At 40.0% G+C, this 243,977-nt stretch overlaps 5 protein-coding genes and 3 pseudogenes across 6 annotated transcripts; 4 read left to right on the top strand and 4 right to left on the bottom strand.

Annotated features, from left to right (window-relative positions):
• The first annotated feature begins 27,730 nt into the window (after positions 1–27,730).
• LOC119508433 lies at positions 27,731–29,406 on the top strand (annotated as a pseudogene).
• Positions 29,407–71,323: 41,917 nt separating this feature from the next.
• On the bottom strand, positions 71,324–82,471 carry LOC119508581 (corticotropin releasing hormone binding protein). The gene is made up of 7 exons (XM_037802286.1): positions 82,326–82,471; positions 81,865–81,958; positions 81,477–81,634; positions 79,831–80,041; positions 78,826–78,974; positions 75,226–75,343; positions 71,324–71,934 (listed from the first exon to the last, which is right to left on the bottom strand). The coding sequence occupies exons 1-7, from the start codon at positions 82,404–82,406 to the stop codon at positions 71,777–71,779; spliced, it is 969 nt and encodes a 322-aa protein (XP_037658214.1). The 5' UTR covers positions 82,407–82,471; the 3' UTR covers positions 71,324–71,776.
• A 21,328-nt stretch (positions 82,472–103,799) lies between these two features.
• LOC119508015 (dehydrodolichyl diphosphate synthase complex subunit NUS1) lies at positions 103,800–106,188 on the bottom strand. Its single transcript, XM_037801438.1, has one exon. The coding sequence runs from the start codon at positions 106,034–106,036 to the stop codon at positions 105,158–105,160; it is 879 nt and encodes a 292-aa protein (XP_037657366.1). The 5' UTR covers positions 106,037–106,188; the 3' UTR covers positions 103,800–105,157.
• Positions 106,189–126,071: 19,883 nt separating this feature from the next.
• Positions 126,072–127,423, top strand: LOC119508022 (keratin, type I cytoskeletal 18-like). The gene has a single exon (XM_037801443.1). It carries the CDS (start codon positions 126,113–126,115, stop codon positions 127,406–127,408), a length of 1,296 nt encoding a protein of 431 aa, XP_037657371.1. The 5' UTR covers positions 126,072–126,112; the 3' UTR covers positions 127,409–127,423.
• Positions 127,424–139,839: 12,416 nt separating this feature from the next.
• S100Z (S100 calcium binding protein Z) lies at positions 139,840–219,111 on the bottom strand. 2 transcript variants are annotated; one of them, XM_037802059.1, is made up of 5 exons: positions 218,986–219,111; positions 146,461–146,529; positions 143,690–143,739; positions 141,861–142,061; positions 139,840–140,103 (listed from the first exon to the last, which is right to left on the bottom strand). In XM_037802059.1, exons 4-5 carry the CDS (start codon positions 141,999–142,001, stop codon positions 139,945–139,947), a joined length of 300 nt encoding a protein of 99 aa, XP_037657987.1. In that variant the 5' UTR covers positions 142,002–142,061; positions 143,690–143,739; positions 146,461–146,529; positions 218,986–219,111; the 3' UTR covers positions 139,840–139,944. The 2 variants fall into 2 exon arrangements, with proteins under 2 accessions (XP_037657987.1, XP_037657988.1); XM_037802060.1 differs by lacking the exon at positions 218,986–219,111 and adding an exon at positions 146,649–146,761.
• Positions 156,310–166,820, top strand: LOC119508432 (annotated as a pseudogene).
• Positions 191,030–219,213, bottom strand: F2RL1 (F2R like trypsin receptor 1). The gene is made up of 2 exons (XM_037802057.1): positions 218,986–219,213; positions 191,030–193,654 (listed from the first exon to the last, which is right to left on the bottom strand). The coding sequence occupies exons 1-2, from the start codon at positions 219,065–219,067 to the stop codon at positions 192,543–192,545; spliced, it is 1,194 nt and encodes a 397-aa protein (XP_037657985.1). The 5' UTR covers positions 219,068–219,213; the 3' UTR covers positions 191,030–192,542.
• A 1,242-nt stretch (positions 219,214–220,455) lies between these two features.
• LOC119508431 lies at positions 220,456–225,525 on the top strand (annotated as a pseudogene).
• Positions 225,526–243,977: the final 18,452 nt, after the last annotated feature.

The raw sequence follows: 243,977 nt of genomic DNA, 5'->3' as shown, positions 1-243,977 counted from the left end.
GGGAAAACTTCCCAAATCTTCTAAACAACATAAATACACAAATCATAAATGCTTAGCGAACTCCAAATAGAATAAATCCAAATAAACCCACTCCGAGACATATACTGATCACACTGTCAAACACAGAAGAGAAGGAACAAGTTCTGAAAGCAGCAAGAGAAAAGCAATTCACCACATACAAAGGAAACAGCATAAGACTAAGTAGTGACTACTCAGCAGCCACCATGGAGGCAAGAAGGCAGTGGCACGATATATTTAAAATTCTGAGTGAGAAAAATTTCCAGCCAAGAATACTTTATCCAGCAAAGCTCTCCTTCAAATTTGAGGGAGAGCTTAAATTTTTCACAGACAAACAAATGCTGAGAGAATTTGCTAACAAGTAAGTAGTGACTACTCAGCAGCCACCATGGAGGCAAGAAGGCAGTGGCACGATATATTTAAAATTCTGAGTGAGAAAAATTTCCATCCAAGAATACTTTATCCAGCAAAGCTCTCCTTCAAATTTGAGGGAGAGCTTAAATTTTTCACAGACAAACAAATGCTGAGAGAATTTGCTAACAAGAGACCTGCCCTACTGGAGATACTCAAGGGAGCCCTACAGACAGAGAAACAAAGACAGGACAGAGAGACTTGGAGAAAGGTTCAGTACTAAAGAGATTCAGTATGGGTACAATAAAGGATATTAATAGACAGAGGGGAAAAATATGACAAACATAAACCAAAGGATAAGATGGCTGATTCAAGAAATGCCTTCACGGTTATAACGTTGAATGTAAATGGATTAAACTCCCCAATTAAAAGATATAGATTCGCAGAATGGATCAAAAAAAATGAACCATCAATATGTTGCATACAAGAGACTCATCTTAGACACAGGGACACAAAGAAACTGAAAGTGAAAGGATGGAAAAAAATATTTCATGCAAGCTACAGCCAAAAGAAAGCAGGTGTAGCAATATTAATCTCAGATAAAATAGACTTCAAATGCAGGGATGTTTTGAGAGACAAAGAAGGCCACTACGTACTAATAAAAGGGGCAATTCAGCAAGAAGAAATAACAATCGTAAATGTCTATGCACCCAACCAAGGTGCCACAAAATACATGAGAGAAATACTGGCAAAACTAAAGGAAGCAATTGATGTTTCCACAATAATTGTGGGAGACTTCAACACATCACTCTCTCCTATAGATAGATCAACCAGACACAAGACCAATAAGGAAATTGAAAACCTAAACAATCTGATAAATGAATTAGATTTAACAGACATATACAGGACATTACATCCCAAATCACCAGGATACACATACTTTTCTAGTGCTCATGGAACTTTCTCCAGAATAGATCATATGCTGGGACATAAAACAAGCCTCAATAAATTTAAAAAGATTGAAATTATTCAAAGCACATTCTCTGACCACAATGGAATACAATTAGAAGTCAATAACCATCAGAGACTTAGAAAATTCACAAATACCTGGAGGTTAAACAACACACTCCTAAACAATCAGTGGGTTAAAGAAGAAATAGCAAGAGAAATTGCTAAATATATAGAGACGAATGAAAATGAGAACACAACATACCAAAACCTATGGGATGCAGCAAAAGCAGTGCTAAGGGGGAAATTTATAGCACTAAACGCGTATATTAAAAAGGAAGAAAGAGCCAAAATCAAAGAACTAATGGATCAACTGAAGAAGCTAGGAAATGAACAGCAAACCAATCCTAAACCAAGTAGAAGAAAAGAAATAACAAGGATTAAAGCAGAAATAAATGACATAGAGAACAAAAAAACACTAGAGAGGATAAATATCACCAAAAGTTGGTTCTTTGAGAAGATCAACAAGATTGACAAGCCCCTAGCTAGACTGACAAAATCAAAAAGAGAGAAGACCCATATAAACAAAATAATGAATGAAAAAGGTGACATAACTGCAGATCCTGAAGAAATTAAAAAAATTATAAGAGGATACTATGAACAACTGTATGGCAACAAACTGGATAATGTAGAGGAAATGGACAATTTCCTGGAAACATATGAACAACCTAGACTGACCAGAGAAGAAATAGAAGACCTCAACCAACCCATCACAAGCAAAGAGATCCAATCAGTCATCAAAAATCTTCCCACAAATAAATGCCCAGGGCCAGATGGCTTCACAGGGGAATTCTACCAAACTTTCCAGAAAGAACTGACACCAATCTTACTCAAACTCTTTCAAAACATTGAAGAAAATGGAACACTACCTAACTCATTTTATGAAGCTAACATCAATCTAATACCAAAACCAGGCAAAGATGCTACAAAAAAGGAAAACTACCGGCCAATCTCTCTAATGAATATAGATGCAAAAATCCTCAACAAAATACTTGCAAATCGAATCCAAAGACACATTAAAAAAATCATACACCATGACCAAGTGGGGTTCATTCCAGGCATGCAAGGATGGTTCAACATAAGAAAATCAATCAATGTATTACAACACATTAACAAGTCAAAAGGGAAAAATCAATTGATCATCTCAATAGATGCTGAAAAAGCATTTGACAAAATCCAACATCCCTTTTTGATAAAAACACTTCACAAGGTAGGAATTGAAGGAAACTTCCTCAACATGATAAAGAGCATATATGAAAAACCCACAGCCAGCATAGTACTCAATGGTGAGAGACTGAAAGCCTTCCCTCTAAGATCAGGAACAAGACAAGGATGCCCGCTCTCACCACTGTTATTCAACATTGTGTTGGAAGTGCTAGCCAGGGCAATCCGGCAAGACAAAGAAATAAAAGGCATCCAAATTGGAAAAGAAGAAGTAAAACTGTCATTGTTTGCAGATGATATGATCTTATATCTAGAAAACCCTGAGAAATCGACGATACAGCTACTAGAGCTAATCAACAAATTTAGCAAAGTAGCGGGATACAAGGTTAATGCACATAAGTCAGTAATGTTTCTATATGCTAGAAATGAACAAACTGAAGAGACACTCAAGAAAAAGATACCATTTTCAATAGCAACTAAAAAAATCAAGTACCTAGGAATAAACTTAACCAAAGATGTAAAAGACCTATACAAAGAAAACTACATAACTCTAGTACAAAAAATAGAAGGGGACCTTAAAAGATGGAAAAATATTCCATGTTCATGGATAGGAAGACTAAATGTCATTAAGATGTCAATTCTACCCAAACTCATCTACAGATTCAATGCAATCCCAATCAAAATTCCAACAACCTACTTTGCAGACTTGGAAAAGCTAGTTATCAAATTTATTTGGAAAGGGAAGATGCCTCGAATTGCTAAAGACACTCTAAAAAAGAAAAACCAAGTGGGAGGACTTACACTCCCTGACTTTGAAGCTTATTATAAAGCCACAGTTGCCAAAACAGCATGGTACTGGCACAAAGATAGACATATAGATCAATGGAATCGAATTGAGAATTCGGAGACAGACCCTCAGATCTATGGCCGACTGATCTTTGATAAGGCCCCCAAAGTCACTGAACTGAGTCATAATGGTCTTTTCAACAAATGGGGCTGGGAGAGTTGGATATCCATATCCAAAAGAATGAAAGAGGACCCTTACCTCACCCCCTACACAAAAATTAACTCAAAATGGACCAAAGATCTCAATATAAAAGAAAGTACCATAAAACTCCTAGAAGATAATGTAGGAAAACATCTTCAAGACCTTGTATTAGGCGGCCACTTCCTAGACTTTACACCCAAAGCACAAGCAACAAAAGAGAAAATAGATAAATGGGAACTCCTCAAGCTTAGAAGTTTCTGCACCTCAAAGGAATTTCTCAAAAAGGTAAAGAGGCAGCCAACTCAATGGGAAAAAATTTTTGGAAACCATGTATCTGACAAAAGACTGATATCTTGCATATATAAAGAAATCCTACAACTCAATGACAATAGTACAGTCGGCCCAATTATAAAATGGGCAAAAGATATGAAAAGACAGTTCTCTGAAGAGGAAATACAAATGGCCAAGAAACACATGAAAAAATGTTCAGCTTCACTAGCTATTAGAGAGATGCAAATTAAGACCACAATGAGATACCATCTCACACCAGTTAGAATGGCTGCCATTAAACAAACAGGAAACTACAAATGCTGGAGGGGATGTGGGAAATTGGAACTCTTATTCACTGTTGGTGGGACTGTATAATGGTTCAGCCACTCTGGAAGTCAGTCTGGCAGTTCCTTAGAAAACTAGATACAGAGTTACCATTCGATCCAGCGATTGCACTTCTCGGTATATACCCGGAAGATCGGAAAGCAGTGACACGAACAGATATCTGCACGCCAATGTTCATAGCAGCATTATTCACAATTGCCAAGAGATGGAAACAACCCAAATGTCCTTCAACAGATGAGTGGATAAATAAAATGTGGTATATACACACGATGGAATACTACGCGGCAGTAAGAAGGAACGATCTCGTGAAACATATGACAACATGGATGAACCTTGAGGGCATAATGCTAAGCGAAATAAGCCAGGCACAAAAAGAGAAATATTATATGCTACCACTAATGTGAACTTTGAAAAATGTAAAACAAATGGTTTATAATGTAGAATGTAGGGGAACTAGCAATAGAGAGCAATTAAGGAAGGGGGAACAATAATCCAAGAAGAACAGATAAGCTATTTAACGTTCTGGGGATGCCCAGGAATGACTATGGTCTGTTAATTTCTGATGGATATAGTAGGAGCAAGTTCACAGAAATGTTGCTATATCAGGTAACTTTCTTGGGGTAAAGTAGGAACATGTTGGAAGTTAAGCAGTTATCTTAGGTTAGTTGTCTTTTTCTTACTCCCTTGTTATGGTCTCTTTGAAATGTTCTTTTATTGTATGTTTGTTTTCTTTTTAACTTTTTTTTCATACAGTTGATTTAAAAAAGAAGGGAAAGTTAAAAAAAAAAAAAAAAAAAAAAACAAGGAGAAAAAAAAAGATGTAGTGCCCCCCTTGAGGAGCCTGTGGAGAATGCAGGGGTATCCGCCTACCCCACCTCCATGGTTGCTAACATGACCACAGACATAGGGGACTGGTGGTTTGATGGGTTGGGCCCTCTACCACAGGTTTTACCCTTGGGAAGACTGTTGCTGCAAAGGAGAGGCTAGGCCTCCCTATGGTTGTGCCTAAGAGCCTCCTCCCGAATGCCTCTTTGTTGCTCAGATGTGGCCCTGTCTCTCTAGCTAAGCCAACTTGAAAGGTGAAATCACTGCCCTCCCCCCTACGTGGGATCAGACACCCAGGGGAGTGAATCTCCCTGGCAACGTGGAATATGACTCCCGGGGAGGAATGTAGACCTGGCATCGTGGGACGGAGAACATCTTCTTGACCAAAAGGGGGATGTGAAAGGAAATGAAATAAGCTTCAGTGGCAGAGAGAATCCAAAAGGAGCCGAGAGGTCACTCTGGTGGGCACTCTTACGCACACTTTAGACAACCCTTTTTAGGTTCTAAAGAATTGGGGTAGCTGGTGGTGGATACCTGAAACTATCAAACTACAACCCAGAACCCATGAATCTCGAAGACAGTTGTATAAAAATGTAGCTTATGAGGGGTGACAATGGGATTGTGAAAGCCATAAGGACCACACTCCACTTTGTCTAGTTTATGGATGGATGAGTAGAAAAATAGGGGAAGGAAACAAACAGACAAAGGTACCCAGTGTTCTTTTTTACTTCAATTGCTCTTTTTCACTCTAATTATTATTCTTGTTATTCTTGTGTGTGTGCTAATGAAGGTGTCAGGGATTGATTTGGGTGATGAATGTACAACTATGTAATGGTACTGTGAACAATCGAAAGTACGATTTGTTTTGCATGACTGCGTGGTATATGAATATATCTCAATAAAATGAAGATTTAAAAAAAAAAAAAAAAAAAAAAAAGACATAATGCTGAGCAAAATAGCCAGGCACAAAAAGAGAGATATTGTATGTTACCACTAATGTGAATTCTGTGAAAAAGGTACAATGTTTTATACTGTAGAATGTAGGGGACCTAGAGATACCAATTAGTGGAGGGGGAATGATAATGTAATAAGAACAGATAAACTATGGAGGGTAATCTCAATGTTATGGGAATGCTCAGGAATGATTATGGTTTGTAAACTTTCTTGGATATAGTAAGATCATGTTGGAAGCAATAGAGTTATTTTAGGTTTTTTTTTTCTCTTATTCCTTTGTTTTCTTAGGGGTTGTTAATTTTCTTGGGGTATGGTAGGAATATGTTGGAAGCAATGTAGTTATTTTAGATTATTTGTTTTTCTTACTCCTCTGTTTGGACATGGTTTATTAATTTTCTTGGGGTATGGTAGGAACATATTGGAAGCAAAGTAGCTATTTTAGGTTATTTGTTTTCCTTAATCCATTGCTTTGTTTGAAATGTTGTGGGGTTTTTTTGGTTGTTGTTTGCCTGTTTGTTTTTAATTTTTTGATAAACAAAGTTAAAAAATTGAAAAAAAATCAGTAGAAAAATGGGAATAAAAACTAAATGACAAATAGGGTGGGATGGGGGGATGGTTTGGGTATTCTCTTTTCACTTTTATTTTTTATTCTTATTCTGATTCTTTCTGATGTAAGGAAAATGTTCAGAAATAGATTGTGGTGATGAATGCATAACTATATGATCATACTGTGAACAGTTGATTGTATACCATGGATGACTGTATGGTTTGTGAATATATTTCAATAAAACTGAATTAAAAAAAAAAAAAAAAGGTGCATAGATTGTAAGCACTTACAGCAGTCACATCTCTTCCTGAGTTTGACTGTTATTTAAGGGATGTTTATTTGGTACAAAATTTATATTCTCAATAGCATACTTTCCAATATAACCCGTAGGATCAGTTTATTTAAACCACATTGTTGCATGGAGCCCAGAATGGTGAATGGGATCTTGTTATTCTGTATAGGTTAATATGATACTCCAATGCACCCCAGAGTACTTTGGGCGGAAAATAAAAAAGCATTTGCAAAGTTCCCTTGAGGGACTTGGGGAAAATGTCAAAATATTAAGCTACCTCATTTTGGGAATCCCTGATACTCCTGCAAGCATTAGGGAATCCTAATTTAATAAGTCAAGCCCTCAATCTTGGGGCTTGCCTTTATGAAACTTATTCTTGAAAAGGAGAAGCTAAGCCTACTTATAATTATGTCTAAGTGTCACCCCCCAAGAATCTCTTTTGTTGCTCAGATGTGGCCTCTTTCTCTCAGCCAACTCTGCAAATAAACTGACTACACTCAGTGTAGTCTGGGACATGACTCCCAGGGGTATAAGTCTCTCTGGCAATGAGGGACAGGACTCCTAGGGATGAGCCTGGCCCTGGAATCATAGGATTGAGAAAGACTTCTTGACAAAAAGGGAGAACAGAAATGAAACAAAATAAAGTTTCAATGGCTGAGAGACCTCAAATAGAGTTAAGAGGTCAATCTGGAGGTTTTTCTTAGGCATTATATAGATATCCCTTTTTAGTTTCTAGTTTATTAGAATAGCTAGAAGGAAATAGCTGAATATGTTGAGCGGTAATCCAGTAGACTTGATTCTTGATGATGATCGTATAACTATATAGCTTTTATTGTGTGACTGTGTGACAATGTAAACCTGGTGACTGACACTCCCTTTAACCAGTGTATGGGCAAATGAGTAATAAAATAATGACAAAAATATATATAAACAATAGGGGGAAAGGAGTATGGGATAGTTTGGGTGTTCTTTTTTTATTTCTTTTTAATTTTTTAAATTGTTTTTTGTATTTTTAAAACAGTTTTTTCTTTATCTTGGAGTAATGAAAATGCTCAAAAATTGATTGTGGCAATGAGTGCACAACTATATGATGATACTGTGTGCCACTTATTGTATACTTTCTCTGGATTATATGATGTGTAAGTATATCTCAATAAAATTGCATTAAAAAAATAAAAGAATAGGTCTGGGCTCTGAGTCCACTGCACCATCAGTCTGTCATGAAAGAACCGAAGATCAGGGTTTGAGGAAAAGATATCCTTATAGAAGGCAAGGAACTAAAGGAAGAAAGGGTTTTTCCCTAATTCCAAGAGGAAATAAGACAATGGAAGAAAGAGGAGGAGGGGGTTTGGTGCTAGGATGAGAGCCAGGAGAAGTCTTTCAAGAAGAGCGAGAGCCCATTGCCCTGGAAGAGCTGTGTGGGTGGATCTGAGAAAGGACCACCACAGGGCTAGTGATACAGGGCCCAGGAACTGCACGGGAGCTGAGCCATCACCTGCAATTTGTCCTGCTTTCATTCCGTGGAGTGTTTCTGACCCCTGCATGAGAAGACTCTATTGGACTGTCCTCCCTTGGGGTCCCTGAGGAGTTTATTCCACCAGCAATGCCCCCCCACACACACACAGATTGCCCAGGAGGACTGGTAGCAAACCCCTTTCCCCGACTCCACTGCCCGTTGCACACAATACCCATGAACCTAAAAACGGAGAGACAGAGGGGTTCTGGACTGGAGCTGTAGTAGAGTAGCTGTAGGGAAGCATCTCTCGCCTGTGAGATGGTGTGAGAATTACTGAATGAATCCTTTTTGAGATGGAAGAGCCCTCTGCCCCACTCCCTGCCCTTTTCCCCCTAAAGTTGAACAATAGTAATTGACAATTCTCTTACCATCCTTAGAATATAAGAATATAAGAAAGGAAATTAAAATTATCCAAAGAAAAATTAGAATGCCATTAATAAATATTTACCTTATTTTTGTTTCAAGGAAGGGCCTGGGCATGATCCTCATTCATTGACAAATATGTACTTCTCACCTTGTTTACTTAGTTCATGAGGATTCTATCAGAGATAACAATGAATAAAAATATTTGATCACCAAGGTAATGGTATTAATTTATTGAAACAGTTTCTTGAAGTGGAAAGACAGCAATTTTTTAGACTAATGATCCCTATATTATCATCACACACTTATTAAACATACTCATGGTATTTCATTTGGCACTAAATGTATCTATATATAAGATAGTTATAAACAAATTAAAGTTCATCTAAATATGTACCAGAAACCTAGAAGAGCTAGACAAGGTTGGAAGCTCCAGCAGCTCATGAGGGTTACAGAGGACACCAAACAGGAATAGAAATGGCTTAATAAATAAATGAAAAGGTTTAAATGCAACAGGGACCCATGTGGGAAGGTAAAATCATACGAAAATGAAGTAATGAATTTAACATAGACATAGGCTAGCTAAATCTCAGCTCTGCTACTTAGCAGCTGTGTGACTTTAGGCAAGTTATTTAAACATTTCCAGTATCCTCATCTGTAAAATGAGAATTAAATGTTAATACCCTTCATCTAGGATTGTGGGTGGATGAGGATGAAAAGCCACAAGTGCAAAGTGCTAGGCATAGAAACTGGCAGATGATTTTGCAGCAAGTATTCATTGCCATTGTTTTTTTTTAACAAATGCTTACATAGTACTTGCTTTGTGCCAGGCACTGTCCTAATCACATGCCCCCCCCCCCAAAAAAAAACCTCGCCCTTGTTTTAGGCACTATTCTTAGCACTTAATTGTTATGAGTACCTGAGAAAGCACCTATGTATCTCTAAGAGTACCTCTAATCTCTTTGAAATAGGTACTATTATCATCATCACCTCCATTCTACAGATAAAGAAATTGAAGCCCAGAAATTAAAAGACTTTCTCAAGATAACGCAGCCAGTAAGACTCAGAGCCGGGATTCAAAGTCAGGCAATCTGCTTCCAGAGGCAGTGCTCTTAACCAAAATGACATCTTTCCACCCCATGCTAGTGTCATTATCATCACCACCACCATTACCTTCTTGGACCATGAATTGAGGGGGAGCCAATGAGGCATTAATGTGTTAATCTTTGTTAATCCATCAACTATTGAAAGTTATGTCCACTTTGCACAACAGATGTCATAAAGTGTGCATGTCACTTTCGTAAACTAAATCATATTTTAAGTGCACAAGTGGGCTTGTTAATGAAAAAAAGTATTTATGGAATATGCTAGAAAGGTTTGAAAGGTTAATAGGACTGCTGAGTCCCTTTCTTGTGGGATTGCTATAAAAATGATCATTCCATTAATATCCCTACTTGTCCCTCAAGTTAATAGAATGACTAAATGTGAAAGCACTTTGTAAACTATTAAAAAATTGTATTGTAAGGTCTGATTGTTTGCCTTTTATACTTTAACAGATGCATAATGGTATTCGTGTGTGTGCATGTGATAGACATACACACATATGAACGTCCTTGGAAAATTTCTCAAAGGATACCTACTACTCTGTCCAAGGTGATTGCCACTGGGGAAGTGGGATTGCTTCTGTGACATGGACTTAACTTCTCTTAAATCCTGTTTAATGAGACCAAATGATAATACAAAGAAAAAATACACTTTTGACCAGCAGGTGGCAATAAAGCATTTATATTTTCAAAAGATTCCTTCCCAAAGGTCCAAGTTTAAGAACTTAGTGTGTTGCATTGTATTTCTAAGGAATCGAACTATTTATTGTCTAGAGGTTGTGCTCTTCCAGATCCTGTGCCTGATGGTTTTCAAGCGGTAAAGAAATTAGAGTATTGTGCTCAACTCCAATGAGCAGTCCCCTTCCTGATACCCCATGGTGTGGTGTGTGATAAGCGCTGTTACCAGGAAAGCACAGGCCTCTGGGAGCGAGGTCTTTTATCTCCAGTTTGCCCCATCTCAGGAACTGTGGGATGATATTAACATGAAACTAATTTTATAAATCCACATTTAAGTTAAATTTACTGCATAAATGGAATGATTACTGGGATATTGTATTGTAGTGTTATAACTGTTTGGTGAATATTTTCCAAGGACTATTTTTCCTGCATTTAAAAATGCAATTCCTTCTCTTTGTTCTTTGCAGAATGGGAAAGAAATCCTGGGAGATTTTGGAAAACCCTTTAGTTTGGTCCCTTTATCCACCAAGTTAATTGCTGGGGAAGTCACAGGAATTCTCAGCAGCCATCTGCCAGCCCTCACCTACCCTCTCCTTTTCTTCATGTGATGTTTCCATGTGTTTCCATTTCACAGACCTGGATAGACCTTAGGTCTACTGGAAGGGCCTGACCTAACCATGAACCCCGAGCTGGGAACAAGTAGCCCCAGCTGCTTAGCAGGGTGGGAACTCAACACAAAGGTTGCTTGATATATGCTTTTTATACAGTGGCAGGACCCCTTCCCCCCTGGGGTATAAATACACAGCACTTCAGCAGCATGGATTTGTCTCTGTGCTGGGTCTCTCCTCTCCCAAGCCAAGTGGGGTATTCATAGCTGCCATCCACTGCCCCTGACCCAAGCTGTTGGCCTTGCAAAGGAGATGGGCCATGATGGGTTCTCTTCCCCTGCTCTTTGGACCCTTTGTGCTATGTGAGTTATAAAATGGTCATTTGCTGAAAGTTTCTGTTGTGCTTGAGCCCGTATTCCCATAATGCACTATATAGCAGCTTGCACCACAGTAATCAGAGAAGATCCTGACAAGGCCCCCTTAATTCTGGGACATTTGTACATGAGGACATTAAGCACATTAGAGCTGTCTGGAACAGACCAGGCCTGGGGTTCAAATGTTTAGATGGCATCAACACTTAATTAAAATCACAGTCTGGCTCGTAAACTGGCGAAGTCTTTAGTCTTCTGCCAAGTGGCTGGGCAACAACAGAGACTCAGCATAAATATGAATTTCTTTTTCCATATATATGTGTGTGTGTATTTATATATATTTATTTTTTTTAACTATACATTTTTAGTGAAGTTATTTGTATGAATTTATAAGTACATTTTTGGCTTGATACTTCTCTGTAACAGCAATTCTCTCCTCAATTAATCTTTATACATTGATAAGGAATGCACATCACTTGTATTATGGCCTTGTTAATTTTGTCAGGAACTTGAAGAACCAAGCATACATAAGGGAGAGGCGTAGGATGGGCTTACACTTTGACTTTAAGAAATTAAATTTGACTTTTCAAATTATACAGTAGCTGGAGGATTAAAATGTAATTATATGTTAACCCAGAATCTTCTATATACCCTTATTTAAAACAAATAAAAATAAAACAGGAAGACATGCTGAGTATCTTGAAGTTTTGTGTGTTCCATGCTCATGTAGGCACATGTTTATTTAAGCTCTTTCTGTGCCACTAACTTTGTAGGAGCCATTTTCAACAATGGCCTATGTAAAAGTGAATATTGGATAATTCAGGAATGGATGCATTTTGCAGTATGTGGAAAAAAAAGCTATGTCTGACAGCATCTTAATCAACTTGTGCTCACTTGCCAAATTGAATAATGTCAGCTACAGCATTATATTAAAGAAAAAAATCCAATAATAACAGGCAAAAAGAAAAAAAAAGAAAAAGAAAAAGGCTTAATTAGTCACAATGGATAATACTGGTGAATGAATTTATCATTTTGAAAAATGGGTAACTGATGTATTTACCCGGCCTTTCCTTTATGAACCATACCATGGGGTAACTAAGTAACAGAAGAAGGAAAGGTTATCTTCATAGAAATATTCCAGGTAATAAATGAAGAAGGAATGATGGAATTGGAATATCAACATTGTTCAAACCCTAATAAATTAATGGATCCAAATATTGATCATGAATAACTGCAAACATCAAGAGAGACAACCAGATATGATGCATTTCTCGATAGAGGCCCAGACTACACCTGTGAATTTGTCCTGCCCCCAAATTCTAAACTGAATCTACTCAAGCCTCTACCAATTTACAAGAAGTCAAATTCTTATTTGAATGGCAACATTTCAGGTTTGATTGTACAATTTTGGGACCTGGAGATGGTGCAAGGGGTGTGGGAAAGCACATATGCTCATTCTTCCGTCTCGATTCCTCCCAGAGATCCTTGGCATGACTGAGAGGTCACTCTCCCCCCTCACCCTGTGACCCAACGTTGGCTGCTTACAGGAATCACCTGAAAAGCTTTTAAAAAGTGTTAATGTTGGGGTCCACCTCAGGTCAATTAAATCAGAACTTTCGGGGTGAGGCCCGGTATGCTTCAACAGCTGCCCAGGTGACTACAGTGGGCAGCCAGGGTAAAGAGCTGGTGTAGAGACACTCGAAAAAAGCAGGCGAAAATCATCATCCTATATATTTGTAAAATGAGTTGAATTTTCAAAAAGTTGGCTCATCTTTCCTCACTGATTCACTGACCCATCTAGTCCACCTATGGACTAAGGATAGGTATCCCTCACTGAGAGGCAGGCATATAGGGTTATAGGTCCAGAAAGCAAAGCTGAATTGGAGAAATCATTCAGAGGGGAAAGGAAGAAGGAGGGGTCCAGGGATCTGGGATGGAAATCACTCAGCAGCAGGAGCCAGAATCAGCCACAATGCATAGTGAAGGTTCAAGCTGCTTGGTAGGCGGTCCAGTAGGGAGAATAAGGATGAGGTTCATAGAGATGTGGGCTGCAAAGTAAACCCGGGAACTCAGGCCTGGAGTTACAGATCACTTGGGTCAGAGGACTGGCCACTGGGAGGCAGTGAGGGTCCAACATTAGTTCCCTGGGAAGTGGATTGATGTGGGCAGGCTTCTTTGCAGAAGCAAAGGCATCACTAGGCAATGCATGAAGCTCTTCCAGAAGGAGCCACTTGCTGAGAAGAACTGGGCTGTCTCTTACAGGTATAGATATTGGAATTATGGAGATTTGCTTTCTGAGTTAAGGCCAAAGAGGGAGAACAAATGCAACATTTGTGCTTACCATGTGCCAGTTTCTTTCACGTATTTCTTGGGTGAGTTTCTTGTTCTAAGCTGGGACCTCTCAGTCTGAGGCAATGTCTCTATCTTAAATAGATTTGGCTTCTTACTCTGAATGTTCTAGTTTATACCTTCCTCAAATATGGAGTTAACTGGAGCTTGATGGGCCTGGTTTCTAGCTTCTAAAATACTGCCTATGTCAACCAACCAAGAACTTATGAAATTGGAAAATATTGAATAAGCAAATCATCCATTTTAATCTAAATACTACTACTAATCATAAGTAACATTTAATTTATTCCTACTGTATGCAAGCTTCTGTACTAAACACTTTAAATGCTTACTTGTATTTAATTCTTATATTCTGTATCTTGATTGTGGTGATAGTTATATGAATGTGTACATGTGATAAAATGCCATAGAATTTTACACAAAGATCTCCCTCCCACAAAAAAAAAACACCTCAAACTGAGTGCATGCAAAAATGGATGAGATTTCAGTGAGCACTGCAGTGTAGTTAATTGTATTGTACCAATCAAGTTGCTACACCATAGTTACATAACATGCCGCTGTTGAGGAAAGGTGGGTAATGGATATATGGGATCTCTCTATACTATTTTTGCAACTTGTGAATATGAAATTATTTCAAAATAAAAGTTAAAATGAAAACCATGTGATACCAATAATATTTTTATCCATAAAAAAAGTTACTAAGTTATTAAGTATCAGAGTGATGGTTGTAACCCAGAACCAATTCACTATCAACTACCCTCAACATAGAAAATCTTCAGATAAAATAGTGATTCCTGATACTCATAGAATGTTTCCAGAATCCAATATGGTCTTTAAAAATATGTAAATAAATTCAATTATAGTACAGAGCTTGAAAGTTAAACTGCAGCACACTTAAAAGCTGGTATAGGAATTGTGATGGGGCTATATCAAGAAACAATAAGAGGATGACATTTCTTTTTTGTAGGCTTCTTTCAGCAATGAATTGTAAAATGTCAACACTTTCTCTCTTACTATTGTAAAACACCAGATATTAGATTAATAGTTACATAGCAATTTCATTCATTTACCAAGGAAAATCTTAGACCTGAGTCATAAATAAGAGACATTGCATTTACTTTGTACAATTCAGTCCTCTCTAATGACAAAGAAATTGGCAACATATTTCCAGAATTCTAATTCCATTGTAGGTAGATGAATCATAGCGTTTTTATATGACACACTTATTAGAAGCCTTTTCACTTCATTTAGTCTTAATTGTAGTGGCAGCGTATCACACTGGATCGATCGCATATGCGTATCTGATCTCAAGGTCTATAAATGTCAGAAACACATGGTAATCAGAGACCCAGGACTTTTTCTTTAATATATTATGTGCCTACAGAATTTAATTCATGAGGTATGAGTCAATGATCTCTACAGTTTTATTAACCGCTTCGTGTCATTTCCTAAATGTTCTCAAAATAAAAAAGAAAATTAGTAATTTCTTTTATTTGATTTGGTGTGACCTGGTCTTATTAAACTCTTGATAATTGGGTATCATGGGCAGAAATAATCCGGGAGACCTGGGGCAAGTGAGTTCTAGTGTGAACTGGGGCTGTGTTCCAACTGGATTCGACTGAGAAGGGAGAGATCCTGATGTGTCCTTCTGTCAGTGTTTGCCCTATTCTTCAGTTCTTTTCCCTAAGCTATCTTTACATGGCAGGGTTTTCTACAACAGAGAAGGAGATGTTGATCTAGGCCCGTGCCCTGTGGGGGTAAGGGATCATTGGAACTGCTGATCTGCAATGAGGAAAACCACACTGAGAGTAATTTCATCAGACAATGACTAAAACATAGCTTTTTGAATGGGCTGTTAGTTTGTCTATGAAAAATCCTACATAGAGAAACTGATTATCATTTTCAAAAAAAAAAAAAATAGAAAAGCTAGTGTGAAACCATTAACATTTTTGAGTATGCCAACGAACTCCCATGTCTTCAGTTTTTGGTCTTACTCATTTGAGACTGATTTCAGTTTCATTAGTGTTTCTTTACAATGTACCTGGAGCTTGAAGATAACAAGTGAATTCTACTCAAATACCAAGTTAGTGTCTTGGGATGTGCTTGGTCATTTAAATTTTTCTAATACCTTCTCAGATACATTTTATTTATCAAAAGAATAAAGTAGATTTGACAAATACATACAATTTCCCTATTGTATTCCACATAATTTTGTTTAGGATACAATAAAGATCATAGGCAACCAGCCCTTAGGTTCATGATAGAGTTAGGAGTTGCTACAAGCAAAAGCGCATAGGACATTTTTGGTCTCTGTGGATCTATTCCTCAAGCTAACAAGATGATGGAGGCTAAGAAACAAGAGCTTATCTGGCTTTGTAAAGACAAAAATTGGGAAGTGATATAAATACAGAAGTATAAGGGCTTGGTTCATTTCACCCATACAATGAAATGCTCTGCAGCTATCAAAATGGTGATATGTGGCTATATTGATTATATTTAATTGCATTTAGATTGCATATTTTTAGCTTAAAAGAATTCAGGACACTCAAGATAGTATGATCCCATTTATATATATGTTTATATATGCATAGAAAATAGCCTGGATAAATAAACACCAGAATATATATGGGAGTTTTATATGGTTGAGAGATTATGGGTAGTTTTCCATTTTTTTTTTTTAAACCTGTATGTAGTCTCTAGCTTTCTAACTTGCTTAAGTTAATTTTGTACTAAAACTTTAAAGAATGAAATCTGACAAAACAAGATCCTATGGTAGCTGGTGCTATAGAAATAGGAAAGTTACCATTCAATTTAATTACCATTATTTACTCAAAAAACACTCAGCAAATGTTTATTGTCTATCTACTATATGCACAGATCTTTGCTCTGTCCTGAAGTATATTTAAATATGAGTAACAAATTCTCTACTGTTATGGTGCTTAATCTTAGTAGTTGAGGAAACACATATATGTGTGTACATACAACCAAAATCAACCCAAAGGCAGAATGAAAGGCATAGGGAAAGAACAAACAGGGTACTGTGGGAAAACAGAGACAGGAGTCAGTGACTGCTAAGTAAGTGACAACAATAAAGCAGAGGACCAGAATGAGAAAATGACACATTCACCAGTATGGAGATGCTTTGGAGGAGCCTGCAATGCCACACCCAAACCAAGCAGAGTGTGTCTGATGGCAGGGCTAAGTCCCATTTAGGTGTAAATTTATCAAAACAAGAAAGAGTTGTTGCTGATGTCTGGCATTATGTGGTCATCAGGAATTACATGGATGTATTGTCATTTAAGGATGAAATATATTTGCCATTGCTTGAACGAGTACTTCCAGTGATGTGTCCGGTGGGTTGTAAGCAGTTGGGACTTTGGAAAGTGCTTATGCAGCTGGGGAGTGACACCATGCTGGGAGAGAGCCAGCAGACATGGTGCAAAGATGTACGGAAGGATAATTTAGGAGCAGTACAGCCCAGCTATCAATTTTGGGATGAATTTTGCTTTCTGGGGACTGGCTACATCTGGATTGAGCAGTTTAGATGCCTGAGAGACCAAGAGGCAGTGACAGTAAGCAATCTCATGGCTATGGTTGTTGATGAGGCATGACTCTCACCACCAAATTACACCACTCACATCCTATTAGTGGACCAATTGTTACTTAGTGGCACACACTTTGCATTCCCTCCCCTGCTTATCCAATTGTTTCGTATGGAGAAAAACCTTTTCAGACTTGGCTGCAAATTTTCCTCTGTCCTTAGAGCTCAATCACATGGTTAAAATGAGGATGCAAATGTTTTCGATAATTACCAAAATCATTAGCATCCAAAGAATTGTGACAATGGAATGTTCTTTCACAAATAAACAGCTATGGCGATTAGCAGATGAGTGTATAAGAACATCAACAATATTATAAGAGAACATCAAATGATCTCATCCTAGTCTCACCCCATGCTTGTGTGTCATTACTCTTCCTGCTTTCCTTGATTAAGCAGGCTCGGAAACCTCTTTATCATTATTCCCATGTAAATGTAGACATATTTTGTGGCCAAACATCAGAACTGGGATCATATTCTGATATCCATAATACTGGATAGAATGTCAATTATATCAATTTATCAAAGGCTGAATTTTCCTGTTCCAAGGAATGAAATTAAATTTAATGAAGTGAACAAAGGAATGGCTGAATTTTGTGTGTGCACACCTCAAGTTTTATCTGATAGTGTCAAGAACTTTTTAATCACTAATAATTAACCTGTCCATTTTATTTAGCAAGCAGGCTGATTTCTTTCCCAAGCTGGTAAAAAAGTGTTATATAGCTATTCATCTGTAATTATGTATAACTTATTTTTGCAACTGGAAGTAGTCATCCATTTAAATTGCAGCTTAACTTGCCACTAAAATATGCAGGAATATGCCTTTTTTTATGCAGAGGGTATTTTCTTAGGAAGTTATTTGATAATTGGATTTTTTCTCACTGAATAGCATTGTAATTTCATCAAGTCCATGGATTATTTTTCAACTGGCAATAATTTGGTTTCTGAATTATTAACTTAAATTTTTTAACTTATTAGACTATTTATTAAGGGTTGATCATATGGGTACATGCAGTTTTCTGGTTACTGAGAAATATAAAGTAAAAGTAAAACAAGGTCCCTGTCCTCTAAGAGCTTAAATCTAATTATGGAAGCAAGACATACAAACTTTAAACAATTGATTAACAATTGTTAATAATTAAGTGTGGACAATACATTAAGAGAAAGGGCAAGAAGTAATCTGAAATACATGGGTCTCTGGACTTTAATGACAGAAAATATAAAAAAATGAAAGCAAACGATGAGGGCATCAAAGGCAGGGGGCTAGCCTGGGAACATTTTTGGAGTCATGATTGACCCTGGCTTATTTAGACATGTGGAGGATTGTTTGGCAAATAGAAACATCTGTGTGTATATAGTGACATACCCTGTGTATTAGTTTTCCATTGCTGCTTTAACAAATCACTACAAACTTAATGGCTTAAAACAGCACTTTATCTCACAGTTCCGTGGACTAGAAGCCTGGTACAGGTCTCACTGGACTAGAATCAAGGTATCTGCAGAGAGCTGTTCCCTTTTGGAGACTCTAGGATAGAATCCATTTTGTTGCCTTTTCTGGTGCTTGAGGCAGTCCACATTCCTTGGTTCATGGCCTAATTTTATCTTAAAAGTCAGTAATATTGCATCTTTCTAATAATTCTTCTGTAGCCACATCTCCTTCTCTCCACAGCTGGGAAAGCAGCTTTGTTTTTAAGGACTTATGTGATTAGCTTGGGCCCATCTGGATAATCCAGGTTAATCTCCAAGGATTAGAATGTGGGCAGTTTTTGGTAGAAGCCATATTTCTACCTACTGTATATATCTTGGAAAGAACTGAGAAGTAGGATTTAGTAAGTAAAAATAAGCAGATGATAAATGGCTTTGAATGCTATCATGAGAGTAAGTCCTATACACACTGGGGAGCCTTTGAGTGGGGACATGAAAGGGATATGATGGAATCAGTGCTTTAAGATCTGTATGAATTTGATGCATGAGATGAATTGAAGTACAGGAGAAACTCTTCCAAGGATAACAGTAAAATAGCTCTTGTTATAATCCCAAGTGAGGATCTAAGAACCTAAAGCTGTGGTATGGGAATAGAAAGAAAGGGATTAGAGAACATTTGGAAGAAATATTCAAGAGATCAGGAAGTTGATTGATTTGCAGGTGGTGTTCCAGTTTGCTAAAGCTGCTGGAGTACAATATACCAGAAATGGATTGGCTTTTATAAAAGCCAATGAAAGGAGACTCGGGCAAGATGGCAGCATAGAGAGGAGTGGAAGCTAAGTAGTCCCCCTGGAACAACTATAAAAAACCAGAAACAACTAGTAAATAATCCAGAATAACTGTGGGGGGACAAACGAGACCATCCATTCATCATACACCAACCTGAATTGGGAGGAATGCCCGAGAACACAGCATAAAATCTGTAAGTAAAACCTGCGGAACCAAGTCGGGAGACCCCTCCCCCATAGCCCGAGCTGCGGAGCCGCGTGGTGCCAGAGAGAAGCTCTCTCCCAGCAAGTGAATACAGCTCAGCTGAGCTCCAACTGGGGTTTTAAGTAGTGAGTGTGAACTGCTCACTACAGGTACGCAGCCCCAAAAAACAGACAGAGGCTTTGGGTGACGACTGACCTGGGAGAGCTGGAGGGTTGCCTTGGACTGGGTCTGAAGGGGACTATCTGTTTCTTTTTTGGCTCAGTGGAGAAAGCCCCAGTCATTTTCAGTTTCCAGGGCTGTGACTCTGGGAAGGGTGGAGACAGCACAAGCAGAGAGAGAGACCATTGAAATGCTAATGACCTCCACCTGAGGGGTCTGTCTTCTCTAGGAGGAAAGGGGTGGGGCCCTTTCCATTCAGAACCAGACCCCAGAGCCTGGGGGAACACGGCCATACCTCCTCACACCAGTCAAGAATTATAGGCTAACAGGCATCACCTCCTGGGCAGAAAAGCACAGTGACCCGAGGCATCAAAGGGTGGAGCAATTTTCTAAGGCACACCCGCAGCGAAACCAGATACTGAATATTTCTCCCCTCTGGGACCTGAGCCTGTTCTGGTCTGGGAAAACCTGATTTGGATAACCAAGGAAACCATGCCTAGACAACAGAAAATTACAACCTACACTAAGAAAAACAAAGTTATGGCCCAGTCAAAGGAACAAACGTACACTTCAACTGAGATACAGGAATTTAAACAACTAATGCTAAATCAATTCAAAAAGTTTAGAGAAGATATTGCAAAAGAGATAGAGGCTGTAAAGGAAGCATTGGACATGTATATGGCAGAAATCAAAAGTTCAAAAAACCTACTAGTAGAATCTATGGAAATGAAAGGCACAACACAAGAGATGAAAGACACAATGGAAACATACAACAGCAGATCTCAAGAGGCAGAAGAAAACACTCAGGAACTGGAGAACAAAACACCTGAAAGCGTACACGCAAAGGAGCAGATGGAGAAAAGAATGAAAAAATATGAGCAACATCTCCGGGAACTCAAGGATGAAACAAAGTACAATAAGGTACGTATCATTGGTGTCCCAGAAGGAGAAGAGAAGGAAAAGGGGGCAGAAGCAATAATAGAGGAAATAATTAATGAAAATTTCTCATCTCTTATGAAAGACATAAAATTACAGATCCAAGAAGCGCAGCGTACTCCAAACAGAAGAGATATGAACAGGCCTACGCCAAGACACAATAATCAGATTATCAAATGTCAAAGACAAAGAGAGAATCCTGAAAGCAGCAAGAGAAAAGCAATCCATTACATACAAAGGAAGCTTAATAAGACTATGTGCGGATCTCTCAGCAGAAACCATGGAGGCAAGAAGGAAGTGGTGTGATATATTTAAGATACTGAAAGAGAAAAACCACCAACCAAGAATCCTATATCCAGCAAAGCTGTCCTTCAAATATGAGGGAGAGCTCAAAATATTTTCTGACAAACAGACAATGAGAGACTTTGTGAACAAGACACCTGCCCTACAGGAAATACTAAAGGGAGCACTACAGGGTGATAGAAGACAGGAGTGTGTGGTTTGGAACACAATTTTGGGAGATGGTAGCACAACAATGTAAGTACACTGAACAAAGGTAACTATGAATACGGTTGAGAGAGAAAGATGGGGAGCATGTGAGACACCACAAGAAAGGAGGAAAGATAACGACTGGGACTGTGTAACTTGGTGAAATCTAGAGTATTCAACAATTGTGATAAAATGTACAAATATGTTCTTTTACGAGGGAGAACAAGCAAATGTCAACCTTGCAAGGTGTTAAAAATGGGGAGGCATTGGGGGAGGGATGCAATCAGCATAAACTAGAGACTGTAACTAATAGAATCATTGTATTATGCTTCCTTTAATGTAACAAAGGTGATATACCAAGGTGAATGCAGATAAGAGGGGGGGATAGGGGAGGCATGTTAGACACTTGACATTGGTGGTATTGTCTGATTCTTTATTCTACTTTGATTTAAGGTTATTTTTCCTTTTGCTGCTTCCTAGCTGTCATTTTTTTTGTTTCCTCTTTCTTTTGCCTCTCTACCTTCTTTGACTCTCCCTTCTGCCTTGTGGAAGAAATGTAGATGCTCTTGCTTAGTATGAGCAGAATGTTCAATTAGGATGAACTTAAATGTTTGGAAATGAACAGGGGTGTTGGTAGCAAGATGTGAGAATAACTAACAGCACCGAATGATGTGTGAATGAGGTGGAAAGGGGAAGCTCAGAGTCATATATGTCACCAGAAGGAAAGTTGGAGGTCAAAAGATGGAAATGTCTAAAACTGAATCCTATGGTGGGCAATGTCCATGATCAACTGTACAAATACTAGAAATCACTTCCATGAACCAGAACAAATGTATGACAATACAATTAGAAGTTAATAATAGAGGGGCATATAGGGAAGAACTATATACCTATTACAAACTATATACTACAGTTAGTAGTATTTCAACATTTTTTCCTAAACAGTAACAAACGTACTATATCAATACTAGGAGTCAACAATTGAGGGGGGTTGGTTAGGGATAGGGGAGGTTTAGAGTTTCCTTTTCTTTTTTTATTTTTTCATCTTTCACTTTATTTCTTGTCTGAAGTAATGAAATGTTTCCAAAAATTGAACAAAAATTAAGTGTGATGGATGCACAGCTGTATGAGGGTACCAGGGGCAAGGGATTGTACACTTTGGATCTTTGGATAATTGTATGGTATCTGAACAATCTCAATAAAAATAAAAAATAAAAAAATTTTTTTTCTCAGATAAACATAAAAAAAAAAAAAGCCAATGAAAGGCCTGTACCTCAAAGGAATTTGTCGAAAAGGTGAAGAGGCAGCCAATGCAATGAGAGAAAATATTTGGAAACCATGTATCTGATAAGAGACTGATATCTTGCATATACAAAGAAATCCTACAACTCAATGACAATAGTACAAACAGCCCAATTATAAAATGGGCAAAAGATATGAAAAGACAGTTCTCCAAAGAGGAAATACAAAGGGCTAAAAAACACATGAAAAAATGTTCATCTTCACTAGCTATTAGGGAAATGCAAATTAATATCACAATGAGCTATCATCTCACACCAGTTAGAATGATTGCCATTAAACAGACAGGAAACTACAAATGCTGGAGGGGATGTGGAGAAATTGGAACTCTTATTCATTGCTGGTGGGAATGTATAATGGTACAGCCACTGTGGAAGACAGTTTGGTGGTTCCTCAGAAAACTAGATGTTGAGTTACCTCACAATCCTGCAATTTCACTTCTCAGTATATAACCAGAAGATCTGAAAACAGTGACATGAAGAGATATTTGCACACCGATGTTCATAGCGGCATTGTTCACATTGCCAAGAGATGGAAACAATCCAAATGTCCTTCAAATGATGAATGGATAAACAAAATGTGATATATACACATAATGGAATATTATGCAGCAGTAAGAAGGAATTAGGTCATGAACATATGGCAACATGGAGGAACCTTGAAGACATAATGCTAAGTGAAATAAGCCAGACACAAAAGGAGAGATATTGTATGTTACCACTTATGTGAACTCCATGAAAAATGTAAAATAAGTGTCTTATAATGTAGAATATAGGGGAACTAGAGATAGACAGAAGCTAGTGAAGAGGGAATGATAAGCTAATATGTACAGGTATGATCATGAGGGTGAACTTAATGGTATGGGAATGGTCAGGTGTGATATCATCCATTAATGAGATTATAAGTATCAGTGATGCATTGAAGGCGAACAACCATATTTGTTAATGGTTGTTAAAAGACATGTAACCCACAGAGTAGCACCATAAATATAAATAAGTGTTAACACCGTGTATTTATAAGGCATGACACTGGTGCAGAACGTCAACAACAGATTGGTGTATGAAAAAACTACTCATTACATATTACAGACTATATTTACTAGGAATATCTTACCAAAACTATACTAATACTGGGAATGAATAATTAGCAGCTGATAAGAGCTCTGGGATGTTTTATGTTATGATAATTGTTTAAAGTTGAGAGTGATGATGATGGTACAACTAAGTGATGATTATGTAAGAAACTGACCATTTATCTTGGGATAGAATATATATTAAGTGAAATTAGGAACCCACTACTTAATAAACTAGGCCCTCCTAGAGCTGTAAATGGGAAGCTGAGCCTTCCTATAATTATGCCTAAGAGGTACCTCCCAGGAAACTCTTTTGTTGTTCAGATGTGGCCTTTCTCTTTATAAGCCCAACTCAGCAAATAAATTCATTAACCTCCTCCCCACCATGAGGGACATGACTCCCAGGAATGAGCCTGGCCTGGCAGTGAGGGTTTGAAAATGCCTACTTGACCAAAAGGGGGAAAAAGAAACATAACAAGCTGAGGTTACAGTGGCTGAGAGATCCCAAATAGAGTTGAGAGGCTATCCTAGAGGTTTCTCTTATGCAAGCCCCAGCTAGGCATCCCAAATGGCCACAGTATGCCATGCCCTTACCAAAAGTAGTCCTCAAATACATACGTCCCTACCTGAGATTCTATAAAAGATTCACTCACTAAGTTTTATCTCTCAGAAACTGAAATCAACCGGAGTGTTCCTATGCCAGAAAAGTCCTAAAACTCAGAGGCAGCAGCCTCTTTAAGGTCAACAATCAGATGCAGCCCCCTTTCCCATACTGTTGACAACCCCTTTAAATATGAACAAGTTAGGGTGGTCATTACCTAGACACCCCTGAAGATGAAGAGAGAGATTGAGAGGAAGGGGTAGCAACAACAAGATAAGATTTAACAAAGGTCTGTGAATAGTGAAACTTTATATAAATATACACACATTTTTAGATGATAAGGTGTAATAGCTGGAAGGAGGTAAATGATGTGGTGGAACTGTAACCTATAACATTCTTTGAAATTTCCCTATAGCTACTCATTGAATTGTGCTTTGAAAATCTTTACCTTTCTGTGTATAACCTATATTTCACAATAAGAAAAGAACTGAAACTGTGGTACTGTAACCCACAACAATTTTTGAAATTACCTATATAACTGCCTGTTGAGCTCTATATTAAAAGTTAACACCTTGCTGTATGTATGTTACATTTTACAATAATGGAAATAGCTGAAGTTGTGGAACTGTGACCCATGACATTCTTTGAAATTTGCTCTCTACTTGTTAAATCATACTTTGAAAGTTATCACTGTTATGTATGCATGTTAAAGTTCACAATAAAAAATGCATTTAAAAAAGCCAATAAAAGGGGATTTATTAGGTTACAAATTTACAGTTCTAAGGCCATAAAAATGTCCAAAGTAAGGCATCGACAAGAGGACACCTTCACTGGAGAAAGGCCTATGGCATCCAGAACACCTCTGTCAGCTGGGAAGGCACGTGGCTGGCATCTGCTGATCCTTTGTTCCCAGGTTGCATTGCTTTCAGCTTCTGATTCCAGCAGCTTTCTATTTAAGCATTCATGGGTTCTCACTTAGCTTTTCTGGGGCAAACTCTGGGCTTCACCTCTTAGCTTGGCATCTTCAAATGTCTTTCTCTGGTCTGTGTTGGCTCTGAGCCCACTCTCTGTCCGTGAGTTCTCTTACAGACTCTAGTAAACTAATTAAAACACACCTTGCATGGGTGGGGCCACATCTCCATGGAAACAACCTAATCAAAATGTCCAACCCACAATAGGTCTGCCCCCACAAGATTGGATTAAAAGAACGTAGTCTTTTAGGGGGTATATAACAGATTCAAACCAGCACAGGTGGTGAAGAAAGGGGATGGGTTTTATCTTTCTTTTTCTCTACTCCTTTAGAGCAGTAGAAAGCCATTACTTACAAGGATCTTGCAGTGAAAATTTTTGCAAAGACAAAAAAATCCTTTAAAAGACCCTATACACTAGCATACATTATGAGATGAATAATGTGCTAGTATGTAAATTTGTTTTATGCATAGAACATATATAATTGAAATTAAGTGTATTAAAGTGATGCTTTTTCTATGTAATCAGTGAAAATTCTAAAACCCAATTATTGGAAAAGTCAGTTGAGAAAATTAAACTGGTTTCCATGAAAGAGGAAGGCTCAAAGTTTCATTTTCCAGAAAGCTAAGATACTGTTATAAGCATCCTTGGAAAGTTTTCTCAATGAAAAGATGAGACCAAAGACTTGGTTAACAATTTTGGAAAATGAAGAGCCTTCATTGTCCATTACAACTGACTTATAGAAAGGTCTACTTTTGCTGTGGCACGTGGTTCTGAGCACATGTGTGTGGCCGCATTAAAAACAGGGGTCTGTCCCAAAGCCCAGGCAGCCCTGTTCATTAGGAGCCGCTATTGGGGGCAAAGAGTCATATCAGGTTTGGACTACTGATTCAAGATTCAGTTTATTTCAACCTCATCTTCACCAACAGAGTATCCAAAATTAATTCAAGTTAAATACACAGTGGCCAAAAAGATATTCTAGAACAGCAGTGGAGAATAGAAGTCTTGACAGACATGAAGCAGGATTCTTTTATGTATATATGTATGTTTATATCTTTGAGCCATGTTTTTGTTGTAAACACTGAAGTGTGCTTGATTACATTAATCATAGAACACTTAAAAGTCTCTGACTACATTAACGTAAATTAGAAAGCGTTGTGGTTTTTTTTTTTCCTTATGTGGATTTTGAACTAATGCTGATACATTCCCTATCCACTAATCACAGATTTTACATAAGTCTACTCTTCAGGGGAGGGAGCTGTGGAGAAAGGACTCTGAGGTCCAGAAATGAACCTTTACCTCACTTAATAGTTTTATTAGTTTTCTGTGGAACAATATAGAGAACATCATTCATGGCAGATTATGTTATTGCCTCAAAGGATTGGTAGACATTTAAGTCATCAATAATATAGACTGAGTGAAAAAAGTAAGTTGCAGAAAATCTCAGTTTGCCAGGGCTTCTGTAACAAATACCTCATGGATTGGCTGGCTTAAACAACAGAATTTATTGTCTCACAGTTGGGGAGGCTAAACATTCAAATCAAGGTGTTGGCAGGCCATGCTTTCTCCAAGGTCTGTAGCATTCTGGTGGCAGCTTGCCAACAATCCTAATTCAATCTCTGCCTCCTTCTCATGGCCATCTCTCTCTATGCATCTGTCTTCTCCTGATTGAGCCCAAATTTCCTCTGCCTGTAAGGATTCAAGTCACATTTGATTAAGGCCCACCATGATTCCATTTGGCCTCACCTGAACTTAATAACATCTTCAAAGATCCTATTTACAAATGAGTTCACATCCCCAGGATTGGAGATTATGACTTGAACACGTCTTTGTGGGGGACATGATTGAATCCATAACACAGAACATGTACAGAGTGATGGTGTTTTTGTAAAAATAAAAAAAACAAAATAACTTTTTCATTACAAAGGGTACATATTTATTAAAGAAAATTTAGATACGTAGGGAAAAATCTCTACTATCGTTCCTCTACTCAAGCACAATCACTATTCAAAGTGAGAAAAATGTTATTTTTTAAATTGAGTTTTACTGAGATATATTCACATACCATACAATCATTTACAGTTTACAATCAGTTGTTCACAGTACCATCATATAGTTGTGCATTTATCACCACAATCAATTTTTGATCATTTTCCTTACTCCAAAAAATAAATAAATAAAAATAAGAATAAAAATAAAAGTATAAAAGAACACCTAAAACATTCCACCAGCCCCCAACGCATTCCATTTTTCATTTAAATTTTGTCCCCATTTTTCTACTCATCTGTCCATACACTGGACAAAGGGAGTGTGAGCACAAGGTTTTCACAATCACACAGTCGCACTGTGTAAGCTACATAGTTATACAATCGTCTTCAAGAATCAAGGTTGGCAGAGGCCTGCCGGAAGCCAAGATGGCACATAGGTGTGTTGTGGGCCATGGTTGGTGCCTTTTCAGTATCTGAGCTGGGGTTTTATAAGAGGTTTTGGCCAACACCAGATGAAATGTTAATTGAAGCAGTTCTAAAAAACAAGTTTGATGTGCAGAAAGCTTTGGCAGTGGTTCTGGAGCAAGATGAAATGCAGAACTTGAAGGTCAAAAATGAGGGGCAGTATCTACAGGAAAGATAGCAAAAGGTAGGGAGTTTTATGTTCTTTGTTTGAAGTTTCAGCTGATAACGTTCAAAGCTATTGTGCTTCGTCAGCAAACCATTTGGATTGCAGTAGCACTCCCTTTGATATTTCTGGCCCAGTAGCAAAATACGGATTATATCATAACTCTTCAGTTATACCAAGTCAATGTTTACTTCATAAAAAACGAAACTTGACAGACCTAGAAGTGAAAAGAAACAAGAATCATGTAAGTTAACATAAGAGCTGTCACTAGCTGACCTGATTAACGATATGCCAAGAAATTCATTTTATGAATCATGTAAAAGTCAGCCATCAGTAAGATTATCATCCACTCACAGCCTGGAAAGCCACATTTCAAAGAGTCTAGATGCTGATTTGTTACAACTTCATCTACCTGAATGTGTTTACAAGGACAATTCTGAGTTCAAAGGGATAGCAGATTTAAAATTCCTAATGAAAAAGAACCCACCTACTAACTCTTTATGTATTCAAAATAAGCCACTGCCCAATTTCCAAAAAATACCTGTGCAAAACTGTTCAGAAAGTTTAAATAATCCTCCACACTTAACTAGCTCATTGGAAAATGTGACTCTTGATAATTTAAATGCTGGAGAAAAGACTGAACTTGGAAATATTTCTTTAGTTGAACGAAGTGCCAAGAATTACATTTTTAAAAATGACTATTTGCAGTTGTCCCAATGTGAAACTCCATCCCTAGCTGAACTGTTTCAGGAACACAAAGAAAACAATCCAAGTGGTGCTTTACTTTATCTCGTCCTTGTAACCAGCCATCTGCCAGTTTCGCAGATCAAAGTTTGGGGTCCTTTCCCCTGTCACAATGAGCAAATCGGTGTCAGTCTTTAACTGGAATCTCAGAATTAACAGGATCTCTGTCATCTTTGGTGTTTTGTAAAGCTTCTCCTACAAGAGATCTTGAGAATTTGTCACTTTCTGACTTGATCACAGGAACGATTGAGGTAGACAAATCTCAGATTAAGAAAGATTCCTTTAACCCCAGTTTATCTGAAATGAGTTTTCCTGGAATAGATTCAAATATTGATCTGAGCGTTCTTATAAAAAACCCAGAGTTTGTTCCAAAACCTATAGTAGACCAATCAGCTGCACCAATATCAGGAACTAAAGTTCTAAGCTCAAAGTTAGGAAAACATTCCAATTCCACTAAAGACAATAAGAAAAACAATGAAGTCTGTCTGACTAGGAAACCTCCTGTTTCTCTCTCTTGGACCAAGGCCCTTGCTGCTAGACCTTCAGCTTTTGCTTCAACACTGTGTTTTCATTACCAAAAATCTGCAAGTGACTCACCTCTGACCTTTATGACTTTTCTTTGTAGCAGACAAGTTCAAGATATAAAGGACAAAGAAATAAGTCCTCTCATAGCTATAACACCATTTGACTTCAAATCAGCGTCTCCTGATGACATTGTAAAGGCTAATCAAAAGAAGGCTTTTCCTAGAGAATAGTAACAAAAGGAAAACTTATCTATTGTAGAGCTTTTTATTTTATATCAGTTCAAAGTCTTTATTAGGATCACTTAATATTATGGGATTTGAGTTGTGATTTTTTATTACAATTGTCTTAAGTGAGTTGATAACTGTAGTTGAGATGTCTTTTTTTGCACTGAAATTTTAAAAACATATCCTTAGCAATAACTGACTTTATTAAATTGATAGCCTATGTTCTAGTTTGCTAATGCTGCCAGAATGCAAAACACCAGAGATGGATTGGCTTTTATAAAGGGGGTTTATTTGGTTACACAGTTACAGTCTTAAGGCCATAAAGTGTCCAAGGTAAGGCATCAGCAATCTGGTACCTTCACTGGAGGATGGCCAATGGTGTCCGGAAAACCTCTGTTAGCTAGGAAGGCACGTGGCTGGCATCTGCTCCAAAGTTCTGGTTTCAAAATGGCTTTCTCCCAGGACATTCCTCTGTAGGCTGCAGTTCCTCAAAAACATCACTCTTAGTTGCATTTGGGGTATTTGTCCTCTCTTAGCTTCTCCAGAGCAAGAGTCTGCTTTCAATGGCCATCTTCAAAATGTCTCTCATATGCAGCTACTCTCTCAGCTTCTGTGCATTCTTCAAAGTGTCCCTCTTGGCTGTAGCAAGCTTGCTCCTTCTGTCTGATCTTATATAGTGCCCCAGTAATTTAATTCAGACCCACCCTGTATGGGCGGACCAACACCTCCATGGAAGTTATCCAATCAGAGTCATCACCCACAGTTGGGTGAAGCACAAAGAATTACAGTCTAATTAACACTGATAGGTCTGCCCACACAAGATTACATTAAAGATAATGGCATTTGGGGGGACATAATACATTCAAACTGGCACAGCCTATAATGGGATCTGTTTATAAACTGTGTATGGAGACTTACTTGATATTGTGAAATCAAACCTCAGATATTTTTGTTTGAAATATTCAACTTTATACATTTTTATGATGAGAAGTTTTCTTTTACAAATTTTTTTGTGTGTTTTGTTCTCAAAGGAAAAGCTATCACTTGGGATTATGGTTCAGTGATGAGGAGTCTCCTTATGATACATGGCATAGCATGGTTAAGACATAATTATATTTAAAAGTATTATTTGTATCATTCCCATTTTCATTACTTCTCCATAGATGGATATGAACATTTTTATATTTGAAATACTTAAAATTCCTGACTTTTAAGAATAACTTTAGGGAGTTATTGAAATACATTTTTCATGATAATAAAATGAAAACCCTTTAAGAGACTATGTAAATATTGAAGTTGGATTAATACATAAATCAATTTTTATAAATTTTCAAAACCATTTGTCCTAAATGCACACATTAAAATAAAATACATGGACAATGTTTAGAAAAAAAAAAGGAACAAGGTTATTGGGTTGCAGTTTGACAGTTTTAGGTATTTCCTTCTAGCTATTCCAATACACTAAAAACTAAAAAGGGATTTCTATATAGCGCATAAGAATACCCTCCATAGTGACCTCTCAACTCCGTTTGAGATCTCTTAGTCACTGAAACTTTATTTTGTTTCATTTCTCTTCCCCCTTTCAGTCAAGAAAACTTTCTCAATCCCACAATGCCGGGTCCAGGCTTATTCTGGGAGTCATATACTGCGTTGCCAGGGAGATCTACACCCCTGGGAGTCAAGTCCCAGCTAGCGGGAAGGGCAGTGAGTTTACCTGCCAAGTGGGCTTAGAGAGAGAGAGAGGCTGTATCTGAGCAAAAAAGAGGTTCTCTGGGGGAGCCTTTTAGGCACAATTATAAGTAGGCTTAGCCTCTCCTTTGTAGTAGCAAGTTACATAAGGGCAAGCCCCAAGATCGAGGGCCCAGCCTACTAAATTGGTAGTCCTAAATGTTTGTGAGAATATCAGTAATAATCCAGGTGGGGAAGTTTATATTTCCACATTTTCCCCCAGTTCTTCAGGGAGGCCCTGCAAATATGTTTTTATTCTCTGCCTAAATTGCTTTGGGATGTATCGGGATTTCACACTAACCTATACAAACCTACCTACCTTTCATTAAAAAGGGTACTTATTTGTTAAAGAAAATTTAGTTACATGGGGAAAAATCACCGCTATCATTCCTCTACTCAAACACAATCACTATTCAAAGTGAGTAAAATGTTATTTAAAAAAAATCACAACCCCACTTTCCAAAAATGTTTTTGAAAATAAGAATGGTTGACTGCCACCTCAAAAATGTCCTGTAAAAGTGTTTCAAGTGTTGGACAAAGTTCTAATTGTTGGAGTAGACAGAGAAATGAATGGTTTTTGGTAATCAATGCAGTCAGTGAGAAAGTGACCATATAATCCATTGAGAGCCTGTCCTTCTGCCAGGTGCTGGCTGGAGAAAAGGGGAAGCAGAGATGAGTACTGGGGATTGAATGATATCCCCCATAAAGATATGTGCAAGTCCTAACTCTCAGTCCTGTGGGGGCTTATAAACAGGAACTTTGAAGATGTTATTATTTGTTAAGGTGTAGGTCCTATTCAGAGATCCTTTTTAGATGAGGCCAAATTGAATGAGCATGGGCCTTAATCCAATATGGCTGAAGTTCTTAAAAGCAAAGGAAATTGGACATAGAAGATGCCAGAGAATGAGACAGATCATATGTGAAAGATACAGAGATGCAAATTAAAGAACCTTAAGGATTGTGGCAAACTAGCACCAGAAAGCTACAGATTCTGGAAGAAAGCATGGCTGGTCAATACCTTGATTTTGGACTTTTAGCCTCCCAAACTGTGAGCCAGTAAATTCCCATTGTTTAAGTTGAACAGTTTTGCTATTTGTCATTTGTCTTGGAAAACTAAAACAGATGAGTTATTCTGCTCCTAACCCAGGGAGTTAATAATTAAGCATACTGCTTATTCTTGAAATTAAGAAAATTTAATTATTGTGGGAAGAGTATTACATTTTTCACCTGGTTGACATTTAGAGATTAGAGTCATAATGATTTAGCATTAGGATCTTGTTTTCTCCAGGAAAAATAATGTGTAGAGACAAGTGGAGAAAAGTACTGTGAGACTTTAATTAACATTTTTCTCCCAGCATCTCACTCTGGAGTTAGATTACTGGGATTTAATCCAGGTTCTACCATTTTATAGATGCATGCCTTTGGAGAGTTTTGTTTGTTTATTTGTTTTTGTTTTTGTTTTACTTTTCTAAGCCTCAGTTTTCTTATCTGTAAAATGGAGATGTAAATAGTATCTACTTCATAAGGCTGTTTTGGGGACTGAATGAGATAGATGAGTATATTGTGTTTGGTTAAATGACTGCAGGAACCCAGTTAATCTGTGTCACCAGCACCCAGCACAATGGCCAGCACATGAAAAACCTCATTGATTCCTTTTAGCAAATTTATTAGACAAACAGCCTAAAATGATTTAAAAAAATGTTTTAATAAGGAAACAGAATATTTTTTGAAAGTTTGGAAAAACCCGAATATTCATGGTTATGGATAAATAAAATATGTGTCATCCATAAAAATGAATGTTCTGCAGCTGTAAAAAGAATGAGCAAATTATCTAAAGCCAATCTGGAAAGAAACTTATGATATATTATTACACTAAAAAAAGGAGAAAGCCAAAAACTTATATTTGATTTTCTATAAATAAGTCTGGAAGGATACACTAGAAGCCAATAAAACTGGTAAGCTATTGGGGGTGGAGGTTAGGAATTCAGTGGATGTAGGGAGAAGAGTGAGAGGAACAATTTTTACTGTATATGTTTTTATTTTTTTAATTTTTTGAATCATATGAATGCATTCCATATTCAAAAATAAATGAAAAATTTAAAGAAAAGCAAGGAGGTGGGTTAATGTTGTTTATGACAGCCCGTGCCTATGGTGCAATGTTAGCAAGAGCTTTTTTGTTTAGTTTTTTGTTTTGTTTGATTTTTGTTTGTTTGAGATTAATTTATTTTCTGAAGAGATAACGCGCTCGGATTGCTCAAAATTAAAAGAGTAAAAAGGAGCATACGGTGAAAACTTTCCTTCCCCCCTTAACTACAGAATTCTAAATTCTCAATGTTGGGGTGGCACTCAACCATTCTTATTTTCAAAACCCTTTTTGGAAAGTGAGGTTGTGATTTTTTTTTAAATAACATTTTACTCAGTTTGAATAGTGATTGTGTTTGAGTAGATTCTTGAATATAATGGGAGTTTTTAGACATTCAAAAATTTTAAACGTTATTTGTTGCTGTAATTTCAAGTGGAGTTATACTGGAGTAGTTTTAGCAAGTCAGGACTTTCTTATTAAAAGCTAACTCTTTCTGGGGTGATACAAAAGTTTTGTCAGTGACTGATGGGGATGGAGGTACAACTTTGTGCAGGAAATTAACACCACTGCATTGTATATTTGAAAAGGGAAAAAAGGGGAATTTTACATTCTATGTAAGTAACCACATGCACAAAACCATAGAACTGTACAACAGAATGTAAACAGTGCACTAAAGTTAATAGCATAATTATAATATTGATTCATGAATTGTAACAAAAGTACCACCCTAATGCAAAATGTTAACAATAAGGAAAACTGTGTGTGTTGGGGGTGAGGTATATGGGAACTCTGTACTTCCTGCATGATGTTTCTGTAAACCTACAACTGCTTTACTAATAAAAAATGAAAGCTAACTCTTTCCTTAAAATATCTTTCTTGTACTGAGGATGAGATGCTGTTGAAAATACTTGACAACTGCTGGCCACACAAATGTCTTGATGTTGGTAACAGGCTGGCAGAGAGTGTCAAAGTCAGCAGAATAAAGGAAATAGTAAATCTTCAGAAAGAGACGCAGGTTCGTGGGATTGAGAAAGACTTCTTGGACCAAAAGGGGGAAGAGAAATGAAACAAAATAAAGTTTCAGTGGCCGAAAGATCTCAAATAGAGTCGAGAGGTCATTCTGGAGTTTATTCTTAGGCATTATGTAGACATCCCTTTTTAGTTTTTAGTGTATTGGAATAGCTAGAAGAAAATACCTGAAACTGTTGAACTGCAACCCAGTAGCCTTGATTCTTGAAGACTATTGTATAACTATGTACACGGTGTGACTGTGTGCTTGTGAAAACCTTGTGGCTCACACTCCCTTTCTCCTGTGTATGGACAAATGAGTAGAAAAATGAGGACAAAAAGTAAATGAATAATAGGGAGGAATGGGGAGTATGGGATGTTTTGGGTGTTCTTTTTTACTTTAACTTTTATTCTTATTTTTTGTGTGTGTGATAACGAAAATGTTCAAAAATTGACTGTGGTGATGAATGCACAACTATATTATGGTACTGTGAATAACTGATTGTACACTGTGGATAACTGTATGGTATGTGAATATATCTCAATAAAACTGAATTATTTAAAAGAAAAGAAAAGAGATGCAGGTGCTTCTGCCCAGGCTCCAGGAAGCTACAGCCATGCTTTGCTTGGTTCAAACTCTTCAGAGGAGTGAGCTGTGGAGGGAGGACTGTAAAGTTCAGAAGTTGACCTCAATACAGCTCCACTAGGTCCAGTCCAACCTAACCCTAAGGCTCAAGGCAGCAGTAAAATGGTTTCCAATGTTGGCCAAGGATCCACCAAGGGGAAATAGGGTCCCTGGACCAGCAACATCAACATCACCTGGGAACTTGTTAGAAATGCAAGTTCTCAGGCTCTACCCAGACCAACTGAATCAGAATCTTCTGTGTAGGTGTCTGGGAATCTGGGTTTACAGCAGCCAACCTAGGTGAATCTATGACTAGGGACATTGGAAAATGGGCTTAAAGGATTCCTATCACCAGATGCCTGATGTTGGAAAAATAAACTTAATCTCTGAATATAATCAGGTGTTTCTTTTCTCAAAAACAGACAGCCAGGCTGGCTTTATAGGTCAAACATGAATCTTTCAAACTAGTAAACAGCAGTCCCTTCGGGCACATGTTGGGCATGTCTTATCTGCGTACACCTTGCATGGTGGTCTAAATCTCAGAAATTTGAATTCACCAGCAATCGGAGTAATGAGTTGCGGATCCTTTGGCTTTTCTACTCAATCCCATAATACATAGATAATCCATTTAAGACCCACTACTTACTGTTTGCACATGGAAAAAGGGTGTCCTGAGCAATGAGACCCAAGATGATAAATTTCAGTGGGGGTAAAGGAGAAATTTGGGAACATGGTGCTTCTTATTGTCTTGGGTAACAGAGAGAGCTGGGAGGGCCTGGGTCAAGCATCCAGAGAGAAGTGTTACAATTTCCTCCCGTGAGTCGTTCCCTGTAGGTGGCTGAATCATTGCACTGCTCCTTAGTTTCTGTAAGAGGGGAGAGCTTTCCCAGGCCTAACATGACAGTCCAGATTTTCTTATCTTCTGCCCAAGGTGTGGAAACAGACTAGGGAAGTGTTACTGGGTGCATGTTTTCTAGATCTTAGGCTGGGGTAATCACCAAATTCTGAAAGTACTCCAAGGAGCTCTTTTCTGTTGTCTTAGTTTCCTAGGGTTGCTGTAACTAAGTACCACAAAATAGGTGGCTTAAAAACAGAAATTCATTGTCTCACAGTTTTGGAGGCTAGAAGTCTGAAATCAAGGTGTTGATAGAGCCATGCTGCCTCTGAAACCTGTAGGGGAAGGTCCTTCCAAGCTTGCTTTTTCCTAGCTTCTCGTGGTTTGTCAGCAATCCTTGGTGTCCCTTAGCTTATAAATGCATCACATCAATCTCTGCCTATGTCATCACATGCCATTCTTCCCAGTTGCTATCTCTTCTCTTCTTATAAGGATACCAGTCATATTGGATCAGGGGCCTGTCCTACTCCAGTATAACTAATTGCATAGACCCTATTTCCAAATAAAATCACATTCTGAGGTTTTAGGCATCGGAACTTCGACATATCTTTTTGTGGGACATAATCCAACCCATAATACCTGACATAACCTAAAGAGCTCCCAGCTTGTTTAGGAAAGTAGCAAAGAGAGGGTGATAAAGCCCAGCAGGAAGTCTAACACCCACTGGTTGGTGGCTGCAGTCCATCAGTCCAGCCAAAAGCAGACTGTCTGAAGAGCCATTCAGTCCAGATAGGTGACAGTATATTCCGGAAAGTAGAGGACAAAGAAGATTTAAACAAGAACTCTTGTTCATTACACATATTACAAAATAATGAAAATCTCAAGCAGTTTTCTTCGAAGTTCAGCTATGCTTAAGAAGTCAATCTCCACCTTGCTGATCCAGAGTATATGACCAGAGAAATCACAGGAACCAAAGTCAACAATGTCGTCTTTGACAGACATGAGCAGTTAAGAGCATCACTGTAGAAGAAGGGTCCACAATTATTAAAATCAGCCAGTGTTTCTGAACACCAGTTGCTGTGCAGTGTTTTCCTTTTAATTGCACTGCTGACCACCACTCTTTAGCTAGAAAGTCTAGAGGCCTATTTAATCTGTACATTCTATTATAGGCAGCTCTGTTTAATAGTGGAAGAAAAAGGCATGATATGCCAAAGACAGTACAGGACAGGATTGTAATGGGAAACCTTGGCGGTAGCTGATATGCAATCAGTACAGAAGGATGAACACCAAGAGGAATCTTGGCCTCCACCTGCTGAGATGACATGGTGATTTGCTTTTCAGGCTGGACTTAAAACATCAAAGACCACTTTTTAAAATCCACATTTCTAGGCTGCTTTGTATAGGAGATAAAAGTTCCCAAGTTGGACAGGAGCTGTGCTGTTGCAAAAATTAACGCGTGAGATGCCTCAGAGTTTTACCTCAGGCTCTTACCCCATGTTGGGTTTCTTCAGTGCCCTTAGATGGTCAAGGAATTGGGGCTGGTTTTGGAGCAATGTCTTTGTTGTCATCTCATTCTTGCAACTTGGTTGCATTTTAATTACTCACTAAGAGAACTAAAAATACAAAGAGGCATCTGAACAAAAAGAGTAAATGAACATAAAGTCCATTAAAGACAAGGATCCTTGTCAGTTTTGTTTATGTGATTCCCAGTGTTTAGAACAGTTCCTGGCACATAGTGGGTGCCCTAAAGTACTTATTATTTGGGAAAAGGGTGACACTCTGATCAAGAGTAGAAACCAGCCCTCCTCGGCTTTGTCCTCCATGTTAAAACCGGTTTCATTTGTTATACTGATGAGGACCAACAGATTCCTAAACTATTCATCCATTTGTTTGGGTTTCATGAAATTTCTTTGCATTATTTTTCATCAATTGCATCTTCCTTTGTCATTACATATTTGTGTTTTATTTTACTGGCATTTATTTTTTCATTAACACTTGCTTCAAGAGCTTCCCAGAATTGCAGGTCAGTATCATGCAGCCCTGGGGAAAAAGGCACCCACCCACCTGGGAAAAGAGTGATAAGCTGACGTAGACAGGATGGGCATGGAGCCTTAGCCATCTCCGAGAACAAAATCCCTGTTACACAGACAAGAACTCAGATCAAGAGAGGGGAAACTATCTGCCTGGGCACCCATGGAACATCCCACTTGTTCAGAAAAATCTTGGCCCACTAATATCATGGTGATATTAGCTTTGCTCCTTAGGCTTTCCAGAATCCCAGCTAAACAAAATACGTTACTTGGGAAAGCTAGTTGGTATTGGAACTCCTTAAGCTCTTTGTTTCCCATGTTCATTTTAGGGTGGGGTTTTTAATGATAGGCTTTATGAAAGATAGGCTTTATCCAGTGAACTGGGAATAGGATGCAGAACAAATTAGTTCTTAGTGGGAGTAGAAAAAGATGGAAAAGTTCCGGAAGAATTAATTCCTTGTACAGGAAAAAGAAAGCTTAACTATCATTTTGGAAAGGCAGCATAGTATAGAGTCATGACTAATAAACTCTCAATATATGGTAAAGCTTTGCTTACATTTGTCACCCATTTGTGGAATAAAACATGTCCAGATTGATGGTGCATGATCTACTCACTCTGCCCAAATACAGTATCTTTCTACTTTGACAAGAGTGGAGGGTGGGGAAGGGCCACCCTAAGTGCCGACTTTGGAGAAGTTAAATTTATATTTTGATAACATCTCATTTAAATCAATTTTTGAGTCATTTTAAGAATCTGGATTCAGTTTGTGTTTATCACTATTACTTTCGAGTTTGGTGGTATCTTCACTTTTAGAGTGTAAACATGAGGACTCAATAAAATTGAGTAATTCAATTAAACAAATGTGTTGGAACTCATATCAAGTGCAAGGCAGTGTCATGTATAAAATCCTGAGGGATGTGAAGATGACTAAGAAACTTCTCGGTCTTGGGTTAAATTGATAAAGTCTATTAAACAAGATTGACTGCATCTAATGACATTCCTGTATAATAATAGATGAAGAAGGAATCATTTATAACAGGTTATCACATCATCATGAATTCCTTCCAAATTCCTTCCATTTCCTTCGCTTCTAACATCATAACATTATCTTAAACATTTATCTCTGAGGCTCGCTTTGCCATAAATAACCTCTAGTGAACTAAGAAGTAAATTACATGATCAGAGATTACGCTGGGTGTCATCAAAAAGAAATGAAGGTTTATTTTCTGATGCAAAAAATGAAGAGACAGTTTCATCAAATGGAATACGTTCTCTTTCCCAGCTCCCAAGAATATAGAGCTGTAAAAGGAAGAGCAATTTCATGTTAACTTCTGATGAATATCCAGTAAGATTTTATTTTAAATTTTATTTCAGGAAATCTTTACAGGTCTGCATTGCCAATATTCATGTGGGAGTTTTATTATAGGCATTAATTAATTACTCAAAACTGAAAGTAGCAGTATAAAAAACTGGGGGGAAAATGCCTTTAAAAGAAAAGGGTTTGTGAACAATCACAGTTTTAAAAACGCAAAAAAAGAAAAGAAAAGAAAAGAAAAGGATTTATCATCTACTGTTATAATTTTTTCATGTGCATCCTGCAATAATCTGAACATTACTAGCTTTATAAAATGTTGAGTTCTAAATATGAGCCCTCAGTTGTAGGTAGTTAGTCTTGAGATTCAGAAGTTTTGAGTGCAAATTCTAGTTTGGCATAAACTCACTGTAAATCCTTACATAAGTCTTTCAATCTTGTGTTTCCCCATGTATCAAATGATTGCGGTCGCAGTTGATTCGTCTGGGGGGGGGGGCGGCCGGTTGCTGAACCCTCGGCTCTCGGCGTTGCTTGGAGGGTACCGGCGGCGGGGGCTCTTTCCCGGAGGCGAGGGCGAGGCGGGGGACTGGGCCCGGTCCCCGGCGGAGGCGTGCAAGGTGTGGAGGGCGGCGAGAAGGAACAGGCGGGACACGTTTCTTTGAGGGTGAGGAAGCCAAGAGAGTTTATTAGGGGAGAGTACAAGCTTATATCGGGCGGTTTAGAGGGCGGGGTAGCTGTAGTGGTTAAAGGCTTGGATTGGTTCTGAGAGGGCGTGGAGGTTGATTGAAAAGGGGCGGGAGTTGCTCCGGTAACGAAGAGGGTGGAGGATGCGGGTAAGGCACGGGGAGGGGGGGGGGGGTGGTTTTCTCCGGCAAGCCCTCCCCAACGGTTGTACTTTGGGGTGAGGAAATGGGGCCTGCATTCGGCTCCACTTTCTCAGGCCCGGGGGGCCGTGGAGGGCGCTACTACCCGTGCCCCACTACCTTTCCTAGGGGCTGATCAGTTCCCCTGGCCCAGGCCCGCCAAGTCAGAACTCGATAACAGTGTCCCGCATTTCCCCCTTTTTTTCTAATTAGAGGAAGAAGCTTACCGGAGAGATCCGCCAAGGGATGAGGGAAAGGGGAGGTGGGGGAAGGGATAGGGGGTAGATGGTAGTTAGAGAGGCTGGAGCTCGACGTTGGTGTGGCGCCCGGGCGTTCGAGAGGGGCCTCGCTGCTTGCGGGATGGACGAGGGTGGCGACGCTGCGGAGGGTCAGCTTCTTCAGTGGAGGCAAGTTGTTGATACTGGACTTGCACAAATGATGAAAAGACAGCATTGGCTTGGTTCTTAGCAAGCTGGACAATTCTGCGGATAATGCAGGGCCCTAGAGTGAGAGCTAGAATAATCATTAGTAGGGGGCCGATGAGAGGGAGGAGGTATGGGAGGAGGGGGGTAAAGATGTGGGACCAATAGCTGGTGGCTTCACGGTTTCTATTGCGTTGTTCTAGTCCCTCTCGGACCTTTTTTAGGCTGTCTTTGGCGAGACCTGTAGAATTGGCATATACACAGCACTCTTCTCCTAGGGCGGCACAAAGGCCTCCTTCTTTGAGGAGGAGAAGGTCGAGACCTCGGCGGTTTTGGAGCACGACCTCAGAGAGGGAATTGACAGAATTTTTAAGATGGGAAATAGCGTCTTGTAGGTGACGAATGTCCTCGTCAACAGCCGCCCGGAGGTGAGTTAGGGCGGAGCCTTGACTGGCTAATGCAGCGATTCCGGTGCCAGCGCCTGCAAGACCTAGGAGGGAGGCAATCGTGAGGGCGGTGATGGGCTCTCGCTTTTGCAGTGGGGCAGGAGCTGCAGTTCTTTCCAGGCGGAGGAAGAAGTCTTCCTCGCTGTGGTATAGGACCCTGGGGATAAGGACAATTAGGAGGCAAGTTTCATGAGTTGTATTGAGGGTCTGCACGTTAAGGCAGGGGGTAAGTCCTGTAGAGGAGCAGAGCCATTGGGAGGAGTTGTGAGGAATAAGAAACTTGGCAGAGCTGCTGGGAGATGAGTAGTTGGCACAGGCTGTGAGGTTGGGAGAGTTACTTGAGCGAGGGTGGATGCACTTTCCTGTAAAGGAGACTGAATGAAAGGTTAGGGGGACGGCTGAGGTATTCCAATTGCATTCCGAGGGGTTGTCTTCTGCATTTTCTGGAAAGGAGAGGTTGGAGGCGACGGGCTCATATAGTGAGGAAGAGGTGGAGAGGCAAAGCCAACAAGAGGAGGTAAGATTGGGATAGGAGACATTTAGTGAGGTGAAGTTTGCTTGGATAAGGTTGAAGAGGGGAGAGGAGTAATGAGAGGGGGGTAGAAAAGGTTGGGGTGGTGGGGTTCCTCGGCGTTGCTCGGAGGGTACCGGCGGCGGGGGCTCTTTCCCGGAGGCGAGGGCGAGGCGGGGGACTGGGCCCGGTCCCCGGCGGAGGCGTGCAAGGTGTGGAGGGCGGCGAGAAGGAACAGGCGGGACACGTTTCTTTGAGGGTGAGGAAGCCAAGAGAGTTTATTAGGGGAGAGTACAAGCTTATATTGGGCGGTTTAGAGGGCGGGGTAGCTGTAGGGGTTAAAGGCTTGGATTGGTTCTGAGAGGGCGTGGAGGTTGATTGAAAAGGGGCGGGAGTTGCTCCGGTAACGAAGAGGGTGGAGGGTGCGGGTAAGGCACGGGGGGGGGGGGGGGTGGTTTTCTCCGGCAAGCCCTCCCCAACGGTTGTACTTTGGGGTGAGGAAATGGGGCCTGCATTCGGCTCCACTTTCTCAGGCCCGGGGGGCCGTGGAGGGCGCTACCACCCGTGCCCCACTACCTTTCCTAGGGGCTGATCAGTTCCCCTGGCCCAGGCCCGCCAAGTCAGAACTCGATAACAGTGTCCCGCAAATGATGAAAACCCATGTTCACCTGGTTCACAAAGTTGAGTCCATGCATATTGTAGAGATTAAATGAAATGGGATGCATGAAAGTACTTTATGAAATGTTAAAAGAAATAAAAATAGTGTAATAAATCACTATTTAGATTTAGAAAACAGCATATGTGCCAAGCAACCGAAATCATAGTGATACAGTGTATATGAATATCATGCTGCATTGGACAAAATACATGACAGTATGATTGTGACTTTCACAGTGGCACCTAAAGAAAGCCCCATTGGTCATATTATATGACTCATATAACATGCTTAACTTCATTTAATAATCATATCCTTTCATTCAACAAATGTTACTGCAAGTATACCTTATGACAGCACACCAATGAACAAGATTGACAAGCAAGTTCCTGTCCTCCTGGAGCTAAGATCCTGGTGGATAATTCTCTATAGCTTTGTCTTTTCCAAGCTTTAATGTGCATGTGAGTCATCTGAAGATTTTATCTAATGGCAAAGTCTGACTAAGATGGTCTGAGCTGGGCCTGAGGGTCTCCTGGTCCAGAACTCCATTTTCAGTATCAAGGAATTAAGTATCAATGTGCTATCCTGCTAAGCAACACAATTCCTTAGCTAAATGAAAATCCCCTGCTTCTTTAAGAAAAGGGCTCTTAAAGATTGACACTAATGTTGGGCATGTCAGATAGGTTGCGGTGGAAGTGGAAGAGGAGATATTTATGAGCAAATGGACTTTTCATAACCTCTCAGTAGAAGGCTGGCTCAGAAGAAATACAGTCAGAAGAACCCAGGTGGGACAAGACCCATCTGCAATACTCTGCTCCAAGTTTTCCAGGAGAGACTCTACCTGTAGTAAGCCCTCTTTGATCAACAGGACTGATTACATACAGCAGGGACCTTCAACACTGATTGCACATTAGAATCCCCAGGCACAATTTGAGGGGTAGGGCATCAGTGCTTTTTGAAAGTTCTCCAAATGATTCTATTGTGCAGCAGGATTGAGAAGCACTATCCTCTAGGAATGGATTTTCTGGAACAATTCTTATTTCAGGAATTTTTATTATTTTCTTTAAAGGCAATTTTTAAAAATTGTAACTAGCTTTATTTTTTAAAAATTTTTGTAAATCTTTTCATATACATATATTTGTAGATCAGGAATACATCCTTTTCCATAGTTTTTGTCCTAATTTTTAGTTCAGAAAATATGACCACCATATGGGGAGATATCTGCAACATATATGGCAAACATTTAGTGTCATTAACATATAAAAAGTTCTTTAATTCAAAAAGGAAAAATTACACATGACCAATAAGCAGGTTTTAAAGGTTTCACTTCATTAATAATGAAATAAACAGAAATTAAAACAATGAAATGAGGCATCTCTTTTTGTTTATTAATAACTGGCAACTTTTTTCAAATGATAATATGTAGTTATGGCCAGATTGAGGAGGGATAGGCTCTCTCCTACACTGTTAATGGGAATATATATATTGACCTCAACTTTCTGGAATGCATTCATTCATTCTTCTACTCTACAAATATTTATGAATTCCTATCAAGAGAGGGCTTCAACTGTATTAGCAATGCCTTATTTCTTACCCTGGGTGTAGGCACATGGATCTCCATTGAATAATCTTTATACCTTTTGTATATTTTAACATACGATGAAATATACAGTATGTTTTTAAAAATCATCAAATAGAAGACCTATTAAGTGATAATGGCCATAATTAGGTATTATGAACCAAGCTGACATACTATATATCCTCTTGGAGCTTTTATTTAGTGCATGAATCAAACACCTTTAAAAGTGTATTTCTTTGATTTAGCAATTCCTTGATGTATAGATTGAATTACGTACCCCCAAAACGACAAATTCTTAATCTTAATCCACATTCCTGTGGGTGTAAACTTATTTGTAAATAGGACCCTTTGAAGATGTTTTATCAGGTAAGGTGTGGACTCATTTGTGAATAGGATCTCTGAAATCCTATTTAGGTGCAAAGTGAATGGGGGTAGGTCTTAATCCACAGGACTGGAGACCTTATTAAGAGAGGAAATTTCAAGGCAGCCAGAGGAATCAGAAGCCAGAAGTCAGCGAAAACTGGAAGAGAAGACACAAGAAAAGAAGGATTGCCATGTGATAGAAGGCAGAGATAAAACAAAGGAATCCCAAGTATTGAGGCAAGAGAGCACCAGAACACTACAGGCTTTTGGGAGAGAGCATGGTTTTGCTGATGCCTTGATTTGGAACATCTGGCCTCTAAAACTGTGAGCCAATAAATTCTTTTTTAAGCCACCCCTTTGGATGGTGTTTTGGTTTGCTAAAGAGGCAGGAATGCAATATACCAGAAATGGATTGATTTACAATGGGGATTTATTAGTGTACAAATTGACAATTCTAAGTCCATGAAAATGTCCACATTAAGGCATCAATAGGATGAAACCTTCTATGAAGAAAGCCTGCCAGCATCTGGGACTCCTCTGTCACATGGGAAGGCACATGGTCAGCATCTTCTAGTCCATCTCTCTCAGGTTTCGTTGCTTTCAGCTTCTTGCCTCAGTGGTTTTTCTCTCAGTTTCTGTGGGTGTGTCCTTGTCTTGCAGCCTCTCTGGAGCTTCTATGAGCTCTCTGGGCTTTTTCTGTGTGTCCTTTTTCCTTTTGTAAAGGACTCCAGTAAGGGGATTAAGACCCTCCTTGAATGGGGTGGGTCACATCTCAATTGAAATAACCTAATCCAAGGTCCCACCTACAATAGGTCTGCATCCACAGGAATGGATTAAAAGAACAATAACAGCTTCAAACTGCCACAGTTGGTTTTTGTCCTAGCAGCCTTGTCAAACTAAGATCATGACTAAGAATTTATTAAAAAATAGCCATTAAATTTGCATGGGACTTATGGTTAAAGTTGGGGTATTAAATCATTTCCCTCTGAAAACCCTATAAATAACTATAAATAGATCTTTTAAAAGTCATAAATCCATAAGGACAAAGAGAGGAGAAGAGATTATAAGAACACAGTTTTAGAACCTGGAAAAAGAATTAATGGCAACTGACCTAGAAGACCCAAGAAAGTGGAATCCTAGGCCCAGCAAGGAACATCAATAAGTACACTCAAAAACCTCCAAAAGGCTCAGGAATTGAAATACCAGATACCTTTGGTAGTGGGGTTGAATGCAGGACAAAAAGGAGAAAGACTGATTAAAAAATTGTTTAAAAAGCCCTTGGAGACAACTGCCTTGCCATCCTTTTTAAATGTGCAGTCAACTCCCCTGTGAATGTGGTGCCTGCCTGGCCTGAGAGAGCCGTCATGATCACTCCGTGACTTCTCACCCTGTCAGTAAGCCCTAATAAAAGTTCACGTATCAAACAATACCCGGTGTCTTCTTTGGCCTCTGGACTGGCAAAGCCCTCATGGGCCACAACAATTGGTAAACACAACCAGGAGAATCAAATAGCTGCCAGCTCAGAGACTAAAGAAATAGCAGACACTGGTAACATGAGCTTGGGGAAGGGAAAGAAGTTCCCGGGCAGGATACTGGGGTGGCCTGTGATGTCTATGTGGGGAGGGGTGCCCACCCTCCCAGTGGAATGGATGTCTATGTGGGGAGGGGTGGCTACCCTCCTAGATGAGCGGAATCTGCCAAGAGAGTATGGAAATGTTTATAACTCTCTGGCTGGACTAATAGCCTTTTGCAGCAGCTCACAAGGGCATTGGCCCCAGGAGGGGTACCAGGGTGGCCTGGAATTTCAGTGTGGGGAGGAATGGCTACCCTCCTGGATGGATGGGACCTGCAAGGGAGTATGAAGGTGCTTGCACCTCTCCAGTGGGATTAGTAGCCAGGCTGCAGCTGTAGTGGGCTGGCCATTGTTAGAGGCTGTACGCGCTGCTACTGAGGAAGCTTTAGCAGCAAACGTGGCTATAAGCCACCTGGGAGATAAATTAAAGCTAGAATAAGATATGAGACTAGCACAAGCAGAATTGAAAGACACTCTGGATAAAAGTTTAGAAATACTGGCATGCCAGCACACTAGATTAAGAGGGCATAAGCTGCCCAAAGGACAAGTTAGGCATATTTTAGCTTCCCCTAACTGGGACCCTAAAGTGTAGGGCCCTTGATTCCTCATCAAAAGATGGTGAGCCCCTGTCTGACTGGGAAATTAATACTAAGGAAAGTAAGCATGCTCGACCTCTGGTCCAACAAAGGGTTAAAATAGAGGAAATTCAACACCCTGATCTCCCAAGGAGGGTACAGGGCAGGGCAGTAGCAGCAGCTTCTAATCAAAAGGTGCTCATTTTGTCCTGGGAGTTTTCCCTGGCTGAACTAAGAGATATTCGTAACCAATATTGACGAAAACCTAGAAAGCCATTAGCGAACTGGTTGCTAAAGCTATGTGGTAGTGGAGCAGATAGCACCTTGCTAATGGGACATAAAATAATAAGGAAACTGGTCACAAGCTCCACTAACCCTTCCCTGTGGCAGCCTCTACTCATCCAGAACTAACATGGAGACCCATTCACTTGTTAATTGGTGGGTAAAGCAATGCAAAGTAGTATGGCCACTTGAAGGTGACTTACCCCACAAACTGTGAAGTAAATTACCTAAGGAGCAACGGTTTGTTAAGATAGGAACTAAAACCTTGGAAGAAAGAGCTGCTCAAACACATGATTTGTGCAGAGAGCCCTCTGCCCTGCCAGTAAAAAAAATCCGATGGCTCTTGGAAAATGACTATTGATTATAGAGAGATAAATAAGGTAATCCCCCCTTTTGTTTGCAGCTGTGCCAAACATCACCATATTGTTCCAAGATATTAGCACGAAGTTAGATCTGTTCCATTTTGTGTTAAACCTTGCTAATTTGTTATTTAGAATATTTTTAGATTCTTCCAGTCAAACTGTGTTAGATTTCACATGGGGAAAACAACAATGGACATTTGCTGTGCTTCTACAAGGATACCTTCAAAGTGGAAACTTCCAGAAGAGCCTGACTAGTCTATCAAAAGTTCTTGAGTATTGGCTGGCTGGGTAAAACTAAGGCTATTCTTTCAGCTATTGTTATTAGAATACAAAGTTATCCCCAATTGCTTACTTCTGAACAGTTAATAGCTTTTCTTGGTTTATTAAGCTATTGGAAAGTGTTCATACTCTATTTAGTATGAATTTTAAAACCTTTGTACACCCTAATTAGAAAAGGAAAAGTGTGGGAATGAGATTTTCCAATGCAAGCTGCATTTTAAAAGGCTAAGCAAACTATTGCACAAGCAGAGAATTTAAGGGGGATGTACCCCAATATACCCTGTGAATTGGATGTGGCCAGTGCCAATATTGGCTTTGGGTGGGATTTGTGGCAAAGGCAACAGGCTAAATGTGTAAGTATTAGATTCTGGTCCTAACTATGGAAGGGCACAGAACTCAGACACAGTCCTTTAAAAGAACAATTGTGCACAGCTTATAATGCTTTGTTACAAGTTAAAGGTCTAACTCAAAAGTGCCCAGTGACCTTACAGAAGACCATACCCATACAGGTATGCAGATATGGGATGCTAGAAAAAAGCCCCATTTGGGGAGTGCTCAGGTGAGTACACTGACAAAATGGAAAGTCTACATCCTACGATGTGGCATTTTTAACAATGGCTCTTTAAGTACAGAGATGCATGAAATTTAGGACCAGACTCCTATGTGAAAGAGCAGTATGCCTTGTTTCCTTATGATCTCCCGAGGTGGCTCCTCCCATGCCCACCATTGACAGATAAGGAAATATACCTGACTCTGCATGGATTGACACATGAGCTACCTGCTACCTGTCCAGCCCAGTACTGACACCATCTGGTGGGAAGACATCTGGACTGCCTGTCACAAACGTAAGGTAACTGTTTTTCATATCTCTGCCCACACCACCAATTCATTACCAGGTAACACAGAAGTGGATACCCTAGCGAAATTCTACAGCCTAACACCAATGACGCATGAAGTGGCCGAATGGCTGTGCCTGAAGACTGGGCACCGAGGACACCAGATTCCTGTCACCTGGTGGCAAGTAAACTATATTCGCCCCTTTTCTCTGTCCAAAGGGACAAAATATGCCTTCACCACTGTGGATATGGCTAAACACATAAAGGATGATAGAAACAGTGGACTCGAGGACTGTATCAGCATTAACTCCAGATAAAGGGGCTGGCTGCCTTCAAGCCACAATGGGGCAATGATAATAACTTTCTCTTGCCTGAGCCACAAACACTAGAAGTTATGGAAAATAAGGTCGATTGGCTCTGGTTCTGGCCCGTGCAGCCATGATCATTGAGAATCCTAAGCCCATGGGTATTAGAATTACATAGGAAACTAACTGTGAATCTGACCCTGAAGGGCTTCCTACAGGGGAGAAAATATGGTATTTAAAACCCCCTCACCTGGAACCCTTCTATCTGCTAATGAAGACTTGGCTTATATATTGTTAAACCACTCAGCTGTCCAATTTAATGCTTACATGTGATGTTAATTCTTGTTTTTAAAAAATGTGTATTACTATTTCAATAATGCATTAACTAAAATGTTTATTTTAATGGTAAAAATAACTTGTGAAATGTTTGCTTAAGAACAATTTCCAGGAGGCGGGGCAAGATGGCAGACTGGTGAGCTGTATGTTTTAGTTACTCCTCCAGGAAAGTAGGTAAAAAGCCAGGAACTGCGTGGACTGGACACCACAGAGCAATCTGTCTTTGGGCATACTTCATACAACACTCATGAAAACGTGGAACTGCTGAGATCAGCGAAATCTGTAAGTTTTTGCGGCCAGGGGACCCGCGCCCCTCCCTGCCAGGCTCAGTCCCGGGGGAGGAGGGGCTGTCAGCTCCAGGAAGGAGAAGGGAGAATTGCAGTGGCTGCTCTTACCGGAAACTCATTCTACTGATTCAAACTCCAACCATAGATAGACTGAGGCCAGACACCAGAGACTCTGAGAGCAGCCAGCCCAGCAGAGAGGAGACAGGCATAGAAAAAAAACAACACGAAAAACTCCAAAATAAAAGCAGAGGATTTTTGGAGTTCTGGTGAACACAGAAAGGGGAAGGGCGGAGATCAGGCCTTGAGGCGCATATGCAAATCCCGAAGCAAGGCTGATCTCTCTGCCCTGGGCACTTTTCCTTAATGGCCCTGGTTGCTTTGTCTATTAGCATTTCAATAACCCATTAGATCTCTGAGGAGGGCCGTTTTTTTTTTTTTTTTTTTTTTTAAATCCTTTTTGCTTTTTCTAAAACAATTACTCTAAGAAGCTCAATACAGAAAGCTTCAAAGAATTGAAATTTGGGCACATCAAGTCAAGAGCAGAACTAAGAGAGCTCTGAGACAAAAGGCAATAATTCAGTGGCTGAGAAAATTCACTAAACAACACAACATCCCAAGAAAAGGGGGGTGTCCGCTCACAGCCACCATCCTGGTGGACAGGAAACACTCCTGCCCATCACCAGCCCCATAGCCCAGAGCTGCCCCAGACAACCCAGTGTGACGGAAGTGCTTCAAATAACAGGCACACACCACAAAACTGGGCGTGGACATTAGCCTTCCCTGCAACCTCAGCTGAATGTCCCAGAGCTGGGAAGGGGGAGCAGTGTGAATTAACAGAGCCCCATTCAGCCATCATTTGAGCAGACTGGGAGCCTCCCAACACAGCCCAGCAGCCCAGAACTGCCCTGGGGGGACGGCACTCACCTGCGACATAGCACAGTCATCCCTCAACAGAGGACCCAGGGTGCACAGCCTGGAAGAGGGGCCCACTTGCAAGTCTCAGGAGCCATACGCCAATACCAAAGACTTGTGGGTCAGTGGCAGAGACAAACTGTGGCAGGACTGAACTGAAGGATTAGACTATTGCAGTAGCTTTAAAACTCTAGGATCATCAGGGAGATTTGATTGTTAGGGCCACCCCCCCTCCCCGACTGCCCAGAAACACGCCCCACATACAGGGCAGGCAACACCAACTACACACGCAAGCTTGGGACACCAATTGGGCCCCACAAGACTCACTCCCCCACTCACCAAAAAGGCTAAGCAGGGGAGATCTGGCTTGTGGAGAACAGGTGGCTCGTGGACGCCACCTGCTGGTTAGTTAGAGAAAGTGTACTCCACGAAGCTGTAGATCTGATAAATTAGAGATAAGGACTTCAACTGGTCTACAAACCCTAAAAGAACCCTATCAAGGTCAGCAAATGCCACGAGGCCAAAAACAACAGAAAATTATAAAGCATATGAAAAAACCAGACGATATGGATAATCCAAGCCCAAGCACCCAAATCAAAAGACCAGAAGAGACACACCTAGAGCAGCTACTCAAAGAACTAAAGATGAACAATGAGACCCTAGTACGGGATATGAAGGAAATCAAGAAGACCCTAGAAGAGCATAAAGAAGACATTGCAAGACTAAATAAAAAAATGGATGATCTTATGGAAATTAAAGAAACTGTTGACCAAATTAAAAAGATTCTGGACACTCATAGTACAAGACTAGAGGAAGTTGAACAACGAATCAGTGACCTGGAAGATGACAGAATGGAAAATGAAAACATAAAAGAAAGAATGGGGAAAAAAATTGAAAAACTCGAAATGGACCTCAGGGATATGATAGATAATATGAAACGTCCGAATATAAGACTCATTGGTGTCCCAGAAGGGGAAGAAAAGGGTAAAGGTCTAGGAAGAGTATTCAAAGAAATTGTTGGGGAAAACTTCCCAAATCTTCTAAACAACATAAATACACAAATCATAAATGCTCAGCGAACTCCAAATAGAATAAATCCAAAAAAACCCACTCCGAGACATATACTGATCACACTGTCAAACATAGAAGAGAAGGAGCAAGTTCTGAAAGCAGCAAGAGAAAAGCAATTCACCACATACAAAGGAAACAGCATAAGACTAAGTAGTGACTACTCAGCAGCCACCATGGAGGCGAGAAGGCAGTGGCACGATATATTTAAAATTCTGAGTGAGAAAAATTTCCAGCCAAGAATACTTTATCCAGCAAAGCTCTCCTTCAAATTTGAGGGAGAGCTTAAATTTTTCACAGACAAAGAAATGCTGAGAGAATTTGCTAACAAGAGACCTGCCCTATGGAGATACTAAAGGGAGCCCTACAGACAGAGAAACAAAGACAGGACAGAGAGACTTGGAGAAAGGTTCAGTACTAAAGAGATTCGGTATGGGTACAATAAAGGATATTAATAGAGAGAGGGAAAAATATCGCAAACATAATCCAAAGGATAAGATGGCCGATTCAAGAAATGCCTTCACGGTTTTAACGTTGAATGTAAATGGATTAAACTCCCCAATTAAAAGATATAGATTCGCAGAATGGATCAAAAAAAATGAACCATCAATATGTTGCATACAAGAGACTCATCTTAGACACAGGGACACAAAGAAACTGAAAGTGAAAGGATGGAAAAAAATATTTCATGCAAGCTACAGCCAAAAGAAAGCAGGTGTAGCAATATTAATCTCAGATAAAATAGACTTCAAATGCAGGGATGTTTTGAGAGACAAAGAAGGCCACTACATACTAATAAAAGGGGCAATTCAGCAAGAAGAAATAACAATCGTAAATGTCTATGCACCCAATCAAGGTGCCACAAAATACATGAGAGAAACATTGGCAAAACTAAAGGAAGCAATTGATGTTTCCACAATAATTGTGGGAGACTTCAACACATCACTCTCTCCTATAGATAGATCAACCAGACAGAAGACCAATAAGGAAATTGAAAACCTAAACAATCTGATAAATGAATTAGATTTAACAGACATCTACAGGACATTACATCCCAAATCACCAGGATACACATACTTTTCTAGTGCTCACGGAACTTTCTCCAGAATAGATCATATGCTGGGACATAAAACAAGCCTCAATAAATTTAAAAAGATTGAAATTATTCAAAGCACATTCTCTGACCACAATGGAATACAATTAGAAGTCAATAACCATCAGAGACTTAGAAAATTCACAAATACCTGGAGATTAAACAACACACTCCTAAACAATCAGTGGGTTAAAGAAGAAATAGCAAGAGAAATTGCTAAATATATAGAGACGAATGAAAATGAGAACACAACATACCAAAACCTATGGGATGCAGCAAAAGCAGTGCTAAGGGGGAAATTTATAGCACTAAACGCATTTATTAAAAAGGAAGAAAGAGCCAAAATCAAAGAACTAATGGATCAACTGAAGAAGCTAGAAAATGAACAGCAAACCAATCCTAAACCAAGTACAAGAAAAGAAATAACAAGGATTAAAGCAGAAATAAATGAAATAGAGAACAAAAAAACAATAGAAAGGATAAATATCACCAAAAGTTGGTTCTTTGAGAAGATCAACAAGATTGACAAGCCCCTAGCTAGACTGACAAAATCAAAAAGAGAGAAGACCCATATAAACAAAATAATGAATGAAAAAGGTGACATAACTGCAGATCCTGAAGAAATTAAAAAAATTATAAGAGGATATTATGAACAACTGTATGGCAACAAACTGGATAATGTAGAAGAAATGGACAATTTCCTGGAAACATATGAACAACCTAGACTGACCAGAGAAGAAATAGAAGACCTCAACCAACCCATCACAAGCAAAGAGATCCAATCAGTCATCAAAAATCTTCCCACAAATAAATGCCCAGGGCCAGATGGCTTCACAGGGGAATTCTACCAAACTTTCCAGAAAGAACTGACACCAATCTTACTCAAACTCTTTCAAAACATTGAAAAAAATGGAACACTACCTAATTCATTTTATGAAGCTAACATCAATCTAATACCAAAACCAGGCAAAGATGCTACAAAAAAGGAAAACTACCGGCCAATCTCCCTAATGAATATAGATGCAAAAATCCTCAACAAAATACTTGCAAATCGAATCCAAAGACACATTAAAAAAATCATACACCATGACCAAGTGGGGTTCATTCCAGGCATGCAAGGATGGTTCAACATAAGAAAAACAATCAATGTATTACAACACATTAAAAACTCGAAAGGGAAAAATCAATTGATCATCTCAATAGATGCTGAAAAAGCATTTGACAAAATCCAACATCCGTTTTTGATAAAAACACTTCAAAAGGTAGGAATTGAAGGAAACTTCCTCAACATGATAAAGAGCATATATGAAAAACCCACAGCCAGCATAGTACTCAATGGTGAGAGACTGAAAGCCTTCCCTCTAAGATCAGGAACAAGACAAGGATGCCCGCTGTCACCACTGTTATTCAACATTGTGCTGGAAGTGCTAGCCAGGGCAATCCGGCAAGACAAAGAAATAAAAGGCATCCAAATTGGAAAAGAAGAAGTAAAACTGTCATTGTTTGCAGATGATATGATCTTATATCTAGAAAACCCTGAGAAATCAACGATACACCTACTAGAGCTAATAAACAAATTTAGCAAAGTAGCGGGATACAAGATTAATGCACATAAGTCAGTAATGTTTCTATATGCTAGAAATGAACAAACTGAAGAGACACTCAAGAAAAAGATACCATTTTCAATAGCAACTAAAAAAATCAAGTACCTAGGAATCAACTTAACCAAAGATGTAAAAGACCTATACAAAGAAAACTACATAACTCTACTAAAAGAAATAGAAGGGGACCTTAAAAGATGGAAAAATATTCCATGTTCATGGATAGGAAGGCTAAATGTCATTAAGATGTCAATTCTACCCTAACTCATCTACAGATTCAATGCAATCCCAATCAAAATTCCAACAACCTACTTTGCAGACTTGGAAAAGCTAGTTATCAAATTTATTTGGAAAGGGAAGATGCCTCGAATTGCTAAAGACACTTTAAAAAAGAAAAACGAAGTGGGAGGACTTACACTCCCTGACTTTGAAGCTTATTATAAAGCCACAGTTGCCAAAACAGCATGGTACTGGCACAAAGATAGACATATAGATCAATGGAATCGAATTGAGAATTCAGAGATAGACCCTCAGATCTATGGCCGACTGATCTTTGATAAGGCCCCCAAAGTCACCGAACTGAGCCATAATGGTCTTTTCAACAAATGGGGCTGGGAGAGTTGGATATCCATATCCAAAAGAATGAAAGAGGACCCCTACCTCACCCCCTACACAAAAATTAACTCAAAATGGACCAAAGATCTCAATATAAAAGAAAGTACCATTAAACTCCTAGAAGATAATGTAGGAAAACATCTTCAAGACCTTGTATTAGGAGGCCACTTCCTAGACTTTACACCCAAAGCACAAGCAACAAAAGAGAAAATAGATAAATGGGAACTCCTCAAGCTTAGAAGTTTCTGCACCTCAAAGGAATTTCTCAAAAAGGTAAAGAGGCAGCCAACTCAATGGGAAAAAATTTTTGGAAACCATGTATCTGACAAAAGACTGATATCTTGCATATACAAAGAAATCCTACAACTCAATGACAATAGCACAGACAGCCCAATTATAAAATGGGCAAAAGATATGAAAAGACAGTTCTCTGAAGAGGAAATACAAATGGCCAAGAAACACATGAAAAAATGTTCAGCTTCACTAGCTATTAGAGAGATGCAAATTAAGACCACAATGAGATACCATCTAACACCGGTTAGAATGGCTGCCATTAAACAAACAGGAAACTACAAATGCTGGAGGGGATGTGGGAAATTGGAACTCTTATTCACTGTTGGTGGGACTGTATAATGGTTCAGCCACTCTGGAAGTCAGTCTGGCAGTTCCTTAGAAAACTAGATATAGAGCTACCATTCGATCCAGCGATTGCACTTCTCGGGATATACCCGGAAGATCGGAAAGCAGTGACACGAACAGATATCTGCACGCCAATGTTCATAGCAGCATTATTCACAATTGCCAAGAGATGGAAACAACCCAAATGTCCATCAACAGATGAGTGGATAAATAAAATGTGGTATATACACACGATGGAATACTACGCGGCAATAAGAAGGAACGATCTGGTGAAACATATGACAACATGGATGAACCTTGAAGACATAATGCTGAGCGAAATAAGCCAGGCACAAAAAGAGAAATATTATATGCTACCACTAATGTGAACTTTGAAAAATGTAAAACAAATGGTTTATAATGTAGAATGTAGGGGAACTAGCAGTAGAGAGCAATTAAGGAAGGGGGAACAATAATCCAAGAAGAACAGATAAGCTATTTAACGTTCTGGGGATGCCCAGAAATGACTATGGTCTGTTAATTTCTGATGGATGTAGTAGGAACAAGTTCACTGAAATGTTGCTATAGTAAGTAACTTTCTTGGGGTAAAGTAGGAACATGTTGGAAGTTAAGCAGTTATCTTAGGTTAGTTGTCTTTTTCTTACTCCCTTGCTATGGTCTCTTTGAAATGTTCTTTTATTGTATGTTTGTTTTCTTTTTAAATTTTTTTTTCATACAGTTGATTTGAAAAAAGAAGGGAAAGTTAAAAAAAAAAAAAAAGAAAAAAGACAAACAAGGATAAAAAAAAAAAAAAAAAAAAAAAAAACGATGTAGTGCCCCCTTGAGGAGCCTGTGGAGAATGCAGGGGTATTCGCCTACCCCACCTCCATGGTTGCTAACATGACCACAGACATAGGGGACTGGTGGTTTGATGGGTTGAGCCCTCTACCATAAGTTTTACCCTTGGGAAGACGGTTGCTGCAAAGGAGAGGCTAGGCCTCCCTGTATTTGTGCCTAAGAGTCTCCTCCTGAATGCCTCTTTGTTGCTCAGATGTGGCCCTCTCTCTCTGGCTAAGCCAACTTGAAAGGTGAAATCACTGCCCTCCCCCCTACGTGGGATCAGACACCCAGGGAAGTGAATCTCCCTGGCAACGTGGAATATGACTCCCGGGGAGGAATGTAGACCCGGCATCGTGGGATGGAGAACATCTTCTTGACCAAAAGGGGGATGTGAAAGGAAATGAAATAAGCTTCAGTGGCAGAGAGATTCCAAAACGAGCCGAGAGATCACTCTGGTGGGCACTCTTACGCACACTTTAGACAACCTTTTTTAGGTTCTAAAGAATTGGGGTAGCTGGTGGTGGATACCTGAAACTATTAAACTACAACCCAGAACCCATGAATCTCGAAGACAGTTGTATAAAAATGTAGCTTATGAGGGGTGACAGTGGGATTGGGAATGCCATAAGGACCAAACTCCACTTTGTCTAGTTTATGGATCGATGTGTAGAAAAGTAGGGGAAGCAAACAAACAGAAAAAGGTACCTAGTGTTCTTTTTTACTTCAATTGCTCTTTTTCACTCTAATTATTATTCTTGTTATTTTTGTGTGTGTGCTAATGAAGGTGTCAGGGATTGATTTAGGTGATGAATGTACAACTATGTAATGGTACTGTAAACAATCGAAAGTACAATTTGTTTTGTATGACTGCGTGGTATGTGAATATATCTCAATAAAATGATGATTAAAAAAAAAAAAAAAAAAAAAAAAGAATGATGAGAAACAGAAAATGTGAGATAAAATATTAAATTTGTTACACTTAAAAATGTTAATCTTCACACGATTACCATGCAAATCTCCTCATTGCCTAACTGTTTAATTGATCAAGTAAATCATGGAGCAGACGAGTAAGTGAAAAACCCTGCTGTTGACATTCTCACAAAGCACATTTTCAAGAATATATTCTGATAACTAGTACGTCTGTTACACAACGTGGATTAAAAGAAAAAACAAAAAACACACACACACATAAAAAAAAAAAAAAAAAAAAAAAAAAAAAAGAACAATTTCCAGAATTGTTTTGGTGATTTGAATGTAGAGGGTATGAGGGATGTTTTTATTGAAGGAAAAAAGAAAGTAGTTTTGTCCTAAATGACTGATTGCTTCAGAATGAAGAAAAGGAAAGGATATGGAACAAAACCTGAATGAATATAGAAAGTTGCAGAAAGTTGGTGGAAAGAGAAATTTATTACTGTGGTCAAGGTTAAAAAATGATAAAAACTAGCGATATCACTGCTTAATGATGAAACTTCACAATGGTCAAGGTTGAAAAATGGTAAAAACTAAATATAAAATAAAGCAGACTGCCTGGTAGTTTTATCCTTTAGCTATTTTAATCCCAGGCAGTACCTGTGCTCTAATTAATATTAAGTTTTGTATGTGTATGCCTGGTAATTCACAAAATGTAACCCACACTCTTGATCATATGCAAAATCACCTAAAAAGTAGTGATCATTTATCTAACAATCCTCTTGTCTAAATGGTAGAACTCATTAACTTGGCCACAGTGCCACTTGCTAATAGGCTTATTATCTCTCTGTACCAGTATATTAATACTATGTTGTTTATTGTATTGTTGTTGTGAATTATGGATGTAAAATCTGTCTTATAGTCAACACAAACTGTAGTGCAAGGGTGGATAGTAGCAGCCTGTGGTCTTGGTGCACAGCAGTCTGTGTGACCTAGGCAGCTAACGTTTATCATCTTGTAAGCCAGTAAAGAGAAAAGGGTAACATTAATCTTAAAATGTAACTTTAAAATCTGAAATGGTAAGTAATCCTTTTTAAACGTGTGGTCAACTCCCCTGCGAATGTGGTGCCTGCTCAGCCTGAGAGAGCCATGATGATCTCTCCATAACTTCTCACCCTGTCAGCAAGCCCTAATAAAAGTTCATATATAAGGAAAAAAAAAAAAACAAAAACAGAAGCACTTGGAATATATTCATACAATGGATTATTATTTGGCCACTAAAAAGGAAAGAAATACTGATACATGCTACAAAATGGATGAACCTTGAAAATGAAAAGAAGTGAAAGAAGGCAGTTGAAAAATGCCACATTTTATATGATTTCATTTATATGAAATGTCCAGAAAAGGCAACTCTATAGACACAGAAAGTAAGATCAGTGATTACTTAGGGATAGGGAGAATGGGGCGATATGGAGGTGATGGCTAAAGGGTTCAGGATTTCTATTTGAGGTGATGAAAATGTCCTATAATTGACTGTGGTGATGGTTGCACATATTGTGAGTATACCAAAAACCATCGAACTGCTCACTTTAAATGGGTGAATTGTATTAAAGTGTGATATATGAATCATATCTCAATAAAGTTGCTCTTAAAAACAAGCTCTTGGGGAGGCTCTAAGATGGCAGCAGAGAGAGGAGTGGAAGCTAGTTTGTCCCCCTGGAACAACTAATAAACAACCAGGAACAACTAGTAAATAATCTGGAATAACTGCAGGGGGACAAACATGACTGTCCACTCATCATACACCAACCTGAATTGGGAGGAATGCCCAAGATCACAGCATAAAATCTGTAAGTAAAAACTGCAGATCCAAGCCGGGAGCCCCCTCCGCCCATGGCCCAAACTGCAAAGCCTCGTGGTGCTGGAGAGAAGCACTCTCTGAGCAAGTGAATATAACTCAGCTGAGATCAACAGGGTAAGTGAATATTGCTCAGCTGAGCTCCAACTGGGGTTTTAATTGGCAAACATGGCCTACTCAGTACAAGCTATGATTCCCTAACAAGCAGACAGAGGCTTTTGGTGACAACTGACCTTGGAGAGCTGGAGGACCTCTCTGGGAGGGTGGGGGAGCCCAGAGGACCGGGTGCTCTCTCTGGCCGATGGATGAAACCAAGGGTGGCTGGGAACCAGCCCTGAAGGAGGGATTTCTGTCCCTTTTTTGGCTCACTGGAGAAAGCCTCAGCCATTTTCAGTTCCCAGCACTCTGACTCAGACAAGGGTGGAGGTAGCACAGGCAGAGATACTATTCAAATGCTAATGACCTCTCCCTAGGGGGTCTATCTTCCCTAAAAGGAACGAGGTGGAGCCCAGCTATACTACCCACCTTCCATTCAGAACCAGACCCCAGAAACTGGGAGAAAAAAGCCACAGGCCACACCTCCTTACACCAGTCTGGAGCTACAGTCTGATGAGCACCACCTGCTGGGCAGAAAAGCACAGTGATTGAGGCCTCACAGGGTGCATCAACTTTCTAAGACACACCCTTGGGGAGACATGATACTATTGCCTCCTTCTGAGACCTGAGCCTGTTCTGGTCTGGGAAAACCTGATTGGGGTAACCAAGGAAACCAGATGCCTAGACAACAGAAAACAATAACCTACATTAAGAAAAATGAAGTTATGGCCCAGTCAAAGGAACAAACTTACATGTCAACTGAGATATAGAAATTTAAACAACTAATACTAAATCAATTGAAAAAGTTTAGGGAAGATATGGCAAAAGAGATGAAGCGTATAATGAAAACACTGGGCATACATAAGGTAGAAATCAAAAGTTAAAAAAAAAAAACTGCCAGAATCCATGGAAATGAAAGGCACAACACAAGAGTTGAAAGACGCAATGGAGACATACAACAGCAGATCTCAAGAGGCAGAAGAAAACACTCAGGAACTGGAGAATAAGGCACCTGAAAGCCTACACACAAAAGAACAGATAGAGAAAAGAATGGAAAAATATGAGCAATGACTCCAGGAATTAAATGACAATAAGAAATGCAGAAATGTATGTGTCACTGGTGTCCCAGAAGGAGAAAAGAAAGGAAAAGGGGCAGAAGCAATAATAGAGGAAATAATCAATGAAAATTTCCCATCTCTTATGAAAGACATAAAATTGCAGATCCAAGAAGCTCAGCATACCCCAAACAGAATAGATCTGAATAGGTCTATGCCAAGACACTTAATAATCAGATTATCAAATGTCAAAGACAAAGAGAATTCTGAAAGCAGCAAGAGAAAAGCGATCCGTCACATACGAAGGAAGCTTGATAAGACTATGCACAGATTTCTCAATAGAAACCATGGAGGCAAGAAGGAAGTTGTGTATGATATATTTAAGATATTGAAAGAGAAAAACCACCAACCAAGAATGCTATATCTGGCAAAGCTGTCCTTCAAATATGACGGAGAGCTTAAAATATTCTCTGACAAACAGACAATGACAGAGTTTGTGAACAAGATACTTGCTCTACAGGAAATGCTAAAGGGAGCACAGCAGACAGAAAGGAGTGAGAGGTTTGGAACACAATTTTGGGAGAGAGTAGCACAGCAATGTAAGTACACTGAACAAAGATGACTGTGAGTACGGTTGAAAGAGGAAGGTTAGGAGCATGTGGGATACCAGAAGTAAAGTGGAAAGATAAAGATTGGGACTGTATAACTCAGTGAAACTTAGGGTGCTCAACGATTGTGATAAAAGGTACAAATATGTTTTTACATGAGGTAGAACTAATGAATGTCAACATTGCAAGGGGTTAAAAATAGGGTGGGATTGGGGAAAATACAATCAATGCAAACTAGAAACTAGAATTAACAGAAACATTGTATTATGCTTCTTTTAATATAACAAAGGCAGTATACCAAAGCTAAAGGCATATGGAGGGGGATGGCATTTGGGAAGGGTATGGGACTCTTGGCATTGGTGATGTTGTCTGACTCTTTATTCTACTTTAGTTTAATGCTGTCTTTCCTTTTGTTGCTTCCTAGCTGTCAAGTTTTGTTTTGTTTTTTCTCTTTTTTCTTTTTCTTTTGTCTCTTTACCTTCTTTGACTCTTCCTCCTTCTTTGTGGAAGAAATGGAGATGACCTTATATAGATAGTGGTGATGGTGGTGAATACATTAATATGTGACTATCCAGGGAACCACCAATTGTTTTCTTAGGACAGAATGTATGGTGTGTGAACAAAACCGTCCTAAAAAAAGTGTTGATGAAGAAACCTTGAGGGCACTATATTGAGTAAAATAAGACAGACACAAAAGGTCAAATATTTGCAGGGTCTTACTGATATGAACTAATTATAATATGTAAACTCATAGACATGAAATATAAGTTACCAGGATACACAACGAGGCTAAAGAATGGGGAGCAGATGCACGTTATGAGCAGAATGTTCAGCTAGGATGCACTTAAACATTTGGAAATGGACAGAGGTGATGGTAGCACATTGTGAGAATAATTAACAGTGATGAAGGTGTGTGAATGTAGTGGAAAGAGTAAGCTCAGAGTCATGTTATATCACCAGAAGGAAAGTTGGAGGTTAAAAGATGGGAATGTATAAAACAGCAAATCTTGTGGTGGACAATGTCTGTGATTAATCGTACAAATATGAGAAATCTCTTTCATGAACTAGAACAAATGTATGGCACTATAACTAGAAGTTAATAATAAAGAGGCATAAAGGAACAAAATATACCTATTGCAAACTATGTACTACAGTTAGTAGTATTTTAACATTCTTTCATCAACAGTAACAAATGCACTATACCAAAACTACGAATAAATAATGTAGGGGGAGTGGTTAGGGGTATGGGAGGATTTGAGATTCCTTTTTTTTTTTCTTTTTGTCTTTATTTCTTTTCTGGAGTGATGAAAATGTTCTAAAAATTGAAAAAAAAATAATTGTGGTGATGGATGCACAGCCATATGATCGTACTGTGGGCAATTGATTGTACACTTTGGAACTTTGGATAACTGTATGATATGTGAAGAATCTCAATTAAAAAAAAAATTAAAAACAGAAAAACAAGTCCTTGGACACCGCAGACTACCCTTCCCTAATCCTGTAGGCATATCCCCCCCTTCCTTACCCCAACAGAAGACTGGAGATTTGTTTCTAAGTCAAAAAAGAAAGTCATCGGAGTAAGATCACTAGACACAGTGGAGGATTAGAATCTCTCCCTCCCACCTCTCCTCCTTCTCCTCCTTCCTTCCCTTCTTTCTTGTTTTATAATTGGCTAAAATTGGTTCTGGCTTCATTCATTGGGAGCTGGAACACTCTTTTATTTGTTTTAATTGCAATAAAATGAAGATTTTATAATATTAAGAGACAGAGAATAGCCAGTAGCCAAAAGGATTTTCTGTCCCTTTCTTCAGTGCCAAGCAATACCTAGCTAGAATGATTTTTTTTCCCTATGCTTGAGGGTGAAAATTGCCTATTATCTACACTTACCTAGTAAAAGTAATGTAAAGGTTATATTTTATAAAGTTCTAAGTCCACTACAGGCAGGGCTGGCTTTGGAGCAGTTATAAAACTGTTTCTTTTTCTCCTCTGGATTGTACTGTGTCTGGGAATGAATGCCCTAGAGAAGTGTGTGTGTGCATGTGCATTTGTGTGCATGCATTGTGTGGTTCCACAGTTACTCACTGGATGCTCAAAAGAATGGGCAAGAGACTTTGGATGGATCTAAAGTGACATTGGTCACCCTTTCCCTGTGGTTTGATTCTAGGCTGGGTTTTCCCGTTTGCTAATGCTGCTGTTATGCAAAATGCCAGAAATGGATTGGCTTTTATAAAAAGGGGTTATTTGGTCTGAAGTCCATGAAAATGTCCAAATGAAGGCTTCAGTACAAGTATACTTTCAGCGAAGGAAGGCCAATGGCGTCCCAAAAATCTCTGTTAGCTGGGAAGGCACATGGCTGGCATCTGCTGATCCTGGGTTGTATTCCATCTCCTCTCTCAGCTCCTGTGTGTTCTTCAAATGTTGCTCTTGGAGCATTTGTCCTCTCTTAGCTTCTCTGGAGCAAAGTGTCAGCAAAAGTCTACTTTCAACAGCTGTCTTCAAAATGTCTCTCTTGGCTGCAGCAGCACTGAGTTCCTTCTGTCTGAGCTCTTATAGGGCTGCAGTAAATTAATCAAGACCCACACTGAATGAGCAGGGCCACACCTCTATGGAAATAATCCAATCAAAAGGTATTATCCACAGTTGGGTGGGCCACATCTCCATGGAAACAACTTAATCCAAAGATTTCACCTTAATCAACACTAATACGTCTGACCCCACAAGATTGCATTAAAGAACAGGGAGACATAATACACCCAATCCGGCACACTGTGTATCTCAGAATTAGAAAAAAACAGCTGGGAATTGTATGAAAATATGCTTCCATAGAAAGCCCTGACTTGGGCCTTAAGCAAGGTTAGGAACTGGTGTGGCTCTAGGAAAACTTCATTCTGGGATATTTTTTCTTTAGATTGTGGAAGAAGTCATATTTTTCACAAGATTTCAATTCTTTCCTGCATATGTTTTAATTCCCTTTAATTTTTCTTACTCATCAAGAAACTTTCAACTCAGTGTGGTAGTGTTATGGAGGGACATGAAAGAGAGGATCATAAGGGGATGTGAGAGCTGCACTGCCCTCTCAACCCATATCTCGTCAGATGGGACAGCAGTCCATGAGTCCTCTAGGCCTTGACCAGAAGCAATGTGACCCCGGGAAGAGTGGAGGGTGGTAGCAAGCAGACATCAAGAAGCTGCCTCAGAAAGGGCTTGCGGCAACCCACTTCCCTTCCCCCAAGTTGAGGCCTCAGCCACAAGCATAAAACAAGTTGCTAGAAGGAAAGCCATATGCCTTTCTTATTTCTCCATGTATAGTCAAAAGTCACTGAATCATAACAAATAATGAGGAGTTCCAAACAATTCAGAATAGCTAAATGTAGGGGTTTTGTGTGTGCTGTGGGTTGGGACTGCCAACGAGAAGAAAGAGCTTAGAAGGTGATTCTTCTCCTGAGGAAAAGTACATCAGATGTTTGGTTATAAATGGCCAGAAAGCCTACTTAACAAGACAGGGGTATCGATCATGAAATAATTGTTTGCTGGAAACAAGGCAGTCTTTTCAATGGGTAATTAAGATGGTGTCACTTGATAACCACTCTGGGATTCTCTCAGAGAATCGCTCCTCCAGCCCCATTGTCATTAACCGGGTGTCATGGCAACAGGCTGGTCTCCACTCTCCCACTGGAGCTTTCTTTTATTAATGTGTCTCCTGTTTGCAAGTTACAGCTTGCTCCTTCCATTGTAGTGCTCAAAACACAAGTGATGAGGGGGACGGAAAGTGAGGTAGATTGTATTTAGTACAAGCCTTCAAGATCTTAAGCAAAGCAAAAGCAAACAAACCAGCCTGAGACTAGCTACGCTGAAAGGCAATCCCCCTCCTCCATTCAGGTCTGTACAGCCGTGTGGCTCAGGAACTGGTAGCATCAGCATCCCCTGGGAGCTTGTAAGAAATACACAATCTCAGGCCCCACCTCCGAATCTGAATCTGCTGGTTAACAGATGACTACAATTCACATTAAAGTTTGAGAGGCAGTGCCATTTATAGAGTTCCCTTTAAATGATGCTGTTGGAAATTTTGAGCGCGCAGTCATAGAGGGCACGGAGACTAATTGACTTCAGGCGGGAAAGTTTTATTTGAGTAGCAGCATGGTGGGGGTCGGAAAGAAAAGCGCCATCAGCATGGCGGGGCTCTGAAGTAAAGCTTCATCCTGCTCGAGACAAAGGGAGAGTTGTATTTATGTTCAGCTACTGGGGTGGTCAGCTGGTCAAGATGGACAGGAGTTTAGCTGATGGGTCAAATGGTGATTGGACCCGGGGGCCTGTCGGGGTGGGATTTGAGAGGGAATGGCGTTCAGCCAGCGGGAAAGTGAGTAGTGGGCTTTTGTGCCTTTTTAAGGATTGGAATGTCTATAGCTGGGGAAAGGGGATTTTGGGCAGGATGCAGTGGCTGCAGTGTGTATTCTGGCCACCAGGAAGTCTTGCACAAAAGTCTTGCTTAATGTGCTGTTTGGAAAGGAGTGGAGTTTTCTAACAGGTACCACCAGCAGCTGCGTGCCAGGGAGTTCTCTTCTGAGGCACCTTCTTTTTTATAGCCTCAGTGACCTGATAAAATTTCAGCAAAAAATGGGAAATAGTCCCATTTTTTCCTGAAAAGGAGGTGACTTGGCCATTTAGGCTAAGTTTATTGTGAGAAAATGTTTCCGACTGTGCTAGGTATTTGGCCCATAAGTTTTCTTGTGCCCTGTCTAGTTTAGGGGACCTGCCCCTCTGGCCCCGAGCTCACTTGGCCAGCACAGGGATTCTGGTCTCTGAACCAAGGCATCACGTCCCCACAGCACAAAACAGAAGATGCCTTTGTTCTCAGAAATATCACCTGGAAACTTTGCCAAATAAAACTCAGAAGGAAGCTTTGTCTCTTCTGGCCGGAACAGAGGCCATTGCTTCCCATCCATCACAGTGATGAATTCCTTATCTAAACCTTGACCTAAGTATCATGCGGAGAATGTTCAGCTATCCTAGAACATCAAATTTGAAAGACTTTTCTTCATTCTTAGCAGACATATGAAACTCTACAAGCCAGGTCTGTACAAAAAATGAAAAGAAAAGCAAGGGAAATTACCCAGATATGTTCATTTAAAAGAAAACAATAAAAGCAAACCCATTGAATTATCTAGATAATTTTTTCCAGGCTATGGACTTTTTTTTATTTGGGGGGGGAGGTAAGAAGGAAAGGATGGGTTGTAATATAGGAAGAGTAGAGACTATTAAAAGGCAATAAACAGAGAGAGAAAGCATCACTGAAGCAGGAAGATGAAAGCAGGGAAGCCCCAAGGAGAAGGGAGAGCCCACAGATACCACCATGTGCCTTGCCATGTGACAGAGGAGTCCAGAATTGCCTTACAGCCAGTCTTCAGGAAGAAGATGAAAGCAGAGGACAACAAGGCATTAGAAGCTGGTAGAGTCTCACGAGAGAGGGAACTTGGGCCCCTGTGTGACCATGTGGAGCAGAGCACTATCCTGATCCATATCAGACTATGAAATGAAAGAAAAGTAAATTTCTATTATGGAAAGAGAAGGACAAATCCCTTGAACTCAAATGGTATCCTGAAAAATGCTGAGCTAGTGTTCAAGTTCTCCATGAAACCCATACCTGTCTACAACTTACTACTGTTTGCTTATATTCACTTAATATAATTTTTCCACATCATGTTTGTGCATATCACTTTTTGAGAGAGTAGTTTTAAAGATAACTATTTAAAAGATCTGCAAAGTATCTGAGAATAATCATCTTTTATAGTGAGGAGAGGAGAAATGCCTACTATCCCCAAGAGAGACCTTATTGGATGTATGTTGGTGCACCTCGTTCTATTTTCCACAGTTTCTAAATTTTCTTTCAGAACTGATTTTCTCATTACCCTTGTCCAGTTTACTGTTGAATCCCTTCATTGAGCTTTATATTTTAATGACTCTTTTTTTCATATTTAAAATTTAATACTTTTTTTTAGTTAATGTTCAGACCACCACCCCCCACACACACCCAGACACGCAATGTTCTGCTGTTGTCTTGTTACATAGTAACATTCTGGATTTTTCTGCAATCCTGGATAGAAAACCACTGTAGAGTTTCCCACTCATTCCAAATACATCTTATCAATGACCTAAGGCAACACATTGTTCATTAACGCACAAGGGAATACTTCCCAATTAAAGACACTTTGTTGAAAGAGACTACCCAATTGGTTTCATTGAGAAGAAATGAAGGATGCCAAAAGCCCTTCACTTGACTTTGACAATAAAAGTCAGAGAACATTTGTTAATCATGAACGTTAAATGATGACATTTAATTAGCATGGGTTATAGATAGACTATTGCTTGGAATTTACATAGGCACAATCTTAAGATTCGATATAACTGTTGATTGTTCTTTTCGCAGTTTCTCCTAAAAATGGGACAAAGATATCGTATGACCATTTTTATTTTGGTTTTACTTTTCAGATATTTTTTATCTGGGTCTTAATTTTGGCCCTTGCCATATTCAGCATCTGGCTCTCTACTAAGTGAACTGAGGTGATATGTTGAGATTGCTGACAAATTTGTCGACATCTTATTCCTTTTACCTTTTGGTGCTCCTGTAAGTGAAAGTCAGTTTGATTGTGAGCAGGGCCCCACACAGGAGAATGTGGAGAAAAGAAAAAACAAAAAAGAACATAATCACTTCAGACCCTTCATTGGTGAGCAAGGATTTAACAACAAGTTTTGCTTACAGCACATTATGGCTGGGGTACAAGTGAAAGACTTTCAGAAAAAAAATTAGTATTATTTGGCTTGTCTGAGAATTGGAATCAGATTGATTTGCGATATCCTCAGAAAAATGCCCTAAAATCACTTTGAATGGTTATGTTTCAATAAAAGAATATGGACCAGAAAGCTTTCAATGTCATGGCCATGCTGATAGCAACCCTCTACCAGGGCAGTACTTCATTCTTCATTCTAGCACTCAAGTCTCTAGTAGGGTAGATAGTAAAAAAAGTGTGCAGGCTCTGATGTCAGAATCCAGCTGTGTGATTTGAGGCAATTATTGTTACTTCTCTGTGCTTTAGTTTCCCCATCTATAGAATGGAAATAGGTTTCAATGTTTTATCACATGGGAAGTTTGTAGAATAGTACATGGAACATGTTAAATATTCAATAAGGATTAACTTCTATTATTACTTAAATTAAGAATAAAGCCAAACATTTTCTTAATGTCTGTCAATTGTGGAGGTAGGTTTTTTTGTTTTGCTTTTATTTTGGTTTAATCTACAGCTTTATCTTACAGAAAGTTACACTAGCCTCATGCCCTCCTACCTTTACCTGGGTTGGGTGTTTCATTGTCCCTTAATGTGCACTCAAGTTCAGCACTGGTTGTTTTTCATTGGAAAGGCTGGAAGAGGGAAAAAAAACCTCAGAGGCCCCTGTTAATAAGCCTGGGACATGACGGGTGAAGGGATTGCAAGTGTCAGGGTTGACCTAACATTTTATTAAACTTGCAAACGGATCACCCCATTTTAATGAAGTAATGAGTAAATTTTATAGTGGTAAAGCCATTTTAACAAAAAATAAATAATTTGAAGTTACAAAAGCAATAAGCTATTTCCTTTTACAAAAAAAAATTCTCATCACTTAAAGAAACCACCACTTATTTCCTTTAAATAAAAACTTCTCTAAAGCATTTCAGATGATAGTATATAGATAAACAATTTTCCAGGGACAAGGCACTCTTCTCTATAGAGTGTGCTAAGAATGGTGCTTGGCATCTTGTGTAAGCCATCACATTAAAGAGGTTAGTGCTCGGGTTTATGCTTTCCTTGTAAGGAAGATGGTGTTAGAGAGGTGCAGTGACTTGCTCAGGGGCTGTCAGCTTGTATTGGCATCTAACCCCCATGTCTGGTTTCCAAGTCCGGGTTCTTCTCTTTACATTGAGATGCCTGTACTCATGGGTCTAGGTCTTGTTTCTAACGCTTTATCTCTCATCCCATCTTTTCTATACTGGCAAGATTGCATTCTGAGAATGGTCCTAGGCAAAATTAAGGAAGTACACAAAGTTTGTCTGTAACAACACCTCTGACTCCAAACACTTCTTTTTGCTTACCTGTACAAACTTTCAGCCACCTAGTGGCTCCCTGAGTAGCTTGCTGGCTGTCCAGGCAACCGTAATCTGCTTCATCTGGGTCTGTATCTTTCTCAGCCTCATACTGTTAATTTCATCCACCACACTCTCCCTAATTCAAAACTTATCTGTCATGTGGCCCTCTCTCTCTGGCTAAGCCAACTTGAAAGGTGAAATCACTGCCCTCCCCCCTACGTGGGATCAGACACCCAGGGGAGTGAATCTCCCTGGCAACGTGGAATATGACTCCTGGGGAGGAATGTAGACCAGGCATCGTGGGACGGAGAACATCTTCTTGACCAAAAGGGGGATGTGAAAGGAAATGAAATAAGCTTCAGTGGCAGAGAGATTCCAAAACGAGCCGAGAGATCACTCTGGTGGGCACTCTTACGCACACTTTAGACAACCCTTTTTAGGTTCTAAAGAATTGGGGTAGCTGGTGGTGGATACCTGAAACTATCAAACTACAACCCAGAACCCATGAATCTCGAAGACAGTTGTATAAAAATGTAGCTTATGAGGGGTGACAATGGGATTGGGAAAGCCATAAGGACCAAACTCCACTTTGTCTAGTTTATGGATGGATGTGTAGAAAAGTAGGGGAAGGAAACAAACAGACAAAGGTACCCAGTGTTCTTTTTTACTTCAATTGCTCTTTTTCACTCTAATTATTATTCTTGTTATTTTTGTGTGTGTGCTAATGAAGGTGTCAGGGATTGATTTAGGTGATGAATGTACAACTATGTAATGGTACTGTAAACAATCGAAAGTACAATTTGTTTTGTATGACTGCGTGGTATGTGAATATATCTCAATAAAATGATGATTAAAAAAAAAACTTATCTGTCAGTTCTATGCTACTTAATAATGACATTATATAGTCATATTAATAACTGACTTGTAAGTTAGTTTGTTAACTGGTTACCTCTACATGGTTTGAATCTTTTAAAACAAGAAGTTACTCACCAGTTACATGCTTAATTAGAAACACAATTTAAAGAACAAAAGGAAAAGTATGGGAATTTCAGGGAAAGGTGATATTTTCAGTCAAGTGGGCCTTTTGCTGTCCCTCAACTCACACCCCATAGATAGCTGCCTACTTTTCCTGTGTATTTGGCTTGATTACATCCAATTCATTAATAGTATAGAACAGATGGCTTATACTGGAGAAACCTGGGGGTGGGTGGGGGTCAGCAATGGGAGTCCGTCTTCTTACTAGGAAACCCAGTTCGGTATCTGATAACCCTTCCAGTTACTAGATCATGGTTCTGTCTAGCTCATCCAACTTTATGTCCTACTGCTGACATTAAGTCTTTTCCCTTAAAGCCAAAGCAGCACAGAGCCTATAGATAGGTGTCAGCTGTCAGGAGAGGCACATGGGAACTGGATAAGACCTGGCATGATCCAGAGTCAAATATTACCAGCAACTGTACTCCGTTACAGACAACAATGCTAAGTAACCCTAGCTTCCTCACAAAGGTCCTGGGATGCAACAGTACAATCAAATCGGTTCAAATGCTTCAAATGCCCCAGTGAGAATATGAGGACCTGCAGCAGCATATTTGCTTAGAAGTAAGAAATAATAATAAAAACAACTACCACTTATGTGCAAGACATAGTTCTTTAGAGCTTTAGATATATTGAACCATTTAATCTTGACAACAACTGAGCAGTGGAGACATAAATGACTTGCTCAAGTATGTGGCAGAGCTGGGATTAAAATGGGTAAGGCTCCAGAGTTGATGGTTTTAACCACTATGCTACACTGACTTTCTTAGAAAGTCAACTTCGGTCAAAGTTTCCTATAATCTTTTACTCACTCAATAGAGCTGCCAATAAAGACATAACCTGTAACTCACCCAGAGATCTCATCTACCATTTTGTTTCCAGAAGCAGCCCATCCTTTTGGAATGAAGAATAAGTCAAGGACTTCCAGTGGAACTCACTGGGGTGGCCAGTCTACCAAAGAATGTAAGTTATTGTGCAATAACAAGCACTGAAGTAAAATATGTCACAAATGAATGACCATGTAATGTCAGGGCTGGAAGGAATCTTAGGGACCACAGCCGTACCCACTTCAATTATAAAGCGCAGAGAAACTAAGCAGCTTACAAAATGTACCTTAGGAATGAAAGCAAGTTGTCTTAACTTCTATGACAAAATGCTGGTCTCTTTAACTCACATCATTTTCTTCTCTCAGCATAGGGGATATGAGGGTTAAGAGTCAGTCATTTCTGCTAGACATAAAGTGTTTGCATTAAACGTTAGGTAGAGGGACTGTGAAAAAGGTAAAAGGGTTCGACTTCAAAGTATTTATTTTCTGTGAAATGAGGAGTCCAATATCTTATATAACGAATCAAGGATGATATAGTCATCTATCCATGCATCCAGGCATTTATTCATTCATTTGCTAAAATATTCACTCACTCCAAAATAACTATGAGCCAAACGCTTGCTAAATCTTAGGTATGTTTAGCACTTTCAATCAATATTTTTTCTTTTTACCTGATTTAATTAACCAGTCCAGTGTATGGGGTTCCAACATATCCTATTATAAACTGAATTTAATTTAAATTTGTTCAGGAATAACGAACAGATCATTAATTATGACATAGTTTGCAGTTCCATCCATTATTCCAAAGCAAGGAATTCACTTGGGAGCATTTTCTTTGGTGCTCAGACCCTTGCTTTTGCTCCAAGATTTTTGAACTGCAGGTTTAGTCGCTAGCAAGTAAAGACGATAGTCAACAGCAATCTGCCTTCAGTACCAAAAAAAATCCATATTTCGAAAAATTACATCCATGAGAGTTGTAAGGTCCTTGTTGAAAAGTACACACCCTGTGATAAAGGCACGCATTCTGAGTTTTCTCAGAAGGTAGTGGAAAACTGATCCCGGTACCCTTCTTCCTTGCCAGGCCCAATCAGTTAGTGTCGTTTGTGCAAGCAGTGCAATTCTACCATCTGTTCTAAAGAATTCTACTTCATTGGTCCAGAGCTCTAGTAGCTCTGAGAGGTCCAAAATGATTTAGTCCGGCCTTGGGTTCTGTACCACATGACAACATTTTCTGATGGTAATGAGGGAGGGAGCACCTCAAGAAAGGTAATGGAGCACCAAGTCAAAGTGCCAGCATTCTGAACATTTATTTATGTTTGTATTTGTGGATGGAAATCTTTTTCCAAGCTACAAAGTTTTGTTAAAAACAAGTTGTTACAAAATCAATAAATAATAGACACAACAATTGTCTGTTATAAACAGAAAAATAAACAGAAAATAAGCAGATGCAACTACTTTGATATACACAACACATTGAATTTTTTCTGTCATACAGTTGATATGAGCGCCACCATTTTTCTTTGAGGTGTTTTCCCTTGAGCTACAATTTTTTATCACACATTGCTTTGTGCTTGTCTTACTAGTTCAGGTTTGAGGCACACCAAAGAATTGCAAACATTTCCATTCAAAACTGTTCTTCTACCAAATGAAGGCTTATTTTCTGCCCTGTGATCATTTATATATTACAAATGAAAAAGAGGCAAGGTACAAAAGTTAATGCAGTCATGTGTGAGGCGTGTGCTCAAGGCTGGAATACTGACTCGTATGAAAGGCTTGTAACCAGCCAGTCACTAAAACCATATGGAAGAACCATTAAATCATCACATTGGCTACTCAATGTCTAGATAAACAGAATTCCCAAATACTGTTCCCATTTGGGTTTTCCAGTTCGTAGGGTTCCAGATGATGATATTCAAAAGTCATGCGATTTATGTGTTTCCCACTAGAGACCATGCGCACCACGGTGTTGTCGCAGCCGATTTTCATTTGGGCTAGAATTGGAGGAAAAATAAAAGTTTTCCAGCAGGTTAGAAACTACCCAGCATTCCATTTCTGTTGACCAGCACAATGAAAGCGAGGGGACATATCTTCCTATCGTACCCAAACCTGCTATCAGGGGAGGGAGATGTTTTGTTTTCATTTATATAGAAAAGAATTAAGCGTAGAACAGTGAATTTGAACTCAGCCTCATGCCCAAGAACACCGTTAGCTAAATAAAACCGGCTGGAAACCGGAGATGTCCTGGCCTTTTCCCTGTCTCCTCCCTGCAAGGCTTTTTGGTGGTAAAGTCAGTGAAAGCGAGCAGCTTGTCAACCTGCCCTGATGCTCTAGTTCAGTGTTCTCCATGGGGGCACTACTGCCCTCTAGGGACAGGTTGGAAATTGGCAGGGGCGCTTTTTGGTTCTTCTAGTATCTAGGGGTGCAACTGGAATTTAGTGGGCAGGGGTAGGGAATAGAGTGCTGGACATTTATGTAAACAAACAAACAAACAAAAAACCCTGTTTATTGTTTTCTGAGCCTAGATACCCACTCTGTCATACATATAAACAAAAAATATCTTTTGCATGATTTTGATAGACACTGAATAGATTAGTTTTTGTTCTATCGTCTATCTGTACCTATTCTCTCTCATTTTTTCTGTACTTCTTACATGGAATGGCTTCTCATATCCTTTCTTCTCTTAAATTCAATCTTACTCATTATTGGTTTACAATCAGACAATTTTTATATCATGTCTGGCAAGTGTGCCTGAATAGTTATATACTAAATTTCAAATTATTTTAATTAAAATTTACTTTCCTTTTATTCCTCTGGCCTCAAGCTGGTTCTTGAGGCAAGATTTATCTGCCTAATATCTAACATATTGCTTTCTGCTGTTTTAATTTTCTTAGTCTCCTACCTACCCTACTTCCCACCCCCAACTTTATCTCAGAAACACTAGCACTGTCATTGTATAACAGGTGATTCACAAACATGTCCCTGGGTTTAAATGAAGTAACACAACATAGTTATTGAAGCAAAAGTTAATTTGGGGACACTACAAATATAAACCCTGTAATTATTTTAATATGAACACCAGAGAGTCTAAGTTAAATTTCTACCAGGAAGTGTAAACGTATTTTTTTTTAAATGATTTGGAAGGTCTTTCTTTTTCTGATCTTACTATAAACTTTCATATATAACATGCCCTATTTCCTTTAGTTAATGTGCATATTATTTCAAACTGTTTTGACACACTTCCTAATAAAATCCAATTTAAAGAGCTGGATTTCTTATCAGTTTTCCCTTAACAACTAGGAGACACTCATCAAAAATATGGTAAATGTAAGGAAAAAAGAAATCTAAAATGAAGCAACGAGTCATATAATTTAAACCTTAAATTTTTTCTGGTTTCAACCATCTTGATAATTTAGGCAAAAGTGGTTTTGTGGCCTCATCCTAACCATTTCACCAAATGCAATCAATATGATTCAAGCAGAAAAATTATTCTGGCTTCAGTTGTCTCAATTTTAAGGCATGAGTGTCTTTTACTCCTAATCTCATCCTTTTGGCCAGTTCAAATACCCCTCCTTATAGGCACTCTGCAATCATCAGCATGAAAATGATTCAGCACCTCAGATAACACATGCAAAAGGCTAAAGAAACCACAGGCACTGACTGTTTAAATCGTGGCACAAGTGAAAATTGGCATAAAATAATCCTCGAGTTTTCAGTCAGGTAGGTTTTTGGAAACCTTTTGCCTTTGCCTTGATAAAGCTTGCCTTGAGCCCAATCTGTCTTAAATCTCATCTGAAACTTTTATTTTACCAGTGTATTTGAGGGAGGAGGGAGTACAAATCAGGCCTTAGTGCTTATGTGTGTATATTTTTAAGATGTTTTGTTTATTAAGTTCTCAACATTAGCTCAGAGAGAGAAAATACTGGTAGGAAGACCTGCTTTTTTTTTTTTTTTTTTCCAATTGTGGTAACATATATATAACATAAAATTTGCCGTCTTTAACCATTTTTAAGTATACAATTCAGTGGCATTAATTACATTTATAAAGTTGTGCTACATAACCACCATCTGTTACCAAAACTTTTCATCATCCCAAACAGAAACTCTGTACTCATTAAGCAATATCTCCCCAAAGGCAGACCTCATTATAATTAAAACAGGTAACAGTTGAACAGAAGGATTATGTGCGGTGTACACGTTCTGATTTGCAGCTTGATTACCTAGTTTGTTAGTGATCTGAGGTGACAGGAGAGAAAGGGGGCTATGGCTAAGAATTGACCATGAGATTAGAGACTATTGTTATTCCTTTTCTTGGTTTACTTTTGTCTCTTAAGAGATAATCTACGATTCCTGTATCTGAAGTGCAGATATGGTAGCGACCCTTATAGAAATGTTTTATGACTACCTAATCATAAAAAGGATTACCTCTTCCCTCCCCACTTGGAATTCATTAATTAGTTTGGCCATGAGTGGGCCAATAATTCCCACTCACCCTCACCCCTCCAGAGCATAATAAGTTTGATCTTCCCCCCTGGTCCCTGACAAAGAAGATGTGGTTTTCTTTGGCACACAGTGCACTTAACCAGTGTTTCATTACCAGTGACCACTTGTAGATTTCAGAACTTACCTATGTGTTGCAGTGGCCTTTCAGAGGCTAGTTACGCTGCTTAGAAGTCGCAAGGGAGATTCAGTAGTTCTGAGCATTTCTAACCGAGTTTGTAACTTGGTTGTTTATTTACTATGAGTGTTTCTATATATAGGTATAGATATAATGCTGAGTTTATATTACATACTATTTATACTTAATTATACTATTATTTATTAGTATAATTATACTATTACTAATTATTATACTATTATTATATGATTCTTATTATACTATTACTAATTGGTGATACATCTACGATTTGAACCATATTTTTTTTTCTGTTGGCAGACAAACCCTTTGTTCTCTAGAGGATGTAAGCAAGGACCCCCAAGAAGGTGGAAAGAGCACAGAATAGGAAAGCTTTGTCTTGTCCACAGTTTTTCTCAGGGTCAATCTTAAATATGCACTTCATTACGTCATAGGTTTCTCCCCAGTGTCAGATATTTTGGTAATGGATTCTATGCTTATGTACAGTAGTATATAGGCTCAAATATATAATCCTCATATCGGCTCAATGTGTAAATTGAAGTTTTTTGGTGGGCCTCACCATCCAATTTATTTTTTAAAAAACAGGGATGTTCTATCTAAGGAAATAATCTTGATAAGCACAAAAATAATAATAAAAGAAATATCTCACCAGGGCCATGAAAGGGGTAGCAGAGATTGGCTAAAGGCATCATCTTGGAAGGGTCCAATCCAGTTCCTCCCAGCAGCTCCACAAAGTCTCCTATTCCCACACAACCTGCTGAGGGTTTCTAAGAGAATAAAGCAGCGGAGAAAGATATATTCAAACTGATTATGGAAGTCAAACCATTTGACCAATGGCAGGCTCAGTGAATTCATTCAGCCCTAGGCATCCAGTGCCATTTAATTTAACATCCAGGACTCCGGAAATTAAAAGACATTCAAAAGAAAAAAATTACTTTTCTAAATTGGCTGAGTAATCACTTTTTAAAAATGTGTGTGCATGTTTGTTTTTTTTTTTTAAGCTCAAGAACTGGAATGATGAAATGGGAATCTGTAAATTCCATATAAGATGTATGAAAATTGAATCTGAAAATGCTTTGCTTTTCAAATCATGTGGACATGCATACTAAATTATTTGAATCCCTCAATGCAGTCAGAGTTAAGGGAAGTCAAATATCTGCATTTTATAAGTAGGACTTTCGTATCAGTTTTTCCTTCAACTCTCCTCTTTTCATCTTCTTTATTGGAACACATCATTTCTATTGATAAGGATTTAGATTAATATTCTGTGTTGGTTTGAAGCTGTATGTACCCCAGAAAACATGTACTTAAATTGAATCCATTCTTGTGGGTGTGAACCCATTGTAAGAAGACCTTTTGATGAAGTTACTTCAGTTAAGAAGGTGTGGCCCACCTCAAACAGAATGGGTCTTAATACTATTACTGGAGTCCTTTATAAGTGGAGTACAGTTCAGACTGAGAGAAAGCCACATTGAAAGCAACAAGAAGCTATAATCAACAGAACCCAGAAGGGAAGGGAGAGACCAGGAGATGCCGCCATGTGCCTTGTCATGTGACAAGCTAAGGACAAAGGACCGCCAGCTGCCAGCCCCAAAATGCCTAAGTCTTCTGGGAGAAAGTATTGCCTTGATGATGCCTTGATTTTGGACTTTCTTTTAGCCTCAAAACCTTAGGCTAATAAATTCTCATTGTTTAAGTCAACCCATTTCATGGCATGTGCTTGAGCAGCCCAGGAAACTAAAACATATGCAAATATTAAAGAAGAGAATCCTCAAGGTATACTCACTAAGAGATCCAGTGGAGAGTGTGGCAGGATGCTTATAAATTAACCAGATAGCCTTTGATATGTAGGAAACAAAATCTAAAATAAACTCTAAATACATACATGCACACACGAACACATTCAATCATTTAGAAGGACATTGATATGCAATTGGAACAAAACAACAAATTGGAAAACAATATAACAGCAACTGTTTGGCCAAGGAATTAAATATGTAGGGATACATGTATATTTAAATTAAAGGCTCTATTCTATGCATAGGTGCTTTACACATAATGGCATCAAATTAATAAATAGAGGTTTAATTAGCCCCACTATGTACCAGACTTCCTGATCTTGCATTGAGAGTTGAATCGTCATTTAGGGATGAAGGAAAAAAACTTAATCGCCTTTCCCTTGAGTAGAGGATGCCCAGGAAGAATATCTCTTAAGACTAAACTTTCCACTTGGTTCTATAGGTTCCAAATTTCAGCAGGTAGTGGTGAAAGGAAAGGGGCAGGCTTGCGAAAGAGAAGTGAGAAATAAAGAAGTTGAGAAGAAGCAGAAGCTAAAATGAAGGGGAAAAAAAAAAGAAGCAAGGAAATTGGGTGCACCTATTCCTTGGTGTTCAATGACTTTTCTTTCCTCTTCCCAACCCCCCTCACTTTTTCTTATAAGCAACAGCAGAAACTGAGTTGCATAGGGACATCTCTGAGGTTCAGTTCCCCAACAGTGACCCCTTAGATTTCTTTGCTGAGGTTTCTCTCCTGGATGAAGTCACTATCATCTCTTGCCTAGACAAGGGCAGTGGCTTCCTCAGTGGACTCCTGGCACCCCTCCTGCTCCTGCTCTCCACTGACCATATGAAATCAGAATGACCTTTAGACTGTGCAAATCTGATCATGTCACTTTCTTGCCTAAACCGCTTCAGTGGTTTACTTAGAGTAAACTCAAGCTCCTTGAGATGGCCTGCAGGGTTTTCCTGGCTCTGCTCACTTGCCTGACACTGGCTTATACAATTATCCCTCTTCCTCTGCCTTCTTTCCATTTCTGGAAAGCCCCTGAGCCTCAGCACAACCATTCCCTCTGTCCTCTGCTCTTCCCATGCCTGTTGGCTCCTTCTTTTGTCTGTTGTTCAGGTCTCACTTTAAACATCTCTTTCTCAGAAGGGTTCTTCCCTGAAGACTTCAACTTAAATAGCTCTGGGATCTCCCTAACCCCCCCACACCCATCCCCTTGTCCCCAGGCACTGTGTATCACACCAGGAGGCTTCATTTTCTGTACAGCCCTTAGTATTTGAAATACCTCATGATTCTGCATGACTTCTCCTACTGGAATGTAGGTTCTATGTAAGCAGGACCTGTCGTGTTTGTTTCTAATTTCCAGCATCTAGCATAGTACCTGACACATGATAAGGACTCAAAAAAATATGTAAAGGAATAGATGCCCAGAACATTGTACACTCTAAGTTTTTAAAAGGGAAAACATTAAGATTACTGATCATAGCCAAGAATAACCCAAGTGTAGCACTCCCAATCCGCTAGCACACTTCCTGTCTTCTATATTGCACATTAAGAATTACATACAAACAATATCAAGCCAATAAGACTGCATGAAAGATAGCTACTCATGTCTAATCCTTACAAAAGGATTATTCCTCACTAAGATCCAACTAAAAAAGTAAGCACTGGCTTAAGCATTTAGGGCTTAAAGGATATTGGATATACTATTTTTCTCAATCTGGGTCCTACGTATTTAATTTTCATTGAAATCTGTTTGTTGCCACAAATACCTGGACTTTCTTAACAGAGGCATGTGAGAAAGTAGAAGGAAATGAGGATGACTCAGATGGAAGATACCAGTGAAAGTAACTGTGGTCAAGCTCAGCATTAATTTTAAGGTCTATACAGAAGTTTATGGAAGTTGATGGGGAGTCTCTGCAAATATTTTTGATGCAAAATGTATTGAATTAAATGTAATACAAAATACTCCCCAAAACTTTACTCATTTTTTTGCAATATAAAAATCCAATTTCATATTTTATGCTACACTGAGCTTTCCTTCATAACACAGTTCTGTCAATGTGAATAACTTCCTTCATGTCAAAAGAAAATTCCAATTATCAGAAAAACAGTTTTATAGATGACTCACTCTATAATCTAGTTTCTGCTAGGACAGAATTTTTTGAAAGAGGAAAGCGCAAGAGATTTCAGTTGTAATTATATACAACACGTTACCAACCGACAACATTCCCTACATCACAAGAAAAGTATTTAAGTGGTCAGAATGGGCATCTGAGTGTGCAACTTGCAATATAACTGAAATAAAGAGGGGTTTGGTTAAGAGCAGTGAGGGCAAGCAAATGTGAGATTGAAGAGCCTATCAGAGGAACACACAGACGAACACAACTGATCCGGTGTGCTGATGTCTGGGTTGGCTGTGTGATTGCTTGTGTGCTGATAAAGCCTAAGGAAATAAGCAACTCACCTTTAACTGGAGACCATTTAAGTGTCCTAGGGTGAGATCAGATATTTTTATCACCACAGGATAAATTATGGAGAAGCTGCAGTTTCGATGCTGATGTGGAACTACCAAGGTAAACCTTCCATTTGGGGTCTGAGAGATGACATTGCAGGCTTTGTAGGGAGGGGAAAAAAATGACACACATTTTCATTACTTTGAAAGAATTGTCTTTCAAAAATTCTTCTCCTTCTGTTGTTTTAATAAAACTCAGAAGATCAGTCAGTGCATTATGCTTTGGCAGATTAGACCCCTCTCTTCAACCACATGAAGTGTTAATATTAACATTATTATATACAATTTACAATGAGTGACATGATTTACTTTTTCAAAAAAAAGATTTTTTCTTGATGAGAAGGGAACAAACAATAAGCAGATTAATGAAATCATTTTGGTTAAGATAATGTACTTGGATCCTTGACCATTCAGTTTTACAGGATAATCTATGTTTATATCCATCAGAATGAATTAACAGGATACTGGTCTCAGAATCAGAAGGCAAGGTTAATGTCCTCTGGTCCAACCATCTGCTCAGGGCCGGAGATCCATTTACCACTACCTAGTAATGCTGTCTGTCAGTCTTTGCCTAAATACCTTTAGGACTGTAACCTCATATTTGATCCTTCAAGCTTATCCCAGCTAAATGGAATGACTTGAAGGGATTAAAATTTGTCCCTGAATGCATTGTAATACCTTAGGAGATAAGAACAAGGATTGGGGGGAAAATAGAATTTTAGCCACTATAAATTAGTTTACTACCTAGCCTGGGAAATAAATTTGAAACTGTGATTTGATTTTCATGATAATGAATAGAAAATATCCTTTGGGTTATTTCTAATTCTAAAACGATTTCCATTCAAATAATTCTTCAGTTCTAATTTCTTATGTCTGTGCAATGATAACTACCTTTGAAAAGTATTTTTGATCCCCCAAGTTCTGCTTTTCAAATGAGAAGGCAAGGAGCCCACTTACGAAAGAGGTTAGGATCTGTCTTTATGGTTATTGTGAATCCATTTCCTGGTTCATGGACCCGGAAGAAGATCATGACCACATTCTGGGAGGATCTGATGCTTCTTCTGCTAAAACCACTCTCACAGAAATCTATGTACCGCTCAGTTGTAGGTAGAGGATGATCCTGGGAACTGGGGAACTTCTCCCCCTTGAGAATCCAACCATCAAACACCTTCCAATAAAAAATACAAACACACATGATCCTTTCCATTAAAATCTGAAACCAAGGGTTACTGAAAAGAGGAACAACCATTATCCAGCAATGGGCCTTCAGTCATAAGTGAAGAATTGACACCCCCCTACCTGCTTGCTTTTTATTTGTATATATTTTCACCTGGAAGTTTGTTTGCAAGTAATAGGTTAATTTTTTCTTTATTACCTTAAAGCATCCGAAGTAAATAAATTTTCTTATACTTTATTTTATAATTTCAGTCACATTGGTAAATTAAAACAGACAATATACATTTTATCCTTATCACATTTTCAACATCTCATCTTCAGAGGAATTCCACAAAAGGATTTTAGTTTCAGCTCCTCTCTTTCCTGCACTCACTGAAAATGTGAATAATAAAATATCTCAAGAATAGACAACAAAAGAAAAAAACACCAGAGCAGCAACTTATGTGCTCATTTTAAACTATCATCACTTACTACTTTAAAATATTAATAACTGCTTCAACACTTAGACAGTGATGGCTGGTATGCCACTTGGGACTTTTTTCCATCATTTGTTAACTTTTGCAGTTGGACAAAGGGTGGCAGTCAGTCTCTTGGCTTTACTCTCAAAGTCACCGCAGGTCTCCAGTTTAATGAGTCCAACCTAATCCAAATTAGCAAAAGTATCAGCAACCCAGCTATAAATTACTTCAAGGGCCTCTTCTAACATGTTTGACATGTTCCAAAATAATTCCAATCTGGAGATTTTAATCATTATTATTTTAATTGGACAATAGAACTCCATCAGCCCTCCTAAGCTGACCTGTTAGACTTATGGAGAACACTGGGAATGGGGGTGTTGTGATGTTGGGGGCGCAGTTTCCCCCAACCCCATATACATTACACTCCCTCTTAGCATCCCCCTCAGCACCAAGTGCTCTGCTGCGCCAAAATCCGGTCAACCCGGGGTTGAAAATCGACTTCAGACCTGGAACAGCTTGCTGAGACCGACCAGCAAGGGAGAGGCGGGCTTAGACCTCAGAGCTGGCCTTCTAACCCAGGACAGGTCCTTTTGGTGTACCTGAGAGCTTGTGCTCACTTAGTTTCCTTTTTCGGCTACTCTGGATTGCATTACCGCGTTTTCGCGCCGCGGGACCGCTAGGGCGCACAGAAGGTAATTTAAACCACAGCAGCCTGGGAGACACCTGCGCTACCGGGTGTGGGGCGAGGTCTCGTGTCGGGGAGCGGCCAGGCGTTCACCACCTGAGGGCTCCCTTTCTGCTCCGCGCGCCGGAGCGCGCCTCCCTGACCCCGGCACCACGGGAGTGTCCAGTTAAGAATTACTACCCGCGCCCCACACCCAGTAGCTCCAAGCTCAGCAGCATCCCAAGCCATCCCAACCCTTCCATGTTCCCCCGGCCGGGGCTGAGCGAGGCAGGCGCGACTTTTACCTTCAGGAAGTCCCCTCCCTGACAGTCGATGGAGACCAGGTCGTAGTGGATGGTGATGAACTCATCCGGCTCGCTGATGAAGAAGGCGGCGCAGTGCAGCTGCGGCTGGTCGGCGGTAAAGGTGAACTGGCCTTGGAGGCTCAGCATGTCCAGGCATCCTGGGGGGAGGACAACGGGGCCACTGGGTCCCGGGCTGCAGTCCCTTTCCGCGCGCAGCGCCCCGCGCCCTGATTCCCAACCTCGGCTGAGCTCGGCTCCGGCGCCCCAAGACGAGTCGCCCGCAGCACGCCTCCTCGGACCGATCCTTGAGCTCCACTGTCCACCCACTTCCCCGCGATGCCCAGGAGTGCCCCGCCGGCGGTCCCGAGCTGGGGAGCCGGAGACTCACGCAGAGCTCGGCGGTACAGCTGCTCCCCGGCCAACTCGCGTTTCAGGTTGGCGCCGAAGAGGAGGAAAGGGTCGTGGTCTGCCGCTTCCCGCAGCTGGAAAGGAAAATGGGTTGGTCTGGAAAAGTTCAAGGGATGAGAAGAAAGTGGACCAAGAGCTCGGCACCCCTCCTGCCCCACAGCAGAGAAAAAAAAGGTGGTCAGTGTTTCCCCTGGTCGGGAGAAGAACGGAAAATCTTGGACCCTTTTCATCAAACCAGGGTATCCCCGGCTGCTAGAGGAAGGCAGGAAATTGGGGGTACTTAGAGGCAGAGGGGAAGATCAGTTTAGGGGAAAACGGGGGAAAGAAAGGGTCCCACAGACAGGAACAAATCTGAGAGCAGAAGCACAAACAGAGACAGCCTACCTGCCCCCCTCTTCCCCCAGGTCTGGACTCTCAGGCAAGAAAGGTGGGATGGCTTACCTCTAGGTACCGGCTCTCCGCCCTTAGAGCCGTCAGGAAGATCAAAATGAAGTGACTCTGGAGTTTGAAGGTAGGTGACATGCTGGCCTTGCCTCTGCGGCTGGTGTATTCTGTTCCCAAAGTCTTGGGATATTGTTCCTACACCTTTGTCCAGGCTGAGAGCTAGAAGCTGGTAGGGTCCCTTTGCTGAGTCTCTTTTATAGAGCAGTGGGGAGGGGAGGCTCTCTGTCCCTTAACTGATCTGAGCTCAGTAACCATGGGTTACCCTGTCTCAGTGACAAAGTGCGTGGCGATGACGAGGGTCCAGCTCTCAGCCACAAATTTTCAGCATGGTCCAGCATTGTTCTCTGAGAATGATTTCAGTCACTACAACTTAGTGAAATAAATTGTAGGAGGAGGAATGAGGGGAGGACAAAGGTTAAGAGGGGGTGCATTTTACCTGGCTTGCCAAATGCCATGTTATATTCTCCTGTTGACATTTGTCCAAAATGGTAAGGACTGAGGAATTTTGGGTTTGTACAGCAAAATAACAGTTATACACATACGTCAAATACCCTAACACATATAACCTTGTCATACAACCTTGTCACATAACCTTGGATGGAATCATTCTGGCAACTGTCAAAGAATACAGAACTCATGTAATTGCCCATGCCTCTCAGGAAGAAACTTAAGGAGTTTTCAGCTCTACAGAGAACCTGAACAGGAGGCAAAGTCTGGCTTGAATAATTCTGAATAATAATAATGCAGTTCAAACTTCTTTCTGTTCCTTAATCTCTGCTTTATCCTGGGCCACATTTCTTATAAGGATTTCCTTAATGGAAAGCTAACTCTGGGGTCTGTGGACTCCTGGAATTTAGTTGAGCTCTGTCAGCTGGCCTGAATGTTTATTTGATGTACATACTCCTGGCCAGGAGACTTCGGCCATGACCTTAGCATTCATCTGCATTACTGAGAGATGAAGTCAGCTGGAATACTTTAGCACTCTGGTAGACAGAACTACTGAGCAACTTTAATAATTGCTAGCAAGCAAATTTACAGGGCTAAGCAAATGACTTAGGAACCCAAAAATATTAGGTACAAGCTTAACTTTGCCGATTAGGAGAGAAGAGAATTGCTTCTACTTTAAGCCCAAAATTGCAGGAAATATGGGGTTAATCCCCTTTTAGCTTTTCTCTTTCCAACCTACCCTCTAAGCAAGGTGACTAAATCCTAAAAATTTCATGTTGTTTTACTTCTGTCTGACAGAAAACACAGTTACTACCTACAGCTTTCTTGTTCTTAAAATAATGAAACCATAATAGAGGGTTTTAACTCAAGGAAATGGTTATATATTTAGTGATGCTGAAAATTAAGCAGTAATTTGCCTAGTGGTGTCAGAATTCAATATTTTCACATGTAAGACAATTCTGGAGGGGCTGCTCTAAATTGTTTAAGCAGATGGCCTTCCAACCCCAGTCCAAATTGTACAAAAGCCTCAGTCACAGAGAGAGCAGCAGAGAAGGTGCCTGAGGGGAGGAGGATGGGAGGGAGATACTGGAGCGGGGGTGAGGGGAAAAGGCACCCAGAGGTCCATGACCATTAGCCACCACATCCTTCTCCCCATCCCAGGGACTCTTTAGATTTCAGAATTTTAGAAAGGGTATAAAGAAACCTGAGAGGAATAAAGAAGAGAAAAACGGATGACTTAACCCCAACTTGCTGGGCCTCAAACATGTTGGGGCTTCTCCAGGTCTGTTTCCCTCCCCGTTTCGCCTGGGGGGAGGCTCAGGCACAGTCACCCAGTCTGCCCTCACCTACTCTTCTTTCCAAAGCAACCTGCCTGCTTCTGGAATTCAGTCCAGCACTCAACTTGGAGACCCCTGTCTTTCTCCCTTTAGGGGTCTGACACCTGGGTGGCATTTCAGCTCAATGACTCTTTATCAACATCCCCATGGAGATATTCACCTCCAACCCCTCCCTCTAAACACATGAAAAACAAGGACCTCCCAATACAATAAAGGCCCCACCAACAATTCCTAAGATTTCCGTGTTACAGTAAGACAAACAAAAACACCCTAAACCAATGTTCTTGTAATCCTCAGTCCACAAAGTTTTCTAGACTGGGACCCAGAGGCCAGAGAGTAGAATTCTATCATCACAATGTGGCTGCAGGATTCACAAAATAGTAGGTATCCACAAGAGAATAAAAACAAAAAAAACAAAAACCTAGGTTAAATGACCTCTTTGATCATTAGTTTTCTCACCTGCAAAACATGACTATTGCAGGAATTAAATCTTATAATAAATGTAACACATAGGAGATAACTTTAAATGGTAGCTATTATTTATGTAATTCATAATATATATCTTTATCATTAGGGTTTAATGTCTGCATACGTAAGTAGGTTTTTTAAATTATCAAATGAGAAGGAATGACTTCCTATTAGAAGATTAACAAACTCTTAAGAGCTGCTGTCAGAAAAAGAGAGAAATATAATTACAGAACTGCATTTCAAAAGAATAGACTGAATGAGTCCCATTAAGGTTTATGCACAATAATGGAGAGTGGCTGCATGAGAAAGAAAAGCTGAAATGTAGAAAGTAGTGAAATTGAGAAGATTGAGAAAAGGGGGAAATTGAATTTATAAAGCAGAAACAGATCAGTAGGAACTGCCCAAAGAGAATAGTATTTTGAGTTTATATGAACAACTATAGAATGGCGTCATCCGTTGAGGCCTGGGGACACTGGGACAAAGAAAGCAATGATTTGGTGAGAATGTTTCCAAAGAGGGATGATGGGAGAAAAGAAGGAAAGATTAAATGATCTGCCCAGATTATCACAATGAGTCAGAAATAAAGTCCAGACTAAAAAGATCTCTCTATATTCAGCCAGGTAATCAATCCTTCTTCAAAGGCAACAGCCCTGGAAATTAACCAAAATCATAGCACTCTAGGTTGTAAAAACTGCTAGACTAGCAGCAAAAAGTGAGATGGTGCATTCCAAAGCAATAGATGCCAGTAGATCAATAACTATAAAGGAGACTGGGGGGTGTTCTTGTTTGTGCAATGGTTTCCTTGACTTTGGAGTGACATTGTTATCTCGACTCCCTTTGGGCTTACTCTAAAATATGCCATGACTAACATCTAGCCAGTAGATCATAATGAAATGTCATTTAATATCCCTCGCTGCCTGCATCAAAGGGAAAAGTACAGCTGGGTGCAGAACCATTGGCGTGTATGTCATTAGGTGGTGGTGACGTGCATCGGCACATAACATCAGCCTCTTCTCTGATGGAAGAGAAATGAAGTGTAAGGAGTTGCATTCCTTAAAGCCTTAGAATAGATCTAAAGGAGAAAAGTCTGCCAGTTATGTGGAGTGACAAAAGAGATTCTAAATAAGGACACCGTCAGGGAAGACTGCAAGCTAGGCAATGGTTAGCTATCTGTGGTGCCTTCTTGCTTCACATTTGTGAGACCCTTGCCAGCAGCCAGCCTGCATTTCTCCTCTGTCAATCACTCCTTCCATCTCTCCCTTCCTTCCTTCCTCCCTCCATTCATTCTTCCCTTCTTCCTTCCATTTTCCCTCCCTCCCCCTCCTCCCTCCCCTCCTCCCTTTCCCCCTCCCTCCCTCCCTCCCTTCCTTCCTTCCTTCCTTCCTTCCTTCCTTCCTTTCTCCCTTCCTTTCTTTTTTCTTTTCTCCCTTCCTTCCACAAACTCTGACGAACAGATTTAGTTGCTCATACTCATAGTATTTTATACACACACTTGAGCAACCTTCCTTGAATTTTATTATAAATTTAAATGTGTCTGTCTTCTACTCTAAATGTTAACTCCTCAAAGTTCAGCACCTAGCAAACACACAAACTGGCACATCATGGCTACCACCTAAAAGCAAACTGAAGAAAGGAGCTTCTGTTCCCATTTAGTTACACATTAGAAAATAGTCACCACTAAAATGTTAACTGGCAATATTCAAAGACGGGACGCCAGCTGAGCAATGAGAATTGAATGGTTTAATTTCAGGAAAGAAAAGGGAGAGAGGAGATGCTAAAATAGTTCCTGGGGTCAGCTCTATAAAATCGCAGCCAGCTTGAGAGTGTGATAAGGGGCAAGCTGGGGTGTGGACCAGGGTCGGGGCTAGGATGGGGCGCAAAGGTTAAGGGGGTGCCAAAAAACTTAGTAATCAAACTAAATAGTAGGGTAATGCAATATATTATAAAATGAAAATTAACACAAAAAATCCACCATAAACAAAATACTAAATTTTAAACAAAGACAGGTTCAATATTAGTGATTTTTCCTTTCCCCACAGGCTCCCCTATGGCTTGGCACAGGATGGTGGAGGTAGCATGCAGGCAACACCCCAAAGTAGCAATCAGGAATTTCAGGGGTTACATTCTGGTTTCCGTGGGTGTTAACTAAGAGAGTGGAAACAAAAGGGCCCTGGATTAGTAAGTGTCCTAAGACCTGGAGCTTGCCTCTAAGATGAGGGAGGTGGGTGTAACTCTCAGGATCACAGCAGGAAACAGATGGCGTTCTGAAAGGAAAGTTCGTAAGAGGACTGTTAGGAAGGCATCGTGCAGGGAAACCGCAAGGGAACGTGTAGAATCTCAGCACTAACAGCAGCGAAGAATGCTTATTCAGCCTCCCAGGCCACAGGACAGGCTAGAGAAGGGTGACAGGGGAAGGGGAGGGCAAATAGAAGACATCCAGCCCAGCCCGGGTGGTGGGCTACTGGATCTGAAAGGTCCTGCAGTGCTGTTTAATAATGTAATTTTTAAAATCTGCCATTTTAGCCATTTTAAGTGTACAATTCAGTACCATGAATTACATTTACAATGATGTGCTACCATCACCAGCTTCCATTAGTAAAACAAAAATTCTACCCTTTGAACAATAACTCCCCAATTCCCCTCCATTCAGCTCCTGGCAACCTCTAATCTTTCTGTCTCTGAATATGCTTATTCTAGATGTTTCATGTAAGTGGAATCATACAATATTTGTCCCTTTGTGTCTGACTTCTTTCACTTGGTATGTTTTCAAGTTTCATCCGTTTTGTAGCATGTATCAGTACTTCCTTCCTTATGGATGAAAATAGTCCGTTGTATTTATAGACCACATTTTGTTTATCCATTCATCTGTTGATGGACATTTGGGTTGTTTCCATCTTTTGGTAATTGTGAATAATGCTGCTATGAATATTGGTGTACAGATATTGGTCCAAGTCTCTGCTTTCAATTCTTTTGGGTACATACCTAAAAGTGGAATTGGAGATAATACAGTAATTCTATGTTTAATTTTCTGAGGAAACGCCCAACTGTTTCCCACAGTGGCTATGCCATTTACATTCCTACCAGCAATATGTGAGAGTCCCAATTTCTCCACATACCTGCCAACATTTGTTATTTTCTTTTTGTTGTTGTTTATTTTTTGTTTGTTTGTTTGTTTTTTAAATAATAGCCATTCTAGTGGGTGTGTAGTGGTATCTCATTGTGGTTTTGATTTGCATTCCCTGATGGCTAATGATATTCCTGCAGTGTTTTTAAAACTTGTCTAACAAATCCTTTAACATTCTTCCCACAGAAAAGTGGGGTCCATGTCTTTCTCTAGAATATGGGCCAATCTTGGTGAAGTGGTAAGGTGGCACAGTGTGACTTCTGATGCTGATTTAGAAAAAGGCAATACAGCTTCTGCCTGAAGTTCTCTCTCTCTCCTAGGGACAAGTGCCTTTGTGCCCTGAGCCACAGTGTAAGAAGTACAGCTACCATGAAATCACCATGCTGGAGAGACTATGTGGAGAGATCACCTAGAGATAAAGAGACAAGCCTGGAGAACCCCAGCTGTTTCCGTCTCCAGATCTTTTTGGATCATCCCAGCTTCAGTCCAGAAATATGAGTGAAGAAGTCCTTAAGATAACTTCAGCTCCAGCTACCATCTGACTGCAGCCCTGAGTGACTCCACACCAGGACAACCCCGTCGAGCACTTTCCAACCCACAGGAACCGTGAGAAATAAAAAACGACTGTTCTTGGTTTAAGCCACTAAGTTTTGGAGTGGTGAGATATTCAGGAATATATAACTATACAGGCTCTTTCCATTTCTACTCTTTTGTATTCTCTGGGGCTTTAAGACCTTGAGCTGAATCACTATCTGTGATATGTGGTCTTGTGGCCAGATAGCTTCTTCTAGACTGAGTCAGCATCAGTAGAAACGAGCTGGTTGGTGGCAGGTTTGGCTTGTGGAGTGTAGTGAGTGACTGGAGGACAGACAGCTACTAACCAGCCCTGGAGAGGCCAAACCCAGTGCCTCAACCCTGAAACCAAAATGCTCTCACCAGCTGGTTGTTGAAGTTACACATGAAAGATCAGTAAACACTATGGCCTTTTAAATGTTGACATTTCTACATTTTTAATCATTACTATTGTGCAAACAGAGCAAGATTTCTCTAATTTAAAGGGAGGTGGGCTATCCAATATTGAAGAAATCAGTTTTTAGCCAATGTAATAGTTATATTGTAGGTCCTGTTAATGTTTTTAAATCTCATGGCATAAAAACTGAACAGTAAACAACTTTAGGGTTAAAAAGTAAACATCCAGAGCCAACTGAAAGAGCTTTCAATGGCAAAAACTGGACATTTTGAGCAACAAACAAATATTGGATTAAAATATAAAATAAATAACCATGAATCCATACTTACATAAAAAAAAGATTGAATAAATTAAAAAGTGGGGGAGAAGAGACAACTCTCCTTTGCAGCATAATTCCAAATAATTTATGTAGACACTCTGCCCTCAAGGAGGGGGGCATAACTCCTCACTCTTTAGGTGTGGGTTGTGCGTAGTGACTTCCTTCCAAAGAGTACAGTATGGAAGGGGGAAACTAGAGTAACTTTAAAGTGGAGAAGCCTGACAAACATCACCTCAGCAAGGAGATCAAGGTCAACATCAACAGTCATAAATCATGTTGATAGACATGTACCCTTGTGCATGATTTGCACGCAAGTCATAAATCATGTTGATAGATATGATGCAATGAATATGTACTTTTTCCCCAAAACCTATGACCCCAGTCTAATCACGAGAAAAACATCAGAAATTTCCATTAAGGGGCATCCTATAATATACTTAGCCAGTACACCTCAAAATTCTCAAGGTCATCAAAAAATGAGGAAACTCTAAGAAACTGTCTCAGCCAACAGGAGCTTAAGGAGATGACAACTAAATGTAATATGGTATCCTGGACGGGATCTTGGAAGAGAAAAAAGACATTGGGGAAAGAAAATACTAAGGAAATCTGAATAAATGATGGACTTTCATTAATAATAATAGTGTATGAATATTGATTTATTAATTTTAAACAATGTACTATAGTAATATAAGATGTTAGAGTAGGGGAAACAGTGTGTGGGGTATATGGAGACTCTGTACTATTTGCTCAATTTTTCTGTAAAACTAAAACTGTTCTAAAAATAAAATCTAAAAAAAAAAAAGTAAATCTCTATTTGACATTTGCATGAAAGATCCAAGGAAGTTTTCATCTCTAAAATTACTTAGGCCTTCCCTATCATCTCTTAAAAATTGTCTCAATTCCATTCATATCTTTAGTTTTGCCCTTTTTCCCCCTCAGCCTCTCTACTCTGGCTTCCACCTCCATGATGCTGCAGAAACATCCCTAATTTTACATCTACTGATTGCTTTCATTGCTTCTTCACCTCTCTGCCTTTTTTGATACTTTCCCTTTTCCTTGATTTTAGGTAAACTTGATTTTAAAAAGGATCAGACATATACGAACTTTGAAAATACTGGAAAAAGAGAGTTAAACCCCAATTTTATTTCATATCACTTCACCCTTATTTATCTTATATATATATTTGTAGCACCAAACTTAGCAGTTGATTTTGTTTACATCATAAACATTGGAAGGGCAGAGTCAAAGACAAATGGTGCCAAAATTATTTTCCTTACACAGTCTTTTTTCTCTCTAAGTCAGAAATATAGGATTCTAAAGAAGCCAATCATTTGTAATTTTCTTGAAGACATAATAATTGGCACTTAAAGTTATTGGATGTGTCTCAGGGAAGCAGTGGAATGTGGGAGACAGGCTTGCATATACCAAGATTTCAGGTTTAGATTTAGAATACTTTTTTGTTTGATGAGCAGAGAAAGAGATAAGAGGCACATTCTATCAGTTTAAAAACATAGTGTGCTAGAACAGCTAGATATCTGTATAGAGAAAATTAATAAAATCTTTTCCCATTCCTTACACTATACACAGAAATTAATTTAAGATGGATCCCAGACCTAAACATAAAAGCTAAAACTATAAAGTGTATAGAAGGAGACATTTTAACTTTAGAATGGGCAAAGATTTCTTAGGATATAAAAAGCATTAACCATAAAAGAAAAAAAAAACTGACAAATTGAACTTTATCAAAATGAAACATTTCTTCTCATCAAAAGACACCATTAAGAAAATGAAAAGACAAGCCACAGAATGGAAAAAGATATTGGTAATTCATACAGCTGACATATCAATAAGAAAAAGAACTCCATTTAAAGATAGGCAAATGACTTGAATAAACACCTCACAAAAGAAAATATATAAATGGCTAATAATTACATGCAAAGATGTTCAACATTAGTCATTAGAAAATGCAAATTAAAACCACAATTAGATACCACTTCATATCCACTGAAAGGGCTGAAATTAAAAAGACTGACAACACCATTAAGAAAAATGAAAGAGGCAAACAAATTGTGATATATTTACATAATGAAAAACTATTCAGCAATAAAAAAGAAAAAGACTACTGATCATGCATCAACATGGATGAATCTAAAAAGCATTATGTTGAGTAAGAAAAGCCAGACACAAAAGGAGTAAATGCTGCATGATTCCAATGTGATGAAGTCCTAGAACAGGCAAAACTAATTTATGGTGTGAGAAATCAGCTCAGTGTTTGCCTATAGGGATGGAGGGCTCACTGGGCACAAGGAAACTTTTGGGGGACATGGAAATGTTTTATATCTTGATTGGGATGTTGGTTACATGGGTGTATATCATTTGTCAAAACTCATCAAATGGTACATTAAGATCTGTATATTTCATCACACACAAATTATTCCTCAATAAAGAATATTGGGGGAAAATCCTATGGAAAATAAATGTGTGAGACCCTTTAAAACCTTCAGATACTAGCAAACTTTTGTTCCTTTAGGAAAACTATTAGGGTATGACCGAGAGATCAAAGGAAGAATACGAGGAAAATGGAAAAAGAAAGAAGGAATGAGAGAACAGGGGAAACAGAATAGAAATGAAAAGAAGAAAGGGAGGAAAAATACACAGGGAAGGAAGAGGTCTTGGGTTGCCTTCTCCTAGTCTTCATCCAAACTAACCAACTTTTTTGAATTGTGAAATATTTAATAGAATAAAATAGGCAATGTAATAACAGGAAGAAGTATACAGAATGGACATGTACAGCTTGAGTAAGAATAATGCAATGTGTCCACATCCGTGTTCCTACCACTCTGGTTAAGAGCTAGAACACTACTGGGGTTCTACCTCAATTACATCCCCCTGCCTCCTCTTCACAGGGAGGAAGAGTATCAACTCCCATTTTCTCCTTGTGATTATGTCACCGATATAGGTATCCCTAAATGATATTTTGTTTAATGTTGAAACATTGAGGAGGAAGCACAAATTCAGCCTGTAAAGAAAATTCAGCCTTTTTCAACGTCTTATTTGTCAGGGTAAAAGCCTGGCTGCTGGTGTTCTCATTGCTGTGTGAACAGAAAAGTCCAGAAGGATCTCCGCATTCAGAATTTGGTGAACATAAGGTCACGTGTTCCTTCTGTTTTTGGTATGGAGCTCAGACTTTCAGATGTGTCTGGTGTCCCACGGTACAGAAAGCTCTCCATAATAACTTCTAAACTTCTGTGGGGGTGGGGGAAGACAGTCTCAAGTACTGAGGAATGGAAATTCTATCTTGAGATCTAGAAGCTTCTCGACAGCTTTTACCCTGCCCTCCCTCACCCTCAGTTCCAGTGACAATTCCTGTGAAGAGCCTGAAGTTTAAGCAGATTGGTTTGTAGGCTTCCCTGCTGCTGCCTTGGGATCAGGCTTTCTCTAGCTACCAAACCAGTTTCTGCTCTCATAGCAGTTTCCAAAATGTAGTTTTGTCTCCTCCATGATTCTCTCTCTCTCTCTCTCTCTCTCTCTCTTGCTCTCTTAAAAAGCATTTATGGGGCCTTTAATGGAGTTTGGGACAGAGTGGAATTGGATTCCAGATTCAATCTGCCATCCTCATTTCACTAAATTATATGGTTTTTCTCTATTATGCAAAAAATTCATGTTAACGTTTTTAAAGATTTAAATTTTAAAAATATAGATGAAGAAAAAGTAAAAACCACAAGACATCCTTAATTCTACCATGTATAATATTTTGGTATTTATCTCCCAGAGAGGTATATACAAAAATTAGATTATATGCACATACTTTTTTTTTTTTTTTTCAGTTTTCTTCAGATACGGGTTTCCCATATAATGCCCTCTTATTAACACCTTGAATTGGTGTGGTAAATTTGTAGCAACTGATGGAAGCACATTTTTATAATTTTACTATTAACTGGTAAACATACTAGTTTACAATCTGCTTTCTTCATGTCATATGTTTTTGTGTCACCAAATATACTTTCCACACATCATTTAAATGGTTGTATAGTTCATTGGCATGATTTGTCATTTTATTTAACCAATCCCCTGATGGTAGACATTCCTATTACTTCCAATAATTTACTATTGCAATCAAACTGATGCATAATTTTAAAATCCCTTATTTTGTTTCTCAGATTGGTTTGTAGCCTTAAAGCTAAAATTGTGGAGAAGCCCATAGGTTCTCAAATGTGAATTCTCTTTGAGCCTTAAGTCAAGGATAAATCAATATATCATGGAGAAGGCAGTACTGAATACAGTATAAGAGGAGGGATATATCAATTACCTTTCGTAAAATCATGAACACGGAATATAATATCTTCCCCAATATTTACTCATTGTTGCCTTTTTGATTTAGAAGAGAGTCTGAAAGAAAGGAGTAGTAATATGAGGCCAGACTGGGCAAAATAGTGGCTTCATTTATGAGGCTGAGATAGTAGATTTTAGATTGCTACATACAGCATCTCATGGCACACTATTCCTGTCTGTAAAGACCTCTGGGTATTCTGAGATCAAGAAAGGTCAAATTAATCTCAATGATGTGTCAAATTAGTAATCATATTAATTCCATATTGTCACCTGCTCTTTGGCAGGTTTGATAAACCATATGTTAAATTGATTATGCAAATCATCCTAGGTAAATTAAAACATCTGTTCCACACACCCCCAGATTTCAAGGTGAAAGTCTTCCTGAAGGTGAGTCTTCAGTCCAACACTAAATACAACATGTCATTTGGCCACATTGTGTATTGGTCTGCCAACATCCCAACTCACCATTCCTATCTTTCTTTCTCATACTGCACACTGGGATGCTATCTTTTGGCAGCATGAGCAATAAGCTAGTTTGTTTTTCATAAATAACACAAGTTGGCATGAACCATAAAAATGGAAATGAAAAATATGGCACATTTATCTTTTCACTTCATAAAAGGATTAAGTCATGAGGCCACAAAGGAGATAAGGGGTTGACAGACTTGGGGGAGCCCAACAGAATATATAGGCTTTGACAACTCCTGGAGTCTTGTTGACTTATTTCTCCTTGTCAGTGAGATCACTGACCCCTGAATTTGCTATTATGCCTTCATTTTCTCTGGCACCATCTTTTCTCAGTTGCATTTTCAGTAGGGAAGAATGAAGTGATTTGAATACTTCAGTTTTGCATAAGAATTAACAATGCAAAGATTAGCACTCATTCATTATCATTTAAAAGGACTGGAGTGGAGCCCAGGAATCTATATTTTTGAAGCACTGCAAGGTGATTTTTTTTTTTTTTTCTTTATTAGAGAAGTTTTGGGTTTATGGAGCAATCATGCATAAAATTCAGGATTCCCATATACCACCCTATTATTAACACCTTGCATTGGTGGGCAACATTTGTTATACTTGATAATAGCACATTTTTGTAATTGTGCTATCTATAGTCCATGGTTTACCTTAGGGTTCACTGTGTAATGTAGTTTCATGGATTTTTAAAAATTTTATTGTTACCATATATACAACCTGAGATTTCCCCTTTTAATCAAATTCAGATATATGTTTCAGCACTGTAATTTATGATCACAACTTTGTGCTACCATCACTACCATCCATTACCAAAGTATTTCCATCATTCTAAATGGGAACCCTGTATATTTTAAGCCTCAACTTCCCATTCCCTATCCCTACCCTGTCCCCTGGTAACCTATATTCTAGATTCTGACTCTATGAGTCTTCTTATTTTAATTATTTCAAATCAATGAGATCATACAATATTTGTCCTTTTATGTCTGGCTTATTTCACTCAACATGATGTCTTCCAGTTCGTCTACATTGTCACATGTATCAGGACTTCATTCATTTTTATGGCTGAATGACAATCCAATGCATATATATACCACATTTATCTTTTCACTTCATAAAAGGATTAAGTCATGAGGCCACAAAGGATTAAGTCATGAGGCCATTCATCAGGGGATGGACACTTGTGTTGCTTCTGTCTTTTGGCAACTGTGACTAATGCTGCCATGAATATCGGTGTACAAAGTCTCTGCTTTCAATATTTTGGGTATATACCTAGTAGTGGGATTGCCGGGTCATATGGTAGTTCTATACTTAGCCTTCTGAGGAACCGCCAAATTGTCTTCCACAGCAGCTGCACCATTTTACATTGCCACGAGCAATAAATGACTGTCCCTATTTCTCTGCATCCCCTCCAGCACTTGTTTTCTGTTTTCTAAATAGCGGTCATTCTAGTGGGTATGAAATGGTATCTCATTGTGGTTTTCATTCTTCAAGGTGATTATGATGTGGTGGTTTGTGGTCTTCATGTGGAGAAACCCTATTAAGAGCATGAGCTTTGGAGTGTGACATCCCTGGATTTGAGTTCTTCCTCTGTTGTTTATTCACTCGATGGCTCTGAGCAATGGCCCTGGGCAAGTTATTTAACATAAGTCTCAGTTTCCTTGTCCATAAAATGGGGACAATAATTCCTGTTGCCTAAGGTTTGCTGTGAATAATGAGTGAGATAAAATGTGAAAAGTACTTAATACTGGGCCTGGCGTGTGGCAAATGTTCAGTAGACGGTAGTTACCACCTGAGTAAAAGGCGGCAGCTCTTTCCTGTACACAGCAACATCTCACAGAGTGCTCTGAGAGGGTGAGTGGTTACATACCAAGGCTCGTCAGATCAGGCAGAGTCTTCATCAAGTCAGAGACTTTTCAGTTCTCTGAGGTATGTTCAGACTGTTCACTGGTGACCCCACAATTCTAGGACTATTTCTAGAAGGGGTCAGCTTGCTCCATAGAATTCTCTCCCTGCCCCTGCTGGAGGAGACGCACCACTAGGACAACATTCTCCTCTCCATACTGTCCCTTGAGTGTGGGGAGAGCTCCACCCAGCAACGCACCAGAACTGGAGAGGGAAAGCCTTGCCCCAGGGACCCGGCCTGACGTCAGGTTCCTTGCCTGGATTCTCTGAGGCTCTGAGTCATTCCACGGACAGAGATGTTTGAGCTCACCCTTCCTGAAGCCTCAGCAACTGCTTTCATCTCACTTCGCTTATCAATCCTGATGCCCTTGCCTCTCTCCTTGTCCTTTAAATCATCTCCATTCTACACAAAACTTAGCAAATTGTTAACTCTTACAAAAAAAAAAAAAAAATCCTTAAACATTCTTTAGAAAAAAAACTCCCTCGGTTGCAAATGTCAAGAACTAAGATTATTACACATGATTAAATTTAATTGCAAAAGCACCTTTTTTCTTTTCCCTTGGATTTATTTTAGCTTAGATGAAGTAAATACAATTTTGATTTCTAATTAGTTTTAGCTCCCACTGGTACTAAGCTACTTTGTTTAGGTTTTAAATATTATAAAGAATCATTAAAAGCTTATCATTTCCTGTTTTTTAAAGCTTTTATTCCCAAAGCTCCCCAGCAAAAAATAAATAATCTAGCTTCATTTAGGTTTTCTTTTTAAACTGTTGATGAATAAATAGATGACTTTTCTTTGAAAAGGGTAATGATGAATTCATTCATCTGTGGGTTGGGGAAAGGTGGGCACCTCAGCAGGGCTTCATTTTTCCTACTAGAGTTTATAAATGGTCTCTGTCTTGTCACAATAAGGTCATAAAAAAGCTAATATTGTGTGAAAGCCTAGGAAAAGTGCAGAAAAATACTTATTTTCCAACATACCCAAATTATATTACTTAGCTCATGCCTGTCGGATTTCAAACCAACTAGTCAATCCTGTGCAAAAACCAAATGAATAAAAATAACAAACTTCATGTCAATTTGGTAGAAAGAAAACACATAAAAAATCAAGAATGAACATTAAATGCTTGAATTTACAACCTATTGTTTTGAAATCTGTAGACACAGCACAAATGACCACTGAAAAAACTACTGACAGCTTGTGAAAAGATGTATTGGGAAGATTTTTGGTATGGATTATAAATGTATATACACAATAAACAGGCTCATTTTAGAAAAATCGAACACTAAAGATGAATGAAAAAAGATTTAAAAACAACTCATAATTTCATCATCCAGAAATAACTATTGCTATAGACTCCAATCCTATTCTTTTCCTCTGTGTCTCTCTTTGTGTGTGTGTGCATGTGTGTGTGTGTGAGTCTGTGTACATACTGGAGTCAAATTTTACACACTATGACTTTGGTGTACAAAAAAAAGAGGAACTTTATTTCCTGAAAGCGACCTCACCGGTTCTGGAGACTGCACCTGACCTCTGGTCATTGGGCTCCCCTAACTCTGGCCGCCTGATTCTCACCCATCCGGTCGTTTCCGCAGCACCCCTCCATCCCTGCCAAGTTTCAACTACACAAGGGGGCTGGGAAGTGAGAACAGCTCCATTTTCTGCAACTTCAGGGAAAGTATTCACCTCTCTGTGCCTGGGTTTCCTCATGAAAAAAAATGGAGATGATCTTGCCTACTTTGCTGAGTTATTGGTAGGATTAACTGTGATAATGTGCAAAAAGCTTTATAACACTGCCAGGCACAAAATAGGATTCACCAAATGCTACTTGCATCTCCACTCTTTCTCTGTCCAGAGAAACTAAGCCTGATGTAAACCAGTTCACATAAGTTGCTGAAGGCTTCGTTCCCTCTCTCAGGAGATAGCTGAACTGCAAAGGAAGGGTTAGGAGTGTTCACCATAAAGAGAACAAATAACTTTGTCTGAATTTGTCTGTTTGTCTGAGTGTGTTTTAGGAGAGCTTTCCAGCCCTCAAATCACTCCTCACAAGATGACATTGTTCCTGCCTGAAGCGTAAGTATTCGGTAACTCAGAGGATTGATTGTCTCTATTCGTTTTTTCTCTTCACTTGCTACTAATGAGTCCATAAGTTTTAAACCCAGATGTTTTAAAACCCTCTTTAACTTCAGAACAAGCTCTTGACCCCATCCCCAAACCTTAACTGGCATAAACTTATGTGCAAAAATTAAATAGTTAACTTCAGTTGAGTTTTGTAAGATTGGGGATTTTTTTTTTCATGACTCTATTTAGGATAAATGCAGAAACCATAGGTTTGTATTTAAAAAAAAAATTGTGGGCAGAAAACACATTAACAGAACTCAATCTACAACTATTTCTCCATGACAGATTACAAAGATTCATTCAGAGGAGCTAAAGAGGCCCCATTAAGTCTAGATCAGACTCCCTTTGCTTTCTTTGTAGTTTCTATTAGTGTACAGACCTCCTCCAAACTCTGCTGCCTCCAACACTTCAGGCGAGGAAGCTCAACTTTGCAGACCCCACCCTAGATCTTCTGGGCTGCTCCTGAGTTAATTTAGGTGCCAGTTTCCACAGAGGCTTCCAGGCTAAATTTTTAAAATATCTCTACCAGGAGAAAACCATAAACCATCTCCGAAATGTGTATTATGGGACCACAAACATTCTTCCTCTCCCTGGATTCCTCAGGTGAGTCAGACCCAGCGCTCGATAGAACAGAACTCCATGGTATTAAATAGAGTTATGAACAGAACGTAAAGCGGAAGTGGGCATCACTTGGGAGTTCGGTAAAGAATTTCCTGCTGCAGATTGAAGAGTGGGGGTTGGTCCAAATCGCCTCCTGCCCTAAGCAACCAAAGCTCGGGCTCTGTGGCCCTGAAGCCCCATTGTAGACGTCTGCTATTCACCACGGCCATTAAATTAGATTGGGTTCTGAGGTGCTTCAGCCTGAGTTCAGTCCAGCTCTGCTGTGCCCCAGAGGACCTTGTGTCACTTCTATGTATCTCAGTTTCCTCATTTGTAAAATGCAGGCTCACAGTAGTCATGTTACCAGACCTGCCCAAGCAGGAGACTCGAGCAGGGGTCCTGTTACTTAGACAGACCCAGCCATTTCTTGGGGAATCTATATTTAACAAGCATCACAGGTGACTCTGCCTGTCCGGAGAATTTAGGAAACACTGGATTCGGAGCTCCCTGGGGTCTTTTCCAGCTTTAAGATTTTTTAAAGATGAAACAGTATTCTGAATGGGGATAGAAAGCATTTTGACTGCAAGCACCTTCCATGTTATAGGAAAAACAGACCAGCAGCTGGTGTCAGCAGCATCTTATTTGATGCACAAGATGTTTTATTAACGTTTACCTCTTCTCATGAAGGTCTACACATCTATCTATTGCATACATGCCTAGCTCCTTTCCTGTTACCTGTTTTTGGTAGCCCCTATTAATTGAACTTCCTTTCTTTAGTGGGCAGGGTTGGAATCTCTTTCCCTGAGATGGTAAGGGGGTTTCCAGGGGAAGTGGACACACACACATACACACACTCATGTCAGAGACTCACTAGTAAACTAATTTCAGCAAAAAAAAAAAAAAAAAAAAGAAAGAAAAGAAAAAAAAGGACAATACATGTATCGTCTTCATGCTAATCCCTGTCATTTGTAAATCTGGGAATGATTCTATAACTCAAAAATGAAAATTCTGTGTTTTTCCATGCATGGGAGCATTGTTAAACTAGGAGCTTTCATTTCACATTTGAGGCCCTGTAATTTTCTCTGTGCTGTATCCATCAACAAGGTTGATTGTTAAATTTCTCTTACTGTGGCTCAGACTCCAAGCATGAAGGTATCACAAGAGCCAGCCAACTAGTCAACTTCTAACCCAGTAAGTGACACTGAGATTTTGCAGAGGATTATATGAGTCCACTTATATGAATAGAGCTCTTGTTTTTTTACTGAGTCTGAGCTGCTTCTGCCTTCAACTAATCTATCATTTTTTGAAAGAGGAAATGGAAGCTGAGTGTGGCTTTGACAGTTTGCTACTTTCTGTACCATAATGTGGAAAGAAAGCAGAAACTTCAAGAGCTCCCTCCTCCTGGCTTACCCCTTCTTCACATAGGCTTTTTTTTTTTATCATTATGTAAAATACATCAGGAGGGACAAAGGATTCTCTCTCTTTTACCCTGAAGATGCATTATCTCATTTTCAAAATGGGCTCTGAAGCTACAAGTACAACACTTACGTTTAATTCTGCCAAGTAAAAGATTACTTGAGAAGCAAATTCTAAAATTTCAGGCATCTTTTTGCAGCTTAAATGCTTACCTCCTCTGCTCTGGGGAGATTATTGATGGTCCAGTTATAGTCTGTGTTTATTTTGCAGTTGGAGGACAAAAAAGCTATCATTTATAGTGGCCTCTATTGTGTAAAAATGACAGTAAATTAATCCCTATGTTTCAAAACAGAGGAGGCAGCTTAGACTCAGGTGCTTCTAAAGGATGTTTGAAATCAATATAGATGGCTAGAACAGGGGAGGTGTTCCTCACTCCAGTTCTCTTGGGTCTTTTAAAAACCTGTGCAATTTCAGCACACCCACGTCCTCTGAGCAGAGAAGCCAGGGGTTTGGAATGGGAAAAAGACACACACATGTGGGCTCGGAGTCAGCTGGACCTGAGCTTGAACCCTGGCTTCACATATTAGCTTCACGATCCTTCATTGAGCCTCAGTGTTCTTATCTCTATAATGGGGATACTAATTCTTACCACGTAGGCTCATTGAGAAGACTTAGTGTCATGTCGTGGGTAAAACATGGGCACAAGGCATAGACCTTAATGAATGTTGGTTTTCTTGCCCCTTTCCTACACCAGCCATTTCATTGGTTGAAAGTCAAATCCTTGCCTTATTTCTCCCTTCACTGAAATGCTCTTTGGGTTTTCTTTTACAGTATCCTGACAGTTTTTCTCTGGGAATAAATGATTCTGCAACACAGACTGGTTATGTCTAAGTGGGATGGAAGCCTGTCTTGTTGGTAGGAAGGAATTTAAATGTAAAGAGAATGGGTCAGTTTTACCTTTCAACACTGGGAACTTTTCACTGTTCACTCATGCATCCAGTGACTAATTTTTGAGCATTTACTACTTCCCAGTCATTGTTCTAGATGCTGGAGAAACAGCAGAAAGCAAGGAAGGCTCCTGTTTGCTCTCCAGGAGCTCAAAGCCTGGTGGGAGTGGACACATAATGATCAAATATATGAACCAGGTAATTACCCAAACTAGAAGTGCTATGAAGATAAAACAAGGAGATATGACAAAGAGTGAGTGGGGGACAGTCCCTTAGATGAAAGGCCAGGAACGGCGTCTCTGAGGAGGTAACATGAATGGAGATGAGAAGGAGCCACCATGTGCTCCTTGGGCAGAGGGAAGAACAGAAGCTTAGCATCCTGGACTGCATATTTGAACTCCAGAAAGGGGACAGTGGGTTAGAGCTTGAGGGAACACGGTGTGAGCTGAAGGTAGAGAGACAAGTAAGGGTCAGATCCTGAGGGTTTCATAGACCAGAATGAGGGGCTTGGCTTTAGATTACAACTCACCCAGAACAACATCAGGAAGGACCTCCAGGGATACAAACACCACTTTCTTAGGGCCTCCCTGGTTACAACTATGATAGCGAGCCTACAAGATGGCGTCCAATAACCCCACCTCCTGGTGTTCACACCCTTGTATATAAGCTCCTTCCACATTGTACCAGGGTTGGTGTGATCGGTAGAAAATGGTAGAAGTGATGGCATTTCACTCCTGAGATTAGGTTATAAAAAGCACTAATGTTTTTCTCTCTCTCATTCTTCTTCTCTTTAACCACTCACTCTTGTGTAACCTCATGTAACGAGAGACCCTATGGTGAACCCCTTGTTGGTCTTCTACCAACAACCACATGAATTATCTTAGAAGTCTGGCCCCTCAAGCCTTCAAAGGCAGCAGCTCTTGTCAACAGATTGGCAGCAATTTCCTGAGAGCCCTTGAGCCAGAACCACTATACTAGGCCACTTCTGGGATTTCTGACCTTCAGAAAATATGCAAGATCATAAACTTTTATTTTTTAAGCCACTCAGTTTCGGGGTAATTTGTTACACAGCAAATAACACTAATACAACTATCCCCAACCCTCTAATCGAGACCTAACTTCTCTGGGGTCCTATAGACAGAGCTTCTCAAATTTTAAAGTGCATACTAATCACCTGGAGAATCTTGCTGAAATGCAGGTTCTGATTCAATAATTGGGGATGAGAGTTCCTGCATTTCCAACAAGCTTTCAGGTGATGTTGATACTTCTGATCCACCATACTTTGAATAGCAAGGCTGTATGAAATAGCTTGCCTGTGAAGAGTTCTGGCAGTGTTGTGGACTGGATGAAGAAACCTCCCCATCTCAAAGCAAAGTCTGGTCCTGCAGCCCTGAGGGTGACACAGAACTGGAAGAGGAACCTCCATGGGTAGGAGAGTAAGTATTTTGCATTTGTCTTTGTATATCCCTCTCCATCTGGATGGCACAACAGGGGGTCCACTCTACTTTAGAGGTGGGCGATCAGGCATTGTATAGCTCCTATTGCAATATAGATTACACAGAACCACCTGTGAAGTACTCTTTTTTTCTGTTTTATAGATGCATAAATAAACATTTACTTTATGAGATCAAAAATATTTGTTAGAAACTCAATTAATAAGCATTTCATAGGGTATGCAGCAAATCGCATCATTTTTGCCTGTGGCTATTGAATGAAGAAGTAGTGATCTAGATAAGTTTGCTTTACTGTAAAAATCCAATAGAAAACATGGTATCCCAGAATTGTGAGCTTTACTCATTTCTTCCCCTAATTATTGGGTAATGGCTCCTTTGAAATAGTGGAACAGCATCATTTGGTTATATTTTTAAAATATATTACAAAGTGCAGCAGTTCTACTAATATTTTAAATGAAGATTATAAAAGTTAGTAGCTTCTAGATGCAGTTCCCCATCTCATCCTGTTTTAGTTTCCTGGCTGCTAAAACAAATACTGTACAATGGGTTGTCTTAATCAATGGGAATTTATTGGCTCACAGTTTTGAGGCTAGAAGAAGTCTGAAATCAAGCTGTTAGCAAGGCGATATTTTCTCCCTGGAGACTCTGGTATTCTGGGCTGGCGATCCTTGGTCTTTGGCCTTTCTGTCACATGGCAATGTTTTCTCCTTTTCTCCTCCTGGTTCCCTTGACTTCCAGCTCCTTCCCATGGCTTTCTCTCTCTGTCTGAATCTGTGAAGTACTCTTAAAAGAGGTGAACTTGACTCTAATCAAGACTCTAGTGTTCACCTTTATCACACGGAAATGTGGGTAGTAGAGAATGAACGAAATGAAATTACAAGGAAACAAATAGACAAATCCAGAATACATGGCATTCCACAGAACTACAAACCTGATATCTGCACCATGCACAGGAAGAAAAAATGAGAGGGGACTGCTGAGGATTAAAGTAGACTTAAAAGATTTAACAACCAAATGTAATTTGTGGACATTGTTTGGTTCCTGATCAAACAAACCAAATGCAAGAAGAGTTTTTTTGAGACAGTCGTGAAAATTTGATTGTGAACTGAGTATTAAATAATACCATGGAAGTAATATTAAGTTATTAGGTATAATGATGGTATTGTGGTTTTTTTTTTAAAAAAGAAAATGTCATATTTTATGCAGTTATATTTGAACATGCGGGGATAAAATGACACGCTGCCTAGGATTTGCTTTAAAAGGAAAGAGACAGAGGAAGCAAACATGACAAAATCTTGATAATTCCTGAATCTGTGTGTTTATTGTGACCATTTTCTCTTAAAGCCTAAAATTAAAGAATATTGTGGTTTTACTATATCCAGTGCTATATTACCCATGTATTACTTTTTTTTTTTTTTTTTTTTTTTTTTTTTAGTTTAATCATTTTTATTTCAAGTGTATCTTTAAAATCATAAATGGGGTTTTATAATTTATGGGAAAACACATTTATTCTTCAGAATCTGACAAGCAATTCCAGACCATGCTTTCCAAACCTAGTCTTCTTTACTATTTTGCAAACTTCAGAGACCTCAAATTTAAACTACTCCATTCTTAATGTAAAATTTAGATAACTACTGTATGCTTGTTGATAAGAGCGTTTTCTCAAAACATGCCATCAAATATAAAGAATGGTTTCTGTTCACGGATCAGGAGGGAAGAAATATTAAACACCTATCAAAAAATCATTTATTGGTTTCAAAAATAAAAGAAACTGTATTATTCTCTGTTATAAAAGAGAACATGTAAAATTAAATTATCTTTGTAGACTTTTGGTAATATTTTACTCCCTATACAGCTTCAATCCTATTTAAGATCTTTTATGCCAGTCACCATCAGGATTTACTGAGTAAAATTCCTAAGTATTAACACGGCCCTAATGTGCAATTCCAAAGTGGAACAGGTTACTTTTGAGGAAAAGAACTCACTGGTAAGTTCCCGCAAATGTTTTTTTCTTCATTTTTCTTTTAAATAAAAAGTTAATGCAATCATTTTTTAAACCAACTTTGGGTACTATCTAGCACACTATCCCCGAACAAAAAAAGAAATAAAAACTTTCTCATTTTAGGGAATTTTCCACTTTTAAGATCACAGGTCCCCCCAACATTCTTCTTGACTGCCAAATTCAATATTTAAATTTTTTAAGTTATTTCAATGTAGTAAGAATTATTTTTTAAATGATTTTAACAACCCCGAGCATAAACATCACAACAACACACTCAAGTCATATCATTTGACTATAATGAAGTAGGAGATGAAAATGGACGGACATCTGAAGATAAGCATTCCCTCTGTCAAAGATGAGCAAACTTTTAACATGTGAGCAGCACAGAACTCCACTTCTCTGGACACTCCTCAAACTCAGAATGTTTCTATTTAATAGAGTCAATATATTTCTTAAAAAGTAAAGTTTGGTCACTAGAAAAGACTGAACAAAAATTATTACCCTCACTCCAAAACAACAACAAACAGCTCTAATTACCTCCCCACTTCTCCCCACAAAAACAGGGAAGTAGTTGGGGCTGAAGCCTTTAAATTTGAAATTTCAACACCTAAAACATTGCTCCCATTAGCTCAAAGCTACAGGTCTATGTATTTCCTTCTCCAATACTTCCCCCATTTATATAAGTTTATTTCTATACATACACACGCATAAGCATGCACATAGGCGTGCGCATTAAGCGCACGTGCACACACACACTCTCTCACTCTCAAGTAAGACACTTTTTTGTGTTTGTTGATAAATTATGAGGATCATGAACTGGGTGTGTACAGGGTTTCAAAGGTGCTTTGTAAACATCAGAGTCATTTGGGTCCTTTTCTCCAAAAGCCTGAAATCAAATCACACAACCAGGGATCACTACTTTCCCAGACGCTGTTCACAGGTTGCATATTGACGAAGGGCAGAGAAAAAGTCCTCATAACTGATGTTTAAATGGGAAGGCAAAGACACAATCTCAGTCAATCTGATGTGCCAAGGAAGAAAGCCTAATGTGCTGTCCATGGGACCAAACTTCAATACTAAATCAGGATCAGGGAAACCATGTGAACTAAGTAAACTGTTTAACATATCTACATCCAAATCTGTGGATTTCTTTTGCTGCTGGGCTACTAACTGGCAAAAGTCCTGAGCAGCTCTCACAATATCTGCTTTTCCATCTTCTGGAGACAGTAATATCACTGAGGGTTGGCAATTTAAAACTTGATCATCTTTGTCATTACTATTTGCAAACTCTGGTGAATATTTGGAACAATCTAAACCCAGAAGTTCCTGTTGTTGTTTTAAAATTTCATCCATCAATCTGGAATTATTTCTTTTGAAAATACCTTGGTGGTCGTAGACGCTAATGTAGGAGATGCCCACGGCCATACACCACACCACAAGGCTTGCGATGTCCGAGAAGCTGGGCTCCTGCTCCTCGGTGATTACCAGGCCCACATGTACCGGCAGCTTCTCCAGGGAACTGCCGTCAGCGCGCCAACGTAGCCGGGGGTGGGCGGCGGCCGGGCCCGGCCCCCTACCCGGGTGCCGGTAGTGCCGGCGGTTCCTGCCGGCTGCCGGGGGCTTGCGGAGCGTGAAGCCAAGCGGCGCTAGGACCGCGGCGGAGGCAGCGCGATAGCAGCGCCGCCAGATCCAGTTCCAGGTGCCGAACCGAACGCGAAGCCAGGAGGTGAGCGTGCGGTGCAAGTAAAGCAACGCGTGCAGCACCCGCCACACCAAATCGTACAGCCCCGTCATACTCTCGTGTCGCCCGGGCGCTCTCCCCTCCCTCCCACAGCCGCGGCTCGATGGCTTCTTATCCTCCCTGACAGCTGGCACGAGCCATTGTTCCACGTTCCCACGCCCCCTGCGCCCGAACCCCTTTCCACTGCCAACACCTCACCTCGACCCAGCGGCCATCTTCCTCCTACCTCCCCCATGTATTACTTTTATGATCAGAAAAATAAAAATACTTAAAATTATAGTAGTTAACTCTCAAAAGAAAAGGAAGGAAGGCAGGAGCAAAAATAATAGAAAATGTTGACTAGTTCTCTCTCTGCTACTTTCTGGGGCTCAGTTTCCTAATCCATAAAAGTAGGAGCCCAGCCAACAAAAAAGAACAAGAATTTATTCAATCTTCTAATGTATTTGCTTTAAAACTCTGTGCCAGTTTGGAAGTATTATGTCTCCCAAAATGCCGTGTTTCTTAATGCAGTCTTGTGGGGGCAGAGGTATTAGTGTTGATTAGGTCAAAATCTTTGGATTAGGTTGTTTCCATGGAGATTTGACTCATCCATCTGTGGGTAATACCGTTGATTAGATTATTTCCATGGAGGCGTGGCCCCATGCATTCAGTGTGGGTCTTGATTTAATCACTGGAGTCAAACAAACCATCTCAGTCAGAAGTGGCTCGCTGCTGGAGCTTACGGAGACATCTTGAAGACAGCCGTTGAAAGCTGACACTGACATTTTGGAGAACGCCATTTTGAAACGCAACCTGGGAGCAAGCAGGCGCCAGCCATGTGCCTTCCCAGCTAACAGAGATTTTCCAGGCTCCATTCTCCAGTGAAGGTACCCTATTGTTGATGCCTCACTTTGGACACTTAATGGCCTTAAGACTATAACTTTGTAACCAAATAAACCCCCTTTATAAAAGCCAATCCTTTCTGGTGTTTTGCATAATGGCAGCATAAGCAAACTGGAACAAGTTCCCTTGGTTTTTTAATAACAGAAAATTAGAAATAATTTGTAAACAATAGGGAATTAAGAAAATACATTATGGTATATCTATTCAAATACTAGGCAGACAATAATAATAATATAGCCATATCTTTATTGTGCTGGAAATATACAGATTACTAAAGATGTTTTTGGGGCAATCTCATTTTTATAAATCATAGATGTATAAATACATGTGCATGGGAACATTTTGGAAGATGTCAATGATTATGTGTGGTTGGTGAGATTATAGTTGGCTTTTTTTTCTCTTCCTTTCCTGGTTCTCTGTGCCCCCCCCCCCCCCAATAATAAACTTGTAATACTTGTAGTGAGAAATGGTAATAAACAAAAGTTAACTATGAAAGTTGTGAATTTCAAGGTAAAATCAGAGAATTCATTTCACACAGCTCTTCAGGCAGCTGTGGAAGCTGGTGTAGACACTTCCACACTGCTCCCTGCCCAATTTATCAGCAGGAGAAAGCCTCAAGCAGCTTGCTCAGAAGCCACCAGAACTCTAGCCACCATTTAAGACATTCGGTACTATTCCAGGCAGACCCCCTCCTGGGAGCGATGCTTTTCAAGGATGCTTTCCTCTTTCTTTAGCCCTTGATGAGCACTCAGGGACTTCCTGACATCACAGACCCACACAATTGCTTGAAATCCAGCCAAGGGCTGCGTATTAGGTTTCTTGCTGATGACGGTAACATTTAAATTGGGTGCATTTACTGTAAATGTATGTACCACTCAGGGTGACTATTTCTGCTCTACACTGAGGAGAGTAAGTGGTACTCAGTTACAGTCATATGTGCAGCCTTTCATGGAAGGACAGGCAAGTTCCTTGTAAGCTAAGCACATTTCAGTAGAGGAAAGCACTGTGTACATCGTGTTCATCATTACGTTGTGTGTGAAAGTCAAAGTGGAAGAAGTTTTATCGGTGGGTTCAGCTTCTAATACCAATTGCAAGCAAATGTACATTTCAGAAAAGAACAATAAATGGCCAATTACATACTATAAAAAGACACCCCAACTTATTCATAAATTTTTAAACGCAAATTAAAAACCTATTGTATTTGACAAAAAATAGAGTTTCATAATTCCAATATTAGTGAAGATATGAAAACAACAGACATCTCTACTGACACAGAGATGCTGGGAGTATAAATTTGTAAAATGTTTCTGGACAGAAATTGGTAAGATAACTTTACTAAAATTTAAAACTTCTGCTCAGCAAAATACGCTGTAGAGAGAATGAAAAGACAAAGAAACCTATATCTGATAAAGGACTTATATCTAAAATATAAAAAGAAAACTCTTGAAAGTCAACAATGAGAAAAGAAATAACCCAATTTAAAAATGGTTAAATCCCTTTTTGATAAAAACACTTCAAAAGGTAGTAATTGAAGGAAACTTCCTCAACATGATAAAGAGCATATATGAAAAACCCACAGCCAGCATAGTACTCAATGGTGAGAGACTGAAAGCCTTCCCTCTAAGATCAGGAACAAGACAAGGATGCCCGCTGTCACCACTGTTATTCAACATTGTGCTGGAAGTGCTAGCCAGGGCAATCCGGCAAGACAAAGAAATAAAAGGCATCCAAATTGGAAAAGAAGAAGTAAAACTGTCATTGTTTGCAGATGATATGATCTTATATCTAGAAAACCCTGAGAAATCAACGATACACCTACTAGAGCTAATAAACAAATTTAGCAAAGTAGCGGGATACAAGATTAATGCACATAAGTCAGTAATGTTTCTATATGCTAGAAATGAACAAACTGAAGAGACACTCAAGAAAAAGATACCATTTTCAATAGCAACTAAAAAAATCAAGTACCTAGGAATAAACTTAACCAAAGATGTAAAAGACCTATACAAAGAAAACTACATAACTCTACGAAAAGAAATAGAAGGGGACCTTACAAGATGGAAAAATATTCCATGTTCATGGATAGGAAGGCTAAATGTCATTAAGATGTCAATTCTACCCAAACTCATCTACAGATTCAATGCAATCCCAATCAAAATTCCAACAACCTACTTTGCAGACTTGGAAAAGCTAGTTATCAAATTTATTTGGAAAGGGAAGATGCCTCGAATTGCTAAAGACACTCTAAAAAAGAAAAACGAAGTGGGAGGACTTACACTCCCTGACTTTGAAGCTTATTATAAAGCCACAGTTGCCAAAACAGCATGGTACTGGCACAAAGATAGACATATAGATCAATGGAATCGAATTGAGAATTCAGAGATAGACCCTCAGATCTATGGCCGACTGATCTTTGATAAGGCCCCTAAAGTCACCGAACTGAGCCATAATGGTCTTTTCAACAAATGGGGCTGGGAGAGTTGGATATCCATATCCAAAAGAATGAAAGAGGACCCCTACCTCACCCCCTACACAAAAATTAACTCAAAATGGACCAAAGATCTCAATATAAAAGAAAGTACCATAAAACTCCTAGAATATAATGTAGGAAAACATCTTCAAGACCTTGTATTAGGCGGCCACTTCCTAGACTTTACACCCAAAGCACAAGCAACAAAAGAGAAAATAGATAAATGGGAACTCCTCAAGCTTAGAAGTTTCTGCACCTCAAAGGAATTTCTCAAAAGGTAAAGAGGCAGCCAACTCAATGGGAAAAAATTTTTGGAAACCATGTATCTGACAAAAGACTGATATCTTGCATATACAAAGAAATCCTACAACTCAATGACAATAGTACAGACAGCCCAATTATAAAATGGGCAAAAGATATGAAAAGACAGTTCTCTGAAGAGGAAATACAAATGGCCAAGAAACACATGAAAAAATGTTCAGCTTCACTAGCTATTAGAGAGATGCAAATTAAGACCACAATGAGATACCATCTAACACCGGTTAGAATGGCTGCCATTAAACAAACAGGAAACTACAAATGCTGGAGGGGATGTGGAGAAATTGGAACTCTTATTCATTGTTGGTGGGACTGTATAATGGTTCAGCCACTCTGGAAGTCAGTCTGGCAGTTCCTTAGAAAACTGATTATAGAGCTACCATTCAATCCAGCGATTGCACTTCTCGGTATATACCCGGAAGATCGGAAAGCAGTGACACGAACAGATATCTGCACGCCAATGTTCATAGCAGCATTATTCATAATTGCCAAGAGATGGAAACAACCCAAATGTCCTTCAACAGATGAGTGGATAAATAAAATGTGGTATATACACACGATGGAATACTACGCGGCAGTAAGAAGGAACGATCTGGTGAAACATATGACAACATGGATGAACCTTGAAGACAAAAAGCTGAGCGAAATAAGCCAGGCACAAAAAGAGAAATATTATATGCTACCACTAATGTGAACTTTGAAAAATGTAAAACAAATGGTTTATAATGTAGAATGTAGGGGAACTAGCAGTAGAGAGCAATTAAGGAAGGGGGAACAATAATCCAAGAAGAACAGATAAGCTATTTAACGTTCTGGGGATGCCCAGAAATGACTATGGTCTGTTAATTTCTGATGGATGTAGTAGGAACAAGTTCACTGAAATGTTGCTATATTATGTAATTTTCTTGGGGTAAAGTAGGAACATGTTGGAAGTTAAGCAGTTATCTTAGGTTAGTTGTCTTTTTCTTACTCCCTTGCTATGGTCTCTTTGAAATGCTTTTTTTATTGTATGTTTGTTTTCTTTTTAACTTTTTTTTTCATACAGTTGATTTGAAAAAAGAAGGGAAAGTTAAAAAAAAAAAAAGAAAAGAAAAAAGACAAACAAGGAAAAAAAAAAAAAAGGTGTAGTGCCCCCTTGAGGAGCCTGTGGAGAATGCAGGGGTATTCGCCTACCCCACCTCCATGGTTGCTAACATGACCACAGACATAGGGGACTGGTGGTTTGATGGGTTGAGCCCTCTACCATAAATTTTACCCTTGGGAAGACGGTTGCTGCAAAGGAGAGGCTAGGCCTCCCTGTATTTGTGCCTAAGAGTCTCCTCCTGAATGCCTCTTTGTTGCTCAGATGTGGCCCTCTCTCTCTTGGCTTAGCCAGAGAGAGAAATCACTGCCCTCCCCCCTACGTGGGATCAGACACCCAGGGAAGTGAATCTCCCTGGCAACGTGGAATATGACTCCCGGGGAGGAATGTAGACCCGGCATCATGGGATGGAGAACATCTTCTTGACCAAAAGGGGGATGTGAAAGGAAATGAAATAAGCTTCAGTGGCAGAGAGATTCCAAAACGAGCCGAGAGATCACTCTGGTGGGCACTCTTACGCACACTTTAGACAACCTTTTTTAGGTTCTAAAGAATTGGGGTAGCTGGTGGTGGATACCTGAAACTATTAAACTACAACCCAGAACCCATGAATCTCGAAGACAGTTGTATAAAAATGTAGCTTATGAGGGGTGACAGTGGGATTGGGAATGCCATAAGGACCAAACTCCACTTTGTCTAGTTTATGGATGGATGTGTAGAAAAGTAGGGGAAGCAAACAAACAGACAAAGGTACCTAGTGTTCTTTTTTACTTCAATTGCTCTTTTTCACTCTAATTATTATTCTTGTTATTTTTGTGTGTGTGCTAATGAAGGTGTCAGGGATTGATTTAGGCGATGAATGTACAACTATGTAATGGTACTGTAAACAATCGAAAGCACAATTTGTTTTGTATGACTGCGTGGTATGTGAATATATCTCAATAAAATGATGATTAAAAAAAAAAAATAAAAATGGTTAAAAGCACAACAATAAATGCGAATTGAAGGGTGATAGTCCATAGGGATAACCAAACTAGAGAGTCGAGGTCTGGGATTTGAAAGCCAGCAAGGAAAATGGGAATTACTGGCTGCAAATTTTTAGATGGTTCTGCATTGGAAGGGGCCATACTGGGCTTTCAACATAAAGCCAGAAATTCTTTGCATAGAGCCATGGAGCAGGATGGATTAGAGTACCAATGAAATCAGCCTTGAGAAACTGGAATTCCTAGCCCGTCCCTAAGGAGTAGGACCAATATTAAGTCTTCCCACCCATGTACATACATGGTTTATGACTTTTAGTAATATAACTTCCTTATGACTAAATGTTTTTAATTATTAAATGTTATTAAATATTGGATAGTGGGGGAGAAGGGTTCATGTGACTATAAAAGGCAGTACAAGGGAGATCTTCGTGGCAATGGAACAGTGCTATATCTTGATTGCAATGGTCATTATGCAAATCTATAAATATAATAAAATAGCAAAGAACTATATACACACATTGTGCCAATGTGAACTTCCTGGTTTCCTGTATTCGTTGTGTAAGCTGTAATCATTAGGGAAAACTTACCAAATGAAGGATACACAAGAACTCTCTGACCTGTTTTGGTAACATCATGTGACTCTATGATTATTTCAAAGTAAAATATTTACCAAAAAAAAATGGGCAAAAGATTTGAACAGACATGTCAACCAAGAAGATATACAGATGGTAACTAAGCACATGAAAAGATGCTCAAAATCATTAGTCATTAGGGAAATGTAAATTAAAACTCCAATGAGATACCACTTCACACCTATTAGAAAAGTTAAAATTGTTTAATCTGATAATGCTATACCATTCAGCTATCCCACCTTTAAATATTTATACAAGAGAAGTGAAAACTTGTACCCATAAAAAAAAAACTTGTGGGAGCCCTGGGCCCAGGGCCTTCCCCAAGTGCCTTGAAGACTGCACACAGCAGCTTGCTTGACCTAGGACGGTTAAGGTTTGACCTACTCTCCTTGTAAAATCAGGCCTCCAGTGCTAAATGTAATGTACAGCTTGCCTCCCTCCTGAAACTACCTCCTCCCTTAAACAGCCTGAGGTACTATTATCTACAAGATAATCTATAATCCTCCCCTCTTCCCTGTTGACTACAATCGATCCTTCCCTATGTCAAAAGACCCCCACTCCTCTCATACCCTTTTGAATGTCTTAGTCCTAACCCTTATAAACCACTCCCTGGCACACCCTGATTTGTAGAGTATCTTCATGTTGTGCTCTGAACTTGCTGCCATTTAGAGCAGCTCCTGAATTCAGGGCAATGTGACCGACTTTCCATCCTGTAGGTAAGCCCCAAAATGAAAGCTTATGTCTCAGAACGTGTCTGGTGCTTTCTTTAGTCCTTTGGCTTCAAAAGCCCTCTTGGGCCATGACAAACCTGCTCATGAATGTTTATAGGAGATTTATTGGTACTCACCCCAAACTGGAAATGACCCAAATAGCCTCTAATTGGTGAATGGATAAACAAATTGTGGCACATCCATTCAATGAAAGACTATTCAACAATAAAAAGGAACACTCTACTGATACATGCAAGAACATAGATGACTCTCAAATGGGTTATGCTAGGTGAAAGAAGCCAGACTCAAAAAGCTACATACTGTATGATTCCATTTAGGTAACACTCTAGAAAAGGCAAAACTGTAAAGACAAACAGCTGTTCAGTAGTTTCCAGGGAATGGGGAGAGGGTCGGAGGTGGATGGGGAAGGAACCAGCCCTTTTTAAAAGAAAAATCCAAAGGGGTTTCCTGTTTGTTTTTTAAATTCTCTTCCTAAAACAAACAAACAAAAAAACAAAACAAACAGCCAAAAAATGTCAATACAATCTGGTGAATGGAATACCAAATGCACCTGTGGCCGAGGCTAGTGCACTTTCATAATTTCCAAAATGCATTCATTTCCCAAAATAGTGAGTCTATCCTAATGTTGCATAGAAAGAGAGCCTTTAAAATTGAAACTACTTAGACAGACATCAGGGATTTTTTAATGTTCTTGGGCATTAACTTTCAATTATTTCTTTGATGGTGCCAGATAATATTTGATGACCAAATTCTATCATCTGGGAATTGTTGATAGGGATGTTTGCCAATAACTCCTTTAAAAAGATCATTTCTTGTTTATCCCTGTGGAACTCCAGGGACCAGCACATTATAACTTGTTCTCTCTCAGTTCAGGGGCAAATGGCTCTGTTATTTGGTTGGTGCTGTAACTATGCAGTTAAAAATATGTTTTATAGTGTTGATGATGTTAACAAAGAAACTCTTTGGCATTTTCAATATAGCTTCACTTTGAAAAACATGCATTTAGCTTCTCTGATGTGTGGGTGCTGTGCTAGGTAGGAGGATCATACAGAAAAGTAAGACAGCGCAGAGAGGAAAGTGGCAAGAGCAAAATATGGCTGAGGAAGTGATCTCAGAGAAAAAGACATTTTAGTTAGTAAGAGTGGGGTAAGGAGGAAGAAAGGCATTTAACACTAGAGTGGGGGAACTCTCTAACAAAACAACAGAGCACACTTTCCTGATTATTGTTTATTGTTGAAACATCAGGCATTAAATAAAAATATAAAGAAAAAATTAAAGTCGACTGTAATGCCACCATCAACTCAAAACCATAGTAAACAACTTGGTGGGTTTCCTTCCAGTCTCTTCTATTTATATGCACCAGGATGTTAAAATCTTCATTGAGGCCTCAAGATGAGAGATGCCACATTCAAAAGGAATACTTGAGAACACAATGCAAGACTTGAAAAAGGAGATGGTTAAAAAACCAGAGTACCCTTAGCCCCTCCAGTCTATGAAGAGGATGAAGAGGCTGAGGAAAGATGTGACGTTAGAAGAGGCTTCTTGGGAGAGGTTGAGTGAGTGCTGTGAGGCCTGACGTCCTCCTCTGGGACTGTCTTAGTTTGCCAATGCTGTGCCAAGACAAATACCACAAACTGCTTGGCTTTAAGCAACAGGAATTTATTGTCTCATGGCTTTAGAGGCAAGAAGAACAACATCAAGGTATGGGCCATGTTTTCTCTGGTTTGTAGCGTTCTGCTGGCAGTCTCTCTCTTTCTCTGCCTTCTACTTCCATATCCAATTTCCTTTGCTTATAAGTGTTAGGCAGTACTCCACCTCCACCCCCTTAGAAATTCTACAAGTCTGCTATGAGCTACTGCCCCCTGTCCTTAGGAATTCTGCAAGTTTGCAATAATGTTTAAAACTAAACTTTCCCACTCCCAAGTTCCCGCTCTCAAGCCAGTCAGTGGAAAACTGGCAGCTACCCACTTCCCCAAAGCAGCCACTGAGAAGCTACCAACCTAAACCTACCAGCTCCCTGTCCCTGGACAAAGAACATCCCGCCAACCTTCCTATACAAGCCCTACTGTTCCCCTCATTCGGGGCTGTCACCATCTTGGGCTTCAGCCTGCCTGTGCGCGGCCTGACAGTAAAGCTCCTTTGATCGAGTTTTGATCTCTTCTCTTCCCAGTGGAAAAACCTAACAATAAGGACTCCAGTTATATTGGATTGATGCCCATGTGACTCAGTTTGGCCTCACCTCAACTGAAAACATCTTCAAGGGTCCTATTTACAAATGGGTTCACACCCACAGGACCAGGGGTTAGGATGTGAACAAGTCTTTTGTGGGGACACGATTCAATCCCCAACAGGAACCCCCAAACACCTCTTCCCTCCAGAGTACAGGGTATCTCTTTGTTTCAGACCAAGTCCTTCCCTCAGGAACATTCCTTTTCTTTTGACATTTTCCTTTCGGCCTCTGACATAATTGCCTCAATGGCTTGGGCTCTTGAAAACAAAAGCTAGAAACCGAAGTGGTTTGCAGGCAACTTTTGCTTTCTACCCTACCACAGAAACTTCTCAATGCAAGGAATTCTGTCCTCTTCTCAATTAGGAGAAGAAAAATGCAAAAATTAATACCTAAAAAAATTACGCTGCATCTTTTTTTTTTTTACCAAGTTGGGATTATACAATCATCATGCTGTTAAAAGTTAATTTTATGAAATAAACATTTTCCATCATGGTAAATGCTCTTTGAAAACACTTTTAATGACTGTATTCCATCCCTTGGAAAGGAATCCTTTGAGAAAACTCAAGTCAAGGGGAAAAATAGTCTCATGTCTCTTGTGACAGGCAGACATCTCTTGCAGGGACCAGCTTCAGAGAGTAGGATGGATAAGACTAGATGGCCTCTGTGCTGTGGAAACCAGGCTGGAGCAGAGCTGTTCACCCTCTCAGCATTACCATCACCTCTGTCCTCACAGTTACCCTGTGTTGAGCACTTGCTATGCTCCAGGCACTTGTTACTTGTTTTAACCATCAGAGTTCTAGTTCTCCATCCAAAGAGTGCTTGTTATCATGCAGATTCTCATCACCTCCCCCACATTTTGATTCATTTGTTTTGGGAAGGGGCATGGAAATTTCAATCCCATAGTTGATTCTGATGCAGGAGAGCCACTGCAGTTGAGACATGTGATAAAAGCAAAGCTTAAAGAAGTTCAGTAACTTACCCAAGACCTTTGACCTGAAGCAGTATGGTAACATCCTTCCCCAACCTCCGACTCCCCAAGACTTTGGGCATCAACTAATGATGTTCTTCCCTGGTTTTTTGCACCTCTGCCCCTCCATCTCAGTGTCTAATGTCATTGTTTTGCCTTATAGTCTTCCAAAGAGAGCATGCCCCAGCAAGACCTCTTCACCTACAGGGGCCTGCGTTCCAAAATCATTCATCCATACCTCATGTGCCCCTTTCCTCTTTATTCCAGGGTGCAGAGCATTTCTCCCACCACCATTGGCATCACCTAGGGGGTTGTTAGAAATACAGACTACCAGGCCCCACCCCAGACCTACTGAAGCAGAATCAGATCACCAGGTAATTCAAAGGCACATTAAAGTTGGAGCAGCTGCTGTCCTTGAAAGTTCTCAGTCAGACATTGATTTGATTATTGGATTAAAGTGACTCACCATAAAAGCAGCAGTTTTCAACCCTGGCTGCAGTTAGAATCACTGGATGCTGCTTAAAAATTTGATGCCTGGGATGGAAGAAGATGGTGGCAAAGAGAGGAGTGGAAGTTAGTTAGTACCCCCCTCCCCCTGGAGCAACAAATGAACAACTAGTAAATTATCTGGAATAACTGCTGGGGGACAACCATGACTGTCCACACATCGTGCACCAACCTGGATTAGGAGGAATGCCTGAGATCACAGTGTGGAATCTGTGAGTAGAAACTGAGGACGTGAGCCAGGAGTCCCCCCCACCATGGTAGCCCAAACTGCAAAGCCTCGCTGTGATAGAGAGCAGCACTTTCTGAACAAGCAAATATACCTCAGTCCAGCTCCAACTGGAGATTTAATTGGCAAATGTGGACTGCTTAATGCAAGCTACAAATCCCCAACAAGCAGACAGAGGCTTTCAGTGATGACTGACCTTAAAGAGCCAGGGGACTTCTCTGTCCTGGGAGGAGGAGCCCAGAGGATCAGGTGCTAACTCTGGCCAATGGATGAAACTGGGGGTCATGGACTGGCCCTGAAAGAGGGCTTTCTGTCCCTTTTTCTCTTTCTCAACCTGAGTGGCTCAGTGGAGAAAGCCTCAGCCATTTTCAGTTTGCAGTGCTCTGACCCAGACAAGAATGGAGATAGTAGAGTCAGAGAGACAGAGAACCTATTTAAATGCAGATGAAAACTCCTTAGGGGGTGTACCTTCCCTAAGAGGAAGGAGGTGGTGCCCAGCTCTTCTATCCACTTTCCATTCAGAACCAGACCCCAGAACCTGGGGGAAAACAGCCAAAACAGAAACCAAGAAGGCCACACCTCCTTACACCAGTCAGGAGCTACAGGCTGACAGACGCCACCTGCTGGGCAGCTAAGGAAAAGCAGAGTGGCTTGAGGCCTCACAGGGTGTGTCAATCTTCTAAGGCACACCCTCAGGGAAACCTGACACCGAATATTTCCGCCTTCTGGGAGCTGAGCCCATTCTGGTCTGGGAAAACCTGATTTAGATAACCAAGGAAACTAGATGCCTAGACAACAGAAAACCACAACCTACACTAAGAAAAACGAAGTCAGGCCCTGTCAAAGGAACAAACTTACACTTCAGCTGAGATGCAGGAATTGAAACAACTGATGCTAAATCAATTCAAAAAGTTTAGGGAAGATATGGCAAAAGAGATGAAACATATAATGAAAACACTGTGTGTACCTAAGGTAGAAATCAAAAATTCAAATAAACAACTGGCAGAATCTAAGGAAATGAAAGGCATAACAAAAGAGATGAAAGACACAATGGAGACATACAACAGCAGATCTCAAGAGACAGAAGAAAACACTCGGGAACTGGAAAACAAGACCCTGAAAACCTAAACACAAAAGAACAGAAAGGGAAAGAATGGAAAAATATGAGCAACATCTCAGAGAACTGAATGATGACATGAAATGCAGAAATATATGTGTCATGGGTGTCCCAGAAAGAGAATAGAAGGGAAAAAGAGCAGGAGCAATAATAGAGGAAATAATCAAATGAAAATTTCCCATTTCTTATGAAAGACATAAAATTACAGATCCCAGAAATGCAGCATACCCAAACAGAATAGATCTGAATAGGCCTATGCCAAGACACTTAATAATCAGATTATCAAACATTAAAGACAAAGAGAGAATCCTGAAAGCAGCAAGAGAAAAGCGATCCATCACATACAAAGGAAGCTTGAAAAGACTATGTGCAGATTTCTCAGCAGAAACCATGGAGGCAAGAAGGACATGGTGTGATATATTTAAGATACTGAAAGAGAAAAACTGCCAATCAAGAATCCTATATCCGGCAAAACTGTCCTTCAAATATGAGGGAGAGCTTAAAATATTCTCTGATGAACAATGACAGAGTTTGTGAATAAGACACCTGTGCTACAGGAAATACTAAAGGAAGCACTACAGACATATAGGAAAAGACAGGAGTGAGATGTTTGGAAAACAATTTTGGGTGATGGTAGCACAGCAATGTAAGTACACTGAACAAAGATGACTGTGAGTGTGGTTGAAAGAGGAAGGTTAGGAGCATGTGAGACACCAGAAGGAAAGTGGAAAGATAAAAACTGGGACTGTATAACTCAGTGAAACCTAGAGTGCTCAACAATTGTGATAAAGTGTACAAATATGTTTTTTCATGAGGGAGAACAAATGAATGTCAACATCGCAAGGTGTTAAAAATAGTGAGGTATTAGGGGAAAAATACAATCAATGCAAACTAGAGACTATAATTAACAGAAACACTTTATTATGCTTCCTTTAATATAACAAACGGAATATACCAAAGCTAAATGCATATAAGAGGGGCACATAAGGGAGGGGTGTGGGATTCTTGGCACTGGTAATGTTGTCTGACTTTTTGTTCTACTTTAGTTTAATGCTATCTTTCCTTTTGTTGCTTCCTAGCTGTCATGTTTTTTTTTTCTCTTTCGTTTTTCTTCTTCTCTTGTCTCCCTACCTTCTTTGACTCTTCCTCCTGCTTTGTGGAAAAAATGAAGATGTCCTTATATAGATAGTGGTGATGGTGGTGAATACATACATACATGACTATACAGGGCACCATTGACTGTTTACTTAGGACAGAATGTATGCTGTGTGAACAAAACCGTCTTAAAAAATGGTTTTATGAAAACTTGAGGGCACTATATTGAGTGAAATAAGTCAGACACATATGGACAAATATTGCAGGGTCTCACTGATAGGAACTAATTATAATATGTAAACTCATAGACATGAAATATAAGTTGCCAAGATATAGAGCGAGGCTAAAGAATGGGGAGCGGTTGCTTATTATGAGCAGAATGTTCAACTAGGTCGAACTTAGGTGGTTGGAAACGGACAGAGGTGATGGTAGCATGTTGTGAGAATAACTAACAGTGATGAATGGTGTGTGAATGTGGTGGAAAGGGTAAGCTCAGAGTCACATCATATCACCAGAAGGAAAGTTGGAGGTTAAAAGATGGAAATGTATAAAACAGTAAACCTTGTGGTGGGCAATGTCCATGATTAACTGTACAAATATTAGAAATCTCTTTCATTAACCACAACAAATATATGACACTATAACTAGAAGTTAATAATAGAGGGACAATATAGGGAAAAAAATATGTCTATTGCAAACTATATAGTACAGTATTTTAATGTTCTTTCATCAACAGTAACAAATGTACTATACCAATACTATGAGTCAATAACGGAGGGGGTGGTAGTTAGGGATATGGGAGGATTTGAATTTCCTTTTTTTGTCTTTATTTTTTTTTTCTGGAGTAATGAAAATGTTCTAAAAATTGAAAAAAATTAATTTTGGTGATGGATGCACAGCTGTGTGATGGTACCAGGGGCAACTGATTGTACACTTTGGATCTTTGGATAATTGTATGGTATATGAACAATCTCAATTTTAAAAAAATGCAATGCCTGTGCCCCACCCCCAGATCAGTTGAATCAGAATCTTTGTAGGGGTGAGGCTTATTCATCTATTTTTTTTTAAAACACAATAAATGAGTCTAATGTGAAGTTAGGGTACAAAACTACTGCCTTAAAGATTTTAAAAGATGTAAAGGGGTATTTAGAAACATAGAATTGCTGTAAGAAAAAAAAAGCATAAAATCCCACAATGGTTTCCATAACATTCAGGAAAAATTTCAAACTTCTTACCTTAGAACCCAAGATTTTTTCTGATTCTGAGCTCTATCTACCTCTTCAGCCCCATCTCCTGCTTCTTCACACCCCACATGCTACAGTGCCCCAAACATAACTTCAGAACTTGCATTCTCCAAACATATCCTGCTGTTTCATATCTGCATGTTTTTGCTTATATTCTCTTTTTCTTTAATAACATTTCTCCTGGCTTTTTTTTTTTTTTTTTTTTTTTTTCACTTTATCAAAGACTTGACTCAAGCCTTATGCCTCTAGAAAACCTTCTTTGCACCCACTATCCTCTGTACATTTCTCTGATAAACACACATACACACCACCTTTATCATCTATCCAACTCAATGCTTGCTTGAGGGTGAGCTCCTGACAGGGGTGGATTTTGCCCAGCACATGGTTGCCCAGGACCCTGGCCCATGGTATCTGTTCAATACATCTATACAAAATGTTAACGTGGTGTATTAAGGATAGAAATAACTCAGCCTAAACCAGCCAATGCTTCTGTAATAACCATATTGGGGGGGTTACTCTACCTGTCTATATCTTTATGCTACTCAATAGCAGAGTCACTTGATTAAAAAGTGGTATCTCTTGAAGGCAGAACTCATTTCCCTGGTACAATGTTCCAAACTGCAAGTTGGGTCCAACAATGATCTGAAAACATCTTATCATTTTGATAGGAAATCACTGCATTGTTTGGTTTAAAAGTTTAATTCACAACTGATCATTGACAAAGGTGCCAAATCCATTCAGTAGGACAAGAATAGTCTCTTTAACAAATAGTGCTGGGAGAACTAGATAGCCACATGCAAAAGATTGACAGTGGAACTCTACCTCATACCATATAAAAAAATGGACTCAAAAGACCTAAATATAAGAACTAAAACTAAAACTCCTAGAATAAAACATAAGGAAACATCTTCAGCACCTTGTGATAGGTGGAGGTTTCTTAGTCTTTATACCAAAAGCACAGGCAACAAAAGAAAAAAATAGATAGCTGAGATTACATCAAGATTTAAAACTTTTGTGCACCAGAGGACTTTATCAAGAGAGTAAAAAGACAACCTACAAAATGGGAGTAAATATTTGGAAACCATATAACTGATAAGGATTTAAAATCCAGAATTTATAGAGAACTCCTACAACTCAACAAAAAGACACAATTTAATTTAAAACGGGAAAAATATTCGAATAGACATTTCTCCAAAGTGAATGTACAAATGGCCAATAAACACATGAAAAGATGCTCAAAGTCATTAGTCATCAGGGAATTGCAAATCAAGACTAAATGAAATACAATCTTGTAGCCACTAGAATGGCTACTATTTAAAAAATGGAAAACAACAAGTGCTAGAGAGGGTGTGGAGAAACAGGAACATTCATACATTTTTGCTGGGAATGGAAAATGGAAAACAGTATGAAGATTTGTGTTAGTTTGATGCTGTTATATACCCCAGAAAAGGGCATTTTCTTTTAATCCATTCCTGTGGGTATAGACCTATTGTGGGTGGGACCTTTGGTTAGGTTATTTCAATTGAGATGTGACCAATCCCATTCAAGGTGAGACTTAATCCTTTTACTGAAGTCCTTTACAAGAGGATAAAGGACCCATAGAAAGGGCCAGAGAGCTCAGAGAAGCCCCAGAGAAGCTGAGAGACAAGGCCACACCCACAAAAGCTGAGAGGAAGCCACCGAAACCAGAAGCAGGAAGCAGTGAAACCCAGGAAAGAAGGAACCATCAGACATCGCTATGTGCTTTCCCATGTAATAGAAGTGTCTGGATGCCAGTGGCCTGTCTTCAAAGTCCAGTAATCATCCTGTTGATGCCTTAATTGGGACACTTTCATGGCCTTAGAACTGTAAATTGCAAGTTAACAAAACCCCATTGTAAAAGCCAATTCATTTCTGGTTACTGCACTCTGGCAGCTTTAGCAAACCAAAACAAGATTTCTCAGGAAGTTAAGTATAGAATTACCATATGACCCGGCAATCCCACTTCTAGGTATATACTCAAAAGCAGGGACTCAAACAGACATTTGCACACTGATGGTTATAGTGACATTATTCATAATTGCCAAAAGGTGAAAGCGATCCATTTATCTGTTTTGTTTATGAATGGAAATGAAGTTCTGATGCATGTTACAACATGGATGAATGTTGAAGACATTATTTTGAGTGAAATAAGCCAGATACAGAGGGACAAATACTTTGTGATCTCATATGAAATAAGCAAAAACGCATACTTGTGAAGCCAGGCATTAGAATATAGACTACCAGAGGCCAGTCAGAGAGAGGAATGGAGACTGAACGGTTAATTGGTACATGATTCCTATTTGGGGTGATGGAAAAGTTTTGACAGTGGACAATGGGGATGGAGGCACAATTTTGTGTATATAGTTAACACCACAGAATTGTATATTTGAAAGGGGAAAAAGGGAACCTTTAGGTTGTATATAAGTTACTATGCACACACCCACACAACTCATAGAACTGTGCAACATAATGTAAACAGTGTGCTAAAGTTAATAGCATAGTTATAATATTGTTTCATGAGTTGTAACAAAGGTACCACATTAATGCAAAATGTGTGTGGGGGGGGCATAAACTTTGTACTTCCTAAATGATGATTTTTGTAAATCTACAAATTGTTCTTAAAAAAACGAGGCAAAAAAATTTAGTTCATTACACTTTAAATATTTGAGAAACTTAGGTCAAGACTTTACCCTTAACAAGAATCAGGGGAAAAGATTTAATATACAGCACAATTGTAATTCAGTAAATACAATTGGTACTTTATGTCATTACCCCAAAACTTGCCAAGTTCAGGAAAGGCAGGAACCATGCTATATCCAGTGCCCATCACCATGCCCAGCACCCAGTGTGTCAAAAGCATGAAAAGAATTGATAAATTCCCAGAAAAACTAATAACTAAAGAACTTAATGTAAAATTCTTTACATTATCTACTTAACAGATACAGTGAGTGCACTGGTTTGGAGTTGAAAACACCATGTTCTTTTAATCCAAATGTTCTAGTTTGCTAATGCTGCCAGAATGCAAAATACCAGAAATGGATTGGCTTTTATAAAGGGGGTTTATTTGATTACACAGTTACAGCCTTAAGGCCATAAATTGTCCAAGGTAATGCATCAACAATAGGGTACCTTCACTGGAGGACAGCCGATGGCATCTGGAAAACCTCTGTTAGCTGGGAAGGCACATGGCTGGCGACTGCTCCAAGTTCTGATTTCAAAATGGCTTTCTCCTAGGACATTCCTCTCTAGGCTGCATCTCCTCTTCAGAATGTCACTCTTAGTTGCTCTTGGGGCGTTTGTCCTCTCTTAGCTTCTCTGGAGCAAGAGTCTGCTTTCAACGGCCATCTACAAACTGTCTCTCATCTGCAGCTCCTCTCTCAGCTCCTGTGCATTCTTCAAAGTGTCCCTCTTGGCTGTAGCAAGCTCACTCCTTCTGTCTGAGCTTATATAGTAGTCCAGTAAACTCATCAAGGCCCATGCTGAATGGGTAGGGCCACACCTCCATGGAAACTATTCAATCAGAGTCATCACCCACAGTTGGGTTTGTCACATCTCTATGGAAACACTCAAAGAATTACAATCTAATCAACACTGATACATCTGCCTACACAAGATTACATCAAAGATAATGGCATTTTGGGGGACATAATAAATTCAAACTGGCACACCAATCTTGTAGGTGCCGACTTATTGTGGGTGGGACCTTTTGATAGGTTGTTTCCATGGAGAGGTGACCCCTCCATTCAAAGTGGGTCTTAATCCCCAAGCTGGAGTCTACTATAAGAGGATAAAAGACAGATGAAACTCAGAGAGCTCAGAGAAGCTAAGAAAGAAAACACTCTGGGAGATGGAAGAAGGACCAACAGAAATGGAAAGAGCCATTTTGAAACCAGGATTCAGGAGAAGAAGGACCAGCAGATGTTGCCATTCGACTTCCCATATGACAGAGGAACCCCAGATGCCAGCTGCCTTTCCTCAGAGAAGCTATCTTCCTCTTGATGCCTTAATTTGGACATTTTCATGGTCTTAGAACTGCAAATTTGTAACCTAATAAAACCCCATTGAAAAAATCAACCCATTTCTGTTATATTGCATTCTGGCAACTTTAGCAAACCAAGACAGTGAGTAAATCAAAAGGGTGATGTGAGTTACAGAAAGCAAATCCATGGATATATACATTTTATCTTTTTTGTTTCTGATTTGGTAGAAGAAGGATGAGATAACTGATTCAAGGAAAAAGTAGTTGAAGGCCTTCCTGACATCAACAAAGTCCAGTTGGTTCTCCTTCAGGAGAGAAACCAGTTAAAAGAAGCAGAATAAAAAGTCCATGCAACCAACTGTCTCAGTGACATGGACTTCAGGGAAGAAAAGTGGAAAGCGACTTACTGGGCAGGAGGAGTTAAGGTATTTCTACATTTGAAGAAGCATACACAAGAAAAAAACTAAAGGTTTGTGAAAGATGCCACTCCTTGTCAACAAGCAGCCATCCTCCTCTTCTTGTAAACAGCACCGGACTTGTTCAGGCATTGGGGGCAGATCCTTGGGCTTTGGAAGAGGGACCAGCCCCAGTCTAGGGCCATCCATGTGACCTACTTCTGACCAAGAAAAGGATGCCAGTGAGGGGAGTTCTGGAAAAGATATTTTCTCTTTTATAAAAAGAGAGGCAAATGAGGAGAGCTTCTCTGCCCGTACCAGCCCCTGCTGCCTGATTTTGTGAGAATGTGATGCTTAGAAATGCAGCAGCCATCTTAAGACCATGGGCGGTGGAGAGGTCAAGAGAACATGGAGATGTGACTCAGAGCCATGACATCATTGAGCATCTGAACCAACAAAGGCCACCATCTATTTCTGAAATCCTGTTCATGAGAAAGTGAACTCATACTGTTTAAATGGCTTTTAGAGCAGAATATTCTTACTTGCAGCCAAAAACATTCTGAGGATACAAAGATCTTCAAGTAGAGAGGATGAAGGTATAAAAAAGCAATGATATCAAATGGCTGAAGTTTAGTCTGAAAGGTTTATTGTGTTTGTACCTCAGTTTTTGTCTTTCATTTTATCTTGTTCTAAGCAATGGGTAAAACAAATATTAGTTGAAAAAATTTGTGTTTGTTTGTAGAAAAAGCAATCTTGCTTGTTCTCAATGAGGGAATCACAGGGACCAGGATTTTGGGAGCAGTTGATCTAGCCACTTCTCACAAAGGAATTCGCCCTCAGTTGCCAACTTTGGAAGATATATTTATTATGTGTATTGTTGTTTTTAAATATGGCAGCAGTTTCCTTCTAGTTGCAGGATCTTACTATGCATATAGTAATAGCATTTTTCCTTTTTATGCAGGATTTATATTAAACAAATCATTTTTTTTAGCTCTAAAATACAGTTTTGGAACATTTGGGAAAATTTGAATATAGGCTATTAGATGACACTATGAAATTATCATTAATTTATTTACATATGATAACAGTAATGTGGTTATGTAAGTGAATGTCCTCAGGAGACATTTTTAGGAGATGTACACTGAAGTATTCAGGGGTGAAATATCATGATGTCTGCAAATTACCATCAAATAGTTCAGAAAAGGCGTCCATATCCCGAGTCCTGGCCTCTCGCCTCACTCCCCAGACAACATGAGCTTCACCACCCGCTCCACCACCTTCTCCACCAACTACCGATCCCTGGGCTCGGTCCAGTTGCCCAGCCACCGGGTCCGGCCGGCCAGCAGCGCGGCCAGCGTCTATGCGGGAGCCGGGGGCTCGGGCTCCCGGATCTCCGTGTCCCGCTCCTCCAGCTCCCGGGGCGGCTGGGGGTCCGGGGGCCTGGCCGGCGGGGTGGCCGGGGGTCTGGCGGGAATGGGGGGCATCCAGGGCGAGAAGGAGACCATGCAAGCCCTCAACGACCGCCTAGCCTCCTACCTGGACAGGGTGAGGAGCCTGGAGACTGAGAATCGGAGACTGGAGGGCAAAATTCGGGAACACCTGGAGAAGAAGGGACCCCAGGTCAGGGACTGGAGCCACTACTTCAAGATCATCGAGGAACTGAGGGCTCAGATCTTTGAGGTTTCTGTGGACAACGCCCGCATCGTTCTGCAGATTGACAATGCCCGGCTGGCTGCAGATGACTTCAGAGTCAAGTACGAGACGGAGCTGGCCATGCGCCAGTCTGTGGAGAGTGACATCCATGGGCTCCGCAAGGTCATTGATGACACCAACGTCACCCGGCTGCAGCTGGAGACGGAGATCGAGGCTCTCAAAGAGGAGCTGCTCTTCATGAAGAAGAACCATGAGGAGGAAGTAAAGGGCCTACAAGCGCAGATTGCCAGCTCTGGGCTGACCGTGGAGGTGGACGCCCCCAAGTCTCAGGACCTCAGCAAGATCATGGCAGACATCCGAGCCCAGTATGACGAGTTGGCTCAGAAGAACCGAGAGGAGCTGGACAAGTACTGGTCTCAGCAGATTGAAGAGAGCACCACAGTGGTCACCTCTCAGTCCGCTGAGATAGGAGCTGCTGAGATGACACTCACGGAGCTGAGACGTACTGTCCAGTCCTTGGAAATTGACCTGGACTCCATGAGGAATCTGAAAGCCAGCCTGGAGAACAGCCTGCGGGAGGTGGAAGCCCGCTATGCCCTGCAGATGGAGCAGCTCAACGGGGTCCTGCTGCACCTGGAATCGGAGCTGGCACAGACCCGGGCAGAGGGGCAGCGCCAGGCCCAGGAGTACGAGGCCCTGCTGAACATCAAGGTCAAGCTGGAGACTGAGATTGCCACCTATCGCCGCCTGCTAGAAGACGGAGAGGACTTCAGTCTCAGCGACGCCCTGGGCTGCAGCAACTCCATGCAAACCATCCACAAGACCACCACCCGCAGGATCGTGGACGGCAAAGTGGTATCTGAGACCAACGACACCCAAGTTCTGAGGAACTGAGGCAGCAGAAGCAGGGTGCCCTCTGGGGAACCGGTGACCAATAAAAACTTCTGCATCTTCAAAAAAAAAAAAAAAAAAAAAAAAATAGTTCAGAAAAAAAAAAGGATAGATATCTAGACACACATACATATACACACAAAAAGAATGAAAGAGAGAAAGCAAATGTGGCAGAATGTTAACTGATGAATTAGGTAAATGGAAAGTTTTCAAAATTAAAACTTGGGGAAAAAATTAAAGGTGTTTGTGTGTGTGTGTGTTTAAAGACTTTCCACCTACTTGCATTTGTCAGTCACCTTTCAAATACAGGGCCCCAAACAGAACAAAGTTATCATCTCCCATAAGCTATTCCTATTATCATACAGGGAAAATGTTGAAAATCAGAATGTGCTAATTCAGGGATGATCTTTGAATGTTATTTAAAGTTCATTTAAACTCCAGCAAATGCAAAGGTCAGTGCTCCTGGGAATAAGAAATAATCTGTTTTGCTTCCTACAAATATATTGCGTGTAACTAGCACCAAAGAGAAAGCCTATCCTTTATTAGAAAAGAGCTATTGCTACATTATGTAATTCTTACTCATTAGAAATCTACTTTGAGACATAAATTGTTTTTCCTCGCTTTTGATTGATTTTTAGAACCATCATGAAATGAATCTTGTTTTTTCATTTATTTCCTTATGTTGAGAATGTTCTTCCTAGAAAGCGTGGAGACATGGAAGGGACCCTGGCTTGCTAGATTATACAGCGGGCCCATTTCCCAAGCTCCGGTTGCCTGAAGGCGGGTGCCAAGCTGGGAAAAGGCCAAAGCTTTGCATGTCTGAAGGCAGACAGCAATTTAGATGAGGGCTTCTTGCTGGGCTCCTTTGCTCCTTCCGTGCTCCTGTCTCCTGCCCCTGCTGTTTCCTGTCTAGCCCCAAGGAAATTGTGCCTTGAGATTAAAGACATGTAAACACACCTTATGGCTTTAGAAAAAATTTACCCTCCCTGAAATACCTGAAAACAGTCACGTAGGAAACTACCTTGTATGCTATAAAAACCTGTAGAAATGAGTAGAATAAAACTTTCTTTTGCAGGAACGCAGAGGATGAAGTGGGCTCCCTTCTTTCACAATTGGCGCCCCGTGTGAGGTTCACCAATCCTGACCATGAAGTTTGGAAGCTGCGCAGTAAGTACAAGCGAGTTGTCTCGCAGTAGGTCAGAAGTTTCAGCCACTCAACGATATGGGTCAGTCTCTCAGTGTTCCCCAGTGCCGGTATGTTTTAGTTTTACAACGGCTGCTGCAGGCTAGTGAAGCTTCTGTTTCAGAAGATAATTTGTACTCTTTATTGTATAATGTTGTTCAACATAATCCTGGTTTCCTAAGGAAGGCACATTAGACTTAGATGTGTGGGAGTACATTGAGCGAAATTTAAAGCACCACTTTAAGCAAGGACAAAAAGTTTCCTCTAAAACATTTACTACATGGGCTCTGTCAGAAATAAAGTGGTACCTGTAAGGGAATAAACGCTCTCTTGGTTCTGGAGGAGAAAAGAATTTATTTACGATCTTGCAAGATGGGGCGTCCAGCCAAACACGCGGAAGGCTGGCGCCCCAGAGGAAGAGAATGGCGATGTTTAAATCTCCTACTCCTAATTCGCAAGTCCCTCCCGTTTCCTCATTGACTGGGTACTACAGAGGTTACAGCCTATCCGAGAACACTAACTAATTCATCTTTTGAGATTTTAATTTGTACAGCCAATCCCAGAGAGCCAACTAGCTCATTATTGAGATTTTGAACTGATTAGCCAATGCCCCCCCAAATTTTTATTTTTTTGCTGTGAGTTCCCGCCTCTGATACTACCTCATGTCTCTTTACATCAGGCAGATTCTCTCTTCTCTTTGTCTGGGGCTTGTTTAAACTGGTTTTGCCTCCATTTCCCTTATTCCATGCTGTCTCTATGTGAAAACGAAACTTATTCCTTTCTTACAGATTCCCTCCTCTTTTTTTTAAAACACTTTTAGTTTTCACATTTTAGATTCTCAAATTTGCTAAGGGCTTTTTTACATTCCTCATCATAGGGATCTTTCTTATTTTTGATTCTAGTGGTTTTGATGGCTTTTTGAACTAGCCTTTGAGCACACGGGATTATGTAGCACCCAGCTGTTATAAACATTTTGGCTGGAATGATAAGGAAAATTAAAATAGATGTTGCAATTCCTTTCCATTTCTCGAACCAATTTTCCAACCATTCTATGACTGGGTTGTTAATGCTAGAATTCTTTTCTAGTTTCTGAAATAAGGCTGTTAAGCCTTGTAGGGCTTTGATGATAGTTCCATTAGGTGCGGTATTATTGGGGATGAATGTGCGACAATTTCCCCCAACTATAGCACAGACGCCTCCTTTTTCAGCTAGCATCATGTCTAGGGCCATTCTGTTTTCCCATGCCATTCGGCTAGTGGCATCTAACTGTTCTGCTATTTCTTTAATGACATTCCTGGTATAGTTGATAAATTTTAGCTGATGATTGACATTTTTATTGATGGTGACCCACCAGAATAAGGACGATTTAAATTTTGCAGCTAATTGATTTTTAGCTTTAAACTCATTAGGAACTTTCTGGGGAACCCCTATACTATCTACAAACATTTTTTATTGAAGGAACTAGGTACACTTTGTACATTTTTCTTTTCTCCTTTGCCTTGGGTTGGTACTTTATTACTTTCAAATGCCAGGGTAAATGAGATAGCCAATTGAACCAGAGCACAGGTTTCTCCCCACCTTTCAGGTAGTGTTGGCCAGAGGATGCCCTTCCCACAGTACCACCAGAGGTCTGCTCGGGGTATAGTTAGGCTGGAGAAGTTGCCAGTACTATCCTTGCTCACATTCCACACCTGTGTACACAGAGCCATGGTACCAAGATCCTGGAGCCCTTCTTCCCATCTGGAGAGACAGGCAGAGTGGTTTCCAGGACCAAGGTGAGACACTGGTATGGCTTTGACACTTCCCTCCTGGACTGGAGGGAAAAGGGAGGACAACGTACTACAACTTTCACCAGGAGTAGCATTTTGAAAGAGGAGTGTTATACATTTAAACTCCCTTTCATGCTTTTTCATCCCCAAGGGGAAGGGCATAATCTGAACAGTGGGTTGTTTGGTTGTACAAGCATAACAGTCACTTCTGTTTAGACTCTGGATGGTATGTTTGCCCCATTCTACCCAGGCATTTGTATTTCCATAACCTGTCTCTATTTCTGTGGTTTGCTTTAAGTCTTTGGTCTTAAGTATTCTAATGACCTTGGGGTCAATTTGTACTGGAGAGTTAAATTCCAGCCAAGTTTCCCTTAATGGTTTTTCCTCCAACCTGGGTAAGACCCATCCCTCATACTGTGTGGTCCACCAAGCAGTGTTCGAAGAATAACAAGGGTTAGGTGTCTCATAAGTTATACTCTCAAATGTTCGCCCCCCAACAATCTTGCTTTCTATTTGAACAGTCTGCTTACATAAATGCTTATATTCCTCCCTCAGTTGTTGCTGATGTTTTAGATTTTTACAGCTCATTACTTGACAAACATCAAATTGTACAGTTTGAGACTTTAAGCCTTTGACTACACTTATAACCAGCTTAGCAGAACCTGTTACTCCTTGAATATAGAACATTATGATCAGCATAAGCAATTTCATCATTAAGCTATACACAGAGCACAATGCAAACATAGGGTTTAATCCAGCCCTTTCTCCCTTCTAATATGTTCCTTTAACTGTTGCCTATTTAAAGTGATCCTTAGGGGATCTGAGGTAGGAGTCACTTTCCAGGATTCAGGTTGAGTTGCTGGATACTTATCGTCTGGTTCAGGCACCGGTCCCTTCACTTGTGTGTAATGAGTCCAGCCTCTTTCTGCCATTCGGACTGCCGTCTCAGTTGTCAGCAAGACTTGATAGGGTCCTTCCCAGATCGGTTGAAGTCTGGATTCTTTCCACGACTGGATCAGAACCCAGCTGCCAGGCTGATGTCGATGGGCAGCAAATTCAAGAGGCGGGGTCTGAGCCAGCAGTCCACGGTGCCTGAGAGATGATAAAGTAGAAGACAAGGCCAGTATATAATTCTTAAGAAAAAGATCCTTTGTGTCTAGGGAGGGGAGCTCTCCAGTCCTCCTGGGGAAAGGCAAACCAAAAACCAAAGGCCTACACCTTGTAATTGCCTAAGTACTAAATTACACATGGCTTGCACCCCTCTAATGACTCCCCTAGTGTAAAACTGCTAATACCTGCTTTAGGTACAGACACAACTTACCAACATTTCAGGCTAGAACAATTAGACTAAAGGACAACAATAATTTACAATAACCTAAGATTAATGAACATAAAAAGGCTTACCACTCTTAAATGCTAACTTAAAATTCAGTTTTTAGTACACCTAGTTTAGTGATGCTTGAATATACGTGATTCACATATATGCATACCCTGAACATACACACAAGTTTTGCTGTTAGATGAGTAAAAACCCACTCTCCAGGGAGAGGAGGACAAGCCTTGGTGTGTAGTATTTGACAATATATGTGGTGTCTTTATTCCTATTAGACTTAATGTTAAGATAGCAACCTGGCATTACCAAATGGAGACCTGGGAAGAGATATGAACCATTCACTGTTCTAAGTTTGTTTAATTCAGCTTTAGTGAACCTTAAACCCTTTTATAGGAACATTTACTTGCACTTTGAGTATGGACCTTTTGCTTTTGCCCAAAATATATCAGAAAAATTATTCTGCTTTTTACAAGAATACACAGTCTCATATATCTGGAATACAGACACATATAACTTATATACACACTCATAACCATACGAAACAGACATACATTCCCATTTACAAGCATGTATAGCCAATACACTACTGTTACACATACATAGAAAACTTTTACACAGTTTTTCTCACTTTTTTTCATTTTTCACACTATTGTGAAACTGCACACAATTGCTCAGCTTTAGAGTACACACAAACTAGTATACGCTATAAAGACACAAAGAAATAGCTTCAGTTTACTATAGATGAGTTAAAAAAAAAAAAAAAAATTTGCCAAGTTTTAAATTACACACTGACAAACTTTAACAGTTTGAAAGACTCCTACGTAATTATATTACATGCTTTTATTACATACAAATACAACTATCCCACATTCCTGTGTAAACATACAACTTAAACTCCCATTAGATTCATGAAGTTTTAACTCTCAGAATGCATCCAAATACAGTCCTAAAAAATGTGCATTTAACTTTCTATATACCCTGATACACACATTAAGGGACTTTAAATGTAGCTTCCACATGCCTTAGACTTAATTACACAGCACACTAAAATATGTAAATGTATTTATTAATACCTGTTTAGCCCCACATAAGTATATGAATAGAGAATCACACAAACCCCATGCTACAAATTTCCTTCCTCCTTTTTTTTTTTTTAAACTGCTCCAATTACTTCTCTATCTCACTTTTGTCTGTTTCCCCCTGGCTTGTTGACTCTCTGAATATTTCCTCTAATGGCTTATTCAGCCATTCATCGATTTTTGGATCTTCTCTGAATATTAGGCTAAAATTCCTTTATATAGCTGACCTTTTAAAGTCTGAGTTATTAACAGAATGACATTGTATTCTTGGGGCTTGAGGGAGTGGGAGTCCAACCCTTTTCAGAGGCTTTTGTGGCAGCCCTTTTCTTTTCAAAGTCTGGGGTGATGTTGGGGAGATTACCTTTTTGGCCCCACCCTTCTTAAACATCGGGGTGCCACCCAGACTCTGCCTCTTCGGGGTAAAGGCTCTACCTAACAGTGGGGTGGCAGCCAGGCTTTTCCCATTCCCCTGGGAATGTGCTCCACCCTCTGGGTCCTGAGGCGGCAAAACTTTTCTAGAGCATTGAGGCGGAAGGCCCACCCTCAACCCCCAGGGCAAACTCACCCTTTTCATGCATGTGGGCCACTCCACTCTCCCAGCCTGAGACCACTTGACTTCAAACCTCAACTTTCATCGTTCTTTGGGGATATGGGTACAGCCAATTTTATTTTAGGTGGATGCAGTCTCTCTCTTTCTCTCATAGCCGCCCTCTTTCCCATTTCCCTTTCTTCTCCCAAGAAAGGGATATTTACATAAACCAGATTTTAAGAATCAAGTTAATTGTTATTCAGCTAGCCTTGCTAGGCTTTTTATTAATGATTCTTACCTTCCTTTCTTTAAGAGCCTTTAGAAACAGAAACTTTTGGAAATCTCTCCATTTTTTTTTTTTTTTTAACTTTTGGTGGGTTGTAATTACTGGAGCAGTCAGCATTAACTGGCTCTCCAATTGCCTGGGGGCATAGACTGCTTCCACCAAAACCTCAGGCTTTAATGGTTCCCGCCCCAGTGGGGGAGGGGAAACTATAAGGTGGGGGAATGCTTATCCCAGGTTTTAGTTTCTTTTTCTCCCTGCAGCCACCACATGGCACAGTTCAATTCTGCCTTGGAAAAAGGTTTATTTTTATTAACATGACACACGAGGTCAGCACAAAGCCAACTCTTATCTGCCTTATATTTTGGCCAGAATATATTTGGCAGCAAAATGCTTTTTTTTTTTTTTTTTTGTCTAAACATAACAATAATATTTGATCATTTTCTTTTACCCTTTCCCTTGGTCCAATTACTTTTAGCCCAATGTTTTAACATGTTTCCCAATGGATTATTTAGAGGAATGTTCCCCGGGGACCCTAAAGGTACCCCCTTCCCTTTATTCCCGGCCGGCTGACTGCCTCTATTCCCCATTCTGAGTCTTGCCTGAGCATCTTTCCCTTAGGATCAGCTCTAGGCTCATCAGAATGTCCCCATTCTGAGTCTTGTTTGGGCATCTTTCCCTCAGGATCAGCCCCAGACTTTCAGAATGCTTTAACCACCAAGGTAATATAATATTTCTTTCCTTACCTTGGTCCGTGCACGGAGTTGCCTGGTTAACCAGAGGCAGGCCTTTTCTTTTCCCCCTTTTCTCATCCACAACCGGCAGATCCAAGCATCTGGTCTCGGGCCCTTTAGCTGCCGGAGATGGGCCCCCAATGGCGGAGTCCGAGACCGCTCAATCAGCGGGGCGCGCCTTCCCTTTGTCCACCTCGGGGGTCCCCCTCCGAAGCTTTGGATCCCGGACGAGCCCCCAAGTTGTCGGAAATAAAGTGGTACCTGTAAGGGAATAAACGCTCTCTTGGTTCTGGAGGAGAAAAGAATTTATTTACGATCTTGCAAGATGGGGCGTCCAGCCAAACACGCGGAAGGCTGGCGCCCCAGAGGAAGAGAATGGCGATGTTTAAATCTCCTACTCCTAATTCGCAAGTCCCTCCCCTGTTTCCCCATTGACTGGGTACTACAGAGGTTACAGCCTATCCGAGAACACTAACTAATTCATCTTTTGAGATTTTAATTTGTACAGCCAATCCCAGAGAGCCAACTAGCTCATTATTGAGATTTTGAACTGATTAGCCAATGCCCCCCCCAAATTTTTATTTTTTGCTGTGAGTTCCCGCCTCTGATACTACCTCATGTCTCTTTACATCAGGCAGATTCTCTCTTCTCTTTGTCTGGGGCTTGTTTAAACTGGTTTTGCCTCCATTTCCCTTATTCCATGCTGTCTCTATGTGAAAACGAAACTTATTCCTTTCTTACAGCTCTTATTGGCACTGCCCTGGCCCCTCTTTATATTGCCGAGACTGAGAGTTCTAAAACTGAGGTCCCTGAAAGAGAAACCGCCGCTCTCTCTATAAATGCCTCCCACCCCCCCCAAGCCCTCGGTCCCCATACTGCCAGCTGATAAAGGTGGTGGGGAAATGACTATAGCCTCGCTCCCTCCCTTTCCTCCTTTATCGCCACCACCTCTGCCTTCTCTCCCTAGAGGAGCTGCACCAGTTTTGCAATGCTGTCTTCACAAGGCAGCATTAGCCAGCAATTTTGTTTGCCCCATTATGCTTAATCAGTTGCCCAGAAATTTTTCCTAGAGTACCAGGACTGGGAAGTCCAGATGAAAGTGCCTGCCACAAACAATCACCAAACACATCTGAGTTAAGGTAGCTTTACAATTCAAATTTTCCCTGTGCTGGGTAAGTGTGTAATTTTTTGTTTATTGTGTTCACTTTGCTTTCTTTTATTTCAATTAGTCTATTACATAGTAAAGCTAATTAAGTTAATCCAAGAGTTGTGCATGCAAACTCAGTGGGTTTCAGTCCCACTAACAGTAACCCAGATTTGTAGTTCTCCTTTTAAATTTTGTGCAGTTTACACAGTTTGCATTTGTGTGAAAAACCAGTGTCATAAAATAATATCTCTACTAAGGAATCTGATAATGAAAACTTTAACTCCTCTCTCTATAAAGAATGTTTTGTTTTAAATATTTAGCATCATGCTAACAAGTTTGATTATAGTGGTAATAGCATGTTGTATAGAAGGTATAAAGAATGTTTTTCTAATTAAGGGAAAAAGGCAAGTAGCTTTGTCCTAAATGACTAATTGTTCAGGAATGTAAAATAAAGCCTGGAAGGATAAGAATGTAGGATAAAGCTTAGATGGATACAGAAAGTTGTAGAAGGTTTGTTGAGTGGAAAATTTATTTCTGTAGTCAAGGTTGAAAGATAAATACAAAAAGCTGTAAAAAGTTTTGGAAAACAGTTATTTCTGTGGTCAAAGTTAAAAAATGGTAAAAACTAGTCATAACACTGCTTAACAATAGAACCTCAAAACTTAAAGAAAAAAGGTGGTTTTATAAAACAAAATAGCATTAAATATTTTAACCACCACCCAAAGCAGTAATTAATATTCAATGTTGTGAGTATGTGCCTAATAATTCACAAAATATAAACATTCCTCACTGTACTGCTAACTCCTCATGTTAAGGTCTCCTGCTGTTTTTATTTAAAAAAAAAAAGTTGCCTTAAATTATTAAGGTGTTATTTCTTAATAAAAGGTTGTAAAAGTGTCTTTCTAAATAATCAGTATAAGACGCAAGGTCTCTTTTATCAAAATAACTTCTTGCACTCAACATATGTTAAGTTTATCATGTCCTTGGTTGTTTAAAAATATTGTCTTCTCACTTTTAAAAAGGCTAACTCTTTTCCTTAACTTTAACTAAATAAAAAATAACCTAATAACTTTTAACATTTTACTTCCTCAAGGTCAAACCCTAAAGAATATCTTTTTATTCCCAATAGTTACAAAGAATTTGTTCTTTCACCTTGAAAAATAAATAAACTACTAAAAAATGATTAAATTCATGCAGTAGGTTATAAAGTGCAGAAAAAATGTTTAGACAATGATATAAAAATTAAAAACTTCTAAACTTCTTTTGGTTCCTAATGTGCATAACATCAAACAACAATGTAATACTATTAATTATAATTTCAGCTATTTTTAAAAGGTTATCTGTCACCAAATAGCCCAGTGAAAACCTGAAGCCCACCGTCCAGCTTCCCAGAGGACCAATGATGCTGTAACCACTGTACAAAGACAATACCTCCCAAAGCTAACTCCAGTGCGGAAGGACCAGCCTAAGAAGACGTGGCACCCGTTCCCGAAACCCCCATAATATCCCTATGAATAAGCTTTATGTCACTACACCAAATTGTAATCATAATAAAAAGGGGGGAGATGTGGAGACATGGAAGTTTCCCTGGCTTGATAGATTATACAGCAGGCCCATTTCCCAAGCTCTGGACACCTGAAGGCAGGTGCCAAGCTGGGAAAAGGCCAAAGTTTTGCATGTCTGAAGCAGACAGCAGTTTAGATGAGGGCTTCTTGCTGGGCTCCTTTGCTCCTTCCGTGCTCCTGTCTCCTGCCCCTGCTGTTTCCTGTCTAGCCCCAAAGAAATTGTCCCTTGAGATTAAAGACATGTAAACACACCTTATGGCTTTAGAAAAAATGTACCCTCTCTGAAATACCTGAAAACAGTCACATAGGAAACTACCTTGTGTGCTATAAAAACCTGTAGAAATGAGTAGAATAAAACTTTCTTTTGCAGGAACACAGAGGACGGAGTGGGCTCCCTTCTTTCACAAGACAGGAATGTGAGAATGTTTTGGATTTTTTGTTTGTTTGAATGATCCATTTTGGAATATGTAAACTTTGGACCTAATTAAAAATTAAAAATTTAATTAAAGTCCCCTGAGAACCATTCAGTACTCTTGCAGGGGTAGTGTGCCATCTTTTTAAAAAAAGAAACTAAACACATCCAAAATACGTATTCAATCTTTTTTCTTCCCCTAATTTTTTCTTCCAACTTTTTGGGAGACAGGAATAAGTAAATGCTGGAGTCTACATTTCCTCTCTTGAATGCTCTGCCTTCTAAATTCTCCCTGTCCTATTTGCTCAGAAACGGTTTGAATGAGATAAAAAATAATGTTCCATGTAAAGAAAAAAGACAGGTCTTAGCACTGCAAGTCCACAGTGGTAGGCTCTTTCATTTCTTCATTAGAAAACATTTGTTGAGCACCTACTACATGCCAGATAGGGAAATAGGCCCTTTTGCAAAGAAAATCACTCTTATCAAGGGCACTAATGATCTCCACCTTACCAAGTCTTATGGCCCATTATCATTTCTCATCTTACTTCTCTCAGTGGAATTCACCCTCTTTCGTTCTTCAAATACTTTCTTCCCTGGGCTTCTGCAGCACCCTGCTCTTCTGGTTTTCCTTTTCTCTCCCTGGTTATGTGTTGGTAGTATATTCACTGGCTCCTCCTCTTCCTGATAGCTAACCATTGGACCTTTCTTCTTCTTTATTTACATTCTCATCCGAAGGCTTCTCCCCTAGTCCCATGGCTTAATACAATCTGGATGCTAATGACTCCCGAATCTGTATCTCCAGCCCCTTGTTTAACTAAAGCTGTATATTACATCATTTATCCAACTGCCTATTCGATATCTCCACTCAAATATCCAATAGATCTCTCAAACAGAGTTATTGGTTTTCCCACAACTCCCTCACCTCAAAACTATTTTTCCCTCAGTCGTTCCCTTTTTAATAAATTGCATAATTTGCTTGACCTAAACTATGAAAGTTAGAGATAGTGTTTGGCTGCATGTGACAGAATCAAACTAAACCAGAGGGTGGTTATTTATCTCACATAACAAGAGGACGAGAGGCAGGTAGCCCAGGGCTGTGCAGGCTCCTCAATGGCAACAATGTCCCAGGCTCCTTCTATTTTTCTTCACTACCATCCTCATAGTGGCCAGATGGCAGCCCCACTGCCAGCCTCACATCTGCATTCCAATGGAGAAAAAAGGAAGGAATTAACAAGATAGGAGGCATAGAGCCTTAATGGAATTTCCCCAAAATTCCTAATAGATTTTTACATATCTCTCATTGTCCAGAACTGTGCTAAAAGCCCCACTCAGCATACCTCTAGCTATAAGAGAGCCTGGGAAATATGCTTTTTCGCAGGGTGCATTGCTATCCTACACAAATCAGGGTTCTGATGTATGGGAGAATGGATATTGGATAGGCAAATGGCAATGTCTGCTGTATCATCCTGTACTCTTCTCTTTTCCTCACATACTACCAATCCATCAGCACATCAGTCCTACCTCCAAAAGATTTAACAAATTGAACTGCTTCTCTGCATCTCTGCTGCTGAAATTCTGGCCTGAGACATCATTGTCTCCCACCCAGACCACAGCCACAACCTCCTAACTGATCTCCCACTTCCATTCTTGCCCTCTCTGTAGTCCTTTCTCCACACAGTAGCCAGCATAATCATTTAAAAGTACAAATATAATCATACCACTCTGTTTCTTAAGATCATCCAAAGAACCTGTCACAGACCCTGAGGCAAGGATTTGAGCACAAGTGGTTTGTTTGAGAGGTGCAGGAAACAGGGTGGGGAGACAAGGCAGGGGGAGGAGGGGCAGGGCTGAGAAGGAGCCTTATCAAGCCAGCCTTAGGGGTGCCTGGAGCTTAACCCAGGGAGAAGCCCTGGGAAATGGGGTAAAACACATGCTTCAGGATTACCCCACCTGAGGGGCAAGGGAGGGCATTTACACAGCAACCCCCAGAGTGACTTGCTTCAGCTCTCTTGGCTTGAGCACTTAGCCTTGAGTCTGCTGTCCCTGATCCAACTCACTGAAAAAGTCAGCCCTGCTTCTAACAGCCTTTCATCTCCCAGCCCCGCAAAGCTTCTTCCATTTGAAGCAGAATCACAGAAAGGTGGGGCATCATTTCAGTTAATTTCTTTAATAGGATAAGAAGTTCAAAATACAATTTCAGGATCATGAATGGCTTTCTTAAAACTTTTCCAAGTTCCAGCCTCATTTGAAAGTAGCTAAATTTTTGTGATGCTCTTTTTGAAAGATAAAAAATAAAGTATGTATCGTCTTTAATAATTAGGAAAATTTCCAGTAGGGTGTATAAGATTTGGAATAAAGTCAAAATCTTAAGGAATGTATCATTTAATAGCACTAGAAATTATATGTATATTATATCTATGAATGGCATTACTGTGTGTATAGATCTGACCACTAAATAAATAACCTAGGATATATTTCTGCCGTTAGATTAGCTGGCTACTTAATTTACTTTCCTTTTTTCTTCATTTGTTCTACAAAGTAATCATTACAGGCAACCGTCAGAGCTGCTACCATCACCACAAATTCATTAAAATCCACTTCGTTGTCCTTGTTGGCGTCCAGGTCCTGCATTATCTTATCAACCAACCGGGGATCCTTTTGGCACTAAAAGGAAAAAGAAAATTTCTAACTCCCAAGCTCTCAGGCTTATGGTGACAGGTGAAATTGCATCTTCTTTTTTATTTACAATAAAGTTTTCATTTCCATTTTTTGCATCTAAAGACAATTTCTAACAGCCTATTTTCTAAAGGAGTCAAACTCTTGGCCCCCAGCATCACATAAGCCTGCTCAGACCTAAAGACCAAGAAGAGCAAACAAACAGTTCCTCTGAGTGAGCTACTGATGCTGAAGACGGCTGATAGAACCTCACAGGTGCAGGGCCAGGACACTGGGGAAAAGCGGGAGGCTTTGAAGTCAAAGAGACAGTGGCTCTACCATTTACCAACAATGGGACTTTCAGCAAATCACTTAATCTTTTTTATTTCCTTATTTGTAAAATGGAAATTTGGGGGGATACATCAACACGAGTTTTGAAAATGCCTAGGGCCAGCCAGTGTGGTTAATTTAGCAAATAAAAATACAGGGTACCCTGTTACATTTGAACTTCAGATAAACAATGAATACTTTTTTGGTATAAGTATGTCCCAAATATTGCATGGGACATACAGCATTTTATGTGGCAACCCTATTAAGCGCAATGCCTGATGCAAAAAGGGGAACCCAGTAAAGGGGAGCTTTCCAAGGGATGACTGCCTTTTTTTGGTAAAAAGTAAAGCAGGTTGGTCCTAGAGTAGATCTGGGGTCAGAAAGAGTGGGACTATGAAGCAAGCATGTCTCCTATGATTCGTGGTTGATAAGAAATGTTTCCCAAAATAGTTCATTTCCTCCAGAAATTCCCCACAGCTCTCTCATCACCTGCCAAACATTAAATGGTTGGAAATTTAAATTTAATTGACCAAAATTAACTTGATCAAAACAATTATAAATTTCACTTAAATAAATCAATGTGTCAATTTTGACCTACTGAGCCTTTTATTTTAAATGCTACACAAAACAGTAGCCAAACTGTTTTAAAATACAGCAAGTTCTGATGACTTTTATGATCACTAAAAAGATGTCATGAAGAATTACTGTGTTAAAGAATGTTCACTTCAAGCTTTTCCCATAGAAGGTGGAGAAGAAAAGAGTGTCATAATTACAATTGCTGTAGTCTTAATACAGGATTTAGATGAAATAATGGCATGAAAGGGTAGCAAGTTATACTAAAGTCAATTCAAAGCAATTCCAAAAACATCAGAGTGAACTGTTTTCCTCAGAGGAGACCCAAACACTTTACTATAAGCCTTCATGCATAGATTTATTGAACCCCTTGCTGTTTTGAGAGGTGAATCTGTTTGCTACACAACTAGTCTCAGCACTCCCAAACATACCACACCCTGCCATTGTTCCCTATCAGCTTGTACTTGGCTGGTAAAGCTCTCTCACTAGAAAATTTGGCACAACATAAAACACCCCAGGCTTAATTTCTGGCCCAATATATAATACGAATTTACAGAGAGTAGGACACAGCTTCTTGTATAACTAGCTCGATCCGTGATTGCTGTACCAGAATGTTGCATCATTGATGAAAGCCACATATATGATTTTTGACTCTTGGAAACCCTAACCACAAGCAATTTTGAAAAGTGCACACACCTATATACATGGAAAACAAAGGTCTGTAGTGTTTGCTTCCCATGTATTTTGAACCTCACTATAAATTATACTGTTTTTGTGACAGAACATAGCAGATTACGTACATGAAGCCTGAAGCCGTACCTCATCCACCTTCGACTGAATAGGACCGAAAAGCTGGGACTCACCGTGAGGAATTCAGTGAGCTCATGCTGCAGGAGCATCTTCAGTTCCCCTTTGTTGAGCTTGAATCTGTCCCCTTCCTTGCAAGAGTACTGGTGGAAGATTCTAATCATGGTGTCCATGGCAATCTCCAGCTGGGTGGGCATGCTGGCAGCAGAACTGACCACTCCAGGGGCAGAGCAGACCACCAAACTCAAGGAGAAACACTTGCTCAAGATGAACAGATGGGGAAACATGAAAATGTTCATTAAAATGGGATTCCCTGATCATCCCACTACACAAATGATTGTCGTTAAAGCATAACAATCTTCAGTTAAAGGCAGTGTTCCACCCATTCTAGGACAAACTGCAAATGAGACCTTTACAACTCTCCTGCCTGATCCCTATTAAGTTACCTACCAGGGAGCAAGTACAGAGAGAGATTAAAATACAGATTTAAAAAAAATAAAAAGAGGAAGACGATACCTAACTTCCTACCTGTTCAGCCAATACACGGCTCTGTCAACAGATGTTTACAATTAAACTATAAGCATTTAAACCTGGGGTTCCACTCAGCACACCTATTCCCCGAGAGGATGAAAATTACCAGTGACAAGAGATTCGCATGGAGGTGCCACTGTGTCTGTTTTTAATCACCAGAATGAACAGGTGTGAGCTGCCACCCCCCCCCCCCAGCCCCCCACCTCCAGGGCATCAAGGAAGGACTGGAGCCCTTGGCGTGCTTTGGATGAGAAGGCAAAGAGGGGCAAACAGGAAGCCTTCAGTTATCCTGTCATTCTGGGAGTGCAGCTAGAAATGCAATTAGTTGCTAGGAAGTTGATAACTGGGAAGAGCTCTAAAAATAGAGAAGTGAAGCCGCACTGATTCAAACCTGGAGACTCTTCAGCAAAGCATTCAAGAGAATGCACTCTGAGACCAGTTAAGGTAACTCAGTGGACTCGATGGACAGTCGTGCTGCTATAAAAAAAGAATGAGGGGCTCTCCTTGTGCTGATTAAGATACAAAACAATGATCCTGACCATGTAAGAAAGGAAGAAAACTAAGACTATACATGCGTATATGTTTGTATTTGCCTGAAGGATTCCTGAAAGAAATCACGGGAACATGAAAACAAGGGGCAGGGAGTGAAGGCTGTGGAGTGGGTGGTTGGGGAAGAGGTGGCAGCAAGCCTTCTTATTTTATGCCTTTTTGATGGAATTTAACTTTTCAATTATAGGAATGCATATTACCTATTCAAAAAATTGAAATAGGATAAAGCCCAAAGCAGCCGGGTGTGTAGGAATCCATAAGGGGATGATTCTGAGTGCTGGAAACTGATAAAGAAAAAGAATCCCTGGGAAAACCAAAGCCAGAAGTTGGCCGTTGTGTTTTAAATGCTGCCTGTCCTCTCAGGACCAAAATTTAATTATATGGAAAGAAAGCCAGGATCTCCTTTTTATTTCCTTTCAACAAGCCTGCCAGGATGTGTCCTCCACAAGCTTAACCTCCCCTCTCACCAACCCAGCCACGCCACTGAAACCTCTCTGCAAGGTCATCAGGGAGTTATCACTGGATACCTGGAGCCCAGTTCCCCCGAAGTATTCTTTAATTCGTGTTTTATTACTAAATTAATAATGTATAAGGCAACATAAAAATGTTTTGAATATGCAAAGTTGAAATGAGAGTAAAATTCTCTACCACCCCACCCCCATACTCCCATGCCCCCATCCCTTCCCCACCCTGTCTGCCTTGGTTAACATATTCCCGTGTGTTGGGTGATTAATAGTGTAGACTGCCTGGCTTTAACTGTCACCTCTGCCACTAATAGTTGTGTGATTCTGGGTTAGTCACTTACCACTCTGTGCCTCAGTTTCTAATCCGTACAAATGGGGATAGCAACAGTACCTACGCAACAGGAAGGATTGAATGAGTTAAAATATGTGCCTAGAACATAGTAAGTGCTATGTATGTGTCAGTTATTGTTATCCTTACAGAAAAAAGTTATATATTTTATATCCTTAAATATAAAGACATGCACAGCACCAAAATATACATACCTGTATGTGCTGTGTGTTTTCAACTTAATATATCTTAGAGATCTTTTTTATATCAGCAAGTATAGATTTACCTCATTCTTTATTAATGTTGCGTCTTATTTCACTGGATGAATGTACATATATATGGTCAGAAAGTATTGATCAGACATCTGTGTTATGCCAGGAGCATATCCTATTGGTATTTTTATTGGGTTGTATTAAATACACAGAATACAGGTATCACTGGATCTCTGCCTCATTTCTGAGGACACTTTCCCTTCTCCATCTCCTAAATGTTGTCTCTTAGGTTTCTGTCCTTCGTGATCTCAGATTATGCGTCAGTGGTTTGGTATCTACACTCCCTGCTCTGAGGTTTAGAAGCGAGGTGGTTTCTGCTTTGTCTCTGCTTGGCTTCAGCAGAGGTTGGTGTTCTCTCTGGTGGATGCTGCCCCTCCGTGTGACTCTCCGGGACTGCATGTGGAAGCTCGAGTTCCCATAATGCGCTTGAAATTGTGTTTAGGAAAAACTGACCCTTCTTCAGGGGCTTATCTGTGATGTAAGGCAGCCCCAGCCTCCACCCTTCATAAACTTTCAGAAACAACGAAAATGACAAGGAAAAAAACAAAACAAAAAAAATAAACCTCAACTGGGCTCTGCCGGGCTTCATAGATTTACCTGTAAACATGGATTTATAGGGGACATGAAACCCTGGGGCAGGGGAGACACTTGTTTTTGGGGGTGACTTGGGTAAATCTCGATTTTGAGAGGTGGGAGGAAGGAATCACAAAGGGCAAGAGGAAACTTTTGGGGTGGTGGATATGTATATTATCTTGATCGTCATTATGGTTTTATGGTTTATACATGTATTAAAGCTTATCAAAGTGTATATTTTAAATATGGGCAGTCTATTGTATGCCTTTATTACTTGAGAAAGCTGTTTAAGAAACCAAAGAAAGAAACTTGCCCAGAATCACATAACTGGATTGTGGCAGAGCTGAGGTTCAACCATGGTTGTGAGACAAAAATAACATAAAATCATGGAGCCATTTAAAATTATAATATAAATTATAATTATAATTATGGAGACTAGAGAAACACAAAAACCTCAATAAAATAGTAAGCGAAAATAGCAAAACAAAAATCTAATGTATGCTCCAGTGTACCTACAGAAAATAAGGAAAACACAAAGGGTTTTAATAGTTATTTGATAAATTTATGAATATTTTAAAATTCTACAATGCTATTAAATTGTATTTTCAATTAAAATATTAATTGTAATACGGTGCTTAAAATGGTAACATATCCACATATTAGGTAACATTTTTAAAGTTATAATGTTGAATTTTAAAACTCAGCATATAAAATTCTTGATTCAAAATAATCACATATTTTTATATGCATAAGAAAAGATAAAGGAAATATGCAAAATGTCAATAGATGGTTCTAAGGATAATGGTTTTTTTCCTGTCTGCTGGTGTCAGTTCTTAGGTTTTTTGGTAATCTTGAATCTTCAGTCACAGGTAGATTTTACTTTTAAAATGGAAAAAGAATGAAATAAAGTGTTTTCAAAATGATAGCGTTGACAAAGCATTTGAACCCCTCAAATGTTGATTCAGCTCTAATAGCAACTAACTTTCCTACAGCTCTTTCCAGTTTGTAAAGCCTTTTTCACACACACAATTAAGCAGCAACTATTTGCCCGGTATTGGATAGAGTCTGTGAGAGGTAGCTTATAATATAAATCGAAACAAATGTCCAAAATACTGCTGAAAAATTCACCTCAGATATATTAGTACATACTTAACCAAGTATAAGTTACGTAACATGATTGGGCTTCCTTTTTCACAAGTGAAAAATGAGAGCCTTGTGCGGGACACTGTTATCGAGTTCCGACTTGGCGGGCCTGGGCCAGGGGAACTGATCAGCCCCTAGGAAAGGTAGTGGGGCACGGGTGGTAGCGCCCTCCACGGCCCCCCGGGCCTGAGAAAGTGGAGCCGAATGCAGGCCCCATTTCCTCACCCCAAAGTACAACCGTTGGGGAGGGCTTGCCGGAGAAACCCCCCCCCCCCCCCCCCCCCCCCCCCCCCCCCCCCCCCCCCGTGCCTTACCCGCACCCTCCACCCTCTTCGTTACCGGAGCAACTCCCGCCCCTTTTCAATCAACCTCCGCGCCCTCTCAGAACCAATCCAAGCCTTTAACCCCTACAGCTACCCTGCCCTCTAAACCGCCCGATATAACCTTGTACTCTCCCCTAATAAACTCTCTTGGCTTCTTCACCCTCAAAGAAACGTGTCCCGCCTGTTCCTTCTCGCCGCCCTCCACACCTTGCACGCCTCCGCCGGGGACCGGGCCCAATCCCCCGCCTCGCCCTCGCCTCCGGGAAAGAGCCCCCGCCGCCGGTACCCTCCGAGCAACGCCGAGAGCCGAGGGTTCAGCAACCGGCCGCCCCCCCCCCAGACGAGTCAACTGCGACCGCAGCCTTGGATTAAATTATCTTGAAGTTCAGTTTTCATTTAAAAAAATGTTTCATTCTAAAATTTAAGGATCTGTGTGTGTGTGTGTGTGTGTGTGTGTGTGCGCGTATACTCACACTTTATATCCATCTGGAAAACAATTCGGACCATCATGAAATAAAGGTCAAAAGTCATTCAAGGAGAAGCTAAAAAAAAAAAAAAAAGGTCACTCAAGGAACTTTAAGAAGGGCCCTGGGGGCAGGTTTTTCTCCTGGCCCTAACAGTCCAGAGAAACAGGTTAAGGGAATTTGCCACACATTTCTACCTGGGAAGTCCAATGTCTCTGCTCCAAGCACAGCAGAAAGCAGATTTCCCTTTTCTGTCCCTCCATTGATGTCTCTTGTGCACTTCCTCCCCAAGTTCTCTGCTGAATTAAAGGGATTTTTTTTTTTTAATTACCTGTACCCGCAGGCTAAGGCTGAAAGTCAAATAGAAGAGAGATTTTTAAAAGCAAGAGTTTGAATATTAATTTTCCTTTCACCAGTCAAAAACTTATTGCCTGGATAAAATGAGATAATTTATGCAATTTGCTTCAAAATAATCCACTGAGTGGGAGATACAGGTGATGTAGTGGAAAGTAAGTGTGGTTGAAGCTGGGTGCTGGGTACACAGGAGTTCATTAGATTATTTGTTCTCCCTATACATAATATTTTTATATCCATTCCTGTCAGCATGAGAAAACGTTAAAAATTCCACCAAAGATTTTTGAGGTAACTTAATGGCATTGAATATATGGAGGATTGTTGATAGAGGAGAGACTGACCACTTGCTTATTTTCATTGCTGCAATCAAATGAAGGAGAATACCTTAAGTAATATTAAAATAATTTTAAAAATCACTAACGGTGAAGGCTATTCAATACTGAAATAAGTTACGAGGAGAAGGTAGCTAAGGAAATTCTCAGAAAATAGAGAGTGAAACAGTTATTTATACTGGTGGCTAGGATGTGGAGTATTAATACTTAATAGGTGCACAACAAATTTATTCTGGGGCCAAAAGAGTTTGATGAATCTTGAGCTGAATCTCAGCTTGTCATGCTGAATAGAAGAAAATAAGCAGGAAGGATGTATTTGGGCTGGTGACATTCACCTATGCCATAGGTCTGACTCTCAACTCATGTTTCTTGTCAGGACTAGCTATTAGCAAGTCCAATAATTGCGCTTTTATTGTCAACTAAAACCCTACACATATATAACTAATATGATTTTATAGTTGAAAGTTTGGAGCCCTTTTTTACATAACTTTTTGGAAGAATGGTTCAATGTAAATAAAATACATTCCTTCTTTTAAAATTTCTAAGAAATAAAAATGTGAGCAATGGAATTCTCAGAAAGGACATATGTAGAAAGCTCATACAAAAGAGGGCGCTGTTTCCTGTTTTCTACAGTACCTTTTGCCACAAAGCAGAAAATTTATGGTGAAAAATTTTGGGAAGTAACAATGGGGTCTCTGCAAGTGGTCTCATTGAATAGCTTAATAGTACTAACATGGAGCTTTTAAAAATCACAGTTCAACCAAAAATCATTGCTTCTCCTTCAGAAAGCATCACTTCACATCACAAAGTAACATTGCTTTGTCATTCCTCAGTACAAACTGCACAATGTTTTCTTTATCAGCGCTTCTGATTATTTCTGAAGTTCTTTGAAAATAATTAGGCTTTATGTTATTGAGTTTGTTTTCATGATATGCACCCCCAGGACTCCAAGAGCCTCCCCCAGCCCTTTTCCCAGCTTCCCACAGTAAAAACAGCTGGGAGCCCAGTCCCCACCTCAGAAATCTCCAGGATGAAACGTTTCTTCTCTTCACAGCAATAAATGGGAAACTTACAAGTTTTCTGTCTCTGAAATTTGCTCTGTAGTATAAATCTATTTTTTCCCCTGTTTTCTGTCACAAATGAATCTTTATAGCATCCTTTATCACCTTGAAAATTGTTACTAGGGTAGAGCCTACTAATGGTCTGAGGTCATGTTCCAGAATTTTTTTGTCCAAAAATAATCTTTCATGTGCAGGAAGCATAAACAAACAAACTAGATGAAAATAGAGCTGTTCTCCTTGAATGCAGTAGGGAACCCAAGCCCCTCTTCCCCATCCCTATGCTGTGCCTGAGTGGGGGTGGGGTGGGGAAGGGATCTGCCCTCACTAATATTTATGGAGCACTTGGCGTGTTCCAGAACTGTGCCAAGCCCATTTCATTCGTTGTATTAGTTTATCCACATCAGGTCTCAGTGGGATAGGGACAATTATTACACCTGTTTTGCAGTGGGAAAGACTGAGCTGTGGTGAGATCGAAGTAACTTGCTCAATGTCACACAGACGGCAAATGGTAGGGCAGCCTGTGGCTACAAAGCCCGAGTTCTTTTTCTTTCTTTCTTCTTTTTTATTGTTAGTTTTTTAAAAAAATACATAAAAGCTTTATTGAGAGATAATTCAATACCATGAAATTCACCCTTTTAAAGTGTACAATTCAGTGGTTTTTAGTATAGTCACTGAATTGTTCCATCAAAGCCTAAGTTCTTAGGGGGGACATCGAGAGGCCCCAGGTAGGAGATGCAGGTCCTGGGGTGACCATGGAGCATAATGCTCGTGGCTCAGCCCTTGAGAAATCCAGCTTTGCTCAGCTGAAGCCGAGAAGGCAAAGCAGTGACCTTTTGTGATGTGAGATGACTGTTTGCAGAAGGCAAAAACAATTACTTTTAGTTAAATTTGGTTTGTTAAACATTCAGTACTAAGAAGGCCTCCCCCAACATGGATTTCAGCCAGAGCTGGTGGGTGCTGGAGGCCACCAGTGCAGAGAGGTGGTTCTTAGCGCCATAGTCTGGAATGGGGCAGCTGACTCAGCCTTTCTTGTCTCACCGGATGCTGCCAAGCTTAGGAATGAATGCTGTTTTATTTTTCCTTAAAAAAAAAAAATTCTAATTTGCCTTTTTTTAAATGGAATTTTATTGAGATATAGTCACATACCATATAATCCATCCAAAGTATGTAATCAATGGCTTACAGTATCATCATGGAGTTATACATTCATCGCCACAATCAATTTTAGAACATTTTCATTACTCCAAAATAAAGAAAAAATAAAAATAAAAAAGAACACCCCAAACATCCCATACCTCTTATCCCTGCCCCCCCATTTATATATATATTTTGTGTTTATTTTATTACTCATCTGCCATACACTGGATAAAGGGAGTGTCAGTCACAAGGTTTTCACAATCACATGGTCCCGTGATAAAAGCTATGTAGTTACACAATTATCATCAAGAATCAAATCTATTGGATTACACTTCAACATAAATTGCTTTTAAAATCATTTATTTTTGTTATTTTTTCCTTTTGGTCCACTTTATTTAACTTTGATCACTTTTAACCTATCTTTTATTATATTTTATCCTAGCCCACTTCCTATTTTTCTTTTTTGTTTCAACTTAAGCTTTTTTAACTTGTCCATTTAAGTTAGGTTTCACTGTTAAATCTTTTGTTAATGGAAAATTCCAAATATAAACAAAAGTAGAAAGACTTTTATAATGAATCCCCATGGACTCATCCCTCAGCTTCAACAAGTATGAACCCATATCCAATCTTGCTTCATCTATACCGCCATCCACTTTTCTGTCTCTGAATTGTTATTTCTATTTACTTTATTCTATTTCAATTATTCTTAGCATTGCTTTTTTATTTTTTTCTTTACTATTACATTTGACTAGTTTTTTTACATTTGATTTTTACTTTTTTTACTGTTTTAATAATGTCTTTTCCCATTTTGTTATCAGAGTATTGCCTTTGACTTTTAAAAATGTGTTTTATCCTTGCCTTATGAATAGCAAGCAAAAACTGGCAGTAAACTGTACAAGTAGGGCGAGGTCCTTCCTCTAGCCTGGTGAGAAGTACATGTAATTTCTGCATGTGCAGAGCCTGCAACTTCCTCCTGAGGACACAACCCAATTCAGCAAGTGAAACTCCGTCACACAAAACGACCCTGCTTTGCTGCTGACTGACAGGTGCATGCAATGAGATGTGAGGAGAAAGTGGAGATTGAGCAGTCCTTACAGAATGAAAAGAGTAGTCTGAATGCTTTTGTTTGTTTGTTATTTATCAGGGGGATTTGTTATTTATCATGGTGGGGTGGGGGAGGGGGTTGTAAATCTACAACCATTGTATTTAATTGTTTTTCACACTCTTAAATTTTGTAATAAACCCTTTCAGCAGTGAGGACAAAAAAGTGAAAGTGTGTGCTAAATAAAATATTAAGAACTAAATTTCCATTTATCAAGGAGGGTGATGATGAAGATATAACTTCCACAAAATGTTTGATGACATTTACCTTTTAGCAGGAGAGTACTAGATATTACTAACCACACAAGAATGAGAAGACACATATTTGCCAAAGAAGCACCAGCATCTACACAAATGTTATTAGTTTCTTTTAAGAAAACTGTGCCCAACTATGAAAATTTAACTTACAGTTGCATAAAGTGTGTTTATATATCACTGTGATGTAAAACTTTTCACTTAGATCAACTGTCTGTTCTTCTAAATTACCTTTGCTCAATACAAATCCCAATATTAATCCCAAGTTTCCTTTGAATCTTCAAATCAATAACTGAATGTGTGGGCTTCATTAGCAAAAGATCTTCAAAATTAGTTAAATGATGGCAGTTTTATGTCAGAGTTATCAGATGCTTCAAATAGAAATCATGTTAAACTAATTCCGATTATATTTCACTTTTTACCATCCAGTTCATGGAACTGAGATAAAGCTTTTGAACGTTTGTTCTGTTAAAGGTGAAGCATCTGACATTATTATAAATACTGTCAATTCCATTTAAAAGTTCAACATTGAAGGTAGAATTACAGCCAATTCTCATTATTTGTGGTAGTTAAGCACTATAAAGTTACCAGAAACATGGAATTTGGCAGTACTGAACCATGACTCCTAGGGGAAATACAGGGTTAGATTCTTGTGAGCCTCTAGTCATAACATTTTTGTCAACCAATCAACACATAACCTTGTATTGTATGTCTTTCTGCTTAAAGATACCTTATTTAATATGTGTTGTTGAGTCATTAACTCTGAACTCATAGTCAACAGCACTATAACTCATGCTTGAATGCAGCTTATCTAACAAACGTGCTTTCTCCATAAGGCACATCTAGGCCCTCTTGTGCTTAGAAAAACACTAGACAGCACTTCAGCCCTCTACTTAGGAGCCATTTTAAACAGTGAAATCACCAACAAAAAAAGGCCAAAATGCAAAAACATGTGGCACTAAATATACTGCGGAAAGGACACTCGTTTACAGTATGAGTGCTGAAACACAAGTACTGATTTTGGGTGAATTTGCAAACAGGGAATCTGCAAATAATAGGAATTGATTGTATTTGTTTTGTGATGATAATACCACCAGATTTTATATTAGCATTATGGTAAAAGTGGAAATGTGCTTAAAATTGATTGTTGGTGCACACATAGTTGTGTCCAAACAAGTTACTACATTTTACCAAACAAAATAGAAGCAGAAATTTACAAATATTTTAATATCCACAGTTTGCAGAAGTGAATTGTGAAGTTTTTCTGACAGACCTGATTTGAAAAAATACTTCTACATACCAGAATGTGTTTTCATTCCTTGCTGGACAGCAAAATTTTTACATAAACAAGTATTCTAAATTTGGGCTGCATTTTGTACAGAATCAGCTAAAAATCTTTAATCAAAATACTTAATAAATGGAGAATCAAAAATGTTCAGTGTTTCAAGTGTTTAGAAAATTGTAAAACTGGAAGGAGTGGGGAAGCTCACAAACAGGAGGATATTGAAATTTATTTGTACAAAAGTAAGACAAAAACGGAACAAACCAATTAATGAGGACTCAAACCATGTACAAAATTTAATTTTCATTGGTTGGGGTGATGTTTGCACAAGTCTATGATAGTACTGTGAACAGTTGATTGTATATCATGGATGATTGTATTGTATGTGAATATACCTCAATAAAACAGAATTAAAACAAAACAAAAAAACAACAATAACAAAGAGTAAATGAATAATAGAGAGGGATGGAGGGGATGGGATGTTTAAAGTGTTCTTTTTTCTCTAACTTTTATTCTTACTCTTTTTTGTGTGTGATAATGCAAATGTTCAAAAATTGATTGTGGTGATGAATGCACAACTATATAGTGGTACTGTGAACAACTGATTGTATACTGTGAATGATTGTATGGTTTGTGAATATATCTCAATAAAGTTGAATTATTTTAAAAAATTTAATTTTGAAATTTTAGAATTGTCCTTTGGAACATCTCTGCTTATGGGAAAAATTCAAAAGGCAATGAAATTAAGAATGCCATGATTTTGCAGCATCTAATTAGGCAAAATACTCCAAGAAATTATAGTTAACTTAGTTTGTGAATTTTATGGTATAAAAATATTTATTGTATAAAAATATTTGTCAAAGAAAGGTACTTTAAATGGAGGCAAAAATACCAGACCTCTGAAAATTTTTACACATTTCAAAATGGAAAAAATTAGGTTTGAGAATGTCTCCTATTTAGCAGAATTTGCTCAGAGATTACGAGATATCTTAATACCTGTAGAGAGAGTATTTTTTGTGTGTGTTTATAAATATGTTAATTATGAAATTCAACTTTGAAGAAGATTGACAACAATTAAAAAGAATTGAAAGTAATATCATATAGAATGAAAAATTCATTCTTCAGATAAATCCCACCAACAATGGCACATACAGCTAAAAAAATGAATAAAGCAGATGATTCAAGTACATGACTATCTAACAAAAAAAAAACCTTTTTGGTTTATTGTGACATAGTTCAAACATACCAAAACAAATACAGAGAATAGCATAATAAATAACTGCCTCCCCACTGCACAACTCTAGCAAGTTCTAACATTTTGCTATATTCACTTTTTTTCTGAAAGAAATTATAGATCAGTGAATGTGCCATAACCTCATTCTCCTTCCTTTCTCTCTGCCTTGAATTGGATGTTTCTCATTACCTCATATGGTTTTGTGTCTTGCTTGTATGTATATACTCATAAAAAGTATGACTTTTCATATATTTTTTCAAACTGTAAACTCTTGCCTATGTTAATTTTTAAAAGTCACATAATTGACATAAAGAAGTTTTTATTTTGCTTTAATGTAAAGAATATACGTTATTTAATTTTTGGAAATAATTTTGCTTTTGGAAAGAGAAGGAACAATTTACATTAAAAAGCAAATTTTGGTGTAGTAATATATATATGATTATTAGCACATGAAGCAACAAGATCTAGTAGTGGGTCTAATACCTACTTATCCTAGACGATAAGATGTCTGCAACAACTCTAATGCCTGGTAACAAAGTCACAAATTTAGCACAAAGAAATACTAAATTCCCATTAGAGATTAGAGAAAATAAAGACGAAAATCCAAGTTCTTTATTGTTGTGGATGGAATCGTGCTTCCCTACACCCCCAAATACATTGAATCTACTCCTCTGTACCTCCGAATCTGTCCTTATTTGAAAAGAGGGTCATCATAGATGGAATTGGGCAAGTTAAAATGAGGTTAGACTGGAGTAGAGTGGGTCCTTAATCCAGTATGAGTGGTGTCCTTGTAAGAAGAGAACATTTGGACACAGGCAGATAGACAGAGGGGAGAACGCCATAGGACAGTGTCATGGACCGCCCGCAAGCCAGGAGAGGGGCCTGGAACAGATTCTCCCCCGTAGGTTTAAGAGGAAGCCTGGCCCTGCCGACACCTTCACTTTGGACTTCCAGCCTCCAGAACCATGAGGCAACAGACTTCTGTTGCTTTAAGCCACCCAGTGTGTGGTGCTTTGTCACAGCCATCCCAGGAAACCAAGACACCCTGCGTTCTACCCATGAACCCCAGGTTGAAAACCCCAGCCTTAGGCAGTGCCATCCTCCTTGGGTGTTTCCCTACTTGAGCTCACCAGCAGGGGGAGCAGGTTGGAGAGGAGACTCATCCTGGTCTTGTCACTGGAAGCAACAGATGGCTTCCCACACAAGCTAATGCAGGGAACTCAGGTCAGCTACATGGCCACATCTGACCACACAGGAGGCTGGGAAATAGAGTGTAATTGGGTGCAGCTATAATTTTATTACTATGGGTGAAGGGAAGAAAGGCTTTTGATGGGTAGTAGATCTCTGCTGTTCTTCTACTTTAATTTCATTATAGACCTCCTTTGTACATTTCCTTGCCAACACTCAGTTTCTCAAGTCTGACTCTACCAGTCAGGTTATTGGCAGCAGTGCAAACTATGGCCTCCAGTGCTTGATGGCGTCAGTGGGAGCAGATTCCTCATCTAACCAATTCTGTGATGTGGTTTGGACATCATTCCTAGAAAATTTGCCTCAAGCTTTATTCCCACAGTTCTTGCCACAGTTCTGTGAGACACCCACATTCATTTCATTGAATTCCTTTTCTCCTTTAACAGCTTGAGTCAGCTTCCATTGCATGCAATTAAGACCTCTGACTGATACACCTGATTCAAGACTAACTCTGCTAAACTGATTGACTCTCCAATGAGCCCTGCCCTTGGTCCAGAAAGTGGGCAGACAGACTCTCTTTCCACAAAGAATTGGCTTTGAAAGAGTGGATTGGCCAGTTTCAAGTTAAGTTATAAATTTAACCTGAAGTTCCAAAGTCACAGAGGTTGATTATGATTGTGTCTTTCTAAACCACTAGATTTCCTGGACTTTGGAGTTTGCTTCCTTGTGACTAAGTTTCCTCACTTCAAACAGAGCTGGATGGAGTGCTGCACTATTTGCTTTTCTATGGGGCTTCAATACCATATGTCTCCTGAAGACCTGAATTCCAGAAAAAGCATTCTCTCATTTTCAATGTGCTAATTCCTTCTTTTCCCAGTAGCTCAGAAATGAAGGATTGGTGGTAGTAAGAGTGGCTCAAGTATCCTAATCTTAGTCAACTCTGAGTTCCAAAGTTCATATTTTAAAGATATATTCTTCTTATCTTGATTTGGCTCCTAATTATGAGGATGTCATATGCTTTGCCATTTATATTCCTCCAGCCAAACAAACTATCTGGTTTCAATTTAATACTCTTAGATTTTTTATAGTCTATGTATTCAATAAGTTGAGACATTTATCTTTGGAGGTTAAAACTTACCAGAAAGATCGTTTCTTATGAATCATCCCTCTAAAGGAATGTGAATTGAAAAACTTCTGCCTTTACTCATTTATAAACATAATTTAAAATTGTGGAATAAAATTTCAAAGGACTTTGTGTTTTAGACTTTGTAACAATTGGCACCCACCCTGCTTATCATTGTCCTTGGATGGTGGACATGTTGGACCTCAGTTGGATCAGCCATTTCTTCTCACCTTACTCTAGAATGATCCTCCCTGAGTCAAAAGGTGCTATAACTGGACTGGCAAGAGTAGATGGCAAAAGGAATGAAGGACCCTCTAAGTGTGCCTTGGCCTTTTGCACACTTCTGGAACTCCATTTTGATTGCCTTGAAAGACAGGCTCCACCCTTTGTACTTATTAAAAAGTATCTGACAATTTGAAAGTGGTTCTGGAAGTTCCATCTTTCTAGCAAGTACGGGCTTCACCACTTCAAATTCTGGTTAGATAAGAACTTCTGGGAAGCCATTTAAAAAACTTTTGGCTGGGGAAAATGCCAGGCAAAACTAAATATGAAAGTGGGCCCAGTGGTCCTGCGGATTTGTCTCTTGCTTCAACAATGTTTGGACAGAACAGACCCAGAGACTATCCTCCCCCCACCTCTTCAGCCTCGGACCACTCTCCAACTGCCTGTCCAGTTGCAATGACCACCCTCTGCTTCCTGGACCACCTAACACTGTTTTTTTGTTTGTTTATTTTTTTGTTTATTTTTGTTTGTTTGTTTGTTTGTCATTAGCTCTTTATTGTTGACCAACCATGAGCTCCTAGATCAGTCAGAATTATTTCACTGAAGTGGAGGCCTCCATCAACCGCCTGGTCAACCTGCATCTGCAGGCCTCCTACACCTACCTCTCTCTGGGCTTCTATTTTGCCCATGATGATGTGGCCCTGAAGAGTGCTGGACAGCTTCTTCTGCAAGTTGGCAAAGGAGAAGTGCAAGTGTGCCAAGTGTCAGTTGAAGAAGCAACACCAGCGCAGTGGCTGGCCCTCTTCCAGGACATGCAGAAGCTGCCCCAAGATGAGTGGGGTAAAACCCTGGATGCCATAGAAGCTGCCACGGCCCTGGAGAAGAACCTGATCCAGGCCCTTTTGCATCTGCATGCCCTAGGTTCTACCACACACACACACACACACACACACACACACACACACACACAGACCCTCATCTCTATGACTCCCTGGAGAGCTGGTTCCCAGATGAGGAGGTGAAATTTATCAAGAAGGTGGGCAGCCACCTGACCAACCCCTGCTGGCTGACTGGCTCACAGGCTGGAGTGGGCAAGTATCTCCTTGAAAGGCTCATGCTCAAGCACAACGAGGAGCCTGCAGAGCCCAAAAGCCTTTGGGGTCCCCACAACGTATCCCTGGCAACCAGGTTTCTGCCTGAGCCCCTCCTTTCAGCCAGGAAGCATTTTTTTTTTTATTTGAACTCAGAGTTTTTAATAATAAATTGTTACCAGTGTAAGCTTTCCAAAGGCAAGGATATATCAATAAATAATAGTTAAATTGAGTTCCTGAGAAAGAGACTACTGTATGAAAGTATGTCAGACACTGTAGGTACAAAGAGGCATCTTTTTAACCAGCCACCTGGCAGCCCTCTAACAAGCTGTGAACCAAGTGTGAACAATAAAGCTTTTGGCAGGAGAAAAAAAAAAACTAAACAGAATATGGAAAATGTCCCTAGTTGCTCATGAAGTTAAATTTTATTATTAACTATTTATACTATTTCTAAAAATTTTGGTTAAGGAAGTTCCTGTGGCAGACCCCAGGTTTAGATATGAAAAATAAGAATGGGGCAGACAAAGTAATTCGGTCAGAGAATAAAAATGTATTTGCAAAGCCCTCTTGAGGGACTGGGGGAAAATGCGGAAATATTAAACTTCCCCACCTGGGGAATTCCTGATATTCTCGCAAACATTGGGGACTACCACTGAAGTAGGCCAAGTCCTCGATCTTGGGGCTTGCCCTTATGATGCTTGTTACTGTAAAGGAGAGGCTAAGCCTACTCATAACTGTGCCGAAATGTCTCCCCCAGAGAACCTCTTTTGTTGCTCAGATGTGGCCTTTCTCTCTCTAAGCCCACTTGGCAGGTAAACTCACTGCCCTCCCCCCACATGGGACATGACTCCCAGCGGTGTAAATCTCCCAGGTAACGTGGGACATGACTCCTAGGGATGGGCTGGACCTGGCATCATGGGATTGAAAAAATCTTCTTGACCAAAAGGGGGAAGAGAAATGAAACAAAATAAAGTTTCAGTGGCTGAGACATTTCAAGTGAAGTCAAGAGGTCACTCTGGAGGTTATTCTTATGCACTATATAGATGTCTCTTTTTAGTTTTTAGTGAATTGGAATAGCTAGAAGGAAGTACCTGAAACTGTCAAACTGCAGCCCAGTAGCCTTGACTCTTGAAGACAATTGTATAACTATGTAGCTTACAAGGTATGACTGTGTAATTGTGAAAATCTTGTGACTCACACTCTCTTTATCCAGTGTATGGACAGATGAGTAGAAAACTGGGAACAAAATTTAAATGAATAATAGGGGGGATGGGGAGATGGGATGTCTTGGGTGTTCTTCTTTACTTGTATTTTTACTCTATTTTTATTTTATTTTATTTATTATTTATTGGAATAATGAAAATGTTCAAAAATTGGTTGTGGTGATGAATGAACAACTCTATGATGACACCATGAACAACTGATTGTACAGTGTGGATGATTGTAGGGTATACGAATATATCTCAATAAAACTGAATTGAAAAAAGGAAAAGAATGGGGTAGATCTGAGAAAGGCTTTATCTACAGTACAGCATCTCAGAGAAAGTATTTCTGGAGGCACAGGTTTCATTGATATATGCAAGTTCTGGAGCTACTGGGCTGTATTTGATCTTCTTCCTCATTCTCACCTTCCTGAAAGGCTCTATTCATCTGATTTCCAGGACCTCTCAATGTTGTCTTTCCTCCAACTTTGCTGACTCTTCCTCAGTGTTCCTTCCTCAGCAGGAACCTTGTCTTCTGATGTCTACCCTTTAAATGTGGGCATTCTTCATTGCTCCATGTGGTCAACCTAAGCAATCTTATCTACTCTGGTGGTTTTACCTACCTATACTTCCAACTACCAAGCTTATTTCCCCACCCATGACCTGAAACCTGGGAACCGTGAGTACACCAGCACTGTTCTATTTCCACTTGCCTTGAATCTAGACTTACAAGTTTATGTGACATGCCATTCAAAAGGTAAGTCAGGGAGGTAGCTAAGATGGTGGCATAGAGAGAAGTGGAAGCTAGTCAGTCCCCCTGGAAGAAATAATAAACAAATAGGAACAACTAGTAAATAATCTGGAATAACTGCAGGGGGACAAATGTGACCATCCACTCATCATACACCAACCAGAATTGGGAGGAATGCCTGAGATCACGGCAGTAAAAACTGTGGATCCAAGCTGGGAGTCCCCTTCCCCCATGGCCCAAACTGCAAATTGTGGCAGTGCTAGAAAGCAGCACTCTCTGAGCAAGCGAATGTAGCTCAGCTGAGCTCCAACTGGGGTTTTAATTAACAAGCATGAACTGCTCACTACAAGCTATGAATCCTCAACAAGCAGACAGAGGCTTTTGGTGACTACTGGACTTGGAGAGCTGGAGGACCTACTGGGAGGGAGGGGAAGCCCAGAGGACCGGGTGCTGTCTCTGGCCAATGGGTGAAAGTGAGGGGTCAGCAGACTGGCTCTGAAGGGGGGCTTTCTGTCCCTTTTTTGGATCAGTGGAGAAAGCCTAAGCCATTTTCAATTCCCAGCACTCAGACCCAGACAAAGGCAGAGATAGCAGAGTCAGAGGCTATTCAAATGCTAATGACCTCTCCCTAGGGGGTGTATTTTCTCTAAGAGGAAAGAGGCAGTGCCAAGCTCTACTACCCGCCTTCCATTCAGAACCAGACCCTGGAGCCTGGGGGAAAACAGCCACGGGCCACACCTCCTTACACCAGTCTGGAGTGACAGGCTGCTGGGTGCCACCTGCTAGGCAGAAAAGCACAGTGACTTGAGGCCTGACAGGGTATCTAAGATGCCCTCAGGGAGCCATGATACTATCGCCTCCTTCTAGACCTGAGCCTGTTCTGGTCTGGGAAAACCTGATTGGGGTAACCAAGGATACCAGATGCCTAGACAACAGAAAACTACAACCTACACTAAGAAAAACAAAGTTATGGCCCAGTCAGAGGAACAAACTTACACTTCAACTGAGATAGAGGAATTTAAACAACTAATACTAAATCAATTCAAAAAGTTTAGGGAAGATATGGCAAAAGAGATAAAGCACATAATGAAAACACTGGGTATACATAAGGTAGAAATCAAAAGTTCAAAAACACAACTGGCAGAATCTGTTTAAATGAAATGCACAACACAAGAGATGAAAGACACAATGGAGACATACAACAGCAGATCTCAAGAGGCAGAAGAAATCACTCAGGAACTGGAGAACAAGGCACCTGAAAGCCTACACACGAAAGAACAGATAGAGAAAAGAATGGAAAAATATGAGCAATGTCTCCAGGAACTTACGGACAAAACAAAATGCAGGAATGTACGTGTCACAGGTGTCCCAGAAGGAGAAGAGAAGGGAAAGGGGGCAGAAGCAATAATAGAGTAAATAATCAATGAAAACTTCCCATCTCTTATGAAAGATAAAAATTGCAGATCCAAGAAGTGCAGCGTACCCCAAACAGAATAGATCTGAATAGGCCTATGCCAGGGCACTTAATAATCAGATTATCAAACATCAAAGTTAAAAAGAGAATCCTGAAAGCAGCAAGAGAAAAGTGATCCATCACGTACAAAGGAAGCTTAATAAGACTGTGTGCGGATTTCTCAGCAGAAACCAGGAAGGCAAGAAGGAGATGGGATGATATATTTAAGATACTGAAAGAAAAAAACCACCAACCAAGAATCATGTATCTGGCAAAACTGCCCTTCAAATATGAGGGAAACCTTAAAATATTCTCTGACAGACAATGACAGAGTATGAACAAGATACCTGCTCATAGGAAACACTAAAGGGAGCACTACAGACAGATAGGAAAAGACAGGAGTGAAAGGTTTGGAACACAATTTTGGGAGACAGTAGCACCGCAATGTAAGTGCACTGAACAAAGATGACTGTGAGTATGGTTGAAAGAGGGAGGTTAGGAACATGTGGGACACCAGAAGGAAAGAGGAAAGATAAAGGCTGGGGCTGTATAACTCAGTGAAACCTAAGGTGCTCAACAATTGTGATAAAAGGTACAAATATGTTTTTACATGAGGGAGAACAAATGAATGTCAACATTGCAAGGTGTTAAAAATGGCATGGGGTTGGGGGAAAAATACAATCAATGCAAACTAGAGACTGTAATTAACAGAAAGATTGTATTATGTTTCCTTTAATATAACATAAGCAATATACCAAAGCTTAATGCATATTCGGGGGGGGGGATGGTGACATAGGGGAAGTGTATGGGACTCTTGGCATTGATGATGTTGTCTGACTCTTTAATCTACTTTAGTTTAATGCTATCTTTCCTTTTGTGCTCCCTAGCTGTCAAGTTTTGTTTTGTTTTATTTCTCTCTCTCTTTTTTTCTTTTTCTCTTGTCTCGCTACCGTCTTTGACTCTTCCTCCTCCTTTGTGGAAGAAATGCAGATGTCCTTAAATAGAGAGTGGTGATTGTGCTAAATTCATAAATATGTGACTATCCAGGGAACCATCAGTTGTTTGCTTAGGACGGAATGTATGGTGTGTGAACAAAACCATCTTTTAAAAAATGAGTTGATGAAGAAACATTGAGGGCACTATATTGAGTGAAATAAGACAGACACGTAAGGACAAATATTGCAGGGTCTCACTGATATGAACTAATTATAATATGTAAACTCATAGACATGAAATATAAGTTAACAGGATACACAACGAGGCTAAAGAATGGGGAGTGGTTGCTTATTATAAGCAGAATGTTCAACTAGGGTGAACTTAAACATTTGGAAATGGACAGAGGTGATGGTAGCATGTTGTGAGAATAACTAACAGTGATGAATGGTGTGTGAATGTGGTGGAAAGGGTAAGCTCACAGTCACGTATGTTACCAGAAGGAAAGTTGGAGGTTAAAAGATGGGAATGTATAAAACAGTGAATCTTGTGGTGGACAATGTCTGTGATTATCTGTACAAATATTAGAAATCTCTCTCATGAACTAGAACAAATGTATGACACTATAACTAGAAGTTAATAATAGAGGAGCATATAGGAAAAGAATGTACATATTGCAAACCATGTACTACAGTTAGTGGTATTTTAACATTCTTTCATCAACAGTAACAAATGTACTATACCAAAACTATGAATCAATAATGGAGGGGGGATGCTTAGGGGTATGGGAGGATTTGAGCTTCCTTTTTTTGGGTGTCTTTATTTCTTTTCTGGAGTAATGAAAATGTTCTAAAAATTGAAAAAAAAAAAGGGTAAGTCAGTGCTTTTCATGGCACAACTATTCGTCTATCTCACTTTTTATACTTACAATTCCAGGAGGAGAAATTATATTGTTTGTGACTGTTATTGCTTTCTTTGCACTTAAATTAGTTATGGGCTGTTCTGTTTTTCAAAAGAAATAGAATAATGAGCTAAAAGTAGTTTAAACTTAATAAAGATATTTGTTATCTTACACCATAAGAGGGATTACAGGGTTGGTTTTTGTCTCAACAATGTCATCAAGGACCCAAGATCTTCTATACTGCCTCTTCACAATCTGCCTCCTGGCTTTCATTCCTAATTTTGTCCCTTGAGGGTCAGAAGATGGCTGCTGCAAGTCCAGGCATCACATCCTTGGACCATCATGTCCAAAGGAATGGAGGACAGTTGCTCCTTCAAGCCATCTTTATTTTCTTTTTTATGTTTTTTTTTTAATCAGGTAGGAAAGCCTTTACCAGATACTACAGTAGACATTTCCTCATGAGTAGCCCAGATAGGGTCACTGGCCATGCCCTGGGTAGGAAAGGCTGGGAAAGAGTATCTGGCATTTTGAATCTGTACAGTGTGAAGCAATCCCTGCCAGCTAGGGAGAATGAGGTTGAGAATGAGAGAGAAATGGCTGTAGGCAGGCAAACAGCAGCTTCTGCCACATGGATGAAAATGAATAAATTCATACAGATAGCCCCCCAAGCCCATTCTTGCTGCCCATAGTGAACCTACACCAATGTACCTTATAAGCTTCTTTTCCTGTCTCCACTAAGACAAATCATGAGATTACCTATTGTTCTCTATTCCCACTGCAAAACATACTACTGATGCCCAAAGCACAATCAACATGTGTGGTGAGTAGCATGTCTGCTCACTTCTGCTCTCATCAGCTGAGTTACATGCTTACCAAGAGTCAGAGTAATGTTTGCTCCCAAATGTCTATGCCAGTTATATGTAGTATTATAATTACATAATTCAAGTGTCATATAAACCTATAAAATATTAGTGTTGAAAGACAGTCCTATAAAAAATAATTTGAATACTTTGAAAAGAGTCAATAAAAGTAAACTGCTAAAAAATGATATACTAGGCATGGGTAGGGCAAGTAAAAGTGTGGGGGAAACGATAAAAACCTGTAAGAGTTTTGTGCTTAGATTCATTTCCAGGCTATTTAAATTCTCACTTCACATTAACAAACTGAGAACAGAAATGGCAGACAATGCATTGTGAATGCAATTTATGCAGGGAGGGCAATGTTGGACACCAGACAACAAACATATTCATAAGAAAAGGCCTTGGCCCTACTTTAGAAGGTTGGAGAACACATGTACGGATATATGTTTTAAGTTAAATAATTTAATGCTTTCCTACTTTAACAGACTTTTTCTTTGTTACCTGACCACATCATGTCCAGTCATATCAGACAACTCTCTTTTTGTCCTGCCAAGAGAATCAGCATCTGTAGGGATGATCTCTTGAAGGAACAGGCAAAATTTTCCATTAGAAAAATATATGTATGTGCTCCCTCACACCCATCCTTCTTTTAAACTTGTTTCTTAAGAATCTGATGGCACTTCTGTATGAACTTGATACATGTATTGCTGCAGAAAACAGAAAGACAAGCATTTTATGATGTACAGAAAATACAGTAATACTACCTTGATTTTAGAGTACCCTGAGCAGACTGTCATGCTCTTCTATTATTGCTTATAAGAGGGCTATAGATCAATTAATCAAAGCTAAAGATATTTTTGGTAAATGTATCCCAAACTCTTCAATGTTTTATAAATGATTAATTTAAAAACAACTTTGTTATTGCATTTCATGCATAGTGTGTCTTATTGAGTGTAAAGCACTATTTAACCAAAAGATGTTTGGTTGAGGGCTTCCTTCCCATCCATCATTTTTTTAGGATAAGGCAGGGGGCTGGTTATAATTGTCTGCCTTAATTTTCTAGGCTAAAATCATGTGGCCATATTATTCAGGGAAAACTTTGGGGTCTCAAAGTCCATTCAGTGTAAAATGGTGTGAATTCACAATAACTTCCTGGAGAATGTCTTAGCCCTGCCCTTGGATATGCCCTTAGCTCACTTCCAGCTAGTGGTGAGATGACTTCAGTGGGCCTGTAGCTTTCACAGCAGTGGTCCTTCAGCCCTGTTGTCCATTAGAACTACCAGAACCTTCTTTGACAAACATTGCTACCCTAAATCATTCACTAAGTGTGCTGGTTTGAACGTATTATGTCCCCCAAAACGCCATTATCTTTGATGTAATCTTGTTGGCAGATGTATCAGTGTTGATTAAATTGTAACTCTTTGAATGTTTCCATGGAGATGCACCCCACCCAACTGTGGGTGATGACTTTGACTGGATATTTCCATGGAGGTGATACCCCATGCATTCAGGGTGGGTCTAAATTAAATCACTGGAGCCATATAAATGAGCTGACAAACAGAAGGTACTCAGTGCAGCTGTGAGTGACGTTTTGAAGAGGAGCTACAGCCAAGAGGGATGCTTTGAAGAATGCACAGAAACTGAGAGAGTAGCTGCAGATGAGAGACAGTTTGAAGACGGCTGTTGAAAGCAGACTCTTACTCCAAAGAAGCTAAGAGAGGACAAAACACCCCAAGAGCAACTAAGAGTGACATTTTTGAGGAACTACAGCCTAGAGAGGAATGTCGTGGGAGAAAGCCATTTTGAAACCAGAACTTTGGAGCAGACACCAGCCAGGTGCCTTCCCAGCTAACAGAGATTTTCCGGACACCATTGGCCATCCTCCAGTGAAGGTACCCTTTGTTGATGGACACTTTATGGCCTTAAGACTGTAACCGTGTAACCAAATAAACCCCCTTTTATAAAAGCCAATCCATCTCTGGTGTTTTGCATTCCGGCAGCATTAGCAAACTAGAACACTAAGAAAATCAGTATCTATGGGGAGGAAGATGGTATTTGGAACAGTCCATCCATTTCTCCAGATTTTCTAAAAGTATCCCTGTATTAGGCCAGATCAATGGAGAATTATACTCCTGAACAATATCAAACTGCCCTCCCCTAGAATTGCTGAAGCTGTTGTGCACTGGGGAAATGCTTCTTGGCTATGCTGAGGGAAGCTGCTAGAATCAAACTTATATCTACTCTGGAGATACTGTTGGAACATATCTTCCCCTCTCTATGAAGACTCTCAGGAGAAAGTTCTGTCTTGTCTTTGTGTTGGTAAGAGTCCTGTCGTGTCTATGCAATTGTCTTATGGGCACGATATTGTCTTATGAAGGGAAGGCAATGTTGGATGCCAAACAACAGGCTGGTAATGTGTCTTCTTTTTCTTTGGCTGCTACAAGGCCTAGAGTCAAGTCTATGGCTCATTTAGACCAAACGTACATATATATTTATTTATTTATTTTACCAGATGTTGTGAACTCAAATATCTACAGCAGGGATTATGTTCAAATTATTTAGCAACAGATACAACAAAGGTACGAATCAGAACAGACAATGGTTGTAAATAACAGGCATCAGCCTTCCTCTATGGGCCAGGCAACTAGTGCCTGCAGGCAAAGTAGACCAGGAATAAGAAAAATGGTTGGGCTTTCATGATTTATTTTTGTTTTATTGCATCTGATAGAGATGATAGTTCAGAGAAATAGTCCATGATGACACATAGGACTGATACTCCTCCTCAGGGTTGGGGAGACAATAGGGATGGGAGGGGACTGTGGTGAACTGAAGGTCCATGCCCTCTAAGAAGGGGTGGCTGCTCCTCCAATTCAGTTTATTTGTTGCCATGTGAGAATATGGTTCAGAGCTCCCCAGTCTTCCCATTTTTTAGAAAAGTCAGAATCCTAATTTTACAAGAACTCCTGGATTTTTAAAGACTGTAACAATAAAAAACCACACACACACCACACACAAACACACACACAACCCCAACACAAACAAACATAAAACTAGAGTTAGTTTAATCTAACCATATTGTGACTTCTGCTTTCTGCTCTGCATTTTGTATTAACCTCACTCCTCCGTTTTACATTCATCTTTGTTTTTCTTTCTTCTTTCTCATCTACTTAATTTTTAACATCTTACTTCATTTTATGTATCCTTATACATCACTTTAAGTCCTCCCAAAAATAGAGCAGAGTATTCATAAATAAATTGATTACAGGACAGCTCCACTCTGATATCCCACTGGTAACTCCAACTCCTAGTCCCACCGAACGAAATTTATCATTTTCACTCTTTCCTCCCTCAGACCTCTGCCCCAGACCTGATCCTCCTTTGTTTGCTCTCTCAACCAACAGTAAAACCCCTCTTCACCCACTTGCATGAGCTAGAAACTTGAGTGTAATGCTCCTGCATCTCTCAGTCCCTCCTCTTCAAGCCTGGCACCACTGTCCTAGTTCAGGCTCTCATCATTTCTGGCCTGAGATCCCTACTCGCCTCCTGTGCCCAATTTACTCCTCTTCAAAATCAGCTTCTCACAGTTGCCAGAATGCTCCTCCCTACCCTGACCTGCTGAGAGTCCCCACAATCCACAGGCGATGTCTAAGCGCTGTGATGTGCTCCAGCCCATCTTATCTGCTCACGTCTGTGCCTCCCACTCAGCACACTTGTGCTGTGTCACACAGTTACTCAGCCAAGGCGGGCATCTGTCTTCCAAGGAAGACTCTCTGACGCCCCTCAGCTCCCGGGAACACTCAACAAGCCCTGCTTCGTGCTCTCACGTCACCTCATGCTGTCCTTTCCACCCCCACCCCCACCCCCCACGGAGTGGATTAAACAAGAATAATAGCTAAATTAATTAGCATGTACTTTGTGCCAAGCACCATTCTAGGCAGTTTGAATGTATTAATTCTTTTTGTTCTCAAAAATCCCAAGAGGAATAATTAGCCCTGTTTTGTAGATCATTATGCTGACGCACAGAGAGCTTAGGTGACCTCAAGATCACATGCTTTGGTGGAGCAAGGATTCAAACCCAGAAATACTTGTTCTTAACCACCAGAAGGAGCTAGTGCAGGAGTTTTCCATCCCAAGCAGATTCTTAACCAGTCTCAGTGCCTCTCTCCCTGTTGCTTTTACTGGGAGATTTATGGGCTATAAATCATAAATTTAAGCTCTTCCTGCTTTCATTCCTGATAAGAAACAAACCTGCCTGCAGCAAATGGAATCTGAACTGCTCACAGCCACAGGCTCTTTCCTCAGACTTCTCACTGCTTACAGCCAGGGCTCCCATTACCCTTGCTCTTTGGAGGATAAAGTACTAATACTCTTTGCTCCCTGAAAGCAAGATAAGAGCCTCTTTACCTCATTTCCCCAGAAGGCAGTTTTAAGGTAAAAAGGTCTTTTTGTGGAAGATTCTTGTTTCTAAATCTAACAGTGTTGCCATGGGGCTTTCTTTCTAAAAGGTGTCCTTATCTTGGCTACAAAGCTACAGAGGGAGAGAGAGAGAGAGAGAGAGAGAGAGAAAGAGAGAAAGAGAGATCGAGAAACCAGCCCGATGAGAGCTTGGAGCCCTGATGTTCTGGTGAGCTACTTTCACTTGTCCCCTCCTCACCCAGTTGTTTAATCAACTGGCTTTTTGTGACCATCTTGGCTTCCTGCTTGACCTTCACTCCACCTTGAGAAGCTGAAGTTTCATGTTCCTGTCAGGCCTAAGGACCCAGAAGGAGCTTCAAGTGGATGAGGCTTGACCTCCCTAGGTCTACTCAGGGGATTTAACTTAATTTTGCTCACCTTCTCAGATGCCAGTTTAAGACCATTCCAAGAAGAAACAATAATAATTCATGCTCCTTTTGCTCAGACTGGCCATCAGCCCTGGGCCTGAGAATGACCCATGGCCAAGAGAACCACTATTCAAAAGAAAAGGGCAGAAGCAGATTAAGAAATGTCCAACAGACAACAGTATCTTCAAAGAAAGAACTCAAGGATAGGTTCTGGAGACTGAGACGTCACTCTTTCTAAAACAACTCTTTGATCCCACCTGAAAAAGAAAATTGAGAAGATCCAAACTGTAAAATTATAGAATGATGGACATTCTGGGGAGGTTAGAATGAATCTGTAGGAGCAGAAGGCACATGTTAAATAGTGCTGCCAGTTCCATGTGATGCATTTCTCTAGGGTAGAACTCCAGCCAGGTATTCAGATCTCCTGTTCTGCCCCGTCCATGGTAGTTTACATCGCCACAAGACAGCCAACACATTCAAGATCAATATGAAAAAAATGTTAGTATTCCTGGCTGCTCCCCATGAATGCTAAATTGGTCAACAGAGCCTTTTAATTTCCTATGGTATGCTTTTGAAATTCCCAGTACCAGAAGCAATCAGCAAAATCCAGACTGGGAAAATCTAGAGACAGACAACCTGGTTTCTCCAACAAATAAATCACAAGGAAAAAAAAAAAAGATAAATTAGGAAACTTAAAATATAAAAAACCAATTGCAATGTGTGATGCTTATTTGTATCCTAAATTTTTTAAAAACTAAAAGAGAAACCACTTATAACATTTGAGATAATGAAATTTGAACACAGCCAGAATGTTTAATATGATGACTTTTTGTAAAGGTCTGATTTTTAAATTCCATATCTTTCAGAGTCACAAATATTTACAAATGAAATAATACAATTTCTGGGATTTGTTTCAGGATAATACAGGGAATAAGGATGGTGTAGAAATGACCAAGGGTTGATTTGATGGTTGTTGGGCTGCATGATGGGTTCATGGAAGTTTGTTACAACATTCTGCCTACTTCTGTGGGGGACAAAATTCTACATAATAAAGTTTTTTTTAATCATGTAGTAAAATTTATTGTGTAATAATGTGGGGTTTTTTGTTAGAGAAGTTTTGCAGAACAATCATGCATAAAATACAGGATTCCCATATACCACCCTACTATAAACACCTTGCATTGATGTGGTACATTTGCTACAATTGATGAAAATACATTTTCATAATTGTACTATTAGATGTAGTCATGGTTTAACTTAGCATTCACTGTGTAGTTCAGTTCCATGGATTTTTTAAAAAAAAATTTTATTCTGTTACCATATATATAACCTAACATTTCTGCTTTTAACCACATTTTGTTATAAATTTCAGTGCTGTAAATTACATTCACGATATTTTGCTATTACCACCATCCATTACCAAAAACATTTCCATGGTTCCACATAGGAACTCTGTACATATTAAGCCTCAACTTCCCATTCCTTATCCCCACCCCATCCCCTGGTAACCTATATTCTAGATTCTGACTCTATGAGTTTTCTTATTCTAATTATCTCAAATCAGCAAGATCATACAATATTTGTCCCTGTGAGTCTGGCTTATTTCACTCAACATGACCTCAGGGTTCATCCAGGTAGTTGCGTGTTTCAGAACTTCATTCCTTTTTTATGGCTGAATATCCATTGTATGTATATGTCATATTTGTTTCTCCACTCATCTGTTGCTAGGCATACTTGGGTTACTTCCACCTTTTGACAATGCAGCTTTCAATTCTTTTGGGCATATACCTAGTGGAGGGATTGCCGGGTCATATATGGGAATTCTACCCTTAACTTGCTGAAGAGCTGCCAAACTGTCTTCCATGGTGGCTGCACAATTTTACATTGCCACCAGCAATGAATGAGTGTTCCTATTATTTCTCTGCACATAATAAAGATTTTTAAAATAAGAATTCCAGTCATAATTAATAGAAACTATCATTGGATAAATACCATAATTTCCCTCCCTACTCCGCAGTTTTTTAAACCATAAAATCTGATAAATTAATTATATTTTTAGTAGTCTCCCATCTAAACAAATTGGTTACAGGGAAAACCAGTCTTTCACCATAGTGAACCACACACAATCCTCTCCAAATACCCAGGTGGCTTCTTTAAGAGCTTGACTAAGACTGCTTCCTCAGGATTAGGTAATTAAATCTACCCAGTGCTACAGAGAAGCTATAATTAAAGCCTTTTCATAGACTTAAGTCATTGTCACCTCAGGCTACATGGTGAAACCAGGGTGAAGAACCTTGGAACCCTGGACCTGAGCAAAATATCAGAAATTTTGAGAATTAATCATTTGTCTGCAGGTGAGCTGGCCGGAACCCAGGGCTCAGACTCTGAGCTCTTAGGTACCATTGTAGTGGTTGCAATCATGCCCTCATGTTCTCCACAAAAGAATGATAAAGAACTTTTTGGAACAAAGGACATGCCAAATGGAACAGGAGTTTTCTGCAGTCTATCTAAAGAACACCTTAGCTTTCCTTTCAGAGTCAATACAGAGAAATGGGACCAAATTCCCCAGTGCCAGCACCTTTCAAATGTCACCCTCTGCCTTAACAATGAGAACTGGCAGGGGGGAAATATACTTGACATACAAAGTAAATGAAGGAAGAAAGACAAATCTTCATTTCTTCCAAGATGTTCACAGGTCTGCATGATCATCACACTCAAGATTTGTGAAGTCAGATTGGCAAATATCAGGAGGGCAATTTACCATTATCCCAATTACATATACATATATATTTTGATCCAGAAATTCTACTTCTAGAAATCCAGTGCACCCCAAAACATTGACACCATCAGTTTTTTTCCTCTCTGCTGAATTAATTTTCAGTATATAAACATTAAAATCACTCCCATTGCTTTTCTTGACCCCACATTCCTCTGCTCCTTTTCACAATTAAACTTGCAGTATAGGGTTATCTATTGTGCACTGGGTGTACTGCCTTATATCTCATTCTTTCTTGAACACGCCGTTCTGGCTTCCTATCCCCACCACACCACAGAGACTAGTGCTCCTGTCATGGTCACCAATGTCTTCCATGTTGTAAGATCCAATGGTCTCATCTCTGTTTTTACCTCACCTGGACTTTCAGTAATATTTGGTATGATTGACCACTCTCTGCTTTACACCCTAGGCTTTTCTGACATTCTCTGGGCTTTCTTCCTGCTCCAGTGTCCTGTCCTTCTCAGTTGCTTTTACTTTCTCCTCCTCTGCTCAAAAGGATTTAAGGGCCAAAGGTCTCTGTCCTAAGCTCCCTTCTCTTCATCTATATCTTCTTTTCAAGGTCATCTCATCAGGTCTTTTGCTTAAATGCTAGTGATAGAGCAAAGGCTCAAATCTGTATCTCTAGCCCTAACTAGTGTTAAAAATAAAAAATTTACACTCAGAAATCCAAATAACCTACTTTACAGTTTTACTTGGATGTCTAACAGGCATCACCAAGTCAAGATGCCATGGCCAAACCAGAACTTTTTATTTTTGACCTCAAAACTTGAACATTCCTATTTCATCATTATCCAAGCAAAAGATTGTAGGTATGATGTTTGATTCCTCTTTCCTTCACATTTGTTGACTCTACCTCCAAAACATAGCCTGAATTTGTTTCCTTCTCTTCATCTCTGCTACCATCATCCTAATTCAAGTCAACTTGAATTAGTCCAGTTGCTTGGACTACTAGAATTTCCTACTAACTGGTCTCCTTTCTTACCCTCTTGACTTTCTTTAATCCATATTTTACATAGTAGCCAGTGACTTGTTGAATTGCCAGTAAAGCAACCCAATGGCAGCTGATCTAGAATGAAAGGCAAGCTCTTCACTCACTTCAAATCTATTCAAGTATCCCTTCAATTACCCAACACCTGCCTACCTCTCCATTACTTGCCTCATTCTCTTCTCCCCCTCACTCATTCCCATAGGTCCTTGCTTGGGATCTTCCCTTGGCTAGTTATTTCTTGTCTTTTAGATTACAACTGAAATTTCACTTCCTTAGAAACCTTCCCTGACCCTCCAATATAAAATTCTCCCCTAGTCACAATCACAGACTCTCTCTTAGAATTTATTGCTAGTAGATATTTTTCATGTTTTAGATAGTAAACTCCATAAACAGGGTTCTTGTCTGCAGTTTTCCTCAGTGCCTAGAACATGGCACATAGTACATAGTGAATGAATATTGAATGAAAAAGTTTGTAAAGATATATAAAGATATTCACTCAAGTATTCCTTGCATAGCAATACAAGTAAAGCAAAAACCTGGAAATAACCTAAAAGCTAAAGGATTACTTAAATTATGGTACATCCTGTTGATGGATACAGCCATTTAAAGTAATGATGCCAACCTATAAAAACTGATACAGAAATCATATCCAAGATATGTTCATAAATGTAATGTGGTAGCCAGTCTCCAAGAGGATTCTCAATGATTTCACTTCATGGTATTTATACTCTTACATAATGTCACCTCCCAAAATGACTTGGAGCTATTGTATTACCAATAGAATACAGCAGAGGTGATGGTGTGTGACTTGAGGCTAGGTTATAAAAGCACTGCAGCTCTCCCCTTGTTCTCTTGGGTCACTTGTTTTGGGGGAAGCCAGCTTCCCGTGTTATAAGGTCACTCAAGTAGCCTTTTAGAGAGACACACATGAAGAGGAACATGGTGAGCCTCCTGCTGATAACCGGTACCAACTTGCCAGCCACACTGGAAGTGGATCCTCCAACCCCAGTCAAGCCCTCAAATGATTGTAACCTCATAAGACACAGCGCCCAAACCATCCAGCTCCTAAATTCCTGACCCAGAGGAACTGTGTGAGTCCATACATGGTCATTGTTGTTTTAAGCAGAGTTTCAAGGTAATTTAATTGCACATATAACTAATACAGTGTAGTCCCCACTTTTTTTGTTTTTAATAATCATATAGGTATGTCTGCATGTACCTACATAGAAATTATCTCCAAGGGCACACAAAGGGCATAACTAGGTTCTGGGATGGGTGGGTACTCTTGATAATCTCAGATTTATTTATGTATTCTTAAGAACCACTTATTACTTTTATAATTTTTTAAAAGTTGTAAGCAAAACAGTGTTAAGCAGCATAAGCCACAATAGTGGTCCTTCCTAATCCTTCTTGTCCTTTGTCCCACTCTCAGGACCTAACTTTGATTTAGGTTCTGCTTTGTTTAAAGCCCAATGCTGGATTGAGAATATCTTCTTGACCAAAAGGGGGATGCAAAATGAGACGAAATAGTTTCAGTGGTTGAGAGATTTCAAATGGCATCGAGGGGTCACTCTGGTGGACATTCTTATGCACTATATAGATAACACCTCTTAGGTTTTAATGTATTGGAATAGCTAGAAGTAAATACCTGAAACTATCAAACTCCAACCCAGTAGTCCAGACTCCTGAAGACGATTGTATAACAATGTGGATTACAAGGGGTGATAGTGTGATTGTGAAAACCTTGTGGATCACACTCCCTTTATCCAGTGTATGGATGGATGAGTAGATAAATGGGGACAAAAACTAAATGAAAAATAGGGTGGAGTGCAGGGGGGATGATTTGGTTGCTCTTTTTTTTTTTTTTTTTTTTTTTAAATTCAGTTTTATTGAAATACATTCACACACCATACAATCATCCATGGTATACAATCAACTGTCCAAAGTATGATAACATAGTTATGCGTTCATCACCACAATCTATCTCTGAACATTTTCCTTACATCAGAAAGAACCAGAACAAGAATAAAAAATAAAAGTGAAAAAAGAACACCCAAATCATCCCCCTATCCCACCTCATTTGTCCTTTAGTTTTTATCCCCATTTTTCTACTCACCCATACACTAGATAAAGGGGGTGTGATCCACAAGGTCTTCACAATCACACTGTCACCCCTTGTAATCTACATTATTATATAATTGTCTTCAGGAGTCCAGACTGCTGGGTTGGAGTTTGGTAGTTTCAGGTATTTACATCTAGCTATTCCAATGCATTAAAATCTAAGAGGTGTTATCTATATAGTGCATAAGAATGTCCACCAGAGTGACCTCTCGACTCCATTTGAAATCTCTCAGCCACTGAAACTATTTTGTCTCATTTTGCATCCCCCTTTTGGTCAAGAAGATACTCTCAGTCCCACGATGCCATGTCCACATTCATCCCCGGGAGTCATATTCTGCATTGCCAGGGAGATTTACACCCCTGGGAGTTGGGTCCCATGTAGAGGGGAGGGCAGCGACTTCACCTGTCGAGGTGGCTCAGTTAGAGAGAGAGAGGGCCACATCTGAGCAACAAAGAGGTACTCAGGGGGAGACTCTTAGGCACCATTACATGCAAGCTTGGCCTCTCCTTTGCAGTAACGAGCTTCATAAGGGCATGTCCCATGCTCGAGGGCCCAGCACATCAAACCGCCAGTCCCAATGTTTGTGACAACATCAACACCAGTCCAGGTGAGGATGTCCAACACATCTGTACCTTCCCCCAGATCCTCGGGGCCGGAGAGGGGGAAGCTGTAAATATATTTTTTATTATCTGCCCAAATTACTCTGGGATGTGTCACTATTTCACTCCAGCCTATACTAACCTACTGTATCTCACTTCCTATTCAAAGTTCCATGCAATTGTGGTATTTGAACAAATCAACTGTAGAGTTGTACCATTTAGAAAATATAGATCCTGTACCAAATAGATATCTCTTCCCTTGTTCTCATATGGAAGTTGAAGTTTTAAAACACAGTCAGTTTCAACCTTTACCCTTTGGCCTGGCTTGCCCTGGTCTTAACCAGACCTGCTTCATTCATATCACTAATTGAAGTCTGGGCTCTTTTTCAGCTTTTTTTTTTTTTTTTTTTTTTAACAGTGGCTGCATGCACTAATACTGACATTCATATCTGCCGAGCTCTAGCTCTGAGTTTCAGGTGTCTCAGAGATATGCATTGTTCCAGAGACCAATCAGGTTATACGCTAAGGGATCAGCATCTCAAAGTTTAGAGATAGGCATTACAATTCAGGGACAGAGTTAACTGCTGTAAGAGCTTACAATCTAGGGACTATTAGAATAATTATGTCCATGTTAGACTATGTTCTAAGATTCAATTCTGAGTTTACACATTGTAGTTAGTCCATATTGGTGAGGCATTAAAGTGTTTGCCTTTATTTCTGGTGTACTTCACTCAAATACTGTGTACAGGATACATTCACCTCGTTGTGTGTCTCACAGCTTCACTCCTTCTTGTAGTTGCTCAACGTTCCACTGTATGCGTACACCACAGTACACCATTCCATTCTTCAGTCAGTGTACCCTTAGGTCATCTGCACCCTTTGCAAATCATAATTACTGCCTCCATGAACACCAGTTTGCAAATGTTCGTTCATGTCTCTGCTCTCAGATCTTCAAATGACATACACCATAATGAGGTTGCAGGACCTTTTGGTCCCCACATACTTAACTTTTTGTGGAACAACCACACTGACCTTCAGAAAGGCTACACCATTCTACCTGCTCATCAACAGTAGATAGGTACATCCCTCTCACCATGTTTTCTCCAACAATTTTACCCCTATATATGTATTTTCCTACAATTTTATAGAGTTACATTCACATACCATACATTTATCTACAGTGTACAATCAGTTGTTCATGGTATCATCATAAAGTTGTACATTTATCACCACAATCATGGGTGATCTTTTTTACTTTTATTTTTTATTCTTATTCTGATTCTTTCTGATGTAAGGAAAATGTTCAGAAATAGATTGCGGTGATGAATGCATAACTATATGATCGTGCTATGAACAGTTGATTGTACACCATGGATGATTTTATGGTATGTGAATATATTTCAATAAGACTTAATTTAATTAAAAAAAAAAAAAAAAGCCCAGTGCTGGAGGGTTGCTTTTTTCTTCTTAGTATTGTGTTTCACTGAGAATGTCAACCCCACAACTAGACTGGCAGCCATTCAAGGTAGGAATCGCCATTCAGTTATTTGCATTTAGCACCCTAGTGAATGTTTGTGGGATTAACGAAAGGACCAACGGACAGTTCACACAGCTGCTGAGTGTGGATGGCTCGCCTGGAGTTAGGGATGGAGTCCTCAGGCTAGGGACTGTGGGATCTGCAGGAAGAGGCTGCAGGTAACTGGTCCTGCCTAATTTCTCATCAGTAAAAGACAAGCTGAGCGACAATCTGTAGACTGACTGATTGAATAAGGGCAAAGGCCGTTCATAACCAAACCACAGACTTCTTCATACTCTTCCTCAATAAAGACCTTTCCAAGGTGTGGTCTGAGAGACTCCAATTATTTACATTTAAATTAATTTACCATCTCAGGCAGAGTGCCAAGGCCTGAATAAAATGTAGGAACTTGATCACTTGGTTTTTTGTTTGTTTTCCTTTCATAACTGGAGGTGAAGGAGGACTAAGGACACACCTTTGACTGGTGTGGTATCGGAAATTTCTCTTTTTAAGAAGACATCCAAACTCTGCAGCACAAAACCATAATTTAATCAATGAGATATGAACAACAGCAGTGATGAACTTTACCTTTCATTCTGTAATATATCCCAGTCCTCTCAGGAGCCTCCAAAGGGTTAAAGTTTCAGGAACAAAGTTGTAATCACTAAACTATGCATGCTGAGTGCACTATAGCCCCAGGATTAATGAAATCTTGACAACCAGGAAATGCACCTTGAAAATCCTGCTGCAAACAACCTAAGAATCAAGTCAGTTTAGCATTTGTGTCCTGTGCCGCAGGACAGCTCAAATCAAGAGAGCCCCTTTTTAGTAAATAGAGACAGTGGAGGGCAAACATTCAAATTCTCAGATGTTATAGGATTCAGATACTTTAGAAAAATCATGATACTGATCAAAAGTGGTGGGTTCTCTGCCCAATACACTCAAATGACCAATTCCTGAGATACAGGGTTTCAAAGAGAGAAAGAGTTTATTGCTCAGCGCAAAGGAGGAGATCTGATAGCCTAAAAATCTGTCTCCTTGAACTGCAGTAACTCTGATAGTTTTATAGTATTAAAAGATAGGCAGGTTTTAGGATAATGAGCACAATGACTCAAGATGATGAGGTTAGAGGTCATCTAATTATTGAGCATACACAAATTGATTACATGCTTAGTCTAAGAAAATGGCAGCCTCAATATGATGGGCATGATTTTTAGTAATATAATGAGGTATAAGTCACTTATAGTTTAAAGTTTAAGCTACTGCATGTACCAGGCAGGCGCATTTGGGTTAGATCCAGCTCTGTCTATCAAGATAGCTTTTGAATTGGGGTGGGTTAGTTCTGGGTTGACTCAATACCCTTTATTAATAAACATTAGGGGCTGTCTTTAGTGATCCTAAGATTCTAAAGTGGGAAAACTGGATAAAGAGGTACAAGTGAGTGTCAGGCACAAGGTTTTTTTTTTTTTTTTTTTTTTTTTTGAGCCTTTTTATTTTATTTTTATTTTTTTCATACAAAACAAATTGTACTTTCGATTGTTTACAGTACCATTACATAGTTGTACATTCATCACCTAAATCAATCCCTGACACCTTCATTAGCACACACACAAAAATAACAAGAATAATAATTAGAGTGAAAAAGAGCAATTGAAGTAAAAAAGAACACTAGGTACCTTTGTCTGTTTGTTTGCTTCCCCTACTTTTCTACACATCGATCCATAAACTAGACAAAGTGGAGTTTGGTCCTTATGGCATTCCCAATCCCACTGTCACCCCTCATAAGCTACATTTTTATACAACTGTCTTCGAGATTCATGGGTTCTGGGTTGTAGTTTAATATTTTCAGGTATCCACCACCAGCTACCCCAATTCTTTAGAACCTAAAAAAGGTTGTCTAAAGTGTGCGTAAGAGTGCCCACCAGAGTGATCTCTCGGCTCGTTTTGGAATCTCTCTGCCACTGGAGCTTATTTCATTTCCTTTCACATCCCCCTTTTGGTCAAGAAGATGTTCTCCATCCCACGATGCCGGGTCTACATTCCTCCCCGGGAGTCATATTCTACGTTGCCAGGGAGATTCACTCCCCTGGGTGTCTGATCCCACGTAGGGGGGAGGGCAGTGATTTCACCTTTCAAGTTGGCTTAGCCAGAGAGAGAGGGCCACATCTGAGCAACAAAGAGGCATTCAGGAGGAGACTCTTAGGCACAAATACAGGGAGGCCTAGCCTCTCCTTTGCAGCAACCGTCTTCCCAAGGGTAAAACTTATGGTAGAGGGCTCAACCCATCAAACCACCAGTCCCCTATGTCTGTGGTCATGTTAGCAACCATGGAGGTGGGGTAGGCGAATACCCCTGCATTCTCCACAGGCTCCTCAAGGGGGCACTACATCTTTTTTTTTTTTTTTCCTTGTTTGTCTTTTTTCTTTTCTTTTTTTTTTTTTTAACTTTCCCTTCTTTTTTCAAATCAACTGTATGAAAAAAAAAGTTAAAAAGAAAACAAACATACAATAAAAGAACATTTCAAAGAGACCATAGCAAGGGAGTAAGAAAAAGACAACTAACCTAAGATAACTGCTTAACTTCCAGCATGTTCCTACTTTACCCCAAGAAAGTTACATACTATAAAACATTTCAGTGAACTTGTTCCTACTACATCCATCAGAAATTAACAGACCATAGTCATTTCTGGGCATCCCCAGAACGTTAAATAGCTTATCTGTTCTTCTTGGATTATTGTTCCCCCTTCCTTAATTGCTCTCTACTGCTAGTTCCCCTACATTCTACATTATAAACCATTTGTTTTACATTTTTCAAAGTTCACATTAGTGGTAGCATATAATATTTCTCTTTTTGTGCCTGGGTTATTTCGCTCAGCATTATGTCTTCAAGGTTCATCCATGTTGTCATATGTTTCACCAGATCGTTCCTTCTTACTGCCGCGTAGTATTCCATCGTGTGTATATACCACATTTTATTTATCCACTCATCTGTTGAAGGACATTGGGTTGTTTCCATCTCTTGGCAATTGTGAATAATGCTGCTATGAACATTGGCGTGCAGATATCTGTTCGTGTCACTGCTTTCCGATCTTCCGGGTATATACCGAGAAGTGCAATCGCTGGATCGAATGGTAGCTCTATCTCTAGTTTTCTAAGGAACTGCCAGACTGACTTCCAGAGTGGCTGAACCATTATACAGTCCCACCAACAATGAATAAGAGTTCCAATTTCTCCACATCCCCTCCAGCATTTGTAGTTTCCTGTTTGTTTAATGGCAGCCATTCTAACCGGTGTTAGATGGTATCTCATTGTGGTCTTAATTTGCATCTCTCTAATAGCTAGTGAAGCTGAACATTTTTTTCATGTGTTTCTTGGCCATTTGTATTTCCTCTTCAGAGAACTGTCTTTTCATATCTTTTGCCCATTTTATAATTGGGCTGTCTGTACTATTGTCATTGAGTTGTAGGATTTCTTTGTATATGCAAGATATCAGTCTTTTGTCAGATACATGGTTTCCAAAAATTTTTTCCCATTGAGTTGGCTGCCTCTTTACCTTTTTGAGAAATTCCTTTGAGGTGCAGAAACTTCTAAGCCTGAGGAGTTCCCATTTATCTATTTTCTCTTTTGTTGCTTGTGCTTTGGGTGTAAAGTCTAGGAAGTGGCCTCCTAATACAAGGTCTTGAAGATGTTTTCCTACATTATCTTCTAGGAGTTTTATGGTACTTTCTTTTATATTGAGATCTTGGTCCATTTTGAGTTAATTTTTGTGTAGGGGGGTGAGGTAGGGGTCCTCTTTCATTCTTTTGGATATGGATATCCAACTCTCCCAGCCCCATTTGTTGAAAAGACCATTATGGCTCAGTTCGGTGACTTTGGGGGCCTTATCAAAGATCAGTCGGCCATAGATCTGAGGGTCTATCTCTGAATTCTCAATTCGATTCCATTGATCTATATGTCTATCTTTGTGCCAGTACCATGCTGTTTTGGCAACTGTGGCTTTATAATGAGCTTCAAAGTCAGGGAGTGTAAGTCCTCCCACTTCGTTTTTCTTTTTTAGAGTGTCTTTAGCAATTCGAGGCATCTTCCCTTTCCAAATAAATTTGATAACTAGCTTTTCCAAGTCTGCAAAGTAGGTTGTTGGAATTTTGATTGGGATTGCATTGAATCTGTAGATGAGTTTGGGTAGAATTGACATCTTAATGACATTTAGCCTTCCTATCCATGAACATGGAATATTTTTCCATCTTTTAAGGTCCCCTTCTATTTCTTTTAGTAGAGTTATGTAGTTTTCTTTGTATAGGTCTTTTACATCTTTGGTTAAGTTTATTCCTAGGTACTTGATTTTTTTAGTTGCTATTGAAAATGGTATCTTTTCTTGAGTGTCTCTTCAGTTTGTTCATTTCTAGCATATAGAAACATTACTGACTTATGTGCATTAATCTTGTATCCCGCTACTTTGCTAAATTTGTTTATTAGCTCTAGTAGGTGTATCGTCGATTTCTCAGGGTTTTCTAGATATAAGATCATATCATCTGCAAACAATGACAGTTTTACTTCTTCTTTTCCAATTTGGATGCCTTTTATTTCTTTGTCTTGCCGGATTGCCCTGGCTAGCACTTCCAGCACAATGTTGAATAACAGTGGTGACAGCGGGCATCCTTGTCTTGTTCCTGATCTTAGAGGGAAGGCTTTCAGTCTCTCACCATTGAGTACTATGCTGGCTGTGGGTTTTTTCATATATGCTCTTTATCATGTTGAGGAAGTTTCCTTCAATTCCTACCTTTTGAAGTGTTTTTATCAAAAAGGGATGTTGGATTTTGTCAAATGCTTTTTCAGCATCTATTGAGATGATCAATTGATTTTTCCCTTTCGAGTTTTTAATGTGTTGTAATACATTGATTGTTTTTCTTATGTTGAACCATCCTTGCATGCCTGGAATGAACCCCACTTGGTCATGGTGTATGATTTTTTTAATGTGTCTTTGGATTCGATTTGCAAGTATTTTGTTGAGGATTTTTGCATCTATATTCATTAGGGAGATTGGCCGGTAGTTTTCCTTTTTTGTAGCATCTTTGCCTGGTTTTGGTATTAGATTGATGTTAGCTTCATAAAATGAGTTAGGTAGTGTTCCATTTTTTTCAATGTTTTGAAAGAGTTTGAGTAAGATTGGTGTCAGTTCTTTCTGGAAAGTTTGGTAGAATTCCCCTGTGAAGCCATCTGGCCCTGGGCATTTATTTGTGGGAAGATTTTTGATGACTGATTGGATCTCTTTGCTTGTGATGGTTTGGTTGAGGTCTTCTATTTCTTCTCTGGTCAGTCTAGGTTGTTCATATGTTTCCAGGAAATTGTCCATTTCTTCTACATTATCCAGTTTGTTGCCATACAGTTGTTCATAATATCCTCTTATAATTTTTTTAATTTCTTCAGGATCTGCAGTTATGTCACCTTTTTCATTCATTATTTTGTTTATATGGGTCTTCTCTCTTTTTGATTTTGTCAGTCTAGCTAGGGGCTTGTCAATCTTGTTGATCTTCTCAAAGAACCAACTTTTGGTGATATTTATCCTTTCTATTGTTTTTTTGTTCTCTATGTCATTTATTTCTGCTTTAATCCTTGTTATTTCTTTTCTTGTACTTGGTTTAGGATTGGTTTGCTGTTCATTTTCTAGCTTCTTCAGTTGATCCATTAGTTCTTTGATTTTGGCTCTTTCTTCCTTTTTAATATATGCGTTTAGTGCTATAAATTTCCCCCTTAGCACTGCTTTTGCTGCATCCCATAGGTTTTGGTATGTTGTGTTCTCATTTTCATTCGTCTCTATATATTTAGCAATTTCTCTTGCTATTTCTTCTTTAACCCACTGATTGTTTAGGAGTGTGTTGTTTAACCTCCAGGTATTTGTGAATTTTCTAAGTCTCTGATGGTTATTGACTTCTAATTGTATTCCATTGTGGTCAGAGAATGTGCTTTGAATAATTTCAATCTTTGTAAATTTATTGAGGCTTGTTTTATGTCCCAGCATATGATCTATTCTGGAGAAAGTTCCGTGAGCACTAGAAAAGTATGTGTATCCTGTTGATTTGGGATGTAATGTCCTGTAGATGTCTGTTAAATCTAATTCATTTATCAGATTGTTTAGGTTTTCAATTTCCTTATTGGTCTTCTGTCTGGTTGATCTATCTATAGGAGAGAGTGATGTGTTGAAGTCTCCCACAATTATTGTGGAAACATCAATTGCTTCCTTTAGTTTTGTCATGTTTCTCTCATGTATTTTGTGGCACCTTGATTGGGTGCATAGACATTTACGATTGTTATTTCTTCTTGCTGAATTGCCCCTTTTATTAGTATGTAGTGGCCTTCTTTGTCTCTCAAAACATCCCTGCATTTGAAGTCTATTTTATCTGAGATTAATATTGCTACACCTGCTTTCTTTTGGCTGTAGCTTGCATGAAATATTTTTTCCATCCTTTCACTTTCAGTTTCTTTGTGTCCCTGTGTCTAAGATGAGTCTCTTGTATGCAACATATTGATGGTTCATTTTTTTTGATCCATTCTGCGAATCTATATCTTTTAATTGGGGAGTTTAATCCATTTACATTCAATGTTAAAACCGTGAAGGCATTTCTTGAATCGGCCATCTTATCCTTTGGATTATGTTTGCCATATTTTTCCCTCTCTCTATTAATATCCTTTATTGTACCCATACCGAATCTCTTTAGTACTGAACCTTTCTCCAAGTCTCTCTGTCCTGTCTTTGTTTCTCTGTCTGTAGGGCTCCCTTTAGTATCTCCAGTAGGGCAGGTCTCTTGTTAGCAAATTCTCTCAGCATTTCTTTGTCTGTGAAAAATTTAAGCTCTCCCTCAAATTTGAAGGAGAGCTTTGCTGGATAAAGTATTCTTGGCTGGAAATTCCTCTCACTCAGAATTTTAAATATATCGTGCCACTGCCTTCTCGCCTCCATGGTGGCTGCTGAGTAGTCACTACTTAGTCTTATGCTGTTTCCTTTGTATGTGGTGAATTGCTTTTCTCTTGCTGCTTTCAGAACTTGCTCCTTCTCTTCTATGTTTGACAGTGTGATCAGTATATGTCTTGGAGTGGGTTTTTTTGGATTTATTCTATTTGGAGTTCGCTGAGCATTTATGGTTTGTGTATTTATGTTGTTTAGAAGATATGGGAAGTTTTCCCCAACAATTTCTTTGAATACTCTTCCTAGACCTTTACCCTTTTCTTCCCCTTCTGGGACACCAATGAGTCTTATATTCGGATGTTTCATATTATCTATCATATCCCTGAGGTCCATTTCGAGTTTTTCAATTTTTTTCCCCATTCTTTCTTTTATGCTTTCATTTTCCATTCTGTCATCTTCCAGGTCACTGATTCATTGTTCAACTTCCTCTAGTCTTGTACTATGAGTGTCCAGAATCTTTTTAATTTGGTCAACAGTTTCTTTAATTTCCATAAGATCATCCATTTTTTTATTTAGTCTTGCAATGTCTTCTTTATGCTCTTCTAGGGTCTTCTTGATTTCCTTCATATCCCATACTATGGTCTCATTGTTCATCTTTAGTTGTTTGAGTAGCTGCTCTAGGTGTGTCTCTTCTGGTCTTTTGATTTGGGTGCTTGGGCTTGGGTTATCCATATCGTCTGGTTTTTTCATATGCTTTATAATTTTCTGTTGTTTTTGGCCTCGTGGCATTTGCTGACCTTGATAGGGTTCTTTTAGGGTTTGTAGACCAGTTGAAGTCCTTATCTCTAATTTATCAGATCTACAGCTTCGTGGAGTACACTTTCTCTAACTAACCAGCAGGTGGCGTCCACGAGCCACCTGTTCTCCACAAGCCAGATCTCCCCTGCTTAGCCTTTTTGGTGAGTGGGGGAGTGAGTCTTGTGGGGCCCAATTGGTGTCCCAAGCTTACGTGTGTAGTTGGTGTTGCCTGCCCTGTATGTGGGGCGTGTTTCTGGGCAGTCAGGGAGGGGGGGTGGCCCTAACAATCAAATCTCCCTGATGATCCTAGAGTTTTAAAGCTACTGCAATAGTCTAATCCTTCAGTTCAGTCCTGCCACAGTTTGTCTCTGCCACTGACCCACAAGTCTTTGGTATTGGCGTATGGCTCCTGAGACTTGCAAGTGGGCCCCTCTTCCAGGCTGTGCACCCCGGGTCCTCTGTTGAGGGATGACTGTGCTATGTCACAGGTGAGTGCCGTCCCCCCAGGGCAGTTCTGGGCTGCTGGGCTGTGTAGGGAGGCTCCCAGTCTGCTCAAATGATGGCTGAATGGGGCTCTGTTAATTCACACTGCTCCCCCTTCCCAGCTCTGGGACATTCAGCTGAGGTTGCAGGGAAGGCTAATGTCCACGCCCAGTTTGTGGTGTGTGCCTGTTATTTGAAGCACTTCCGTCACACTGGGTTGTCTGGGGCAGCTCTGGGCTATGGGGCTGGCGATGGGCAGGAGTGTTTCCTGTCCACCAGGATGGTGGCTGTGAGCGGACACCCCCCTTTTCTTGGGAAGTTGTGTTGTTTAGTGAATTTTCTCAGCCACTGGATTATTGCCTTTTGTCTCAGAGCTCTCTTAGTTCTGCTCTTGACTTGACGTGCCCAAATTTCAATTCTTTGAAGCTTTCTGTATTGAGCTTCTTAGAGTAATTGTTTTAGAAAAAGCAAAAAGGATTTAAAAAAAAAAAAAAAAAAAAAAAAAACGGCCCTCCTCAGAGATCTAATGGGTTATTGAAATGCTAATAGACAAAGCAACCAGGGCCATTAAGGAAAGGTGCCCAAGGCAGAGAGATCAGCCTTGCTTCGGGATTTGCATATGCGCCTCAAGGCCTGATCTCCGCCCTTCCCCTTTCTGTGTTCACCAGAACTCCAAAAATCCTCTGCTTTTATTTTGGAGTTTTTCGTGTTGTTTTTTTTCTATGCCTGTCTCCTCTCTGCTGGGCTGGCTGCTCTCAGAGTCTCTGGTGTCTGGCCTCAGTCTATCTATGGTTGGAGTTTGAATCAGTAGAATGAGTTTCCGATAAGAGCAGCCACTGCAATTCTCCCTTCTCCTTCCTGGAGCTGACAGCCCCTCCTCCCCCGGGACTGAGCCTGGCAGGGAGGGGCGCGGGTCCCCTGGCCGCAAAAACTTACAGATTTCGCTGATCTCAGCAGTTCCACGTTTTCATGAGTGTTGTATGAAGTATGCCCAAAGACAGATTGCTCTGTGGTGTCCAGTCCACGCAGTTCCTGGCTTTTTACCTACTTTCCTGGAGGAGTAACTAAAACATACAGCTCACCAGTCTGCCATCTTGCCCCGCCTCTAGGCACAAGGTTTTTACAATCACAAGATAAAGGCTGTATAATTACGTAATCATCAGAGAGCAAGGCAGCTGGATTACAGTTCAGTAATTTCAGGTATCTCCGCCTGTCTATTTTAGTATATTAGAAAATAAGAAGTAGTATACCATAATGATTCTGTAATCATAATAATTTCTTAAATCCTAATTTCTCAGTTACAGCTGAACAAGATGTGAAACACAAGGATGAAGACAACCACACCCAGGGACTGTCTCTGCTCTGGGCCAGAGTAACTCACTTCGCAAAGGCAAATGACACAAAACTGTTAGAAAAGCTTTCACTTCAGCAAACATTCTTATGATTCTACTTTTCAAATCACTTCCTTTATGCTCTCTCTAAAATCGAATCAAAGACTTGGTGAAAATTAACCAAGAGAAGTACCTATTCTTTAATAGAGTACTGATTAGAGTTGTCAATACATGGACTACTACGTGGTGATTAAAAATAAAGAGGAAGGGCCATATGAATGAACCAAAGTTTACATACATAGGTATGTATCTGTATGCATATTTCCATACGTATTCATTCTTATTTTTAGAGTATGAAATACATAGTTTTTCTATAAACAAATTATTATAAAGTTACTTCTCTCCAGGAGATGAAAATGGGGTATGGGTAGCAAAGAAAAACTTTCATTTTGTATGTTGCTGTTCAGTTAGATTTTTTACCATCAGCATGCATTATAAAAATGACTAATAAATGCCAACTACCCCCAAAATTATTTTCCACTGGATCAACTCTTCGACTGCCTGCAGGTCCCTGTGAACCATATGCTGCTGCTCCCTTTTATCCTTTGCCCACCCCCTTTCAATGCCCCATGTGCAAAATGAGAAGATACAAATAACTGTCCCAGGCCAAACTCATGGGCCTGCTGTGAGACTCAATGGAGAGCAAGCCAGAAAAGCTGGGTGGAAGCTCGCACTGAAGAGAAAAGGGGGCAGGTCAGAAAATAATAATGTTATTTATGAGAGCTTAAAAAGTGCCAAGCATTTATTCCTTACAACTGTATGAGGAAAATACAGCCATAACTCATTTTATTGTGCTTTGCAGATATTATGTTTTTTTTACAAATTGAAGGTTTCTGGCAACCCTGAATGGAGAAAGCCTATCAGCACTGTTTTTCCAACAGCATATGCTCACTTTGTGTCTGTGTCACATTTTGGTAATTCTTGTAATACTTCAAACTTTTTCATTATTTTTATATGTGTTATGGTGACCTGTGATCTTTGATGTTACTGTTATAATTGTTTTGGGGCACCACAAATGACACCCATATAAGATGAACTGATAAATGTTGTGTGTGTTCTGACTGCTTCACTGATTGGCCTTTCCCCATCTCTTTCCCTCTCCTTGGGCCTCCCTATCCCCTGAGACACAACAATGTAGAAATTTATATTAGGCCAATTAATAATCCTACAATGTGCAGGGCCCCCCTGAGGAACTGCAGGAAAATGTGGGAATGCTGGGTGTCTCCACCTGGGTTGTTACTGATATTCTCACAAACACTGAGGACTGATAATTTAGTAGACCGAGCCCTTGATCTTGGGGCTTGCTCTTATGACACTTGTTACCACAAAGGAGAGGCTAAGCCTACTTATAATAGTGCCTAAGAGTCTCCCCCAGAGAACCTCTTTCTTGCTCAGATGTGACCTCTCTCTCTCTCTAAGCCCACTCAGCAGGTAAACCCACTGCCCTCTCTGCTATGTGGGACATGACTCTCAGGGTGCAAATCTCCCTAGCAACGTGGGACATAACTCTCGGGGATGAGCCTGGACCCAGCATTGAGGGATTGAGAAAGCCTTCTTGACCAAAAAGGGGAAGAGAAATGAAACAAAATAAAGTTTCAGTGGCTGAGAGATTTCAAACGGCATCAAGAGGTCATTCTGGAGGGCATTCTTATATGCTATATAGATATCCCTTTTTAGGTTTTAGTGTATTGGAATAGCTAGAAGGAAATACCTGAACCTGTCAAACTGCAACACAGTAGCCTTGATTCTTGAAGACGATTGCATAACTATGTAGCTTACATGATGTGACAGTGTGATTATGAAAATCTTGTAGCTCACACACCCTTTACCCAGTGTATGGATGGATGAGTAGAAAAATGATGACAAAAATTTAATGAAAAATAGGGTGGGATGGGGAGATGGAATGATTTGGGTGTTCTTTTTTACTTTAATTTTCTTATTCTGATTTTTATTCTTTTTGGAGTAAGGAAAATGTTCAAAAATTGATTGGGGTAATGAATGAACAAGTATATGACAATATTGTGAACCGTTGATTGTATACTGTGGAAGACTGTATGGTATGTGAATATATCTCAATAAAACTGAATTTAATTAAAAAAAATAATCCTACAATGGCCTCTAAGTATTCAAGGGAAAGCAAGAATTGCATTTTTAAATCAAAGAAAGTCTCATACTTTAAATCAAAAGCTAGATGTGATTAAGCTTAGTGAGGAAGGCATATTGAAAGCCCAGGTTGGCTGAAAACTAGGCCTCCTGTGCCAACAGTTAGCCAAGTTGTGAATGTAAATGAAAAGTTCTTCAAGGAAATTAAAAGTGGTACTCCAATGAACACGCAAATGATATGAAAGAAAGTGAAACAGCCTTACTGCTGATATGGAGAAATTTTAGTGGTTTGGATAGAAGATCAAACCAGCCACAACATTCCCTTAAGCCAAAGCCTAATCCAGAGCTAGGCCCTAAGTCTCTTCAATTCAATGAAGGCTGAGAGAGGTGAGGAAGCTGCAGAAGTGTGAAGCTAGCAGAGATTGGATCATGAGGTTTGAGGAAAGACGCCATCTCCATAACATAAAAGTGCAAGATGAAGTAGCAAGTGCTGATGGAGAAGCTGCAACAAATTATCCAGAAGATCTAGCTGAGATCATTGGTGAAGGAGGCTATACTAAGTGTACTGGTTTGAAAGTATTACGCCCCCCAGGAAAAGCCATATTCTTTGATGCAATCTTGTGGGGCAGACATATTAGTGGGGATTAAGTTGGAACATTTGGATTAGGTTGTTTGCATGGAAATGCGCCCCACCCAACTGTGGGTGATGACTCTGATTGGATAATTTCCATGGAGGTGTTACCCCACCCATTCAGGGTGGGTCTAAATTAAATCACTGGAGCCATATAAATGAGCTGACAAACAGAAGGAACTCAGTGCAGCTGAGAGTGACATTTTGAAGAGGAGCTACAGCCAAGATGGACACTTTGAAGAATGCACTGGAATGGAGAGAGGAGCTTCAGCTTACAGAGACATTTTGAAGACAGCCTTTGAAAGCAGACTTTTGCTCCAGAGAAGCTAAGAGAGGACAAATGGCTCAAGAGCAACTAAGAGTGACATTTTTGAGGAGCTGAAGACTAGAGAGGAATGTCCTGGGAGAAAGCCATTTTGAAACCAGAACTTGGAGCAGACGCCAGCCATGTGTCTTCCTAGCTAACAGAGGTTTTCCAGACATGATTGGCCATCCTCCAGTGAAGGTACCGATTGTTGATGCGTTACCTTGGACACTTTATGGCCTTAAGACTGTAACTGTGTAACCAAATAAACCCCCTTTTATAAAAGCCGATCCGTCTTTGGTGTTTTGCATTCTGGCAGCACTAGCAAACTAGAACACTATGCAATAGAATTTCCGTGTAGGTGTAACAGCCTTCTATTGGAAGAAGATGCCATCTATGAGTTTCATAGCTAGAGGCAAAGTCAATGCCTGTTTCAAAGGTTCAAATAACAGGCCAACTTTCTTGTTAGGGGTTAATGCAGCTGGTGACTTTAAGTTAAAACCAATTTTCATTTACCATTCTGAAAATACTAGAGCTCTTAAGAATTATACTAAATCTATTCTGCCTGTGCTCTATAAATGGAATAATAAAGCCTGGATGTCAGTACATCTGTTTATAACATGATTTACCGAACATTTTATGCCCACTGTTGAGACCGCAGAAAAAGAGTCCTTTCAAAATATTACTCCTCATTGACAATGTACCCAAGAGCTCTGATGGAGATGTACAATGAGATTAATGCTGTTTTTATGCCTGCTAACACAACATCCATTCTGCAGCCCATGGATCAAGGAGTCATTTCGACTTTCAAGTCCTAAGACATAAGAAATATATTTCTTAGTTCTATAGCTGCCATAGTGTTTCCTCTGATGGATCCAGGCAGACAATTGAAAACTTCTAGAAATGATTTGCCATCCTAGACATCATTAAGAACACCTGTGATTCATAGGAGGAAGTAAAAATATCAATATTAACAGGAGTTTGGAAGAAGTTGATTCCAACCCTCATGAATAACTTTGAAGGGTTCAAGACTTCAGTGGAGGAAGTAACTGCAGATGTGGTGGAACAGCAAGAGAACTAGAACTAGAATTGGAGCCAGGTGTGACTGGACTGTTGCAATCTTGTGATAAAACTCGAACAGATGAGTTGCTTCTTATGGATGAGCAAAGAAAGTGGTTTCTTGAGATGAAATCTGCCCCTGGTGAAAACGCTGTGAACATTGTTGGAATAACAAAGGATTTTATTATTTAAAAACATTAGTTAATAAAGAGTTTGAGAGGATTGACTCTAATTTTGAAAGACGTTCCGTGAGTAAAATGCTGTCACACAGCATTGCATGCTATAGAGAAATCTTTCATGAAAGAAAGAGTCAATCGATGTGGCAAACTTTATGGTTGTCTTATTTTGGGAAATTGCCACAGCTACCCCAATGTTCAGCAACCACCACCCTAATCAGTCAGCAGCCATCAACATCGAGGCCAGACCTTCCATCAGCAATAAGATTTCGACCCTTTGAAGGCTCAGATGATGGTTAGCATTTGCAAGCAATAGAGTATTTTAAAATTAAAGTATGCAAATTGTTAAAAAATATAATGCTATTGAACTCTCAATAGACTACTGTATAGTGCAAATATAACTTTTACATGTACTGGGAAACCAAAAAATCCATGTGACTCGCTTTACTGCAGTGTTCTGGAACAAAGCCCACATCTTTGAGGTACGTCTATACTACTCTCTGAGGCACAGAGAAGTATCTTGCTTGAGGTAACAAAGCTAAGATGTGAGGGTCAGAATGCAACATGGCCTGGCAGGTCATGGCCTGGCAGGTCAGGGCCTGCACTGTTAGTCACTCGGCTGTGTTGCTTCTTCAACATAAATTAAAACAATGAGACTTTTTTTTTTTCCCAATCAGATTGACCAAATTTCCAAAGATTGAGAGCTTCAAATGCAGCTGAGCATTTCAGGAAACAGGTACAGGCATACTATTTTGGTAAAAGATGAAGTACTGAAGACAATTTGGCAAGAGTTATCAAAATTTAAATGTGTATCAAACCACTTCTAGGCCATTCTACTTCAAGGAACTTATCCAACAGAAATACTCACAAAGATGTATGTACACAGTGACTGTGGTCAAAAGGGGAAACCTAGGGTCGTGTATGTCACTAGAAGGGAAGCTAGAGGATGAAACATGGGACTGTACAACACAGTGAACCCTGTTGCGGGCAATGAAGGTGATTAATAGTACAAATATAAGAAGGCTCTTCCATGAATTAGAACAAATGAACATCACTATTACAAGGTGTTACTAATGGGTGGTATATGGAAAAAATACAACCCACGCCAACTATGGGCTATAGTTAATAGTAATATTATAATATTCTTCCACCCATTATAACAAAGACACCAGAACAAAGCTAAGGGTCAATAACAGGGGAGTATAAGTGGTGAGGGTTTTTCTTTTGGGAGCAATGAAAAGGTTCTAAAATTCATTGTGGTGATACAAGCACAACTCTGTGATTATGCTGAGAGCCACTGATTACACAAGTTGGATGGACTCTATAGTGGGTGTGAATAAAACTGCCTTAAAAAAACGATGTATGTACACAGATGTTCAGTGCAGCACTGTTTTAATAGCAAAAAAAAAAAAAAAAACAACCATAAATAAATAGAAGGAGAGATAACTTAAGGAGCCAATGGGAAAAGCACAGCTAAATATATCATGATTATCCAAAATATTAAGAAGTCTGTATCCTTTAAAAAATGGAAGTCAACCTGTAGATGCAGACATGGAAAGAATTCTAAAACATATTGTTAAATGAAAAACAATTGACAATGGCGCTGTTTAGATAAGTACATATGGTGTGAGCATCACAGCTTTTCTTCTTAGAAGGAAAAGTGATGCTGTGGCTTTCCAAACAGATATGCTTCTAATCTAGTGAAGGCTTTTATAATATCATCTTTGATAATATATGAACCAAACTGTCAATATTCCAACAATAATTTTCAAAAATACAAAGTGGTAAATGATATTCTTAGTTGCAAAACAGTCTATTACTCAGACTACCTGAATATTTCAGTCAGTAAAATGTTACACAAAATTTGTATTTACAGCTTTAATATCTCATCATTTTCTTGAAATAAAAATGATACATACAAAAGCTCCAAGGATTAATAAAGAAATAATTCAAAGTCCCATAATTCAACAAACAGATTTCACTCAATGCTGATCATCAAAGAAGAGGCACAAAACCTTCTTTTTGCCTCTCTCTTTTTTCAAAAACTATTAAGGCTTTGTCAAATGTTCTTGGCACTGTCATTTAATATACATCATTAACTGCAAGTAGGAAAGAACAGAATTCTGGAAGTATAAAATACAGATATCAGAGACTCCAGTTTCCTACTCTGGAAGGAAAAGTATACTATTCTTAATTTTCATGTGAGAAAGTTTTTTCATTGAATCTTTGTTAAAAATGGCTTATCAAAAACAAAACAAAACAAAACAAAACTATTAAAGCTCCTTGCCAAGTAGAAGAATCAGTTCATTGGTTCTTAAACACTGGAGCACATAATATCACACAGAAGCCTGTTAAAATGCAGATTCCTGGATCCTGCTCCGAGAAGAGTCCCATTACTGAGTCTAAGGAACCTTCATTTTTATAACAAGATACACAGTGATTTTTTGATGCATTGTGTTACATGAACCACAGTGAACACTTGATTTCTGCCATCTAACCCTGACTCATTGCTTTTGGTTGGAAACATGACTCCAGGCAGCTCACCTCTTTAGTATCCTCATCTGTAAAATTGCTCAGTTGAACTGATAATCTCCAAGGCCCTTATAGCCTAATAAGGCTATGACTGACTCCAGATGAAAATAAATACAGTTTCAGCTAAGAAACTAATCTTCGTGCCAGGAATAATTTTGATACCTTCTGAAATGCTGCTTCCATCAGGCCAGTTTCTGAGAGTAGCTGAGTAAAGGAGTCCTGAAACTGCCAACCTTGATTCATGTAAACATGCAAACAGGGAAGCTTCCGGCAATCCTGAGAGGGTTGCTGCACACACATGGTATGTGGTGAGACCTACTCAGGTAGGAAATAACAGGAATATCCCCTAGAATCTCACGCAGGCTCCAAATCCTACCGTAAAACTTCCATCTGGGGAGCTAGAAAATTCAATAGAAGGTTTTAACACTGGTTGAACTTGAAGAGTAAGAGCTGGATTTCCCAGGGGATTTCTTTGAGGTGAGGGATATTTGCATTCGCTTAACAGTGCGGACGCTTCGACAAAGGAGCGCATTCTTTGCGTGATCTCTGAAATCTTGTGAAACAAAGTAATAGACAAAGGGGTCAATGCAGCTGTTGAGAGTGGAGAGGCAGAGGGCTATAATGTACAGGGCATAGACATGGCTCTGGTTCTGACTTTTAATCAGGAAATAATGCACCACGAGTAGAAGATTGCTAGGAGTGAAGCAGATCAGGTACATGGCCAGGACGGTGACAATGAGCTTGATGGCTCTCTGCCTTTTCTTTCCTGAGGTTTCATCCATGGCAGAAGATCGGAGTGTTCTGATCATCAGCACGTAGGCAGACGCTGTGAGGAGAGCCGGGAACAGAAAGATTCCAATGGCTAGAGAGAGGAAATAATTGAACATGTCCCCTACCAACACCTCCTCTGGCAAAACATCATGGCAGGTGGTGATGTTAAGGGCTGGAATGTAGGTGGTCTGCTTCACGACATACAAGGGGATGGTCACCAGCAGAATCAGCAGCCATATGCCCAGGGAGACACCTATGGCAATATTGGCCTTCTTCATGGGGTGCATCATGGGGTTCACGATGACCCAGTAACGCTGCACGCTGAGACAGGTCATGAAGAGGATGGAACAGTACATGTTGCCATAGAAAAAGCCAATCAGCACCTTACAAAGAGCTTCCCCATAAGTCCAGTTGTTGCCATGGATGTGATAGGCAATCTTCAAGGGGAACCAGATCACAGAGAGGAGGTCTGCCAAGGCCAGGTTGGCCATGTAAATCACAGCGGGGTGCTTCTTCTGTGTTCGGAAAAGAAAGACCCACAGGGCCATGCCATTACTCGGCAAACCAACCACAAACACAAATGTGTAGACAACTGGCAGGAAGACAGTAGTCAGTTTTCCAGTGAGGACAGAAGCAGAAAAGTTATCCACAGAAAAGCCTGTTTCCACTGTAACTCCTTTTCCAGTGTTTTGAGATGGGCCATTATTTGTACCAATAAGACTTCTTCCTTTAGAGGTTCTATTGACTCCTGTACAAAAAAGGCAAGACAAACAAGGGTCACTACAGAAATTAGCAGTCCAGTAGTAATGCTGGTTTGTTCAAATAAAAGCACATTAGAAATGAAGACAGAAACACACCATTGGAGAATTAGCCAAAATCCTTACAAGGGCTTTTTCTAAGCTGATGGGATTAATAGGATTTCAGTTTTCTATGGTATTCCTTCAAATATTGTCTGGATTTATTTTTTTATTTTTTACAATGAGTATTTTTTTTTTAATTGGGTGGGGGGTTGCAGGATATGTAGGGAATACAGCATTGGCTTCTATAAATCTTGAAAAGACTGTTATTACTTCAATTTATTTTTGTAAACTGTCCACATTCTTTAGTTCCCAACTGTTATCCCATGTCCACCACCTGTAACCCTTTGATGGGTTGACTAATAAAAGTAAGTTTAGGATTGTGCACTAATTCCTTTCCAAACCAAATTCCATAGTGTCTAGGGTAGCAAGCCCTATCCAGACACCAGCTTTCTAATTTCTCACTTCATAATGGCCCTCTCTCCCACTCTAGCCCTGAGTCAGGACCCAGCCTGGCCCATCAGTCATTTCTTATCTCAGAGACTTGTGCAATGAGATTCCCAGAACACAAGGGACAGTCCTTCTCCACCCACAAGGACAGCCTCAGCCATAGGTAGGGATTACCCCTGTTTCTGTGCTGCCTCCTTGGAGACCTTAAGGTCTCTTGACAGGTGGATGTACTGACGACAAATTTGTGTTCTGACTTTCACACAAGTAACACAGCAGACTTTAATAACTCTCCCTGCCGACCATCTATGGTATGAATCTAACTTTAAAAATCACAAATAAAAGGGGGAAAAGAAAGGCAGCAAAATAAGGTTTCAGTGGTTAAGAGAATTCAAATAGAGTCAAGAGGCTGCCCTGGAAGTTACTTCTAGGCAAGCTTCACCTAGAAGCTTTATGATAAGCCCAAGCCAATACCTCCATGGAGGTGTGGCCTTGCCCATTCAGCAAGGGCCTTGATTAGTTTACTAGAGCCCTATAAGAGCTCAGATACAAGAAGCTCACTGTGGCTGCAGCTGAGAGAAATATTTTGGAGAGCACCATTTTGAAACGCAACCTAGGAGTAAGCAGACGCCAGCTGTGCGCCTTTCCAGCCAACAGAGGTTTTCCAGACGCCATTGGTGTTCTTCAGTGATGGTACCCTACTGCTGATGCCTTACCTTGGACACTGTATGGCCTTAAGACTGTAATTTAGTAACCAAATAACATCCTTTTATAAAAGCCAATCCATTTCTGGTATTTTGCTTAATGGCAGCATTAGCAAATTGGAACAGTAACCTATAATATTCTTTGAAATTTGTTCTCTAACTAGTTGTTAAATTTCACTTGGAAAGTTATCACTTCTATGTATATATGTTATATTCTACAATTAAAAAAATGATTAAAAAAAGAAAACAAAAACACCCACAAATAAGTTAATGGCATATCCAGCCCACACCAGCCCACATTCTGTCCCAACTAACTGTGCATGGACCTGGAGAAGAAAGTGAAGAAGGGAGAATGTGCGGACACAATTCTGAGGAAGAGGAGGCCCTGATGATGCAAGAAGACCCAGCAGTCTGCACCTTAGTATATACCAGGGAGGACATTTAACATACTCACAAATTTATCTAATAATTTTTATGCTTAGTCATCACTATTTCCTCTAAAAACGTCACAATTAAAGATGAGTAGCCTGGGTGGAGGATTGGCAGGTGTGTAACCCAATTCCCAATACATATATCCATAATGGAAACAAAAGTTTCACAAAATAATAATCACCCTTACTATGTAGGGTGCACTCTGATTCTATTGTATTCTATTCCATTTGTATAAAAAGCTGGTCACCCGATAAAGACTGGGACTGTATAACTTAGCAAAAACTGGAGTGGTCAATGATTGTGACTAAATAAATGTACAAATACAAAAATGTTTTTCCATGTGGGAGAACAAATGAATGTCAACCATGCAGAGTGCTGAAAAAGGGATGGTGTTGGGAGAAAAATATAATCAAAGCAAACTGGAGTCTATGGTCAACAGTAACATTGTAATATGCTTCCATTAAATGTAACAAAGGCAACATACCAAAGCTAAATGTGTATGACAGGGGGATATAAGGGATATGGGATTCTTGGTAGTAGTATTGTTGTCTGACTTTACCATTGTATTGTATGATTATTTTATTTTTCTTTTTATTATCTTTTTTATTATTCATTTAAAGAAAACTTTTTTTTTGTAGTAATCAATATGCTCAACTGCTGACTGTGGTGATAAATGCACAACTATTTGATAATACCATGAACAACTGATTGTACACTGTGGATAATTGTATGGTATATGAATATATCTCTATAGAATTGTAGGAAAAAATATAAATAGGGATAAAAGTGTGGAGAAAACATGGATAGAGGGAGGTATGTATTTACTGTTGGTGAGGAAGCAGAATAGTGTAGCCTTTCTGGAGGACAGTGTGGTGGTTCCAAAAGAAGCTAAGTATGTGGGGCCATAAGGTCCTGTAACCTTATTATGGAGTATGTACTTGGAAGATCTGAGAGCAGAGACATGAATGGACATTTGCACACTGCTGTTTGTGGAGGCAGTATTCATGATTTGCAATGGGTGGAGGTGGCCTAAGGGTATGTCAACTGAGGAACAGAATGGTGAATTGTCGTGTGTGCATACAATGGAATATTGAGCAACTATGAGAAGGAGTGAAGCTGTGAGACATGCAACAAGGTGAATGGATCCTGTAGACAGCATTTTAAGTGACATATGCCAGAAACAAAGGCAAATTCTGTAATGCCTCACCAATATGGACTAACTACAATGTGTAAACTCAGAATTGAATCTTAGAGCACAGCTTATCAAGGGAACAATTATTGTAATGGTCCCTATAGATTGTAAACTCTTACAGCAGTCACATCTATTCCTGAATTGAAATGGCTATCTCCAAACTCTGAGATGCTGATCCCTTTTTGTATAGCCTGATCGGTCTCTGGAATTTGGGTATCTGTGTGACACCTGAAGCAGAGCTACAGCTTGGCAGATATGAATGTCAGTATTAGCGCATACAGCAACTGATTAAAAAAAAAAAAGCTGATAAAGAGCTCAAATTTCAATTAGAGATATGAGTGAAGCTGATCTGGTTAGGACTAAGGCAAATCAGGCCAAATGTAAAGGTCAATATTGACTGTGTTTTAACTTCAACTTCCATGTGAGACCAAGAGAAGAGATGTTTATTTAGTGCAAGATCTATCTTTTCTAAACAATTTAACTTGTATATTCAATTTGTTCAAACACCATAATTGCATGGAACTTGAACAGGAAGTGAGATCTGGTAGGTTTGTATAGGTTAGTGTGAAATAGGGACACTCCCAAAGTAATTTGGGCAAAGAATAAAAATATATATGCAGGGGCCCCCTGTGGAGCTGGGGAAAAATGTGGAAGTGTTGGACTTCCTCACCTGGATTGTTGCTGATGTTCTCACAAATATCGAGGACTGATGGTTTGGTGTGCCAAGCCCTCTATCTAGGGGCTTGCCGTTATGAAGCTCTTACTGCAAAGGAGAGGCTAAACCTGCTTATAATTGTGCCTAAGAGTGTCCCCCTGAGTACCTCTTTGTTGCTCAGATGTGGCCCTCTCTCTCTCTCTAGCTAAGCCAACTTGGCAGGTGAACTCAATGCCCTCCCTCATATGTGGGATCTGACTCCTGGGGGTGTGGCTCTCCGTGGAAATGCAGGATATGACTCCTGGGGATGAATCTGGACCCGACATTGTGGGATTGAGAACATCTTCTAGACCAAAAGGGAGATGTGAAGTGAAACAAAATAAAGCTTCAGTGGCTGAGAGATTTCAAACGGAGTTGAGAGGTCACTCTGGTGGACACTCTTACACACTATATAGATAACACTTTTTAGGTTTTAGTGTATTGGAATAGCTAGACATAAATACCTGAATCTATCAAACTCCAACCCAGTAGCCTGGACTCTTGAAGATGATTGTATAACAATGTAGCTTATAAGGGGTGACAGTATGATTGTGAAAACCTTGTGGATCGCACTCCCTTTATCCAGTGTATGGATGGATGAGTAGAAAAATGGGGACAAAAGCTAAATGAAAAGTAGGAGGGGATGGGGGATGGTGATTTGGATGTTCATTTTTACTTTTTTTTTTTCTTATTCTGATTCTTTCTGGTTAAGGAAAATATTCAAAAATAGATTGGGGTGATGAATGCACAACTATAAGATGGTACTATGAACAGTTGATTGTACACCATGGATGATTGTATGGAATGTGAATATATCTCAATAAAAATGAATTTAATTTAATTTAAAAAAAAAAAGCTGGTCACCATCCACTACATTGATTTCATGACCCACTGATTTGTTTTTCAAAACCACATTTAGCAGTTGCCAATTTGAAGCACTCCAGGAAAATAGTGACAATATATTTAAGATTGGGGAGGTGTCAGTGGAACTTGACCCAAACCCAAAAATGCCAAGGAGTCCTGTGTGAGATTTCAGGTTTCTTAAAGTCCAGGGTTGTCTCATAATTCCTGTATAGTCTCCACATTACCTGGCATAGTCCTGGACACACAATATGTGCTCACCACATCTGGAGATGAACCAGACACTCAGCTAACCACACCAACAAAGGAAATGATGGAGAACCAAAGCCAGTGGTATCCCCTGCCCTCTTCTTTAGAGCCATGGCCTGGCCCAGTTAGTACCCAAACCATTCAGAGACACCTGCAGGAGATTACAGTACAGCTCTAGAAAATAAAACTACTCCAGTACTAATAACCACTAATTCTTAATAAGGGCTCATAATGTGCCCAGCACTTTACCCACAGAAATTTATTTTATATTCACAACAAACCTATAAATCAGGTACTGTCATGGTCCACATTTTATAGATGAGTAAACAGAGGCACAAAGAAATTGAGTAACATGTCCAATGTTAAATAGTTGTTAGATGAAGGAGCCAGGAATCAAACCCAGCTGGTATATATCTAGAATCAATGGTTTTAACCACTATACCACACTGCAGCTCAGAATCCCTCAACCGAGGTTATGTGCTGGAATCTCTCAAGACCAACCTAACCTGTAGTTTGCTCAAAAAGAAAATTTAAAACATTGCTCCTTACCATTTTTAAAACCACTCTCTTTAAATTAGTCCCACCCCCAAGTAATTTATATATTTATTTGAATGAATATTAACATGGTTCAGAAACCTTTTAGAGGTGTAAGAGAATCCTGAAAAATTCCCTACCTTTCTGAAAAATGTTCACCACTTCTTCAGGGAGATGGACTGGCATAGCTGGTAACTGTAAATAGTGGACCAGTGAGGAACCAGTGCCCCCACTGTATTTACATCCCACCCACCACTCCTGCCCCTCACTGCCTGTGATGGTTTGAAGCTGCATGTACCCCAGAAAAGATCATGTTCTTCAAGCTAATCCTTTCCTGTGAGTGTGGACCCTTTGTGCATAGGATTTTTAGGTGAGTGGGATTTTAACTTAAGTTGGGATGTGACCCACCTCAGAGAGTAGGTCTTAATCCTCTTACTGGTGTCCTTTATAAGAGGATAAAAGACAGAGAGAATACAGAGTAAAACCAGAGAAGCTCAGAGAGAAAAGCCAGAGAGGCTGAAAGATGGAGCAGCCAGAAGCTGAAAGCAACAGAATCCCGGAGAGAAGGACCAGCAGACGCCGCCATGTGCATTCCCACGTGAAAAAGGAGTCCCAGATTGTCAGCAGTCTTTTTTCAGGAAGAAGGTATCATTCTGTTGGTGCCTTGATTTGGACGTTGTCATGGTCTCCAAACAGTAAATTGTAAGTTAATAAACCCCCATTGTAGAAGCCAACCCATTTCTGGTGTATTGCATTCCATCAGCTTTAGCAAACTAAAGCACTGCCCATGCAATGACACATGCATGCTAAGGCCTTACTTAATAAGAATCCTACTTGTTTTAGACCAAACTGCCTTCACTTCTTTCAGAATTGATTGTATTAATTCACAGTCTGAAATGAAGTACTTAAAACATGTAAAGAGACCAATTAGGTTTTTGTACATTTTGTCAGGTTGTAGTGAAAACCTTTAATCCACTTGCCATCTTTTCTCCCATTCAAAGAAATAGTAAAACCTCTAAATTGGGGCTTGGAATTTGGTAATGTGGAAAAATTTTTTTTTTTGTTTTTTAAAAAAGGTACACATTATGTAAGGAAACTACTCTTAAGAGACCAACAGAAATTTGAGCACAATATTTGATCCTATTAAAAAAATTTTTAGTAGACACGATCATGGTATGGTGGTTATGTTTGACAAAGAAATCCCTTATCTTTTACACATACTGACATACTTTAGGATGAAATTATGTCTGGAATTTACTTCAAAATAACACAGGGATTGGAACCCACATGCACTGCTAGGGGGAATATAAAATTGTGTTGCCCCTTTGGAAAACAGTCTGGCAGTTCCTCAGTAGGTTAAACATACAGTTCCTGTATGATCCAGCAATTTCACTCCTAGGCATATACCCAAGAGAAATGAAAACATTTGCCCACACAAAGACTTGTACATGAATGTCCACAGAGACATTATTCATAATAGCCAAAAAAATGGAAAAACTCAAATGTCCATCAACTGATGAATGCAGAAATAAAATGTAGCATATCCATACAATGAAATGTTGTTCAGCAATAAAAAGAAATAAAAGAAGTACTGATACATGCTACAATATGGATGAACTTGGAAAACATTGTGCTGAGTGAAAAAAGTCAGTCACAAGGGACCACATACTATATGATTCTAGTTGTATGTAATGTTCAGAATAGGCAAATCCAAAGACAGAAGAAAGTACAATAGTAACTTCCTAGGACTGGGAAGGTTGGGGGAAAGGGGGAATGATGGCTAAAGAGAACAAGGTTTCCTTTAGGTATAGGAAAAATATTCTAAAATTGATTGTGGTGATGGTTGCATAACTGTGTGAATATACTAAGAGCCATTAAATTGTATACTTCTAAATGAGTGACTTGTATGGTGTGCAAATTATCTGAATAAAACTAAAAAAAGGAAAGAAAAAAAGAAAAAGCACATGAGGAGGGGCAGGAAGTATGCTGGCCATGAATTAATAATTATTGAAGCTGAGTGATGGGTAAATGGGGTTCATTATAATATTCTACTTTTATATGTTTAAAATTTTCCTTAAAAACAAGCATATACCAGGTCAGGAAGGTTTATATACAGAGAGATCAAAATCTGTTTTAAATAAGATGATATAATAAAGGGGGGGAGGGGAGCAAGGCAACAATATAAACCTCAAAGCAAGTAGAAATAAAAAAATAATAAGGATCAGAACACAAGTAAATGAAATTGAGAATAAAAAACAATAGAGAGAATTAACCAAATCAAAAGGTTCCTTGAGAAAATCAATAAAATTGACAAACCCTTAGCTAGACTGACTAAAAATAAAAAGAAAGAAGATGCAAATAAATAAAATCAGAAATGAGAGGGGGGACATTACTTCTTACCCCAAGGAAATAAAAAGGATCTGTATGTCAACAAATTAGAAATCTTAGATGAAATGGACAAATTCCTAGAATACACACAAAACCTATATTAACTCTAGAAGAAATATAAGATCTCATCAAAAAATTATAAGTGAAGAGATCAGTCATCACAAACCTCCCTACAAAGAAAACCCCAGGACTAGATGGCTTCACAAGGGAATTTTACCAAACATTCCAAGAAGAATTAACACAACTCCTGCTCAAACTCTTCCAAAAAATTGAAGAAGAGGGGACACTACCTAACTCATTCTATGAAGCCAATATCACCCTAATACCAAAGCCAGATAACAATACCCAAGAAAGGAAAATTACAGACCAATCTCCCTAATGAATACAGATGCACAAATCCTCAACAAAATACTTGAAACTGAATTCAACAGCACATTAAAAGAATTATACATCACAACTGTGCCAGTTTGGAAGTATTATGTCCCCCAAAACGCCATTATCTTTGATGCAATCTTGTGTGGGTAGATGTATTAGTGTTGATTAGATTGTAACTCCTTGATTGACTGTTTCCATGGAGGTGCGACCCACCCAACTGTGGGTGATGACTCTGATTAGACAATTTCCAGGGAGGCTTGACCACACCCATTCAACATGGGCCTTGATTAGTTTACTAGAGCACTATATAAGCTCAGACAGAAGAAGCAAGCTTGCTACAGCCAAGAGGGACACTTTGAAGAATGCACAGGAGCAGAGAGAGGAGCTGCAGCTTACACAGCAACATTTTGGAGATGGCCTTTGAAAATAGACTTTTGTTCCAGAGACGCTAAGAGAGGACAAACACCCCAAGGGCAACTGAGAGTGACATTTTTGAGGAGCTGCAGCCTAGACAGCAATGTCCTGGGAGAAAGTCATTTTGAAACCAGAACTCTGGAGCAGTCACCAGCCACGTGCCTTCCCAGCTAACAGAGGTTTTCCGGACACCATTGCCCATCCTCCAGTGAAGGTACCTGATTGCTGATGTGTTACCTTGGACACTTTATGGCCTTAAAACTGTAACTGTGTAACCAAATAAACCCCCTTTATAAGAGCCAATCCATTTCTGGTGTTTTGTGAAAGCATTAGCAAATTGGAACAATGACCAAATGGGTTTTATCCCAGGTATGTAAGGGTGGTTCAACACAAGAAAATCAATTAATGTAATATACTACATTAATAAATCAAAAGGGAAAAACCACATGATCATCTCGATTGACACAGAAAAGGCATTTACAAAATTCAGCACCCTTTCTTGATAAAAAACACTTCAAAAGGTAGGAATCAAAGGAAACTTCCTCAACATGATAAAAGGCATATATGAAAAACCAACACCTAAAATCATACTCAACAGTGAGAGCTGAAAGCTTTTCCTCTAAGATTGGGAACAAGACAAGGATTCTCACTGTCACCACTGTTATTCAACACTGTGCTAGAAGTTCTAGATAGAGCAATAGGTCAAGAAAAAGAAATAAAAGGTATCCAAATTGGAAAGGAAGAAGTAAAACTGTCATTATTTGCAGATGACATGATCCTATATTTAGTAAATCCAAAAAAAAAAAAACTATAACAAAGCTACTTGAGCTCATAAATAAGTTCAGCAAAGTAGTGGGATACAAGATGAACATGCAAAAATCAGTCATGTTTCTACACATTAGTAATGAGATATCCAAGGAGGTAATTAAGAAAAAAATTCCATTCACAATAGCAACTAAAAGAATCAATCATCTAGGAATAAACTTAACCAAGAATTTACAGGACCTGTACAGAGAAAACTACAAATCTTGTTAAAAGAAATCAAGGAAGACCTAAATAAGCGGAAAGACATTCCGTGTTCATGGATACAAAGGCTAAATGTCATTAAGATGTCGATTCTACCCAAACTGATGTACATATTCAATGTAATACCAATCAAAATTCCAACAACCTACTTTGCAGAATTGGAAAAGCTAGTTATCAAATTTATTTGGAAAGGAAAGTGGCCTCAAATACTTGAAAACATCTTAAAAAAGAAGTAAAGTGAGAGGACTCATGCTTCCTGACTTTAAAGCTTATTATAATGACACATTGGTCAAAATAGCTTGGTACTGGCATAAGGATAGACATATTAATCAATGCAATTGAATTGAGAGTTCAGAAATAGAACCTTAGATCCATGGTCAATTGACTTTTGACAAGGCTCCCAAGTCTACTCAACTGGGACAGAACAGTCTGTTCAGTTCATGCTGTTGGGAGAACTGTATATCCATGTCCAAAAGAATAAAAGAGGACCCCTACCACACAACCTATTCAAAAATTAACTCAAAATGGATCAATGACCTAAATATAAGAGCCAGTAACATAGAACTCCTAGAGAAAAATGTAAGGAAACATCTTCAAGACCTAGTATATTACTCAGGATTCTCTAGGGAAACAGAACCAAGAGGAGATATCTGTAAATAGTATTAGATTTTATAAAACTGTCTGTGGGGTTACATGAGCCCAAATTCTGCAGTGCTGGCTGCAAGCTGGCATTCTGATGAAGGTCTTTGATGAATTCCCCAGGAAGGGCTGGCTGGCTGAAGTAAAGATGAAAGTTCTCTCTTCTGACTGCTGAAGTCATCACCTCCTACTTAAAAGCATTCAACTGATTAGATTAAACATCTCTCATTGTGGAAGACACTCCCCTTAGCTGACTACAGATGTAATCAGCCATAAATGCAATCAACATACCAATGATTTAAGTCCATGAAATGTCCTTGCAGGAACAGATAGGTCAGTGCTTGCTTGACCAGATAATTGGGCACCATCACCTAGCCAAGTTGACACATGAACCTAATCATCACAGTCCATCACTTGTCAACTTGGCTATACATATGACCTTAAACCATGCCTAATCTCTAAATAAAAAACAATAACAGGTGTATATTTTGCCTAACAATACTCAACTGTCCTACATAAACTGGAAACACACTAAATCTCTCCAGAATACGGTACAAGTCCTAGGGTAATATTCTTGAACTTGATATCCTATAACTTAAATACTAAAACATGAACAATATGACATATGTCATATGGTAAGGGGCTAAGATAGAGAAGAAAACAAAGATATTTGCTTTATATACAAATACAAACACTCATAACAAAAGAAGGAAGAAATATTCATACCACTAGAGTCCTCATTTCTATAACTGGTCACATGGTTGTAGTTCCTATTTGTCACTAACTGCTTCCACTGCCCATTCCATGTTCCTTTTACCCTCAGAAAGCACTTCAGATAGCCATGGCTCTTTGCCTAGGGAGGTGGCCCAAACCTTCATTCCTGAAGTTTCTGGGCCATTGGTAGTCCTGCCTGGATAGGGTTGCTGCAGTTTTCCATTGACTTTAATCACAGGGCATCATAGTAGGAAGGGATACCCCAGGGGATCTCCTGTATTCCAGGAAGACTCTTCTTTATTTCCATTGCATAGTTGCAATCCTATTTCCCCTTGATAGTCAAGATCAATCACCCCAGCCAACGGAGTAATCCCCTTCCTCGCCTGTTAATTCAGAGGCATGAGAAGCCCAAAGGCCAGGTGGCAGTCTTAACTTCCAGTTCAATGGTTGTTGTGTCTCCTGGTGGAAGCATTCCTTTTTGGAACTAAGACCTGTAGATCAGCAGAGCTTAAGGTTGCAGGGATAGGAAGCAAAAAATTTTTTAGGTCACTAGGGGTGTTAGTGAGTGGAGCCACTCTTATTTCCACCCCTTGATTCTTAGACCCATGAATCCTGCTATGGAAGAAACAGCACCATAGAGTGGACACTGATTCAGAGCATATGCAGCCACCTGGAGAACACTGTCCTAGCCCTGCAATATATTACCCCCTAATTGGCACCATAATTGAGTCTTCAAAAGGCTATTCCACCATTCTATCAACCCAGCTGCCCCTGGCTAATGGGGAACATGATAAGACCAGATAATTCTAAGGGCATGTGCCCATTCCCACACTTCATTTGCTGTGATCCTTGATCAGGAGCAATACTGTGTGGAATGGTCCAAGGATGGTAGTTTGGTGGAAGCACTGTGTGCAAGGAAGGCAAACCATATCTGGAGTATGTACCTATTCCAGCAAGAAAAATTGCTGCCCCTTTCATAAAGGAAGTGGTCCAATGTAATCAACCTGCCACCAGGTAATATAGGCTGATCACCTCGGGGAATGGTGCCATATCAGGGACTGAGTGTGGGTCTCTGCTGCTGGCAGATTGGACCCTCAGCAATGGTTGTAGCCAGGTCAGCCCTGGTGACTGAAAGCCCATGTTGCTCAGCCCATGCATAACCTCCATCCCTACTACCATGACCACTTTGTTCACGAGCCCACTGGGCAATGACAGGAGTGGCTGGGGAAAGAGGTTGACTGGTATCCACAAAGCGAGTCATCTTATTCACTTGACTGAAACCTTCCTGTGCTGAATTCACCCTCTGGTGAGCATTCACATAGGACACAAATATCCTTGTTTTTTTGCCCACTTAGAAAGGTCTATCCACATAACTCTTCCCCAGATCTCTTTGTCACCAATTTTCCAATCATGTTCCTCCATAGTCTCAGACCATCCAGTCAAATCATTAGCAATAGCCCATGAATTCGTATATAAACACAGCTCTGGCCAGTTCTCCTTTCAACCAAAATGAACAACCAGGTGCACTACTCAGAGTTCTGCCCACTGGGAGGATTTCCCCTCACCACTGTCCCTCAGAGACATTCCAGAAAATGGCTGCAGTGCTGCAGCCATCTACTTTCGGATGGTACCTGCATATCATGCAGAACCATCTTTAAACCATGCCCAAGTATTCTTTTCCTCAGTCAACTGATTGTAAGGAACTCCCCAAGATGCCGTAACTGTGGGCTGGGAAAGAGAAGGTAATGTGAAAGGAGTGGGGGCCATGGGCATTTGGGCCACTTCCTCATGTAACTCACTTGTGCCTTCAGGACCCACTTGAGCTCTATCTTGTATATACCATTTCCATTTTATGATGGGGTGCTGCTGTGCATGCCCAACTTTATGACTTGGTGAGTCAGCCAACACCCAGATCATGATAGGCAACTCAGGTCTCATGGTAACTTGGTGGTCCATAGCTAAGTGTTTGGTCTCTACTGAGGACCAGCAGCATGCAAAAGCTGTTTCTCAAAAAGAAAGTAGTTATCTGCAGAGAATAACAAGGCTTTACCCCAAAATCCGAAGGGCCTGCATTGTGATTCTTCTATAGGGGCCTGCCAAAGGCTCCAGACAGCATCTCTATTTGTCCCTGACACTTCCAGCACCATTGGATTTGCTGGATCATAGAGTTCAAATGGCAGAGCAATTTGTACAGAAGCTTGGACCTGTCACAGATCCTCCTCTTGTTATGATCCCCACTCAAAACTAGCAGCTTTTCTGGTCATTCAGTAAATGGCCTGGAGTAACATACCAAAATGAGGAATATGTTGTCTCCCAAATCCAAAGAGGCCAACTAGGCATTGTGCCTCTTTTTTGGTTGTAGACAGGGCCAGATGCAACAGCTTCTCCTTCACCTTGGAAGGGATATCTTGACATGCCCCACACCACTGGACACCTAGAAATTTCACTGAGGTGGAAGATCCCTGTATTTTTGTTGGATTTATGTCCCATCCCCTGACATGCAAATGCCTTACCAAGAAGTCTAGAGTAGTGCTACTTCTTGCTTATTTGGTCCAATCAACATGATATCATCAATACAACGGACCAGTGTGATGTCCTGTGGGAGGGAGAAATGATCAAGTTCCCTGTGGACAAGAGTATGACACAGGACTGGAGAGTTGATATACCCCTGCAGTAGGACAGTGAAGGTATATTGCTGGCCTTCCCAGCTGAATGCAAACTGTTTCTGGTGGTCTACCAACAGCTATTGAGAAAAAAGCATTTGCCAGATCAATAGCTGTGTACCAGGTACCAGGGAATGTGCTGACTTTCTTGAGCAATGCTACACATCAAGAAGAGCAGGTGCAATTGGAGTCACCATCTGGTTAAGTTTACAACAATCCACTGTCATCCTCCAAGACCCATCTGTTTTCTGCACAGGCCAAATAGGAGAGTTGAATGGGGATGTGGTGGAAATCACCACCCCTGCATCCTTCAAGTCCTTAAAAGTGGCACTAATCTCTGTAACCCCTCCAGGAACTCATTATTGCTTCTGATTTGCTATTTTGCTAGGTAGGGGCAGTTCTAAGCATAGAATTGCCATGTAATCCAGCAATCCTTTACTAGTTATATATCCAGAAGAACTGAAAGCAGGGACTTGAACATGTGCACCCAGATGTTCATAGTGGCATTATTCACAATTGCCAAAAGATGGAAGCAAACCAAGTGTCCATCAACAGTTGAATGAATAAAAAAATGTGGTCTATACATACCATGGAATATCAGCTATAAGAAGGAATGAAGTCCTGATGCATGCGACAACATGGGTGAACCTTGAGGACATTATGCTGAGTGAAATAAGCCAGATACAAAAGGACAAATATTGTAGGATCTCACTGATATAAACTAATTGTAAGCAAACTCACAGTTAGAATCTAAAAGATAGGTTATGGGGGGATAGAAAAGGGGTAGAGAATGGAGAACTGATGCTTAACTTGTGCAGAATTTCTATTTAGGTTGATTGAAAATATCTGGAAAGGGATAATAATGACAGTACACTGTGAGTGTAATTAACAGCACTGAATTACGTTTATGAATGTGGTTGAAGAGGGAATTTTTGGGTCATGTATGGTACTAGTAGGAATGTTAGAAGATAATATGATATGGGATTGTATAACCTAGTAAATCCTGTTGTGCACAATGACTGTGGTTAACAGTACAAATATAAGAATGTTCTTTAATGAATTACAACAAATATACATTCCTATTACAAGGTGTTAATAGGGTGGTACATGAGAAAAAATATACCTCATGTAAACTATGGACTATAAATAACAGTAATATATTGATATTCTTTCATTGATTTTAACAAAGTTACCACACTAATACAAAGGGTCTACAATGGGGGGTATATGAGAACATTGTATTTCTTCAAATAAATTTAATTGATAAAATATATACCAAAACATCACATAAAAATTAAGTTACACTTCAAAACTGTGCAGTTGACAACCCACCCAATCCCCCCAACCTTGAGCCAAAAAAGATAAAACAATAAAAGCTGTAACATTAAATTGACTGTTTTGCCTAGAAAGAATAAGATTATAAACTAGTAAATCAAAAACTTGACCTGTAACAACAATCATGGTGCAGTTAATAGCATCACGATGAAGGCTGTGTTGTCTTCACTCCTGTTTTCATGACAGTAATGCTGTTTTGCCCCTTTTATACTGTGGCACCCTGTGCTAGTTGGGATATATTATGTCCCACCAAAGGCCATATTCTTTAATGCAATGTTGTGGGGGCAGATGTATTAGTGTTGATTAGGTTGGAATCCTTTGATTGTTTCCATGGAGATGTGACTCAGTCAACTGCGAGCAAAACATTTGATTGGATTATATCCATGTAGATATGGACCCCACCATTCAGGGTGGATCTTGATTTAATCACTGGAGTCCTATAAAAGTGCTCACAAACAGAAGGACCTCAGAGCAGTTGAGAGGGACATTTTGGAGATGGTTGCTGAAAGCAGACTTTTGCTGATACTGTGGAGATGCTAGTCCAGTGTTCGCTCCAGAGAAGCTAACAGAGGACAAAGCATCCCAAAAGCAACATTTTGAAGAAAGCACAGGAGCTGAGAGAGGACCTGGAACACAACCCGGGATCAGCAGATGCCAGCCATGTGCCTTCCCAGCTAACAGAGGTTTTCTGGACACCATTGGCCTTCCTTCGATGAAGGTATACTCATGTTGATGCCTTAATCTGGACATTTTCATGGCCTTCAGACTGTAAGTTTGTAACCAAATAAACCACCTTTATAAAAGCCAATCCATTTCTGATATTTGCGTAACAGCAACATTAGCAAACTGAAACACCCTCACACTCTTACTTTAAAGACTGGTTTTACAAATGTTTCTTTAAAAGCTCGTGCCAAATAAACAACGATATGAGGAAGAGAACAAACTCTTTGAAGGCTCTGATTTTAAACTATGAATCCTTCAGCCCTCTCAAGAGAACAGTAAAAACCTTCCTGTCCTCAGCATTGCTGCAGTAGCATCAAGGGAACTAGAGAAAAGTGTCCCTCCTGCCCCAGCACCAATTTAGTGGACTGCTGCTTAGGGCTTCCCTCACTAAGCGCATTGAGAGAAACGTCCCTCTTACCCAACCAAAAAAGCCAGGAGGGAAAGGAAATCAGTTGTGCGGCTTATTTTAGACAAACATTAGTTAGTAATGTTAAAATGTTAAGAAAAGTTTTTTAAATTAGTGACTTAGTATTGTAAAAAAATATGTTACATCTCCCTGGAAGCCATGTGCCCCACATTCTGTTGCAATCCTAAAACTACTGGGCCTAAAAGTAAAAAGCGCTCTTGTTATTTTTTCTAAACCACCTTAAGACAGATAAAGATGGAGTCAGTTCTCTTCCCTACCTCCACAAGTCTCTGAATTATAAACAGGCAAAGGTCTGCAATTGGAATCTGGAAGGGGCATTTATTTTATAAGAAATAATAAGGTTCATTTTCACCAAAGATTCTGACCTCTTCGACAGTCAAACTTACAAAAAGCATTAGAGGATTTCCCACACCATTTTATGTGAACTGCTTACTTAAATGGTGCAGCCAGATAAAAATACTTAACCGAAACTAGTACGTCAAGTGTAAACTATATTAGCGGCTGATTATTCCCCAGAGAAAAAAGCCATTATTAAAATACTTGATCCTTAAAGATGTAATTACTGTCCAGCTCTGACAATTGCCTATTGTCTTGAATGCCATGAGAACATTGTATTTTTTACATGACTCTTATGTAAACTTCCAACTTCTCTAATTAAAAAAAAATAACAGTAATTTAAAAACCCACATTGCTAAGTGAAAGAAAACAAAGTACTACATATTATATGATTCCATTTATATAAAATGTAGTTATAAATAAATCTAGAGACAGAATTAGATTAATGGTTATGTATGGCTGGGAAAGGATAGGATTGAGAGGTGACTGGTAAAAGGCGTATGGGTTTTTTTTTTTTGAGTAATGAAAATGTCCTAAAGTTGATTGTGGTGATGAATGCACAACTTTGTGATTATACTAAAAGCCACTGATTGTGCACTTTGGATGGAGTATATGGTATGTGCACATATCTCAATAAAACTGCTTTTTTTAAAAAGGAGACTGGTTCAGTAACTTAAAACATTTATGCCTTGAACAATATTCCTCCTAAAAGTATAAACAGATTTCTATATACCAACCATGAATAGATTTACTAAGTAAAAATAATATAGAACAGTGTGTACAGTATGGTCCTTCTATTACTATAAAATCTGCATTTAGGCATAAAGCAGTTTGGTTTAGAGTGAAGAGGGGAGAACATGTGGCAATTTTTACTTTTTCTTTAGATCTTTCTGATTGTACAATTTTGAAAAAAATGCATGTAAAACCTTTTTTAAAAAAGTACTTTGTCCTTTTTTTAAATTTGAAATCTGAAATAATTTCAAACTTACAAGCTAGCTGCAAAAACGATAAAACCCCATATAGAGAACTCTAATATACGTCACCCCAATACCCAGATCCACCAATTCCAACATATTGCCACCTTTGCCAAATTATTCCATCTATCTATCCCCTTTCTATCTACCCATCCATTCATCCATTTATTATTTGAACACTTGAGCAGATTGTACACATCTTACTCCTTGAATACATAATACTTCCATGCACATTTTCTATGAACAAGTACATTCACCCATGCAATTGCCTTCAATGCAGTCACCAAGTTCAAGAAATTCAACACTGATATCAAGTTTAGGGTCTATAGTCTAATTTTTCTCATGTCCCCAATAATGTCCTTTTGAGCCTTTTCTCCTCCATTGTTAGATCACGCTCAGTATCATGTATTGCATTAAACTGTCATTATCTCTTTAGTTTCTCACTCTCCCTCTTTTGTTAACTGTGGAAATGTAATATACAATATAAATCTTCCCATCTCAACTTCCCCTTCCCTCAAGCTGTTTTGGTTTGCTAAAGCTACTGGAATGCAATATACCAGAAATGGGTTGGCTTTTACAATGGGGATTTATTAACTTACAGTTACACTTCTAATGCCAAGAAAATGTCCAGATTAAAGCCTCAACAGGAGAATACCTTCTCTGAAGAAAGGCTGCTAGCATCTAGGACACCTCCGTCACATGGCTGGCATCTGTTGGTCCTTATCTCCTGGGTTTTGTTGCTCTAGGGTTCAGAGGCTCTCTCAGCTTCTGTGGGTGTATTTTGTCTCTCAGCTTCTCTGGGGGCCTCCTCTGTATAAACATGTTTCTCTCTGAGCTCTCTGGGCTTTTTCTGTCTTTTATCCTCTCATAAAGGACACCAGTAAAAGGATTAAGACCCACCTTGAGAGCTGAGAGGTCATTATGGAGGGTATGCTTATGCACTATATAGATATCCCTTTGTAGTTTTTAGTGTATTGGAATAGCTAGAAGAAAATACCTTAAACTGTTGAACCACAACCCACTAGCCTTGGTGTGACTGTATGATTGTGAAAACCTTGTGGCTCACACTCCCTTTATCCAGAGTATGGACAGAGGAGTAGAAAAATGGGGACAAAAATTAAATGAAAAATAGTGTGGAATGGTGGGATGAGATGTTTTAGATGTTCTTACTTTAATTTTTTAATTTTTGGAGTAATGAAGATGTTCAAAAACTGATTGTGGTGATGAAGCACAGCTATATGTTACTGATGGTATTGTAAACAATTGATTGTACACTGTGGATGATGGTATGGTGTGCCAGTTTTGATCTATTACATCCACCAGAAAAACTATAGTCTTTAATGCAATCTTGTAGGGGCAGACTGATTAATATTTTTGATTAGGGTGTGACTTCTTGATTGAATGTTTCCATGAAGATTTGACCCCACCCATTCAGGGTGGTTCTTGATTAGTCACTGGAGTATTTAAGAGAGAAGCTAAGTACTGACACAGACCCAGATGCCTGCTTACACTTGGAGATATTTGGAGATACGGATGGAAGGATGCTTGGAGATGCTGGGCTGGGAGATAAAGCCCAGAGTTTGCCCCGAAGGAGCTAAGAGAGGTCCCCTAGACCCTGGGAGAAAGAAGCAAGGATGCACAGGAGCTGAGAGAGAGAGGAGGTAAGACAGATGCCCAGAGATATCTTGGAGAAAGCCATTTTGAAACACAACCCAGGAACAAAGGACCAGCAAACGCCAGCCACATGCCTTCCCAGCTGACAGAGGTGTTCCAGACGCCAGTGGCCTTTCCCCATTGAAGGTGTCCTCTTGTTGATGCCTTAGTTTGGATGCTTTTATGGCCTCAAAACTGTAAACTTGTAACCTAATAAATCCCCTTTATAAAAGCCAATCCATTTCTGGTATTTTGCCTAACAGCAGCATTAGCAAACTGGAACATATGGTATGTGAATATATCTCAACAAAACCAGAAAAAAAAAAAAAAGAGACCCACCTTGAAGGGGATGGGTCACATCTCAATTGATACAACCTAACCAAAAGGTCTCACCTACAACAGGTCTGCACCCACAGGAATGGAGTAAAAGAACATGACCTTTACTGGGGTGCCTAACAGCTTTAACCCATCACACAAGCATACCCTTCAGTGGGATTAATCACATTCACAATATGATCACCACCATCCATTCCTGGAACTTCATCCCAAATAGAAACTCTACACTCATTTTGCATTAACTCCCCATTGCTCCCCACCCCTAGTAACCTGTACCCTACTTTCTGTCTCTATGAATTTGCATATTCTTTGTGGTTACTATGGAGCTTAAATTTAACATCTTAAATCCATAAGAATCTCATTTGTTTTGATACCAACTTACAACTTCAATAGCATACATAAACTGTGTTCCTGTAACCACCCTTCCCCTCACCTTTCTGTTATTCCTGTCACAAATTACATGTTACACATTGAGTCCCAAATCAGATTTATCATTACATTTTATGCATTTGCCTTTTAGATCCCATAGGAAATAAAGTGAAGTTGCAAACCAAAAACACAATAGTACTGGTATTTATGTTTACCATGTTGTTACCTTCACCAGAGATCTTTATTTCTTCATGCAGCTTCCGTCTATTGTCTATTGTCCTTCCCTTTTAATCTGCAGAACTCTCTTTAGCATCTCTCATAGAGCTCATCTAGTGGTGACAAAGTCCCTCAGCTTTTGCTTATCTGGGAATGTCTTACTTTCTCCCTCATTTTTGGAATACAGTTTTGTCAGGTACAGAATTCTTGATGGACAATTTTTTGCTCTCCTCACTTGAAATGTCTTCTGGCTGCCGTCTTACCTCCCTGGTTTCTGATGAGAAATCGGCATTTAACTTTATTGAGGCTACATACATATAACATATGGAACATGTTGCTTCTCTCTTGTGGCTTTTAGGATTCCCTCTTTATCTTTGACATTCAACAGTTTTATTATAACTTAACACAGTATGGGTCTATAGGGGTTTATCCTGTATGGAGTTCAATGAACATCTTGAATGTATATATCCATGTCTTTCATTAAACCCGGGAAGTTTTCAGCCATTATTTCTTTTATTCTCTCTGTCCCTTTCTCTCTTTCTTCTCCTTCTGGGGGCTCCCACAATGTACACTTGATGGTATCCCACAGGTTTCTCAGGCTCTGTTCACTTTACTTCATTCTTTCCTTTTTCTGCTCCTCAGATTGGATGATTTCAATATTCTTAGCTTCAAGTTAACTGATTCTTTTTTCACCAGCTCCAATCTGTTGTGGAACCATTCTAGGGAATTTTTAATTTGTTACTGGGGACTTCGGCTCTGTTTGGTTTCTTTTCATACTTTCCATCTCTATACTGATATTCTTTTTATTGATCACTATTGATATCCATCTATTGTTTTCCTGATTTCCTTTAGTTCTTTGTCCATGTTTTCCTTTAGTTCTTTGAACATATTTATAAAATCTTTCTCTGGAATGTCCCAGGACTGATCTTCCTCATTGATGGTTTTTAAGGCTTGAATCTTTCCTTTGCCTGGCCCTTCACTTTACGTTTCTTTGTGTGTTTTATAATCATTTGTTAAAATCTGGACAATTTGATATTTTAGTGTTATTGCTGGAATTTAGACTCTGAGGCATCTGGTTCCTTAAGCTTTGATCCAGCTACTATTATGAAAGAGCTTTCCTTAAATGCCTGGAGCTAACAAAAAACAAGGAGGACAAGAAGAGGAGGAGGTGGAAGCAGCAGCAGTCAGAGGAGAAAGAGAAAACACTTTACCAGTCAGAGGAGAAAGAGAAAACACTTTACCAGTCCTCGTAGATTGACCTGTGCAAGTGCTCTCCTTCAGGGTACATCTATACAATGTGTTTAGAGAATAGCTCCAGCCCAAACCATAGAGACCTCCCTGATCAGGCATGAGGGTGTGGCTCTAGGAATTCCCAATTTACAGTTCCAAATGTTCCCTCTTCCCTAGGAAACAGTTTCCTTAGGTTCCCAGGCACTGCACTGCATGTCCTAAGGCCAGCAATCCTTTGCCCCAGACAGTACTGCTCTCCCGCAGTGTTCTATACAGAGCCCAGTGAGCCACCTTCTATACTCAGACAGATGGCCAGACATACCTGTCCCCAGTAAGGCACTCTGCTCCCTCTGGAACTGGGACCAGGGATCTGCACTGGAACATGGCTGAGCCAGTGAGGGGATGGGGGAGGGGCCGCCAGGGTGCACCAGGAGATCCTACTGCTTTTAAGTGGTGTCTTCCTGATTTGGTGCTTGTCCTGTTATTGCAATCCTTTAACAGATTTCTGGAACTTTTAGAAAGATTTTTCTGCCAGTTCTTGCTGGTTGTTTTGTTGTTATTTTAAATTTACTCCTCCTGTGGCCCACTCTCTTGGCCAACCCAAGTACAGAGCAAGTACTTTCTGCTAACCCTCTTCTTTCTTCTCCTATCCTCTCTTTTACCTACCACCCCTCCACCCCAAATTTCTTTTGCTCCTGATCTTTGGGAGCATGGGCTGAAACAAACAAACAAACAAACAAACAAACAAACAAACAAAACTTTAAATAAATCCTTCCCTAGATATGCTTTTGGTAGATTTTCATAAGTGTGCTTATGAAGTAAACTGTTTTTCTTTCTTAACATTTGCCCAGTTAATAAAACCATTAAAAAGTCAAACACAGACTTAACTAAAACATCACCTATCAATGTTAATTGGTAAGCAAGTCCCTAACTGCAACCAAACACAATTTAAAGTCCCATCTTCATAATCATTGCTGGGTTCTTTCTAATTACAAAATATTGGAAATACTCCATTTGTCTATCAGCAGAGGATAATTTTTAAATTATGATATATCCTCCAATAAAATTTTAGAGTCATTATAAATGTTTCATATTATTGACACTCTACTGAGCAGTATAATTCCATACTTGTACAAAAAGACTTTCTGTATTTGGGAAAACATATTTTATGCTTGTATGCATGGAAGCATCTGAAAAGACAGACACCAAAATGTTAGCAGTGGTTTCTTTGGGTACCCAGGTTTGGGGCAGTTTTAATTAAATTGTTATGTTTTCTTCTCATTTTCCTCCTACAATGATCATATATTGCTTGCATAATTAAATGCCAACATAAAGAGAAGTTCTAGTTTCCAAAAAAGAAATGGAATTACTGTTGCACAGGGGATCTCCCATTCCTGAAATATGCCTATGAGAATCAGACTTTAAGTGCTGCCATCTACCAGCTGGGTCTCTATGGGAAAGACCGTACACTTCTCTAGGACTCCTTCCTTCTTCATTGAATATTGACTAAGTTCCTTTAGGTGATTGGGACTGTGCTGGACCATGGTGATAGAGATGGAGATGGGAGTTTTTATGATCCAATAGGGAGACAGTTTAAACGTATTTACAAAATAATTATCAATTACTGTTGTGATAGGAAAAAGGGGTCTTGATGGCTTTTTCTTTCCTTGCTCCTTTCTAATTCAGTGTCCTCCTTGTAAAAGAAAAAGGTTATATTCTAGACTGAGGCAGTTTTTTAGGGTGAGGCCTTTGGGAGGAAAATCAAACCCAAAATCTGTCTGAAAGCAAACTGAGAAGCACATGTAAGAACGAAGCTAACAGGAAATGTTTTCTTTCCAGATGATGATTAAGAAGCTAATAAAAGATGGTGCCAGTTACCATAATAGTAACAGAACTTGATGTTTTCTGGGATTTTTGTTTTTTACTTTTTTGTTTTTTTTTAATGGAGTGCGCTGGATGCTGGATGTCTCTATAATTTTGTTCAGATGACTGCAGAACCTGGAAAAGCTGTTGCTGCTATTGATGCATAACATACTGCTATTGGTCTTTTTATATAAATAAATATATATATATATACATACACACACATATATATAATTTGAAGTTTTGGAAACTTTAGCTGTGCTGTCAACTTTGGAAAAAGTATCCCAGTTGTAACGTGTTGAGTTGGCATTATACAGAAATTAACAGCCATATTGGTCTAGAAATGTTAAACTTAGTTTTTTTCCATTGTACAGGGGTAATATGTAAGGTCTTCTCTATGTGGGTTTGATTACAGAAACTAACAAAGTATTCTTTAAATAAAAAAAGGTTTTTAAAAAGTGTGTGTATATATAGATATATACATACATGCATACATACATATATGTGTATACACACACAGATGTCATATATCATGAAGTATCTTTCCTCAAAGTTTTAATATGACTGAGGAATAAGAATGCATATGTTAAAGATGAAGAAAAACTTAAAAAAAAAAAGAGGAAATGAGCAAAGATCTATGCTGAGGGCAAAATGACTGCGGTGATGCTCTATTTGTTAGTCAAAATCAATTTAAAATTTCAAGTTGGGACAGAAACTCCATTTGCCTAAAACCCCCGTGTTACTTAAGGAAACCTTTAGGGAAGTTACCCTGCAGAGGAATAAAAGAATGCAGAGGCAAAAAGCCAAGGTGCAATGTTAAATAGCTCTGGTTAACAAGTAACTTGATTTTTTTCTTTTTTTCTTTTTTTTGGTTAAATCTAGTTCACATTATGCTCCAGGGATTCTCTCTCCCTCCCCCAACCCCCAATTCTCAGGACTCTTCATATTGTAAACAAGATAGAACAAGACAAAGACTCAGGAAATGCTTCATGACAACTGTTAGTTACATTAAAAGTGCTGAATCGTCTACATTCACAAATTTTTTAAAATGTGTGCACATGCCAGGGTTTGTTCCTGAATTTTAAGTTTGCAAATTTAAGAGACAAAGGCAAATGGGTGTTAATCAGTTTTCAATCTTTTCCTGAAAGAAATTATTGCCTTTTTTCTGATATCTACCAATAAAATGTAAAATCAGTGGTGTACAGTTTTCAAACCTACTACCATAACACTCTTTTTCTGTAACTCTAGAGGAAAAAGAATCGCACTCTTCAATCTAATTCAATTCAATGTGACTTGCTTTTTCACAATGTTTTTACGAAGGAGAAAATAAAAGTGGGAAGCTACCTTTTACATCTGGTCTGCAAATTTCGCAGAGAAATCAAAACCTCTCTTTTGATGCAGACAGCCTCAAACAGCGGTTCTCAGGCTGGTAGCATTCCATTAGCGCGATCGCAGGCCAACCCCCGTTGCCCTCATAGGCCTGCTCGCGGGAGATTCCACGCTCAGATCCGCAAGTCAGAGCACACGCTGAGCTGCACACCCGCCGAAGCGGACAGCCAGACACACCCCGGCACCAGAGAACCGCCGGGCATGGCTACTGTTCGCGGGCGCTGGCAGCCTCCGGCCTGCAGACCTGAGCGGCTTTAAGTGTGTGTTCCTGTGTGGCACGGAAGGGCCTGGAATCCCAGGGCCGGGGGGCCACTTTGATCGAATGTAAGGCAGGGTCCAAAAAGTTCACTGGTAAACCCGCCTGACGCCCGACTGGCCAACACCTTGAGGCTAAGCGTTAGTAATATCGAGAACTGAGCGGGGTCGGGTCCTGATTCTCACACCCGGGCCATCCATGGTGCCGCGGGGCTGCGGAGCCGGGATGGCTCTTGAACACCGTGGGTCGACCCCAAAGTGGGTCACTCCAAGCTTTGCAGAGGTGTGCAAACAGCGAGGTATTAAGTCACCTGCCCCATCCACGCCCCGCGCCATCAGCGCGCAACTGCAGAGGCCCCACGGGACCAGCCCGCAGGAAGTCGCCAGTGTGTGTGAACAGCTTCTAATGACTTAGTGTTTGCAAAGAAACCAACCCGGGGGAGGAGAGGTTGAGTTCTCTGGGTACCCTTTAGACGCAGGCGCTCATCCCTTCCTCCTTTCCCCAACTCCTACAGCTGGGGTGGGGTTGTCCAGTACGAGCCTCTCCAGTAACTAGGGTGAGGCATAATCACCTTTCTCTGGAGGCATTTCTGCTTCCAGCAGGGCTCCACTGACTTCAGCCGCTCCCCGATGATCCAGCTGGTTGCTGCGGGGGCGCAGGGATCCCCCATCAAAGCCGCCGACGGGCGGCTGCGGGATGAGGGAAGGGGATGGCTGCGACAGCAAAGCACCCTTCACGCACCTGACCCGCGTCCACCACCTGCCCAGCGAGCCCCGGACCCCGAACGGTCCAAGGGCCAGATACCCCAGCTCCTCAACAATACGAGCTTTCTAAGTTACTCACCTTGAGTGGTACAAACGCAGGAGGCAGCGGCCGCCAACACAATGGCTCCCCCCAGCAGCCATGCTGCGCTCGCGCCTCGCATCCTCGGTGTAGCCCCGACGCCCGCCGCACAGGAAATTCACTGCCACTGGTTCGAATCTCGGAGCCCCACTCGCCGATCCGAGAGAGAACACTCTCTCTCCTGCCCCTACCTGGAGCCTCTGCGCGCGTCTGCCCAGGGCGGGATAGGTTTCACTGAAACCCGAGCCGCTCTGTGCACCTGTGGGAGTCCACGCCCGGGGGCCGGAACTCGGGGCTCGGCCCCGCCCCCTTCGAACTCGGGGCGCCGGGCCTCGGCCTCGGCCCCGCCCCCGGCCACCTGGCCCTGCGCGTCGGCCGCTGCAGCTGGAGGTACGCGGGCCGCGGTCCCCTGGGCTGCGGGAGCTGCCCGCGGGCGGGGCCGGGCTGGTGAGTTGGCCGCATTGGAATGCAAATGGCAGGAACGGTCGCACTGCAGCAGGTTTGTCTGGTCTGGGCAATGCCTAGAGCAGCCTTTAACCTTTAATTACTACAAGCGAGCCAGTGTCATCAACCTCCTTTCCCTTTCCTAACAGTTAAAATGACTGGAGCTCATTGTCATTATGCTCAGTAACTGATGCAGAGGGGGCTTCAGTGTAATGAGCAGTACGGGATGAACAGTGAGTTTTTAATCTTCAGAGGCAAGAATAATGGTCTCACCAAAGGGGGGAGCAGGAAAGGCCAGAGGGGTAAGGAATAAGGGTTTAGGTTCCCGCTCTGCTGTTAACCAGCTGTGACCTTGAAAAAAAAACTTCTTCAGCCCCTTGTAGGCCAGTTTCCTCATTTGTGAGGTGGGGCTAGAGGAAAAAACAGTTGCAATAGTCACTTTGATTTTTAAGTGCTGTGTGCGGATGAGGTAGAAGCATTATCTCATTTAATCTCCACAACAGCCCATGCTATAAGTATGATTATAGTTCTATATGTTTGTTATTCCCACTTTTACAGATGAGGTGATTGAGTTTAGAAAAGTTAGACAAATTGCCAGAGTTATGTAGTTTATAAATGCACTTTATAAATGGCAGTCAGGTTCAAGCCCCAGTTTGTGACTGCACTTGCTGCTTTAATCGCTTTAATAAATACTTCTAAGAGGGTGTCTCCTGTGCTGGGAAGAGGCAAGAGTAGAGGTGAGGGATTGGGGATGGGTGCATGAGGTTTTCATCCTACTGATAATGTCTTTTTTTCACTTACTTTAAAAAGGTAAAACAAAACAAAGTTTTCTGTTATCCACTAAATTACTGGGTGCTGGAGGAGCAGAGAGGAGGAAAGAGACATAGGTTTTGCGCTCAAGATATTTGAAGAATTTAGCATGTTAAAGAGAATTAAACATGTTTGGGGGGGAGTGGACAGAGAGCAGAAATAGGTGGCAGCCACAGGGAGGCTGATTTCCGCTCAGTGTAAAAAGAGATTTCTAACATGTCCAGTGGGTCCCAGGCCCGGGGTCGGTCCGATGAGGCTGAGGACGCAGGACTGAAGAGTTTGCAGTGGGGGACTGGGGTGTCTGTCTGGAATGGTGGAGAAGGGGTGCCTTCTCAGGGTCAGGGGCCCGACTGGGTGAGTCCAGATAACCCCTTGAAGGGCTTGAGCTCTGAGTGTCCATGAGTTTCCCTAAAAGACCAAAGTTTGGTGAGTCAGTAGTTGGTGGCGACTGTTAATTTTTAAATAACCACAAACTGAATGGCCGCAGTCCCTAGGCCTGGAGTTTTGGGGATGGAGCTTGTGCCTGATTAAGGGCCGCATGTGATCTCTTACTGAGCCCACCACGGAGCCAATTAACTGAACTAATATGGATTCCAGATAACCCGGCCGATAAAATTTTATAAAATGTCATGTTAGCCAGTTGCGTCAACTGAATTCCCAATGAAACATTTCCCCAAAGTTATTCAAGTGAATGGTTAACATTCTGTCTTTTATTTCTGCCAGGACAGAGGGGCTTATAAGAGCAGGGAAATAAATGGCTGAAAAGGAAGAGAAGCGATTGGCCCTGAACACAGCCTGAGAATGCAATTGTTGCACCCTGAAGAATAGGAATGGACTGCATTTAGGAAATCCCTCCCCTACACACATACAGACAAGCGTGGCCTGGAGAAAGCTAACCTGTCGATGAGAAGATTATTTTTAAAGACTGCTTTTCAGCAGCCCCATCTCCTAGGGATCTTCCATGGCTGTTTCTCAAGTCTCCTGGGAATGTGGAAAGAGTGTAGCCTTTGAAGTCATGCAACCTTGTGGCAAATTCTGACTTTTCCTCTTAGTAACACCCATGTGACCTATAACAAATTATTTACCCTCTCTAAGCTTTAGGTTTTTCATCTATAAAGTGGAATTGATATTTTTACACTAAAGATGTCTGAGGAAAAATAAATTGTGACTGTTTGATGCAAGGGTGGCAGCCTAACATGTGTTCTTTTTGTTTCCTTTTTTTCTTACAGGGGACTTCTTCAGCCATTCAACCTACACCCCAGTTTGCAGGACACTGACTCTAGAGGCAAACCCCTCAGACCACACCGTTTTCCTCCCACTGATGGCAGAGGCAGAGAGGGGGCTGTAATCATCCTGTCCAGGAGTCAGTTCTCCCAATAGGGATCAGGTCCCTCCTAAAGGTCCCTCCCGAGGGGAGATATCCAAATCCCTAGATCTCCCTTCAATCTTTCCAAGCCTTCATTTCCTCATCTGTAAAATGGGGATAATGACCATACTTTTCTTCTAGGGTGGTTGTGAGAATCGGTTTGCTTGCAAGTCCATAAATCACTTCTTAGCACACACAGTTCCTGGAATATAGTAAGCACTCAAGAAATAGTAGCTACTCTAAAATGATGGCCTCCCAGGCATATTGTTCTCTTTCCAGAGAAGAATGCATTAATGCCTGGCCTCTTTCCATTTATTTTCACTGGTATTTTGTGGGAGCCTGCCTTGAATAATCAACATTTCCATGAAAAGATTTTGTTGAACAATGCTATGAGTTAATTAGCTATCTCAAGAATATGGTTTCTTCTTGAGCGTGAACTCCATTCTCAAATGAATGAACTATCTTCATTGGAGTCAGTTTGCAGATGTTTGGATTGGGGTTTTCTGTGACTTTGGGACTACAGTACTTGTTTTTCAGATTTTGAGGACTCCTTTGCCCTGAAGGGTTTGGGGTGTTGTGGAACATATAGAGAAATGGTCAAAGGCAATTCCAGATGGTCTTGCTTCCAGGGATTGGGAACTTTGTGCAGTTTCACACTCCCTACAATTCTAAGAAAAATAAGATCTACTGGGAATAGGCCAGGAGTTTAGAACTGAGGACAAAGCCATTTAATTCAAACAATTCTACAGTCATTCATTAAACTCATCAAACTTTTCCTGGGGGAAACAAAAAACATAGTCCCTGCCCTTTTGTGTCCTGGTTTGTTAATGGGTGGTGATAATGGTAGCACAACATTGTGAATGTACTTAATACCTCTGAATTGTATGCTTGAAAGTCGTTAAAATTGAAAATTTTGTGTTATATATATGTTACCACAGTAAAAAATAATGTAGATGGAGGGAAAGTTGTGTTCATTCATTGAATCATTGAACGAACACTCTGGACAAAGTTAGCAGTGAGTCTACACTGGTAAACCCTATGGTCAATTCTCAGCTTTCATGTTACTCAACTGCATCATTTGATAGAATGGATTTCTTTTTCCTCATTGAAGTGGTATTTTCACTTAGCCTCCAGAACCACTCTTCCCTGGATTCTCTTATCTCACTGGCAACGCAGAAGGCAACTCAAAGGTAGTTCTCTGCTGGTTCCCACTAACCTTCTTGCCCTCTATAATCTGGAGTACTCCCAGGTTAGTCCTTGGACTTCTTTTCTTCTCGGTATATACTCATTCCTTTGGTGACATCAGCCAGTCCTGTGGTTTTCAATACCATCTATATGTTGACAACCTTCAAATTTGTATTTTCAGCCTAGATTTCTCCACTCTAGACCCATACATATATCTGTCCAGTTACTTAGTGTCTCCACTTGGATGTGTCTATAGACATATCAAGACGAGCATAAGTCCAAAACTAAATTCCTGATCTAATCCTCTCTGGCCTACACCACTCATAGTTTTCCCCATCCTCTGAAATTACAACTGCATCTTTCTAGTTACTTAGGTCAAAAATCTTGGAGTCATCCTTGACTTCCTTCTTTCACATTCTACATCTGACCCATCAGCAAATCCTACCCTGAAAATATATCCAAAATACCATGCTGATCCAAGTCACCGTCATCTTTTCCTAAATTATTACAATAGCTTTGCTATTTGTCTCCCTCCTTTCATCCATAATCCTCTACACAGTCTTCTCTCCACATAGCAGTCAGAGTGAACCTATTAAAAAGTATACCAGATCAGGTCACTTCCCTGCTTAGAATTCTGAAAGTGCTCCCCACTTCCTTCTGAGTGAAAACCAAAGTCCATCAAAGTCTTACTCATCCTGCTCTACATTCCCCCACCCTCTTACACAACCTCCTTGACCTCACCTCTTACTATTCACCCCATTCTGTTCCAGCCATACAGACCCCCTTATCATTCCTTTGCACTTGTTGTCCGTCGCCTAGAATGCTTCTCCTCCAAATATCTGTATAGCCTGAGTCCTTACCTGCTTCAGGTATTGCTAGACTGTTATCTTCTCAGTGGGTTACAAGAACACCCTATTTGAAATTGTACTCATACCCTCTACTCCTCATCCTTCTTCCTTATGTTATTTTTATCTTTGGTCATGTCACCACTATCTGACATTCTACATGTATTTATTTATTATCTAGCCCCCATGTAATTTATTATCAAGCTACCATGTAAGCTTCATGAAGGCGGGGTTTTGTTTGTTGTTGTTGTTGTTGTTGTTGTTGTTGTTGTAGTATTTTACAGGATTTATGAAGTAACATCACATCTGAAGCCTAGCAACCACCTATTACACACTCACTTCCATAAAGACAAGTTCTTATTTAATTTCCAGTTTAAATCACTTTTCTTAAATCAAAGGAAGACAAATGTCTAAAGCATCGCAAAAGCCAACCTTAGGGTTCTCTGCCAGAGCCAGCTGGCCGGTGGCTATGACAGCTGCGTCCCCTCACCCACCCACACACTGCTGCCACCATGCCCAGAGGTCTGCTTTTTGGGGGACGAGGCTCCCAATTTCCAGGCTGTTCTAGTTTGCTAATGCTGCCAGAATGCAAAACACTGGAAATGGATTGTCTTTTATAAAAGGGGGTTTATTTGGTTACACAGTTACAGTCTTAAGGCCATAAAGTGTCCATCAACAAAGAACCTTCACTGGAGAAAGGCCATTGGTGTCTGGAAAACCTCTGTTAGCTGGGAAGGCACGTGGCTGGCATCTGCTGGCTCCCAGGTTGCGTTTCAAAATGGTGTTCTCCAAAATGTCTGCATGAGCTTCCACTGGCCTTCTTCAGAATGTCTGCATCAGCTCCAGCTCACTATGATCTCCTTCTGTCTGAGCTTATATAGTGATCCAGTAAACTAAACAAGGCCCACGTGAATGGGCGGGCCATGCCTCCATGGAAATTATCCAATCAGAGTTATCATCTATAGTTGGGTGGGTCACATCTCCATAGACACTGAACCAATAGGTCCCAACACAATCCACATTAATACGTCTTCCCCCACAAGAATGCATTAAAGAATATGGCTTTTTCTGGGGGACATAAATATATAAACCGGCACACAGGCCAATACCACCATTGGCCACCTCAGTTTCCATGACCATCTGGGAGATTCATGAGGCATTCTCTAATCCCAGCCTCAGGACTTTACCCCAGTGTGCACCATGGAGCTTGGCAGAGCTGCAAAGCTGGCACCAGAATTTGCCAAGAGGAATGTTAAGTCGATTGCCCTTTCAATAGATGGTGTTGAGGACCATCATGCCTAGAGCAAGAATATAGATGCATACAATGGTGATGAGCCCACAGAAGCATTACCTTTTCCCTTCATTGATGATAGGAATCAGGACCTTGCTGACCTGTTGGGAATGCTGGACCCAGCAGAGAAGGATGAAAAGGGCAAGCCTGTGACGGCTCATGTGGTGTTTATTTCTGGTGCTGATAAGAAACTGAAGCTGTCTGTCCTCAATCCAAGTACCATTAGAAGGAAGTTTAACGAGATTCTCAGAGCAGTGATCTCTCTCCAGCTGACTGCAGAAAAGAGGGTTGCCACCCCAGTTGATTGGAAGGATGGAGACAGTGTGATGGTCCTTCCAACCATCCCTGAAGAAGAAGCCAAAAGAATTTTCCCTGAAGGAGTCTCACCAAAGAGCTCCCATCTGACAAGAAATACCTCTGCTACACTCACCAGCCTTAAGTCTCTCTGTGAAGTTGGTTCTGGAGTTGTTCACTTAGCACAGCGAGCCAGAGTTTGCCACCTGCCAATCATGTTTTCTGCAGCAATCCCATAAAAACATCCTAGTGTGATCACAGCCAAGGTCTTTATGTTGCTGTACTACTGGCTTATTAAATGAAAATGGCACCAAAAATTTCTTGGGATTCTTTACTCTGTCTTTACCAACTCTCTGTTCTGTTCCTGTATCTCAACATTCTGCTGGCTCTCTCTGAAATATATTCTCTATTTGGGGCTGGAATCTCATTTCAGGGTATGTGATCAACAAGTGTAAGTATCATTGATGGTTGAAAAAGCCTGTTTTGCTCCCTCATAGAATGGCTCAGCTTTTCAGCTGTCCTAATCAAATTATCTCTTCTGTTAACCATTTTGGGAAATAACAGAACTTGAGATTTGACTTTCTCTGTAAATGCCTAAATGTATAATTCAAGAACATAGAGTAACCCAGACATTCTTCAACATTCAGTGTTTTAATCACAGCTGGGGGTGGGAAATTTTTCAGTTCTGTACTTTTCCAACTCAAGTGGAAAGAGTGGGAGGAGGGATTTTTAAAATATTTTGTTACAAAGAAAAGAAAATTTTGCAATAGATTTCTGTGAAAAGGGGCAGCTACAGAAAACAAGATGTACCAGACTGTGGGAGCTCCTATAACAAGTGCCACACAGTGTTCTTCACACAGTATTTCTGTGCATCAGTCTGCTCTAAAATATGATATACATGAAAGAGCACACCTTGGGAAGAAAGGAAAGGATGATTTTAAACGTTTTATTATAGAACTGTTCTTGCAGTTGGTGGCTATTTTCTGAATTTTGCTTTTTCTGTGATTAGCAAATAAAATCCTTTGCTAAAACTGGAAAAAAAAAAAAAAAAAAGTCAACCTTTGGGAATATAGAGAGCAGAGGTTTTTATCTGTCTGTCCACTGACGTATTCCCAGTAGTAGAAAACAGTATCTAACACATAGAACAATAATATGCTCAATAAATACTTTTGAATGAGTGAATTTTAATGTATTGTTCATCTACTATCTGCCACTCACTCTGTGACGCTGGAATTGGAAAGATCTGTATCTCTCTGCCTCTGACTTATCAGTGAGTGGCCCTCATCTTAGTGGTGTTTCATCACCCATACTTCTATTTTGTGGCTCTGCCATCTTCAACTCATGGCTACCAAGGTTACTACAGAAGGAAAAAAAGCATGAAGTATTGTGGGCAGAAGATTTCTACAACCCAGGCCTGAAAGTGGTGCCCATAATTTCCATCCATAGTCCATTGACCAGACTCAGTCACATGGTCATAGCTTGCTGCAAGGTAGTCTGGGAAACACAGTCCAGCTGTGTACCCAAAAGGAAGAGGAGACTGTTCAGTGAACTGCTAACCAGTCTTTGTTATTCCAGGCATAATGGTGTAGGGGCAGGCCCCCATGAGAGAGAACAGCATGAAAGTGTGGTATGTTTGCGGAACAGTGTGGTAGGAACCCAAAATACGTGGAAGAGAGTGGCTAGTGAGCTAGAAAGGCAGGCTGGGTCCAGCTATAAAAGGCTTCTGTGTACCATGAAAAAGACTTTTGGCACTTTAATTCTGAGGGCAATGGGGAGCCATTGAAGGCTGAACCACTTATTCTCAACCCCCTATCTTTACTTTACTGTTCCCAGGACCAAAAAAAAAAAAAAAACGGCTAGGACGGAAAAATACAAGCCTACTACAAGTACTGTCTCAGTGGGCATCTCAGCAAGCATCTCAGCCCATGACAATCAACCTTTTCTATCTTTGTCACCACTATGTAGGATAATGAGTACTCCACACCTTCCTGCCAACAGGTACTTATTTCATTAAGTAATCACAGCATAGGTATCATCACCTGACTCTTCATGAGGTGTGAGGTGATGGTTCTGCACCAACAGCTTTGTTATTTTTCAGAAAGGTGAGTTGCGGGCTGCATTTCCCATGACATCATGACTAATTCTCTGTCTACACGTCTCAGTGATGCAGCACCCAACCATAGTTCCAGTCCAACTTTGCAAGCTTCATAACTCCTTTCTTAAAAAATATTATCCCCTGATTGTTTGAATGGCAGAAACAAAAAATCTAAGAAGTTGAAAACCCTGAGGACCATAAGCCTAACTCTTGTAAGAAAGGGATAAGTTTAGCTTTCACATAGAGACAGCATGGAATAGGGAAAATGGAGGCAGAACCAGCTTAAACAAGCCCTGTGGTAAAGGGAAAGAAGAGAGAATCTGCGCCAGCTCCTTATATGGAAAAGTAACCATGGTTACTGGAATGTAGAGATATGAGGTAAAATCAGAGGCGGGAACTCCCAGCGGAAAATTTAAACTGAATGAACTCTCTCGGATAGTCTGATCAATTCAAAATCTCAATAATGAGCTAGTTGGCTCTCGGATAGGCTGTACAAATTAAAATCTCAAAAGATAAATTAGTTAGTGTTCTCGGATGGGCTGTAACCTCTGTAGTACCCAGCCAATGGGGAAACAGGGGAGGGACTTGCACATTAGGAATAGGAGATTAAAAGCTCGCCATTGTCTTCCTCTGGCGCGCCAGCCTACCACGTTTTTTGCTGTGTGCCCTTTCTTGCAAGATCGTAAATAAATTCTTTTCTCCTCCAGAACCGGGTGAGCATTTTTTTGTATAATGCTTGTTTCTAACACTCTAGAGAATAATTGCTAGAAATTATCATCATGAGAGAGTTATTTCTTTGAGTCCAGAAAGACTTTGGGTAGCTAAGAGACCATATTGCAGTTTCAGTCTTTGGTACCAGATCCCTCGGCTCTGCTGATGATGATCTGAGTGATGCTGGGTGAGTCGGGTACCACTCTGGCCTCCATTTTCTTGTACCATATGGTTCCTAAGGACCTTCTAGCTCTAATGATTTATAAGTACAAGCACCCATCTTAGAGAAGTGAGTTGAGAGCATACGGAGTAAGGCTTTCTGGGAGAGTCCAGCATGAGATGGGGAAAGCACTTGGCTTACTATGGGAAAGGGGGCTGGTGCCAAAGACAGATTTTGCCATCATGTTGTTCTCCACAAGGGAGTCAGAGCTGTTCTAACCACCAGGGATGAAAACCACCAGCCTAATTTCAAAACAGTCTAACTGCTGACTTGTAAAATCATCTACGATATCCCTTTTAGATAAGTAGCATTTTTTTTTAAAAAAAAAGGACATTTCAATCCCAGAATATGGTTATCTTATAGTTTGGGGGTACATAGAATTTGTTTCTGCCAATCTTATCTGTATGCTAGTTCTTTTCTCTACTTCCACTCAACAACTACAGTCTCCACCACAGCCACTCCTTCCCAAGTGGCTTATTCTTAGCCTCTTTTAAAAAGGAAATGTTTCTTTTCTCTGATTACAAATGCAATACATGTTTATTGAGTTTATTCTAAAAAAGACTGGAAAGTACACAAAGAAAAAAAAGAAGGGAGGTAGAGAGCTACTACTAAGAGTAATAAGATAACTACTCTTAGCATTTTTATGTATGTCATTCTAATTAGAGCTATCTTTTTTAAAAAATCAGACTGAGATTACATTGAATGCCTGTTTTGTTATTTAGTTTTCCCAACTCAACAACATAATGAACATTTCCCCAAATTCTTAAATATTCTTCCACACTGCTATTTTTAATTACTACAGAGTATTTCATCCTCTTAATAGATCTTAATTTAATTAACTTGGTGTAGAATTTCCAGATGATTTCAGGGTTTTGTTGTTGCTATTTTAAGTAATATGGAAATAAACACATCCTGATACATAAATCTCTTTCTGTACTCTAGGGTAACTTTTTTTTTTTTTTTAAGATAAAACAAATGCTTTTATTGCACATTTATATGTAGAGTTGTATCTCAGATGCTTTCCTGAGGAAGAAATATTTTTAAACGTGGGTGGGTTTGCTAGGTCAAAAGTTCTGTTTATTTTTAAAGCTTTTAATGATTATTACCAAATTGCCCTTCATAAACAATGTGTTGATTTATAGTCCTATCAGCAGTGTGCGAGTGCGTCCATCTCCCCACGGCTTCCCAGCATTGGGTGTATAATTTCTAAAACTCTTGGCACATAATCAGTCGGTATGTCAGAGTTTAACAAAGTAACTCCAGATGCATGAGACAGATGCAACTACAAAAAAATAGTCAGGGATGTCAGAGGAGGAACTCAGCAGCTTTTCTCTCGCTTGTGCTCTCAATCCTGTGCCATGAAAGTGACTTGCAGTCAGCATGAGGGAAGAAGGCCCCCTGCTCTCCTGAGAGGAAGGGGCTGGGGAGAAGCTGCAGCACCCAAGCAGGGCCAGCTTTTGAGGTCTGCCTCAAGAGAACCCCGTCCTGTGCCTTCCACGGCCCCTTTGCCTCTTCCAGACTCAGTTGCCCCATCCCTCTTCCAGTCAGAAACGTCTCCTGCCTCCTGAAAGGAGATGATGTGGTAAGGGGCTTGGATGGGGAGTTACTACTTTACAAGAACATCAGCGGAAGTATTCAAAGGCCTAATGGGTGTCGCCACTGCTACCATTTCACAGGTGCTCAGTGCTCGGTAGGAAGCTGTTTGTTTGCCTGGAATCCCTGGTGCAACTGTAGGGGAAGCCAAAGGCTTGTGAAAAGCTGGGAAGGAGGGGAAGCAATATTCAGCGGGGCTTGGAGAAACTCTGGTGGTGTTTGATTTGATATGAAAGCCATCTAGGGGTCACACAGGCACCAGAGGAAAGTTAGAGCTCATGGGTTCCTGGCAGTTCAGGGACAGCTGGAATGTGAAGGAAGGAGGTCTGGGAAATCTCGGGGGAAGATTAGGGCAGTAATTCCCAGCTGCTCTGGGGCAGCCAAAACTGGTTTGCTCCTGCTGTTAAGCATTTGTGAGCTGCTCATTAGCATTTGAAGGAAGTGTCTGCAGAACACCCATGGAGTCTTTAGAACACGCAATTGTGGTGGGCTGGGGTGGGGGCAGGGAACGTAATTGCTCTGACAGCCTAATTTCTTGCATCCAGGTCCACCATAAATACTGGATTCCATAAGGAGGGACTGAATCTGTTTTTCTCCTAGTTAAAGCCAAAGCTGGCTCTATTTGCAAAACTTCCTGAGTTCTCAGCTACTTCTATCATTAGTAGGCATAGTAATTTTGGTAGTTATAAAAGGAATAGGTAACATGTGTATTAACTCACTCTTCACTATATCTTATTATCCTCTTGTTAGAAATAATAAGTTTCAGAAACAGAGACCAAGCTCTTAGCTATATTCTAGAGGCTTTTCTTGTAAAACTAAATATTTGTGTTACCAGAAGTTTCCCCGAATTTTTTGCAAAAAAAAATTAGGTGTTTCTTGCTTAGGGAAAAAAAAAAATCAGGCCAATTTCTGGCTTTGGAGCCCAAGTGTGGCAAGTAGGAATGTCTGAGGATTCAGGTTTTTGTTCTCAGAATTTCAGCCAAGCACTGCAAATGAAACTGTGGAAGAGAATGGAGTTTAAAGCGCAGAGATTCCCAGCTCAGTCCAGCCAGCTCCACGGCCCATTTATTCCCACCCCACGCACAGTTCAGCTCAGTTACTCTGAATGAAACTCACTTTAGAAATGCAAATGATTCACCATGAAGGGAGGGATTTCAGCATCTGACAAGCGAGTTGCCGCTTTGAAGGCTGTTAGGGAGCCCTTTGTGTTCTTCCAGGAATACCTCTCCGGGTTGCTGTAGCTGCCCAATGAGATCAGGACTGCGAATGGGTTTGGTAAAGTGCAAAGAACTGAAGGATCAGTTCATTTTTACAATGAAAAGTGTTGAGTCCTGAATAGCTTGTGGCCCATGGAAATGACCTCTGGAAAAGACAAGAGTTTGCAAGGAGTCTATTCCATTGGCCAGGGGAGACCACAGTCTTGATCTAGAGCTCCTTCTATTCTTTGTATCTGATTTCCAATCTCTGTCTCCCCTCCTTCTTCCCCACTATAATACAGCACCCTCTCTTGGGTATGGTCCTAAACTGGATTGAGTTTAATCAAGGGCCCTGCTGCTGCAGGGGTGAAAGGGGAAATGGAGCTGCACCTTCCAACAGTAAAGCCTGGGAGTCAAATTAAAAGTTCAAAGGCAAAGCGAGGTGAGAAGGTGGAGGAACCAAAAGAGAAGGGGGCTATGAACAGGAGGATGGGAAGAAAAATCCAAGACTCAACACACATTGCTTACTGCTCAGTGTCCAGCAGGCTCTCCAAACAGCACTCAGAGCTACAGCTGGCTTGTGAGATGCTAAAATCCCTCCTTCCTAGATGAGTCATTTACATTTCTAAAGGGAGTTTCATTTCAGAATAACTGAGCTAGACAGAAAATTAACAGGGCAGCGGCAGTGGTTAAGAGCTGGGACTTCTGGGCCAAACTGCTTGGGTTTGAGTCTCAATTCCACAATGTGAGTAGTGTGACCTTGGGCAAGATAATTAACCTCTCTGTACTTCAGTTTTTCTCATTTTTAAAGCATGGGGGATGGTACTAGTACCTGGGTCTCAGATTATTGTACACATTAGGGGAGTCAATATTTGTAGAGTGCTTAGAACAGGGCCTGGCACACAGTTTCATGAAAGTGTTTACTTTTACAATTATTATTACTTCATTACTGCATCTCTCTGGCTAGTTATAGACTCAGAGAGCAGGAGCCCTGTCTGGGTTTGCTCATAATTGTGCATCTAGTGTTTTGCAAAGCATATGGTAAGTACTCAACTCTGTTGTCTGAATGAATGGGTAAAAGGAACCTCCCAAACCATTCCTAGACTCTGGCTAACAGAAAGAGGAGGGCTGGAGCTCATCTCCACCCACCCAAGGGAAAAAAGGCACACCTGCCAGCAATCAACGGAGTTGGAGAAGGAACCTCATGAATTCTGCCGTGACATGGTTCCCTGTTCTTAAACCCTCAGACTTCTCCTTGTCTTCACCACACAGGATGTGGGGCCAAGACCTTACTTGACTGGAGGAAGCGTTTGGTCTCTGAGTCAGGAGTGTCTGCCCAGGTTCAGGTGTGGGCCAAGTCCTTGGTCTACCACACGCCCATGGGCATGAATAGCTAACAGCCCTGACAGCTTTACAGCTGTGGGTGGAGGGTCACTCGCCTCCCCTACCTCTCTAGCCACCTGCATCCAGTCTGCAGGGGCTTGGCTACATTTGCTTCTCTTAACAGAGACATAGCTTCAGCCCAAAGTTTCTTACTGAAAGTGCAGCCATTTCCCCCTCACCTCAGAAGGTAAACAGCATTTACAGGATGCTGCTTTGCCATCTTCAACGGGGGAGCTCTATTTCTGACCAGAGAAGAGGGATGTCTCATAGTTCACTGAATCCAAACCACCTTTCACTGTAAGGTGCTCTATATTTCATGTTCCACTGAGAAAAAGAAGCACCACCAATTAAACATGTCATTGAATTTAAGGTTTACTCCAATTTCACAGATGTTTAAAGATGAAAAATATGCACCTTAGAATCGATGAAAACAAAGCACCATTGCTACATACAAACAGAACAAGAAGAAAAGAGAAGCAATTGGAAGAGAATGCCCACATGTTCCACCAACAAATGTACCCAACATAATATACCTGCCCTCCCTCCTTTGACAATAGGAGATCTGCCCATGCTTCCATCTGGGCCAAGCCTTGCCTGTGTGTTCTGGATCCCATACCCTCCCAATGACTGCAGGACATCACCCCATCACTCTCTTCTGCATCATCAGTTTTTCCCTCTCTACTGGTAGATTTCCATTGCCTAAAAACATGAAATAGTTTATTCCTTTTTGATCCCCCTCCAATTCCATTTCTTAACTGCACTTTATACCAAAATTCCTTAAAAGAGATATTGGCTCTTGTTATCTCCTGGTCCTTTTCTTCCCATTTTTTTTTCTTTGAATCTTCATGGGAACATCAGACTTCCATCCCAACTACTCCATCTAAATAAGTTTTTGTCAAGGTCAGAGGACTTTACATTGTCAAATCCAGTGGTTAACCCTCAGTCCTTACCTTCTTCCCCTCTCAGCAGTAATTAGCTTCCAGGATACAGATCTCTCTTGGTCCTACTTCCTCCCTGACTGCTCTTTGTCAGCCTGTTTCTTGGTTCCTCTACACACTGGAATGATCCAAGGAACAGACTTCTCTAATTTTACCCTCACTACCTTGGTGATCTCAACCAGTTTAGTAGCTTTCATTTCACTTTGATAACTACTGTCCCCAGCTTGACCTCTCCCGTGAACTCAGGACTCATATATCCTAATAGGCACTGCAAACAATATGTCTGAATAAGTTTAATTTCCAACCCCAAAGAGCTCCCAAGAAGTCTTCTCTGTCTTAATAAATGGCAGTTTTTTGGCAATGGCCAAAAATCTTGGAATCTGAAACATCCTTGCCTACTCACTTTCTCTCACACTTTGCATTTAATCCATAAGGACATCCTTCCCACTCTACCTGCAAAGTATCTCCAGAATCAGATTGCATCTTGCAATTTCCACTTGCTACCAGCCTGCTCCAAATCACCATCAGCTCTCAACTGGACAATTGCGATAGCCTCCTAACTGGTTTCCCTTTTTCCAGGCTTGTCACCCACATTCTCTTCCTCACACAGAAGCTGCAGTTATTCTTTAAAAGAGTAAGTTAACCCAGAACCCATGAATCTTGAAGACGATTGTATAAAAATGTAGCTTATGAGGGGTGACAATGTGATTGGGAAAGCCATATGGACCACACTCCCCTTTGTCTAGTTTATGGATGGATGAATAGAAAAATGGGGGAAGGAAACAAAAGCACCCAGTGTTCTTTTTTACTTTAATTGCTCTTTTTCACTTTAATTACTCTTCTTGTTATTTGTGTGTGTGTGGTAATGAAGGTGTCAGGGATTGATTTTGGTGATGAATGCACAGCTATGTTATGGTACTGTGAACAATCGAATGTACGATTTGTTTTGTATGACTGCATGGTATGTGAATATATTTCAATAAAATGAATTTTTTTTAAAAAAAGAGTAAGTTAGACCCCACCACTCTTCTGCTCAATCTCTCCAAGGCTCCCATCTTGCTCAGAGGAAAAGGCAAAGGCTTCACCTCAGCCCACAGAGCCCTGCCCTCTGACCCCCTGTCTTCCCACTCCTTCCTCCTTGCTGTTTCTAGAATACACTGAGCACTCTCCCCCGTCGGAGTGTTTCTTTCCCCAACCATCTGCTCACTCAACCTTTTAAGTCTTGATTCAACAATCCCTCTATTAGAGTGGTCTTCCTTGACCATCCCTTCAGAATTGCCTCTGTCCACCGTGCTTTCTTTTCCTTTACCTCTCAGTCTCTGGTTGCTGTTTATCTATCTGTTTCTTGGCTGGTTTGTGGCTCCCACTTGAATGTAAGCTCCGTGAAGTCAGGGATTTTGTTCACAACTGTATCCTCCTCGACTCCTTGGATACTGCCTGGCACATGGCTGGCACTCCCTGAAAATTTGTGAAATGACTTCTGATGTTGAAGAAAACTTTCTTTATGCAGAACTGTTGGGTGTGTTACCATTTTACCTACTGCCTTTATACAACTAGGCTACTAGTAGTTAACAAGAAAGGCATGTGCTTAAGTATGGTATGTGAAGATATTTCAATAAAACTGAATTTAAATTAAAAGGAAAAAAAAAAGCACAGGCTCTGGAGTCAGACTGAAGTGAAGTTAGAAACCTGGTGCTGATGTTTACCAACTGGGTAACCAAGCTCTCTGGCCCCTTACTGCTTGTCTTGGATTGCCTGAGCTACTGTCACAAATAAAACCCACACAATGGGTTTTGGCTTAACAACAGAAGGTGGTCATCTCATGTTTCAGAAGCTAGATGTTCAAAACCAAGGAATCAGCAAGGCTGTGCTTTCTCCCAGGAAGCTGTGGCATTGTGATGCTGGCTGCAGGCGGTCTTTGGGGGTTCCTTGGTTTTCCGATCATGTGACAATGTCCTCTCCTTTCTCTTCCAGGTTCCCACAGACTTCCTACTTCTGGCTCCCCCCTGTGGCTTTCTCTTTATAAAGTTTCCAGTAATCTGGATTAAGGCCCACCCTCATTCAGTTGCCACACCTTCAATAAAAAGAACATCTTCAAGAGGTTCTATTTATAAAGGGTTCACACCCACCGGGAATGCAGATTAAAATTAAGAACATGTCTAAATTGAGGTGCATAACTCAACCTACCACACTGCTCAAAGTGTAGTCTGCCACCTGGTAGTATTGCAATGTGGCCATTACCTGGGAATTTGTTAGAAATGCAAAATCTCAGGCCCCACCCCAGACCTACTGAATCCAAATTCACATTTTAACAGGTTCCACAGGTGATTCTGGAGCACTTTAAAATTTGAGAAGCTGTGATCAGTGTTCGTACCAGTAAAATTGGGTTAGTTAAATCAGAAAGTAGTACCTTAGCATAAAACCTGACAAACAGTTATTAGCTATCCTTCTTTTTCCATAGTATTCTTCACTTTCCCTTTTGTAACACTTATCTTGGTGTTTTATAATTGCCTGGTTAACTGTCTGTCCCGTCTTCAGAATTTGAACTCTGTGAGGTCAGGGACCATCTCTGTTATGTTCACTGTTTTATACCCAATGCCTGTCACAGAGTGTCACATGGTAAGTAACCTACTGACTCAATGAATCAATGAATGAACGAACCAACCAGGCTCAAGACTATTTCCTGCTAATTCCTTGTGGCACACCCAGGGACTCACATTGTTGACAAACCAATGGCTGTATCCAACCCTATTACTTTATAGATAATCTGGATGCTTGAAAATGTTGAGCAACTTGCCAGACACCCACATCTATATGTTATCAACGTCTGGGCAATAGCAAGTTCAGAATGCTCTGCTGATATCTCTGTTTTAAACATCTTTTGCATATATAATATAGCTGTCCAGAAGACTGTCCTTCTGATATGGAGATGGAGCAATTGCCTTAGATTTTAGAATATATTTAGAACTAATCCATTTACCAGACAGGCTTCTTTCCCTGAGTTATTAGAGTTATTTTATTAGTGTCACCCACCTACTTATTTATTTTATATGTATTTATTCTTGAGATAAACTTGTCTCATGGAACATAACTTCTACCAGTATTGTTTCCAAAACAGCTGAATATTCCGATCTGTACTGACTCAGCTTTGCTAAACTGTTATCGTTGCTTTCTTATCTTTAAGTTACTGTTATCCATTTACCATCAGATCTATCTTTGTAGGATGGTGTTAATCTGTTTTTTCATGCACAAAAAAGGAAAAACCCAACAACCAATAGTGCCAATACTGTCAAACCCACTGTACACTTAACCTCAGAATGTGGCACCAGAAGAAAGTGGTTGCTTTACTGTCTGTAATATACATCAAATATTTAGGAGATTCCTATTTCTGCAGTATATTACTGAATTCAGTTATCAGATTTCTTAAATTATCTTTCTAAGTTAAAAATAATTTATTTGCTTCCTTAGTTTTTCTCACTCATTATGGAGCACAGCACGGAGTATAAAATATGGGGGGTGGGGAGTGGGATGTGGTGCAGGGAAGGCAACTATTAGAGGAAGGGAAGGAGGAGGCAGATGGGAAAGTGGAATAAGACAGATAGGAATGTAGCCAATGAATCTGAAAGAGGAAGTTGATGGGGAGAACAAGGAGGGAAAAGGAGGTAGAGGATGCAGAGATATAAAAATATATTAGATTATTTTTATAATGTTATTTAACCATGTAAAACATGCATAAAAAAGAATGGAAGGGAATACACTAATATGTTAACAATGGTTGTGTGTTCTTTCCATCATGTAATCTTTCTATCATATAAACTTATATAAAGTGGGCAAAATGTATTTCCATATCCCATGGTGTTGGGCTTGGCCGTGTGACTTGATTTGGCTAATGGAATGTGGATGGAAGTAACCATATGCAATTTCAAGTTAAGGCCTTAAGAAGCATCACGTTATTTCTGATCACCCTGCAAGGATAAAAACATTTCCCAGTAGATGCTGGTTTAAGGAAAATGAGGAAACACCTGTAGCAGATCTAAACGTAACTCACAGTCCGGACTCAAGTCCAGCCCAGCCCAGCCCAGCAGAGCACAGAGGACCTGAGGATCTGTGAAAGAGAAAATAAATGCTTGTTGTCATAAGTCACTGAGATTTTGAGGTTGTTTGTTATGTAGCAAAAACTGATTAATAATGATCATCTCTGAATAATGAAATGGTTATTTATTTTCTTCCTTATTTTCTGTATTTTCCAAGTATATTTGATGAACTAGCATTATCTTTGGGAAAAAAATATATAAAGCTTTAGGAAACATCCATTTTTCTACTAGACCTTTCCCTATAATGATACAAGATCAAACTTATCTGAACTATACACATAAAGTATATCATTTTTAAGACTGTTAAACTTTAATAACACAACAAATATGCTAATTCACATGTGTTTTCTCTCATACCCCCTCTCTCTGCATGGCTGAAAATAAAGACGGCATTCACATTTCTACTGCCATGGCATAGACTCTTAGTGTTTTGAAAGAGTAGCTATTTCCAAGTTGTCTTTTAGGATATGATTTTATCTCATACAAAGGCAAGCTCAGGGGCCTGGGAGACTGTATCCAGTTTGAGTTAATTCTCTGTCAGAGTTGATTCTCTTAGAACCCCTTCCTTTCAAAACATCCTTTGGTCAGAATAATTTCTTTGTTTTATTGATTTTTCTCATTCATTATGGGACATAGTGGGGTGAGAATAAAATAAAGGGGTCAGGAAAGGAACCATCAAAGGAGAGGTTGGAGGAGGCAGATGGGAAAAGGAATAAGACAGGTGGAAGGAAGATAGTGGATCAGAATGAGGAAATTGATGAGAAGAAAAGAGGTAATGGACAAAATAGTTGGGGCTGGGGCCCTAGTCAGGACTGTGGCTCCAGATACTTTGTGTTTCTTGGCTCTTTACTGCCCAGACCTGCACTCACTAGCCACACCTGCAACCACTTCTCTACACCTGTACTCACTTGTCTACACCTGCACTCACTTGTCTACAATTGCACTCTGGCCATACCTACACAAAACCAGTGACACAAAATCAAATTTGTTCTGACTTTCTGGCCCTCCATAGCCTGACCCAACCCTCTTTCTTACACTAACCTGCCTCTCCTACCCTCTCCTCTTGGATCCCAGCACAGTCTTTCTGCTTCCTGCCTCCTAAAATTCTCCCCTACTTCTCAGTCCTTCCAAACTCTCCCCATTCTTTAAGGCCCCAGTCAAGTCTCTCTAGCTTTCTGAAGCATTCCCAGCCCACACTGATGTCCTCCTTCTCTGAACTCTAGCCCAAGTTTCTTCCCTGAGCTCCAGACTCATAAATCTGATCTCCACCTTGGTGTCTAGTAGATATCTCAGATCTGTCTGACATTTCCAAGCCCTACATTAGGATGTAAGCTCCACAGGCAGGGATTTGGGTTTAGTTTGTTCACTGCTGTATCCCCAGTGCTCTTCAGAGTGCTTGGCACCAGGTAGGCCCTCAGCGACTGTAGTTGAATGAATGAATGAACACTGTAGCAGTGACAGCCAAGAGAATACAATTTGTTTCAATTGCACTGAATTGCACTGAATCTAACTTCCCTATCTGAACTGAAAAAAATCTTCTAAGATCTGGGACCCCATGCCTTTGTATTCCTCTTGGCCTTTAGCACAAATTTGAGCCCATTGGTGGTTTGTTGATTGATTAAATAGCAAATGAGCCCCATGGCTAAAGTCATATTTCTTAAATCTTAGCCTCTCTGTGCTAACTCAAGGAAAGAATATGTTATTCCTACTGACAAATTGCATCGTGTTAGTATATTATTTTCCTGGCTTTAATTCTCATTGTGCTTTAATTGTGTATTGCTTATCTCCACATCTGGATTGTAAGTAGGGGCTGAGTCTCTTCTCTGCTTTTTGTTTGTTTTGCCAGGCTGCTATGACAAATACCACAAAATAGGTTCGTTTAAACAACAGGAAGTTATTGGCTCACAGTTTTCTGGCTAGAAGTCCAAAATTGAGGCATCAGCAAGGTGACGCTTTCTCCCTAAAGTCTAGCATTCTGTGCTGGCCAGTGATCCTTGGGGTTCCTTGGCTTATCGCATTGCATGCCATGGCAATGTCCTTTCCTGTCTCTTCCTGCTTCTGTTGACTTCCAGCTTTGACTCCTCTCTCTCTGAATCTCCTCTGCTTATTAAGGACTCCAGTAATCCAGATTAAATCTTACCTTCATCCAGTTAGGCCACACCTTAACTGAAGACAACATCTTTAAGGGGTCCTATTTACAATGGATTCAACCCACAGGTATGCGAATTAAGCTAAAGAACACATCTAAATTGGGGTACCTAATTCCATCTACCACAGTTATTGACGCACTTCAGTTATAGCCCTGTATCATGTTAGTATACAATTTTCCTGGGTTTAATTCTCATCATTCCTTAATCATATAAGTCTTCTCTCCACATTTGGATTCCAAGCAGGGGCTGAGTCTCATTCTCTTTCTTTCCACCCTTCAGTGACTCGCCAACACCTAGCACTACAGAGTTACATAGGAGAAGCTCAGCACAGGCCTGCCAGGAGGCTTCCGCTGAATGTGATTCAAGACAGAGGCCATGCAGTGCTTGGAGGCCCACTCCTCCTAAGGTACAGGCAGGGCGTCAAGTTCCTGCTAGACTGAAGGAAGAGGATCTGATTTGCTCCTGGTGACATCATACTTCTGGCACTTGTCCTCTCCAGATGTGCGTCTGCTCTGTTTATCTTAGCGCCCCATTTCACAACAGCAACAAGGCACAACAGGAAGCAAATGTCAAGAGCTGTTCCATTCATTTCAGTTTCAGGGCTACTCAAGGCATCAGTCTTTGGCATGAGAATGGCTCAGAGTCAATTATGTGGGCTTCACTAGGAACTTTTTCCCACCAGAATTGTGGTGGGTGGAGAAGCTTTTTGTTCTACTTTAATTACTCTCCACATGATCGTGCTGCTGGTATGACTAATAACTGCATCACCTCTACATTAGGAAGCAATTATCTGAAAACAAATCCATTTCCTTGAGTCATCCGACTTATTTAGTCAACCCACCCCTCTTTTTTTTTTTTCTCTGCAGTAAAGAAATCCATACTTCCTAGAGTGGCTCCTGTTGTATTTGACAGGAGATTATTTATCTGATTTAGATAGATCAACAGAGTTATTGCTTTCGCCTGTGTTATTCGGTCTGTCCTATTCTAAGCCTGGATTTATTTTCAAGAGACAAATAGTTTTTAGGATTAATCTCTTTGCCTTTCACTCCCTTGTGTGATAGGTGACTAACCATTCATTCATTAGCTTACCGACCGCTTGCCTTCTTAGCTTTTCTTTCCTCCTTTCTCTCTTTAAACTTTTTATTTTGAAATAATTTCAAACTTTCAGGACAGTTGTAAAAATAATACAAAATCCATACTCTTTTCTTTTCTTTTCTCTCTCTCTCCCTCCTCTCCTTGCTTTCATTCTTTCTTTTTTAATATATGAGTATTTTAAGTTTCCTGCACCTCACAATACACAGAATGTTTTGTATTCAGATGAAAACTTTGGTGGAGGAAAGTGAGGGAAGAGCAAATTGAAAAGAAGCAGATGACTATTAAGACATCTCTTCTTGCTTGGTAATTCCTTCTGAAAACACGGTGGCACTTCCAACATTGGTCCGTGCTTCCTGAAGAAATACGGGATGGTGGGAGGCAAAGCACCCTATGCTGGAGGCCAAAAGGGGAACAGATATCCCTCTCACCTCCTCCTGGCAACCAGGGCACTATCATATGACCTGGGCTCAACAGACATTCCCACCCAGGATTCTGATTTCTGAGGGTACATAGATGCCGAGAGACTTTGGGCTTATTTCCAGGGCAGCAGGGCTGAGAGTCCACTGGCTGCAATAGCCACTGTCCAGAAGCAGTGGCCTCCCTCCTAGACTGTTGCTGCGGTGAGATCTGGTTGAGCTCTCTTTGCTTTTTGGCTTCTCCAGCTTCCTCAGCCTGGTTCTCCAGCATTCCTAGCAATTCTATGAGCTACTAAATACCCTACCAGTGCATTCCTCTTCTATTTAAGTTAGCCCAGGTTGGTCTCTGTTGTCTATAACCCAGACCCCACCCTGACGTGGAAACTGCCCATTGAAAGGCTCTATTTTACAAAGCTTGGCCACAGCCATCTACTCAATGATAAGATTCCTTGATAGAGGGGCGTGGGTAAGGCAGGAAGAAGTCTGCTGAGGTCCACGGCAGGACTGCTGGTAAATTGTGAACACTCAAATGTCTGTTGTAAAAAATATGCTTTCATATTGTAAATCACACTGCCCAACACTTGCAAAGAGAGTAACGTGGTTCTCAGCTGTCAGGCTATAAATCTTTTAAAAAAATATTTTAATGCCTCCTTTACTATCCTGAAATGAAATTCATAGACAATGTAATGTACTTATTTATAAAACATTTAGAAGTCAATATAAGTGTGAAATTTAGGGAAATAATTTGTATATAAATATACATACTTCAACATGTAAATGCTTGCATATGACTACATCAGAGGACCAAACATCCCCATAAATTTACCTTAGTAACAAATTGCTCTATTGAAAACTATGCCTCCACTGAGTGAAAAATGCAGGTCACAGAACCATGTAGAGCATATGGACCTACATGTCAACATATGCAGAGAAAGGGAAACGAAGGATGTTCTCTAAAGTGTTGGCAGAGGTTACCTCTGAGGGAAGAATTGGTGATGGCGGTGGGGGTGATAAGCAGCAAAGAGAGACTTTCACACTTTGTTCCGTATTTTTTGCATTCTTTGCATCTTTAATAAAACCAATGTATTACTTTTGTGATCAATAATACAAGAAGAAAGAGAGAAAGCGATCAGAGTGGCTTGTGGCACACAATGTGGGAAGTAACCAGGTCAGAAAAAGTGAACAAGGCTGATGTTGAAGACTCTGCAGCTCCAGGGAGGAGAGTGCATGGATTACTTTCAGCCACCGTCATTGGAATGGGTTTGGCAACTAGTGATTGTGTAATCTTGAGCAAGGGCACCTGGCAGGTGTGACTATCCTGAGGTCCGATGCTTCCTTATTTATAGCATCACAGTGTTGTTTGTGTGTTGGGTGGAAGCCCTCACCTATGAGCAGTCAGCTGACTCTAAGCAACCAAGAATACAGGTGGACCTGCCTACATCACCCGGGGCTGTCTGATTGCAATTCAATTGCAAGGTGTCAATTTGCAAGACAAATACCCACCCAGAGGGCATTTATTCTTTGGTTTATAAAATTGATATTGACTACAAAGCTAAATTGAACACTTTCTTTGCCTTTTAAAACCCATAAATTTTTGAAACAGACACTGGATTTTAATTCCTGCTCCACAGCTTAATAAATATTCCCTGACCTTTAGTTTCCTTGTCTGTAAAATGGGAATAATAAGGTATTTACTTCTTAGGGGTTGTTAGGAGTAATACATAACACAATGTATGTCAAGCTCAAATTAAAGTGCCTACTCCACTTCAGGTATTTATTATTAAAGTGGCTCCTGATTTTATGGCTTGGACTTCAATTTATTGGACACTAATATTACAGTTTTCTCTTTTCCCACATTCATTGAATTTCTTTGCCTTCTGGACCAAGAAGTTCAGACTGTTGTCTAGCCTGGCTACTCTGTTCTCTGTTCTCTGTCATAGCTGCTCTATGAAGTTTAAGAATTGGTACCTAGTGATCTAAGCCAGTGGTTTACAAAGTTTGGTTCCCAGGCCAGCAGTGTCAGCATCATCCGGGAATTTGTTAGAAATGAAAATTCTCTGGCCCCCGCCTGGATTTACTGAATCAGAAACTTTGGGGGTGGAGCTCGGGATTATGTGTCTTAACAAATACTCCAGATTACTTTGATACCTGTAAAGTTTGAGAACTGCGGCTTTAAGTCACGCGGTCCTTACAACAAAGAACCCGTCTGGCCAAAAATGCTGCTGTTGAGAAATCCTGGTCTGAGACAACATTTTCCAAAGGATGGTCTATAGATTGCCATTCTTAATGAGATGCTTTTTAAAGAGAGTTCTGAGGTGAAACACATTTGGGAAATGTTGCATGCTGTACATGTGTCATTTTCTCATGAAGACTCACACGCTAAGAATTTGAGCATTAAAGCAATCTCTTCTACCTAGCATTTCCCAAACTCTGTCCATCTTAAGGAATAGTATGCCTCAGAGCACACTAAGGAAAATGTGATAAGCTATCACCTGAGCCTGGTTCCATTAGCTAGCATGGGGCTTGCCTGACAGGCCCCATGATTTTGCCTTTGTCACAGAAGTCAGTCTGCATCAGTTCCCCCCAGTAGCTCCAGCACAATTGCTTCTCTTGAAGGACAATTCTGCTTCTCAGCTCATTTAAAGGGAAGACTCTGCCCAAATCTCTGGCTGGCCCCTGAACCCTGCATCCATGGGGTATACTCCACACAGACCAGGTAAGGCTAAAAAAACTGAACAGAGAATTCAGCTGAAGCCCACCGACAGGGAAGATAGAATTGGGATTTTGAATTCAACCAAAAATCAAGAATCTTCCATGAAACATGTTAGAAATCCAAAATCTCTACAATGTATCATTTACAATATCC

This window comes from Choloepus didactylus, chromosome 13 (genome assembly GCF_015220235.1).
Source record: "Choloepus didactylus isolate mChoDid1 chromosome 13, mChoDid1.pri, whole genome shotgun sequence".
NCBI lineage: Eukaryota > Metazoa > Chordata > Mammalia > Pilosa > Megalonychidae > Choloepus > Choloepus didactylus.
The sequence above is the reverse complement of the archived record's forward strand: the minus strand, read 5'-3'. Positions and strand labels throughout refer to the sequence as shown.

What these genes read in the sequence shown, in the direction of transcription:
- LOC119508581 (XM_037802286.1), bottom strand. Translation starts at nt 82,406, where the DNA reads ATGTCACCTACCTTCAAACTCCAGAGTCACTTCATTTTGATCTTCCTG. An exon ending in GACAGATCCTAACCTCTTTC is followed by an intron (nt 78,975 to 79,830) that starts GTAAGTGGGCTC and finishes CTCCCTACAAAG; the next exon opens with CCTGCAATGTCATCTCTCAG. An exon ending in TAAATGGTCTCCAGTTAAAG is followed by an intron (nt 75,344 to 78,825) that starts GTGAGTTGCTTA and finishes TTATTCTCTTAG; the next exon opens with AAACCCTCAGCAGGTTGTGT.
- LOC119508015 (XM_037801438.1), bottom strand. Translation starts at nt 106,036, where the DNA reads ATGACGGGGCTGTACGATTTGGTGTGGCGGGTGCTGCACGCGTTGCTT.
- LOC119508022 (XM_037801443.1), top strand. Translation starts at nt 126,113, where the DNA reads ATGAGCTTCACCACCCGCTCCACCACCTTCTCCACCAACTACCGATCC.
- S100Z (XM_037802059.1), bottom strand. Translation starts at nt 142,001, where the DNA reads ATGCCCACCCAGCTGGAGATTGCCATGGACACCATGATTAGAATCTTC. An exon ending in AGCTCACTGAATTCCTCACG is followed by an intron (nt 140,104 to 141,860) that starts GTGAGTCCCAGC and finishes TTTTCCTTTTAG; the next exon opens with TGCCAAAAGGATCCCCGGTT.
- F2RL1 (XM_037802057.1), bottom strand. Translation starts at nt 219,067, where the DNA reads ATGCGAGGCGCGAGCGCAGCATGGCTGCTGGGGGGAGCCATTGTGTTG. An exon ending in CTGCGTTTGTACCACTCAAG is followed by an intron (nt 193,655 to 218,985) that starts GTGAGTAACTTA and finishes TTTTTTGTACAG; the next exon opens with GAGTCAATAGAACCTCTAAA.